The sequence below is a fragment of the Cupressus sempervirens genome, chromosome 5, assembly GCF_028749045.1.
Source record: "Cupressus sempervirens isolate cs-2001-9-10 chromosome 5, ASM2874904v1, whole genome shotgun sequence".
In the NCBI taxonomy this organism is placed as follows: Eukaryota; Viridiplantae; Streptophyta; class Pinopsida; order Cupressales; family Cupressaceae; genus Cupressus; species Cupressus sempervirens.
The window spans coordinates 598,335,848-598,624,205 of NC_143122.1; the positions used below are offsets into that span (position 1 = coordinate 598,335,848).

Consider the following 288,358-nt stretch of genomic DNA (forward strand, 5'->3'; position numbering starts at 1 on the left):
TAGTTGAGATGATTTGATAGAGTGAAAGATATAACTATAAGGTCAAGTTGTGATTTCAAAGTGTGCAAGTATGAAGATGTGATTGAAGATTTGATGATGAGAAGAGGAAGTGAATTTGAAGGATAAACAAAATATCCTTGTGGAGTAGCAAAGCTATATTCAACTAGGAAGGATCAAGTACAAGATAGAACAACAATCTAAAATCAGCAATTTAGTTGCATTCAAATTAGGTCATCACATTGTTACTCTTTAACCACTGTAGTAGTGATCTAGGTCTCCTAATAGAGTTGACTTAATAGCTATTTGCAAATCCTCTAACAATGTGGAAATTCTATTGAAGTGTTCTCAAGACCTCTAACAAGGCCACTCCTAATAGGGTAATTAAATCCTTTAATAGGGTCACACCTAACAGTGTGTTTTGTAACCTTTAACAGGGTTAGATCCTAACATGGCACACTTCAGAAGAGTGAAAAGAAATAACTAGTTGCAATTAGTGGTTTTTTTGAAATTGGATTTCCATGTTAAATCCTAGTGTCTATTGTGTTCATGTTATATTCTATTATGTGTTTGCAACTTAGTTAAAGTAAATTTAATCACAAATAACATCTAAAGGTTTATATACATTAAGCATTTACTAAGCTAATTTAGTTATTACTAAGTTACAATTTATTTTTTATGTTTTTACCAAACTTCAGCAATATTCAGTTATTTATTTTCATTTTGTATTGACATCTAAGGGATTTGGGATTTATTTTAGTAGTAATTGATTCACCCCTCTCCTTTTAGTTACTCCTCTTATATTTCCAGCAATTGGTATCAAAGCTTTTTGTGCTTGCAGAGAAGGTTTCAAAGACCTAAGCTAAAGATCAGGATGTTTTACAAAAGAGAGATTCCCAAGCTGAACAGAGACAATTTTGCAGCATAGCAAGGACCTATGAGATTACATCTAGCTACTATTAGTGATTCAGCTTGCAAGCATCTTGATGCTAAATACAAGACTCCCACTGGAACTTTATAAGTTGAAGATATTGCTAAAAAGAAGAATTATAATATCATGATGATAGATATTGCATCTACTCTTAGTTATGCTAAATTTGATGAGGTAGAAGATTACAAAACTACTTATGAAATGTGGAACAAATTGAAAGATATCTATGGAGGAGATGATAATGTAAGAATAGCCAAAGCAAAAAGCCTTGGAGGATAATTTGATCAAATGAGAATGAGAGAAGATGAAAAAATTACAAAATATGTGGAAAGAATTAAGGCCAGTCTAACTACAATCAAAGCATCCAGAGGAGACATTAAGGAGGGAACTATTGTAAGTAAAGTTCTTAGAACTATTCTTCTTATTTATGTAATTAGAGTGTCTTTTATTCAAGAAAAGAGATGTGATCCAAATAAAAAATTAGGCTTGGATGCTCTAGTTGGAAGATTGACAACTTTTAAATTAGACAACTATGATAACGACGTTCCTGCTTTGAAGAATATTAAATCTACATTTAAAGATAAACTCTCACTCAAAGAAAAGGGTAAAATGTCAAAGTCTAGTCAATTAGGAAGTGAAGAGGATGGAACATCAGAAGAAAGTTTAGACAGTGATCTTGAAGTTCTTGAAGCCCTACTTGCAAGGATATATTCTAAAGGCAGAGGAAAGTACAAAGGTAAAGTTCCTCTGATCTACTTCTCTTGTGAAGAAGTTGGTCACATTGCTGCTAGGTTTCTAAATAAGGAAATCAAGGATGAGAAAAAAAAAAACAAGCATAAAGGCAAGAAGGACTCCAAGAACTACAAAAACTACAAGGATAAAGGTAAGAAATCTTATTTTATAGCTAAAGATTTTGATAACAGTGAAGATGAAATGGTATATATTGTTGTGAAAGATGAATTTGATGATGAAGAAGATAAGATGGGACTTATCTCTCATGTTAGCAAAAATTATATATGGATCATTAATAGTGGCTACTCACATCATATGACTAGTGAAAATAAAAAATTTGAGCATATGGAATATTATGATGGAGATAGTATAAGATTTGGAAACAATGAACCTTGTATCATAAAAGGAAAATGATGTATTTTATTGACTAATGAACTTGCATGTGACAATGCTTATTGGGTTAAAGGATTGAAGCATAATCTACTAAGTGTGGCACAATTGAATAACATTGGATTCAAGGTAGAATTCATGAATGGATAGGCCAAATTACTAGATGGAAAAGGAAATCTAGATGGATCTAGAAAGAAAACAAAAGGTAATCTATTTTATCTTTATCTTAGTGATTTTTCATGTTTTATTGCTCAAGTAGAAGAAGGATAGTTATGGCACAAAAGGCTATGTCATGTCAACTTTGAAAATCTAGTTAAAATAAGAAAACATAGAAGAGTAAGAGGTATCCCTAGTTTGAAGAAACTTGACATGAGTCTATCCAAGAATCATCAAATTGATAAGATGGGAAAGACAAGCTTCAAGAGTAAAGACTATCAGTTAGAAGAAGTCTTGAAAATTATTTATATAGACTTATGTGGACCTATTGGAATAGAGAGTTATAGTGGAGAAAAGTTTTACATTCTTTTTTTTGATGACTACTCTAGAATGATGATAGTAATGTACCTAAAAGAAAAATCAGAAGTCTTTTAAAAGTTCAAGTGGTATCTAGCAAGACTAGAAAAAGAAACTAGAAAGAAGCTGAAATGCTTAAGATTAGATAGAGGTGATGAATTCATCTCCCATGAATTCAATAATTTCTACATTGAAAGATGAATCACAAGACAAGTATCAACCCCTGGTAAACCATAGTAGAATGGTATAGCTAAAAGAAGAAATGGATCTATCATGGATTATGTAAGAACATTGATGATTGAAAAGAATGTTTCTCTTAAATAATAGAAGGAAGCTATCAATATTGTAGTTCATACCTTGAATAGAGTTTAGTTTAAGAAATATTCAAAAAAAACACCTTATCAGCTATGGTATGGTTACAAACCTAATGTAAGTTACTTGAAAGTATTTGGCAGAAAATGTTATATATTGAAAGAATCTAGAAAAGGAAATTTTGATGTAAAAGGTGATGAAGGCATATTTCAAGGATACTATTGTAGATGTAAAGCATACAAATGTTTGAATTTGTCTACTCACAAAATTATAGAAAGTGCACATGTTATAATTGATGAATTTGTAGAAAGGAGTGAAGAAGAAAGCAACAAGGAACCTTAAGATTACAAAATATTTTTCTACTATGAACCTAATACCCTATCAAAAATATCTAAGACAAAGTAAGCTTCATCTCTCAATTCCCTAGAAATTTCAATAGTTATCGAGTTGCAGATAGTGCAACCTGAGCTACAAGGACCTAAGTCACAATCAAAGGCTACCAAGCTAGTTCAAACCAAGCCTGATGGACCTGAGTCATAGACAAAAGGACCTGAGCTTGAAACTAAAATTCAAGAAGATGGTGGAACTCATTCAAAAACCAAAGACCCTATGTTAGCAAGTTATGTTAGAAGACACCATGCACCTAATCAAATCATTGGAAACAAATTTGAAAGGTACATGTTTACTTGTTGAATTTGAACCTAGAAGTGTTACAGATGCTCTGGAAAATGAAATTTGGATTGTAGCAATGAATGAAGAAATAGAACAAATAGAAAAGAACAAAACTTGGACTCTTGTTCCTAGACCCAAGAATTAAAATGTAATTGGTACAAAGTGGGTATTTAGAAACAAGTTGAATGAAGATGGAAAAGTATCAAGAAACAAAGCAAGACTAGTGTGCAAAGGTTATTCTCAAGAACAAGGTATTGACTATGGTAAGATTTTTTCTCCTATGGCAAGACTAGAAGGTGTTAAAACTTTACTAGCATATGCAACACATAGAGGATTTAAAGTATATCAAATGGATGTTAAATCTACATTCTTGAATGTAATTCTTGATGGAGAAGTCTACATTGAGCAACCAGAAGGTTTAGTAGATCCTAGAAAAAGAGACATGGTTTGCATACTACACAAAGCATTATATGGTCTCAAACAAGCTCTGAGAGCTTAGTATAAAAGGATACATAATTACTTGGTATAGATTGGTTTTCAAAGGACAAATGACAATAGTAGTTTGTATATCAAGGAAGGACTAGATAAGAATATTATGTTGGTAGAAATATTTGTTGATGATACTCTATTTATAGGAAATGATGACTTATGCAAAGCATTCTCAAAAGAGTAAAGAATTTGAAATGTCTATGTTTGTTGAGATAAAGTTCTTTGTTGGGTTGCAGATATAGTAGAACAAAGATGATATCTACATCACTCAATCCAAGTGTATCAAGAAGATACTGAAGAAATTTGGAATGGAAGATTTAAAACCTATTGGAACCCCTATGTCTACTAGACATAAGCTCTCCAAAAATGATGATTCCAAAGAAGTAGATAAGAGCACTTATAGATCAATAATTAGAAAATTGTAGTATGTAGTACACATAAGACCCGATATTGCTCTGGTAGTTGATATGGTGGCAATATTCTTAGCAAATCCTAGAGAAAATCACATGATGGCAATCAAGAGAATCATGAGATATCTGAAAAGTACTTAAGAATATGGCTTATGCTACAAACTTGGAGATAATTTGGACTTGAAGGTGTTTATTGATGCTGATTGGGCAAGAAGTATTGATGATAGAAAGAGCACTAGTAGTGGAGCATTTTTTCTTGGTAAGAAACTAGTATCTTGGACAAGCAAGAAGCAAAATTGTACATCTCAACCCACAACAAGGGAAAAATATGTAGCAGCAACAATCAATTGTTCTAACATTGTTTAGTTCAAACAATTGTTGGAAGGAATGAAGGTAGAGATCAAAGATCTAGTAGACATATATTGTAATAATACCAATGCAATCAACATATAAAAGAATCTAGTAATACATTCCAAAAAAAAGCATATTTCTATAAAATATCATTTCTTGAGAGAATTAGTGTAGAATAAAGAAGTCATATTAGAATATGTGAATACAAAATAATAGATTGTAGACATATTCACTAAGCCATTACTTAAGGATGCATTTATGTATCTAAGAAGTAAGCTAGGGGTCATTCCCCTATCTAAATTTTACTAAATAAAGTTCAGTGAGTGCATCAACTAAAACCTATTGAAGATCAATAAGATGGTGCAAAATTGGCAAGGGCATATTGTAGATGAATCAGTAATTAAGGTACATTGGTATTTATAGAATCATTGTCTTTGACATGTGTTGTCAAAGAGGGAGAAGTTTACTATTATATCTCTAAGAAATTCTTGAATTAGAATAAAGTAAAGAACCAAAGAGGGAGAATTTTTCCGAAGAAGCAATTTTTTTGAAAGAGGGAGAAAGTTTTGAATGAACTTGGTAGAAACTGTTGTAGACAGGATCCAGTGAAAGGAATAGTTCATACTGACAGAGGGAGTTTTCAAGTCTAAAATACAAAATTTTATTGTGCTATGACATGTTATGTTTTAATCAATGCCAAAGAGGGAGATTGTTGGAAATAATTTATTAATTGTGTGTTGTCTTTGATGTTACAAAAATTTCATATCATTATTAGTTAGCATATGTCGAGCTCACTCGGGTAGTGAAGACAATTCTTAGTGTCTACTGAGTGTTCTTGTGTTTGCCTAGTTTAAAAGGTAGTGTCTACCTAGTTCACTCTGGCATCAAAGGAAAAGTTGCAAAAAGTAAGTGTTAACTAAGCTCACTCAGTTGCCGAAGGATTTTCATGAGTTTGCAATGTTAACTGAGCTTTAGCTGGTTAACAAAGGAAATCATTTCAGAGTTAGTTTCTACCAAGCTGGGTCGACTAATGAAGGATTTTCTTATTTTGGCATATTAAGCTTAATTGAATTATCTATTCATCCCAAACGACTAAGGTGATGAATATTGATTATTCTACGTTATATTTGAGCCGACGTAATAGAGTGAAAGATATAAGTATAAGGTCAAGTTGTGATTTCAAAGTGTGCAAGTATGAAGATGTGATTGAAGATTTGATGATGAGAAGAGGAAGTGAATTTGAAGGATAAGCAGAATATCCTTTTGGAGCATCAAAGCTATATTCAATCAAGAAGGATCAAGTATAAGCCAGATCAAAGATTCTGAATCAGCAATTCAGTTACATTCAAATTAGATCATCTCATTGTAACTCTCTAACCATTATAGTAGTGATCTAAATCTCCTAACCAATTTTGCTTAACAACTATTTGTAAATCCTCTGACAAGGTGGCAATTCTAAGAAGTTGTTCTTAGGACCTCTAACAAGGCCACTCCTAATAGGGTGGTTAAATCCTTTAATAGGGTCACACCTAATTGTGTGTTTTGTAACCTTTAAAAGGGTTGGCTCCTAATAGGGCTCACTTTAGAAGAGTGAAAAATAGTATCTAGTTGCAATTGGTGTTTTTTTCCAAATTGGGTTTCTACATTAAATCCTAGTGTCTACTGTGTTCATGCTATTTTTTGTTATGTATTTTCAACTTAGTTAAAGTAATATTAATCACAAATAACATCTAAAGATTTACAGGTTAAGCATTTACTGAGCTGATTTAGTTATTACCGAGTTATAGAATTTTTTGTGTGTTTACCAAGCTTCAACATTATTTAATTATCTGTTTGCATTTTGTAGTGACATCTGAAGAATTTGAGATTTATTTTAGTAGTAACTGATTCACACCTCCCCTCTTAGTTACTCCTCTTATATTTGCAACAAGAGATATGTAAATCTGTATGAGTTGTAGAAGATTTTGTGAAGACATCTTTTAGAGTGAGGTTTTGGAAAGTTAGTACTAGTAATTATTCTATAGTTTTTTAGTGAGGCTAAAGATTGTTCAACAAGGTTTGATTGAATCATTTAATACATTTCCAAGATTCTATAAAATTAGAATTAGATTTTTTTTTTTGTGAATATTTTTTATGTCTCTTATGTGTGTTGATCTCATGAGGTCTTTTTTTTGAAAATATTATTTTTGGAAGTGTATATTGTAATGAAATGTATAATATAATATCTTAGTATAGTCCTATACTATTCATTATAAATTGAGACCTTAAGGCTGACTCAATACTTGTTTAATGAATTCTTATAGAGGAATCATACTTTTCTTTTGGTTGAGTATATAGTAAGGATGTTTTATCATTAGTCAAATCATATGTTATCTTATGTGAGATTTGACTACATATTCTATAATATTAGAAGAAACATTGATGTTGAAGATGTATTGTGAGATTCAAAGGAACCATGTTGCAAAATAATATGATTTTTAGTTAGTTTAAGAACTCGGATATGTAATCTTGAAGGTTTTCTAGTAAAGACAATCTTGAATCAATTTGGACAGTGGGTCTAGTTGACTTCCTACCAACTCCTAACTGGGTTGGTAAACTCCTAATAGGGTTGCAATATAATAATAGGGATTCAAAGTCAAATAATAGGGAATAATATGTACTCATTGTATTTAATTAGCTCCTAAAAGATAATATCCTTTCACAAGGAGCTTCTATATTAGTACATCATGTTGTGAGTATCATTCTTATTGCAGTTTTCCCTCTAATAAAGGATTTCCCTAGTTAATAAATCTAGTGTTATTGTGTATGATTATCTTTGTATGGTTGTTTCATGTTTTGATTAAATGTTTCATATTTGATAGAGTTATTATATTTTTTTAAAACAACACACTTGATTTACCACCCCCCCACCCCTCTTCTCAATTATGTTTGTGGACTTTAAATTGTAATAATTGGTAATGAAGCCTTAGGTCCTTAAGGAAAAAGTTTAACATGTTAGGGATATCCATGGCTTTATTTAGAAAATAAATTTTGAAGCTTGATGGAGTAAATTATGGCACTTGGAAGGAAGAAATGAAGATTCACTTAATTCACGTGAACAAGATACTAAACATCTAGTCATGAAAAACAATCTTGTTGAATTATTCTATTGTCATCTCTTCCAGAATTTGAATACAAAAATGTAAAAAATTTAAAGCATGCACACTAAATTTGGAGTATATTGTATAATATATTTGAAGGTAATGTGTATGCAAATAAATCTAGATTGCAAAGTTGGATATGCATTTTTGAAGGTGCTAGGAACAAGAAGATGATACTACAAGGGGATCCTTTAGTAGTATATATGATCTTTTTGCAAGGATTGGAAGTTGTGGTGGAAGCAAATATGAAGATGAGATTGTGTGCAAGATTCTAAAAACTTTGACACCTCCTTATTATCAAAAGGCACAAATTACTGAACAAGTTATTCCTTGCACACCTAATTTTTCAAGAGAAAATCTTCTTGGAATGTTCCAAGCATCTAAATTATGAATGAAATACAATGAAGGACTACCTAGAGCTAAGACTATTTTAGCATACAGAGAGACAAGCCTATAGTAAGTAGGAGTGTGAGTACAAGTAGAGATTATGCTAGAGTAAATCAAGAAGAAAAAAATAGGATTGATGAATGACTTGCATTAATTATGAAGATGGAAGCCAAAGTTAAGAATTATTTTCTTTTTGAACATGTAAAGAACTTGGTCATTATTCATAAAGCTATCCTAAGAGAGAGAAGAAGATTAAGCCAAGAAAGATTTAAAAATATAGAGTTCCAAAAGATTGTTTCTTAGATAATAAAGATGGTGAACTTCATTTTAATATCATAAATTTCCTAGATATTGGTCATGAGGATGATGATATAGGATTTAGTTTTATTAAGGAAGAATGTCTAGAAAAAGAACTAAGGGAAGAAAAGGCCTTAGTATCACAGATTGAAAATAAAATGTCTAATTGGATTATAGATAGTTGATGTTCTCGTCACATGAATAGAGATATGAACAATTTTTATTATTTTTTGGAAAATGTGGGCATACCAATGAATATATTAATTTAACTAAAATTAGTTCAAGAGCTCAACTAGGAAAGAACTAAAAAGAAAGCCCAGTATCGTCGTAATATGTACAAGTATTAAATATTGATATTTATAAGATTTTATATTGATGAATGTAATCAAAATTACAAAGTGAAGGGGTATTCCCATTAGAATTTGAAAATTGTCGAGTTATTACAAATTCAAAATCATTTCAACCAAATAGAAATGAAGGTCCCAAACTCAACCATAGAATACAAAACAATTAAAAGCATACCATTTGTCAAAAAATCCCCCAATAAAGATTACCTTAAAACCTTAAAATTTTCATTCATCCATATCCTTGCATGAAACACCAATTGTAAAAGTTGAGGTCGAATGAATTTGTAGAGAGTGTCCCCACTCAGAATCCAAACTTGTTGCTGGAGCCACTTCCCAACTCGAGCCCCAACTAGCAGCAACATCATCTGTAGTACCTATGATAGGAGGCTCCTCCATAGTAGTTCATGCCTCTTCTCAAACATGTCCTAGTTCATGAAATGTAGTCTCAGACAGAGTACCAAGCCAATGCACCCAATTAGTAATCATTATGTCATCTTGCAAATAAAGGCCTAAATCTTAGAGTGAACCTATATGAAGCCCTTCATGAATCTAATAATCAAAGTTAGATAGGCTCAACAAGTCCAAAATAGAAAAAACTAGAGTGCCTAACTCTATCTTCCAATTGGTGACCCAAAGCCCTTGCAGTAGTTTGGAGAGCAGATTTTGTGATGCAGGGATTCTATTTTTCAAAGGCTATCTGAAGAGCATTGAACATAGCCATGTATTTATGTTGCCTCAATAATTGAGATCTTTGGAAGAGACCACCCACTAATGCATGCTCAAACCAAAGATCATACTATTGCATGGCATTTGCAAGTTTATTTTCATTCCAAAATTGAGGAAGAAGAACTTTTGCCACCAAAATTTCCAATAAATGAACCAACTGTAACAAGTCCATGGCATTTGAAAGAAAAATGGACACAACATTTGAAGGGTATAGGAATTTTTTTATAGGACATAGAATTGCTTTACCAATTACTTGCAAATGCATTATTAGATATGAACAAATTTGTTAGTGCAAATATTTATTATTTACGGTTTACTTAAGTTTACTTAGGATAAATGCATTATTTTATTATTTCTTAGGATAAACACTTATGAGTTTGTGTACTCATTTGAGTTGTCATGTTAAAAACACTGGAGTAAGCAACTCTAATTAAGCACATGGTGTCTAAAACACTAGATTTTGCATCACTAATTGTGTTATCATGTTGAAAACAAAGTTATTCACACTCTTATTTTCAAACATGGTGTCTACAAAATAATTTTACATGCTATACCTTTGTAGGCTTATCCTCTCATCATCGTACTAACTCCTATTCTTAATGGAAGATAATCCACTCCTGGTGGACATGTGCCTAGTTGTAAGACTTATCAGTGTGCTAACTCCTAGTCAGTTTAGAGGCCTTTATATTCATGCACTCCTATTGTGATTTTATCCAATATCCAATATTCAATATCTGAGAACACTATTCATTATCATATCATTATTTTGATCATACTATATTGGTCTATTTGTGCTAGTTATTGTGCTTCTTGGTCTTGAGTGAGTTTTCCCTAAGGAAAATTTTTACATGGTATCAAAGCTATACAAAATTCTTACATGGTATCAAAGCCATAGAGGCATCATTTCATAGCCACTAGAGACTAATCTTCCTACACCTCTCTGAGGATACATCAAATTTGATCTAGAGTATCCTAGATATTAGGAGCATCTAGAGCCAAAGTAGACCTGACCATTGAATCCAGAGCATTGAATTAGTAAAAATTGACTATAAATTTACATATATTGGGCCATAGTCAATTTTGAGGCAACATTTTTTGCAAACCAACACACGAAGGCCCAATTTGCAAAATTTGGTATGATCATTTCATATCTTTGAATTTAATTTTTAAATATGCATATTTTATTATTTTAGTCTTTGTAATTTCTCTGCATTATTTTTTGGATTTGTGTATTTTGTTCAAAACATTTTTGGCAATCAGTCTTATAGAGGAGAGATTTTTTGTAGGACAAGATTGAAGCTTGCTGGTGCAAATCAGATATTGGCATCATATTTAGAAGGTCAAAAAACCTCCAAATCAACTTTTCTTTCACCAAAATTGGAATTCTGAGGTGAAAGTTAGAGTCATTTGATTTTTGTAGGCATGATGGTGGTGATTCAAGAAAAATAATTATAGAGGTGATTTTCAAACAATGATATCTCCCTCATATGGACTACTTTTTGTGAATACTTTTTTTTTTTAGGGTAGAATTTTGTGATCTACACATTGGTGCATGATGTTTGACTCTTTATTTTTGAATTTTTTTACAAATCACAAATCCCAATTTTTGTAACTTCAAATGCTTAGTACGGGCTCATCTAGAGTCCAAATCAGGTTCCATTTCTTTTGAAAGTGCATAATTTTTCATCTACTTTCTAGATCTATAATCAAATTATAGGCTTGTGTGGATGAAAATATCACTTTTAGAAATAGGTCCTTTCTTTTCTTTGTATTGCTACAACATTATTGTATTTCTGAGGTACATTGTAAAGTTCTAGATCTGAACTATCCAAGGAAGTTGTAAACTAAAAATTAGAAGACCACTAAGGTTAAAATTGACAAAATGGCCCATTGTAATCACACTACCTATAACATGCCAAATGATACATTAGGGGGGGTTGATTGATTATTTTTGCATTTTTGGGGGTGCATACATTCATTGATCTCATGAAGGATTTTTTTTCCCCAATGTCAGGTGGTCTTAGACCAAGGTTGACAAAGAGGAACTATCAGAAATGGAGTGTCTTAATCATTGATCATCTAAGCACAAAACATAGGGAAATATTTCCTTATTTATGTTCCAACAAATTGGTCTCTTCAATCAGTGAGCCACCTGTTGCAAGACTTTTGGACCTCATCTATTTCAATGTCGCTCATTCTTACTGTAAAGTCATTGACAAGTTCATGTATCCTTTTGACATTTGGATAGGTCTTTGGGAAGCATATGGAGATCCAAATATTTTGCCCTTTCCAGAAGACATTATATTTTTAGTCACTTCAGTATTAGTTCCTCCAACTCTAGATGAGATCCTACCTCCTAATACTCCTATTGATTCTATTGATCTAGTTCTAGCCACATATGCTCTTGATTTAGTGTAGTAGGACATACCATGTCTTCCTACTTCAAATTTGTGTGATGACTTCCTTCTAGAAATTGTAGGGTTGTTCATGGAGTTTCACATTGAAGATGTTGGAGACATCATCGATGACATCAATCTTCTCTTTGTTGAGGAGACTTCTTCACTCATTGCAAGGGCACACTTTGACCCTCAACCACTTGATCATTCTGACATGGTTGTGGGTTTTTTACAATAGTTGGAGGAGGACTCGTTCACTTATGAGAAGACATATCCATCTGTGGAGATTGTATTCTAGTTTCTAGACATTATATTTTTTGAGGTTTCTTCCTACTAGTTGGGGAGCATTCTCTATCATACCTATGTCACTATTTCTTCCCACAAGGAGGACCCTCATTCAACTTTCATGGTGTAGCTTCTTTAGTCATCAAGGAGCTTCTTCACATCTATGCCTACATTATTGAGGGTGGGAAGGGGGGGGAGGAGGAATTTTTTCTCTTCCTCCATCTTCCTATTAGGATGCTTCATCATCTTTGGATTTTGTTTTAGATTTATGCATAGACATGTTCCTTTACTTGCCACCTTATTTTGGGCTTCCACCAGATTGGTTCATGGCATTTTCATTCATCAAGGACTTGTTGACATTTGACCAGACTTCAAAGGCCACATCCACCACATACTAAATTTATATCCCTCTTCCATCATCTTATCCATAGTGGGAAGCATACTTTCACCTCTACTTGGTGTATCTTCTTCCTCAAGGGAAGAATGTTGTTTGTCAGCATTGGATTTTATTCTATCTTCAGACACTTATCATTACAAGATCCTTCACTAAGGGGGGGATTTATTCAAGGGATTCTCTATTATATATCCATGATGTATGTCATAATTGGGGGGTGTTTTTTATTCCATCCATTCATGCATCTTTCTTTATTGTACTTTTGTCTCTTTTTGGGGGAGGGTTTTTCCCATGAGGTTTTCCATCTTTCGCCATTTGTAGAGAGATTGCATTACACTATGTGTTTAGCATCACATTTGTACATGGGTACCTAACATGGCCTAGTAGCCAAGACCCATTATGAATTTCATCATAGCTTTTGTGAGCTTAAGTGCATTCCCCTAAGTTGCATGTAAGGGGGGGTGTTAGTGTAAATAATAATTATTTATTCTTTACTTAAGTTTACTTAGGATAAATGCATTATTTTATTATTTCTTAGGTTAAAAACTTAGGAGTTTGTGTATTCATTTGATTTTTCATGTTGACAACACTAGAGTAAGCAAATCTAATTAAGCATGTGGTGTCTACAACACTAGAGCTTGCATAATTAATTGAGTTGTCATGTTGACAACATAGTTATTCGCACTCTTATTTTAGTACATGGTGTCTACAATATAATTTTTCATACTACACCTTTGTAGGATTATCCTATCATCATCACACTAACTCTTGTGCTTAATGGAGGATAATCCACTCCTAGTGGACATGTGCCTAGTTGTAATACTTATCAGTGTGCTGACTCCTAGTCAGTTTAGAGACCTTTATATTCAAGCACTCCTAGTGTACTTTTATCCAATATGAAATATCCAGTATCCAATATCCAACATCGAATATCCAATATCCAATATCCAATATCCAATAATCAATATCTAAGAACATTATTCATTCTCATATCATTATTCCAATCATACTCTATTGGTCTATTTGTGCTAGTTAGTGTGCTTCTTGGTCATTGGTGAGTTTTTCCATAAGGAAAATTATTACATGGTATTAGAGCTATACCAAATTCTCACAAAACTTTTTGAAGTCAATAGTTATTATGGAGGAAAGTTTATAATTTTACATAATGAACCATACCATATTAAAGGAAAATGTTCTATTACTCTTGACGGAAGGGCTAACTCCAAGGATGTTTACTTTATGGATGGATTGAAGCATAATCTTTTGAGTGTTGGACAACTCGTTGAAAAGGGATATCTATTGCAATTTATAGAAAATATTTGCATAATAAAAGACAAATATGATATATTAATTGGTATAGATACAAGAACTAAAGGTAATGTTTTTCAATTGAATTGTACTAAGATGACATAATTAGTTTCTAAAGTGAATGATGATTGGTTATGTGATAAGATATTTTGTAACATTAAATTTAGTAACATTAAATTTAGTAACATTGTGAAGTTCTATACAACACATGTAGTAAAAGATCTACCTAAGATTATGCGATCATCTTAAATGATTTGTAGAGAAATTATGATGGAAAATATTAAGAAAAGTTCATTTCCAAGATTTTTTTTAGTACTATAGGAAATTTGGAGATTGCACTCACAAATTTGAGTGGTCCAACAAGAAAAAAAAAATTCATGGTGAAAGGTACTTTGTGCTTCTTATTGATGATTTCAAAAGGATGGTGTGGGTACCTTTTTCTTAGAGAAAAACATGAATATTTTGACAAATTAAAGGTATTTAAGAGTATAGTTGAGAATGAATCTTCTATGAAGAGTAAGTGTTTGAGATTAGCTAGAGGAGGAGAATTTATTTCAATTGAGTTTAATATCACTTGTGAGAATTATGTTTGAAGGAGACAACTTCAAGCTTCTAAAACACCATAGAAAAATGGGATAGTAGAAGGAAGGAATAGATCACTAAGTTAATAAAGTAGAGAAATCATTTTTGAGAATAATGAATCACATATCTTGTAGAGAGAAGAAGTGAACACCGTGATATACATAACGAATAAAGTGTAGGTTAGACAAGACACTGGTAAGACAACTTATGAACTTTGGTTTGGGCATACACCTACTATTAAATACTTTAGAAGCTTTGAAAGTAAGTTTTATATTTAAAAAGATGATGATATTAAGAAGTTTGATTTTAGAAGTGACAAAGGTATGCTTCTTGAATATTCATTAAAGAGTAAAGCATATAGATGTTTTAACCAAAGATTGAAGACTATTATTGAAAGCACTAATGTGAAAGTTGATGAAATGCTTAGAGTTCAAGAAAGGATACATGATTATTATTTTGAGAGAGATGAAAATAAAAGGATTAATAAAAATTTTGAACAAGAACTATTTATAAAAATGACAATGAATTGTGGGTTGAAGAAATGAGAGAAGAACAAAGAACAAAATTAAGATCAAAACCTAGAATAGAAGTCATAATTGATCAAGGAACATGTAGATATGTTGTAAGTAATCACTCTATGAACGAAATCATTAGGAGTACAAATAAAGAAGTTGGGACAATAAACAAGGTGAGTGAAGAATTATGTTTTGTATCACAAATTTAACCTAAGAGTACATATGAATCTTCATGTAAAGATTAATTTTAGATAAAGGATATGAAGGAATACCTTAGATAGAATGATTTTTTTTAAAACTAGGGAATTAATTCTTAGACCTAAAGACAAGAACATTAATAGAATAAACTATATGTTGAGAAATGAGATGAAAGAAAGTTGAAGTAGTGAGAAATAAAGAAATGTTAGTATACAAAGACTATTCACAATAATAAGGAATTAATGTTGAGGAAAATTTTGCACCTATTGCTAAATTTCCAGTAGTTGGAATATTTTTGAAATATACAACTAGCAAGAAATTTAAGATTTATCATATGTCCATGTTAAGTCATCTTTTCTTAATGGCAAACTTGAAGAAGAGGTATAAATTGAACATCCTAATGGTTTTCCTTTAACATAAGAAATGGATAGAGTTTGAAGATTAAAGAAAGAATTATATGGACTAAAGTGAGCACCTAGAGATTTGTATGCAAGGTTAGATAAATATTTGATCAGTTTGGAATTTGAAAATGGTAATGTGGATAGTAACTTGTAGATAAAGAAGAATAAAGATGGTTGATTGATTATTATAATATTTTTAAATGATATCATTTCTAGAGGTAATGATGAAGCTAGAAAGATATTTTCAAAACTTATGAAGAATGGGTTTAGGATGAGTATGATTTGTGAGGTGAAATATTTATTAGGATTATACATTGTTGATAATAAGAATGGTGTTTTCATATTACAAACTAAGTATTTTAACAACTGGTTGATAAGATTTGGATTGGGAAATTATAAACCTCTTGGAACACCTATGTTGACAAGATGTAAGTTATCAAGAAAATATTAATGTCCTAGTAAATTAAAAATAAGGTATGGATCTATGATATGAGGATTGTAAATATTTGATGAACTCTTGACCTGATATAGCTAATATAGTTAGAATTATGGCAAGATTTAAAAAAGGTTATAGAGAGACCTATCTTGTAGTAGTAAAAAGAACTTAAAGAGATTTGAAAGGAACTTTAGAGAATGGACTATGGTATTAAAAATCACATGATTTCACACTATGTGCATATATTGATGCTTATTGGGTAGGAAATATTAATTATAGAAAGAGCACAAGTGGAGGTGATAAATCACAAAATGTAGATGATATTTTGCATCTTGATGACACAAAAACCTAACCAGAATTATGTACTACAAAACTAGAGTTGATAGGTCACGGAACAAGAAAATGATATTTAGTAACTAGTAAAGTATAATTTGCAAAAGAATGAAGTATCACACTAGAGTACTGTGAAATTCGCATATTTACATATAATTTAATAATAGAAAATTATTACATATACAGTTTATAATATGGAAAGGACATAATATTTATATAAATATATAATATAATAATATTAAGATATAAATTAATTAAATGATAATGGAATGGTAATAGTATTATATACAATAATAAAATATAACTTAATCCAACATATGATTAAATAATAATCAAAGTATATAAATTGAATCATATAATCTTAAATCATTTATGTATAATATAAATATTATAATATTAAATAATTTAAAATTAGTATTACTAATATTAATAAATAATAAACATTATAACAAAATTAATATAATGAATCTAATATGAAAAGACACATCCTTTCTTCCAGCAAGATATATAAAGGAAAATTTACATCGAGAAGTGTCATTTAGGAAAGTTACCAAGTAAATGATGTAGGAGCATCTTGGGTGTAAGAGCAATCTTGCATCACCCAAAAATATTTCCTTTTAGTTGTTTCAATAAAGGGTTTTTTTTTAATGTAGATTTGTTGTCTATGAAGGCTTGCTACTTAGTAAGTTAGCCATATGAGCTCTGAATGTTCTAATTTTAGAGGTGAAGAATCATTTTAGATATATCAGCTTGTTAGTGGAGTTGCATGGCCAAATTATATGTATTTGTGAAGTTATTGTAGATTTTTGGTGTGTAATTATGGTATAAAAACTTCAGTCTTAATTTTGAATACCTTTCAGGTCTTGGATGAGGTCTGAAAACTTGACAAATGGGCACTAGTGTGGGTCCAAGCCTATAGATTAGGAGCTGAGGTTTCTGAAATGTGGAACTATAATTGCCAATTGAAGCAATGGTTCAAGAGTTATGGCCTTCCAAATTTAAGCTACCCAAAATTTCTAAAATAAATGTCAAAGGTGCATTTGGCCAACTCTATATGTATTATTAGGGTTTGTCAATGTTAGGTATTCAGTTTGAGTGTCTAGAACCTTCTTGGGCAACATAAAATTGCATATTTAAGAAAGGACCAAGCAGTTGTCTAAGATAGCTCTAGGTGATAGTTCATAGCTTTATCGTGTAGATTATTGTAATGAAGGTGCCCATGTGGGTTAGTATATTACAATTCTAAATTCTATAATTTTGCATTTGCAGTGGTAGTAAGAAGCCCAATTTTTATTCTCATAAATTATTGTTGTTTCTTTGTTTTTTTAATGTGTTTATGGTATTAAGGGAAGCACCCTTCATCAAGTGGTATCAGAGCTGAAGTTCTTGAGTGTGTGGATAGATAACCGATTGTGAGGAAGTTTGTACCAAGACTATTGTTTTGGCTATGTGTGTAAGTAGATCACCGAGTGTGAGGTAGTTTGCACTAGGGTTTTAGCAAAAGTGTGAAAATGCCTCTACAAAGAGAGTGTGGTGGAAGAGTTGAATGTGTTACACTTGAAGATTTTAAACCCTCTAGAGGAAAATACAAACATTGTAAGAACATATGCATAGAGGAATGAATCTTTCCATAGGAGATGATGAAAGCAAGGATAAAAGAGAAGAAGAAAGAAATGTGGACCAAGCCATAGAAGATGAAGTTCTTAACCCAAAGGAGGTGAAGCTTTTTAAGGCCATTTCTAGTATTGTAAAAAGATCTAAGTTTGATATTCCCACATTTTTGGGAAATCTCAACCCAGAGGAATTGATTGACTAGATCAATGAATTGGAAGAGTACTTTGAATATGGAGATATTGAAGATCTAGATATAGTCAAGTTTGCAAAGGCCAAATTGAAGGGCCACACAAAGATTTGGTGATAGGAGATCCAATTGGATCAAAATAAAAGAGGGAAAGATAAAGCCACTAGATGAGATCAGACATGAGCTAAAATGAATCAACAATTAATTCATGTAGATTATGAGCTTGATCTATTGAAGAAAATGCAACGGTTGAAGCAAGTTGGAAATTTTTTTCAAGAGTATACAAAAGATTTCTACTGAGTTCTCATTAGAACTGGCCATGCAGAAGCTAATAAGGAGAAAGTGGCTTGTTATCTTAATGGGTTAATGCCAAGAGTTCAAGAGAAGATGAGTCTTGTTCAAGTGACCAGTATTGAGGAGGTGTACCAATTTTTCCTAAGAGTTGAGGAGAAGCTAAGAAAAAAGTTTGATAACAAGAGTAGTGGTAGAGATCATGGTGGAACATCTAGTGGATGATCTTATGGAGGCCAAAATGGTGATTAGAAGAACAAAGATGAGGCTAGAAGTAGTAGTCAAAACTAGAGAGAAAATAATTCTAATTGTTTCCATGACTAGAATAATAGAGATCAAAGTGGAAGAGGAAGAGGAAAAGGGAAAGGATTTGGAAGAGGAGGATTTCATGGGAAATTTTTTAACTAAGAAGAAGAAGGAAATAGAGAATTTGAATGCTCCCAACACCAAGGAAGGGCAATCAAAGAAAAAAAGGCCAGGTAAGAGTTGTACATGTTAATAAAGATGCCAAAACATCACAATCTAAAGATGTTAAATGAGGAGAAGTCCTAGTTAATAGAAGAGTCCTCTTGAGTGGTGAGAATGAACTTGATCAAAGAAGGAGTTTGTTTCACACAAGGTGCAAATGTAAAAATAAGTGTTGTGATGTGATCATTGATGGTGGAAGTACTGACAATCTAGTGTCAGAAAAGATGGTTATAAAGTTGAAGCTAAGGAGGTAGAAAAACCTATGTCCATACCATATTTCTTGGGTGTAAGATGACCACAAGGTCATGTTCAATGAGCAATGCTCAGTGAAGTTCAAGATTGGAAGCTACTAAGATGAGGTGATTTGTAATATCATACTGATGGATATATGTCATATGTTACTAGGTAGGCCATGGAAATTCGACAGACATGTTGTAGACAATGGATGAGCATATACCTACACTCTAACAAAGGAAGGACTAAAACATAAGTTGAAGCCATTAAGGGAGAAAGAAGAAAAGACATGTAATGCTGCCAGAATATGTTTTGTTGATGGAAAGGAGTTTATCCAAGGTATGAAGCATGAGCATATGTGTTTTAATGTAACTACAAAAGATGGTAAAGAAGAAGAAGAATAGGAGGTACCTACAAAATTTGTAGATTCATTGGGAGAGTTTCTTGATATTGATTCAGATAATGTACTTAATGGATTACCCTTAATGAGGAAGATTAGTCACCAAATGGATTTGATTCTAGGAGCCAGTTTTCCAAACAAGGTTACACATAGAATCACACTAGTAGAAAGTGAAGAATTAAACAAATAGGTTCATGAGTTGTTGAAAAAGGGGTTGATTCGAGAGAGTCTATGTCCATATGATGTACCAATAGTATTAGCACCAAAGAAGAATGGAGAATGGGGGATGTGCATAGATTCTCGTGATATTAGCAAGATCATAATAAAGTATTTATTTCCATTTCCAAGGATGGAAGATATTATGGACTATTTGATTGGAGTAGTGTATTTCACAAAGATAGATCTGAAGAGTGGATACCATCAGATTTGCATTAGAGAAGGTGTTGAGTGGAAGACTACCTTGAAGATAATGGAAGGAATGTATGAGTGGATAAGCATGCCTTTTGGGATAAATAATGCATCGAACACTTTAATGTGGCTCATGAATGAGGTACCACTTTAATGTGGCTCATGAATGAGGTACCAAAGGACATTTTGGGTAAGTTTGTCAATGTTTATCTAGATGATATATTTATCTTTAGTAGGACACTATAGGAGAATTTGATGCATATCTAAAAGGTGTTTTATAAGTTTGGGGATGAAAATTTATTGATAAACCTAAAGAAGTGCAATTTTTTGAATAAGGAGTTGGTGTACCTGGGATTTGTAGTCTTAGTAGAAGGTCTGAAAATTGACCTAGAGAAAGTGAAGGCTATCCTTCAATGACCTACTACAAAGAGTGCTACAGCGATAAGATCTTTTCATGGATTGGCTAGTTTTTATAGAAAGTTCATAAGATATTTTAGCACTATTTGTGGACCCTTTACTAAAATAATGAGAGGAGATAATAAATAATTTAAGTGGATTGCAAGAGTAGATAAGATTTTTAATCTGTTGAAATGGAAAGTTATAGAGAAGCCTATTTTAGCACTTCCAAATTCTAACAAGGTGTTTCAATTAGATTGTGATGCTAGTGGTACTTCAATAGGAGTTGTTTTAAGCCAAGAAGGAAGAACTATCTCTTATTTTAGTGAGAAATAGAATGATGGAAAAAGAAAATATTATATTTATGATTAAGAATTATATGCTATAGTTCAGGCATTGAAGAAGTGGAGACACTATTTTCTTCCTAAGAAGTTAGTTTTCTATACTAATCATCAAGATTTGAAATATTTGAATATATTTAGGGAAAATTAAACTGAAAGCATTTGAAGTGGGTTGAGTTTTTGCAAAGTTATACATTTGTTTTGAAACATAGAAGTGGGAAGTCTAATAGAGTTATAGATGCTCTTAGTAGAAGACAACTTTTTCTAACAGAAATGCTTATAAATTGATGCAGTTGGATAAAGGAGAGATAAGTCGTGTTGAAGTAAAAGAATTTGCTAAACATTTGAAGAACATCCATGAGGAGGTGAGGAATCACATTACAATGATGAATAAATAGTACAAGGCTAAGATAGATGTGAAAAGGAAATATAAGGAATTTGAGATTGGAGATGAAGTCATGGTTCATTTGAGAAAGGAGCATTTTCTAGTGGGTACATATAATAAGTTGAAAATGAATAAGTTTAGACCATGCAAGATAGTGAAAATGTGTGATTCTAGAAATGTCTATGAAGTGGTGTTGCTTGCTAAATTGAATATTTCACCAATATTAAACATTTCAAATTTGATAGAGTATTGTGAAGGAGGTGATGTGGATGAAGTTGCAAAAGCATAGTGGAGTATTTTACAAGCTAGTTCGACTATAGAGGAGGTTGGGGAGATACTATATAGTCATGATGGAAGAAGTAAAAGGAACAAAACTTATGAAGAATACCTAGTCAAATGGAAACGGATGCTAGTAAAAGATTCATCATGGCTAGCAAGGAGAGGAGATTCACCATCTTGGTTTTCCTCTAAATGCTTGAGATGTGATGGTGTCACTTCTAAAATTACCCTAGGTGTCTGATGTAGGAGCATCCTAGGTGTAAGAGAAATCTTGCATCACCTAAAAATATTTCCTTTCACTTGTTTCAATAAGGGTTATCTTCATATAGATTTTTTTTACCATGAGAGCTGGCTACTTAGTAATCTATGCATATGAGATCATAATGTTCTAATTTTAGAGGTGAAGGTTTATTTTAGAGATATCAACTTGTTAGTTGAGTTTCATGGCTAGATTAAATGTATTTGTGAGGTTATTGTAGATTTTTTGTGTATACTTTTGGTATGAAAACTTCAATCTTGGTTTAGAAGGCCTTAGAGGCCATAGATGAGGTCTAAAAAATTGACAAAATGGGTGCTTGCATAGATTTGGGCCTATAGATTAGGAGTTGAGCTTTTTGAAAAGTAGTTATAATAGCCAATAGGAGAAATATTTTGAGAGTTATGGCCTTCTGAAGTAGGGCTACCCAAAATTTCTAAAATAAATGTCAAAGTTGTATTTGGCTAACTCTATATGTATTGTTAGGGTCTGTCGGCCCTAGGTATTAATTTTGAGTGTCTAGAACCATCCCGAGCAGCATAAAATTACCTATTTAAGTAAGGCCCAAATATTGTCTAGGATAGCTCTAAGTGATAGCTCACAGCTATGTCTTGTAGATTACTGTAATGAAGGTTCCCATGTTGGTTAGTATATTATCATTCTAAATTTTGCAATTCTACATTTGGAGCAATAATAAGAATTCTATATTCTGTTCTTACAAATTGTTGTTATTTCTTTGTTTTAGATTATGGTAAGAATAGGTTTTGAAGGGGCCCCAAAACCCTTTAAAAATAAATAGAAAAGATAGAATATGAAGCACAACTAGGTTTTACAAGGACCTGAAACCTATTGTTTAAACAACATCAAAATCAAGTTTTATAGGGACCTGAAACCATAGAAAATATCCAAAAAGTGAACCCAGGTTTTACAAGGACATGGACCTAGTTTAAACAATAGAGAAAAAATTGAATATAACAACCATATACTAGGACCAGTAACCAAGACTAGGATTATAAAAAAAATCAAAGACTAAAGACTAGGAAAAGTTGGTATTGTAGCTCTTTGATCATTTTGACCACTTCTTTACCAATCTCTATAGCATCTTGAATGGAATCAACAACTGAACCACCACCAGCCTCCACAGCTCTCTTCCTAGAACTCTGCTTGGTTCTCTTACTCGAACCCCCTAGGAACATAATTTCTTCATTGGTCTGCTTTCCAAGATTTGCAGCAGCTACATAGATACTGGATGTTACCTATTCCATTTTATTACCACTTTCCTTCATAAGTAGTTGCAAGTTTCATTCATAGTCTTTAAGTTTGTTTGGTATGTTCCCCACCTAGATTTCTACCTAATTGAGCTTACCATGGTCCTGGTTTTGCTGCAAATTTTCCACTTTCTTTTTGAGACACATAAACTCATTATATAGCAATGAGTTAGCTTCCAATGTGGTATAAGCTTTTAATTTTACAATGTGCAAAAAGGAGAGCATGGAGTCTCTACGAGGTGAGCCATTATTATCCTTCTCCACATCAGCTCTCGCCGAAGACATCTCCTTATCAGTCCATTCCTCCTCCCTCAAATTTTCCTCCTTAGCCTGCTCTATCTCCTCTTTGTCATGCTTTAGATTGTTCGAGTGGTCACTCAAGTTTCCCCTTCTCCAACATTACCCATTTCAATATTTTCTTCTCTATTCTCTTCATCCTCCTTCCCACTTTTTCCTTGCTATCTGGGTAGCCTTCTATATTGGAGCCAAAATCACCCTCATTTGTGTTTTCTTCTTCCGCTAGGTTTTCTTCCTCCTCCTTTTTTGAGTTCTCTAATTTAGTGGCCTCTTCCCCATTATACTGAGGAATATCCTGAGCTTCATGTTTCAGACACTTCTTCTTACCCTTAACAATTTCATCCCCTTTACTCTTCCTAGAGTAGGTTTCAATGGTAGAGCCCTTCTTTTTATCTACTGAAAGAGAAGAGATAATGGCCATATTTTTACAATGACCTTCTATGAGAAGAATCAACCCTTCATGCAATATAGAACAAGACTCTTTTTTCCTATGAGCTTGCTAACTTTGTAGAAGAGATAATCTCAAATAAAACAAAAAAGATGGTCTATATTTATACCTAAAATGATTGAGAAAGACAAAATGAAACTTATGCACTCTTTTATTTCTACCATCCAAGATAAAATACTCACAAGTACATGACAACACATCTTGCCATATGGTCTTTAGCTAGTCTAGTTCATAGAAATCTCCATTTTTCTCCAAGTTTTTCTCCTCTACTTCTATTTTGGGAAATTTCTTAAAAGTGGCATCTGAGATACTCATTTGTTTGCTAAACTTAATGCATTCCATGGGTAAACCCATAATCTCTACTATGAAATTCTCTATCAGTTGCACAGTGATGCCATGCAAAGTGACCCTATCGTTTGTCCATTTTTTGAAGAAATTTGTGGTAACATGGGGTTTAAATCCATGAAGATGCTCCAGGAAATTCGTCATCTTAACCTTTTATAGAATCTTCCAAACATCCTCTCTATTCTTCCAAGCTTTGCAATTTGGGGTTTCCTATTTTCGTGGCTCTCCTCCCATTTTCAGAGAATTCAAAATGCTCTACCAAACCAAATTCAATAGAAGGTAGAAAACATATGGTTTAAACATATAGAGATTTTTCATTAAAATAGATAAAACCCTCTTTATGCTAGATACATCCATTGCCAGGATTGCAATTGCATAAATGTACTTCCTCGGGGATGGAATTCTGACACCCATATGCCCATTTCCAAAAATCTTAATTTGCTAATCTTGGCATATCTTTCCCACCATCACATGAGTAGTGTCATAATTAATGAGGGCTTTGAGATCCATGTTTTTGCTGAGATCACCATTCCACATCATCTTATGACCCATTTGAATGGCATAGTCGGCAACCTAGTCTACCACCCCATTGCCTTCATGGTAAGTGTGGGTTATAATCACTTTTTCAAATTTATTTAATAAATTTTTAATCTCCATCACACTTGCCTCAATCAACCAAGTGATTGAGTTTTTATTATTGAGCATATTTATAATGTTTAATGAATCACCTTCTAACCTGAGGTAAAGATAGCCAGTTTTAGCTACTAACCTTATAGTATATAGAGTAGCAGTAGCTTCTACTATGTGACTGTTAGAAATACCTATAGAGATAGCAATGACATCAATTATTTTACCTATATGATCTCTTAAGACTCCTTCACACCCTGCTCTGCCTGGATTACCCTTAGTAGCACCATTGAAGTTTCCTTTGATCCAGCCAATAGGAGGAGCCATCCATCTAGTAGTCAATCTTGGGTTGTCTTTTTTCAAATGAGAGCCTTGTGGTCTCATCGGATTATCAATTTGGAAAGTATGATTACTTTTCCTCTAAGACTTAAAATTTTCCTTAATGTCTCTAACAATATTTTGTCCAAGCACCCATCCCAACAAATCTTTATTTCTAAAAATTCTATTATTTCTCTCTTTCAAGATGTCCCATCAAAGATGGGGGAGAGTTATTTTCCAAAGAAAATCCAAAGAAAATCCACATCAAGATCCTTTGAAGGACACCTCCAACTTTTAAAACAAAGTTCAACATTTCTCTTATGGACCCAAATTATGTTCAAGTAGGTGAGAACAATATTCCACACTTGTTGACTGTAAGAGCAATTCAAGAACAAGTGGTTTCTATGTTTGAATCCATCTTTGCATAGAATGCATCTGTTCACTACATTAATACCTCTTTTTTGTAGATTATCCTGAGTGGTGATTTTATTTTTAAGAAAAGTCCAATAGAAGATATTTATTTTAAGAATAAGACCCTTTATCTAGGCTTGAGACCATAGAGGCTGGATACCTTTCTCTTTTGAAGTAAATAAAGAAGAGACTTTATACTGGCCATTAGGATCAATATTCCATATCATCTCATCCTCATGGTTAGGATATAGAGAAAAGGCATTCAAACTTAACTGTATATTATTAAAACTTTGTTCAACATCTATCAAGTTCACCCAGGTATTATCATGCCAATAATTTCCCACTAAAATTCCAAACATTTTCTTATATATGTTGGCTTGAGTGGAATCTTGAAAGTCATCAATCAGAGGGTGATCTAGCAATGAAACATCCTCCCAAAATCTCACATTTTTCCCATTTCCAATTTTCTAGGAACAACCTTTTCCAAGAATGTTCTTTGTTCCCTGAATAGCTCCCCATATAGTAGATGGATAGAGAACACCTAGAGTTGAAAGGAAATCAGCTATAGAATTAGGATTAAAAAGGTATTTATGCTTCCATAAAGTGCTTTATTCCTTATCATCATGATAAGTTCTCCAACCTTATTTTTCTAGTAGAGACCTATTCATACTTCTTATAGACCTGATCCCTAATCCACCATCTCTGATAGGTTTACAAATTTGAACCCATGCAATAAGAGCCATTCTCTTCTTCTCCTTAGTACCAGACCACAAGAAATTCCTCTAAATTTTATCAATAGTACCCGTAAATTTGACTGGGATTCTAAAAAGATTCAAAGCATAAGTAGGAATACATTGAAGACATGCTTTAAGAAGGGTAACTTTACCTTCTTGGCTCAAAAGATTTCCTTTCCAACCTGCCAATTTCTTATTAAACTTCATAATGAGATCTTCCCAGAAGGAATCAAGAACATTCAGTCCAAGAGGAAGCCCCAAATAAATAGAGGGAAAAGATCTTATAGAGCACCCAATAATTTTGGCAATTTTGTATTGTCTAAGGATTAGAGTATTAATAAAAAAACACAACACTTTTATTCCAATTAGTCAATTGACTTGAGGCTGAGGAATACAAATTAAGGGATTGCTTGAGATTCCTTGCTTCAATAACTTTAGATTTACCCATAAAACTAGTATCATCTACAAACTAACCATGAGAACAAGTGAGGGGATGAGAGGAAGGTTGAAGACCTTTAATAACTCCTTTATGTACCAATTCCCCTATATATCTCCCTAGACAATCAGCCATAATAACAAAGAGAATGGGGGATAAGGGATCACCCTATCTCAAACCACTAGAAGGATTGACAAAATGAGAAGAACTACCATTGACCAAGACAACAATGGATGAAGTAGAGATCAATTGATAAATAGCTCCACCAACCTTATGATCAAAACCAAAGGCATCAAGAATTTTAGCAAGGAAGGTCAATTCAACTCTATCATATGCTTTCACAATATCAACTTTCATAATAAACCCCTAATTATTAGAACAAGACAAAGAGTGAATATTCTCATGGGCCGTAATAACTAAATTGAGAATTTTTCTACCTAGGATGAAGCCAATTTGTTGGAAAACAATAAGAGAAGGAAGCACAAGGAGTGGCCTAGAAGTAAGGAACTTTGAAATAATTTTGTAAAATGAGTTACACAGATTAATCGGTCTAAACTAGTCGAGAGAGTCCACTCCAATAATTTTGGGAATCATACAAAGGAATGTGTAATTGATTTCTTTTAGCATTTGTTTTGCTCCAAAAAATTCCTTCACAGCATCACACACATCTTTTCCAACCAATTTCCATGACCTCTGGAAAATAACATGGGAAAACCATCTAGACCAGGAGCTTTATCTCCCCCTAAAGAGCACATAGCTTTAAAGACTTCTTCTTACTTGGGAATGGATCCTAAAAAAAAATTCTATTCCTTTGTAACTAAAGGTAGGATCACCTTTAAAAGCGCAGCCTGGTGAAGAGGATTAATATTAGGATCAGCAATCATTAAGGAGGAGAAAAAGGAAACCATTTCTTCCATAATACTCTTATCTTTAGAAATCTTTAAGTCTTCCTTTTTTAGGTGTGAAAAATGAGTTTTGGCTCTATGCTTTAGTGTAGTGAGATGGAAAAATCTAGTATTCTTGTCTCCTTTATTCAACCATGTCAATCTGGATCTTTGCCTCCAATAGATTTCTTCTTTAGTGACTATATCATGATATTGGGCCAATTTTTCATTTTCCTTAATAATAAGTTCAGGAGTATATCCTTCCTTCTGTATGTTGTCCTGAATGGTTTGAAGTTCTTCCTTAATACCTACTTTATTCTCAAAAATGTTACTAAAACAATTTTTATTCCAAATTTTAAGCATCTTTTTAACATTTCTAAGCTTGGAGGTGACTTTGTAAAGAGTTGTACCTTCAACATCAATATTCCACCATTCAACCAGTTTACTTTGAAACTGTGGGTAAATGATCTAATCCAATTTTTTGAAAAGCTTCCAGCTTACAGTTGTTCTCTTTGGTCCAATCAAGTGAGATAAGAGCTCTATCAAGGCAAGCCTAAATACAATCAATTCCTATTATCTTATTGCTCTAGGTAAATTGAATTCCATGAAGATCCATATCCATTAAACCCTCCTTATTAATAAAATCTATGAGCTCCAATCGACCTTCTAGCTGACTCACATTTCCTCCTTTTTTTTCATGTTCATATAGAGAAACATTAAAATCTCCCATAATGATCCATTTCCCAAAATAGTCATTACTTTTTATATGTGAGAGATATCCCAAACATTTTTCCTAAGGTTCTTTGTATTAGGAGCATACATATTAACAATATACCACTCCTTGTTGTGATCAATACTAGTAATTTTAACCACCATTAGATGTTTACTAGCATTCAAAATAGTACCTAAGTAATAAGTCTTCTTCCATAACATCAAGATTCCCCCTGAAGCTCCTTCTGAACTGTTGGCTTTTAAATAGTAGTCTATAAAAGATTTAATTTGTTCATCTTTCTCTTTTTCCATCTTTGTTTCTTGCAAAAGAAGAAAATCCCTCTTCTACTCTCTAACAAAATTCTTAATAATATCTAGTTTGTGCATACTATTTAAACCCCTAATATTCCAAGTAATAATTTTCATTTCTATTTTTTAAGAGTAAAATCCAAAATAGTTGCTTTTCTACCATCAACAATATTCTGAATACTTTCCATTTCTCCAATTTTCCTAGAGGATCTTCTTCCAAGTTTAATCAGAGTACCAACATTAGTTTAACCTTATCTTGCTAATCCACTTTATTGTTCCTTATCTCCACTCCCTTGGGGGCTATATTACTCTTCTTTTTAGCTTTTTTCCTTTGATTCAATTTTTGTTTCAAATCCTTCACTTCTTCCCTCATATCTTCAATATCAAGATCATTCCTAAAGGGAAAAATATCTTTACAATCAGGCATCTCCTGAGGCCTTGAGTTTAGTTCCTAATAATTAGTCACATGGGTGTTTTCGGATTCTCCCTTCTCCATCAGATTTCTAGAGTCAGACTAGATTTCCCCTTCCTCTAGAACATCCATCTCAACTAGATCTTCCCATCTTTCATCCTTCTTTTGATAAATAACCATTTTTTTCGTTAAATCCATCATATCATCTATATTCTGCTCAGGCACAAGATCCCCTTTCATTTCAATTTTCTCACTTGCTTTTATAGTTACTTCATCTTGAAAAGCCAACTCTAGTTTCCCCTATTTCTCTTTTTAAGCAACTTTAGGTTTCCATACTTTCTTTTGGACTTTATTCTTCTTCACTTCCTTTTCAATGTTTGAATGGTTCTTACTTTTATAAGGACAGTTTTTGACCAGATGACCCTATTTCTTATAGGCATAGTAGGAATTTGGGAGATCTTCATAAATAATTTCTTGTATTCATTTTCCTAACTTTGAGATTGATTCCATCTTATCTGAAAGATAATTCAAATTTTCTAATTTAATATAAAGTCTAGCACTTTGAAGTTTAGATCTTGAAGTTGTTGAAATTATCCAAAGCCACTAGTTCACCAAATGAGCTAGCAATTCCTTTAAAAATATCTTCATGCCAAAATTCTAAAGGGAGGCTAGGGAGTCTTGCCTAGATCAGTATGGTTAAGAAAAAAGCATCAGATAAATCCATATTTAGCTCCTATTTTCTAATAGTGAGAGAGCTTTTTCCAAATGACCATGAGCCTCCACATAGAACCATATTCATGTCTTCCTTCGAGTTGAAAATAAAAGAGAAGAATCCATTCAACATAGGAGCTATATCAACATTTCCTTGGATAACCCATTTTCGTTTAATCATTTTTTTCAAATAATCTAAATTTGGTCTATCCCCCAAAAATTTACCCACAAGAGTGAACTCCATGGAAGACATAGAAAAATTGACTATAGGGTCTACGATAAAGATTTAAAACTCACCTTTCTCCTGGCATGATTTAGAGGTCATCGGCGAGAAGGGTGATTTTCCACCAGGTTTTCTACCAAATAGGGAAGACCATGTCCTTTGATTTGAAAATCATAATTTTGATCCTTCTGAGTTCTTCTCAATATTAGCGTCCACATTAACCAAGGGATTCTTTTCATTATCAAATACTTGCCCATGCATGTGAAATGTAGAAGAAGAATCCAAGGAAGGATCCTGGACCCCACAACTACTGGTACCTACTTCAAACAAAGTTTTACCATATTCTACATTATCCAAAAAAATGCTTTCTATCCCATCAGCTTTTGCTAGATTCTTCTCTAAACACTTTTTTGTTCGTCCAAGATTAGTACCTCTTGCCAAATTCTTCCCTATCAATTTCCCACCTAGATGAGAACCAACTAATTCAAAAATGCTTAGAGTTCCCATTCTTCCTTATTTCTATAATCTTTTTTATTGCCTCTTCTAACATCCTTTTTGCATGTTGTTATTTCTTTGTTTCTATTATGTGCTTATGGTATTAATGGGAGAACCCTTCATGAGTAAATCATTAAAAAATTAAGTAAGGGATATTTTAAAGAATCAAGATGTCTTAAGGTGACATCACAATTAGTATTAGAACATTGGTTCTACCATCCTATGATATCACTATTAAAGTCACAATAATTTTTAATGAAATGTGAAATAATCATAGATTATGTATTAAAAATACAAAGCCCAAACACTCTAATTCTGGAAAAAAAATTATATTTATATTATCATGAATATCAAATATTTTAGGGAGAAAATATATCAAACCAACTAATGCCATGAATACTTATTTGAGAAAACTACAAGAAGACTTTGTTTAATAGGGTTTACAAATATCATTTGGGTGTCATTATTGACTGAGTTTGGAGGTTCATTTTCACACGGATAGAATTGAGATACATCAAGCTATGGAGTCAAGCATTGGTGTCAAACAATTAAAATTCTATAAGATTGGATAGTGATACACATTTTCAAATATTTTAGAGTCAGGAATGCCAAATATAGTAAAACATTCTAAATGTGTGGAGAATTTACAAAATCTTCAAAAACCATTGATTCATGATGGAAATAAATAGAAATTATTCAAGGATACAAATTGGTATGTATTCTATGAGAGCCATATACTTTAGTCCTTTTCTTCTAAAAGGAATCACCCTACACTCATAGTGACCCTCACAGAAAACTCATGTTGATTTTCAAATAAATATTTTGATATCATTGTATAAGTGCCAAACATAAGACTTTGCTAATCTTCCAAAGTGAGAGTTTTGGTAGACTCTCATCGGCTATATAGTTAAAATTCTCCCAAATATTAATGAATAATATTTTAAAAGCCTAACTATTGAGATATGTCTTATTTGATTTTGGTTCTAGAAATAACTTTGGTATTACTAAGGAAGCTCACAACAAAGACTAGACTTGATCAGGATAAGCAAATGGGAATAATAGAAAGCCATTAAAAATTGATGCAATATAGATGTGCACTTTATATCCCTATTATAACATCATCATATAGATCACAAGACCAATGAGATAATTCTTTCAAAGTTATATATTCACTTATTCTTAAATTTAATATTAAACATGAGATAGATTGTATCTTTTTTATAAAGATGAGATGCTACAATATCTCAAAGAAAATCATACAAAATAGTTGTGAACTTTCGAGAAGAATGAGTCACCTTTAGTAGCTATGTGGGGACAATATAGGTCATTATGTGAGCTACTACAAGCTATTGAAAATATCCCTATTTTAAAATCATCATGTAGATAAGAAGACCACTGAGATAATTCTTTCCAAGTGATATATTTACTTCTTCTTGAGTTTACTATTGAATGTGAGATAGAGCGTATCTTGTTTATAAAGCCAAGATGCTACAATTTCTCAATGAAAATCATATAAAATATTTGTGAGCTTGTGAGAAGAGTGTGTTATATTTACTAGTTGTGTGGAGACAACCTAGGTTAGTGTGTGAGTTTCTATGGGCATAAACTAAAAGATTTAGAGTAGCATCGATCAAATCCTTTTGGTGTGAGAATAAGTAACCATACAAGTACATTCTTGGAACTCCACTTTATCTTTGATGATGGAAGATTATATATTAAATTATTATTTTTAAGAGAAAGAAATATAAATTTAAAATTAAAGACCAATGTAGGATACAATACCTAATACATGAGTACAACAATCTGCAATGGACATATTAGAGGAAGAAATTGTGCAAAAATGAAAACAAGTAAATGGTGAACAATGATAATATTTGGATGAAAAGACACATATAAGAATTTAAGACAAAATATATTTCATACAAGTTTCCTAAATAAACACTCACATGGATACCTATCCACAAAATACATTAATTTTAAGTGGTAGCCAATATGAACTCATAAGAGGAACAATTGTGGCATAGAAACTAACCACCTAAGGAGATATAGGATTATATGCAAGGAGAAAAATATTAAAACAACATAGAATAATAATAATAATAATGAAGGGATTAGTGTATTCATAATCATAGATTCACAACCAATTATGCAAAAATAGAGCACATTTCCATGGGGAAAAAGTGGTTGCACATTTCAGTTGGACAAAGATAAGTAACTTACCACACCACCAAAATAGGTGGCCATATGAATGACATATAAAAATATTTTATGATTTATGACACCTAAATTTTTTGGAAAAGGTATGTTGAAGGAAAATATATGAGGTGTACATTATTCTTATTTGTATGGAAAATAATTTATTCAATTGTATATTGTCTTTGATGTTACACAAAATGTCATATCTTTACCAGTCACTATCTATTAGCATCATTTAGTTGATGAAGATAGTTTCATGTATCTACCAAGCATTCCAAAGTTTACCAAGTTTAGAAGACAATGTCTATGGAGTTCACTTGGGAAGCAAAGAGAAGTTTGTAGTAGTTCAGTGTTAATCGAGCTCACTTGGTTAACAAAGGAAAGTTGGCATGGAACTAGTGTTAAATAAGATTGCTTAGTTACCAAAGGAATTTTATGAAGTTGCAGTGTTAACCAAGCTCACTTGTTTAACATAGGAAAATCATTCTAGAGTTAGCGTCTACCAATTTGGGTCAGTTAATAAAGGATTTTCTTGTTTTGGCATATTGAGTTTAATGGATTTGTTTGTCCATTCTAGCTGACTAAGGAGATGAATATTAATTGTTTTAAGTTATATTCAAGCTGAATTGATAATTTTTATTATATAATTATAAGGTCAAGTTGTGGATTTAAGAAGTGAGAATGTGTGGAAGATAAGAAGATACTTAAGGGAAACAAATTGGAAGGATAAGATGAATATCCTTTTTGATCTACAAAGATTAATCTGATTGGAAAGGATCGAATATTCAAGACAAAATTGAGATGCGAATAAAAAAAGACTATTACATCAGCAATCAATTCAATTAATTATTACTCTCTAACTATTGTAGTAGTGAATCAAATCTCTTAACAAAGTTAGCCTAACAACTATTTATAAATCCTTTAACAAGGTGGCATTTCTTGATTGAAGTGTCTAAAGAACTCTAACAAGGCAACTCATAATAAGATGATTAAATCCTTTAATAGGGTCACACCTAATAGTGTGTTTTGTAACCTTTAAGAGGGTTGGCTCATAATAGGGCTAACTTCAGAGGAGTGAAAAATAGTAACTAGTTACAATTGGTGATTTTGCCCAAATTGGATTTCCACATTAAATTTTGGTGTCTCTTTTGTTCATGCTATTTATTTTATGTGTATGAAACTAAGTTAATTAAGGTTAATCATACTTAATATCACAAAATCTAAATCTTTGGTATTTATTGAGTTGTAGTTTTTATTTTTGTACTTTCCAAGTGACATTAAATTGTTAGTGTTAACTGAGTGCCTCTGTGTTAACCAAGTGATAGTAGTAATTCAATTTTAGCAAAGTTTATGTTTTGATTTGTACTGACATCCAAGGGACCTAGGATTTATTTTTTGGTATAATATTCACACCTCCCCTCTTAGTTACTCCTCTTATATTTCCAACAATTAGTATCATAGCTTTTGGAGTTTGTAGAGAAGGTTTCAAGGACCTAAGCTAAAGATCAAGATGTCTTACAGAAGAGAGATTCCTAAGTTGAAAAAAGATATCTTTCCAGCATGGAAGTAAATTAGGAAGCTATATTTGGCAACCATCAATGACTTAGGTCTAAAATATTTGAATGCTAAGTATAAGACACCTAATGGAACTTTGACTGTGGAAGAGATTGTTGAAAAGAAGACATTGCATCTACTCTTAATTATGTTGAATTTGATGAGGTCAAAGGTTGTGGCACTTCTCATCAAATGTGGGTCAAGCTGAAAGATATCTATGGAGGTGATGAAAATGTGAGGAAAGCCAAGGAAAAAATCTTAAGAGGTTAGTTTGATCAGATGAAGATGAGAGGGGATGAAAACATTACAAAATATAGTGAAATAATTAAAGCTAGTGTCAGTGCCATCGGAGCCTCTAGAGGGAAAATTTATGATGTCACAATGGTTAGCAAGGTACTTAGAACTCTTCTTCCTATCTATGAAATTAGAGTATCATCTATTCATGAAATGAGATGTGATCCTAGGAATGACATAACTTTGGATGCACTAGTGGGAAGGTTGAAATTTTTTGACTTGGATAAGAAGCATTGAGTCTACATTTGAAGCTAAGCTTTCACTCAAAAAAAAAGGTGGAAAAACTAAAGAAAAATAATCTAAAAGTGAAGAAGAAGAAAGGTATAATAGTGATCTTGAAGTCATTAAAGCCATGTTTGCAAGAAAATATCCCAAAGGCAAAGGAAAGTATAAAGGTAAAATATATCTAATCTATTTTTCTTGTGAAGAAGTTGGTCACATTGCTAATAGGTGTTTGAATAGAGAAGGAAAAGAAGAAAAGAAAAGAAATAAGTACAAAGGTAAGAAAGATTTCCAAAACTACAAGAACTACAAGGATAAAGGTAAGAAGTCATGTTTCATGGCTAAAGATTTTGATAGTAGTGATGATGATGAAATGGTTTATATTGTTATAAAAGATGAGCCAAATGATGATGATAAGATTACACTTATTTCTCATATTAGAAAAAAATGATACATGTATTATTGATAGTGGTTGTTCTCACCATATGACTGGTGATAAAATAAAGTTTGAACACATGGAACATTATGATGGTAGGAGTGTTAGATTTGGAAATAATGAACTTTGTTGTATAAAAGGAAAAGGTTGTATTTCTAACTAATAAACTTAGATATGGAAATGCCTATAGGGTTCAAAGAATGAGGCATAATCTATTGAGTGTGGCATAGTTGGATAATATTGGATTCAAGGTAGAATTCATGAATGGGAAGGCTAATCTACTGGATGGAAAAGAAAATCTAGTTGGGTTTGGAAATCAAACAAAAGGTAATCTATTCTACCTAGATCTAAGTGAAAGTTCATATTTCATTGCTCAAGTAGAAGAAAACTTGTTATGGCATAAAATATTGTGTGATGTGAATTTTGATAACTTGTTCAAGATATTAAAAAAAAACAAAAGAGTGAGAGGTATTCCTAGTTTGAGGAACCCTAATATGGGCATGTGAAAAAATTGTCAAATTGGAAAGATGGGAAACACAAGATTAAAAATAAAGAACTATCATTCTAAAGAAGTCTTGGAGTTGGTTCATACATACCTTTTTGGACCTATTGGAATAGAGAGCTATAGTAGAGATAAGTATTTCATTTTATTTGTTAATTATTATTCTGGGATGATGATAGAAATGTATTTGAAAGATAAGTCTAAAGCCTTTCAAAAGTTCAAGTGGTATCTAGCTAGAGTTGAGAAAGAAATGAGAAAGAAACTAAAGTTTTTAAAGTCAAATAGAGGAGGAGAATTCATCTCAAGTGAACTATGCATTGAGAAAGGAATCAGGAAACAAGTATCAACCCATGGTACACCTCATCAAAATGGTATAGCAGAAAGAAGGAACATATCTATCATGGATTGTGCAAGGACCCTAATGATAGAAAATAATGTTGCAATCAAATATTAGAAGGAAGAAATCGGTATAGTAGTTCATAACTTAAACAGAGTACAACTGAAGAAAAGAGTCAAATCAGACTCCTTATGAACTAAGGTATGTCTATAAACCAAATCTAAGTTACTTAAAATTATTTGGTAGTGAATGTTATATCATGAAGGAGACTAGTAAAGGTAAATTTGATGTCAAGAGTGATGAATACATATTCGTAGGATACTCTAGTAGAAGTAAAACATACAAATGTTTGATTTTAACTAATCATAAGATCATAGAAAGCGCACATGTGAAGATTGATGAGTTTGTAGAAAAGAGTGAAGAAGAGAACAATAAAGAACCTAAAGACTAGAAAAAGTTTGTTTACTTCAAACCTGATACATTGCTTAATCCAATTGGAAGTCAGCAGACTTCACCTCCCAAGTCCCCAAAATCTCCATAAGCACCTAATTTGTAGCCAGTGCAACCTAAGTTATAGTCTAAAGGACCCAAGTTATAGTCAAAAGCAATTGAGTTGTAGCTAGTGCAACCTGAGTCACAGATAATGGGACTCAAGCATAATTTAGAAGATCATTCTAAGAAAAGAGAACTGGGTGAAACAAGCTCTAAATCTAAAGTATTGTTAATTGCAATATATGTCAAAATCTACCATGCACTTGAGAAAATCATTGGAGACAAGTCAGGAGGTACAATGACAAGGGGAAAATTGAAAGGTACATTTTTTCTTACTAAATTTGAACCTAGAACTATTAAAGATGCTTTGGATAATGAAAGTTGGATTGAAGTAATGAATGAAGACATTGAATAAATAAAGAGGAACAAAACTTGGAATCTTGTTCCTAGACCCAAGGGTAAGAATTTAATTGGCACAAAATGGGTATTCATGAATAAGTTGAATGAAGATGGACAAGTTTCATGAAACAAAGAAAGGTTAGTATGCAAAGGTTAGTCTCAAGAGGAAGGTATTGATTATGGTGAAAATTTTGTTACTATTGCAAGATTAGAACGTGTTAGAACTCTACTTTCTTAAGCAACACATAAAGGATTCAAAGTGTATCAGATGGATGTGAAATTTGTATTCTTAAATAGAATTCTAGAAGAAGAATTCTACATTGAGAAACTTGAAGGTTTTGTAGATCCTAACAAGAAATATATGGTTGGTAGACTACACAAAGCATTATATGATATCAAACAAGCTCCCAAATCTTTGTATGAAAGATTCATAGTTATCTTAAGAAAATTGGTTTTCAAAAGACAAATGATAACAACACTATGTACATCAAAGAAGGAACAAACAAGGAAATATTGCTAGAAGAAATCTTTGTAGATGATATATTGTTTACTTGTTATGATGACTTATTTAATATTTTTCTAAAGACATGAGTAAGGAATTTTAGATGTCAATGTTTGGAGAGATCAAATTCTTTGTTGGATTGCAGATTCAATATAAGAAATATGGTATCTACATTACTCAATTAAAGTATATCAAGAAGATACTAAAGAAGTTTGGAATAGAGGATTCTAGACCAATTGGAACACCTATGGCTACTAGACTTAAGATTTCAAAAAATGATGATTCCAAGGAGGTAGATCAAACCAAATACATATCCATGATTAGAAAACTTATATATGTAGTGCATAATAGGCCTGATATTGCACTTGTAGTTGGTATGGTGGCAAGGTTTTCAACCAATCTTGAAGAAAATATTATAATGGCAACAAAGAGAATCATGACGTGTCTAAAGGGTACTAAAGATTATGGATTATGGTACAAGAAAGGAGGCAACTTTGACTTGAAAGCCTTCACTGATGCCGATTGGGTAGGAAGTATCGATGATAGGAACAGCACCAATGGTGGAGCATTCTTTGTTGGAAGGAGACTAGTGTCTTGGAAAAGTAAGAAGAACAATTGCATCTCTTAGTCTATAGTAGAGGTAGAATATTTTTTCCTAGTAGTCAATTGTTCCAATATTGTTTGGTTCAAACAATTGTTGGTAGGTATTAAGGTAGAAATCAAGGATCTAGTGGTTATCTTTTGTGATAACACTAGTGTAATTAATATATCAAAGAATCCTATGATGCATATTAGGACCAAGTACATTGAAATAAAATATCATTTTCTGAGAGAATTGATATAAGACAAAGAGGTAAGATTGGAATATGTGAATTTACAAAAGAATAAATTGCAAACATATTCACCTAGCCATTACCTAAGGATGAATTTTTGTATCTAAGCAATAAGATATGGGTTATTCCTCTATCTAAAGCTCACTAAATAACATTTAATGATGCATTAACTAAGTATTCTTGTAGATCAGTCAAGTTGATGCAGTAATGAAAAGGAGGATTGTATATGAACTTGTATATCAAGTACATTGAAATTCATTGAATATTATCTTTGGAATAAGATGTCAAAGTGGTAGAGTTTGATGTCATTTATAAGAGAAATTTTTTTGAATGTTTGAAAATATTAAAGAGGGAGAACTTGTGCAGAAATTTTATAAAGAGGAAGAGTTTGATGAAGAGTAAACTTGGAGAATTTGCTAATAGAAGGAGGGATTGATGTCAGAAGGAGCTCACACTGATAGAGGGAGTTATCATGGATGAGAATAAAAATCAAACTAAGTATATTATCCTTACTTTTATTTTTCTCTAAAATTTCATTGTATTATGACATGTTGTGTTGCCATCAATACCAAAGAGGGAGACTATTGAAAACAATTGAACAATTGCATATTGTCTTTGGTTTTACACAAAATGTTATATCTTTAGAAATCAATGTCTACCAAATTCACTCAGGTGATGAAGACAGTTTCCTATATCTGCCAAGCATTCCAAATTTTACCAAGTTTAGAAGACAATGTCTACCAAGTTCCTTCGGGGACCAAAGAGAAGTTCATAGAAGTTTAGTGTTAACAAAGCTCACTTAGTTAACAAAGAAAATTTGGCATAGAACTATTATTAAGTGAGCTCACTCAGTTACAAATGAAGTTTAAAAAGTTACAACATTAACCAAGCTCACTTGGTTAACACATGAAAATCATTTCAGAGTTAGTGTCTACCAAGCTAGGTTAGCTAACAAAGGATTTTCTTGTTTTGGCATATTGAGTTTAATGGATTGTTTTTTGGTTCTAGCTAACTAAAGAGATGACTATTAATTATTTTAAGTTATATTCAATCCGACTTGACAATGTATATGATATAAGTATAAGATCAAGTTGTGGATTGAAGAAGTGAGAATGTGTGGAAGATAGGAAGATGCTTAAGGGAAGTGAATTGGAAGGATAAGTAGAATATCATTGTTTATCTATAGAGATTTATCTGATTAGGAAGCATCGAGTATTCAAGCCAAAATTGAGATATGAATCAGTAAAGAAAATTGCATCAATAATCAGGTCAAGTCATTCTTACTCTCTAACCATTGTAGTACTAAATCAAATCACTTAACAGAGTTAGCCTAATAGCTATTTATAAATACTCTAACAAGGTGGAATTTCTATGTTGAAGTATCTAAAAACCTCAAACAAGGCCACTACTAATAGGGTGATAAAATCCTTTATTAGGGTCACACCTAACAGTGTGTTTTATAACCTTTAATAGGTTTGGCCCATAACAAGGCTCACTTCAGAAGAGTGAAAAAGAGTAACTAGTTGCAATTGGTGTTTTTTCCCAAATTGGGTTTCCACATTAAATTTTTTTGTCTCTTGTGTTCATGATATTTCTTTTATGTGTATGAAACTAAGTTTATTAAGGGTAATCACACTTAATATTATAACATTTGAATATTTAGTATTTAGCGAGTTATAGTTGTTATTTTAGTACTTTTCGAGCGATAGTAAATTGTTAGTGTTAACCGAGTGACAACAATACTTCAATTTCAAAAATGTTTATATTTTGATTTGTATTGAAAACTAAGGGATTTGGGATTTATTTTTGTTGTAACCAATTCACCTCTCTCCTCTTAGCTACTCCTCTTAATTTTAAACAATTTCTTACTTTAATTGCATGTAGAAATAGATATTATGAATATAAATATATAAGGAATGTAATATTATTTGCATTAAAAATTAATGATAAACATCAAATAATAATGTTAGTTGTAATACCCCAATATTGGCACATTTCCATATTAACCAATTCTGAACTATTCAATTATTCTTGCATCCTATTTTACTAGGCAATTCTAATTCTAATAATCTCTACTTGACCTAGGTGTCAAATGCATAAAATAATTAATCTATATTAATTACTTACTTTAATTAATTCCTAAATATTCATTAAATTGGCTAAATTAACCTCTTGATTGAATTAATTTAATAATAAGTGTTCATACTTTAATTAAATTAAATTCACCCCTTTAGCTAATGTATAAAGGAATAAAATATATTTGATTTCATAAGATATTTCTTCTTTTTAATTAATGAATTTAATTATTCAATTAATTAAATTTTATTGATTTATGAGGTCATATTATATTTTATTAAATTAAATATTCACTCCAAATCTTCTCTTCAGTTTAGAAACAGAAACTCTAGGTGAACTAAAATTAGAAAAGCAACAGAAACCAATTGACTTCATTTTCTTAAGGAATTTTCCATTATGATTGAGTCTCGCCTTCAATCTAGATCATTCATTCCAATTAATCTTGATTGTCAATTGATTTTGGGGTTCTATTTAATAAGCCTTTGATTCCTCATTAGAGAGGTTGATTTGAAGTTGCATCAAACTTATGCTAGAATATCTACCCATTTTCTCTTGCATTCTTAGCTCAATATTCATGCATATCAATGTCATATAGTTTAATAATGCATCCATTTAGATTAATTATTCTTTCTTAGTCTTAGAATAATCTTGCATACATTTAAATCAATCTTGCATATCTCATATAGCTTAAAATCCTCCATTCTAAAGGTCTAGTTGTATGCTTCTTGTTTTGAGAGAAAAGGCAAAATCTTTCTAGCTAGAAGGCAATAGGATAAATTGTTGGATTTTTTGGATGAATAATCTCATATTCATTCTAGGATGATCTCTTAGTTAATGACCGTGTTGAAGTGTGAGTGAGGATCTGAAACCTGCATTTCACATATACATTAGTAACTATTAATTTAGTATGATTATTACAATTGGTTCATGTAAAATCTACAATCCACTACTTATTATGTGAAGGTAACTATTAATAAATGTTTTTAGGAGGGGGGAATAGAATTAGTAATAACCACTCCTAGCATAATTAATGATATATAATTCATACCTTGAATTTTTAAATAAGATGCTATGTAATGAGAAATTCTTTTATATTATAATGATATAATGACATTTAAATATATATAAATAAAATTTGTATTGAGAGTTAAATTATTTTTCATATTATAGATTAAATCTTCTAAATCATTATTAAACATAATTTCAATCTAATATAAGTATTTATCAATTATGGACATGTCTATAAGAACTCTTGTCTTTGTACCTAGTGGATAGAGATTCTACATTGGGAGAGGATTAAATCACACAAATTAGGGAAAGTAAATCCTAATATGGGAACTAAATGTATATCATTTCTAGACTTGAACAAATTTAAATCTACAATATATTATGGGATTGGCTACATGAGACATATTGACATTATCTAGAATAACAAGTGATATCAAAATCATTTTGTGTCTAAATTCATGATGGATAAGGAGTGTGCATAGGGGGAGGAGTAAATTTTATTTTCCCATAGTTAAGCTTCCATTTGACTAACAATGTTATCTAAAGTATTTTATTTTTAATTTCTAGTTTTCAAATAGCTTGATAGTGGTTTGCTAAATGCATGTTGCAAAGATCTTATCAAAACACTTGAAACAAGTACTAATTGTGTGATTGCAGGATGTTTTGTCAAAGATACACATGTCAAAGACTCATTTCAAATCCACTTAAAATGTTGTGTTTTCTTTATTGCTTTCCACACATAGTATAAATAGGGCTTGTGAACTTCATAGGGTGCAAGATGGGGGAATAGGGGAGTATGCTCTTTACTACTTGGAAGTGATGCCCAAGAGTAAATTAGAAACCTAGAAGCCTCTAAATGATAGTACCTAAGGGAGACAAGCAAGTTAGTGGTTCTCCCAAATGAAGCCTTTAATGAAGAGATGATGATTTCCTTTTAGGGGATCAAAGTCTTGGAATAGGACAAGGTGGGATTGATATGCTAACTCGATGATTAACATGTCTTGCATGTTTTAGTAAGGTGACAAGGTAGAGAAGTATGCTCTTTCCCCTTGAGGAAAATTAGTAACTTGGACCCTTAGATCTAAACTACTAGTATGAGTCAACCTCCAGAGCGCCTATCGAAGTGATCCAACCTCTCAAGAATGACCCAAGTGAGCACACTCCTTTTGCTGGAGATTCCAACTCACTATAATAAAGAAGCTTTGTAGAGTGAAAGACTCCAAAGCCATATTAACTTCCTCTTCTTCATTCTAATATTGCATATCAAGAAGAGGCTCTATAAACTGCATTGGCCGGTGTCAACCTTAGTCTTGATAGTCAAGTGTGTGCACATAAAGATGCTAGTGTGGGTTGTTGGTCTCAACTTTACTTGTGAAGCCATTGGGGTTAATATTAATGGAAGCCAAGTAAAAACCTCTTAGATAGTTGCTACCTGGTTTACCTCCAAAAGGGGGCATAATCTTTGTGCAAGTAGGCAGAAGAATCTCTCCTATAGAACTCACCATAGGCATGTACCTAGGCATTGGAAGGTGGTATACACCCTTGACCCCTACCACAAGGGTTTTCATTCAGCATATATGTTATTGAGCCCTTGGAATACACCAAAAAATGAGTGTCATCTAGGGGGTGACATGGCTGTGTGAGGTGCATGCATGCACATAAGTTGTCGGACAAATGTTTTGCCTTCTCTATCAATTTTTGTTTTAGGGATAAAAGTATGTTTGTTACTGAGTCTTTAAACATTATCCAAACATGTCAAAAAAACTAAAGGTCAAGACTCCCCCACCCCTCCGAGTTGCTTTTTCCTCAGTTGGGTTGTTTAAAACTATTGCTTGCTTCCCATATTTATGTGAAAACCAACTATCTTATTCAAAACAACCAAAATGTTCTTGAAAACTTGAAAATGGTCTTACTACTTGTCTAAAAATTTTCAAAAAAACAAAAAATCTATCCAGAATTGTCTAAAACTTGCAAAATCTCTTCAAAATTATGTCTCTTTTATCAATCTATTCCCTATTGTTGTGCCCAGTTTTCCAAAATTTTGCATGAACTTGTCCAAGATTTTGTAGGGTCCTATGAGAATCTTTGTGCAAGATCTTGCAAAATTGTCCTATTGTAAGATCTTGTATTCCTATTAGTGTAGCGCATGCTCGCACGGCTCGACATAGGTCCTCGCATGAGAAATCTTTACATAATTTTGTATTTTGAATCATTGCCTAGATTTTTGTGTCCTTTTGTGTGGTTCCTTAGGAATCCTCATGCATAGTCTTGTCTATAAATTTTCAACCTATTCTATCAGAACTATCTGCACTCTAAATCTAGTCTATTACCTTCAACAATTTACCTCTTTTCTATCTACAAACAATGTCAAACAATGGCATCTTACTTAGATAATGACTTGTGACCTACACACAAACTAGTCTTGTCTATCAATTAACTTGTCTTTACTCCCTCATGCTTGTCATACTTGGTGTCATGATAGTCATAATCTTTGGTTGTACTAACTATTGCTCAGATAACTCATACCCTAGTATACGACACTCTTATCCTAATTTTTCAAACTATGTTCTAGTGTGGTCCTTGTCTAAGCTTTAGCCTTTTTTCCTTGTCTATAACTATGGCAACAAGAAGAAAAAACATTTTTTATCCTTCTAGATTTAGACATGGTAGAGCCAAAGGTCATAATCATGACAAAGGTTGCTCTTTAGTTTACACATAGCTTGTGCCCAATACATCTAGTGAGGAGTTTTCATGATCTCCTTCACCTGTCAAATCTCTTCATTTTCAAAGATCATTTTTTATAAACTTGCAACAAACTAGGAATCCCTTGTATCAAGAGTATCATAAAACTAGAAAAGGGCATACATCTCCAAACAATAGAGTTGAATTCTTATTTAGAAAACCTTTTCAACCAACATATATTGAAACTTATCACATTCCTAAAATGGTTGAACCAGAACTAGAACATGGAGAAGATACTAGAGACCAAGATTGACATAGGACTGAAAGAAATTGGGAACCTTTTACTAATGAGAATGAAAAAGAGGTAGAAATACTCCTTGAACATATTGAAAAATGTCATAAGGACAAAAAATTCCATCAAGTCATGGAGATCTTGCTTCAGGAAGAAAAGAGAAATACTTTCTCAAACTTGCTCAAGAAGGAGCCAAGCTACCTCATCACTTTAACATTGAAACTATCATTACACCTAAAGAGGAAACTGAAACATCTGGATTGCAAAAACAATTGAAGATCATGCAAGATAAATTAGCCCAAATGATGTGTGATGAAGACAAACCTAAAAAAACATACACTCTAGATGCTCTTTGTCCATTTCCTTTTGACAAGAGTATAGACATGCCTCCTTTTCTAAGAGGAGTTGAGTTACCTAAGTATGATAAATACTTTTGAACTATGGATGCCCAAGATCATTTTACAGGAATTTGGTGCCTTATCTATGGAATTTATGCATAATTAGACATATGTCATGCACCTATTTCCAAGAAGTCAAGGTGGTCAGGCTATGGAGTGGTTTTCACTCTTACCTATGGGTATAAAAACATTTAATGAGAGTGAAAACTTGTTTTTCTAATAGTACTCTGACAACATACAATAGTTTGTTAACATTTGAGACTTTTGTAACGTTAAATAGAAAGTTGGGGAACCTTTCCTCACATTCCTTCAGAGATGGAGACAACTTTACACCAAATACTCATGTAAAATCCCTGAAATAGAAAAACATGACATCTTTATGGATAATCTTTTACTTGATTTTGGGTATAAGGTTCAACTTCAAGTTCCACATACCTTCAAAGATATGGTCACAAAAACTATCTGAATAAAGGAGTTCATGGTCAAAAAGGGTGAATTAACCTTTCAAAAGGACACTAAACAAGGATGCACCTCTAATAAGGACAAATCTAAGTATGTGAACAAAAATTTAGAGGTTGTGCATGATGGTGTTGTTGATAACATTAGTCCTAAGCCTGCTAAGGTAGCCTTCAATCTCATAGACAACATCAAAGAATCCAAGAATGTTGAGAAACCTCCTTTTGATAACAAGACAACTGGAAACAAACCAAAGAGCTCATCTTGGGTTACATGCCCAAAATGAGAATTTACACCTCTTGGTGAACCTTTGGATGAGGTCTACAAGACCTTGCTACAAAATAAGGTCATTTCTTTGTTGGATAACTCTCATCCTTATGATCCACAACCATGACCACCATGGTGGAATGAAATTGCATTTTACAAATATCACCAAAACAAAGGTCATAAAACTAGTAATTGCATCAACTTGCATAACCAAATCCAAGACCTAATTGATGATGGTGACATTGTTGTGGATGACCATAACAAGAATGTAGATCACAAGGCTTTCAAGGAGCCATTCCCATCTTATGAAAAAGGAGAAAACCCAAAGCAAAAATCTCATAACAAGATCAACTATATATACTCTAATGATGATGATCAAATAGTCCACATGGTTGAACCCATGGATGCCAAGTACTGTGATGTTGTCACCATCAAAGGAAAACAAGAAAAAACTAAAGCTAAGACACCATTTTTCTTAAAGGGTCCTTCTCCCAACAAATAATTGTCACAATCTTGTACCAATGCTATTACATGTTCTCATGCTATGAACTATCACATAATTTTTTGTTCTGAATATTTTTCTAGCTTTCTATGTCCTTTTGTGTGGTTCCCTAAGAATCCTCACATAGTATTTTCTATAAAATATCAACCTATTATTTATAAAATATTTGTGCTCTAAATCTAGTCTATTACTTGCAATAGTTTAACTCTTTTCTATCTACAAATAGTGTTAAAATATGACATCTTTCTTAGCTAACAACTTGTGACCTACACACAAACTAGTTTCATCTCTTAGTTAACTGGTCTTTGTTTGCTCATGCTTTTCATACTTGGTGTCACAATAGTCATAATATTTGGTTATTCTAACCATTACTTAGATAACACTCTTATCTTAATTTTTGAGACTATGCTCTAGTGTGCTCCTTGTCTAGGCTTTCGCTTCTTGTCCTTGTCTATGACTATGGCAACAAGAAGTAGAAATGTGTTTTATCCTTTAGATTTAGACAAGGTAGAGCTAGAGGTTGTAATCATGACAAAGGTTGCTCTTCAATTTTTACATGGTCTGTGTCCAATTCATCTAGTGAGGAGTTTTCACAATCTCCTTCAACTATCACATCTCTTAGAGAATGTTTTCTATAAACTTACAACAAACTAGGAACCCCCTTGTATCAAGAGTATCCTAAATCTAGAAAAGTTCATATATCTCCAAACAACATAGGTGAATTCTTATTCAAACAACCTTTTCAACCAACATATACTAAAAATTATCACATCCCTAAAATGGTTCAACTAGAACTAGAACATGGAGAACATATTAGAGACCAAGATTGATATAGGACTAAAAGAAATTGGGAACCTTTTACTGATGAGAATGAAGAAGAGGTAGAAATACTCCCTAAGAATATCAAAAAAAAAATTTAAAGACAAAAACTTCCATAAAGTCATGGAGATCTTTCTTAACAAAGAGAAAGAGAAACACTTTCTCAAACTTGATCAAGAAGGAGCTAAGCTACCTCATCACTTCAACTTTGAAACTATCATTACACCTCAAGAGGAAATTGAAACATCTAGATTGCAAAAAAATTGAAGATCGTGCAAGACCAACTAGCCCAAATGATGCATGATAAAGACAAACCTACAAAAAAATACATTCTAGACACTCTTTGTCCATTTCATTTTGACAAGAGTATAGACATGTCTCCTTTTATAAGAGGAGTTGAGCTACCTATGTACAATAAATACTTTGGAACTATGGATCCCCAAGATCATTTATAGGAATTCAATTCATTATCTATGGAATTTATGCATAATTAGACATATATCATGTGGCTATTTCCAATAAGTCTAGGTGGTTAGGCTATGGAGTGGTTTTCATGCTTGCCTACAAGTGTCAAAACATTCAATGAGATTGTGAACTTGTTTTTCCAATAGTACTCTCACAACATACAACACCCAGTTAACATTTGAGACTTATATAACCTTAAATAGAGAGTTGGGGAATCTTTCCTCACATTCCTTTAGAGATGAAGACAACTTTACACCAAATACTCATGTAAAATCCCTAAAGCAAAAAAACTTGATATCTTTATGGATAATCTTTTACCTGATTTTGGGTATAAGGTTTGACTTCAAGGTCCACATACTTTAGAAGATATGGTCACATAAGCTATCTGAATAGAGGAATTCATGGTCAAAAAGGGTGATTTAACCTTTCAAAAAGACACTAAACAAGGATCCACCTCTAATAAGGACAAATCCAAGTATGTGAACAAAAGCTAAGAGGTTGTGCATCATGGAGTTGTTGATAACATTAGTCCTAAGCCTACTACGGTAGCTTTCAATCTAATAGACAATCTCAAAGAATCTAAGAATTTTGAGAAACCTCCTTCTAATAACAAGATGGTTGGAAACAAACCAAAGAGCTCATCTTGGGTTACACTCCCAATATGAGAATTTACTCCTCTTGGTGAACCTTTGGATGTGGTCTACAAGACCTTGCTGCAAATTAGATGATTCTCATCCTTACAATCCACAATCACAACCACCATTGTGGAATGAAACTACATTTTACAAATATCACCAAAATGAAGGTCACAAAACCAATAATTGCATCAACTTGCGTCACAATATCCAAGACCTAATTGATGATGGTTATATTATTGTGGACAGACATAACAAGAATATAGATCACAAGGCTTTCAAGGAGCCAGTCTCATCTTATGAAAAAGGAGAAAACTCAAAACATAAATCTCATAACAAGATCAACTATACATACTCTAATGATGATGATGAGATAGTCCACATGGTTGAACTCATGGATGCTGAGTACTGTGACATTATCAGAATCAAAGGAAAACAAGACTAAAGTAAACCTAAGACACCATTTTTCTTAAGGGGTCCTTCTTTCAACACATCTAACAATGAACTATCACAATCTTGTGCCAATGATGTTATGCATTCTTGTGCTAAGTTAGTTTTCAAAGGCCCTATGCATTTTGCACCTAAAATAGAACAACACAAAGAAAAACCTCTTGTCAGTCCATCTAGAAAAGGAACAAAGCTTACAAAAACTATTGTGTCTACTAGCTATAGTATCAATGATTAGTTACAATGAATGAACACTCAAATTAGAATCTTTAAACTACTCAAAATCTTGCCTACTCATAGGCAGATTCTTGACAAAGCTCTAGTTGAGGCAAATGTACCTCAAGATCTAGATCTTGAGAGATTTCAATCTATGATAGGTCATTTGACCTCATCTTATATATGTCTTTCTCTGAGGAGGACAACAACTCACTAAGTCATCCACATAATCAACCTCTAGAAATTGAGGTCATGGTACACCAAAAATGTGTTTATAATGTGCTCATTGATAATGGAGCTAGTTTAAACATTCTCTGCTACTTTTCTTAGGCAATTGGACTATTCTAAAGAATCCATTTATCCCCATTGTAAGATAACTATCAAAGCATATGATGAAATTGAGAAAAAATATTTAGGTCTTGTGGTATTGCCTCTCTACATTGGTCCTATAGAAAGGGATGTCACTTTCCAGGTCCTTGACATTCCCTTAGCTTACAATATTCTACTAGAAAGACCATGGATCATGGGATGCAAGTTGTGCCATCTACTTATCATCAATGTGTAAAATTTCAATTTCATGGCTCTAAAGTCACTATACATGTAACTACTAGCTATACCTGTAACATGCTGAAATATACTAAAAATAGTGTACCTACTAATAGGGAATCTATAGACCATCATGATAAGAAGATAAAGCAAATTGAATAGTCACTCAAGCTAAAAGAAACTAGAATGGGTGAAAATCACATAGAACCAATTTTTTCTTTGACATCTCTTCCTGATTCCTCTTATCATTATGGGAGACTCTCTAAAGCAAAGAGACTGTTTGTGTTAACACGTCAAACTAAGTATGATGGTACTTTTTTCAAAGCTACTATACCTCTCAAGGAGGAATTTGAAAACAAAGCTATTGTTGCATGGATCTACAAAGAAGAAACTCTAATTGGCCTCACAAAATAGGCTCATGAAATTACTACTAAAAAATATGGTCCTGGTCTTAGACTCATGAAAATTTTTGGATACAAGGGGACTGGTCCTATTGGATGCAACAAAAATGGTTTGGTTGACCCTGTGAAGGTGATAGCTAGAAAGAATCAAGACACATCTTGTCTAGGCTTCAAGAAGATTCCCTTTCATTTAGGCATTAACAAATTTATACTAGAACCCAAGAATTCATTTGAAAAAAAGTCACAAGATGAGTCTAATGACCATGAAGATAACACTGATGATGAGGATCCTTATCCTTATCCAATTCCTAATGAACTTGCTAAATTCATTGTAGAACTAGATGATTTTGTACTATGTGTTAGTACCATGGATGGTGATAGTGATTCTTCTAATGATACTACTAATTCTCCTTGTATTCAACAAGAAGAAGAAGATTCTAATTATACTCTACACATTGAGTACCTTTGTATAAATCTAGAGGATGAAGGAGAGTTTGTCCCTATAACTATTAGGGAATTCTATTGTCTGTCTCCATGTAGCACGGATTCTCAAGAGTATGAATTTGACTCTCTTAGAAGAAACTATAAATAGAGACATAGAACAAGTTCATGTCTATGAAAACCTCCTCAAAGTAGATGAATCATCCAGGGTTAAGTTGGATGAGTCCTATCCAACCAATGTCCTTGAGTCTCTGATTAATAATGTGAATACCCAAAGGAATTTGAACACACTTATGGATGAAGCCGCTCAAGGTCTCAAATTTCTTGTCCAAGAATTTAATGATTATACTATGAATGCAGTCAAACCTATCACATCACTTTCACTCACCTATCCTAAGCTCATAAACTAAAATTCCAATGCATCTACTAAAGTCCTATTGTGGTCACACAACACACACCCCATTTCCTAACAAAACTGGGGACCCGCTACTTTGTTTTGGGCTTTTAGTGACCTAGTCTAGGATTTGAGTCATTTTTTAAGGTCTCACCTACCCCCCCTAGGTTCACGTTTTAGGTCCTAGTGGAGAGGTCCTGATTGACAAAAATCAAATTATCATAAGAGATGAATTTAGAAGTTCAAAATTTAAACAAGTGTGATCAGGTGCACCTAACCAAGAGTGCTAGTGATGAAAAGGAATACACACACACACACACACACACACACACACACACACATATATATATATATATATTGCTCAGCTGCGATGTGGCATATCTATGCAGCTGTGTAGATGTGCAAGAAGGCATCACTTTCTATAAAAGGGGGACGGGGGTACCTTTGTTTATTTTCTTTCCTCTACTTTCACTGAAGTCTCCCATCACAGCTCCCATCCACGTGTAGCTCCTATGCTCACGAGCCCCACTTTAGCTTTTTGCCCAACACCTATCTAGGTGTGACTCATCTTTTTTGTTTGTGCAATAGAAAAGACACAAAGAAAATTTTGAATTAGGTGTGCACTTGTACACCTATCCAAGTGTGCTAGTGTGTACCCAAATTCAAAATTTTGTAAATTAAAGCAAACAGAAACCCACGTGGGGTGCATAGTGGCACACCTAGCATGGTGTGCTACTTTGCATCCCCCATGAGGAACAAGTTTAATTGAAACATATAAAAAAACAAAAACATGAAGTTTGGTGTGCATTTACACACCTAGAAAAGCATGCAACTATCCACTAAACCTTAGTTCAGAACAAAATTCAAAGAAAACATTAGTGGGCACTAGTGCACCTGACCAGGTGTCCTAGTGTGCGCGCATTATAATAAAACAAAAAAAAGTCAAAAACCAAAAAGGGTGTGACCTAGCACACCTCATTTGGTGTGCTAGTGTGCACCTATCATTTTTAAAAGGATAACAAAGAAATTTAATATTGCACATCAAGCACACCTCCATGGTGCGCCTAGTGTGCTTAAATTAGTTTTGTTAAAATGGGTTTTGTCTTTGCCTTCGAATAAATTCTTATTTGCAAAATTTTGGTTTAATAGGGATTAATGGATGTTTTTCCTATTTTTTGCAGATATCATGGCATCTTCATTAGGTGAGAAAATGGCACCAAAACTCATTGTGTTCAAATTCCAAGGCATTCCATCAAAGTTGAGATTCCAAGATGACTACTTTGAGATTAGGGACATAGATCTAGGGCATATTGATTTGGGGGAGTTCCGAAGAATTTGCAATAGACCCACTAAGAGGTTGGCTATAGTTTCTACATTAATCTGATCAAGGGTAGTAAGGGCAACTTCACACTTGATGTAAGTGCAATCCTTAGAGCTCATAATGACACTTGTACAACACTTTTTTTCTAGAGGAAAGGGTGGTAAAGAGTGTTATAGGAGAGATTGTCCTTGGGCTCTGACCTAGCAACATTGAAAGAGTGTTCCATCTCCCAAGGGTAGATCAATTTATTAGGTTGACTTATGAAGCAATAGAAAGGTGGTAGAGAGAGCACTTGAAAGAGGCTTTTGATATCATCTAGTCCTCTTATCTTATAGAGAAGACTCCTTTGAGGAAGGAAACTGGTAAGGTGGATATGACAACAAGATACATGAAAGAAGATATTGGACACTTGATCATTCTTTTGAGTAGGGCGATCGGTCTACCTGTAGCCAGACACCTAAATGTCTTCATGATACATTTCATCAAGACTATTATGATGGCAAAGCTACCTCTTGATTGGGCCACCATATTGAGTGAAAATCTATGTGAGCAATTGGGAGTAGTAAGGGATAAAAGGAAGTTCTATATGACTTCATATTTGGTCTATCTGTTGGCTACAAGGGCGATAAACTATCCCAATTTTTATAGAAGAGGCAACATGCAAGAACCAAATGCTTGGCCATATATTGTCTTATCCCTAATTGGTAATGAAAAATATTTTGGGCCAAAGAAAGGAATACATAATAGTGAATGATGCATTTATATTTTCTATGATCTGATTCATAGAGGAAGATTATGCAAAAAAAATATCTGATGATGCAGTGGTGCAAATAATAGCACTTGGGGCTTATTATATTCAATTTAAAACATTTAAATATCTTAGGGTAGTTGGTTCCATTGTCAACTCAAAGAAGCTCCCAAGATATCCTAGTGATAGACTTGTTCTAGTGGAGATTTCTCAAAAAATTGAGTCAGCATATGAAAGGGTGAGGAAATAGTGAAGACCATGTTGGACATGGCCTCTAGTCATAGGGCCTTATCAAGTAAAGAGGAAGAAGGATATTCCTTTTGAATGGGAATGTGATCAATATCCCCTAGAAGAGTACAATTCCACAAGGTTGTGCATTGACAACATCAAAAGAGTCCAAAGTCCAGGAGGTAAGGAATTTTAGCATTAAGAAGCCATTGAAGACCACTAGATGAATGCAACAAAAGACTACGATGTCTATATTAGGGATTATTTTAGGATGAATTTATATTTGGCAGAAAAGGCTCTAAAGATCTAGATTCCACTATAAATATTGCAACCAAACTTAGAGGAGCTTCTCAACCCTCTATTCAATTTAGATAAAATTGGAGAAAGTCCCATAATGAATGTTGAAGTTGATAGGGAGGAGAATGATAATATTAATCATTAGGAAAGGCACATTATCAATTTGACACAAGATTAGATTAGAAAACCATTTAAAATTGATCCAATACCTGACACAATAATTTTTCATGTGCAAGCCCACCCAACCAAAGGTAGAGGGAAGAAAGTTACTATTCCTACCTTTGTAGCATATTCACCTATAAGGCCAAAAAAAATACCAACTTCATTGATTAGTTGGATACTATCACCCTCCAAAGAAGAAAGGAAAGGAAAAAGAAAGAGAAGTTCTCCTCAAAGAGTTGAACCAAAGGAGGGTGAAATCCAAATACCTCCATAGTAGCAAGAAGAAAATGTGCAAGGTTCAGAAGATACTGCAGCTTCCCAAGTCTAGATAGATCCTCAATTGTCACTAGTTGCACCTAGCCAACTAGAAGTAGAGGGTGAAATCCAAGAAGTCTCTCCTCCTTCAAAAGAAGAACAAGCATCCCCTTCCACCACTAAAAGATGAAGAAAGATTAAGACACCCATTAAGAAAAGGAAAAGGGTGATCAGAAGGATGGTTCCTTTCCCATGTATCCTAGAACCCATTCCTAAAGAGGGAGAATAAAAATATGAAAATGAGGAGGAGGATATGCCATTACTAAGAAATAACTAGCTAGCTAGAGCTACAAAGTAGGAAAGGAGGAGAAGTTCCACTATGACACCACCATCAACCCCAGAAGAACCTTCGGAAATAAATGCTTTAGATGATAAAGTACAATAATGGGTTGATGAGCAAGATGTAGAGGGTGATGATGTATTCAAAATTTTAGATTTTGACTTCATGCCCATAGGAATGGAGCTGATTAGGGATAAGATCAGGGATACCCTGATGAATGAGCCTCAACAAGAGGACTAGACACAAATGCCACTAGAATCATAGCATCTTGATCTTGCTCCACCATCCCCTTTACAAGTCATAATGGTAGACAAAGGCTTGGCTACTCCCTTACCTCTAAGTGCTAAAGAAGAACAGGTTCAAAAGGAGCCTTAATAGGAGGAAGAGCCACAAAAAATAGTGACCAATGAAGTGTCTCAAGAGAGAAGTATGGTTGAATACTCTCAAAAAACCTCCCAAGACACTGAGGTATGAACTATAGGCTCCACTGACATAGAGACCATACAAGGAGAAGCTTCAAAAAGGGAGAGAACTCTAGAGAGGAGTGATAAGGGGAAAGCAATAGAAAAACAAACCCCTTCATCCTTCAGAGGTAGGTCCTCAGTGGAGCGAGTCTTGAGGTGATTGCAAAAGGAAATGATGAGAAGTAAAATGCTAGAGTTCACTGCCAATGAAGAGGATATATTTGGGTTGATGGAATTTTTGACCAAACTCGAGTCCCCTCCAAGAGAAGCAAGAGAATTGGCTTTTATCAACAATGACTAGAATCAAGATTTATTTGCTCAAGTGGCTATCCCTCATCCTGATGTAGATGTAGAAGCAAAAGATCTAGGCCCACAAGACTATTGGATTAGAGAGGTTATGCTCAAGAAGCCAACATTGGATACCACTAGTTTGATGGTCACAATGGGGATAAAAGAGGTTTTTAGAACCTTAGAGCAAGAAGGGGTAGAACTCACAACACTATGGAGACTCTTACCATTAAATAAGAAAGAAGAGATGGGGGAGGTGTACATTTGGATCCAATTTTGAAAGCCTGTTAGCAGTGGCAAGAAATTTTTGAGGAAAAGGGCACCCTAATCATTTGAGAAAATCTTAAGCTACTACATGCTATGTAGGAGAATGTAGACAAAATGGTATCAATTTTGAAGTAATATTTCAGCGTTATTGATGAAGTACATGCTTGGAGTAAGGATTTATAGGTATTACAAGATATTAAAGCATAGATGTATAGAATTTTGGTAGATGTATATGTAGTAGAGGAATTGGATTTAATTGATTATTGGATAGAGAAAATAGCAGATAGTAATAAAGTAATGGAAACATTACATGTGAAGATCAATCAGCTCAAGGACAAAGCCTAAGAGTGAATTTTTGAGGTAGAGAAACATTATAGTGATGTGTGTTTGGACATTTTTTATGATGATGAGTGGGAGAAATTAATGCCCATAGAGGTAGTGGTAGAGAAGTTCCAAAATATTTTTGAAAAAGCTTATAATGATGATGACATTCGATAAGCTTTTAGAATAGATGAAGCCTTTCTCGAGTTGGACACAAAACTTAGGGATTTTGTTGATACTTGTATTGAAGTAGAAAACTACAGATAAAAGGTCAAAGATAAGTATGATTCTTTAGATCTATATGATGTGGTTAATATTATTGAGATTATTAAGAAATTCAAGGGCAAACATCTAGGTATAGCTCTAGTATAAAGGGTGACAAAACCTAGAAGCTGGAATTTCATTTTTGACACTTAGTAAGACTTTGCTATTTTGGACCTTTTGAGGTGCACTGGTGCATAGGTACACAGGTGCATAGGTACACAGGTGCACAGGTGCATTGGTGGGCTGGTGTGTTTTTCCAGAGGTGCACCAATAGTTAACTACTAGTTCCAAAAATAGAGCTTCTCATGCATCAAAAATGTATTCTAACAGTAGTTTAACTTTGACAGATGCCAGTTAAGGATTAGCTTCTATTTTTGACACTTCCAAACACTTCTACTTCAACTAAAGGCTTTCTTATTCTTTTTTTCTCATAAATTCTTTATTCTATGACATGTAAAGGCTCATGCATCCAATTAATGAAAATAAAATGCATGGAGTCCTACTAAGCACCAGTTAGATTCTTAGTTTGTATATAATTAGTTTGTTTTATTAAATTAAAAGCATATTATTGCATGAAGATATCTCTCACTCTCAACACAAATTAAGGAGATGATTTTATATAAATACTCCATTGTAAAATGTAATTGGGGTTGTCATTATTTTTTAATGGAATTATGCTTTTGGTGCTCACATTTGGAGTGTAGTGATTCTTGCCTAAATTTGTCATATTTTTGTGAATTTTTGTTCATGGAATTGTGATTGAGCCAAAATTTTATTTCTTTTTTTCTCATTGTGCGATCTCTTTTCATTCTGGTGTTTTCTATAGTTTTAACCAATTCTACTGACGTATCTAGCTTGAGAAGAAATCATCAAATTGTGTTTGCATAACTCCTTGTCTTGCATGAGTGCACTTTTTGTGGCCTTGCAATTTGATGAAGAATCAAATATCATATGATTAATAAAGTTTCCCATTGATGATTGCATCATTGGAATTGAGGAAGCACTACTCTTGTTTTCATTGGTTACCCATTGATTTCATTGAAAGCTTAACTCGTAGACAAGTTGTTTTCATAGCTTATGTCCATTAGGATTTTACATTCACGTTATTTTCTTTAAAGGTCTTGTTATTTTCTTTACTAACCCCTTGTTAGTTTAGAAATTCATATTAGTTTCATTGTTAGATTGCATTCATTGGAAAATATAAAAAATACAAAAACATAGTTCTTTTGTGTGTTTTATTTTGAAACAACAAACAAATTCTACATCTCATCCGAAATCAAATGAACTAGAAAAGGCCTCATCATGAACAAACACATTTATCTTCAACTAAATGGATTCTAGTAGGCCACAAGATCACCCAGAACCTTGGAGTTAATCCTCTGATTAGCTTTTTAAGAGAGAAGTTTGAAAGGATTCCTACCATTTAGCATCATGCATAACAACAGCTCAATAGAAGTGGCGCTAGAAGGAGGGCCGATATTTTGATTTTTCAAAATAGAAGAAAAATCTACCAAAGTTTCATAATTCTACATTTTTTTGCAAGTTGAAATTTTTTTTAGAGTTTTTTAGAAATTTAGGTGCATAGGTGCATAGGAATGCAAGTGCATAGGTATGCAAAATTTTATGGTGCGCCTCATTTTGTGAGAAAGTGTACTTCTACAGAGGTGCACTTCTTCTAGAGTTGATGCAAACTAGAAGGTTTTGATCTAGAATCCCCATTTCAGCAAGTGTTAAGATCTTCACCAAGTGCACATGAGTTTCTTAAGCTTACCCATTTTTTCAAACCATGTAGTGATAAAGGAATACCTTGAATTCAACCACTTCCATTCGACCTTTCATCATCTTCTACAATTCTACCTTCACTCTAGCCACCTGGTGGACCACCACATACTCCAATAGTTCCATCTCTACAACCACCATCCTAAGGTCTACCATACCCTCCAATGGCCATTTTTGCAAACATCATAGATTCACTAATCAACTTGAGAGGTGCATTCCATGACCCTCTTGAGAATCCTAAGAAGTTTTTCCCAAGGTTCATTTATGGAGAGACATGAACTACCAAAGATGACATCAAGGTATTCAAAGAAATTTGCAACTAAAAATAGATTCCTAGTGAGGATGTGGTTCTTCAGTTATTCCCCTACTTTTTGGGGGAAACTACCTTTAATTGGTATGTTAATTTACCACCTAGATGTATTGGAGATTGGGAAATTTTCAAAAAATTATTCTTGGAACAATTCAAAAATTTCATCAACAGTTCATATCAATCAAAAGGGACCCAGCTAAGATGGTTTCAGACTTCAACCATTGCTTTCATGTGGTATATCGCAAGCTAGAGATGGTATACACTATACCAGTTGAAACCACTATTTATATTTATTTGAATGCCTTGGACCATCTTACTACTATAATTCTAAGAAGATTTCCTACAGCAAATATCAACACATTGGATAAATTCTTCACAAAAGAAATTACTTTCACTAAGCAATCTAATCCTAATAGAGGAGGATTAATGCTTCCAGCTCAAGCTATCATAATCATGCCAACATACCCTGTCAGAGCACCCATGATACCTAGTTAATTCATACCTATGAATCCAATTTTATTACAAAAAGGCAATAGTGCCTACTGAAGTAGACAATAGTTTTTTTTCTGAATTTGGTTAGATGAAAAAGACTATGTCCTAAATGAACAACAAACTAACTCATCTAAGGTTGTCACAAGGATAGAATAACAACTTCCAAAGGAAAAATGCTGGTCCTTACAACAACAATTATGGCCAAAATTATAATAGGAACTTCAGTAGAAACAAAAAGAGTAATGTAGGAAACAACAATGGAGGGAACAATTTCAATCTTCTTGATCATAATAATGGCTTCCAAAGATAGAACTGATAGTAGAAAACTCATCTGAATAATGGAAGCATTCACGCAAAAAATAAGAATAAAAATGTTTAGTATGCAAATATTAATCAGTATGACGATGGTCAAAATGCATCCAACAATGATGGTTCATATTATAATGGGAATCAAGAGATGACTCAAAGTTAACAAGTGAATGACAATGCTCCTCCTATACAATTTAATGTTATGCTACTAGAATCCTATGATTCTACACAGAATGTGCAGTTAGAAAAACTAACTAGCAAAGAGTTCTCTTTTCCATTTAGTCAAGAACTTGACCTTCGGCATGAAGAGATGTTTTCCTTCTGCAATGACAAGTAAAATACATATAATCTAAGAAATAGAAAGAAACCTATGATAGATAGAATTCCTCTAGCTTTACAACCAACTCCTCTTGATCTAAGAGCGAGTAACAACCCAACACCAATTAGGGCACCATATAGAGGACAACCAAATCAAAACCAGGCAAATATACCAACAATATTAAAAAATCTTGCTTAGTCTATTGAAAAGTACAATACAATAGGGACTTGAAGAGAACCAAGGCCAATATGTCCATGTTTGACATGTTGCAAAATTTTTCACAAGAGCAAGAAGAATTAATGAAGACTTTGGATCATACAAAGGCATCCCATAACATGAATATTGTCCCTCAAAAGATAGTATCTCAACAAGTGAATGTTGCAGAAGTGATGGCCACTATGTTTAAAGACAAGGTTGAGGTACCCCCATTTTTGCTCAGCATCAAGATATATGGAAAGAATCTTCACAATTGCTTGATTGATTGAGGAGCCTCATTTAATGTCATGCCACTATAAATAGCACAAAGGCTAAGAGTTTTTCATCAACTTTCCAATCAGATAATGATGTAGTTGGACAAAATAGAAGTAAAAGTCATTGGTGTATTAGAGGATGTTTAGATATAGTTGATAGTTGACCCTCAGATTCAAGATGTCATTGATATACATGTGGTTGATATTCTAGAGACATATGGGTTACTCCTGAGTAGAGAATGGATGAAATGCCTGAGAGGATTGTTTTCTATAGATTTCAATCAGTTATGGTTACCATGGAAGGGGTTGAATAATCAAATCAAGATAGATGCAAAGCCAAAATTGAAAATGATGATTATAGAATACAATGCTCTAAATGAGAAGGCATTCCTATAATCAAATTTGGGCTCATACAAAGTGATGGCATTTGGTATGATTCCCACCAAAATATCAAGCGTTCTAAATAAAGCATTGAAGGTATCAATCCCAAAGGACAAGATCATGACACAATTCATAGCTAGTATGGTAGCTAATTTACAATGCTTGGGAGAAGAAGTTGATCCTAATATCTTACTCCTCCCAAGATTTTGTGGATTACACAAAGTTAGTCACTCTGAATTTGAATGCTCATCATGCCAAGAAGTAGTTGCAAAGGTGTTAACACACATGATGCAAGACAAGGATAGTAAAATTCAAGAAAATGGACTTGTGGAAAATCAAAGTCATATAAATTCAACTGAGTCTGTGGAGAAGATTGAAGAAGAAAATGAAGATCAAAATTTTTCATATAGTGATACCTCTTTAGATGGTGGAGGTTTTTCTTCTCCTCCCCTAGGGATGATCAAGATTTAGAGAAGGATATGGTACATGAAAGGTCAAGGGTTGAATTTGGTAGTTGTTCATCCTAAACCCAAAGTTAATAAAATCAAATAGCTAATAGGGGAAATTTAAGACAAATAGGAAAAACATACACTTCCTCTATCAACAAGTTACAAAGGGGAATCATAAAGTCCACCATTTGGAAAATTACAATGGTTTCCCAAGAAATAGCCATTCCAAGCTCAAGTGAAAGAGAAATTAAGGAAAAACAAACACAAGGTTAGAAAACCCAAAGAGGATCTAAATTGGACACTTTGCTTTGATGGTTCTAGATGCAAATTAGGGGCTAGCACAGGTATAGAATTGGTCAACCCAAAAGGTAAGTCTCTTTATGTAGCATATCGATTATAGTTTAGATGTATTAATAATGTTGTGGAATATGAAGCATTAATCTGAGGACTTCTCTTTGCATTGGAGAAAGGGATTACCACTCTCATAATTGAGGGGGATTCTTAATTGGTTATTTAGCAAGTGAAATCATTATACTCTTGTAATGAAAAAAGGTTACCTACTTACAAGAAGAGAGTATGGGATTTACTAGATGATTTTAAAGATTTAAACATAAGGTCCATTCCAAGAAGGAAGAACATAGTAGAAAATTCTCTCACTATTTCAACAATTGCATTGCAACTAGTTGAAAGAATGAAATTAAAGAGATTTTTAGTAGAGTTGGTTGGCATTCCATCTATTCTAGACAATATTACAAAATTTCAAGTCTTTCAAGATGATCAACACATACTTGAATTTATCATGTGCAATGATCACTTTGAAGGGCAATAAATTGATGACACTCTGGATGACAAACCTGAGGATGATGATCTTGAAGATAAAGATGGGATCCTAAACTTAAAGACCAACACTATTCATAAGAGAATGGTTGAGTTAGAGCACATTTTTTATCATGATGAATCAATTCTTAATAAAGGAAAAACCCAAGAAAATGGGATTGAGGAGTGTGATGGATACAACTTAGGAACTAACAAAGATCCAAGAATAGTTCAGATAGGGAAAGTGTACAATGCACAAGAAAGGGAAGATATGATCAAACTACTTACTGAGTATAAAGATTTTATTTCTCAGAGTTATGAAGAGCTAAAGAAATATGACCCTAAGATTATAACCCATGATATCCCTTTGAAACTTGATACCAAGCCTTTATGACAAAGACAAAGATCTGTTAATCCTATTATTCAACCTCTGATACTGAAAGAAGTTAAGAAGTTACTGGATGCTAAGATCATCTTTCCCATTCATCATTCCACATGGGTGGCCATTTTGGTTCCTATATGAAAGAAGATTGGAGAGATTTAGCTTTGTGTTGATTTTTGTAACTTGAACATGGCATCTCAAAAGGACAATTGTCCTTTACTCTTACTAGATGAGGTTCTACAAATTGTAAATGGTTCAAAGATGATGTCTTTCTTAGATGGATATTTAGGATATAATCAAGTGATGGTCAATGAAGAAGATTGTGTAAAGATGGCTTTTACAACTAAATGGGGAACTTTCACCTATAGAAGAATTCCTTTTGGACTAATTAACACAAGGGCTACATTTCAGTGAGCCATAGATGAAGCTTTAAAGGGATTGTTAAATAAGTGTATAGTCATCTATAAAGATGATTTAACCATCTTTTAAAAGGATTCAAGCACTCATATTGTTGATTTAAGGTGAGTATTCAATAGATGTCATAAATACAACATATCCCTTAATCCTAAGAAATGTTCATTTGGAGTCACTAAAGGAAAGCTCCTGGGTCATATAATTTTTGAAGCCTAGATCTCCATTGATCTTGATAGAATCAAAGCCTGAAGCTATCACCTCCCCATAGTAAAAGAGAACTCAAGTCTTTATTTAGTAAGATAAATTTTGTGTGAAAATTCATAAGTGGATTTGTAGAAATAGTTCATCCCCTCAACGATTTACTCAAAAAGGGAGCTAAGACAAAATGGGTCCTAGAAATCAAAAAATTATTTGAGGATATCAAAGTGGTCATTTTTAGGGCCCCAATACTAGTAAGTACTAACTATGAGCTACCTTTCAAGATATATTATTTTGCTTCAAGGCATTCATGCACTAGGACCCTGACGTAGAAGAAAGAAAAGGGAAGATGAAAGACCAATTGCTTTTATGAGTTGCCCTCTAAAGAATGCCAAGTTGAATTATTCAAACCTCAATAAATAGTCTTTTGCATTGATCAAGGTAGTAAAGAAGTTCCATCATTACATAAGAAGAAGTAAAGTATATGCCATTGTACTTGATCCAGTAGTAAAGACATTGTTGATGCAAAATGAAATAGGCAAAAGATGAGGGAAATGGATGGTGATACTTCAAGAGTTTGATCTAGAAATCTAGCCTATGAGGCTGGTCAAAGGTTAAAGATTATAAAAAATGATAGCTAATAACTAGGTTGAGGATGAAAAGGAATTTAGGTTTGATAATGAAATGAATGAGAATGATCAAAAGAAAATGATCATATCTCAAGTTGATATTGGTCAAGGTTTCATAATAGATGTTTGGTACCAGGATATTGTTTATTACCTTCTATAAAATCAGTGTCCCACTTGGATAAATAGTTCAAAATGTAGGGGTCTTTAAAATGAAGTGAAAATCCTACATGTTGCATGGTAGAAAGTTGTACAAGAAGAATTATGAAGGGATATACTTGAAATGCTTAGGACATGAGGAAGTGAAGGAAGTCCTAGAACAATTCCACAAAAAATATGGTATAAGGCATGGTTCAGTAGAAGCGACTACTCATATGATTTTAACATCAAGTTATTTTTGGCCCACAATATTCAAAGATACCTTTGAGCATGTATGTTTCCTTTAATATCTACCAAACTAGTGCTAATAAATAAAGACACCTGACAATGCCATTACAACCAGTGTATGAGGTACACCCCTTCGCAAAGTGGGGGCTTGATTTTATAGGTCCTATCAATCCACCATCATCTATAGGAAACACCTACATTTTTATAGCCATTGATTATTGTAGGAGATGCATAGAAGAAAAAATATTTATAAATTCCACTACTAAGGTAGTAACAAACTTCTTCAAGGAACACATTGTTACTAGATTTGGGATGCCATTCACTTTAGTGTGTGATAACGGATCAGCTTTTGCATTAGTTTTCTTAACTTAGTGGGCATTCAAAAATCAAGTTATTATCAAGTTCTCAAACTATTATCCATAAGGGAATGGCATTGTAGAATCTATGAATAAGAATTTGATCATAGTAATAAGACGTTTGTTAAAGGAGAACCCTAAAGATTGGCATACACAACTAAAATATGCTTTATGGATAGATTGAGGGAGGGTCAAGAATGCTTTGGGGACATCTCCATATTTTCTTGTCTATAGACAAGAACTAGTTGTCAGACTAGAAAATGGGCTAAATGCATAACATACTATGACAAATCACAAAACTCAATAACCATACATTAGCACCCACTAGTCTACCATGAAAGCCAAACTAATTGAAAGAAGCGAACACAAAGTTAGAAACACCCTCTTCCATTTGTAGCTCCCATGTTCTTCTTTCTTCTCCAAATGATGTAGCTCCAACTTGCCTATAGTGCACATAATATTGAAGAAAAGTCTGTGATAGGGATAATGCCATGAGAATACTAGAAGTGTGATTTAAGATTTCAAAGAAAATGGTGTGATAATGCAAAGAAGCTAAGGACTTGAAAAATGCTCAAGAATTAGAACCTTCAAAGACCTCAAGATTAAGACTGAAAATGAGAGGAAGAATGCTCATTTTATAATTGGCATGGAGGATGAGAGCCTTGGATTTGTCACCCATAAATATGCGATGTGGTAAGAGATTTGTCTGAGAATCCATGATGCATATGAAAAAATATGCCAATTGTAAGATTCTATGACGCATGAAAGTAAAACTTGGCTAAATGTGGACGAGAATCTATGACATGTCATAAGACACCTCAACCCACTTAAAGCCAAGAATCTATAACAAATAAGCCAAATAAGGATATGCGTAAGGAATAAGAATATTTTATTATGACATATCCTATCCAAGTGTCAAAGGAGAATCCACAAGGTGTCATATCCAAGTGTCATGATTATTTAATATTTTATAAAATATTCAAATTAAAAATCCTTTTATTCCACAAAATAAGAATTAGTGGAAAATGGAATTAATGATAGAAAATGGAACTTAGGAAATTAAGAATTCCCATGGTTTGTGGATAATGAATCAATTAACTAATAAAATTAATTAATTGAGGACAATAATTAGGAAGAATAATTAGTAAGCATAATAGAATTAAATTATGGGTTATTTAATCCTATAGAGAAAAATAGTAAATGATTGGCCAAATTGATTAAATGAATGCGACTATATCCTTTGATGAAAATGTGATGATAATGGATATCAAATAAGATGATCATAAGTAGACCAAAGCCATGGTTAGATTGATCAATTGAAATTGATAACATGCCAAGGACACATGCCATGAATTGATTGATACATAACATTTAATTGACATTGCAAATGCTACAGGATCAAGGTTGATTGAAAATGTTGATCATAATAACATCAATAGAAATTGTCAAAATAATTTGATAATACCATGATTCAACGTTGAAAGCCTCAAAAATGTGAAATATTAGATGACATGAATGATAGTTTGACCTAGCACTGAGAGCTGCAACAATACTAAGGTCAGATTGATAAGATTGATAGGTTGATAGGTTTCCAAGACACTGAAAGCCATAATAATGCCTAGGATTTAATAAATTAAGATTGATTTGGGATGTTTGATATGTGCCAAGTTGATTAAGGCTGATTCTAAGTGATTTTGTGTTGATTTGGGGTGATTTTGAGTGATTTTGAGTTGATTTGGGGTGATTCCGAGTTGATATGAAATGGTTTTGAAATGATATGAAATTGATGTGAAGAAGGATTCAAATGATAAAGTATAATCAATTTTGGCCAAAAGATCAAAGTTAGTAGAATAAGAAAATGAGACAAATTAGTATGAAGAAGTGATGAAACCATAGATGCGAACCATTTTTTAGCATCTACATTTCCCCCCTCTTTGATACAATGTGATTTAGAGCATTGTGTCAAAGAATGCTAACAGAAAAGCCATAAAAGCATGCCCCAACAATGTGGTATATATTTATGCCCCCTTGAGAAATTGACCAACATAGGCATATGATAGGTCAATTTCATTGACAAAGAGAAAATAAAGCCATAGCAACTGACGGATGAAAAATCAAAGTTAAAACGTGAAAGTTATGGGCTCCAGAGTGAAAAAGGGCACCACGACCAACATAGAAAGGACCTCATGCACATCCATCTAGGAAGCAACAAGATATAAAAGGGATTTGAGAGGGTTTTGAAGGTTATTTTCACTCTCTCATTTGGAAGAAAAGAGCTTTGGAGCAAGGAGAATGGATCAACTACCTAGGGATGAACATCATGGTGAACAAGTGCAAACCTTCTGATGATGGCCAGATGTTGGACCTCCAGTGAGTACATCAAGGCCATCTTTGTAATTTCTATGATTTTTCATGCTTTTTATTTCTTTTTACTAATTTTTACTACTTTTCCATTCTTTTTACTACTTTTCCATGCTTTTTAGGCACTTAGGAATCTGTCAAGGGGAAACAGGGGTTAAACTGGGTTAAACGGGGGTCTCGAGGCTAGGTAGGGCATTCAAAATGCCCTAGCTACACCCAAAATGTAGCCAAGTGCATCAATGATGTAGTTGGAATTCCCAAGAATGTCAATGATGCAATTGGTATGACCAATTGGGAACCCCAATTGCACCCGAGGATGCACCAAAGCTCTAATCAAGGTGCGAATGGCCCCGAATCAAGATGAAACTTGGTAGAGGCTAGAATAAGCATAGGGGGATGTTAAAAATAGGATAAAATTCAGTCAAAGGTGGTCAAAATTCTTAGAATTTGGTCAAACATAGGGTAGATGTAGGTCAAACTTGGGTAAATGCTGATAGAGGACCGTGCAAAGGGCCTCGAAGGGTGCAAATGAACTCAGAATCACTCAAAATTTGGAACACATGTTCAAAAACCTAGGAAGAGATGAAAACATAGGTTAAATAAGGCTAGGATAGTCAGAAAAAAGTCAAATTGGGTCAAACAATGCTCTAATGGAGGAAAAAGGTTGACCAATGGATAGGGATAGGGTCAAAGTGATGCAAGCGAGCTTGAAATGATCTTAAACTTGGAAAACATGTTCAAAACCCTAGGAAGAGTTCAAAACATAAGTCAACATAGTCAAACATGTTCAAAAAAATCAAACTTATTCAAAATAGAGTCAAATTAAGTCAAACTTGGGTCAAAAGTAGCGTAAACTAGATGTAAAGCCATATGAGATCGACATAGGCTATATGATTATGTAGGAGGAGTTTCCCTTGCTATGGATAAGGGGACATAGGCCAAAGAGCCTTATACTACATCATCAAATGACACCCAGTGAGCAAGGGTTATTGGCTAGGTTGGGATTGTATCATGTGACATTTATGCCAGAGGTGAGGGAAAACAGTGCTATGCTAATAGCTTTGACGGAGAGGTGGCACTCAGAGACTAGTTCATTCCACCTACTGATTGGGGAGGTGACTATGACACTAGAGGATGTATATCACATCGTTAGGATCCCTATCCATGAATAGTTAGTTGTCTATAACCCAACTACAAGACAAGAAGCTCTACACCAACTATTTGGATGCAGAGATGCAGAGCTAGGGATCCGAGACTACAAGATTAGATGGGACCTATTGGTAGCATGCCATGAGTAGTTGACAATTATGATTTGTCGAGTGATTAGTAGATTGCTGATACTAGATAGATGAGGACATGCATTCTTGGTTTGATGGGGTTGAGTACTTGAATAGATGATTATGGAGGGCACTATGTTTTCTTGGGGCCCATGCATGTTGGGGATGTTATATTATTATTTGCATTAGGTAGTGTATAAAGGAGAACTATCCTTCAGCACTTGCAGCACATTATTATAGGTTTGGGTCTATGAACATATTGTAGTATTTAGGCCTCTGGTAGAGTGAGTTTTGATAGATGATATGCCATATGCTTATAGCTATAGAGGTGTCCTAGCCCGAGGACCATTGGGATATGTGAGATACTTTCACCATCAGATAGACATGATTACATAGTTCATATGGAGACCATATATAGATTGCCCTGAATGAGATGATGATGAAATCCACTTACCCTACTACTGGTAGGAGCGCTACCTAATAGGGTGCATAGTGATCAGTCACCTAGTTTTAGAGAAGTACCTACCAGAGTGGGTAGGGAGACCGTTTGGGGAGACACGGGATGTACCTATAGAGTTAGCATTATTTTCCCAATCTAGAGGAGAGGTTTGAGACTGGGGACCACCTATTAGGACATAGGTAGGATATGCATAGTTATTAGAGTTATAGTAGAGACTATGGGGGGTAGCAATAGATATAGTGGATGCAAGCATGACAACAGTGTATGTTAGGTGGTTTGCATAGCATTGGCTGAGACCTTTGATAGATCCTATAGTACCATTACCCCAAGGGAGGCCATAGGATAAGGATGATGAGGAGGAGGAGGAGGATGGAGGAGAGGATGAGGAGGGATTTGATGAGGGTGATTGGGCAGAGGATGATGCTGAGGAGGAGATGAGGGAGATGATGAGGAGGGAGGAGAGGAGGAGGAGGGAGATGAGGATGCTGAGGGTGATGCAGGGGGTGATGATGAGGATGTTGAGGAGGAGGATGAGGGAGATGAGGAGGAGGGTTTTGAGGGAGAGGAGTAAGGAGATGGCAAGGAGAGTGGAGGTAGTGGGGGTGGGGATGGTGTTGAAGGTGATGACAAGGGAGAGGATGAAGACTATTGGGAGGATAGGGATGCACTTGCAATGGACATGGAGGAGGATCTTGTGGAGGACACTGGGAGAGCATTAGTACTAGTAGAGGTAGGGCCTAGTGAGGTAGAGTTGATGAAGGTGATTAGAGGGCTATGGATTTAGTTAGATCGGGTTGTGGTAGAGAGGGATGTTGTGATAGGAGAGAGGGATGCAGTTATAGTAGAGAGAGATTAGGTGATGGCTGAGAGAGACTAGGCTAGGGCTAAGAGAGACCCAACTATGCACAGGGTAAAGATAGTAGGCCAGGAGTCTTAGGGGTTCATCAATAGCATCATATATGAAAACTTCTGAGATTTGGCAAGGATGATGAGTAGGGCTCACATGGAGCCATAGTATTGGCAGGATCAGTATGAGAGGGTGGTGCCACCAGGTAAAAGAGTAGAAAGTTTCTATGCATCAAGATCTCATTCCCATAGGACATAGAGGACACAAAGCAGTGTGAGGGTGATGGGGCCTATGAGGCCATCATAGAGAGTAGAGGGATCATCTTCAAGACCAAACAAAGGCCACAAGGCTAGCAATAGCACAGGATGACACTGAAAAAGTCACATATAGAGGGGCTGCTCTATGTCTATTTTGCTCTTTCATGGTTCACACTTATAGGTAGTTAGTATTGATGTAAACAATGGTCATGTACTCTGACACCTTTGTGACACATTTATGAGATGGTCTTATGTTATGATGACTATATGAGATGAATTATGCATATGCTTTAGATGTTTTATATGGATATATTTATGTTTTTTTTTTGTGGACTTATATATGATGACATCATGTGTTGATTTATCACATGTTACGTGTAGGAAATGCCATCTTTTTATTTTTGCCACATGTTTTTCTCATGAGTGAATGCCTAATGTAATGTGAATGATATGGAATGAATGTAAATGAAATGAAATTGATGCAAATGAAATTTTAATATAATATAAATGCCATGTTTATTGCTTTGGATCATTTTGGACTTTGGACACATGCAAGAATATAGAATGGCAATGCTTTTTGTGTATCATAGTACGAGACCAAGGCAATAGAGAAAGGAGATGCAAAAGATAGAAGAGATGAGATGAAGAATTGTTAGTATGATGAGAAGACTTTTTGCTTTTGTAAAGTGCACTATATGTCAAATGGAGCTTTATTTTGATGTGGCAAATGGAATGCAATGCATCATAGCATAAAGGCCCAGAGCGCAAATGCAAGCCTTTTGTGTAAACAAGCACGATGTAGATAGAAAATGACCTTGTCCTTCCTAAGGCATATGTACATGCCCCAGATTCTCAAAGGTAAATTGTAAAAAATAGAAATAGAAAAAGATGACCATGAACCATCCCAACCATGCTCATAGATTATTTTATATCATCAAGTGGCGTAGGAACATGATCAAAAAGAAAACAAAGCAAAAATAAATCACTCACTAAATAGTGTGAGCCAACAACCATTCTTGTCCATTATTGCTTGCTTTTTAGTGTTTTAGGTGTTTAGATAGTGGTTGAAAGGTTGATAATGTGATAGCTCTATTTGTGTATTTAGTTGAAAGGTTCATAGTGATATGTTGGATTGATTATTGGTTCATGTTGTTCAGATAGTGTAATTGTCATGAAAGTGTAGTGCTTTGAGTTTCAATCTGCAAAGTACAAGTGCGTACACAAAAGGGATGGTTATGTATAGTGAATATGTACAAGGATTATTGCAAATTTTTTTATGGGTTGTGTGATTTTTAGGGTTTTTAAGGATATTTGATGTTTTTGTGTGACTGATTTCTTTAGGACATTTTACGATTTTTAGGGTTTTTTTTTCTAGGATCCTATTTGAATTTTTAGTGATTTTTTTAAGATCATTTTACGATTTTTAGTGCCTTTTTCAAGACATTATATGATTTTTATATATATATATTTTTAGGATATTATATGATTTTTAGTGCTTTTTCAAGACATTATGTGATTTTTAGTGCTTTTTTTAGGACATTATATGATTTTTATAGATTTTTTCAAGACATTATGTGATTTTTAGTGCTTTTTTCAAGACATTTTATGATTTTTAGGTTTTTTTTAGGATCATAAAAGAATGTACAAGTGTTAGCTCCAATCCATTATGTGATAAGTCCAATGGATAAAAAGTGATTAGGGATATGCCTCCAGTTCAAGTTCAAACTCATGCACCATGTAGGTAATGTGCCCCCAAACAAGATGCAAACTATGTAGAAAGGTCAATGACAGAGTGTGTGCAAATTGGTGATGCCTTAGGTAAGATAACAAAGGATATTAACTAGTTCATGAGCCATGATAAGGGATCAAGGATTTCTAGCAATATGAAGGATATGATCAAGGAATGATATAGGGGGGAAAACCAAATGGAATCTCGATAGATGGAGGAGCAACAATTGATTACACATGGTGCTTGTTTGCCAAGTTTTCACCGTGGTACTTGCCCAAAGCACCTGTTTGCCAAGTTTTCACTTTTAGATGAAATTTTTCTCTTGACTCAAATTTTCATGCCGAGACACTTGTTTGCTAGGTTTTCATCAAGGCATCCATTTTTTCATGAATTTTTCCACTTTTTTTTTTTTTTTTTTAAGGACTTTTTCAATTTTTTTGATATTTTTTCAAGACTTTTAGATAGAATCCAGTGTAGTACTTTCGAAGATGCATGTTTTTGATGGACATGGGTAGTGGTTCACCTTCTGGAGTAGCAAGCTGATATACTTTGGACCCAAATGATGCAGTAATTACATAAGGTCCTTCCCAATTTGGCTCAAATTTTCCTTGTTTTTCTCTATGTTGTTGTGTCTTGTAGTTCATCTTTAGGACTAGATCATCGACCTCAAAATGATGACCTTAGACTTTCTTGTTATAGCTCCATTTGAGTCAATTTTGGTAAGCTTGCAAATGTGTCAAGGCAGCTTGTCTCCATTCATCAAGAATTTCTAGCTCATGGAGTCTAGATATTTAGTAGTTTTCATCATCAACAATACCTTGTAGGGATACTCTCAATGATAGAATTTCAACTTCAATGGGAAGCATGGCCTCAGTGCCATAGATAAGAGAGTATGGTGTTGCACTAGTAGGAACACTCACACTTGTCTGGTATGCCCAAAGAGCTAGATTTAGTTGGAGGTGCTAGTCTCAGCCTGAATCATTAACATTCGTTTGGAGAATCTTAACAATGGTCTTGTTGGATGCTTTTGCTTGGCCATTTCCCTGTGGATGGTAAATACTAGAATATCCATGGTATATGTTGTACTTCTTCTAGAGCTTGTCTACATCTTTGTTTAGAAATAAACTACCATGGGCAGTAATAATAGCCAAGGGGACTCCATACTAACATATGATGTAGGTTAGAATAAACCTTGAGATTTTCTTGCCAGTGGTGAAGGTTAAAGGGAAAGCTTCAACCCACTTGGTAAAATATTTTGTTATAGTGATAATGAACTTATGACCATTAGAGGATGGAGGAGAAATAGCTCCAATAAGATCAGATGCCCATTGTGAAAAGGGTCATGGTGATATGATTGGCTGCAATTCTTGTGCTAGTGCATGTATCGGATTGCTATGTATCTGACATTTATGACATGTTTTGGCAAATTCATGGGCATCTTGTTTCATGGTAGGCCAACAGTACCTAGCTCTGACAATTTTCTTGGCTAGACTTAGACCATTGAAATGGCCTCCACATATACCTTCATGAACCTCATGCAAGGTAATTTTAGCTTCTTGCGAGTCAAGGCATCTGAAAAGGGTTTGGTCAAAGGATCTCTTGTAAAGGGTGTCACCGATGATGACATATCTAGCATCTTGATAGATAAAGGCTTGATAGTCATTTTTGGATAAGTTGGGTGGTAGGATTTGGGCATGTAGGTAATCATAAATGTCTTGATACCAAGGAGAATTGGGAACAACAAGTTAACACACAAACTCAGATTGAAGGAGCTCAAATGATAGAATCAAAATTTGCTCAACAAGGAATTCATAGCATTCACATTTTGAGGCATATCAATCATAGAAGTGATGGTAGCCATAGCATCAGCTTTCTTGTTGTATATTCTTGGTAGTTGAAAAAAAGAGATAGTAACAAATTTAGACTTAAGGAAGTCTGCCATTTTCTTGTATGACATTAGTTTATCATCTTTGGTCTCATAGTCATCATTGACTTGGTGGATGACCAACTAGGAATCCCCAAAGACTTGTAAATGTTGAATGTTCCATTAGATAGCTACCTTGAGTCTTGTGATCAGTGCCTCATATTCTACTATGTTATTTGTACAATGGAATGCAATCCTATATGACTTGGAGATTATGTCTCCTTGAGGAGTGATAAACATGATGCCAGCTCCTGAACCATTTCGTGTATGTGATCCATCAAAATAAAGCTTCCATTCATTAGCCACATCCATGTGAAATATGGCTTCATCTAGAAATTCTATCAACATGGGATGATCATTTGACATAGGGTCTTCTACTAATTGATCTGCTATCACTTGCCCTTTGATTTCCTTTCTATCTACATATTCTATGTCAAATTCACTAAGGACCATGACCCATTTGGCTAAGCGTCCTGTGAGAGCAACCCTGCTGAGGAGGTATTTCAATGGGTCGATCTTAGAGATGAGCATTGTTTTCTAATGGAGCATGTAATGTCTGAGCTTTTGGGCTACAAAGATAATAGCAAAGCATGCTCATTTAATTAGTGAATAATTTAGCTCATAGCCCACAAGTGTTCTACTAATGTAATATATGGCTCACTCTCTTTCTTGTTCACCATTTTGTGCTAAGAGAGCTCCTAATGCTATATCTATAGTAGTTCTATATAAAATGAATGGTTTTCCTAGAATAGGAGCCATTAAAACTGGTGGATGTAGAAGATAATCCTTGAGTTGTTGGAAATATTCTTGGCACTACTTATTCCATTGAAATGATACTCCTTTATGTAAGAGGTGTTGAAAGGAGTGACACTTATCTTCCAATTGTGCAATGAATCTGCAGATAGACTGCAATCTTCCTTGTAGTCCTCTTAGGGTTTTTAGATTCGTTGGAGGAGGCATGTCAAGTATTGCTTTTACTTTCTCAAGATCCACTTCAATGCCTCGTTGAGAAACAATGTAGCCTAGGAGCTTTCTAGAGATAACTCCAAATACACTCTTTTTTGGATTTAGACGAAGCTTATAGCTTTCCATTCTGGTGAATATCTGATTTAGGATGCCCAAATGATATTTCTTTTTATAGGATTTGCAAAGTAAATCATCAACATAGTCTTCCATGAGGATGTGCATGAAATCATAGAAGATGGTGGTCATTGCTCTTTGGTATGTTGCCGCAACATTTTTAAGACCAAAGGGCATAACATTCCAACAATATGTTCCCCAAGGGCATATAAAAGTTGTCTTGTGTTGATCTTTAGGGGCTATTCTCATCTGATTATAGCTGGAAAAGCCATCCATTAGTGATAACATCTCATACCCAGTTGTCATTTCTACAATGATATCTATGTTTGGTAAAGGAAAATGATATCTATATTAAGATCATGGAAGTTAGTGCACATTTGAATGCCCCTAGAGTGTTTTCTTACTAGTACTAGATTAGATATCCACTCTACATAATCAAGGAGTCTTATGAAGCTGGCATCCAATAGTTTCTTCAATAAAGCTTTGACAAGGATAGCAAATTGAGGATGTATTTTTCTCAACTTTTTCTTTATTGGTTTCATTCCTATTTTTAGTGGCAAATGATGAAGGACTAGTTCAGGATCTAATCCAGGCATGTCTATAATATAGGACCAAGAAAAGTTGATCTACCTCTCTAGGAAGAATTTGGCAAATTCATCCTTTTCTTCTGGTGATAATGAGGCTACAAAGTGTATGACTTTGAGGTTGTTAGGAGTTCCCAGATTAATCTCTTTTGTCATCTCCATTAGTAGTGTTGATCTTTCCTTCAATTGGGGTGCATCCAATCTTCCATCCTTGGGTGCCTCAAAGAGGTTTTCACCCTCAGATACATCCTTTATTTTTACTTTTTCATAGTCTAATGGCACCTTTCAATTTTCACAAAGAGACCTACTTGTGTCTTTTTTTGTTATTTTCTCAATTTTGCAACTGGAAGATGGAGTTGACTCCCCAAAATATGCCATGATGTTTAGATCAATGGAAAATCTAGACTTATGATCACCTTGTGGTACATCTTCATGGAGCTCAAAGAATTCTACGATGGCATCATCATTTTGAAAATGGTCAAACATTGGTGGTCTTTTTGGTCCCAATCAATAAGTTTAGGGAAAACTAAGGAAATGCCATTATCAATGTTGAATAAGCTTTGGTCAAAGGCATATATATGGATATCCACTTTAGTGATGTCATTAGGGTCATGTTCAAAAGTAGGAGAGCTTGTATCCTAGAGTGTTTTGATCCAAGGTGAAGAGTTGGTTTGAGTGATAGGTGGATTGACATATTTATATTCCATAGGTAGGCTATCCAAGTCTACAAAAATATGATCAAGACCTAGGGAGGTATCAGGATCACCAATGTCAGATATTAATTGGGTGGGTTCAAGTTGGTTGTTCCTAGATGCCTTGTCATCATTTGAAGCATTCACCTCCTCAGATGAGGATGAATCAATATTAGGAAGACCTAAAACAAATGGTTTGAATCCAAGTCCCAAGCTACGAGGTCATCCTGATGTAGTGATGTGTTGAACAATGCCTTGCTTTTAGAGTCCTATTCCACTACATCTATCATATCCCTTTTTCTGCATGATGGTGAATCTAGGTCCATACCTATTAGGGGATATGGGAGTAATTTCTTGTTCTAGTTTAGCCTTTTCAATCCATGTAGAGGTATTTTCATAGACATGTTCTTCATGTAGTCTGCCTCCACTAGTGAAATCCACATAAGGTTTCTTTTGAAATGCGAACTTAGGATTTTTCTATATAAGTTGAGGTTTACCATACAACTTGGGGGATAAAGAAAGTTTCCCAATGTGAAAGGCATAAGACATGGAGTACTCACCATAACCTTGGTCTTGGATTTTGAGCTTTCCTTTGGATGCGGGTGTAAGTGTGGAAGGATCAAAATACTTGAAGGACTCTAGGGGATTTGTTGCATGGTTTTTTTGGACCTGGTATGTAGTGGTTCCCCTAAGATTGGCATAGAACTGGAAAGGATATGGATGACTCAAGATGGTTACCTTTACATTATTATAGGAGAACTTTAGGCATTGGTGATATGTAGAAGGAACTAATTTCATAGCATGGATCCATGGGTGATCTAGTATCATATTGCAATTCATTTCTATATCTAGGACCTAGAATAAAGTGTTCTCAGTAGTTGGACCAACTTTGATAGGCAAGATGATAACCCTTGTAGAGAAATGTTCACCATTATCATAGGCTTTGATTGTGATCCTTCGAGAGGGATCCACATCAGTCTTAGAATAACCCAAACCTTTGACTACTTTAAGTGTATAGATATTCAACCCTGCTCCTCCATCTATGAAGATGTGTCTGACTTTAACAGTATGGTTGGGTTTTTCTTTAGAAACATCTCGAGGGGAAAAAGTGATTCTCTATGATGCAAATAGGTTCCCAACCATGGCTTGGAACTGGGCAACATCAATGTTATCTGGGACTACTGATTCTTTAAGGGCTTGATCCAAGATCTTTTGATGTTGGGGGATGCATGCAATAGGTCCAAAATGGATATTTGCATAGGGGTCTTGCTGAGCTATTCAATAAGGCTATAATTAGACGAAGTAGGAGCTGGAGGTCTACTAGGGGGTGCAAGTCTAGTAGAAGAAAAAGTTCTAGATGGAGCTCTAGGTAGGGTGATATTACTATGGCATGTAGTTACAATGCAATGAGTGTCTTCAGCCTTCAATGTGAATGTGGATATGTGGGAATCAGACTCATTAAAGCAATTGGTGGTGTAGTTATATCCGGTGCATGTGTAATTTACATTACCTTATGAGTTTGAGTTTGAACTTGAGGGTTTCTCTTTGTCATGATTACCCAGAGGATCTTTGAATATAGTGTGGTCAGAGTTGGATGCTATTATTGATGGATCAATCATGATTACATCATCATCAATAAGGTCTTGTATTGCATGTTTCAATTGGAAGCATGATGAGGTCTTATGTCCTTTGGTGTAGTGGTAATCATAGTATTTTTTGTCATCCCACCAATATTCTTTGATTTGGGGTAACTATAGGAAGTTATTACTCAGTAATTATTGTAATGCAGTCTCAAGAGGTATCCCTAATGGTGTGAATTTCTTGTCCTTTGTTCTAGGATGTCTTTGAGGTTTTTCTTGCATGGAAGTCTCAGTCTTCTATTGTGGGGCTAATGTTTGATTAGGAGTTTTTGAATTTGTAGGATTTGCACTTTTCAAAGTTAGTTGAGGTTGTGTTGTGCTAATTTTTCATGCATCCACAATGTCGTTATGAGTCACATTCTTTTTTTTGGAGAAAAATTTTGGCTTGTCATTAAAGGAACTAGTGTTTGTGTTTTCTTTGTTTATCTTGAGGATTCCCTTACAGATAAGAGCATCTTCAATACTAGCCCCTTTTTTCATCAATTTAGAAATGGTGCTTGGACTCTTGATTTTTAGTTCATACATTAAGTTCAGGACCAAGTTTTCAATACAAAAGCTTACTTGTTGTTCTTCAGGAATGTCTAGAAAACATTGACTGACTAAGCTTCTCCAACATAGTAAGAATGTGATAAATGGTTTTCCTATCTTCTGTTTAGTCGAGCACAAATTGGAAAGTGTCACTTTATTCATAATGTTAAAGGAGAAGTGGGAGATGAACTTTTCTATGAGTTTTGACCAGGATTTGATATTACTAGCAAGTTTGGAGTACCATTCAAGTGCATGCCCACCTATAGAACAAGGGAACAATCTCATGAGGTAGGTGGGCTCAACACTAAGTTTGGTACATGAGGCACAAAATTATTAGATGTGATCAATAAGGTTGCCTTTTCTTCAATACTTTTCAAACCTTGGAGCCTTAAAGTGTTTTGGGAATGGAGGCGTATACAAACTTTTGTCAAATGGATTAGAATGTAGGTCCCTTTCTGTATATGGAGCCTATTTCTTTTGGACTCCCAATGCCTCGACTTGTTTGGAAAGTTGTTTGAATTGTTGTAATAGCTCTTCATTGGGATTTTGTCTAATAGTATTTCCTTCAAGTCTTTTGTACCTATGAGTAGATTGTTTTTTGTGGTGGGAGCTATGTCTGCTCAGTTTTGACATTTCTATTTCTAATGAGTTTGGTGATGTGTCACTAGGTGGTGGAGGTATGATAGTACCTCGAAGATAGAAGGGTCCCTATTGTTGGGGAACTTGTTGTGGCATTTGATGTGGCACTTGTTGCGGGATTGATTGTGATTGTTGTACCATGTGTTTTTGCTGTGCCATGTGTGGTAGTTGTTGTTGGGATACCTCTACTGGTTGTATGTGAGACCATGTACATGCTTGTTGTTGTAGAGGTATTTTTTGAGGTTGTTGTGGCACATGTTGTTGTTGTAATAAATGTTGCTAGTATGTAATTTGTTGCTCAAGGCATCTTTGGTATTCCAACTATTGCTTGAGTTGCTCTTGTTGTTTAGAAAACATTGCTTTTTGTTGTTGGAATTGTTGTTGATACATTGCATGGAAGTCAAGTGGTTTTATGTTGGACCACGTATTAGGGATGTTGGATGTTTGCACCACTTGAGGTTGTTGTTGTTGTGGTTGATGTTGTTGGGGTAGTTGGTTATGTCCTTGAGAATTAATTGTCATTTTGGTATTGTTTCTTTGGATCCTTTGTGTGTTAGAGGTTCCTCCTTGTGACATCATATTAACTTGACTATGAGATGTGTTCCTATTGGGAATGGGTGTAATGTCAATAAGGCTTTTCCTTTGTGCATCAATAGGGATTTTGTAGTTGATGTTGCACATAGTGTACTTGAAGGAGGCTCCATAACATTTGATGTCATACCACTTGGTAGGGTTAGGAGCAAAGGTGTACTTTGTTGATTTGCCTCCAAAGAAGGTATGTCTGGCATCCCTAGAGCACAAGTCCCTTTAGGTGCATCTTGTTGCTGCATCATGTGACTAAAATCAAGTCTTAATTTCCTTTTGGGGTGTTTAGGAATTGGTGGTATTTCATCAAACAAGGGATTAACATTGATGTGTTCATATGTACTTTGGATGATTTCAACGGTTGATTCTTGATGGGACCTTATAGGTGCCATTATCATGTTTGAAAAATTCAAAGGTTGTTTTCCTTTATCTAAGTCCAAATTGATCATGGGTTGTATGTTCTCAATTGTTGTGTTGGTTTTATGTCTTTCCACATTTGGATTGAATTTGACAATTTCTTGGGCTGCCAAAAGTTTAAAGTTCTTGTGAAAAAATTTGTCTTGACATACCCTAGCCATTTCTTCATCAGTGATGCCATAGTCAGTGTCAGAGTCATCACTTAGGTGTATAGTACCTTGTTGTATGTTTGATGTGTTATAGTTGAAGGTACTTGTGTTAGGTTGGCTGAATTCAAAGGAGTGTGATTGTTCATCTTTGGGTGTGGTTGGCACACTTCCTCCTCTAGGTGGTATCAGCAAAAATATAGGTTCAAAGTCAAGACCCCATTGAACTATCCCATGTGTGGGGGAAGAATTTGGAGGAATTATCATGTTAGGTGCATTGTTCAAGGTTTTTTGTGTCATAGCTTGATTATGGTGCTCTTGAGAATACATGTTCAAGGGGTCTACAAGTAAAGGTTGTGACGCTTCGATTTGGTCTTCATCAAATGTCTATTGGGTTTTCTTGCTCTTCTTCTATCTTGGATGAGGTTTTGGTTGCATTGATGTCTCAAAAAAAAATGGTTGGTAAAGTTCTTCAGGTCTTTGGGATGATTGTGTCCTAGTAAGTGCTGGCATGATACCTAAGAATGTAGATGCAAATTTTGAGTGTTTTGAGTGATTTAGAGTGTTTCCTAAGGTCTTGGGATGCAATGCAAGGTGTGATACTGTAGATTAGGGTTCTAGAACCTAGAATGAAACACCTAATTACCAAGTGCATCTTTAAACTACCAAGTGCATCCTAAAAATACCAACTATGAACTTTGAAGTGAACAGTTGGTAAAATAGGGTTGTAGTTGGTAAAACAGGGTTGTGGTTGGTAAAAGAGGTCAAAACTTGATAATTAAGATGTGGGTATGCAAGATATGTGTTTTTTTGGGATTTTTAAGTGTTTAGGGATGTTTATGAAATGTGAGGAAAAGCTAAATGAATTAGGGTTTTGACATGAAAAGTGCAAATATGCTAGGGATATTATGCAAATGCGAATGCAAGGTGTCATTTTGAAGTTTGACTAGAGGGGATGAAAATGACTCTAAGGTATGCAAAATGACAATTAGGGTTATGTTTTGGACTTGGTAAGGATGTCAAAGGTTGATGTATGCAAGGTATACTTTGAAGGGGATGGTTTTATAGGGTTTTTAATGACGTTTGGGATATGCAAAATGAAGGTAAATGCTCAAGAAGGCAATTTGGTTGATGGATAATTTGATAGGGTTTGGTAATGAAAATGAGGCTAGGATTTTGATCAATGCAAGATGAAGGGGATATACCACTAGGGTAAGTAAAAATTATGTTTAGGAATATCATTATGGTAATGATAGAGGTATATGCAAGGTTTTGAACTTAGGTAAAACCTTTAGAAAGTATTTTGTGTAGGAGTTTAACCTTGTGATAAAGGACATTGGATCTTGACCAAAAAGTGATAAAAGATGAAAAGATCAAATTGATAAAAGATGAAAAGGTCAAATCTATCAAGACACAGATAGATTTTGACCCAATAAAATGATAAGAAAAGATAAAAAGACTAGTCAAGATCTATTATCTATCAACACTAGGAGATACTCTAAGACTCATACTTTGTCTAGATTTTTTACTAAATTCAAAGGTTTTGGGGGTTCAAAATGATGTTTTAGGGACTTGAAATGGTGGTGATGCTGAGAAGATATGTGATATGGACAATGTTTATGATGAAAAATGGGATTTTGGGTGCAAGATGCAGTTTTGGGTCAAGTGTATAATGAGGAGGTACAAAGGCTCCTAGATGCAGTTTCGAGGTCCTAAAGTGTAGTTTGGGGGCCCAAAATGGTCATGCAGGTGCCCAAGTGTCCCCTAATAGTTCAAACTACATCAATGATGTAGTTGGTAGGTTTTGGATGTAGTTGGTAGTTTCTGGGTGTAGTTGGTAAGCTAGAATGAAGGTTTGTTGATTCTGAGTGGTATGGTTACCAAAGTGATATGCCAGGAAGCTAAGATGTTGGGGTTGATGTTAAGATGGGTTAGGAGGTGTAAAATAGAGGTTATGACCTAAGGAATGATTTCCTAACTGAAGATAATGAAGAATAGGTGATGTAAAATGCAGATCTAGGCAAGCTAATGTAAGGGGAGCTAACCAAGTACCTAAAGAGACAGTTGAAGCCCCAAAATGTTATCTGGAATCCAAAACTGGGTCTAAGGACCACCAATTGTGCCCACATAGTGTAGAATATGTTTTTGATGTAGTTGGTAATTTCAGGACACAGTTGGTAAATTGGGCTGAAATTAAGGCAATTCTAGGATCTATGGTTTCAGGATTGATGTCATAGAAAGGTAAATAGTAGGGGATAGTGTTAAGACCAGTATGAATGCTCCAAATTATGCTTAGGACACTTGAAATGATGGTTAAAGTGATCAAGATGATGAATAGGTATGTAAAGATGCAAGGTGGTGAATGCAAACTGTTGATTTTGAGATGGAAATGCAAAAAACTAAGGAAGGTAAGCTAAACCCAAATGGATGCAATATGAAAGGTAATGGATACTAAATGCTGACTAAAAGGCACAATATGAAGTTTATATTATTCAAGTATGAGGCCTAGACTATTGTGAATACAAGTGGAGTCTATGCAAGGATGAGATCTATGTTTTGCCAAGCACATTTAGGAGCACAAGTCGCCATGTTTTCCAAGGTTTGAATGTGTTGAACCAAAGTTTGCAAAGTTTGGAGAAAGGTTGAAATGTTTTGGCAATGTGTAATGTTTGGAGAGGATTAAAGGTGTAAATTTGAATGTTGGCTATTATCTTGATTATTTTTTACACACATGCAAGACACATTAAGACAAGAATAGCTATTGTTAAAAGTGAACAAGCACACCACAACCTGGGCTTTTAGGCTGTATCCACTAAATTCCTACTTGAAATGAAGTTTAGCCACACTTATCTAGAGTGTACAACCTAGGATGTTGGTACCACAGGCTCCCCCTTACAGCGCACTCACTTCTCGGGGCTACCAAGATTCGCTCCCCAAGGGCCATGACTTCCCAAGGGATTGTTGCCTCTACTAAGGACCATGAGAATGTAGGATGTCTTCATAGGCATGGGTGACCCCTTGAGCCAGTGGATAAAAAGAATTTTGGGCACTAAAACATGAATTTTAGTAAGGGCATTCTATTTGGCAAGTGAATGATAAACTTTTGTAGAAGGTCTCTCAGCCTCAAGAACTAGGGTTTGATACACCGCAAGGGTACTAGAGGAGAGCTATCACACAGCAATATTGCTGACACAACTTTCACCATAATTGAGTTTTATATAGTGGCTAGAACATTGACCTAGCTTTCAGCCTATTACCACTCCGAGGTCATCCCCTAGCATACCCAATATTGAGTATCTTGGTCCAAGGCATGCCTCCTATAGAGTTACATGGATTTCTCTTACACCCAAGATCCACAAATGGCAAGGGGAGAGGATACATCCAATGTAACTCCTAAGGATTTAAACACTATAGACACACCAAGAAGAAAAGAAAAAGTTCATTTTAAGCACCAAACAAAGTGTTATCTAATCTAGGAAATCCACACACATGGTTTTAACAAATACACAATGTCTTCGACAACGTCTTGCAAAGCAAGCATTAGTAGTTTGTTATGATCATGTCTTCATCCGATGATTGCCACATGCTACAAGTAGACCATTATTAACACAAAATCCTCTAATTCATGTTCTAGAAGAAAATGAAAACCTTACATGTAGATTCTGATTGATGTGTGTGTTTTCTATGAATTAGGTGTGCTCTGACAGAGCACATTGCACCCCAAAAGGCCAAAATGGCTTAAGGCCTCCCCAAATGTGCCCAAAAAGTGAAAACTTTGTTAATGATGTAGTTGGGGCCTAGTTGGGTGTAGTTAGTAGTTTTAGGGCATAGTTGGGAGGTCAAGTGCAAACTGTGGGGAAATGGTGCCTAATCAAGACCCATAAACTAAATTTTTTTGACACCTATAATATGAAGTGTGCCCAAATAGTGCAGACTCTATCAATGACATAGTTGGTGAGTGTTGGACATAGTTGGGAAGTCAAAAATAGTAGAAAGGGGTTTTGGTGGCTTCCAGACTCCTAAAACTACTCCTAGGGGTCCCAAGTGTGCCCTGACAAAGTAGAGTGCACCCTAGGATAGAAAGCTAACAGAATGAATGAAACGAGAGTATACAAGCATGTTACTAGACCCCCTAATTAATCTAGGTGTGAAAACAAATATTAGATAGTCATTATACCCTTCCAAGTGAGCTCCTTCCTTGCACCTACAAGCACAAAACAAGAAAACCCAAGTTCGATATGCATGTTCATGTTGGGTTCACCAAATGTAGGACTAGAAAATGGGCTAAATGCATAACATACTATGAGAAATCACAAAACTCAATAACCATATGTTAGCACCCACTAGTCTACCATGAAAGACAAACTAATTAAAAGAAGCAAACACAAAGATAGAAACCCCCTCTTTCATTTGTAGCTTCCATGTTCTTCTTTCTTCTCCAAATGATGTAACTCCAACTTGCCTATAGTGCACACAATATTGAAGCAGAGTCTATGATAGGGATAATACCATGAAAATACTAGAAGTGTGATTTGAGCTTTGAGAGAAAATGGTGTGATAATGCAAAGAAGCTAGGGACTTGAAAAATGCTCAACAATTAGGACCTTCAAAGACCTCAGGATTAAGACTGGAAATGAGAGGAAGAATGCTCATTTTATAATTGGCATGGAGGATGAGAGCCTTGGATTTGTCACCCATAGATATGCGATGTGGCAAGAGATTCCTTTGAGAATCTATGACACATATGACAAAATATGCCAATTGTAAGATTCTATGATGCATGAAAGTCAAACTTGGCTAAATGTGGAAGAGAATCTATGACACGTCATAAGAGACCTCAACCCACTTAAAGCCAAGAATCTATGACAAATAAGCCAAATAAGGACATGTGTAAGGAATAAGAATATTTGACTATGACATATCTTATCCAAGTGTCAAAGGAGAATCCAAAAGGTGTCATATCCAAGTTTCATGATGATGTAATATTTTATGGAATATTCGAATTAAAAATCCTTTTATTCCACAAAATAAGAATTAGTGGAAAATGGAATTAATGATGGAAAATAGAACTTAGAAAATTAAGAATTCCCATGGTTTGTGGATAATGAATCAACTAACTAATAAAATTAATTAATTGAGGACAATAATTAGGAAGAATAATTAGTAAGCATAATAGAATTAAATTATGGGTTATTTAATCCTATAGAGAAAAATAGTAAATGATTGGATAAATTGATTAAATTAATGTGACCCTATCCTTTGATGAAAATGTAATGATAATGGATATCAAATAAGATGATGATAAGTAGACCAAAGCCATGGTTAGATTGATTGATTGAAATTGATAACATGCCAAGGACACATGACATGAATTGATTGATACGTAACATTTAATTAACATTGCAAATGCTACAAGATCAAGGTTGATTGAAAATGTTGATCATAATAACATCAACAGACATTGTCAAAAAAATTTGATAATGCCATGATTCAACATTGAAAGCCTCAACAACATCAAAGATCAGATGACATGAAAGATAGTTTGCCCTAGCACTGAGAGTCATGATAGTACTAAGGTCAAATTGATAAGATTGATAGGTTGATATGTTTCCAAGACACTGAAAGCCACAAAAATGCCTAGGATCAAATAAATGAAGATTTATTTGGGATGTTTGATATGTTTTAGGTTGATTAGGGCTTATTCTGAGTGATTTTGAGTTGATTTGGGGTGATTCTGAGTGATTTCAAGTTGATTTTGGGTGATTCTGAGTTGATATGAAATGGTTTTGAAATGATATGAAATTGATATGAAGAAGGATACAAATGATAAAGTAAAATCAATTTTGGCCAAATGATCAAAGTTAGTAGAATGAGAAAATGGGACAAATTAGTATGAAGAAGTGATGAAACCATAGATGCGAACCATTTTTTAGCATCTACACCAGTATTCCCCATCAACCTTAGGATTCCTATTTTGAAATTCATGAGTGGATATGTTGAAGATGCTGACAAAGTACAAATCAAATTGATGAATCTTTTAGAGATGGATGAGAAATAGACAGCTGCATTGGAGCACATGGATAAACATCAAGCTGTCATTAAGAGATGGTTTGACAAGAGGGCCACAATAAAATCATTTAGAATTTTTGACCTTGTTCTACTTTTGGATAAGGTGAAAGAAAAGCCAGGTAGCCACACTAAGTTTCAATGCTTGTGGATCGTTCCTTACCAAATAGCAAAAATTCTCAAAGAAAATACTTTTAGGCTCAGTTTCTTATAGGGGGAATTAGTTCCATTTCTATTAAATGGGAAATTTTTGAAACACTATTTTTAAGTCTAAGAGACAAAATTAAAAAATAAAAATTAGTTAGCTTTTATTTCTGCAAGTGTGTTTGCTTTCAGTTGTGGGTTTGCTTTTGAGTCATTTGTTTTCCTTTCAAAGTTGTGTCATTCCAAGTGGGTAAGGTGCACTTTGGATTTTATCTTGAGATATCTTACTAACTACTCTTTTGGTTTCAATTTCAAGAAGTAGTATTTCTTTGTCAAAGAATTTGGAGGATGGTGTGTCTTATACAACCTGGGGAGCATATGTTACTTGTAATAATTGGAGGACTCCTAGTCTTGAATTTAGGATTCTAGACCAACAAGTTCTTAGCACTTTGTGAACTTAAAAAAATTGATTGTGTTAGGTGTTTTCAAACAAAGGTCAAAATTAGCAAGGGATGATCCTAACCCCAATTGGTTCAAATAGAAGCGGTCTTCTTGAAGAATTGCTAAGGTCATTGTTTGGCGTGAGAGTTTCTAAAAGTTCTAAAAGAGGAATGCAAGGGATGTTCACAAAGGATAAAATCCAAGAAATGGAACCAATGTCCTAGCTAAGAAATCTAATTGTAGTCAAGATACAGAAGAAAATGAAAAAGAAAAAAGGAAAGAAAGAAAAGAAAAGAAAATATAAGGAAAGATGGTGTTAAGACTGAAGGATTCTAAAAGATCTAAAATGGAAAAAAGATACGCTTTCAAAATGAAGTATCTAGTACCAAAATAGTGCTTCATTAAATAGTGAGCTTATGAACTACATGGAGTGGTTATTCAAAAGTTGCCAAAAATTTTAGAAAATAAAAGTGACATCCCACTAAGAGCCCTCAAGCTTATTCTCTCATTTGGTTAGACAAATGATTGATAAACAACCTTCATGGAGATTCCTAATGAATGAGTCAAGAAGGGTGGAAAATTGTTTCTAAGTTGTTGGAAAAAATTGATAGATTGCATCCTAAGATATTGAGGAAAATGAATACAGTAATCACACATTGAGCTTGAAGGCTTTGGATCCTAAAGTTTTGACTGTGAAGTCATTCAAAATTTGCAATGAATGTTCGGGACTTAGTTGGTGTTTGACCCACATTGAAAGAATTTTGGTTGATGAAGAAATGTATTTTTCATTTCTTCCTTTTTTTTGGGGCTGTTTGTTGTGGTTACACAATGCACACCCCATTTCCTAATAGAAATGGGGCCCCCCTACTTTATTTTAGGCTTTTGGGGCCCTAGTCCAAGCTTTGAGTCATTTTTTGAGGTCTCACCTACCCCAGTAGATTCACATATCAGGTCTTGATGGAGAGCTCCTAAGTGAAAAAAATCAAATTATCATAGGAGATGTGTTTAGAAGCTCAAAATTTAAACAAGTGCAATATGGCACACCTAACCAAGAGCACTAGGGATGAAAAGGAATTTTTATATATATTGGATACTGTGCAACTACACAGCTATGCAACAAGGCATCACTTTTGATAAATGGGAGAGGGGGGTTCATACCCCCCTTAATTTGTTTATTTTATCAACTCTACTTTCACCAAAGTCTCTCATCATAGCTCCCATCCATGCACAACTCCTACACTCACGAGCCCCACTCTAGCTTTTAGCTTGCACCTTCGAACCTGTCTAGGTGCAACTCATTTTGTTCTATCTGTGCAACACAAAAGACATGAAGAAAAATTTGAATTAGATGTGCACTCCCACACCTATCTAGGTGTGCTAGTGTGCACTAAAATTCAAAATGTTGAAACTTAAAATAAACAAAAACTTGCATGGGGTGTGTAGTGCCACACTTGGCATGGTGCGGTACTCCACATCCCCCACAAGGTGCAAGTTTAATTGAAACCTGAAAAAAAAAACATTAAGCTTGATGCCCATTTGCACACCTAACAAGGTAGAAAACCATGCACTAAATCTTAATTTGGAACAAAATGCAAAGAAAACATTGGTGCATACTAGCGTACCTGACCAGGTGTGCTAGTGCACACCCAATATAATAAAACAAAACAAAGTCAAAAACCAAAAAGGGTATGCCCTAGCACACCTCATTTGGTGTGCTAGTACACACCTATCATTTTCAAAAGGATAAAAAAGAAATTTAATATTGTGCATCAAGCACACCTCCATGATGCACTTGGTGTGTTTAAATTGGTTTTGTTAAAATGGGCATTTTTTTTTTGAATAAATTTTTGTTTACTAAATTTTTGTTTGATAGGGACTAATGGATGTTTCTCCTCTTTTGTGCAGATATAATGGCATCTTCATTAGGTGAGAAAATGGCACCAAAACCTATCATGTTCAAATTCCAAGATGACTACACTGAGATCAGGGACACAGATTTGGGACATACTAATTTGGGGCAGTTCCTAAGGATTTGCAACAGACCCACTAAGAGGTCAGCTATAGTTTCTACATTATTTTGAGTAGGGCTTGTAAGAACAGTTTCACACTTGATGTTAGTGCAATCTTCAAAGATCATAATGGAAATTGCACAACACTTTGTTCCAGAGGAAAGGGTGGTAAAGAGTGTTACAAGAGAGATTGCCCTTGACATTTGACCCAATAATATTAAAAGAGTGTTCCATCTCCTAAGGGCAGATCATTTTATCAGGTTGACTTATGAAGCATTAGAAAAGTAGTACAAAGAGCACTTGAAAGAGGCTTTTGATATCATCCATTCCTCTTATCTTATAGAGAAGACTCCTTGGGGGAAGGCAACTAGTAAGGTGGATATGACAAGGGGATACATGAAAGAAGATATTGGATACTCAATCATTCTCTTGAGTAGGGTGATGGGTTTACCTATATCTCAACACCTAAATGTCTTCATGATACATTTCATCAAGACTATTAAGACGGAAAAGCTACAACTTAAATAGGCCACAACGTTGAGTGAAAATCTATGTGAGCAATTGGGAGCAGTAAGGGATGAAAGGAAGTTCTATATGACTTCATATTTGGTCTTTCTATTGGGTGAAAGGGCAATGGACTATCATGGTTTTTATACAAGAGGTTGTTAGGATAAAACCATGGATAGAAATAAAAACTACATGCAAATATAACCAATAACAAAAAATAATAGATCACACAGAAATGAACACAACACACCAAGATTTAATGTGGTTCACCCAATCCCTAGGCTTCATCCACCAAATAGCCAGTCTAATCTTATTACAATCTAGTGATTACAACCTGATTACAATCTGTAATCCCTTACAGCTCAATACTGCCTCAAGAACCAATTTCACATCACACTATGAAACAATCCCTAACCCTAAGCCCTTTTATACAAGTATTAAATCACTTTAAGGTTAAAACATGTCGGCCATAAATTAGCCATAAATTTAGTGGTGAATCTACAAATGAAAAATCTACGAATAGTGCCAAAAAAAAAAAATTCTCCCACTAACTATGAAGTATGTACAATACTTTCCTAATCAGTCACCATAATCTAACAATCTCCCACTTGGAGACTGATCATGCTCCACATTAAACAAGTCCCAATTCTTCCAAGAAGAACTAAAGCCATATCATCTCCATGGCTGCCTCTGTAGCAGCAACATACTCTGCCTCTATAGTGGATAGAGCATTAATCTTCTATAACCTAGAAACCTAGCTCACGGCTGCCCCACCAATAGTAAAGACATAACCTGTAGTACTTTTCTGGTATCAATATCCCCTACCAAATCTAAGTCAACATAGATCTATAAATCAGTAGTAGAGCCCCCAAAGTTTAAAAACTTATTGGATGTTCCTCTCAAATATCTGAGAATCCACTTGACAACATTCCAATGCTCAAATCCTGGATGATTCATATACCTACTAATGACTCCCACTACATAGGCAATATCTAACCTAGTGCATACCATAGCATACATCAAACTTCCTACCGCTGAAGCATAGGGTACCTTGGACATCTTATCCTCCTCTTTCTATGTCTTAGGACACATCTCCTTAGTCAATTTCAAATGACCAAGTAAAGGTGTGCTAACAGTTTTAGCATTCTCCATAGAGAAACATTGCAACACCTTCTCAACATAATTAGCCCGAGATAGTGTCAATGCTCTATTCTTCCTATCTCTGCAAATCTTCATACCAAGGATTTTTTTTACTACCCCCAAATCCTTCATTGCAAATGCATGTGCTAACTGGCATTTCAACTACTTAATATGATCCATGTTAGACCCAGCTACAAGAATATCATCAACATATAAACATAAAATAATGTAGCTATCATCATCCAACCTCTTAAAATAAACACACTAATTTGAATGACACCTATTATAGCCATGCTCATACATAAATCTATCAAATTTTTGATACCATTTCTGAGGTGCTTGCTTCAAGCCATATAAACTTTTCTTCAATTTGTACTCTAAGTTCTCCTTACCTTTGACCTCAAATCCTTGTGGCTGAGCCATATATATTTTTTCATCCAAATCACCATGAAAGAAGGCTATTTTAACATCCAGCTACTCTAAATGCAAATATTCAATAGCCACAAGACTTAAAATAGTACGAATAGAAGTCATTTTAACCACAGGAGAAAATATCTCATCAAAATCAATTCCCTTTTCTGTGCAAATCCTTTTACAACTAACCTGGCCTTAAATCTTTTCTTACCTCCTTCCTCTTCTTTCAACCTATAAACCCACTTATTTTGTAAAGCCTTTTTACCTGTAGGTGACTTGCACAAATCCCATGTCTTATTCTTCAACAAAGAGTCCATTTCATCTTTCACTACAGACTCCCACTGAATCTTAGTATCCACCTCCACAGCTTCATCATAACTTTTAGGTTCACCAGCATTAGTAAGTAAAATAGAATACAAAGAGGGAGAAAAAATTTGTGGAGGTCTAACTGGCCTCATTGACCGTCTAACATTCACTACTGTGTGTGGTATTTGTTGTTGCAGTTGTTGCACATCATGAGGAATAGTTGGAATATTAGCTTTTGGAGTATCATCAAGCACTACATAGTCATCTTCTTTCTTCCCATGTCGCTACAATAGATCTTTGTACAACACTTTCTCATTGAAAATGACATCCCAACTTCTAACAATTTTATGATTTTCAAAATCCCAAAGCCTATAACCAAATTCATTAATGCCATATCCAACAAAGATACATTTCTTTGATTTAGCTTCTAGCTTGGTTCTATTTTCAGAGTCTATATGAACAAAATCTTCACAACCAAAGGTCTTGAGAAAAGAATAACTCACCTTCTTACCAATCCATGCCTCCTCTAGAATACCACAATCCAAAGGAGTAGAGGGACCTTTATTAATCAAATATACTACAGTATTGATAGCCTCTACCCACATGTATAAGGGCAACCCAACATGCAACCTCATGCTCCTTGTGCGCTCCATTATAGTCCTATTCATACATTCAGCCACTCCATTTTCCTATGGAGTCCTTGGAATAATTTTATGTCTATGAATACCATTAGTGGAGCAATATTCATGACTACAATACTCACCACCATTATCAGATCTGAGACATTTTAAATTCTTACCAATCTCATTTTCAACCAAGCACTTCCATTTTTTAAAAGTTTGAAATACATCAGATTTCTATCTAAGGAAATAAACCCATACTTTTCTAGTTGCATCATCAATAAATGTAACATAATAATGAGAGCCACCAAGGGAAAATACCTGAGCTGGTCCCCATACATCTGTATGCACAAGTTCTAATTTCTCCTTTTTGTTTTCCTTCCCAGTCTTTACAAAACTCACTCTCTTTTGTTTTTCATACACACAACTTTCATAGAAATCCATATTGACACATTTCAAACCTAGTAAAACTTTCTTTGAATGAAGCACTTTCATACCTTTCTCACTCATGTGCCCAAGTCTGTTGTGCCACAATGTTGTATTAGAATCTACAACAACTATTTGGTCTCCCTGCTCAACAGCAGTAATTGTTCCTGAACATTCCTTTTTCTCTGAAACAATCAAAGTAGAAGGAACAATATGACCTATCAAAGATATAAGGTGCCTACTCTCACACCTTTTGCTACTACAAGGGAACCTTTTGAAACCTTCCAATTTTTATCATTAAAAGTAACTATACAACCCTCATCACTGAGTTTCCCTGCTGAAATTAAACTCCTACTCAGCCTTGCAACATGTCTTACCTCATGTAGTAGCCAATGATTTCCATTCTACAACTTAATCTTAATTTTTCCCTTTCCAAAAATTTGATAGGGTTCATTATCCCCCAAATAGACAAGCCCAAAATCCCCTTGGACATAATCAATGAAATAACCTCTATGAGGTGTAGCATGAAATGAAGCATGAGAATCTAAAACCCATGAATCATCAACACTTTCTAAAGATAAAAGCAAAGAATCCTCTTCGGATTTGTTACTTACCACATTTGCCTCCTTGTCTCCATCTAATTTATCTCCTTCATTTTTCTTTTGATTCTAGCAATCTTTCTTTTTATGACCTGGTTTGCCACAGTACCAATAGTCGTTTGGCCCTCTTGATTGAGACCTCTTCCCCTTTGACTTTCCTCTTGATTTCCCATGATTTCTAGAGTTACTTCCTCTCTTAGTTGCTTTGCCCCTGCTTTATGCATTCAAAGCACTTCTTGATGTAGATCCACCTGAGGATTTCTTACGAGTTTCCTCACTCAAAACAACACCGATCACATCTTCACATTTTAGGGTACTAGATCCAGGAACATAATTACTCGTAGCCATTACCAAGCCATTCTAGCTTTCAAGCAAAGAACAAAAAATCAAGAGAGCCCTAATTTCTTCATCAAAATTGATACCCACAGAAGATAACTGACTAGTAATAGTATTAAACTCATTTAAATGATTTGCAATAGATCCACCTTCTGACATTTTCATATTAAATAAATGCTTCATGAGAAATACCTTTTTTGAAGCGGAGGGCTTTTCATATAGTTTCGCTAGGGTTTTCATCAACTCTTCTATCATCTTTTCTTTTGTAATATTAAATGCCACTGATGGCGCCAGGCATAACTAAATGCTTCCAAGTGCCTTTCTATCTAAAGGATCCCATTCAGCATCTAACATAGATCCCTGATTCTTGGCTTTTCCTTCCAACGGCTTCCATAAATCCTTTTGATAAAGATAGTCTTCCATTTGCATCTTCCATAACTAGAAGTTTTGCCCATTAAACCTATCAGCCCTTAGCTTGCCCTCATCCGCCATTGCTCCCACTCAACTGTGAGACTCCCACTTAACTGTGAGACTTTCCTGCAGAGGATAATTGAAAGACAACCTCCCTCTGATACCACTTGTTAGGATAAAACCACGAAAAGAAATAAAAACTACATGAAAATATAACCAATAACAAAAAATAATAGATCACATAGAAATGAACACAAGACACCAAGATTTAATGTGGTTCACCCAATCCCTGGGCTACGTCCACCAAACAACAAATCCAATCTTATTACAATCTAGTGATTACAACCTGATTACAATCCGTAATCCCTTATAGCTCAATACAGCCACAAGAACTAATTTCGCATCACACTATGAAACAATCCCTAACCCTAAGCCCTTTTATACAAGTATTAAACCGCTTTAGGTTTTAAAAATGTTGGCCATAAATAAGCCATAACTTTAGTGGCGAATCTATGAATAGTACCAAAAAAAAAAAATTTAGGGTGATGCCCCAAACCCCACTAATTATGAAGTATGTACAGTACTTTCTTGATCAATCACCATAATTTAATAGAGGTAGCATGTAGGATCCAAATGATTGGCCATATATTGTCTATCTCCATTTGGTAAGGAAGAAGCTTTCAGGCCAAAGCAAGGAATACAAAATCGTGAATCATGCATTCATATTTGCTATCATCTGTTTCATAGAGGGAGGTTATGCAAAAAGATTATGTGATGATGTAGTGGCAAAAATAATAGCACTTGGGGCTTATTATATTTAGTTCAAAAAATTTCCATTTCTTAGGGTAGCTAGTGCCACTATTAACCCAAAGAAGCTCCCAAGATATCCTAGTGATAGACTTGTTCTGTTGGAGATTGCTCAACAAATTTAGTTAGCATATGACAAGGTGAGGAAACAATGTAGACCATGTTGGACATGGCCTTTTGTCAGAGGGCCTTATCAAGTAAAGAGGAAGAAGGATATTCCTTTTTTTTAATGGGAATGAGATCAATATCCCCTAGAAGAGTAAAATTCCTCAAGATTGTACTTTGACAACATCAGGAGAGTCCAAAGTCTGGCAAGGAAGGAATTTCAGCATGAAGAAGTCATCAAAGACCATTAGATGAATGCAACAAATGACTACTATTTATGTATTAGGGATTATTATAGGATGACTTTGTATTTGGTAGAAAGGCTTTGAAGATCCAGATTCCATTGTAGATACTACAACATGACTCAGGGGAGTTTCTCGACCCTTTGTACAACATAGATAAAATTGGTGAAAGGCCCATAATGAATGTTGAGGTTGATAGGGAGGAGAATGATGATATTAATCATTGGGTGAGGAATGTTATCAAGTTGACATAGGATTAGATTAGGAAACCATTTAAACTTGATCCAATACCTAACATAGTAACTTTTCATGCGTAAGCCCACCTAGCCAAAGGTAGAGGAAAGAAAGTTACCATTCCTACCTTTGTAGCCCAATCACTTATAAGGCTAGAAATAGTATACCAACTTGATTGACTTGTTGGATACTATCAGCCTCTAGAGAAGAAAGGAAAGGGAAAAAGAAAGAGGAGTTATCCTCAAAAAGTTGAACCAAAGGAGGGTGAAATCCCAACACCTCCATAGTAGCAAGAAGACAATGTGCAAGGGTCAAAAGATACTGGAGCTTCCCAAGTTTAGATAGATCCTCAATTGCTACCAACTACACCTAGCCAAGTAGAAGTAGAGGGTGAAATCCAAGAAGTCTCTTATCCTTCACAGGTAGAACAAGCATCCCCTTCTACCTCTAAAAGATGAAGAAAGATCAAGACTCCCATTAAGAAAAGGAAAAGGGTGATCAAAAGGATGGTTCCTTTCCCATCTATCCCAGAACCCATTCCTAAAGAGGGAGAAGAAGAAGAGGAAGATGAGAAGGAGGGCGTGTCATTACAAAGAAGGACCTAGCTAGCTAGAGCCACAGAGTAGGAAAGGAGGAGACGTTCCACTATGACACCACCATCAACCCTAGAAGAACCTTTGGAAATAACTACTTCAAAGGATGAAGTAAAATAATGGGTTGATGAGAAAGATGTAGAGGGAAATGATGTATTCAAAATGTCAGATTTTGACTTCATGCCCATAGGAATAGAACTAATTGGGGACAAGATCAAGGATACCTCGATGAATGAGCCTCAATAGGAGGACTGGAAATAGATGCCACTAGAATCACAAGGTCCCGATCTTGCTCCACCATCCCCTTTGCAAGTCATAATGGCAGACAAAGCCTCAACTACTCCCTTACCTTTGAGTACTGAAGAAGAATGGGTTCAAAAGGAGCCTTCATAAGAGGAAGAGCCACAACAAATAGTGACTAATGAAGTGTCTAAAGAGAGACATATGGTTGAATACTCTCATCAAACCTCCTAAGACACTGAGGTACAAACTACAGGCTCCACTGAGATGGAGACCATAGGAGGAGAACCTTCACAAACGGAGGGAACTCTAGAGAGGAGTGATAAGGGGAAAGTAGTGGTAGAAAAAAATCCTTCATCCTTGAGAGGAAAGCCCTTGGTGGAGTGAGTCTTGAGGTGGTTGCAAAAGGAAATTATGAGAAGTAGAAAGCCACAATTCACTACCAATGAAGAGAATATGTTTGAGTTAATGGAAGTTGTGACTGGACCTGAGTCCCCTCCAAGAAAAGCAAGGGTGTTAGCTTTTATCAATAGTGACCAGAATCAAGATTTATTCCCACAAGTGGCTATGCATCCTCCTAATATAGATGTAGAAGATCTAGCCCCATAGGACTATCAAATCAAAGAGGTTATGCTCGAGAAGCCCACATTGGATACTGCTAGGTTGATGGTCACAATGGGGATAAAAGATGTTTTCAAAACCTTAGAGAAATAAGGGGAAAAACTCACAACACTTCGTAGGAAAAATGAAATCCTAAAAGGATATCTAGCCATATTTATTGGTCCCTTGGATCTAGAACACCCCGAGGAGACTCCTAACGCTACATTAGAAAGAAGAGATAGGAGGAGGTGTACATTTGGATCCATTTTTGAAAGCCTATTGGTAGTGGTGGAAATTTTTTGAGGAAAAGGGTACCCTAATCATCTAAGGAAATCTTAAGCTGCTACATGCTATGAAGAAGAATATATAAAAAATGGTAGCAATTTTGAAGCAAGATTTCAACATTACGGATGAAGTATGTGCTTGGAGTAAGAATTTACTCATATTATAGGCTATTAAAGAGTAGAGGTACAAAATTTTTGTAGATATATATACAATGGAGGAATTATATTTAATTGATGATTTGATTGAGAAAATAATAGTTAGTAATAAAGTAATGGAAACATTACATGCAAAGATCCATCGGCTCAAGGACCAAGCCCAAGAGTGAATTTTGGATGCAGAGAAACACTATAGCGATACATGTTTGTACATTTTTGAGGGTGATGACTAGGAGAAATTAATGCCCATAGAGGTAGTGGTAGAGAAGTTCTAGAAGATTTTTCAAGAAGCTTCTAAAGATGATGACATTTGACAGGGCTTCAGAAAAGAAGAAGCCTTGCTAGAGTTGGATACAAAACTCGAGGATATTGTTGATACCCATATTGAAGTAGATAACTATAGACAAAAGGTCAAAGATAAGTATGATTCTTTAGATCTATCAGATGCAACTAAGATTACTAAGATTATTGAGAAATTCAAGGGCAAATATCTAGATATAGCTCTAGTATAAAGGCTGACAAAACCCAAAAATTGGAATTTCAATTTTGACACTCAGTAAGATCTTGAGATTTTAAACCTTTTGAGGTGTGTAGGTGCACAAATTTGTAGGTGCATAGGTATATAGGTGCATAGGTGAGCTAGTGTACTTTTCCAAAAATGTGCTAACAATTAACTGCTAGTTCCAAAAATAGAGCTTTCCATGCATCGAAAATGCATTCTGATAGTAGTTTAACTCTAACAGACGCCTAGTAAAGGATCAGCTTCTATTTTTGACACTTCTAAAAACTTCTACTTTGACTGAAGGCTTTCTCATTATTTTTCTCTCATAAATTCTTTTTTATATGACATGTAAAGGCTCATGCATCCAATTAATGAATATAAAATGGATGGAGTCCTACTAAGCACCAGTTAGATTCTTTGTTTATATATAATTAGTTTGTTTTATTAAATTAAAAGTAGATTATTGCATGAAGATATCTCTCACTCTTAACACAAATTAAATAGATAATTTCTTATAAATAATCCATTTTAAAATGTAATTGGGGTTGTCGTTATTTTGCAATAAAATTATACTTTTGGTGTTCACATTTGGAGTGCAGCGATTCTTGCCTAAATGTGACATATTTTTGTAAATTTTTGTTCATGGAATTGTGATTGAGCCAAAAGTTTATTGCTTTGTTTCTGGTTGTGTGATCTCTTTTAATTATAGTTTTTGCTACTATTTTAATGAATTTTGTTGACATATCTAGCTTGAGAAGAAATCATCAAATTATGTCTTCATAACTCCTTGTCTCACATGAGCACACTTTCTATGGCCTTGCGATTTGATGAAGAGTGAAATATCATACGATTATTAAAGTTTACCATCAACAATTGCATCAGTGGAATCAAGGAAGTTTTTCTCTTGATTTCATTGGTTACCATTGATTTCTTTGAAAGCTTAACTTGTAGATGTGTTGTTTTCATAGCTTATGTCCATTAGGATTTTACTTTCACGTATTTTCTTTAAAGTTCTTGTCATTTTCTTTACTAACCCCTTGTTAGTTTAGGAATTCATATTAGTTGCATTGTTAGATTGCATTCATTGAAAAATATAAAAAATACAAAAACATAGTTCTTTTATGTGTTTTATTTTGAAGCAGCGAACAAATTCTACATCTCATCCAAAAGCAAATGAACCAGCAAAGGCCTCCTCGCAAATGAACACATTATCTTCAACTAAATAGTTTTCAGTAGGTCATAAGAACACCTTGAACCTTGGAGTTCATCCTTGGATTAGCTTTTCAAGAGAAAAGTTCAAAAGGATTCCTTCCATTTAGCATTGTGCATAATGATAGCTCAACAAGTCCCTACATTCTAGAATGACTATGCTCTTGCTTGTTACATAAACGTTGTCAAACTAGTAACATCTTCCACTAGTGAACAAGGTGTCAACATGACTAAAGCTAAGATCAAATATCTTAGTCATACAATCAAAAAGAAAAGAAATAGAAGGTACAATGCTGAAAACCACATTCTGGTAGTATCAAAACCTAAAATAGTAAAAATAAAAGACATATCCAAGGGTGAAAATATCTTTGAGGCACCTATAGATGAAATATTTGATGCACTTCTTAGTAATTTTTAGGAAAGATCATCGATGCTGATAGAACCAACATAGCTGATCAAATTGGGAACAAAGGAACAACCTCACATGATACATCTTGCACAATCACTATCTCCAAAGAAAAAAGAGGAATTCATTGCCTTCTTCCAAGAGAAAAAGATAAACTTTGTGTGGACATACTTAGACATGCCAAGATTACATCATGATCTCATAATGCATAACTAGTCTATTGTACTAGGAATTAAACCAATTAAACAAAAACTTAGGAAAATGCATCCTCATGTTGCATTATTGGTCAAAGTTGAACTAGAAAAGCTTCTAAAATTTGGTTTTATATGTGTTATTGATTATGTTGAATGGATATCGAACATTGTTCCTATCTCCAAGCATGACAAATCTATCAGAGTCTATACAAATTTTTGAGATCTAAACTTAGCATGTCTAAAGGATGATTTTCCACTACCTAACATTGATATGATAGTGGACATAATAGCAAGATATGAAATGTACTCACTCATGGACAGATTTTCTTGTTATAATCAGATCAAAATTACACCAGAAGATTAGGAAAATACTACCTTCACTTATGCATGGGGAACTTTTTGTTCAAATGTGATGCCATTTGGCTTGAAAAATGGTGGTGCTACATATCAAACATTAGTTACTATAATGTTTCACAACATGATGCATAAAACAATGGAAGACTATGTAGATGATACTTTGGTTAAGAGTGAAAAGCACAACACTCCCCTTCAAGATTTGGGACCTATCCTAGATTACATGGAGAAATTTAGTTTGAAACTTAACACCAAGAAATGTACATTTGGGGTAACATCTAGGAAATTGCTTGGTTAAATTGTGTCTACAAAAAGGATTGAGGTTGATCCAAAGAAAGTTCAAGCAATCATGGATATGCCTTTACCTCATAATATTAGTCAAATGAGGGGCTTACAAGGAAGACTTCAATCCATTCATAGGTTCATCTCACAGCTAGTGAATAGGTTGCAACCTTTTACCAAAACTCTACATAAAGGTGTGAAACATAATTAGAGCCAAGATTGTGAACAAAGTTTAATATAGATAAAGAAGTACCTTGCTCATCAACTGATCTTGATGCCTCCTATTCATGAGAAGCCTCTTATTCTATACTACAACAACAACATCTCTAGGTATCTTGCTAGCTCAGGAAGACAATGATAATAAGGAAAGAGCTATCTACAATTTGAGTCGCACCCTAATCTCCTATGAAATGAACTATAGTATTATAGAAAAGGCTTGCCTAGTAGTCATATTTGCTTCCCAAAATCTAAGACACTACATGCTTGCTCATACTACATGACTAATTGCTAAAATTGCTCCACTAAAATATTTACTCAGTGAGGCAGCTCTAACATGGAGGCTGGCTAAGTGAGTCATGATCTTAAGCAAGTTTGATATTTAGTATGTTGAATGGAAGGCTATCAAAGGACAAGAAATTGTTGATTAGTTAGTAGAGGCACCAATGCAGAGTCTTCTTCTACTACACATTGACTTTCCTGATGAATTAATTATAATGCTTACACACCAAACTTGGGCAATGTTCTTCGATGGTTCTTTCACACAACAAGGATCTGGTGCTCAACTACTATTCATAACACCTCAAAAGTATTCACTGCCTAAAGAATACAAGATTTTGTTTCCTTGTACAAACAAAATTGTAGAATATGAAGCTCTCATTAGTGGCATGAAGATGACAATTGAATGGAGAGTAGATCAATTGAACATCTTTGGTGATTCATAGCTCATAATCAATTAGGTCAATGACATATATCAGAAAAAGGATGAGAAGTTGATCTCATATAAATTCATGGTAGATGAAATGAAGAAATACTTTTCTCATATCACTTTTCAACAAATTCCTTGGGCAGACAACAAAGTAGCTGATGCCATGGGTGCTCTTGCTTCCTTGTTACAGATACTAGAGAATGATCTTCGACATGAGTTCCTGGTGGAAATGTTACTCTACCCTACCTATGATATCCCTAAATCTTAGATGATTTGTTCTATTATAAGACATGATTCATCCTACTACCACCATATATACTCTTATCTGCATAACCAAACCATTTTAGATGGTCTAACCCATAATGAAAAATGTCACCTTATCTGTAATGTTTTATACTATGTCATTATTGTTGATGACTTGATTAGGAGAGGTCTCAACAGAACACTCCTTAGGTATCTAGAATCTGATGAGTCCAAATGTGCATTAATCAATGTCCACAAGGGAATTTTTGGATCTCAATCTAACGGCTTGACACTAGCTTGTAAACTTATTAAAGCTGGTTACTATTGACTAAATATGGAGCAAGAGGCAATCAAATATGCCAAGTCCTATAAATAATGTTAGCTTTATGGGAATTTGATTCATGCTCTAGCTAGGGATTTACTTCCATTTATCATCCTATGACCATTCAAACAATGGGCTTTTGATCTTGTGGGTTAGATTCACCTGTCTTCTTCAAATGGACACAAGTTCACTATTACAGCTATAGACTACTTCACTAAGTGGGTAGAGGTAGTACCTCTCTCTATAGAAAATGGAAAATTGTAGTTGTTTATCATGAATTACATTATATGTAGGTATGGTGTACCTTCTTCCATTATTACTGACAATGGAGGGTAGTTTAAAAACAAGGATCTTAAGGAGTTATGCAAAAAGTTTAGAATTACACAACACTAGACTTCTATTTATTATCCTTAGGGTAATGGTCAAGTGGAGGCCTTGAACAAGGTGATCCTTAAGATATTGCATCGCATAGTCAGAAAATTTGGAAGGGACTGGCAACTTCAAATTAATCTAGCTTTATGGGCTTAGAGAAAAAGTATTAGAACTCTAATGGGTACAACACCTTTTGATTTGGTCTATGGAGCTGATGATCTGCTACCAATTGAGGTCAAGATTCCTACTTTGAGAATCTCCATGAAGGGCATCAATACACATGATAACTATAGAGTATCTCAACTTCAAGAGCTAGTATTGGTAGATGAATGTCGATAAGTGGTGTGTGATCATCTTTGAGCTTATTAGCAACATATGTCCAGAAGTTACAATGAGAAATTTAAGCCACGTGACTTCCAACTGGGTGATCTTGTTCTTAGAGAAAACCCTAAGAATCAACAACAAGGGTAAAAAAAGGGAAGTTTGAACCCAATTGGCTTGGCCCCTACATAGTCATTGTAGTGTTAAGATCTGGTGCTTACCAAATTTCTATAGTCGAGGGAGAGGTTCCCAAGGAGCCCATCAAAACTCTTCACCTAAAGTAGTTCTATAGCTGATCTAGTTTTATGAACTCTCAGTGTATATCTAAATGTCCTATAAAAAATCTAAAATTTGCAAAAAGTCCTTAAAATAATAATTACCTTAGTAAAAACTTAGCAATAGGCACCTTGGTAATAATAAAAAAATTGAAAAAATAAAAAATACAAAATAAATCAAAAAAGAAAGAACTACAAAAAAATTGAAAAAGACAAACAAGTGTCATTGATGAAAACCTAACAAATAGGAATCATGGTAAAAAATAAATAAATTCCTGCCAAGAAGGTGAAAACCTAGTAAACAGGCACCTCTTGTTCCTAATGTTATATCTTGTAGCGTAACCTTTTGGCTTCATGTATAGTTGTTTTCCTACTTCCACTAATGTATCCATGGATTGAATCTTGTCATAACTTGAGGGAAACATCCTACAGTGTCATAGGAATCTCTTGCGATAGTCACCAGTTGTTCTAACTGCATCTACCTACTATCACTTGTGTCACTATTGAGATTCCTCTCATGGAATCTCTTGCATCAGTCACCAATTATTCTAATTGCATCTACCTACTATTGCTCATGTAACTTTTGAGATTCCTCTCATGGAAGATCTCTCACATTAGTCAGTAGTTCTTCTAATTGCATCTGCCTACTATTGCTTATGTCACTTTTGAGATTCCTCTCACAAAACATGTCTCATGACAGTCACCAGTTGTTCTAACTACATTTGCCTACTATTGGTAGTGTCACTTTTTGAGATTCCTCTCATGGAAGATCTCTCTCGCGTTAGTCACCATTTGTTCTAACTATGTCTACCTACTATCACTTATGTCACTTTTGAGATTTCTCTCATGGAAGATCTCTCTCATGTTAGTCACCAGGTATTCTAACTACACCTGCCTACTTTTTCTTTTGTCACTTTTGAGATTTCTCTCATGGAAGATCTCTCTCACATCACTCATTAGTTTTTCCTAACTGTGTCTGTCTACTATCGCTCAGTTTCCTACCAAGGTTTTTCTTGTTGAAGATTCCTCTTTGAATTTAGTCACTAGTTTTTTTGACTGTGTCTATCTACTATTGTCACCATGCTAAAGCGATTTCTTTCATACATGTTCTAAACATTGATACTTGACATCAATCGTAAAACACAAAAAATGAACTCAAAAATGATGAATCTGTTTGGAACATGCTAAGTTTTTCTTTGTGTTTTTTGATTTTTCTTTATCATGTCTTTTAAAGTGACTCAATGATGTCTCTTTTGACTATGGAAGTGAGGACTGGGGGCATGATCTTTTCATTGTTTTCTATTTGCGGTTTAGTTCCAATGATCTGAAGCATCCATATAAAGAGGGGTGTCCACTATAAGATCCTCCATCTTGTATTGGATGGTCATGTGTACCTTGACTCCTTTTATATAGACTCTTCATTGAGGTTGGTTCTTTTCCTTTCTTATTAGAGTGAATTATCTATGCTACAGTAATTGTTGATACTCATCCTACTAAATGAACATAGGCATCACTATGAGTATATCTAGCACATTTCTGTCTCAAGTTATGAATGTAAGGGTCATTGCAAATAGAATACTTACTGATTACTTAGCATAAGAAGGATTTCTCATGTGTCTAGTGTGTCTTCTTGCTAGAAACATTTTGGTCATCCTAGCATTTATGCTTTGATGCTTATCTTAACTTGCTACATTAAAAGGGACAAATGTTCTGGTCATTCTGGCTTCTTGTACTTCAAATGCTTACTTTTAATCCTAGCAAAACTAGAACATATGTCCTATTCATATTCCTATGATTTCAATGTCAGTAGGGATTGTATGATGTATGGGATTAGCTACACACTCAGTGATGATAATTATTGAAGCTTGGTATTTAGACCTAGGGTTGCATCTAGTTTAAGGTTACATCTAGCACAGGATTGCATTGCATAAGCACATGGTTTGATCACTAATTTACTTGCATCCTTTGTGATGAGGAATTGTTAGCTTCTTCAAAGTATCATGTTTCTTCATGGATGCAAAAATGATCAATTAATGACCCTCTTAGCTAGTTTGGTTGCTCTAAACTCATTTTCAGGATTGAATTGAAAATCTGACACACATAAACAACTCAAATTCACACTTTAAATTTTTAGGACTGACACTATTGAACACTTGTGTAGTCCAATTTTTATAATACTTTGTAAATCTTGGAATCTTTTCAAATCACATTTTTCTTCAAAATTTCCAACATTTTTGGAAAAGTCAACTCTAGTCAACCTAGGTCTTTTGGACCTTACAATCACTTTGAATTGACTCCAAATTTTCTTCTTATCATTTTGATCCCTTTTATACTCTTTAAAATCTCATAATTCTTTTATATCTCTTAATATATTGTTCTACATCATTTTTTGGTGTGTCATCTTTTGATTTTGCTCCTAAGGAGCAGGATGATTACATCATTGAATTTGAATTTTAACTCAATCTGAATCTTATGTCCTCATCACTTGGGGCATCTCATCATTTAGGGCATATCATCACTCAGGGAATCTTGTCCCCTCTATCTAGCATCATTTGTCATCTATCTTATCTTTTGATTAGCTAATCAATCTTATAACAGTTCTTGTCAAAGTTCGATGGACAGGTATTAGGAAAGTCTAAACCCCAACTCTTAAGGATCAAGTCTCATTCTAGGGATGATTCTATGACTCATGATAGGTCTTGTTATCTCTTTTATCATGTCAGTATCTAGTTGTTCTAGCTAGATCCATTAAGGTTAAGCTCCATTCCAGAGATAATCTTTAAAAGCTTACCAACTTTAGCATCTAGGTGTTCTATCTAGATCCCCTAAGGTTAAGGTTTTTTCTGGAGATAACCTTTAAAAGATTATCAATTAGTTTTTGTGTCATCAATTTCAGAACCGATCTTATTTTTTTTATCTATGCTTCATACTTTTGATTTCTTTGAATTGAACATGTTGCTCACACATTCATTCAAAGAGGGGAAAAATGTAATACCCCAAAATTAGCACATTGCCATATTAACTGGGTCTATTGAATTATTCCTAAGTCTTATTTTACTAGGAAATTCTAATTCTGATAATCTCCACTCAACCTAAGTGTCAAATGTGAAAAATTATTAAGTTGTATTAATCACTTAATTTAATTAATTCCATAATATTCTTTAAATTGGCTAAACTAACCTCCAAATTGAATTAATTTAATTATATGTGTTCATACTTTAATTTAATTAAATTCACCCCTTTAGATAATGTATAAAGGAATTAAATATATTTGATTTAATAAGATATTTTCTCTTTTTAATTAATGAATTTAATTATTTAATTAATTAAATTTTATCCATTTATGAGGTCATATTCTATTTTAATAAATTATATATTCTCTCCAAATCTTCTCTTCAGTTTAGGAATGGAAACTTTGGGTGAACTAAAATCAGAAAAGGGATTAAATCAATTAACTCCTTATTCCACTCCAAATTAAATTAGTTAACTCTTTTTTACACTCAACAACAACTAGTTAACTTCCTTTTCTTAAGGAATTTTCCATTATGACTGAATTTCACCTTCAATATGGATCATCCATTTTGATTAATCTTGACCATTGGTTGATTTTGGGGTCGTATTTAAGAATCCTTCAATTCCTCATTAGAGAGGTTGATTTGAAGTTGCATTGAACTTATGCTAGAATATCTACTCATTTGCTCTTACATTCTTAGCTCAATATTATTGCATATCAATCTTATATAGTTTAATAATACATCCATTTAGATTAATTATTCTTTCTTATTCGTAGAATAATCTTGCATACATTTATATTAATCTTGCATATCTCATATAGCTTAAAATCCTTTGTTGTAGAGGTCTGGTTGCCCACTTCTCATTTTGAGAGAAAAGGCAAAATATATCTAGTTAGAAGGCAATAGGTTGAATTGTTGGATTATTTAGATGAATAATCTCATATTCATTCTAGGATGATCTCTCAATTAATGATCGTGTTGAAGTGTGAGTGAGGATCTGAAGCCCACATTTCACATATACATTAGTAACTATTAATTTAGTATGATTATTACAATTGGTTCATGTACAATCTACAATCCACTGCTTATTATGTGAAGGTAACTATTAATCAATGTTTGTAGGAGGGGGGAATAGACTTAGTAATAACCACTCCTAGCATAATTAAAGATATATAATTCATACCTTAAATTTTTAAATAAGGTGCTATGTAATGAGTAATTTTTTTATATTATAATAATATAACCACATTTAAATATATAAATAGGATTAGTATTGAGAGCTGAATTATTTTTCATATTATAGATTAAATCCTCTAAATCATTATTAAGCATAATTTCAACCTAATATAAGTCTTTATCAATTATGGACATGTATATAAGAACTCTTGTCTTTGTACCTAGTGGATAGGGAGTCTGCGTTGGGGGAGGATTAAATTGCTCAAATTAGGGAAAGTAAGTCCCAATATGGGAGTTAAATGTATATCATGTCTAAACTTGAGCAGATGTAAATCTATAATCTATTATGGGATTTGAAACATGAGAAATATTGAAATTATCTAGAATTACAAGTGATATCAAAATCATTTTGTGTCTAAATTCATGATGGATAGGGAGTGTACATAGGGGGAGGAGTAAATCACTTTCTTAGGTAAAGAGAATTCAAAGTAGATCATGTGCAAACTTGAGCATCTATAAATCTACCATCTAACAAAATTAAGCACATACCAAGTGGGTAGGGAATGTGCATAGGGTGGGGAGTAAATTTCTCATGTTGGCGTAAAAGATTCTCAACATGGGAACCCCATGTAGATCATGTCCAAACTCAAGTAGTTATAAATAGACCATCCACTACAAAATTAGGAAAGTAAGAGAAAGTATACAATGAGGGGAGAACTACTAGGGAATCCTATTGTAATGCTAACTAAAGAAAAGTTTCTAAATGATACATCTTCAAAAAACTTATAGTTTCCAAACAAGGGAAAGGAGTGTGACATTTATGGTGAAAATTGGTAAAATATTTCCTTAACCTTTCCTTATTTTAAATTGTATAAATTTAAGAACCATATCCTACTTAAAAATTGCCACATCACACAAACGCAAACAATGTGGAAAAGAACCAATAAGAAAAGATTTGAAAAGTCATAAGCCATTTGTCATTCATTAATCAAGATTAACAAAAGAAGTTTATACAATTAAATACAATATAGGACTAAGTTTATGTAATAGCACATCCAACATCCATCGAATTTCCATCACAAGTATGATCAAATATACATCACAATCTTCATAATTATATTATCCATTTACAAAATTACATCAATTGTTCATCCTTAAGATGAATGTAAAACAACAAATAGGCTTCATAAAACCTTGACATGTGTCCTTCTATATATCTGGTTTCCAAAGACATCAAATTTCATCCATCTACTATCTAAGATGAGAGTGTGGCCCAAGAACTTTTATCATGCCAACCATGAAGTGTTTACTCCCCTAGGGTTCTTCCTGACATGAAGAATGCTCTGACCCTAGTAGGAGAAGCCTAGATTCTTGGGCAAGATGGATTAGATGGATCCAGTGCAGCTATGAAACATATTACATAAAACCGTGTGCCTATTAGCCTAATCACTCAATGTGGCAGGGAGAGAAACTCATAGTACACATCTACTCATATGAAGTGAAAGAAAATAACTGGAACATATCTACCGATATGTACATTTAAGCATATCTACTCATATCTAAAGTAAAAGTAAGCATAGTCATTGACATATGCATTACATTAAACAACATAATTAAATGCAATTAGATAAATCACTTGGCTAGGCACTAGATTTGTCAGCATTACTAAAAAGAGAGAGACCAAATGTAATGAATCCTACTTTTTAGAACCTAGTGGGTTGAGAGAACCAATACAAAATGCATGCATCTCTACCCTCCCTTAAGCCACATTACACCCATCCATAAGGCAGTTAAACCTCAAAATTTAGGACATGTTTCAACTAAAAGTACTTATACTCAGAATTTTCTTTCTACCGTTAAACCAAAGGAAAAAAAATATTTCAAGTTGTTGTGACACCTAATCAAAACAAGTAATCTTATCACCCAAGGACTACTATCATTCTTAATAAAGTTCAAAGACCCTATCGAAAGAGTCCATGGAATTTCTGGTTGTCTAAGAATATTTCCATTCCAAATGTGATATACAAAATATATCATATGAATGGAGGTATACTACTTTATTTTACTCAAGAATATGAAGTTCAACATACATCATGGTTCAGCGATATGTTGTAATATAGTTAACATTGCATGAAATCTAACATGTTCTTTGATTCAATGATAGCACATATTCAATACAACAAGAAAAGATAATGATTTCTTCCTCAACCACAACTACTAACAGAAATAATATTTCAATCAACAACTAATCCAACTATAGAGATTTTTCTTGACTTTAAATCTAACATATTACTTTTACCATTCACAAAAAAAAGAATGAAGTGCATCAAAATAGCATACTACATTCTAGCAAGCATACATTTAAACCAAATCCAAATAATATTCATAATGATTTTGGAAGAGCATTAAAATATACATCTTGTTGTTCTACTTAGGTACCAACCTAGTTTAGGAGAGTGAACAAGAAATCCATAAATTTAGCCTCACTGTTAGTCTCCAAGTCGAGTCATAATTTATTCATAATCAAAATTCAACCTAAATTGTCTTAAGAACCTATCAATACCTTAATTTCCTAGTTGCTTCATCCACTATCTCTAAAACCTATGGTTCATCATTTTTCTACAAATCCATAGGTTTAATCGTCACTCTTTTAAACTTCAGATCAACCTTACAATTCATTTGTTTAGGTTGAAAGGGTAACATCATTGTTACTATTTTAAAGGTGTTTTGAAGTCTACAACCTTGCACTTTGGTATAAGGTATGGTATTGGTGTTAGTTCATTTTCTTCCTATTTCAATACTATTTTGAATGATTCAAATTGCATTTGGCGCACATATGAGATGCTCTAACAAACTTCATCATTTGTAGTTCATTCCATGTCTTTTTTCTAAACAAGTGAAATTCAAGCTAGTGCATTTTCAGTTATGAGGTCATTTCCAATGTAGTGAAGAGTTTTTGAACACAAACCATCACATGTTTCAAACTAAATCAAGGGGTAAGAAATTTGGATGAGTCACAAAAGAGTATATAAAGCTTCAATCAAAAATTATTTTTCCAAAAGTGATACTTAGAAAATATTTTACTATTTTGAGGGTTTAAAATTTCAGCTTTTCTATAACTTACTCACTTTTGATTCTATGCATTCTATTAGGATCTTAGTAAGCCAATGTACAAAACAAGAGCTTTAAGGGAACAATCAATATGTCTAAATTCTCCCACATATAAGAAATGTAAATGCAAGCATAACTTTACATCTCCTACACATAAAATCTAAATATACTTGATGTTTTACCCTATTTTAAACAATTTAAGAAAAACTAAAATCTAATTCATACTCCCCAAGACAAGAAAGAATTCATAACCTATGTACATAGAAATTAGGAATGATCTATAAAAAGAGGTTGAGTATCTAAAAAATGGAGTTCAGCTAAATGAATGCCTTTCCAACTCCATCTATCTATACTCCCCTAAAGCCCTTCTATTCTTATTTTTATAAAACATTGAAAAATAAATGACCTAATTACCAATTACAATTGTCCCCGATTCCATTTTATGTTGAAGACAACTTAAATGTGTTTTTATTTAAATTCCAATAATATATGTGTCAAGTTTATTATTGGAATTTAAATCTAAACACAATTAAGTTGTCTTCAAGATAAAATACTATATTTTTATTGTCATGAACAACTCATCCAATTAGACAAATTATTAATATGCTAAAAATGTACTTAATATAAATGCTACATTATCACCAATATCGTCTCACATGATAGAACATACAAGGATAGGGCTAGAGTAAAATGTGACATCAATTAAGGATCTAATCCTAAATGGTGTGTGTGGGTTACGAAAGTCTATATGATTCATCCCCTTCTAAGAGGGAAACACTCTCTACCTCAACCACACTCTTGTCATTTCGATCATGCATCTACTTGGACACTCACAATAATTCCATGAGTCAGTATCCATATAATGTAATATTTGCATATATCGTAACATTTAAATCATTAAATGATGTAGGAGCATCCTACATATAAGAACAATCTTGCATCACCCCAAAAATATTTGTATTTCAGTCTTTTCTATTTTAATAAGGATTAGTAGACAAGGTTGTTACTATTTATGGGAACTTGCTATTTTTAGTAAGTTTGTCATATGAGCTCAGAATGTTGTCATTTTCTATAGGAAGGTTCATTTTAGAATTGTAAGCCTACCATAAAAATCTCATTTCTCAAGCATAGTATCAGAGAAGTTATTGGGGATTTTTGGTGGAAAAATTTGTAGAAAAATCTACAAGCTCACTATTAGAGGCCTTAGAATGCCCGAATGATGTCTGAAAACTCGATGGAAGGGCACTTTCACCATTCCAAGCTTATAGATTAGGAGCTGGCATTTCTCAAAAGTGGTTATAATAGCCAATTAGAGCAACAATTCATGAGTTATGGCCTTTCAAAGTTGGGCTACCTGAAATATCTAAAATAATTGTCAAAGATGTATTTGGCTGATTCTATATTTATTGTTAGGGTCTGTCAACCTTAGGTATTAAGTTTCAATCTCTAGAACCTTCCCAAGTGGCATAAAATTACCTATTTAAGAAAGGATTGAACATTATCTAGGATAGCTCTGGGTGATAGTTCACATCTTATCTTGTAAATTTTTGTAATGAAGGCGGGCATGTGGTTCAACATATTGTACTTGAGCATTCTTTAATTCCACATTTGCGGCACAAATAAGAAGTCCATATTTTGTTCTCACATTAGCTATTGTTTCTTTGTTTCTGTTATGAGTTTATGGTTTTAAGGGGAGCACCCTCCATCAAGTGGTATCAGAGCTAGAGTTCTTGAGTGTATGGACAGATCGTCGATTGTGAGGCAACTCACACCAAGACTGTGGTTTGGGCTAAGTGTGTAGATAGATTGCTAATTGAGAGGTAGTTTGCACTGGGGTTTCAGTAGAAGCATGAAAATGCCTCCACAAAGAGACATGGTATAAGAGTTGTAGTTGTTGCACCTGAGGGTTTTCAAGCCCTCCAAAGGAAAATGCAAGCATTAGAAGAACAAATATGAAGAGAAATAAATCTTCCTATGAGAGATGAAAGTGAGGATGATGATTAAGTAGAAGAAAATACTAGAGCAAAGGTAGTTCTAAACCTAGAGGAAGAAAGGCTTTTTAGGCCCATCTCTAAGATTGGAAAAAGACCTAAGTTTGAGGTTCCCAGATTTTCAAGAAATCTTAACCCAAAAGAGCTGAATGATTGAATCAATGAATTGGAGGAGTACTTTGAGTATGAAGATATTGATGATCTGGATAGGGTCTATTGAATACAATTCTCTAATTGTGTGTTGTCTTTGATGTTACACAAATGTCATATCAATTAGCAAGCAGTGCTTACTAAGCTTAGTTGGTCAACAAGGAAATTTTCTATGTCTACCAAGCATTCTTACAAATTACTCTGCATAGATAGTGTCTACCGAGCTCACTCATGTGTCAAAGGAAATTGTGGTAGAATGCAGTGTTAACCGAGCTCTCATGGTTAATGAAGGAAAGTTGGTCAGAAGTTAGTGTTTATTGAGTTCACTTGGTCTCCAAAGCATTTTGTAAGACTCATAGTTTTAATCAAGCTTCTGTTGGTTAACACTAGAAATCATTGCATATGAATCAGTACTCAAGGTACATTGTTACTAATTTGGTATGTGTTGTCTTTGGCATGTGTTGTCAAAGAGAGAGAGTTGACTGTCATATCCTTCTAAAATTTGTTTGAGGGAGAGTTTATTGTTTGAAAAGAAGCTATGTAATTAATCATAGAGGGAGATTATTACATTGGACAAATTTTTGGCATAAAATCTAAGAAGGGAGAAAAATTTATGTTAGAAAAAGACTTGTTTTCAAATTTCATTGTGCTATGACATGTTGTGTTTCCATCAATGCCAAAGAGGGATATTGTTGGATACAATTGTCTAATTGTGTGTTGTCTTTAATGTTACACAAATATCATATTAGTTGGCAAGAAGTGCTTACCAAGCTCAATTGGTCAGCAAGGCAATTTTTTATGTCTATTGAGCATTCTTAAAAATTACTCTACATAGATAGTGTCTACTAAGCTCACTCAGGTGTCGAAGGAAATTGTGGTAGAAAGCAGTGTTAACCAAACTCTCATGGTTAACAAAGGAAAATTGGTCAAAAGTTAGTGTTTACTGAGTTCACTTGGTCTCCAAAGGATTTTTCAAGATTCGCAGTATTAATCGAGCTTCTATTGGTTGACGCTAGAAATCATTTCAGAATAAGTTTTTACCAAGCAGGGTTGGCCAATGAAGGATTTTGTTAATTTGAGAAATAAAGTTCAATTATTTTAAGTATTGATTCTAGCCGACTGAGATAATGATTTTTGGTGATTGTACGTTGTCATTAGGCTGACTTGATAATTTGTAAAGTATAAATGAAAGGTCAAGTTGAAAATTCTAAAGTATGAGTGAGTTTGCAAGTGTATTGATTGTTTAAAGAAGAAAGTGTGTGTGAATTTGAAGGATGGTCAGATATCCTTGGGGAGTAGCAAAGTTATATTTGATCAAGAAGGATTTAGTGAAGCATAATATAGATCTATAATTAGCAATTTAGTTACATCTCATTCAGGTCATTTCATTGTTACTTTCGTACCATTGTAGTAGTGATTCCAAAATCTCTTAGCAGAGTTGTTTTAATAGCCATTTGCAAATCCTCTAACAAGGTGACAATTCCATTGAATTATTCTAATGACCTTTTGCAAGGCCACTCTTAATAGGGTTATTAAATCCTCTAACAAGGTCACACCCAACAATGTGTTTTGTAACCTTTAACTAGGTTGGCTCCTAATAGGGCTCACTTTAGAAGAGTGAAAATTAGTAGCTGGTTACTTGGTAGTTTTTCCCATATTGGGTTTCCACATTAAATCTAGTGTCTCATGTGTTCATGTTATTTCTTTCATGCTTGCATGTTAATCACTGTAAATGTTTAAGATCTGTTTAAGTCAACATACACTGCATTTAATGAGTTACAACATTTTAAGTATGTTTACTGAGTGACAGTAGTAAATAGTTTTATCAAGAATCTAAGAGATAAGTAGTGTTGAAGAAGAAGATTTTGTTGAACATTTGAAGAACATCCATGAGGAGGTGAGGAAGCACATCATAAAGATGAATACACAGTATAAGCCTAAGGAAAATGTGAAAAGGAGGTATAAGGAATTTCAAATTGGAGATGAATTCATGGTTCATTTGAGGAAGAAGCATTTTCCAATGGGTACATATAATAAGCTGAAGATGAAGAAGTTTGGCTTGTGTAAGATAGTGAAAAGGCATGATTCTGGAAATGCTTATGAAGTGGAGTTGTCGACTAAATTGAATATTTTACTAGTATTTAATATTTCATATGTGACATAGTACTATGAAGGAGGTGATGGAGATGAAGTTGTAGAAGTGTAGTGGAGTATTCCATCACCTAGTTTGGCTACAAAGGAGATTGAGGAGATACTAGATAGTTGTGTTGGAAAAAGTACAAGGAATAGAACTTATGAGGAATACCTAGTCAAATGAAAAGGGAGGCTAGTAGAGGATTCATCATGGCTAGAAAAGGAGGAGATTAACCATCTTGGTTTTCTTCTAAACACCTAAGGTGTGATGGAGTCACTTCTCAAATTACTCTAGGTGTCTGATGTAGGAGCATCCTAGGTGTAAGAGAAATCTTCCATCACCCGAAAAATTTTGTAATTTAGTCTTTTCTATTTTAATAAGGATTAGTAGACAGGGTGGTTACTATTTATGGGAACTTGCTATTTTTAGTAAGTTTGTCATATGAGCTTAGAATGTTCTCATTTTCCACAGGAAGGTTCATTTTAGAGTTGTAAGCCTACCATAAAAATCTCATTGCTCAGGCATAAGTATCAAAGAAGTTATTATAGATTTTTAGTGGAAAAAATTGCAAAAAAATCTTTAGGCTCACCATTGAAGGCCTTAGACTGCCCAGATGAGGTTTGAAAACTTGAGGGAGGGGCACTAGCACCATTCCAAGCCTATAGATCACGAGTTGTGATTTCAAAAAAGTGGTTATACTAGCCAATTAGAGCAATAGTTTGTGAGTTATGGCCTTTCAAAGTTGGGCTATCCAAGATATCTAAAATAATTGTCAAAGATGTATTTGGCTGACTCTCTATGTATTGTTAGGGTCTGTCGGCCCTCGGTGTTAAGTTTCAATGTCTAAAACCTTCCAGAGTGACATAAAATTGCCTATTTAAGAAAGGCTCAAACATTGTCTAGGATAGCTCTAGGTGATGGTTTGTAGCTTTTCTTGCATATTATTGTAATGAAGGAACCCACGTGGATTAGCATATTGTACTTGAGAATTCTTTAATTTTGCATTTATAGTGCAAATAAGAAGTCCATATTTTGTTCTTGCACTGGCTATCATTTCATTGTTTTTGTTATCAGTTTATGGTTTTAAGGGAGCACCCTTCACCATTAAATCAATGTACTCAAGGATGGTATATCCAAAGGTAATCCATATTAACAACATATTTTATTGTAGCATCATCATAACATGATTATTATAAAACACATCAACACATACATCAAAATTGTATATTTTGGCTTGGAGAATTTAAACATATAATTTTGTATGTGAACTAAGATAATAAGCTTCATTCCACCTTAATCAAAGTTCAAAATAAAATTTGACCAAGTTAACATTGGCTAATCACCACATAAGAAATAGACTAGATGAGTCAAAGAGTGAGACGTGACAAAAAAGGAAACTAACAAAGTTTTAACATGTATACTCTATATCTACATCATGTTATCATGCCTTAATGTGTTTGCATCATGTCTTCTTTGCATTGTCATGTATTCATGTCTCTACCTCATGTTAAGATTGTGTCTTCATGCATTAATATGTCTACTTTTGTCTTCATTCATATGTTCTTATATATGTCATCATATACTAACATGTGTACTTTTGCAAGTTTCTAATGCGTACACATGGAACAAGAAAAATCTGAGCTATGAACTAATCAGTTGCTTGAGGACAAGTAAATTGGAGAGGGAAGGACTATGATATCCCCACCTTGAGATATAACTTAATAATAGACAACTATTAAATATATAGTTTGTAATAAATTAAAAGAAAATAATATTTCTATTAATAAATAATATAATATTAAGATAGAAATTAATTAAATGATAATGGAATGATAATATTATTATATATAATAATAAAATATATCTTCCAATATATGATTAAATAATAATCAAGTATATAAATTGAATCATATAATCTTATATGATTTACATATAATATAAATATGATAATATTCCAATATTAATTAATTTGATATTAGTATTAGTAATATTAATAAATAATAAAAATAATAACAAAATTAATATAATGAATAAAATATGAAAGGACACATCCTTTCTTCCAACAAGATATATAAAGGAAAATTTACACCGAGAAGAATCATTTAGGAAAATTACCAAGTTCATGATTTAAAATATAAGAAGGGGTATTTTAAATAATCAAGATGTCAGAAGGGGACATCATAGTTTCCACCTACATAACAAAATTAACAAAATAAAAAAATGCAAGAAAAATGGAGCTAAAACTGAGTATATTCCCATAGTGGGTGCCAAAAATGTATGATAAATGTAGCATCCTTCTATAAACCATTCTATTAAAGGTATCGCGTTGATTAGGATCCTTGAATGGAAGCTTATAGATTCCTACTTCTAATGTACAAGGGAGATGATTGAAATGCAAAGCTTGTGGCTCTCAAATGAACCAAGAAAGGTGACCCTTTTAAGGTGCACTACAAAATGGAAGATTCAATGAAACAAGAGAAAGAATGAAAATATCCTTGAAGAGCTTCAAATGAAGATATAAATGCAAGTAAAAATAAGAAGATGAGAGTTGCAATCCTCTTAATTAGACTTACTTATTTAAGACAAATTATAGCAAAGGAAAGATTAACTGAAGATGCAAGTATCAAAGTGAGCTAAATGATAATGCAAGTAAATGTTCTCAAGTTCTCAAGTGAAAGTATAATAGCACAAAAAAAGCATGAAGACATGACATATGAGAGAGTAGGGAGAAAAACTCCTTTTAAAGATCAATGGACAATTAGATAACAAGAGGCTAAATCTATGGTAGAGAACAATCCTCATTTTGAGTTTGGTGCACAAGAGTCTCAAGAGGAAAAATAAATGGTTGTGTTTAAGGGGAAATGTATTTTTGGAAGGGATCAAGATGTAGAAGAGATTCCACTCACCTTGGAAAGTGCACATTCAATGTGTAGACACAAGTCTTTTTATTTCATTTTAAAATTCAGAAATTTCTTTTTAAGTACACAACTCAGATAATATATTTTTTATTTAAATAAAAGGGGACAAGTTATTCTAATTAAATAAAGACTTAAGATATGGTGGTCAAATTATAAGATATAATTGAATGAATGATTAAATGATGATTTGATCAAAGAATAATAATTATATAACTATGCAATATTGATTAAGCATAAGATGTAGTATAGTATAGAGATTAAAATGATGTAAAGGGAGCTTGTAGTTTACTACACCATGTTTGGGAGATTACATGTTCCCCTCTTTGACTAGTTTTTGAGTGATTTGGGAACACATTAAGTCAAAGAATTATGATGTCAAATTGATTGAGAGATCTGAATTTGAACTAGCACTCAATGAAGTGTGGTAAGATAACTAACCTTGAACTAGCAATAGACTATGCTAGGCAAGCTAGAAGGATGATTTAATGCAAAATTTGAAGAAAAACTGAACACCAAAACATCGAGTGATAGATCAGGCAACATCAAAACTAATATTCCCAAGAGTGAAATAAGTTAAATCAAGAATCTACCCCCTGGACAAATCAAAAAATAGATAGATATGGAAGACATTGCACCGTGTTAATTCAATATTTAAGTTTCAACCTTATTTGACAATTAATAATAGTACTATAATTCACAATCTTATCAACAAATAATGTAATTTCACTACAATTTATATTCCTTGCATATTTTCATTTAATCCAATCATGTAAAATAAAATGAAATCAAAGCCAAATAGAAGCTCCAATCAAAGGGTTATATATTTTGAGAGAAATAGCTCCAATCAAGGTTATCTACTATAATCCACATTCCTGTCAATGGAAAATGTAGATTCACTATAATTTGCATTCCCCATAAGATTTTCATTTAACACAATCATGGAAAATAAAATGAAATATAAAACAGTTAGAAACTCCAATGAAAGAAAGAAATATCAAAAGAAATAGGAGGAAAACTCACATATCTTTTCCCAATTATCCATTGAATTGAATTGATATCTAGCTACCATTGGTTCTTTTCCATCACTATTATTTCAGAAAATTTAGAACTATCACAAAGAAAATCCTATTGTACTCTAAAAATTGTAAATTTCTTTACCTTAGATTACTAGGCAATACAAAACTCTAGACTTGTTATTCCTTGAAATCTAATCTTACACAATTTAGACAGTTGTAAATAATTGTGACAATTGTTACAAATTTTAATTTCTTTAGTATTACAAAAAGATAGGTTCATGTATCTTTTATAAGTATTTGTCGAATTCTATTGTGGTCTATAATGGTTGGCTAGCTTAAAATATAACTATTTGATTGATAAAGATTGTGATAAAGTATGAGTAGCCATCCTATCAATCATTTAATAAAATAAAAAAGAACTAATCTAACATAAACTTTTTATACGAAGGATGGGGTCCCACGGAGGGAGTTTCCATTAAAATAAAGCAAGTGGCCGCTGGGATTTTTTAGGGATATTTAATAGTGAGGGGTTTGATGAATTTTTTGTTTGTTTCAGATTAAAAATTTGAGCTCCTAACTTTAAGGATAGTGGTATTCATAGCTTTGAGGGTGAAGAAAATATAACATTTAAAATTTATTATTTGTTTTTGTTTCAAAAATAATGACTAAACATTGACATGTGGTAAAATATTTCCTAAGCTCATGGGGTTATTTCTAGCCCCACCTTATTTCCACCCACTCAAATTGAGAGGTCTAAGAAGTCATAGCTCCTATCTTGAAGGAAAAGGTTTCAACTAAACCTTTTGCCCCCATAAAAATATATCATAGGACCTCTCACTCCATAGAAATAGAGCCTGAGCCCCTTCCATGGGACCCCTGCTTAAGTATACAACACATACTTTACTCATAACAATAAGCATTATCTTATATCAAAGTGAACATTTTAATCCATGACGTCTTTGTTAACTATTGAACTAAACATTGTTGACATCTTCAAGGAATTGGCATTTAATTGAAACTATAACTCTCAATTCCTATTATTTAATATGAAATCTAGTTATTTTTAAAGTAAAATATTTGTTATTATTATCTCAACATAAATTTAAATATAATATAATATGATTAAAGAAATATATTTATTTGTATCAATAGTCCATTTTTCCCATTTTGTTATGGTTAGTGTGACTCTTGTGGGAAAACATGAAATAGCTCAAACTTTTAATTATTTTATAATAACTTAAGTCTTTCAATATATCTTTTGTAAATGGATACTTCAAAAATATAAGTGAAAACGTTATTTTGTTGAATAATATATAATTTTTTAATATTAGAATTCTTACTTAGGTGTAAGAATAATTTATTTCCATCTGATCATATTAATTTATCTATTGATGAATTTAAAGAATTTTCAATTAAATGTGCTTAATAAGAATTAGTGGAGCTGGTTGAGTTGGTGTTGTACAAATATATAAGCTTGTGAATAAAACATGTACAAGTAAATTCATGTATTTTTAAATATTATTTTAAGAAGAAAAAAATGTAAATTTTTAGGTTAAATTTTCGTACATGTTCTAATTTTTAGCAACTTTGTATGCTTATATTTGATTTTTTATAATTATGTGTATGCAATCTTCAATCAATAAATCTATCTATCTATCTATATAAATTATTAATTTATCTTTATTCAAAATCTAATCTTTCTAAAAATTACAATCTACTTATGCAAAAGAGATCATGCTCTAGAATACACAAATCTAACCTTATTAACTCAATGTTCCTAAGGGTCACTAAAAAAGGGTGCAAATGGATATAAAAATCATATTTATGAATACAAAGGTGTTAATTTTATTTTTTATTTTTTTATTGCATTTATGATCAATTTTTGATAAGTTAACAATCTTTATAAATGAATTGGTGTAATATCCAACTATTTAGGAAATCAGATGTGTGTATGTAAATATCTATTATAAATTAAAATTTACTTAACACCTATTTTAATAAAACATCTGCAAGAACTAGAAAACCACACAAAGAATGAAAAATATATAGTAATCTTTCCTTTATCAATCTTTCTTTCATCAAGTCATATTTCGTGTGCACTTAATGTTTATGTTCATTATTTCTTTTCATGATACCCTTGCCAGATAGTTTTATATTTCTCTCTGTCGCAATCTTTAGATAAACACTTTAACACATTCATAATACTCTAAGTAAGCTTATAGTTTTTTAATATGTCACCATCACTAAATGTTCACAATTATATATGTTAAATTTTACTCAACTCCTACTAGAAACCCACTACACTAAAGTTAGGAAATTTGATGCTTGCATCTCTTGTTACTTATTGGGATTATGTTGGGTTAATAAGAAAATATGACATGTAAATGCTCTCATATGATTTATCTAAAATGGGATGAATGTAAAAAAGAAAACAACTTCACTTACCAATAAAATGACTCCACTTGGCAAGAAACTAAAATCTAGGAAGAAATTAATGTTAAACAATGGCATGATGGCCACATTAAATGCATATAAAAGATTTAACAAAATCATTTAAAAATATCTTATTCTATGGTTTCTAAAATAATAATAAGAACAATAGAAATTGTTGAAGTATTTATTTGAACTTTCAAATAGCATAAGTAAATATTATTTTAAATTTAAATTTCTTGAAAGATAATTTTAATTTTTTAAATGTTTATGTTTTTAATTGTAAAAGAATTATAAAAATTTAAAGAATTCTAAAATAAAGTTTAAAATTAATTGAAATACTAAAATTGAATAAATTGAATATTCTAGTTGACATGAATCTAATGTGAATTTTTTTTTTTAATATTAATAATTTCTAATGTTTATAAAATTTATTTTTTTAGCCACCCATAGCATACTAGCTACTTAAATGATGATAAAAAAGTGTTTAAAAAAATGGAGGAAATTATGTGTAAGGAAAGATGTAATATGAAGTGTAGCTATATTTCAATATTTTATATTAACATGTTTTCTCAAAAGTGAAATGAAATAGATGAATTATAGATAGATGATGTGAAATAGTAGTAGGTATTTTATACAAAAGTAAATTAAATTGTTTTTGTTTCCAGTCAAAACCCAACAACATCTGCATGGGATGATAGAAATATATGTTCTATTAACTTTCACTATTTATACCCTATAACCATGTCATTGTTGAATAAGCTTAATAATGCACCTTCCTATATTTACCCGTCATACAATAGCAAAAAAATTTCAATTGATCCTACTATAATTTTATTAAAACATATTTATTTGTATTTTAACCAATTTTCACTTTTGATTTTAATAAATTAATCTACATGCACGTTAGCTATTTGGAACTCAATTCATAGTGATAGATTACCATTGTAGAATGATCACTCCTCTTTATGCATTTTTATGCATTTTTCACCTTTTAACATCAACAAAACAACATAACCCACAAAAATTTGATTGATATGATATTGTTAGAGAACAGATCGCTTACAAAAGCCAAAGGTTATAGATGAGAAATTCTATTTAGAAACAAAGTTCCATTCATTGTAAACTTAAGATATTCATATATTATGAATACAAAATTGTAGGCTAAATGGCTTCACATTGAATGCAAGTATCACTTGAATGTATAATTACATATATTCATAAAGCACCATTGTAATAGGAAATGTGAATTGAAAAGAAATATTTAGTTCAAATGTAACTTTCATGATCCTAATTTATGACTATCACCTGTACATAATTTTCTCTCAATCTAACTGCATACAAATTATTTATAAAATAGAATTAGAGGAAGAAAATATACACACATCCACAATTAGGAGGAAATTACATAATTTTCTCTCAATCTAACTGCATACAAATTATTTATAAAATAGAATTAGAGGAAGAAAATATACACACATCCACAATTAGGAGGAAATGAATGGTATTCAATAAAATGATGAATCTTTCAATTAGATGCAGTTACATAATTGTATGTTGAGTGGACAATAGATTATTTGGTATACAATAAGGCAATTTTATGTTAAGTTGGTCTATTTAATAAAGAAAACATTTGAAGTGTTTTTATATCTATTTAAAGATATTTTTGAAGCAATTTTATTATATATCTTAAAGAATTGAACCATCATTATATATATTTAAAGGTACTTTACCTTACATCAAAATTTAACATGCACTATTGCAGTGCTTACTCACAAAACGATTCTCAAATGGAAGTGTCTCATTTTTCAAAAAATTTCAAATGCTTATAATTGAAGTTGATGTTAGAAAGATTCTCACTTTAATAATTTATTTGAATCTATAATTATTATATTAAATAGTTATAGTACTAGACTTGAAATGTATTAATAGAAAAGTAGTTTTGAAACACCAAAACACCCAAGAATTTTTAAAAATATATATTTTTAAAAGGTATAATATTATCTCCCATCTATTGCACATAGAAAGGATGTGGCTGCAAGTTTTACCATATTTGAAAATTTCAATATATGGACTCCTTTTTCAATACTAGAGGATGTACATAGTGAATCCTCTATCAAAAAGGATTGTAGGATGTACATTGTGAGAGTACCATGGAATGCAAATTATGGAGCACAAAGATAGCCAACCATTGATAATGGAAGCGAGAACCTACTATGTTATGCCCTATATAATGTCCCAAGGAGACAACTATTAGGCTCGAAAACTTGATATAATAGAAGATAATGAAAACATAATGAGAACTTCATTCTCATTTATTCATGTTGATTCATTACTTAAATAATGTAGCTGTATAGAAGTTCAACTACTATTAAATAACTACCACAAACTGAAATATTTAACCTAACTCTTTAACCCTAGAATGATTAATAAATTAACATGCCCCCTTAATCAAAAAGGGTTATCTTGAAATAATAGAGTATTTTGAACTCCTTAATCATCTTTTGAAATATTTTTACAATGACATGATTTAAAAATCTATTTAATTGTACGTGATTCAAAATTTTATACTTGATCCTATTGTCCATTAGTGGCCTTAATTTTATAATGAGCATATTATTTTGATAGGTTTCACTTTGGGACTTATTTTGTCCATTTTGAATTAGCACATTTTGGTTTATAATCATTGAAAATAGAACACATGGGGTGCGATAACATAACACACATTGGGTGTTGTGAACTTGATCTTTCCATATGACAAACTGATAATAGCACACATTACCTATTGAAAGGACTTGTTTTGTCCATTTGTTTGAAAATGGTATACATTGAATTATTGTAATTACCACTTTCTTAAAATTGAATGGAATTCATTGAATTTTTCTAAATATCACTAACTTAAACTTGAATCTTAATTAATTTTTTATAATTTCCACACATTTGAATGTGAATGTGAAATTGCCAATCACTTAACTTGAATTTTGACATATAAATAATATTCTATCCCATGACAAATGAGAGGGGATAATATTACCAACATGATTTCTATATAGAGTTATTGGATAAGAGGCTAAATATTTATCTTCATAGCTTCAAATAGATAGAATGCATTAGCATGGACCAATATCATCATAATAACCATAAATTCTAATTTTTTCAGATCTATTGCAAATGTAATAGCACTACCATAATGTTTTTGGTATGTACTTTCTAAATGGCAATCATCTCTTTAATATAGGATGAAGTATGTATAAACATGTCTATTCATTAGAATGTAATTAATATAATAAATATCTCTCTCACACACACACACACACACACACACACACACACACACACACACACACACACACACACACACACACACACATATATATATATATAACATCTCACACTTATATATATAATATATATTTTCACTATAGTTTATCCAACTAAAGCTACCAATTATTAACACTCCCTCTTAGCTAGGGAAGATAAATGGTATAATCATATTACATATCTTGTGATCACATAACACATGATATGAAGTATCATCTAACAAAAAATACCTAGTTTTATATATCACCTAACACCATGATATGAGGAATCAACTAACATGTGACACTTAGTTTTACATATCATCTAACACGTGATATGAGGAATCACCTAACACATGATACCTACTTTTACATATCATCAAACACATGATATGAGGAATAACCTAATATGTGATACCTAGTTTTACATATCACCTAACACATGATATGAGGAATCACCTAACACGTGATACCCAGTTTTAGATATCATCTCAATATGATATTAAAGACATGGTCAGATCAAGAATATCAAGTCTCATGATATTCACCATAACTCAAAAAATTTCAAAGGTAATGTGTACGTACCATAAGAACATTCATAATCTAATGTGATCAGTTTCATCCATCATATGATGTCTATCACAATCTATAAGGTCATGGTTTGTTTAAAGAACTGAATCTACTATGCTAGAAATCATCTATCCTAATTTGTTCTAGCCATCACATGATGTCTATCATGATAGAAGATTAGGTTATTGTAAGATTACCATCTTCCAATAACATCAACAAATAAAAGTGATAATCATTTGGAAGTTGCCACTTCCTCATGATCTACACAAGGCCCATAAGGTATTAAATAATCTCATTAGTACAATAATCAATCAAGTTTACCTCATAAGTGTTTCACCTTCAACGGTAAAACTCCCTATCAATCACTTTGATCAAGATAGTCACAAGTTGACTGAACTTATTTGATCCATCTGAAGCTTGAGTTTATTAACATTTAGACCTCTTCGAAGATGTTAGACTCCTTCTAAATCTCCCTCTCAATCTAAATTCCATATGCTTGTGTCCTTGTGATTCAAATATTTCCTTTCATAAAGTGATCCCATATAGGAAATATAACGCATGAATCATTTTTCATCCTTCATTAGATATTTATCGCTTTGATTCTACCATCTACTGATTGGTGTGCATTTCTTATTGTATCTCCAACCCATAATGTTGCTGACTATAGAGATATAAACCTCCTAATTGGCAGAGAGTGTTGAAAACATTCTCTACATCTGTCTTATGCCCATGATAGTTTCCCTTGTAACCAATAATATATTTGGGTTTGAATTTCTTATACTTTGTAGATAAATTCAATTGAAATTGTTTTACATGTATATTCTTTTGGTAAACACTATGTTGGATGCTAAAGTATCTTCCATTTCTGCCAACAAGAGTTGTGGCTCATGGAGATCCTATCTGTTTCAGATAGTAAGCTGACCACCATAGCTTCATGGGGTACCACTGACCTTGTCTTCTGTGACATCAATGCACAATAGATCTTGTTGACTTTCATGGTAATTGCATCAGTATAGCCAATGGGTTTTACTGTAACAATCAATATAGCACTCAATATATATTGTAAACTTATCACAATTCATTTGTCCACTTTCTAATCATGATCAAAAGAACTAAACTAAACATCCCCTGCAAAAGCATGTCCACCAATTTTAGTGGAATAATTGTGCCCATTAAACCTATGGTATCCACTCACCCAATGATCTACCTCTACATTAAGTGGAGTATTTTACACTAAAATTTCAAGTTTGGAGGAACGAGAACCTTTAATTGGAGGATTATATTCATCAAATTCACATTGTGTCTTAAGTTTCACATTGCTCTCACATGGTATGTAAAACTAACAAATGGAGGTTTGATGCAAAATCAACTTCTTGAACCATTTAATGTTCTAAATCTTTCCTCCTCTATTGCACCATTTCGTATTTGACATAGTGTTGGTACTATTGATCCTTTGATGTGGGTCATTACACCTTTTCATCTTCCTCCCTAACATGGACCACTTCTTTGGTCATTTATTTTTACCATTACAATTTCTAGAAATAGATCAATGAGACTTGAACAACTCAACAATTGATGCAATGTATCAATGGTACTTAAGTTGCATTAGATATATGAATGCTACAAGTAGATAAAAGAGGTTATAGATGTAATTTGCATATGTTTAATATCTTATGCATTGGCCATCGATAGTTTGGCTCTAGTAGTTAGATATCAAGCCCAATCATTTTACACATATATCTATTTAACTACACCTCGATCTCTCTTCAGTTTGCTCCATCAATAAAATTTAATTTCCAAATTCTAATGGTAGACATTATGGTTGTTGAAACCTTTGAATATCTTCAATTACAAGAAGATTACATAGATTAGCAATTATATTGATTCAGACTTTACCCAATCTCTATATTATCCAGACTTGGATTTCACACCAATATGAAATCGAGATCACCCTCTTTAATTTTAGACTTGGCTTGTATTTCATTTGGTGGATGAGCGAGATCCTTAAAACATTTTTCCCTTTATAAATTGTTTTGTAGAATGAATGTAGTTATTCACTTAGTTATCAATCAATAATTTAATATGATTCTCTCCATATGAAACCCACTTGATCAGCAATCACACATAGATATCTATAACTTGCTTCCTTTTACCATTGAATAGATATTTACATTTTGCATTCTGGCTCTAATACCATGTTGAGATTTCTGGATCTGCTACAAATGTAATAGCACTGACATAATGTGTTTGGTATCTATTTTTCAAATGGTAGCCATCTCTCTAAAATAGGATGAAGTATGGATAGACATGCCTCTTCATGAGACATGCCTATTCATTATAATGTAATTAATATAATAAATATCACATAAATTAATATATTAATATATATATTATATCTCATGCTTATATATAAAACACACACACACACACACACACACACACACACACACATAATATTTGCACTATAGTTTATCCAACTAAAGCTAGGCCAATTATTAACAATCTTCACCAAATCTAGCCTTAATCATTCCAATTTCATTGTCATAAACAAATGACTGACTATCCTACATCATTCAGTTTTTAAACACCTTATTTCTATATTGATAATCTCGAATCCCTGCAGGTGTTTCCTTTTCTATCTTGTAATATTATAAAATAGATCATTGAATATCTTAAAAACAAAATCAATCTCTCTCATGGTTACCAATCAAAGGAAGACTAACATTATTTAAACTTTCTTCATCTCATTGTAGCACATCTTGCTGAAGAAAAAATTGCATTATATATTTAAGTCAAACCATGGATTGATCATTAGAGAATCCATTCAATGGAACAATTAAAGGTCTCATGAAAATCTGATTTTCAAAGCCAAATCTTCTCCTTTGAAATAATACCAAACAATACCAAAAACCCTCTTACTTTTCATGTCCAATACCATTTAACCATTCTAACTTGTTTTTATCATTTATTCCCATCACAACCCAAACCAATAATCTTGCAAACATAAACAAAGTAACATGAAAAACACTTTAGACTTTCTCAAAGATTTATAATGATGAGAAGCTTCATCTGATTAAATTTGAATATGTTAAGTGATTCTTGCTCAGTTTTCTATAAACAAATATCACTAGTTGAAAATATAAAATTTGAAATTTGAAATGATTAATAAAATTGACAACAGAAGCTGATAACTCAAACCCAATAAGATACCAATAAAGAGATCATTGAAATATGATCAATCAACAATTTGAACTCAAAACTCATGCCAAATTTTCTCAAAACTGATTGTTAAATGCAAAATTTGTTTTCTCCATTCAAACCAATTATCATGCAATTCAAAATCTTGAAGTTCAAATCTGATTTTCAATTCCAAATTCTTATGACAACAAACCCAATAATATTTCAATACCTTGGGTTTTTTTTTAACAAATAGTGTTGATTTCAACTTCAACAAATTAATCAATGGATTCAAAAGACTGGAATTGGTTTGTCTAGCAAGTAAAGAGAAGCCAACCTCTTTGAGAACTTTAGGTCAAATTAGATCTCCAAGATAAATATCCAAATTAGTTCTTGACTAATCAAATTTAGCAACAAGAATTAGACTAGATAGGCATTTATAAATTTAAAAAATCTCAAATCTTCTATTTGGGTGTGCCAAAGAAGAATTGAGAATAGGAATACGTATTCCAATTTTGGCCAAAGAATAAGAATTTGCTATTCTGCCTAGATAGTTGGAATTAGAATACGTATTCCTATTCAAATTTTACTTTTTTAGAAAACATATTATTTTCAAAAAAAATCATGTGTTTTTTCTTTGAGCCATGTCGACCCTTTCCTGCAATGCGTAGAGATAGAAAAATGATTGCCCCTCTTTATATTTGTACCTTGTTGGTCCACTGTGGAAAGTAACAAATCTGGAGAGGGAGTGTTGTGCATTGAACACTAGAGGCTAGGTGGACTTCTAGAACCAACTCACACCTTACCCACTCTTGAATTTCCACAATGACACTAGGGTTTAGTGCTTCAATGAAGCCATAATCAACCTGTGTTTCCATAGGAATCATAGAGTCAATCCCATGACCATTCACTACCAAATAAAAATCACAGATTTTCAAAATATGTTGCAAAATGCCTACGAATTCGCCAAGAGGACAAAGTATTTCTTCTTGTGGCCAAAATACATCGTATTTCTTTGAGAGAGCTCCACAAACACATAAATTGATGCCAGACATGGGTTCAAGAACATCGTCAAATTTCTCGGTTGAAAAATTATGATTTTGTCTAATCAAATGGAGAATAGGAATATGTATTCTCATTTTCTATACCAGAATAACAAATCTAAAATACGTATTCATATTCTCGTAGTCGAATGGACCCTAAGAGAACCCAATATATATATATATATATATATAAACATTTGAAATGAAATAGGAGAAAATAGAATAGTGATACAAACGTCAATCATTGTGACTAGCATTATGTGGGGAAATATTCGCGACTTTTCGGACAACATTTTCAAAGATTGTAGCTAAAGTCTTGCAGCCAGATGCTCTGTTCGTAAATTGCTTCTTCAAGTGGCAAACTGCTCTTCTTTTTAGTGTGCCCCCGTATCTTTAATTCCTTTGCCTTTAGGAACAAGGCTGCTATATTCCATAGTAATTTTCTTTTTTCTCCTTATCACTGCACTTGCGATCCCCAGTTTTCCTATCAAATCCGTCTTTGTTTTGGGGGAGTGGCCATTTTCTTCTCTCTGTGCGAGATGGAACCTAAATTGTATTGCGTAAAGATTCCATCCTCAGATTTTCCGCTCCACGTTCCAGTGGAGTGGTTGGTGAAGGCTCTAGTACTCTGTAGCATGCTCCTCCAGGTGTTCCTTGTTTTTGGTGGTGGATATCGATATCGGAACTCTAATGGTGTATTGATGCTCGTTGTGTGGTTGGGTTACATGTCTGCCGATGTGGTGGCAATCTCTGCTCTGGGCATCATGACTCATACTGTTCAATCTCAAATATATGGCGTGTGGGCTCCTCTGCTGCTCCTCCATCTCGGAGGTCCCGACACCATCACTGCCTATTCCACTGCTGACAATGAACTCTGGATCAGACATGGTTTGCTTCTGATTTATCAAGTCTCAGTCGCAGCCTATGTCGTCTATCTATCTTCACTGCAAGGTTATATGTTAGCTTCTGCCATTCTCCTTTTCATTGCGGGGGCGATCAAATATGGAGAAAGAACTGCTGCCTTGGCCTATGCTAGCTATAGCCAGATTGTAAGGTCTACTCAACCAGTTTACAAATTTATGCAGTATGAGGACGAAATTGACAATGAAAGGGAGAAAGTAGATTACAATTATCTGGTGATGGGAGAGGAGCAATTTCAGCATAACTTCAAAGAGAAGGAGCAACTAGAATCCAAGCGGCGAGAAAATACAACGCAGCAGAGGAGGCGCAAGTGTAATTGTTTGTCAAAAGAACGAGACGGAGAGAGGATAAGGTACGAGAGTTGGAGTTCCTTGTTGAAATCGGGTGAGATAGTAACCATAAAAGATGTATTGTATCAAGAAAGCCTACAAACAACGGACAAGTACATCCTGTGCTTGTCTCATGCTTTATTCAAGATGTATAAGCGAAGGTTTGTAAGCCTGTATTTTCATGAAGGCGTTCGGCCAAAAACAAGAATATTTTTTATCAAGGACCGTCTGTCACCCAAAGATCTGTTCAAAGTTGTAGAAACGGAGCTGAAGTTCATGTATGATGTCCTTTTCTCCAAATCTACTGGTACTGCCTTTGGTAAGAGGGGAGGCCTAATGCGGCTCCTCAACACCTCTCTACTGGCAGTCGCTGGCGTGCTGCTCTACACTGGAGCGAATCTCAAACCAGCGCAGAAAGTTGTGACATACGTTGTCATATCAGTGGCGATTGCTGTGGAAGTGATCCAACTATGCAGAATAGCGGTGTCAGATTGGACGATGGTGCTGCTGATTTGCGCGTATATCAAAAATCTCCGCCGGCCAAGCCGTTGTTGCGGGTTCGTGTTCTATTTCGTGAAGCTGGCTATCTCTGTGCTGGGTAGTGCTCGGAAGGCCTGTGGAAATAAATACTGGAAAGAATCAATTACGCAATACTCTGTGATGGACACTACAGGCAAATGGTCCTGTATATGGCATTGGTCTCAATCTGTCCCCATGTTTGGCGATTTGTTTGTGCCATTTCTCATCAAAGCGTTTCATATGAAGGAGAAACCTATTGAAACAGATCTGAAATGCTTTATCTTTGATAATCTGAAGGCCGCTTGTTCTACCGATGAAGGAATTGCAGCTTGCAGAGAAAGAGTTTACGGGTATGATGATTACTTGGTCACAATTGGGTGCAAAGATCTGCAGTGGACTTCCGAATTGGAGATGGAGGATCTCATTCTGAGCTGGCATATTGCCACCACAATTTGTGAGAGACATGAATATTGTCCAGATGGAACTCCCTCTTCTGGTGCAACCGCTGCTCCTCCTGGTTCGGGCAGTGTTGGTGCTAGTGCTCTTTCTTCTCCTGGTGCTGCTCCTGCTGTTGGTGCTCCTGTTTCTCCTGCTCATGGATCCAAGGACGACAATAAGTTTATTCGTTTCAGCGGCACGCTATCGAGGTATTGTGCTTACCTAATTATCTCACATCCCAATCTTCTGCCTCTCCATCCGGACATTGCAAAAATGACTTACTTAGAGCTCCACCACGAACTCGTTCCACTATTAAAGAAGGGACAACATGAGTGGGACTGGAAGATGCATCCAGATGATGATACTATACTAGGCAATGGCACAAAATTGGCAAGGCAGCTACTAGAAAAATCACATGAGAAAAGGTGGGAAATTTTGTCTGGGTATTGGGCAGCGTTGCTGATGTATATGGCTGTTTACAACAAAGCTGCAATCCATGCGGAATGCCTCGCTTGTGGTGGTGAATTTATTTCACAGGTCTGGGTGCTAGTCGGCCACATGGGATGTGGAGAACAATCTGACACTGCAGTAGAGGAAGAGAGAAGGAGGAAAAAAAGGGAAGAGAAAAAGGCGAGAAAAGAGGAGGAAAACAAGAGGAAGAAAGGAGAGCAAGAAGAAAGGAAGAGGAGAATAAAGGAAGCAGAAAGGAAGAGGAGAGAAGAGGAAGCCCTGAAAGCAGCCGAGAAGAAAAGGAGGAGAGAAGAAGGGAAGAATGCAAGAAAACAGGAAAGGTTGAAGGCAAGGAAGGATGAGGAGCAGAAGACAAAGAGAGACGAGGAAAAGAAGCAGATACCAAGAAACATTTTTGCCTGACAGAGTCCATATTTATGATATACTTATCTGAGTACATTATATTCCGTTTTATGTGAATTACGATTGCCGGTCAATATAGCACATGCTTTTGTTTCCTGTTTCAACGCATAAATATCTTAATGTCAAAACTCATGAATGGCTTGATTAGAGTCAGTTTTAATGTTTGCACACACGATGGGTTGGTTCAAACGGTTTACATAATCCTGGAAACCTATCGATTTCTATGTTCCCAACTTCCTTGCAACTATTTCTTATCGAAATAGAGAGCCAAGCAGCAAGAAGTTTTGTGTGGCTTCAACCATTAGTAGATCATGTGGATAAATCTTTCCTCATTTGATTTGCTAATGCCAATATTTTGATTTGTATTTAATTTTTTAAACATGATTATTATTAGTAGTTGCACGTTTTTGTGCTTACAATGATGGATAGGTGTTCGATAATATAATTATTTTTTAAGATGTAATCTTATGTGAATTAGATTATCAATTATTTTTAATTTAAATAAAATAATATTTACTAAAATATTTTAAACAGATTAATAAATATTATTTATTTGAATTCAATTTATCAAATATTAAAAAAAACATTAAAAAAAACCCCCTTCAAAAAATCTATTATGAAAAAAACCTCTCTAACAAATATTATATTCAGCTAAATAAATTATAGAAACTTAAACAAATTATATTAAAAAAATCTAAACTAATATTAAAGAAAAAATTAAAATAATATTAAAACTAAAACTTAAATCAATTTAAAAAATCAAAAGTTAAATAAATACAAACTGCAACATGAACTAATGTGAAGATCACAAGTAGTTATTTTTTAAATAAATAGGAAAAGAAAAATAATAGTTAAAAGTGAAGATTTAAAATATAATCTTATATGAATAATTAGAATATTAATAATTTTCAATTTAAATAACATAGTATTTACTAAAATCTTTTAAATAGATTAATACATTTTATTTATTTAAATTCAGTTTATCAAATATGAAAAAAAAATTAGTTAAAAAAAACCATCAAAAAATCTATTATGAAAAATTAATAAGAGAAATATGAAAAAATAATGTCTGTAACAAATATTCTATTGACTAAATAAATTATAGAAACTAAAAAAAAATTTTTAAAGAACTAAACTAATATACATATAAATTAAAATAATTTAAAAACTAAAATCTAAATCAATTTTAAAAATCAAAAGTTAAATAAATAGAGATCACAAGTGAGCTAATTAGAGATCACAATTAATTAATTTTTTAAATAAATAAATAAAAATAATAGCTAAAAGCGGAGATAACAACTAATAAATACCAAAACAAGAGTTAAAAGTGGAGTGAGATTATTATTAAGTGAAATTTTTCCTATAGATATCAACTTCGGATTGTGCCTTTTTACCATTAATTTTTTGATAAATACTAAATTAAAAGGAGAAGTAAGTCCTTAGGCTAATTAGTAAATTAGTAAATATATATGATTAGGAAAAATCAATTTAATGATTGACTGACAAGAAATTAATTAGATGGAGTAGAATAGAACAAATTACATAATTTCAAACTTAAAGTACAATAATGGTACTTAGGCTTAGGTTGTTAAATTAGGTTGATAATAATATTGCCTTTGCTAGATATATTATTAATAGAGATGAAGTTTGAATGACTATGTTTAACAATAATATAGAATATGAGCAACATGTTATTAAAGATTTGTAAATTTTGATTAGGATGTGTCATAGATTTGTTTCTTTTATCAATCACGCCATCTATTAATCATAGCATTAAATTTAACAAAGGCCTCAAGCATCAAAGTTCCTACCTCTAGTATGCTAAGATTCAAGCTAAGAGTCGATTATGTTGTACTTATATAAGTTGTAAGACACAAAATTGAGTCATATGTAATAAAAACCTCTAATAAATTTAAAGCAATATGAAAAAGCATCAAAATAATATTTTAAATATAGTCTTGAAAGATATTGGGCATCCATTAAGATTATAAATTGTTTACCTAAAACTTGGATATGTAAGGTTCCTCTATCTTGAAAGATATTGTGTTATATTTTTGTCACTATCTAAATGAAAAATTACACTTTTCAAAAGAGTTAAAAACTTTAAAATATCATTAATACAAATAATAAACACAATAAAAAATTAACCTTTGTAAATATAAATTATAACATTAAAAAATGAAGCTTATATTCTTTGTTGAACCTATCTGAATAAGGTCTAATTTATTTAAATTAATACTTAGCATTATAAGTTTCTATTATTAATTATCAACACTCAAATGTTTGATCACAAGGATAACTTCAACTTGAGAGCATCAAAGAATACAAACAATTATAAATTAAGTTTTACTTTGGATAAAATATTTTGAATTAAAAAATCAAATATATATAAAAATTGTATGTTCAATTTTAAATTTTAAATAAATAATTAAATGCAAAGTGAGAGTAAATAAAATATTAGTGATGAAAGTTATAATTTTATTAATGTAATAAATAGTGAAATAAAAATAGAAATATTTGGTAAATTTATAAAAATTGAAATATAAACAAAATTTTAAAATATAACTGATATTAGAAAGTATTAAAATGAATTGATAACCATTTATTTTCTAATTATTAATTACTTAAAAAACTAATGTGGCATAATGACTTAGAATTAGATAGACAGAAAATATTTTTACATTTACATTTTTCTTGATTTTAGAAAGACACTCAATATCATTTTGATGGCTTCTATATTAACTATATAGAAAAGATATATTTATAGAACTAATAACTAAAAGGCAAGTGAAATTTTTGAATAGATCATAAGGATATACAGGCCAATTGGATAAATATAATAAGAACTTAGATACTTCGATATATTATAAGTATGCAGATAAACATGAACATTAGAGTTATCACTATAATTTGTTTTTGGAAAAATCATAAATTTATGGACATAAATATTAGTGGGGAAAAATCGATTTTAAAAAGTACAAAAAATTATAGAGTTGTGTAATGGCTAAATAATGCATATGATATATGTGAATGATTTACTTAGTTTTTCGACTGTAAAAGAAGCAACATAGCCTCTATGTGTAGTCAGTAGAGGGACAGGTGGAGTTCTTCAAGGCAATTGTGTGTCTTTTGCATAGATGCCCAAGTTTCAATTGGGTTGAGATAGGATGCTACTTGGCATCTTATGTTCAACCATAGTTAGAACCTGATAGAGCTAGATGTAGGTCTGTGGAAAAATAGAGACAATGTAGAATTAAGAGAGGAAGGAAGAGAGTCATAGCTCATCTTGAGGATCTGCATGGTGGAGTCTTCTATCCCCGATATCACATCTTTCAATTTACTTAGTTTTGACTCCCAGTCTTCCGAACCTAGAGATCCTATAACTGGGATGATTTATATAGAATTAGAGGGAAAGAGATATTTCATTGTTGTTGATGATGTGTGGAAGATTAACATACAAACTGTTGTACAACATGCTTAGAGAATGGATTAGAAACAATAGCTGCAATTGAAGGAAGTGAAGCGAATAGGTAGACAACTGGACCAGGGGTTTGTGTTTGTGATGAAACTTAATGTTGAGAGGTGCCACAAATTGTGTTGCTTAAATGTGACAAGGGTTTTAGTTTTTGTAAGGCATAATTTATGGTGTTTTAAATAAAGTTTAAGTGGTTACAAGGACTATGCATACTATTTTTGCATAGATTTTATTTCAAGATCGGAATTGGATAAACATGGGGTGGGTGGTTGCATGAGGAAGAGGATTATTTTGGGCATGGACAGCAAAGAAAGTGCACTATTTGATGTTTTTATTATCTTTTTTTATTTCTCATTATTGATTCCCTTTGGGGGTTTGTAACCAGTTCTACTTGAGATTGGCAAGTAGGGTTGTGAATCTCCCTATAAATGCCTTGTTATATATACTATTTCATTGTTCCTATTGTATATACCAATGCATTGTTCCTGTAATTCTCATGCTCTTGTAGAAAAGAAACTTCATGTGAATGTGAAATTGTTTAATTGGAAACTCTATCATAGGAAAACACAAATACTACAAGGAATTTTTTTTTATAACTAATTTGGGATCCCTGAAAAACTCCAATTAATAAACAAAAAAAAAAAATCATCTTAGATTGTTTAAAAAAATTTCATCTTGGAGTGTATAAAATAGAATGAAATATGTCATTAATTTGCTTCAGCCATTGTAGCTTATGAATTTTCACTTCTCTCTCCACTTCAACTGTAGCTTATGAATTTTTGCTTCTTTCTCTACTTCAACTGTGGGAATTGTGGTAGCTCTTGGATCTTAGCTACTTCTTTCTTTTAACCGCTATAGCTTCTAGTTTTTCTAGTTCTCTATTTCAACCATTATAGCTTGCAAATCATTATTTTTGTTTCATTGAATTTTATGGTAAATATCAAACATGAATTAAAATAGTGTAGAAGCTTCTTGTAATGCTTCTCTAATTCTAGACACTTCTTTTTACTTTTAGTAATATAATGATATTTATATTGGAAGTTATCTTGTTTGAAACTTTCTCTATTATTTTACTAAAAATAATTATTATTTTCCTTTTTATTTTTCATAGTAGTTAATGAAAATTTAAATAAATTATATTTTTATATTTTTATAAATAGAAAAGAAATTAGAATTTTATAAAAAGTTTGAGACTTAAAAAAATCTTTATTTCTATTGGTTGGTCAAAAGAATTCACTAGAGTTTTATGACACTGAATGATTGCATGATTACAAGAGATTTCTTGCCATCAACAACATGAACTAACAAGGTGTTAGATTTCATTCTCCTAATAAAGGAACTTCTTGGTATGGTCTCAAGGTTAATGATAGAGTTAACAAGAGGCTTCTTGATCAAAATAGGTAAGCAAATACTTTATACATATCTATGGGGAGGATAGAAGGAAGCTTCAGTATACCATTAGTGATTGAAGCATAATAGAATGTAAAGATTTGGAAAGAGGTGAAAAATTCATGATTTAAATCTAAATTCAAGAAGTGACAACAAAAATTACAGATTCCACTTGAGATTTGTGTTAGTTGAGACTAAACATTCCCAAATAATTATTTTTGAGATTGACATGAATTTCTTGGGTTATTCTCTAAAGTTCTAAAAAGAAATGTTCTCATTCCTATTAATGAGCTAATGATGAGGGAGGTTAAAATTGATTTATATGGTGGTTATATTTATCAAGTATACTACACAAGTGTGTGACAAAAGTTAATTCTATAAAAAATGCCTTATCCCTAATTTTTTTTTTGTAAATTACTAATACAATTCTTTTAACTCATCACAAATAAATATGATAGTAATTTTGTGAATATAAATTATTATATCTACCATTGAAATAATTAATTTCTCTAAAGTGCCTTCTGGTTTTTATAGATAAAAGGTTGAAGCCAAATTTTATATTACTAAAATTTAATTAAAATTTAGATAAAGTATACATAAATGTCCATTAAAACAATTTTTTATGGTGAGATTTATAGTCTATCAATGTATGTAATAAGATCCCCAAAGTGATTAAAAAACAAAATGAGTTAATCAAAAAATAAAGCTTCCAATAATTTCTCCCAAAATTATCTCCTAGGACATTTCTAGTCTATCAATGTATGTAATAAGATCCCCTGAAAAGAAAAATAAAATATTGGATTAATCAAACATAAAGCTTCCAATAATTTCTCCCAAAACTAGCTCCTAGGACATTTCTATTCTATGAATGTATGTAATAAGATCCTTTAAGAATTTCTTTTAAAAATGGGTTAATCAAACATAAAGCTTCCAAGATTTTCTCCCAAAATTATCTCTTAGCTAAAGGAAATAATCATTTCTATTAAAAATAGCCTTCAACTAAAGTTTGCCAATCAACAAAATTAACATCTTCTCCAACCTTACTAGGTTAGCCCTTGTACCTCCTTAAGTGGGTAGTTCTAATCTTTTGTGACCTAAACATCACCATAGATCTTAGGGTTTGGTCAGAATCATCAAATCCTTCCATAATGTTGTCTCCTCCTTTCTCTTCTAGAAACTTCTTGAAGCTTCTCCTTGAATCCATTCATAGAAACACTAAAATATGGTTTCCCTTGAATTCAATGCTCTAGGTCATCCATACTTATCTTCAACACACTTTCCATATTCAAAGAATTCAATTCTACTAGTTAGAAATAAAGATTTCCTCACAAACCAAAAAATGTTGTCACTCAACTAGCACTAGGTTCTAACACTCGAGCATCACAAAATAACTCGGTCATACTAACTATTCTATTCAACAAACTTTATGATACTCAGCCAATACTAATTCTTGGTCAACTCAATATTTTTCTAATCTTATCTCATTGCTTGGTCAATTCTAGCATCACTTGGTATAAAATTATAATTCCTTAATCTTTTTAATCTTTTGCTTGATCAAGCCCATGCAAATTGTCTTCAATTGATCACTTCTTCTAGGCTTCAGTACAACTATGTGCTCTACTTGTGTTGTGATTAAACAATGGTATTGTCTTGTTAAATTCCAACTGATCAAGTGCCAATTGTTATTTATCATAACCCAACCTTTCCTCTAGGTCATTTTGTTATCTCATCTTCTCAAATCCTCTTCATCAATCATCTTGATATGACACTCTAATCAAATAACAACTATCTTACCAATAAGGTTTGACATCAATAACAACATAAAAATTGTTCCAATTATAGTTTCCAATTATCCCTCTTTGAAATTGATGACAACATCTCTACTTACCATGCAATCCAAAACATTCAATTAATTTGAGTAGCTCCCTCTATGTTCAGTATCAAATCTTCATTCGTTAGTTTCATTTTGATTCTTACTTTAGTGTCGAATAATCTCCCCATTTAGTTTTGTTATGATTCTCATCCATGCAGCTTTGGTATGTAACACATAGACTCCCTCTATCATATCAGATCAAGAAATCAATTAGTTTCCTCTTATATTGCTAACAACACCATTCATTTCTCTATCATGGTTAATGCATTTTCCCTCTTTACAACACCTCTTATTGTTAATTATAATTTATAAGTCAAGATATTAATTTAAAGTACTATTAAATATGAGTGTTAAAATAAGTAAATTCTTAAATATTATCTTTAATATTTTAAAAAATTTGTAAAATAGTATTTTGTTTGTTTATTCTATTTTTGAAATATTTGTGGGGCCCAAAGGCATCCATGCTGGTTGACAGATTGCTTATTGATAGTACTATCAATGGTCAATGGTGTGACCATTGTCAATCTCCCTTAATACATGGAGCAGGGGTCGAAAACCCCCCATTAATAATTTATGTGGATTTTTAATACATTCCTTTTCTCTTTTTTAAATTAAATTTTAATTATTAATTTTATTTAAATTTTTTTAAAAAAAATTAAATATCTTGCTTCTCAATTTTAATGTAAATAAATACATTTAATTAATTAAAAATCCCTCATTATTAGGCCACAAAGGTCTTTAAGAACATTATTTCAATGGTACTCATACTATTAGTCCAACTATATAGATTCTCATGCATCATAAATACAACATAGTGGCATTTGAATTCTATCTTACATGGGATTTAATCATTTGAGGTGAAGATCACTATTATTATGCATATATAGCAATAATGATCCTATTTTTAATTATGCCTCTTACTTATTACTGAATTATAGCTCTAAGCTTAATTATCATTTTAGAACTTGGATGATAATATACACTTAAAAGTTTATAATCTATTGTTCGTACACATTATTATCAATCCTTTACAATATTTTTATATATTACTATATATCTAACAAGATCTTCTTCCAATCAATTACACGTTGTGGGAAAATCATTAAAAGGGCAACACATAATCACTAATGTTCTTACTTATAGGTTTTAATTAACAACCTATGCAAACAAACATGTATCTCTTGTTTTGAAGGAATTCATTTAAGAACAAATGTGAAAATAGAATAATGAAAGAGAATATCGCTCTCTATCAAATGCATGTTTATTGAGCCAATAGGCTATTTGTGTTAACTTTGTTCCCAAAAATTAATTTTTTGACAGAAAATTTGCAAGAGTTTGGCCGAAAAATTGAAAATCTTTCCCATTAATTATTTACCAGCCTATTTTTATCTCCCTCCACTTTATTAACTCTTGTTTTGATATTTATTAGTTTTTATCTCCACTTTTAGCTTCTTTTTTTCTTTGTCTATTTATTAGTTGTGATCTCCACATTAGCTCAAGTTGTGATCTACTTAACTTTTCATTTTTAAAATTGATGTAAATTTTAGCTTTTATATTATTTTAATTATTTTATATTAATTTAATTTTTTCTTTAAATATTATTTTTAGTTTGTATAATTTATTTAGTCAATAGAATATTTATTAGACATTATTTTTTTGTAGTTCTCTTATTAACTTTTCATAATAGAGTTTTTGATAAGTTTTTTTAAAATGATTTTTTTTTTCATATTTGATAAATTTAATTTAAATAAATAATTTTAATTAATCTATTTAAAATATTTTAGTAAATATTATGTTATTTAAATTAAAAATGATTAATAATATAAATTGTTCACACAAGATTATAATTTAAATATCCACTTTTAACCTTTATTTTTCTTTTCTTATTTATTTAAAAAATAATTACTTGTGATCTCCACATTAGATTATGTTGTGATCTTTATTTATTAAACTTTTGATTTTTAAAATTGATTTAGATTTTAGTTTTTTAATTACTTTAAAAAAAAATTTATTAGTTTATTTTTTTCCTTAAATATTATTTTTTCTATTTCTATAATTTATTTAGTCAATAGAATATTTGTTAGAGATGTTGCTATTTTTTATTTTAATTTTTTCTGTATTTCTCTTATTAATTTTTGTAATAATTTTTTTGATGGGTTTTCTGTTAAATGATTTTTTTTTCATAATTGATTAATTGAATTTAATTATAAAATATTAAAATTATTCAACACATTTATTAAGCAATATTTAAATTTCTTAAATATTGTAAATTTTATATCTATTTCTTAATCTTCAACTTTTTTATTTTTACATTTTCATTTTAAAAAAACTTATATTTACATTATTCAATGTTCATTCTACGTTTTTCTCTTAAATCTTATCTCCTATCAGTGCACTTGTTGCATGTACAAAAGCATGCGACTACTAGTTTTAAATATATTGCATTTAGGTTGTACACATTTGAAAAATTTACAAGAACTTAGATGATACATTCTTAAGAGAACAACATGCATCATAAAGTCGTGGTAAAATATAAAATGGATAATTGAAGTATTTTGAAATTAATTATTTTTAGCTAGTTTAGGAACTTTGTTAATGTCTTTATATGGCTAAAGTAAAACATTTTATGTACAACTGGGGCTTTGTACTTAAGATTGTGTACCCCACCACCCACTTTGTTTATGGTCATGCAAGTCTTTCTAATAGGTATATCTAGATTTGATTATTGTTTTTAATCAAAATACATTCCTTGATCAAATTCAAATAGATGGGAAGTTAACCTAGCTATGTGATGTGGATTTTTTCTACAAGTGTAAGGGCATCCTTGCATTTATGATTTTTATCCACTGAATAACAAAAAGTTAAATTAAACACTTGTCCAATTACTACATATTAAAACTTAGTTGTAAACCAATTTTGTGCAATCTTCACATTTTTTTGCTATATTTTCTTATAAGAAGACATTGACTGCATTCTTTCTAATCATTCAATAATGAAGAATGTCATTTCATATCATTGATATCCATCAACTACTGAGTTCCTTAATTAACGCGTATACAAATAATTTAATTCACCCCCAAATCAAGGAGGGAATGTATCATATTTGATCTCAAATCTCAATCATTGTAGAATTCATAAACATGTTGAGAACTTGTTCTTTGACAAAATATTTATAAGCACAACTAAGGTCTAAAGATCATTAGAATGATGATAAAAAAAAATTATTTTAAAAATTATTAATAATAAATTAGTTTTATAACAACAATATAGATATTTCCATGAGAATTCTCCATACACTATGTAAAATAATTTCAATATTATGATACGAATGAATGTTATGGTCTTTCCTAAGTGACAACTATTCCTCACTTACGAACAATCTCCCTTTTCATATATTACTATTTATAAAAATGAGTGTGATTTCTATTTAATATTCTTTAATCTAAATTATCCTATTCTATCTAATCAACAATCCACTTTCAATCTATAGATGAATGCATAATTAACGTGAACTTGTCTCCCATTTTGAGCTTCAAAGCAAATTAGACGGGTCCCACTAATCTCCCTTTCCAGGCATGGTCAGTAAAAACTTATGCGAAACTTGAACTCATTTTTTACGCCTTCGAACTTCTAGAAGCTAAACCAGATCGACGCTCTCCCGTGTAGAATAAAAAGGATATCTCGTTATAATTTTCTCTCAGTTGTGGAAGAATGGAATGGCCAGTGTTTGCTGCACACTATGTTTTTCGCTAGGAAATGAGAATGAGCGCCTTGCTCGGGAGGAGATTGTGCACCTCAACGGAATGACAGAAACATTGAGCGCAACGAGCTTTGAGGATTTGATCTCTTACACTGAGGATGGTCTCAATGCTATAGTTATTCACAATGTAAGTATCGACTCGACTAGCACTCAATTAAAGTAATTCTCTTTCTAAACGAATAATAATGTAAGCATGTATTTGGCAGCCTCAGCACAATGTATCTGGAACAGTCGTCGATACTTTGGATATCGTGAAATCTTGTGCAGAATTTGCTCGCGATTTAGTACACTACGTGATGTTGAATGGGCGTTCCTGCAAGGTAATTTAATTCTTCTATAACATAGTTTTGAGTGCCTTCTGCGAGGTCAGATGTTCAAATCTCAAGTTGTGATAAAATACTATTGTTAAGTCTTTTATGAAGTTCCATTTGACGAATTAAATAAAGAAAGAGCCCAAGCTAACATATTGAAATCTGTATTTTTCAAGGGTGCTCTTCTGAAATACTGGGCTATGACGCGAGTAAACTATTAAGGGCTGTACTGAACAAAGCGGCTAATACATGGGTGGTGGTGGTGGGGCTGTGTGGTGTGGCGTATGTGACGGATGAAATAAAGAAAACCTCTGCGGAAAGCACGGTATATGTGCAGCATCTGCTCTACATGTTGGGGCTACTCAAGTACATTAGGCTACAACAAAACCAGATGCAGCGAAAAATGTTGGAAGATGTACTCAACTTCATCTTATTGGGATCGCTCCTGTGTGGGTAAGAAACCGGATAATCCTTGATGCTTTGCTACATTTGTGTTGGATTTTCTAGGATTCGTCTGATTTGTCTCTGATCTTTTAGATCAGCTGTCATTTGGATCAAAATGTTTTATAATTCTATTGAATTGTTGATGGGTATTAATTTCATCACCAACCATCACAATCTGGATCGTCAGCTAATGCATTTACGCAAGAAATTTCCTGCACCGTCCATCCATACTTCTCCCCCGTTGATCTCCATACTCTTCATGGTAATCGTTACTGTGCAATATATCTGTTGTATTTTAAAATATAAATTTTGAATATAGCTTTTGATTGAGCTGTACGACTGTACTCCAGAATGTTCCTGAGACCTTTATAAATCACATGCACGGTCGTAATCTATTTTAAACAAGAAATAAACATTGTTTATTTGTATTTATCTTGTTCTATTTTTCGTAAGAGCTCATGGTAAAAGATCTTGAAGGATATGAGGGAGAGTGTGACTGAGACTGATAAATTTCTAATTTTCCCTCTCTTGAGATTGCAAAAAAAGAGGACAAAGAGGAGCTTTATTATGAGAAATCTCCAGTTTTCTCCTTCTTGAGACTGCAGAAGAAGAACACAAAGAGGAACTCTGTCAAGAAGTTCTATAAAGGAAGAGTTTCAAAATAAGAAGAATCCAGCACAAGAAAGTGCAGATGGACCTCAAGATACCAAGTCTGCAGATCTTGCGCAGATCTCTGAAAAACTACCAAAGAAGATTTAAGATGACTTGCGCGAATGAGCTAACCTTTACAAGCGGAAAGCCACTGCAGAAAATGCGTAAAATGAAATCACCAAGATAAAAGGTGCATAAATAAGTGCAAAAGTTGTAGCGGTTAGAAATGAGTTGTAATTTTGAGTTTTTTAACATATAACCAATTTGTTATGAAGGATAAATCAGAAGTTTACAATATTCACCTGTCAACCAAGATGAAGGCGCGGAAATAGATCACGGCCATCTAGATTGGTCTATGCGGATTCCGGAAATGGATTCGCCGATTTGCTAAGATTTTTAAGATTTCTATCTCTTTGTGTTTTTATTAGTCACGGAATAAAAAGTTAGATATATAAAATGAAATATGGTATTTAGCATTGTAAAAAATAATGTTTATTATAGTAGCTGGGCATTTAATGCACAGTCCAGAACTTTCTACTTGCTTCTTGGAGCCTCTCTCTTTGTGCAAAATTTGAATTTAAAATTATGTAGAAATCTCTAGAGTGCTTCCTTTCTTGAAGCTTCTCAAGAACCCTCTAGAAATATGTATGAGCTCTATAAACAGAGCATTCCTCTCAGCTGTAATAACATGAAGAAACTTTATAGCTCTTTGATATGTTTGAGTTTTGCTGCTCTATTTTTAAGCTCTGTCTTTTTTATTCTTTGTTCTGCTGTTTTTAATTCATCATGGTATCAGAGCATTTTCAGTTCTTTGGGCTGTGAATATATGATGCTTTTTGGAATGAATATATGTTTTTTTCTTGTGTGAATCTTTACATTTGCAGGCTATAACTAAGGAGTGAACAACAGTTTGGTTTGGGACAAAAAACTAGATCAAAGGAAGGATATTGCAGCAAAAGAAAAGTTTTTTTTCTTCAACAAATTGGTGAGACTTTTTCAGTTTCAAGCTTGGGTGTTCAAGTTCTTAAATATCTTTCATTCTCATCCAAAAAAAAAAAAAAGGGAGAGAATTTAACAATGGAATCACTTGGTGTGACTTTGCCTATAGTTAAATTAAATGGAAAAAATTATTATGATTGGGTATCTCATGTTGAAATCACTCTAACCCTTCAAAATTGTTATGATATTGTGACTGGTAGTGAACAAAGGCCTACGAATCCAGGAAATGATCAAGATAATTGGGATAAAAGGGACAAGAGGGCAGCAGCACTAATCAAGCTTACACTTTCAGAAGAAGTTTTTCCAGAAGTTCATAATGAGAGAAGTGGAGTCAAAGTTTGGGAGATTTTGAAAGATTTATATCAAAATTCAGGTGATGTATGGATCTTATCTCTCACAACTGAATTATACAATTTGAAATTATCAAGCTCACAAGAGATAGTCCCACATTTAAGTAAGTTAAAGGAAAAGAAAAATGAGCTTGCTTCTCTTGGAAAAGATATAGATGATAAAGATTTTGTGCAAATTATATTACAAAGTCTTCCAGGATCTTATCAATCATTTATAAGGGGTTTAGATACTACAGATAAATTAAAAAGTATTAAATCAGAAGAATTGTGTGCTAAGTTGGTTCAAGAAGAGAAAAGACAAGTTAAAGAAAAAGAATCATTTGATGGTGAATCTCAAGCATTTGTAATGAAAGGAAAACAATATTATAAGAAGTCACAAGAAAATGAATCTAAAGAAAGAAATTGGAAGAATGAAAATAAGAGTATTTCATATATAGATCATAATAGAAGTAAATGGAAATGTCATTATTGTGGTAAAATGGGTCATAAGGCAAATGAATGTTTCAAGAAAAAAAGAGATGTAGAAAAGAAAGTAAATAATTATCCAAAATTAGGAGATTCTAAAAGAAATGCATTTTGTGTTGCACTTAAAGAAAATAATACTTTCAAAGAAGATTGGGTTATTGATTCTGGTGCTACACAACACATGTCTCATAATGAGAATCAATTTGAATCAATAAGTGAAAATAATATAGAGAAAATATATTTGGGGGATAATAGTGCTTTAGAAGTTAAAGGGACTGGTAATGTCAAAATTGATAATGGTTTGTTCAAAAATGTGAAATTAGTCCCTGAATTAAAAACAAATCTGCTTTCAGTATCTCAAATTGCAAGTCAAGGACATAAAATAGAATTCTAAAATGATAAGTGCTTAATCAAGGATGTCAATGATAATTATAGAGTCATTGCAATTGGTAAAATGGAGAATGGATTATATAAATTTCAAGAATTTACTTCTAAATGTGGAGATAAACATATGTATGCTATTGCTCAATATGATGATATGAGCAGGTTATGGCATGAGCGTTTGGGGCACATCAATTTTCAAAGTCTCAAGCTTATGGAGAAATTACAAATGGTGCATGGGCTGCCAAAGATATCATTAAGCCCTAAGGTGTGTGAAGGATGTGCAATGGGAAAACAACATGTGGAAAGTTTCCCTCAAGGTAAATCATGGAGAGCAAAAACTCCTCTACATTTAGTCCATAGTGATGTAATGGGTCCTTTCAAAACATCATCAATTGGAGGGTCAAGGTATGCCCTCACTTTTATAGATGATTATAGTAGAAGAATTTGGGTGTATTTTCTACAAAAGAAAGATGAAGTGTTTCAAAAGTTTAAAGAGTTTAAAGCTTTGACTGAAAAACAAAGTGGAAAGTACTTAAAGATACTAAGAACTGATAGAGGGACTGAATACATGAATAAAGCTCTTTTAGATTTTTGTAAAGAACATGGCATTAAAAAGGAATCAACTGTCTCTTATTCACCCCAACAAAATGGTGTTGCTGAAAGGAAAAATAGAACTATAATAGAAATGGCTAGGTGCATGCTTCATTCTAGAAATCTAGAAGCTAAATTTTGGGCTGAAGCAGTTCATACTGCCGTATATATCTTGAATAGAACACCTACTAAGGCAGTTTTGAACATAACACCAGAAGAGGCATGGAGTGGAAGAAAGCCTACAGTATCTCATTTTAGAATTTTTGGTTGTAAAGCATATGCTTACATTCCTGATGAAAGGAGGAGCAAACTTGAAAGGAAAAGTGAGAAGTGCACAATGGTTGGATATAGTGAGGAATCGAAAGGATATAGGTTATACAATCCTAGAACTAATGAAATCTATATTAAAAGAAATGTATGGTTTGATGAAGATGTTAAGAATGATAATTCTCCAACATTATCTTTCTTTCCAATTTTGATTGATGAAGAAAATTCTACTTCTACCAATAGTCAAAGTCAAGGTGTGCAAACCACTACATGGGATGAGACTCAAGAAAGTGATAATGAAAATCCAAAGAAATTTAGAAGCATCAAAGAAATTTATCAAGAAGGTCCTAGATATATATTTGCTAACTATGCTCTTATGACTAAGGTGATGCAGGTTGACACTCCAAACACATATGAAGAAGCAAAAGGAAAAGAAGAATGGGAAGCAGCTATGCAAGAATAATACAATTCTTTGATGAAGAATGGAACATGGGAACTAACAACACTTCCAGAAGGCAAAAATGTGGTTGGTTGCAAGTGGACCTATAGGACCAAATTCACATCAGATGGAGCTATTGAAAAATACAAAGCAAGGTTAGTGGCTAAAGGTTTCTCACAAGAAGAAGGTATAGACTATACTGAAACCTTTGCTCCAGTAGCTAAGATGACTTCCATTCATACAATAGTTTCTTTAGATGCAAAGTTTGGTTGGAAAATTTTTCAAATGGATGTAAAAAGTGCATTTTTGCATGGTGACTTAAAAGAAGAAATTTATATGCAACAACCACCAGGATTTATTAAGTATGGAGAAGAGAATTTGGTGTGTAGATTAAGAAAATCACTCTATGGTCTCAAACAAGCACCAAGGGAATGGTACTCAAAAATTAATAAGTACTTCCTAGAAGTTGGATTTAAAAGAAGTAATGTTGATCCAGATGTGTATGTAAAATATTGTGATAATAAGGTTGTTATCATTGTATTGTATGTGGATGACTTGATTATTACAGGAAATCACGCACATGATATTGAGATAACTAAAAATCAACTCAAACAAGCTTTCAAAATAACTGATTTAGGACTAATGCACTATTTTTTGGGTATGCAAGTATGGCAAGAAGAAGGAAGAATCATGCTCTCTCAAACTAAATATGCTCTTGATGTACTTAAAAAATTCAATATGAGTGATTGTAAACCATGTAATACACCATGTGAAATAGGAGTAAAGTTAGGTGCTAACTCTACTCAAAAGAAGGTGGATAGAAAATTATATAGGCAGCTTGTTGGAAATCTTTTGTATCTTACTATAACTAGACTAGATATTGCATATGCAGTTGGTATTGTATCGAGATACATGGCAGATCCACACATTGAACACTGGAAAGTGGCTAAAAGAATATTAAGATATATTAAGGGTACTTACCAGCTTGGCATTGAATACAAATATGGAGGAGAACCTACTTTAGTTGGATATACAGATTCTGATTATGCAGGTGACATTGATGATAGAAAGTCAACTTCAGGATATATCTTCCATCTTGGATCGGGACCGATTTCGTGGAGTAGCAAGAAGCAATCAACAGTGTCACTCTCATCTACAGAAGCTGAATATATTGGTTTATCAAAGGCGTCTCAAGAAGAATTATGGCTTAGGAGGTTACTTGAAGAATTGCATCATCCACAAGACTCTCCAACAACAATATTTTGTGATAATCAAAGTACTATCAAGCTAGCAAAAAATCCAGTATATCATGCAAGGTCCAAGCATATAGAAGTGCATCATCATTTTGTTCGAGATCTAATTGAAAGACAAGAGGTGGAGCTTCAATTTTGCGGAATAAAAGATCAACTTGCTGATATATTTACAAAAGCATTGTCTATCGTAAAATCTAAAAAATTTAGAGATCTATTGCAGCTCAAAGATGTTCCTACTCTCTCCAAATAAACATAATGGGGGGGGTGTTAAAAATAATGTTTATTATAGTAGCTGGGCATTTAATGCACAGTCCAGAACTTTCTACTTGCTTCTTGGAGCTTCTCTCTTTGTGCAAAATTTGAATTTAAAATTATGTAGAAATCTCTAGAGTGCTTCCTTTCTTGAAGCTTCTCAAGAACCCTCTAGAAATATGTATGAGCTCTATAAATAGAGCATTCCTCTCAGCTGTAATAACATGAAGAAAATTTATAGCTCTTTGATATGTTTGAGTTTTGCTGCTCTGTTTTTTAGATCTGTCTTTTTTATTCTTTCTGCTGCTGTTTTTAATTCATCAAGCATATCTAAGAGATTCTATTTATTAAGTTCTCTTTTTCTGCATTCCTACTTTTGAAATGGTAAAACTGTATGAGAGATGAGATAATAGAGGAGTCAGTTTTGTTTACAATTACAGACATTAGTTTCAAGACTTAACTTTGATTGTTTACAGACATTAGTTTCAGGAGTTAACTTCGAGTATTGTTTAGAATTGCATTAGTTTCGTTTTGGTTTGAAAGAAAGCATTTTGTAACAAACGGCTGTGAAAAAGTGAAAGAAGTTATTGGACACGATTTTGAAGGTTCTAAGATAAAAAGTTTTTAGATTTCACGTCCATATTCTTCACATAAACTGTGATTGCAGTATGTCGTGTTGTATTCCAAATTGTTCACTTTTCACATGTAATTTGACTGAGCTGTATGAAAAAGCTCTATAAATAAGAGGGATAGTTATAATCAATTTAAACAGGGTAAAATTATTTGTTTCTTTTAGATTGATCTTGCTTCATCTTTTGTGTATTAATAAAAGATTTTATCTGTCGTTGATCAAGACCAGCTGATCTGAATCAAAATGTTATTCAACTCAATTGAATAAATAAAATGTTTTATCTGCTTTGAGAAATTCATGTATTTTTAAAAAATCATCTTCACTTTACTCCTACATGTACTTAATCATGTTATTGGTGCATTTTCTGCTGCAGGTTTTTACGGTTTTCTACTTCTAGAAACAAGGGGCATATAGAGAATATGGAGTTCCGACTTGCACATGCTTATCCAGATCTCGCAATGGGAAGAGTGTTGGAAGAATTACCCAGTTTAGAAGAAGAACTTTGGTCAGAAGAATCAGATGCAGGTATCTCTTTGCACGCCATTTCTATTCATTTTTGTTTCTCTCATTTTGTGAAGCAGGCCTTTTAATTCACTTGCTGTCTATTCTTTTTCATTTTCTTGTCTTACAGTCGGTATAGAGAAAGCACGGGATGAAGTAAGAGGAGAAGAGCTGTAGTTATTCATGGCACACATGGTATCGGGAAGACAACCATAGCTAATTCAGTCATCGAACACCTCCTGCAGCGCCTGTCAAACCACGAATTTTACAGAGTTAAAATAAAGCACATAAGTTCCAACCACGATATTAAGATACTCCAGCAACAGCTTCTGCACGACTTTTCTGGCGAAAACATTGTACTGTGTTGTTGTGTGGAGGGTGCGGCACATCTTTCAAATGCCTTCCGAATAGCGAGTAGGCCTGTCCTTATTTTCATTGACAATGTTCAAAGAAATAGTGATCTAGATAACCTCCTACTGTCTTGGTGGGGCAACCTTTCAACAGGTAGCAAAATCCTTATAACTAGTACGGAGCCGCTTCAGTTGGAAAACACATTTAACTATTCAGTGACTGGTCTTGATGGCTTAGAAGCAAAGAATCTCATGTTTAGTGCAGTCTTAGGAAATGTTGAGGCAAGATTTAGCCTTAGGGAAAATCTCGAAGGTTTGACGAAGTGGTGTAATGGTATCCCACTTGCTCTTAGGATGGCTGCCTCTTATCTACGCCAAACTGGGGACCTCCTCTCAGCCTCTAGGCATTTGCTTGATTATTTACAAAAAACTCCACCGGCAGAATTTTATAGCTGTGGTAGCATAGTTGATTTTATATATAGCATATTGGAAGAGCCTTATAAAGAGGTCTTCTTAGACATGGCCATTCTCTTCAACGATTGGGAGCGGCACAAGGTTGTTTCTACTTTTCTCGAAATTCATCTCAAGGTGCTGGAAGGGATAGGCCTCATAATGATCTCCTCTGAGGGCAAATTGGTCGTCCACAATGTGGTTAGTGAACGGGCAATAACTTTTTCGGGACAAGCTAGAGTTACTATAGGCAACAATTGAAAGATGCTTTCAACGATGAATCGGTAAGTGTTTTTTTTTCATTAAGAAAGATGATTTAGATGTAAGATGTTATATTAGTTTAGAAATTAATGTTTAATATTAGAGTGTATCAAATTGATGAAGACTAGTTATTGGTTTAGATGAGTAGTAAGTTACAAGTCTATATTTATATCCTCTGGTTGCAAATTGCTAGAATGAATATAATTTTTGTAATTATTTTCATCTATGTAAACATTAGGTTCCATAAGTATAATATAAATCATAATGTAATAAACCAGCATTCTTGTATTTATTCCTAATGAAAATATATTTTAATTCTTAAAAGAAAAATATTTTACTAAACACTATAATATGTTAACTTTCACTTGAAATTTTGATTTTTAAAAAGTTTTTAAAAATGGATAAGAGGCAAAGGTCCAGATTAATTATTATTATGTATTATAATTAATATCACTATTATTATTTATTATGTTGCAATAGATTCAAACCCAAAACCTAAGACCTCTCAAATAGGAGGCTCACAATTTAAATGACTAAACCATCATATATGATAGATCAGTTTCATAGCCTGGTGATTAAAATGTATGACTTAAATTTTCATCATTAACCTACTCAAAAAATATTTGTAAGCATACAACGATTTAACAATTATGTCCACTTTCTCTATCGAAAATTGAAAGTAGGTGAATTGGCTGCAAACACGCCATAACAGGGCAAAACAGAGCACATACAAGTTTACACACAAGCGCAAATTCTCTTTCACTCATGTTCTAGATCCATTACATTGTTTCAGGCCATCCTAAATTGGTGATAATATGCAGTTTTTATAGAGGTTGCAGCGTCAGTTCTTCAAGCATCGTACAATGCTTCAAACTATCAGATAAGTAACAATAGTTATGTTATATAACTTTTAACTAAACAGTATGTTACTCATGCAATCTATAAATGGGCATCAAGAACTCCATCATGACGTTGCATTTAAAATGCAATGTGGATTTCATTTCCATCTACTACATACAATTATGAATCCATGGTGGTGGTAAACAATAAATTTGACGGTGACGGAGATAAACTGCATGATTAGCATCTTTTTTCACAACAACAAGACTTTCAATGTAGGATTGAAAGTAAAGCAAAGGAAAAATATCGAATCACATTTTTTACATTTGTATTTTGATAAATGTTAAAGTACTGCTAACTGAATTTCTAAATATGTGTTATATGTGGTCACATAATATATCTAAAATCAAAGGGATCTGGCTCTCAGTAGGCGAATCTGAAATTCAACTTGAAGCGGGGCTTTTGGACTTGATGCACAGTACTTTAAGAGTTTTATATCTTGGGAAATCGGTCAGAGTCCATGGAGAATGCAAGTCTTATATGGGGATTTGTGAGTTTGCGAGAGTCTTATATACTATTGTGTCTTATATTCAATTTTTCATTTTTTCTCCTTATAGTAGAAGAAACATATAATGTGATCCATCTTTTGGATTTAAAAAATGTTGTACCATTTGAAAGTTATGGTTGTTTTTCAAGTAGTGTGTCAGTGAGCACTTTATATGTAACTCCATTAGAAAATAAGTAATAATTACTTATTAAATCATAATTTGATAAACCTTAAATTTATGGAAAGATAAAACCATTCTTAAGGAACGCTTTTCATTTCAACAAATTTTGGTAAAAAAAAAGTCATCTACTACATGTTTGAAGTAAAAATCACATAAAAACAGGCCAAAAGCACATTTTTAGGATGTTTTTAAAGTTGGCCATATAGGTTTGGTATCAAAAGATATAGTAGACCTTATAAAGATTTTTTTTTTTTTTCATTTAGTGTCAGGGTGGGTGGGAAAAAAGATGGAATAGATTTTGAAATGGTTTGAGATATTTTAGAACTATAGATTTTTCAGATTGCCACATTTTGGCACACCATGATCCTGCACATAGCCTTTATATTTTAATTAAAACTAATACTATTAAAGGCAAGTACTAAGCCACTATGTGGCACTTGTTTTATATTATTAGTATTCTACGCATATTGTTATAGTAATGAAATTTAAAAACAAAAATTGGCAAACTAATCAAGCTATGCAATTGGAAAGAGGAAGCATACAAAATATTTGTTTCATCGTCTATATGAAAAATAACTTTCATTTATTTATTTTTCTCTACAAAGAATACACATGCATGATATGTGTATCATAATAGTGTTGTGCTAAGTTATTTGATAATTTAGATTCATAGCCAAATTCTTAGCTTTGTTTTTAATTAAGATTGATATGTTGCACTTTGTAATGTATCATCAGTATGGAAGAAAAAAACTAGATATATTGTTAATTGCACATACTTTATTATATAATTTTTATTGAAGTTAATGTATAAGAAGATCTAAAGATATCATTATTTTTTAACGATATTTTTTATATCTAAAAATGATATAATTTTAAGTTGAGATAATCATTATTTATAGTTTAGTAAGCTCTGATATTTTACTTATTTGAATTTAAAATTTAAAATCTTATGATTTATATGCATGTATGATATGAGTTATATAATGAGATGTTATAAAATAATTTAGTTGAATATTTGATGGATGAATGTAAATTTGATTTTTCAAGTAAAATTTTAATTTAATATGTTTATCTTACATTATTCAAATTTATTTCTAATTTAATTTGATAGGTCAAGATGATACAAAGTCTTAGGAAAGAAGAAGCAATAATCTAATTTTCATGTTTATTTAATTATAGTAATTAATAGATGAAGTAATTTAAATCAAATTTGTCCTTTATTAAGCTTAACAAATTGATTCCATGACTATTGTATTGAGCCATTTTAAGGATATATATAGGTCAATCTCCATGATCAACCATGTCTTTAAGCCTCCTCTAAGATCTAACTAGTCATTAAGTGTCCTCTCGAGGTCAATAAATAAATACTTTGAAGATGATGATGTAAAACTTTTCTATAGAAACACTTTGATTGCTACCCCGTCATCTCTTCATATACCATTTTTATTTCTCCCTTTTCTCCAAATCTACTGGTACTGCCTTTGGTAAGAGGGCGGTCCTAATGCGGCTCCTCAACACCTCTCTACTGGCAGTCGCTGGCGTGTTGCTCTACACTGGAGCGAATCTCAAACTAGCGCAAAAAGTTGTGACATACGTTGTCATATCAGTGGTGATTGCTGTGGAAGTGATCCAACTATGCAGAATAGCGGTGTCAGATTGGACGATGGTGCTTCTGATTTGCGCATATATCAAAAATCTCCGCCGGCCAAGCCGTTGTTGCGGGTTCGTGTTCTATTTCGTGAAGCTGGCTATCTCTGTGCTGGGTAGTGCTCGGAAGGCCTGTGGAAATAAATACTGGAAAGAATCAATTACGCAATACTCTGTGATGGACACTACAGGCAAATGGTCCTGTATATGGCATTGGTCTCAATCTGTCCCCATGTTTGGCGATTTGTTTGTGCCATTTCTCATCAAAGTGTTTCATATGAAGGAGAAAAATATTGAAACAGATCTGAAATGCTTTATCTTTGATAATCTGAAGGCCGCTTGTTCTACCGATGAAGGAATTGCAGCTTGCAGAGAAAGAGTTCACGGGTATGATGATTACTTGGTCACAATTGGGTGCAAAGATCTGCAGTGGACTTCTGAATTGGAGATGGAGGATCTCATTCTAAGCTGGCATATTGCCACCACAATTTGTGAGAGACATGAATATTGTCCTGATGGAACTCCCTCTTCTGGTGCAACCGCTGCTCCTCCTGGTTCGGGCAGTGTTGGTGCTAGTGCTCTTTCTTCTCCTGGTGCTGCTCCTGCTGTTGGTGCTCCTGTTTCTCCTGCTCATGGATCCAAGGACGACAATAAGTTTATTCGTTTCAGCGGCACGCTATCGAGGTATTGTGCTTACCTAATTGTCTCACATCCCAATCTTCTGCCTCTCCATCCGGACATTGCAAAAATGACTTACTTAGAGCTCCACCACGAACTCGTTTCACTATTAAAGAAGGGACAACATGAGTGGGACTGGAAGATGCATCCAGATGATGATACTATACTAGGCAATGGCACAAAATTGGCAAGGCAGCTACTAGAAAAATCACATGAGAAAAGGTGGGAAATTTTGTCTGGGTATTGGGCAGCATTACTGATGTATATGGCTGTTTACAACAAAGCTGCAATCCATGCGGAATGCCTCGCTTGTGGTGGTGAATTTATTTCACAGGTCTGGGTGCTAGTCGGCCACATGGGATGTGGAGAACAATTTGACACTACAGTAGAGGAAGAGAGAAGGAGGAAAAAAAGGGAAGAGAAAAAGGCGAGAAAAGAGGAGGAAAACAAGAGGAAGAAAGGAGAGCAAGAAGAAAGGAAGAGGAGAATAAAGGAAGCAGAAAGGAAGAGGAGAGAAGAGGAAGCCCTGAAAGCAGCCGAGAAGAAAAGGAGGAGAGAAGAAGGGAAGAATGCAAGAAAATAGGAAAGGTTGAAGGCAAGGAAGGATGAGGAGCAGAAGACAAAGAGAGACGAGGAAAAGAAGCAGATACCAAGAAACATGTTTGCCTGACAGAGTCCATATTTATGATATACTTATTTGAGTACATTATATTCCGTTTTAGGTGAATTACGATTGATGGTCAATATAGCACATGCTTTTGTTTCCTGTTTCAACGCATAAATATCTTAATGTCTCAACTCATGAATGGCTTGATTAGAGTCAGTTTTAATGTTTGCACACACGATGGGTTGATTCAAACGGTTTACATAATCCTGGAAACCTATCGATTTCTATGTTCCCAACTTCCTTGCAACTATTTCTTATCGAAATAGAGAGCCAAGCAGCAAGAAGTTTTGTGTGGCTTCAACCATTAGTAGATCATGTGGATAAATCTTTCCTCGTTTGATTTGCTAATGCCAATATTTTGATTTGTATTTAATTTTTTAAACATGATTATTATTAGTAGTTGCACGTTTTTGTGCTTACAATGATGGATAGGTGTTCGATAATATAATTATTTTTTAAGATATAATCTTATGTGAATTAGATTATCAATTATTTTTAATTTATATAAAATAATATTTACTAAAATATTTTAAACAGATTTATAAATATTATTTATTTGAATTCAATTTATCAAAAATTTAAAAAAACATTAAAAAAAACCCCCTTCAAAAAATCTATTATGAAAAAAACCTCTCTAACAAATATTATATTCAGCTAAATAAATTATAGAAACTTAAACAAATTATATTAAAAAAATTTAAACTAATATTAAAGAAAAAATTAAAATAATATTAAAACTAAAACTTAAATCAATTTAAAAAATCAAAAGTTAAATAAATACAAACTGCAACATGAACTAATGTGAAGATCACAAGTAGTTATTTTTTAAATAAATAGGAAAAGAAAAATAATAGTTAAAAGTGAAGATTTAAAATATAATCTTATATGAATAATTAGAATATTAATAATTTTTAATTTAAATAACATAGTATTTACTAAAATCTTTTAAATAGATTAATAAATTGTATTTATTTAAATTCAATTTATCAAATATGAAAAACAAATTAGTTAAAAAAAATCCATCAAAAAATCTATTATGAAAAATTAATAAGAGAAATATGAAAAAATAATGTCTGTAACAAATATTCTATTGACTAAATAAATTATATAAACTAAAAAAATAATTTTAAAGAACTAAACTAATATACATATAAATTAAAATAATTTAAAAACTAAAATCTAAATCAATTTTAAAAATAAAAAGTTAAATAAATAGAGATCACAAGTGAGCTAATTAGAGATCACAGTTATTTAATTTTTTAAATAAATAAATAAAAATAATAGCTAAAAGCGGAGATAACAACTAATAAATATCAAAACAAGAGTTAAAAGTGGAGTGAGATTATTATTAAGTGAAATTTTTCCTATAGATATCAACTTCGGATTGTGCCTTTTTACCATTAATTTTTTGATAAATACTAAATTAAAAGGAGAAGTAAGTCCTTAGGCTAATTAGTAAATTAGTAAATATATATGATTAGGAAAAATCAATTTAATGATTGACTGACAAGAAACTAATTAGATGGAATAGAATAGAATAGATTACATAATTTCAAACTTAAAGTACAATAATGGTACTTAGGCTTAGGTTGTTAAATCAGGTTGACAATAATATTGCCTTTGCTAGATATATTATTAATAGAGATGAAGTTTGAATGACTATGTTTAACAATAATATAGAATATGAGCAACAGGTTATTAAAGATTTGTAAATTTTGATTAGGATGTGTCATAGATTTGTTTCTTTTATCAATCACGCCATCTATTAATCATAGCATTAAATTTAACAAGGGCCTCAAGCATCAAAGTTCCTACCTCTAGTATGCTAAGATTCAAGCTAAGAGTCGATTATGTTGTACTTATATAAGTTGTAAGACACAAAATTGAGTCATATGTAAGAAAAACCTCTAATAAATTTAAAGCAATATGAAAAAGCATCAAAATAATATTTTAAATATAGTCTTGAAAGATATTGGGCATCCATTAAGATTATAAATTGTTTACCTAAAACTTGGATATGTAAGGTTCCTCTATCTTGAAAGATATTGTGTTATATTTTTGTCACTGTCTAAACGAAAAATTACACTTTTCAAAAGAGTTAAAAACTTTAAAATATCAATAATACAAATAATAAACCCAATAAAAAAAAAAAAAGGGATTTAACCTTTGTAAATATAAATTATAACATTAAAAAATGAAGCTTATATTCTTTGTTGAACCTATCTGAATAAGGTCTAATTTATTTAAATTAATACTTAGCATTATAAGTTTCTATTATTAATTATCAACACTCAAATTTTTTATCACAAGGATAACTTCAACTTGAGGGCATCAAAGAATACAAACAATTATAAATTAAGTTTTACTTTGGATAAAATATTTTAAATTAAAAAATCAAATATATATAAAAATTGTATGTTCAATTTTAAATTCTAAATAAATAATTAAATGCAAAGTGAGAGTAAATAAAATATTAGTGATGAAAGTTATAATTTTATTAATGTAATAAATATTGAAATAAAAATAGAAATATTTGGTAAATTTATAAAAATTGACATATAAACAAAATTTTAAAATATAACTGATATTAGAAAGTATTAAAATGAATTGATAAACATTTATTTTCTAATTATTAATTACTTAAAAAACCAATGTGGCATAATGACTTAGAATTAGATAGACACAAAATATTTTTACATTTACATTTCTTTTCATTTTAGAAAGACACTCAATATCATTTTGATGGCTTCTATATTAACTATATAGAAAAGATATATTTATAAAACTAATAACTAAAAGGCAAGTGAAATTTTTGAATAGATCATAAGTATATATAGGCCAATTGGACAAATATAATAAGAACTTAGATACTTCAATATATTATAAGTATGCAGATAAACATGAACATTAGAGTTATCACTATAATTTGTTTTTGGAAAAATCATAAATTTATGGACATAAATATTAGTGGGGAAAAATCAATTTTAAAAAGTACAAAAAATTATAGAGTTGTGTAATGGCTAAATAATGCATATGATATATGTGAATGATTTACTTAGTTTTTCGACTGTAAAAGAAGCAACATAGCCTCTATGTGTAGTCAGTAGAGGGACAGGTGGAGTTCTTCAAGGCAATTGTGTGTCTTTTGCATAGATGCCCAAGTTTCAATTGGGTTGAGATAGGATGCTACTTGGCATCTTATGTTCAACCATAGTTAGAACCTGACAGAGCTAGATATAGGTCTGTGGAAAAATAGAGACAATGTAGAATTAAGAGAGGAAGGAAGAGAGTCATAGCTCATATTGAGGATCTGCATGGTGGAGTCTTCTATCCCTGATATCATATCTTTCAATTTACTTAGTTTTGACTCTCAGTCTTTCGAACCTAGAGATCCTATAACTGGGATGATTTATACAGAATTAGAGGGAAAGAGATATTTCATTGTTGTTGATGATGTGTGGAAGATTAACATACAAACTGTTGTACAACATGCTTAGAGAATGGATTACAAACAATAGCTGCAATTGAAGGAAGTGAAAAGAACAGGTAGACAATTGGACCATGGGTTTGTGTTTGTGATGAAACTTAATGTTGAGAGGTGCCACAAATTGTGTTGCTTAAATGTGACAAGGGTTGTAGTTTTTGTAAGGCATAATTTATGGTGTTTTAAATAAAGTTTAAGTGGTTACAAGGACTATGCATACTATTTTTGCATAGATTTTATTTCAAGATCGAAATTGGATTAACATGGGGTGGGTGGTTGCATGATGAAGAGGATTATTTTGGGCATGGACAGCAAAGAAAGTGCACTATTTGATGTTTTTATTATCTTTTTTTATTTCTCATTATTGATTCCCTTTGGGGGTTTGTAACCAGTTCTACTTGAGATTGGCAAGCAGGGTTGTGAATCTCCCTATAAATGCCTTGTTATATATACTATTTCATTGGTCCTATTGTATATACCAATGCATTGTTCCTGTAATTCTCATGCTCTTGTAGAAAAGAAACTTCATGTGAATGTGAAATTGTTTAATTAGAAACTCTATCATAGGAAAACACAAATACTACAAGGAATTTTTTTTTATAACTAATTTGAGATCCCTGAAAAACTCCAATTAATAAACAAAAAAAAAAATCATCTTAGACTGTATAAAAAAATTTCATCTTGGAGTGTATAAAATAGAATGAAATGTGTCATTAATTTGCTTCAGCCATTGTAGCTTATGAATTTTCACTTCTCTCTCCACTTCAACTGTAGCTTATGAATTTTTGCTTCTTTCTCTACTTCAACTGTGGGAGTTGTGGTAGCTCCTGGATCTTAGCTACTTCTTTCTTTTAACCGCTATAGCTTCTAGTTTTTCTAGTTCTCCATTTTAACCATTATAGCTTGCAAATCATTATTTTTGTTTCATTGAATTTTATGGTAAATATCAAACATGAATTAAAATAGTGTAGAAGCTTCTTGTAATGCTTCTCTAATTCTAGACACTTCTTTTTACTTTTAATAATATTATGATATTTATATTGGAAGTTATCTCGTTTGAAACTTTCTCTATTATTTTAATAAAAATAATTATTATTTTCCTTTTTCTTTTTCATAGTAGTTAATGAACATTTAAATAAATTATATTTTTATATTTTTATAAATAGAAAAGAAATTAGAATTTTATAAAAAGTTTGAGACTTAAAAAAAATATTTATTTCTATTGGTTGGTGAAAAGAATTCACTATAGTTTTATGACACTGAATGATTGCATGATTACAAGAGATTTCTTGCCATCAACAACATGAACTAACAAGGTGTTAGATTTCATGCTCCTAATAAAGGAACTTCTTGGTATGGTCTCAAGGTTAATGATAGAGTTAACAAGAGGCTTCTTGATCAAAATAGGGAAGCAAATGCTTTATACATATCTATGGGGAGGATAGAAGGAAGCTTCAGCATACCATTACTGATTGAAGCATAATAGAATGTAAAGATTTGGAGAGAGGTGAAAAATTCATGATTTAAATCTAAATTCAAGAAGTGACAACAAAAATTACAGATTCCACTTGAGATTTGTGTTAGTTGAGACTAAACATTCCCAAATAATTATTTTTGAGATTGACATGAATTTCTTGGGTTATTCTTTAAAGTTCTAAAAAGAAATGTTCTCATTCCTATTAATGAGCTAATGATGAGGGAGGTTTAAATTGATTTATATGGTGGTTATATTTATCAAGTATACTACACAAGTGTGTGACAAAAGTTAATTCTATAAAAAATGCCTTATCCCTAATTTTTTTTTTGTAAATTACTAATATAATTCTTTTAACTCATCACAAATAAATATGATAATAATTTTGTGAATATAAATTATTATATCTACCATTGAAATAATTAATTTCTCTAAAGTGCCTTCTGGTTTTTATAGATAAAAGGTTGAAGCCAAATTTTATATTACTAAAATTTAATTAAAATTTAGATAAAGTATACATAAATGTCCATTAAAACAATTTTTTATGGTGAGATTTATAGTCTATCAATGTATGTAATAAGATCCCCAAAGTGATTAAAAAACAAAATGAGTTAATCAAACATAAAGTTTCCAATAATTTCTCCCAAAATTATCTCCTAGGACATTTCTAGTCTATCAATGTATGTAATAAGATCGCCTGAAAAGAAAACTAAAATATTGGATTAATCAAACATAAAGCTTCCAATAATTTCTCCCAAAACTAGCTCCTAGGACATTTCTATTCTATGAATGTATGTAATAAGATCCTTTAAGAATTTCTTTTAAAAATGGGTTAATCAAACATAAAGCTTCCAAGAATTTCTCCCAAAATTATCTCTTAGCTAAAGGAAATAATCATTTCTAATAAAAATAGCCTTCAACTAAAGTTCGCCAATCAACAGAATTAACATCTTCTCCAACCTTACTAGGTTAGCCCTTGTACCTCCTTAAGTGGGTAGTTCTAATCTTTTGTGACCTAAACATCACCATAGATCTTAGGGTTTGGTCAGAATCATCAAATCCTTCCATAATGTTGTCTCCTCCTTTCTCTTCTAGAAACTTCTTGAAGCTTCTCCTTGAATCCATTCATAGAAAAACTAAAATATGGTTTCCCTTGAATTCAATGCTCTAGGTCATTCATCCTTATCTTCAACACACTTTCCATATTCAAAGAATTCAATTCTACTAGTTAGAAATAAAGATTTCCTCACAAACCAAAAAATGTTGTCACTCAACTAGCACTAGGTTCTAACACTCGAGCATCACAAAATTACTCGGTCATACTAACTATTCTATTCAACAAACTTTATGATACTCAGCCAATACTAATTCTTGGTCAACTCAATATTTTTCTAATCTTATCTCATTGTTTGGTCAATTCTAGCATCACTTGGTATAAAATTATAATTCCTTAATCTTTTTTATCTTTTGCTCGATCAAGCCCATGAAAATTGTCTTCAATTGATCACTTCTTCTAGGCTTCAGTACAACTATGTGCTCTACTTGTGTTGTGGTTAAACAATGGTATTATCTTGTTAAATTCCAACTTATCAAGTGCCAATTGTTATTTATCATAACCCAACCTTTCCTCTAGGTCATTTTGTTATCTCATCTTCTCAAATCCTCTTCATCAATCATCTTGATATGACACTCTAATCAAATAACAACTATCTTACCAATAAGGTTTGACATCAATAACAACATAAAAATTGTTCCAATTATAGTTTCCAATTCTCCCTCTTTGAAATTGATGACAACATCTCTACTTACCATGCAATCAAAAACATTCAATTACTTTGAGTAGCTCCCTCTATGTTCAGTATCAAATCTTCATTCCTTAGTTTCATTTTGATTCTTACTTTAGTGTCAAATAATCTCCCCATTTAGTTTTGTTATGATTCTCATCCATGCAGCTTTGGTATGTAACACATAGACTCCCTCTATCATATCAGATCAAGAAATCAATTAGTTTCCTCTTATATTGCTAACAACACCATTCATTTCTCTATCATGGTTAATGCATTTTCCCTCTTTACAACACCTCTTATTGTTAATTATAATTTATAAGTCAAGATATTCATTTAAAGTACTATTAAATATGAGTGTTAAAATAAGTAAATTCTTAAATATTATCTTTAATATTTTAAAAAATTTGTAAAATAGTATTTTGTTTGTTTTTTCTATTTTTGAAATATTTGTGGGGCCCAAAGGCATCCATGCTGGTGGACAGATTGCTTATTGATAGTACTATCAATGGTCAATGGTGTGACCATTGTCAATCTCCCTTAATACATGGAGCAGGGGTCGAAAACCCCCCATTAATAATTTATGTTAATTTTTAATACATTCCTTTTCTCTTTTTTAAATTAAATTTTAATTTTATTTAAAATATTTTTTTTTAAATTAAATTTTAATTTTATTTAAAATATTTTTTTTAAAATTAAATATCTTGCTTCTCAATTTTAATGTAAATAAATACATTTAATTAATTAAAAATCCCTCATTATTAGGCCACAAAGGTCTTTAAGAACATTATTTCAATGGTACTCATACTATTAGTCCAACTATATAGGTTCTCGTGCATCATAAATACAACATAGTGGCATTTGAATTCTATCATACATGGGATTTAATCATTTGAGGTGAAGATCACTATTATTATGCATATATAGCAATAATGATCCTATTTTTAATTATGCCTCTTACTTATTACTGAATTATAGCTCTAAGCTTAATTATCATTTTAGAACTTGGATGATAATATACACTTAAACGTTTATAATCTATTGTTCGTACACTTTATTATCAATCCTTTACAATATTTTTATATATTACTATATATCTAACAAGATCTTCTTCCAATCAATTACACGTTGTGGGAAAATCATTAAAAGGGCAACACATAATCACTAATGTTCTTACTTATAGGTTTTAATTAACAACCTATGCAAACAAACATGTATCTCTTGTTTTGAAGGAATTCATTTAAGAACAAATGTGAAAATAGAATAATGAAAGAGAATATCGCTCTCTATCGAATGCATGTTTATTGAGCCAATAGGCTATTTGTGTTAACTTTGTTCCCAAAAATTAATTTTTTGACAGAAAATTTGCAAGAGTTTGGCCGAAAAATTGAAAATCTTTCCCATTAATTATTTACCAGCCTGTTTTTATCTCCCTCCACTTTATTAACTCTTGTTTTGATATTTATTAGTTTTTATCTCCACTTTTAGCTTTTTTTTTTCTTTGTCTATTTATTAGTTGTGATCTCCACATTAGCTCAAGTTGTGATCTATTTCACTTCTGATTTTTAAAATTGATGTAAATTTTAGCTTTTATATTAATTTAATTTTTTCTATAAATATTATTTTTAGTTTGTATAATTTATTTAGTCAATAGAATATTTATTAGACATTATTTTTTTGTAGTTCTCTTGTTAACTTTTCATAATAGAGTTTTTGATAAGTTTTTTTAAAATGATTTTTTTTTTCATATTTGATAAATTTAATTTAAATAAATAATTTTAATTAATCTATTTAAAATGTTTTAGTAAATATTATGTTATTTAAATTAAAAATGATTAATAATATAAATTGTTCACACAAGATTATAATTTAAATATCCACTTTTAACCTTTATTTTTCTTTTCTTATTTATTTAAAAAATAATTACTTGTGATCTCCACATTAGATTATGTTGTGATCTCTATTTATTAAACTTTTGATTTTTAAAATTGATTTAGATTTTAGTTTTTTAATTACTTTAAAAAAAAATTTATTAGTTTATTTTTTTCCTTAAATATTATTTTTTCTATTTCTATAATTTATTTAGTCAATAGAATATTTGTTAGAGATGTTGCTATTTTTTATTTTAATTTTTTTTGTATTTCTCTTAATAATTTTTGTAATAATTTTTTTGATGGGTTTTTTGTTAAATGATTTTTTTTTTCATAATTGATTAATTGAATTTAATTATAAAATATTAAAATTATTCAACACATTTATTAAGCAATATTTAAATTTCTTAAATATTGTAAATTTTATATCTATTTCTTAATCTTCAACTTTTTTATTTTTACATTTTCATTTTAAAAAAACTTATATTTACATTATTCAATGTTCATTCTACGTTTTTCTCTTAAATCTTATCTCCTATCAGTGCACTTGTTGCATGTACAAAAGCATGCAACTACTAGTTTTAAATATATTGCATTTAGGTTGTACACATTTGAAAAATTTACAAGACCTTAGATGATACATTCTTAAGAGAACAACATGCATCATAAATTCATGGTAAAATATAAAATGGATAATTGAAGTATTTTGAAATTAATTATTTTTACCTAGTTTAAGAACTTTGTTAATGTCTTTATATGGCTAAAGTAAAACTTTTTATGTACAACTGTGGCTTTGTACTTAAGATTGTGTACCCCACCACCCACTTTGTTTATGGTCATGCAAGTCTTTCTAATAGGTATATCTAGATTTGATTATTGTTTTTAATCAAAATACATTCCTTGATCAAATTCAAATAGATGGGAAGTTAACCTAGTTATGTGATGTGGATTTTTTCTACAAGTGTAAGGGCATCCTTGCATTTATGATTTTTATCCACTGAATAACAAAAAGTGAAATTAAACACTTGTCCAATTGCTACATATTAAAACTTAGTTGTAAACCAATTTTGTGCAATCTTCACATTTTTTTGTTATATTTTCTTATAAGAAGACATTGATTGCATTCTTTCTAATCATTCAATAATGAAGGATGTCATTTCATATCATTGATATCCATCAACTACTGAGTTCCTTAATTAACACGTATACAAATAATTTAATTCACCCCCAAATCAAGGAGGGAATGTATCATATTTGATCTCAAATCTCAATCATTGTAGAATTCATAAACATGTTGAGAACTTGTTCTTTGACAAAATATTTATAAGCACAACTAAAGTCTAAAGATAATTAGAATGATGATAAAAAAAAAATTATTTTAAAAATTATTAATAATAAATTAATTTTATAACAACAATATAGATATTTCCATGAGAATTCTCAATACACTATGTAAAATAATTTCAATATTATGATACAAATGAATGTTATGGTCTTTCCCAAGTGACAACTATTCCTCACTTACGAACAATCTCCCTTTTCATATATTACTATTTATAAAAATGAGTGTGATTTCTATTTAATATTCTTTAATCTAAATTATCCTATTCTATCTAATCCACAATCCACTTTCAATCTATAGATGAGTGTATAATTAACGTGAACTTGTCTCCCATTTTGAGCTTCAAAGCAAATTAGACGGGTCCCACTAATCGCCCTTTCCAGGCATGGTCAGTAAAAAATTATGCGAAACTTGAACTCATTTTTTACGCCTTCGAACTTCCAGAAGCTAAACTAGATCGACGCTCTCCCGTGTAGAATAAAAAGGATATCTCGTTATAATTTTCTCTCAGTTGTGGAAGAATGGAATGGCCAGTGTTTGCTGCACACTATGTTTTGCGCTAGGAAATGAGAATGAACGCCTTGCTCGGGAGGAGATTGTGCGCCTCGGGAACGACAGAAACATTGAGCGCAACGAGCTTTGAGGATTTGATCTCTTACACTGAGGATGGTCTCAATGCTATAGTTATTCACAATGTAAGTATCGACTCAACTAGCACTCAATTAAAGTAATTCTCTTTCTAAACGAATAATAATGTAAGCATGTATTTGGCAGCCTCAGCACAATGTATCTGGAACAGTCGTCGATACTTTGGATATCGTGAAATCTTGTACAGAATTTTCTCGCGATTTAGTACACTACGTGATGTTGAATGGGCGTTCCTGCAAGGTAATTTAATTCTTCTATAACATAGGTTTGAGTGCCTTCTGCGAGGTCAGATGTTCAAATCTCAAGTTGTTATAAAATACTATTGATAAGTCTTTTATGAAGTTCCATTTGACGAATTAAATAAAGAAAGAGCCCAAGCTAACATATTGAAATCTCTATTTTCCAGGGGTGCTCTTCTGAAATACTAGGCTATGACGCGAGTAAACTGTTAAGGGTTGTACTGAACGAAGTGGCTAATACGAGGGTGGTGGTGGTGGGGCTGTGTGGTGTGGCGTATGTGACAGATGAAATAAAGAAAACCTCTGCGAAAAGCACGGTATATGTGCAGCATCTGCTCTACATGTTGGGGCTACTCAAGTACATCAGGCTACAGCAAAACCAGATGCAGCGGAAAACGTTGGAAGATGTACTCAACTTCATCGTATTGGGATCGCTCCTGTGTGGGTAAGAAACCAGATAATCCTTGATGCTTTGCTACATTTGTGTTGGATTTTCTAGGATTCGTCTGATTTGTCTCTGATCTTTTAGATCAGCTGTCATTTGGATCGAAATGTTTTATAATTCTATTGAATTGTTGATGGGTATTAATTTCATCACCAACCATCACAATCTGGATCGTCAGCTAATGCATTTACGCAAGAAATTTCCTGCACCGTCCATCCATACTTCTCCCCCGCTGATCTCCATATTCTTCATGGTAATCGTTACTGTGCAATATATCTGTTGTATTTTAAAATATAAATTTTGAATATAGATTTTGATTGAGCTGTACGACTGTACTCCAGAATGTTCCTGAGACCTTTATAAATCACATGCACGATCGTAATCCATTTTAAACAAGAAATAAACATTGTTTATTTGTATTTATCTTGTTCTATTTTTTGTAAGAGCTCATGGTAAAAGATCTTGAAGGATATGAGCGAGAGTGTGACTGAGACTGATAAATTTCTAATTTTCCCTCTCTTGAGATTGCAAAAAAAGAGGACAAAGAGGAGCTTTATTATGAGAAATCTCCAGTTTTCTCCTTCTTGAGACTACAGAAGAAGAACACAAAGAGGAACTCTGTCAAGAAGTTCTATAAAGGAAGAGTTTCAAAATAAGAAGAATCCAGCACAAGAAAGTGCAGATGGGCCTCAAGATACCAAGTCTGTAGATCTTGGGCAGATCTCTGAAAAACTACCAAAGAAGATTTAAGATGACTTGCGCGAATGAGCTAACCTTTACAAGCGGAAAGCCACTGCAGAAAATGCGTAAAATGAAATCACCAAGATAAAAAGGTGCATAAATAAGTGCAAAAGTTGTAGCGGTTAGAAATGAGTTGTAATTTTGAGTTTTTTAACATATAACCAATTTGTTATGAAGGATAAATCAAAAGTTTACAATATTCACCTGTCAACCAAGACGAAGGCGCGGAAATAGATCACGGCCATCTAGATTGTTCTATGCGGATTCCGGAAATGGATTCGCCGATTTGCTAAGATTTTTAAGATTTCTATCTCTTTGTGTTTTTATTAGTCACGGAATAAAAAGTCAGATATATAAAATGAAATATGGTATTTAGCATATCTAAGAGATTCTATTTATTAAGTTCTCTTTTTCTGCATTCCTACTTTTAAAATGGTAAAACTGTATGAGAGATGAGATAATAGAGGAGTCAGTTTTGTTTACAATTACAGACATTAGTTTCAAGACTTAACTTTGATTGTTTACAGACATTAGTTTTAGGAGTTAACTTCGAGTATTATTTAGAATTGCATTAGTTTCGTTTTGGTTCGAAAGAAAGCATTTTGTAACAAACGGCTGTGAAAAAGTGAAAGAAGTTATTGGACACGATTTTGAAGGTTCTAAGATAAAAAGGTTTTAGATTTCACCTCCATATTCTTCACATAAACTGTGATTGCAGTATGTCGTGCTGTATTCCAAACTGTTCACTTTTCACATGTAGTTTGACTGAGCTGTATGAAAAAGCTCTATAAATAAGAGGGATAGTTATAATCAATTTAAACAGGGTAAAATTATTTGTTTCTTTTAGATTGATCTTGCTTCATCTTTTGTGTATTAATAAAAGATTTTATCTGTCGTTGATCAAGACCAGCTGATCTGAATCAAAATGTTATGCAACTCAATTGAATGAATAAAATGTTTTATCTGCTTTGAGAAATTCATGTATTTTTAAAAAATCATCTTCACTTTACTCCTACATGTACTTAATCGTGTTATCCGTGCATTTTCTGCTGCAGGTTTTTACGGTTTTCTACTTCCAGAAACAAGGGGCATATAGAGACTATGGAGTTCCGACTTGCGCATGCTTATCCAGATCTCGCAATGGGAAGAGTGATGGAAGAATTACCCAGTTTAGAAGAAGAACTTTGGTCAGAAGAATCAGATGCAGGTATCTCTTTGCACGCCATTTCTATTCATTTTTGTTTCTCTCATTATGTGAAGCAGGCCTTTTAATTCACTTGCTGTCTATTCTTTTTCATTTTCTTGTCTTACAGTCGGTATAGAGAAAGCACGGGATGAAGTAATTGACCGGCTTCTAGGTGTGGATAGTAAGAGGAGAAGAGTTGTAGTTATTCATGGCACACATGGTATCGGGAAGACAACCATAGCTAATTTAGTCATCGACCACCTCCTGCAGCGCCTGTCAAACCACGAATTTTACAGAGTTAAAATAAAGCACATAAGTTCCAACCACGATATTAAGATACTCCAGCAACAGCTTCTGCACGACTTTTCTGGCGAAAACATTGTACTGTGTTGTTGTGTGGAGGGTGCGGCACATCTTTCAAATGCCTTCCGAATAGCGAGTAGGCCTGTCCTTATTTTCATTGACAATGTTCAAAGAAATAGTGATCTAGATAACCTCCTACTGTCTTGGTGGGGCAACCTTTCAACAGGTAGCAAAATCCTTATAACTAGTACGGAGCCGCTTCAGTTGGAAAACACATTTAACTATTCAGTGACTGGTCTTGATGGCTTAGAAGCAAAGAATCTCATGTTTAGTGCAGTCTTAGGAAATGTTGAGGCAAGATTTAGCCTTCGGGAAAATCTCGAATGTTTGACGAAGTGGTGTAATGGTATCCCACTTGCTCTTAGCATGGCTGCCTCTTATCTACGCCAAACTGGGGACCTCCTCTCAGCCTGTAGGCATTTGCTTGAATATTTACAAAAAACTCCACCGGCGAAATTTTATAGCTGTGGTAGCATAGTTGATTTTATATATAGCATATTGGAAGAGCCTTATAAAGAGGTCTTCTTAGACATGGCCATCCTCTTCAACGATTGGGAGCGGCACAAGGTTGTTTCTACTTTTCTCGAAATTCATCTCAAGGTGCTGGAAGGGATAGGCCTCATAATGATCTCCTCTGAGGGCAAATTGGTCGTCCACAATGTGGTTAGTGAACGGGCAATAACTTTGTCGGGACAAGCTAGAGTTACTATAGGCAACAATTGAAAGATGCTTTCAACGATGAATCGGTAAGTGTTTTTTTTTCATTAAGAAAGATGATTTAGATGTAAGATATTATATTAGTTTAGAAATTAATGTTTAATATTAGAGTGTATCAAATTGATGAAGACTAGTTATTGGTTTAGATGAGTAGTAAGTTACAAGTCTATATTTATATCCTCTGGTTGCAAATTGCTAGAATGAATATAATTTTTGTAATTATTTTCATCTATGTAAACATTAGGTTCCATAAGTATAATATAAATCATAATGTAATAAACCAACATTCTTGTATTTATTCCTAATGAAAATATATTTTAATTCTTAAAAGAAAAATATTTTACTAAACACTATAATATGTTAACTTTCACTTGAAATTTTGATTTTTAAAAAGTTTTTAAAAATGGATAAGAGGCAAAGGTCCAGATTAATTATTATTATGTATTATAATTAATATCACTATTATTATTTATTATGTTGCAATAGATTCAAACCCAAAACCTAAGACCTCTCAAATAGGAGGCTCACAATTTAAATGACTAAACCATCATATATGACAGATCAGTTTCATAGCCTGGTGATTAAAATGTATGACTTAAATTTTCATCATTAACCTCCTCAAAAAATATTTGTAAGCATAACACGATTTAACAATTATGTCCACTTTCTCTATCGAAAATTGAAAGTAGATGAATTGGCTGCAAACACGCCATAACAGGGCAAAACAGAGCACATACAAGTTTACACGCAAGCACAAATTCTCTTTCACTCATGTTCTAGATCCATTACATTGTTTCAGGCCATCCTAAATTGGTGATAATATGCAATTTTTATAGAGGTTGCAGCGTCAGTTCTTGAAGCATCGTACAATGCTTCAAACTATTAGATAAGTAACAATAGTTATGTTATATAACTTTGAACTAAACAGTATGTTACTCATGCAATCTATAAATGGGCATCAAGAACTCCATCGTGACGTTGCATTTAAAATGCAATGTGGATTTCATTTCCATCTACTACATGCAATTATGAATCCATGGCGGTGGTAAACAGTAAATTTGACGGTGACGGAGATAAACTGCATGATTAGCATCTTTTTTCACAACAACAAGACTTTCAATGTAGGATTGAAAGTAAAGCAAAGGAAAAATATCGAATCACATTTTGTACATTTGTATTTTGATAAATGTTAAAGTATTGCTAACTGAATTTCTAAATATGTGTTATATGTGGTCACATAATATATCTAAAATCAAAGGGATCTGGCTGTCAGTAGGCGAATCTGAAATTCAACTTGAAGCGGGGCTTTTGGACTTGATGCATAGTACTTTAAGAGTTTTATATCTTGGGAAATCGGTCAGAGTCCATGGAGAACGCAAGTCAACGTTTGAAGAAGTAAGATTCTTCCACATCTATAACAAGCACGATTTTCCAATAGATCTCCACAATTTCAAGCGAGCGACCCTTCTCCATGTCAGTTTAAAGAAGGGATCTGATTTTCACGACGTAAGTTTTTCTTTTTGAAAAAGCTATATATTTCAACTTATTACTATTTCAAGACGCAAGTATTTCTTTAATGTCTCTCTTATTTACCCGTTATTGATTAAAAACTCGAACGCTGGATGCAGATGGCACAATCCAATCATCTTCTAGAGCTGAGTGGTGTTTTAGATTCGACAAAATTTCCTCCTGTGATGCAGTTGACGAATTCTTTGCATGTTATAGAGCTGTCTGACTCTCCTAGTTTGGATAAGTTGCCTGAAGGATTCAGCATCTTCTCTTCCTTGGAAGAGCTAGATTTAAGCAATTGTGTCAATTTGATGGAGCTTCCTGCCCAGTTAGCCCAATTTAAGTACTTGTGCAAGCTGAAAATGACAGGCTGCACAAGCATCAAAACATTATCGAAAACATTGGGGGATCTATCTTGTTTGGAAGAGATGAACTGTGCAGATTGTTCTAGTTTAGTGTGTCTTCCAGCCAGCTTCGGTCAACTCTAGTCTCTATATTATCTACAGTTAAGAGGATGCTCTCAATTGCTTTCATTGCCTGAAAGCTTCGGGGACTTGTCTTCCTTGGAGGAGTTGGATTTAAGCTCTTGTAAAATGCTGCAGAGCCTTCCAGATAGCTTCGGAAAACTTGCTTTTCTATCTCACCTGCACGTGCAAAATTGTTCAGAGCTCAGTGGGTTGCCATAAAACTTTGGGAATCTGTCCAATGAGGAAGAGCAGGATATGTCATCGGAAGATAGATTAGCAAGAGTTGAAAGCGGTTATGGACAGTGACAAAGCCTTAAGTGTCTGAACTTAAAAGGATGTTCAAATCTCAAGTCATTCATAGCAAACATTGGCAATCTATCTTCTTTGGAAGAGCTTGACTTAATTGGCTGTAATGAATTGAGTAGCATACCAAATACTTTTGGCCTGCTGAGATCCTTGCGCATTCTGAAGCTATGTTGCTCCAGCCTCACAGAATTACCCGTAAGTATGGGTGGGCTGTCTTCACTGCAGCAGCTGACTCTAACAAATTGTGAAAGATTACCCAAAATTCCCAACTCATTAAGTCAACTGAAGTCCTTGTACCGAATGCACTTGGAAGCTTGTTCGGAGATCACTGAAATTCCCTTGCCTTCATTGGAAGAGCTCAAAATGACGGGCTGTAGTAAATTGATGAAGCTTCCTGACAGCATTGAGCAACATCAGAATCCCTTGCGTGTGCTCAAATTACACGGCTGTTCAACGCTGTCTGAATTGCCCCCAGTGTTTGGCAAACTACCTTCTCTAGAAGTTGTGGTTTTGAACGATTGCAAGAGTTTAAAAGCACTTGCACCCAGTTTTAGCCAACTTAAGTCTCTCCGTCATCTGGGTTTGAGGGGTGCTTCAAAACTCACTCTCGAGAGAGAGAGAGCATTTCCCACATCACTGGAAACTCTTTATTTAAGTCAATGTTCAAGATTAGAGAGCCTTTCGGAAGGTTTTGCAAATTGTAAAAGCATGACATTGCTGCTCCTGGATGGTTGTTCCAAACTGTCTGCTCTGCCTGCTGACTTTCGTAAGCTAAATTCTCTGAGATATCTGAGTATAGAAGGTTGCACACAACTTCATAATCTTCCAAAACATTTCCATAAATCAACATCCCTAGAAGAAATCAACGCATCAGGTTGCAGCGCATTGCGTGGTGAGGAAATGAATGCGCTTTCTTGAATGGAGAGTTTGATGTTCGCAGATATCAGGGAAAGCCTAGAGCTGGCTGAGCAGTGGTCGAGAATTGACGGGCGACTGCCCTTGCTTGTAATGCAGTCAAAAATTGAACCAGAAGAAACCACGTACACAGATGTGCTGTGGAGACCTGTAAGATATCATGATAGAGTTGTATGGCTGACAATGTATGATGCTCGTCCAGATGAGCACACTCTGGAGATACAGAGGAAAATATCTCAACTTCGCCAAGAAATGGGGTCCGACGTGGATTTCATTCGGATAGAGTTGAAGCGGTCAGACCCCGTTGGGGTGAACATGAATAACGAAGTGGAATTCCAATATAATCGAATGATTGGTTCAATGCCTGCTCACTTAGAGTTCCGGCAGCCAGATCCCTTAGCATTAACTTGTGCAATATTGGGGTTGTGGAAGTTGAGGAATCCTGAATTATTCAACACATTGGCAACGTTGCGGACTTTACTTGTACGAATTCACACTCCTGATAAGGGCAAAGTCGAGATGGAGGCCATACTACCTGCATTTATAACAAATGATCGCCGGTACAAAGATGACGACGACGTAGAGAGTTGGATAGATCCCAAGGGTGGCTTCAGAAGAGTAGTCTCCCCTTTCCTCCAATTCGTGTCGGAAAGCATTCGACAGGGCAAAGAACCGAGCCACCAGTCACCCATTAACTTTCTTCAAGGTATAATATTTCCCCTCGGTAGAATTACAAGAAAATCCATTAGCTTTTAAACCTCTAATGCCCTCGTACATTTAACCTTTTGCATTTCTATTCATTTTTATAGGAAGTAGTATTATGATCTTTTGTTTTTAGTGGACATAGATATAAGCATCTTAGATTCCAATATATTCATTAAACTTACATTGATATACTCGAATTCCTTCCACTTAAATAGTGATAAATCTATTTTTCGTTTGGGACAATTATAGGCTCGCATATATTTTTTGGAATGTCTACTACCCAAACATCTTAAGTGGATTATTAAAAGTTTTTCGTTGATTTACAAGTGTCATGTAGTGGCTTAGTACTTGTTTCAATTAGTTTATATTTTGTATATAAATTTAATGATAATTTTATTGTATATTACTATAAGTATTAAATATATTAATTTGTATATAATAAAATATTAATAATCCTAGTCTAATTATAATCTTAAATACGAATTATTATTTATTTTCAAATTTTAAATAAATATATTTCAACTATTAATAAATCTATTTAAATATTATTAGGATATTTTAAAATGATTAGAATTGTTATAATGATAGATTTGTTATAAGTTATAAACAATTTAAATATAAAAATTAAAAAAATTGTTCGTAGTTAATTTAATATTTTTAATTGAAATAGTTAGAAATAGAAATAGGATAGGAAAAGGAAAAAGATATAATTTTAAAAACTGAAAAATGAATAATTATTAGTCCATGCCTTATCTAAAAGGTAGGGAACTAATGTTCCTAGTGTTGGGTCTTGTTTAATTTTAAAACTAAAATCATTCAATAGCTAAAGGTTTAAAAATAGATTTATTTTAAAATCAATTTTTAAACATAAATTCCTTAATTCTCATTGGCTAATCAGAATTATCCCAAGGGTAAAATTAATTTATAGATACCAAACTTAGCAAAAAATAAAATCTAGAAACTTCCTCCACTAAACTTCCATGCAAGATTTCTTCTTCAGAAGCTATGGCACAATATTAGACAATTCAAGAGGATATCTGACTCTTTCCACTAGCCTACCTTCTCACCTATTTGTGGGCCTCTTCTCTTGCCCACTGTTCTGTCACTTCAAGAGATTGGCTGAGAAGTTGTGGTACATGTTGCACCATAGGGAGCCTTTGGAGCCCCGTTTCTGCAAGTTGTAAAAGTGAAGGCCCTAGAATGACAGGAGTCAAAACAATGCAAAAGGAGATCCTTAGCAGCAAAAAATCCAATAGGGTTGAAAGGTCAACTCAAAAAATGACCCAATGGAGTTTTTTTCTTCTCAAGCTTAAGCTAGACAATTTTGCAATTTCATGTGATTTCTTTGTCATTCAATTAATAGGCTATTGTCATCATGAAACCCTAGATCACATGGTTTGTATCTTCATATCATTGTGTCCTGTAGATAGTATCACTCTATCATCCTTAACCATAATTTTGTGATTTGTACTCATTTGCTACTATGATAGGCTTTTGCTCAAATGTAACAAGGGTTACAATTTTCTTAGGGCATAAGCGATGGTGTTTTTGTAGGAGTTGATGAAATCCAACTCCATAGTTGACAAGATCACCTGCAGTGCAAATAGCTTTTCAAAGAGAAACCCACAGGCGAGAGCTTGAAGGAAACAAAGAAAGAGAAAATATTTCACAATAGGAAAAATAAAATTGCTATGTGAATTGATGATTTTACAATGAGAGAGAGACCGTTTATAAAGGCCTCGAGGAAGCTTGTAGAATAAGCTGGAAGGAGGTAGAAGATAAGGTTGACAACCAAGCATCCACAAAAAGGTGGAACATGCTAGAAGGGAAAAAACTCTCGTGTTGTCAACAACTAACCACTACAACTATTAAATACTAAATATTAAATAAATGCATTAACCTAAGTAAGCTTAAGTAAATAGAATAAATAATTAATAATTAATTAATTATTTACTCTAATAGTTTTAACCTATATTTTTTGAGCTTTCATGCCTCCACTATTGCTCTTCTTTGGCGCTTCCATTACTTCACTTTTCTCCACTTGTCAAACATTTACTCAAACTTTCTATTCAAACATACCAGCACTATTATCCATAGGACACGGTGATATGAAGATACATACCGATGCAAACATATTAGTGCTTCAATGGCAACTTAGGAATGTGAGGAAAATAATGGCTTTTTATTTTGCCAATGGAAATTTGGAAAAAGAAAAGAAAATAATGATATAAGAATGAAGTAACTATATGTCTGAATCTAGAACCACATGTCATAAAGTTGAATAAATAAATAAATAACTATAATAGATGAGGATGCATTAAGTAGAGCACTGATATAGTATATGTTGATGAGATAGTATTGAAGTACAATTGCAATAGCAGGTAAGTGATTGTGCAGAAGGAAAAATGGGTAGAAAAATATATTTTAGTAGGCATTTTTTTAAAGTTAAATATATGAATCCAAATAATAATATGGAAAAATGATAACACAAGTTTTTAAAAAAAAATTAGATTACTTAAATAATTTAAAAAATTATTATAGAAATAGAAAATATTATGATAGGAAAAGTGTAAATATAAAAGGTTCAATAATTTTTATTGTGAATTAAAAATTTCAATAGTATCTTAAATTTTGTGATCTTAAATTTTTCATTTATAGAATTTTTAAATTGAATGCAAGGATACACAATAAAAGAAATCAATGAAAATTATTGCTACAAATGACACTTTCAATTAGGTCAACATAGACTAAAATTAGTATTGACCATAAATAAAATTTACAATATCATATAAGAATTACTTTAAAATTAACATTTTCTCCTTATACCTGTTGATTATATGTTGAAAAAGTCACATCTAGATCAATATTGAAAATTATTAGCCTTGTTGAAGAATATTAAAGAATACTTGGCTGCGATCTTTCAAGCCTTTTGATTTATATATAGATTTGATGTCACTTGTATAATATGACATTATACTTATAATCTTAACTACTAAAACTTAAATCATCATATATTTATAATGGTCATTTAGCGATCCTCAAAGTATCAAAATAGTTGTTGAAGAAAGTGATGTTGAAAATTTATTATGTGGTCATCCATTCCCCTATGTATGAAACATGACATAGATGATCAAACATTATGTCCTAGGCATAAATCAATCTTCTATCTCAAATAAAAGGCAAGGACTCAAGCTCCTTCAAAGCTCTTGTTTTTATTTTAGTAAGCAAATGTATTTCACATAGGAGCATGAAAAATACAATTTGATTATTATACAATAATAATAACAAATTAAATAAAATATTATGGCACTATGCATAAATGTTGGTCATCTTATTAAAAAAATTTCTTAAATTCTATAGAGGTATGGAAAATCTATGCATACAACCCCAATGTTTTTACCCAATGAAACCACTTGAAATTATATTTCTTAAGTTATAAATGTAGGAAACGGGCATCTATACTTTAGGAAATATTAATTGTATAGTTACATTAATTATTATTATTATTATTGGTAGAAATAAGAAATAATAATAACTAGTTTAAAAAAATTGATTACAATAGTATTATGCCTCACCGAAAGTACTAATAAAGATAGTCTTTTCATATATTTTGAAGAAGAAATGTAATTTTTTTGAGGAGTTAATATTTTAATTTAATTAAAATTAAAATAATACAAATTTATAGATGTAAACTATAATATTTTTAAGTTCCCTTATTATCAGTACTTGCCAGTAGGCTAAGTACTATTGTGTCATTTTTTGGATTACTCACGTCAACTTGTTATTAAATGATCTTTATTCTACCAATAAAAATTCATTTCATTCAATGTTTTTTCTATAAATATGATGTTTATGAGGAAATACATGTGAATTTTTTAACTTTACAATTATATATATATATATATATATATATATATATATATATATATATATATATATATATATATATATATATATATATATATATATATATATATATATATATATATATATATATATATATATATTCTATCAAATTTTTGTGGAGTAAAAAGCATAGAATATATTGCTATAGAATATATATATGAATTAGAGTCTTATATGGGGATTTGTGAGTTTGCGAGAGTCTTATATACTATTGTGTCTTATATTCAATTTTTCATTTTTTCTCCTTATAGTAGAAGAAACATATAATGTGATCCATCTTTTGGATTTAAAAAATGTTGTACCATTTGAAAGTTATGGTTGTTTTTCAAGTAGTGTGTCAGTGAGCACTTTATATGTAACTCCATTAGAAAATAAGTAATAATTACTTATTAAATCATAATTTCACAAACCTTAAATTTATGGAAAGATAAAACCATTATTAAGGAACCCTTTTCATTTCATCAAATTTTGGTAAAAAAAAAGTCATCAGCTACATGTTTGAAGTAAAAATCACATAAAAACAGGCCAAAAGCACATTTTTAGGATGTTTTTAAAGTTGGCCATATAGGTTTGGTATCAAAAGATATAGTAGACCTTATAAAGATTTTTTTTTTTTTCATTTAGTATCAGGGTGGGTGGGAAAAAAGATGGAATAGATTTTGAAATGGCTTGAGATATTTTAGAACTACAGATTTTTCAGATTGCCACATTTTGGCACACCATGATCCTGCACATAGCCTTTATATTTTAATTAAAACTAATACTGTTAAAGGCAAGTACTAAGCCACTATGTGGCACTTGTTTTATATTATTAGTATTCTACGCATATTGTTATAGTAATGAAATTTTAAAAAAAAATTGGCAAACTAATCAAGCTATGCAATTGGAAAGAGGAAGCATACAAAATATTTGTTTCATCGTCTATATGAAAAATAACTTTCAATTATTTATTTTTCTCTACAAAGAATACACATGCATGATATGTGTATCATAATAGTGTTGTGCTAATTTATTTGATAATTTAGATTCATAGCCAAATTCCTAGCTTTGTTTTTAATTAAGATTGATATGTTGCACTTTGTAATGTATCATCAGTATGGAAGAAAAAAACTAGATATATTGTTAATTGCACATACTTTATTATATAATTTTTATTGAAGTTAATGTATAAGAAGATCTAAAGATATCGTTATTTTTTAACGATATTTTTTATATCTAAAAATGATATAATTTTAAGTTGAGATAATCATTATTTATAGTTTAGTAAGCTCTGATATTTTACTTATTTGAATTTAAAATTTAAAATCTTATGATTTATATGCATGTATGATATGAGTTATATAATGAGATGTTATAAAATAATTTAGTTGAATATTTGATGGATGAATGTAAATTTGATTTTTCAAGTAAAATTTTAATTTAATATGTTTATCTTACATTATTCAAATTTATTTCTAATTTAATTTGATAGGTCAAGATGATACAAAGTCTTAGGAAAGAAGAAGCAATAATCTAATTTTCATGTTTATTTAATTATAGTAATTAATAGATGAAGTAATTTAAATCAAATTTGTCCTTTATTATGCTTAACAAATTGATTCCATGACTATTGTATTGAGCCATTTTAAGGATATATATAGGTCAATCTCCATGATCAACCATGTCTTTAAGCCTCCTCTAAGATCTAACTAGTCATTAAGTGTCCTCTCGAGGTCAATAAATAAATACTTTGAAGATGATGATGTAAAACTTTTCTATAGAAACACTTTGATTGCTACCCCGTCATCTCTTCATATACCATTTTTATTTCTCCCTTTTTTCCAAATCTACTGGTACTGCCTTTGGTAAGAGGGCGGTCATAATGCGGCTCCTCAACACCTCTCTACTGGCAGTCGCTGGCGTGCTGCTCTACACTGGAGCGAATCTCAAACTAGCGCAAAAAGTTGTGACATACGTTGTCATATCAGTGGTGATTGCTGTGGAAGTGATCCAACTATGCAGAATAGCGGTGTCAGATTGGACGATGGTGCTGCTGATTTGCGCGTATATCAAAAATCTCCGCCGGCCAAGCCGTTGTTGCGGGTTCGTGTTCTATTTCGTGAAGCTGGCTATCTCTGTGCTGGGTAGTGCTCGGAAGGCCTGTGGAAATAAATACTGGAAAGAATAAATTACGCAATACTCTGTGATGGACACTACAGGCAAATGGTCCTGTATATGGCATTGGTCTCAATCTGTCCCCATGTTTGGCGATTTGTTTGTGCCATTTCTCATCAAAGTGTTTCATATGAAGGAGAAACCTATTGAAATAGATCTGAAATGCTTTATCTTTGATAATCTGAAGGCCGCTTGTTCTACTGATGAAGGAATTGCAGCTTGCAGAGAAAGAGTTTACGGGTATGATGATTACTTGGTCACAATTGGGTGCAAAGATCTGCAGTGGACTTCTGAATTGGAGATGGAGGATCTCATTCTGAGCTGGCATATGGCCACCATAATTTGTGAGAGACATGAATATTGTCCTGATGGAACTCCCTCTTCTGGTGCAACCGCTGCTCCTCCTAGTTCGGGCAGTGTTGGTGCTAGTGCTCTTTCTTCTCCTGGTGCTGCTCCTACTGTTGGTGCTCCTGTTTCTCCTGCTCATGGATCCAAGGACGACAATAAGATTATTCGTTTCAGCGGCACGCTATCGAGGTATTGTGCTTACCTAATTGTCTCACATCCCAATCTTCTGCCTCTCCATCCGGACATTGCAAAAATGACTTACTTAGAGCTCCACCATGAACTCGTTCCACCATGAAAGAAGGGACAACATGAGTGGGACTGGAAGATGCATCCAGATGATGATACTATACTAGGCAATGGCACAAAATTGGCAAGGCAGCTACTAGAAAAATCACATGAGAAAAGGTGGGAAATTTTGTCTGGGTATTGGGCAGCGTTACTGATGTATATGGCTGTTTACAACAAAGCTGCAATCCATGCGGAATGACTCGCTTGTGGTGGTGAATTTATTTCACAGCTCTGGGTGCTAGTCGGCCACATGGGATGTGGAGAAAAATCTGACACTGCAGTAGAGGAAGAGAGAAGGAGGAAAAAAAGGGAAGAGAAAAAGGCGAGAAAAGAGGAGGAAAACAAGAGGAAGAAAGGAGAGCAAGAAGAAAGGGAGAGGAGAATAAAGGAAGCAGAAAGGAAGAGGAGAGAAGAGGAAGCCCTGAAAGCAGCCGAGAAGAAAAGGAGGAGAGAAGAAGGGAAGAATGCAAGAAAACAGGAAAGGTTGAAGGCAAGGAAGGATGAGGAGCAGAAGACAAAGAGAGACGAGGAAAAGAAGCAGATACCAAGAAACATGTTTGCCTGACAGAGTCCATATTTATGATATACTTATCTGAGTACATTATATTCCATTTTAGGTGAATTGCGATTGCCGGTCAATATAGCACATGCTTTTGTTTCCTGTTTCAATGCATAAATATCTTAATGTCTCAACTCATGAATGGCTTGATTAGAGTCAGTTTTAATGTTTGCACACACGATGGGTTGGTTCAAATGGTTTACATAATCCTCGAAACCTATCGATTTCTATGTTCCCAACTTCCTTGCAACTATTTCTTGTCGAAATAGAAAGCCAAGCAGCAAGAAGTTTTGTGTGGCTTCAACCATTAGTAGATCATGTGGATAAATCTTTCCTCATTTGATTTGCTAATGCCAATATTTTGATTTGTATTTAATTTTTTAAACATGATTACTATTAGTAGTTGCACGTTTATGTGCTTACAATGATGGATAGGTGCTCGATAATATAATTATTTTTTAAGATATAATCTTATGTGAATTAGATTATCAATTATTTTTAATTTAAATAAAATAATATTTACCAAAATATTTTAAACAGATTAATAAATATTATTTATTTGAATTCAATTTATCATTTATTAAAAAAAACATTAAAAAAAACCCCCTTCAAAAAATCTATTATGAAAAAAACCTCTCTAACAAATATTATATTTAGCTAAATAAATTATAGAAACTTAAACAAATTATATTAAAAAAATCTAAACTAATATTAAAGAAAAAATTAAAATAATATTAAAACTAAAACCTAAATCAATTTAGAAAATCAAAAGTTAAATAAATACAAACTACAACATGAACTAATGTGAAGATCACAAGTAGTTATTTTTTAAATAAATAGGAAAAGAAAAATAATAGTTAAAAGTGAAGATTTAAAATATAATCTTATATGAATAATTAGAATATTAATAATTTTTAATTTAAATAACATAGTATTTACTAAAATCTTTTAAATAGATTAATACATTTTATTTATTTAAATTCAGTTTATCAAATATGAAAAAAAAATTAGTTAAAAAAAATCCATCAAAAAATCTATTATGAAAAATTAATAAGAGAAATATGAAAAAATAATGTCTGTAACAAATATTCTATTGACTAAATAAATTATAGAAACTAAAAAAATAATTTTAAAGAACTAAACTAATATACATATAAATTAAAATAATTTAAAAACTAAAATCTAAATCAATTTTAAAAATCAAAAGTTAAATAAATAGAGATAACAACTAATAAATATCAAAACAAGAGTTAAAAGTGGAGTGAGATTATTATTAAGTGAAATTTTTCCTATAGATATCAACTTCGGATTGTGCCTTTTTACCATTAATTTTTTGATAAATACTAAATTAAAAGGAGAAGTAAGTCCTTAGGCTAATTAGTAAATTAGTAAATATATATGATTAGGAAAAATCAATTTAATGATTGACTGACAAGAAACTAATTAGATGGAATAGAATAGAACAGATTACATAATTTCAAACTTAAATTACAATAATGGTACTTAGGCTTAGGTTGTTAAATCGGGTTGACAATAATATTGCCTTTGCTAGATATATTATTAATAGAGATGAAGTTTGAATGACTATGTTTAACAATAATATAGAATATGAGCAACAGGTTATTAAAGATTTGTAAATTTTGATTAGGATGTGTCATAGATTTGTTTCTTTTATCAATCACGCCATCTATTAATCATAGCATTAAATTTAACAAGGGCCTCAAGCATCAAAGTTCCTACCTCTAGTATGCTAAGATTCAAGCTAAGAGTCGATTATGTTGTACTTATATAAGTTGTAAGACACAAAATTGAGTCATATGTAAGAAAAACCTCTAATAAATTTAAAGCAATATGAAAAAGCATCAAAATAATATTTTAAATATAGTCTTGAAAGATATTGGGCATCCATTAAGATTATAAATTGTTTACCTAAAACTTGGATATGTAAGGTTCCTCTATCTTGAAAGATATTGTGTTATATTTTTGTCACTGTCTAAACGAAAAATTACACTTTTCAAAAGAGTTAAAAACTTTAAAATATCAATAATACAAATAATAAACATAATAAAAAAAAAAAGGGATTTAACCTTTGTAAATATAAATTATAACATTAAAAAATGAAGCTTATATTCTTTGTTGAACCTATCTGAATAAGGTCTAATTTATTTAAATTAATACTTAGCATTATAAGTTTCTATTATTAATTATCAACACTCAAATTTTTTATCACAAGGATAACTTCAACTTGAGGGCATCAAAGAATACAAACAATTATAAATTAAGTTTTACTTTGGATAAAATATTTTAAATTAAAAAATCAAATATATATAAAAATTGTATGTTCAATTTTAAATTCTAAATAAATAATTAAATGCAAAGTGAGAGTAAATAAAATATTAGTGATGAAAGTTATAATTTTATTAATGTAATAAATAGTGAAATAAAAATAGAAATATTTGGTAAATTTATAAAAATTGACATATAAACAAAATTTTAAAATATAAATGATGTTAGAAAGTATTAAAATGAATTGATAAACATTTATTTTCTAATTATTAATTACTTAAAAAACCAATGTGGCATAATGACTTAGAATTAGATAGACACAAAATATTTTTACATTTACATTTTTCTTCGTTTTAGAAAGACACTCAATATCATTTTGATGGCTTCTATATTAACTATATAGAAAACATATATGTATAAAACTAATAACTAAAAGGCAAGTGAAATTTTTGAATAGATCATAAGTATATACAGGCCAATTGGACAAATATAATAAGAACTTAGATACTTCAATATATTATAAGTATGCAGATAAACATGAACATTAGAGTTATCACTATAATTTGTTTTTGGAAAAATCATAAATTTATGGACATAAATATTAGTGGGGAAAAATCAATTTTAAAAAGTACAAAAAATTATAGAGTTGTGTAATGGCTAAATAATGCATATGATATATGTGAATGATTTACTTAGTTTTTCGACTGTAAAAGAAGCAACATAGCCTTTATGTGTAGTCAGTAGAGGGACAGGTGGAGTTCTTCAAGGCAATTGTGTGTCTTTTGCATAGATGCCCAAGTTTCAATTGGGTTGAGATAGGATGCTACTTGGCATCTTATGTTCAACCATAGTTAGAACCTGACAGAGCTAGATATAGGTCTGTGGAAAAATATAGACAATGTAGAATTAAGAGAGGAAGGAAGAGAGTCATAGCTCATCTTGAGGATCTGCATGGTGGAGTCTTCTATCCCTGATATCACATCTTTCAATTTACTTAGTTTTGACTCCCAGTCTTCCGAACCTAGAGATCCTATAACTGGGATGATTTATATAGAATTAGAGGGAAAGAGATATTTCATTGTTGTTGATGATGTGTGGAAGATTAACATACAAACTGTTGTACAACATGCTTAGAGAATGGATTACAAACAATAGCTGCAATTGAAGGAAGTGAAGAGAACAGGTAGACAACTGGACCATGGGTTTGTGTTTGTGATGAAACTTAATGTTGAGAGGTGCCACAAATTGTGTTGCTTAAATGTGACAAGGGTTGTAGTTTTTGTAAGGCATAATTTATGGTGTTTTAAATAAAGTTTAAGTGGTTACAAGGACTATGCATACTATTTTTGCATAGATTTTATTTCAAGATCGAAATTGGATAAACATGGGGTGGGTGGTTGCATGATGAAGAGGATTATTTTGGGCATGGACAGCAAAGAAAGTGCACTATTTGATGTTTTTATTATCTTTTTTTATTTCTCATTATTGATTCCCTTTGGGGGTTTGTAACCAATTCTACTTGAGATTGGCAAGCAGGGTTGTGAATCTCCCTATAAATGCCTTGTTATATATACTATTTCATTGTTCCTATTGTATATACCAATGCATTGTTCCTGTAATTCTCATGCTCTTGTAGAAAAGAAACTTCATGTGAATGTGAAATTTTTTAATTAGAAACTCTATCATAGGAAAACACAAATACTACAAGGAATTTTTTTTTATAACTAATTTGAGATCCCTGAAAAACTCCAATTAATAAACAAAAAAAAAAAATCATCTTAGACTGTATAAAAAAATTTCATCTTGGAGTGTATAAAATAGAATGAAATGTGTCATTAATTTGCTTCAGCCATTGTAGCTTATGAATTTTCACTTCTCTCTCCACTTCAACTATAGCTTATGAATTTTTGCTTCTATCTCTACTTCAACTGTGGGAGTTGTGGTAGCTCCTGGATCTTAGCTACTTCTTTCTTTTAACCGCTATAGCTTCTAGTTTTTCTAGTTCTCCATTTTAACCATTATAGCTTGCAAATCATTATTTTTGTTTCATTGAATTTTATGGTAAATATCAAACATGAATTAAAATAGTGTAGAAGCTTCTTGTAATGCTTCTCTAATTCTAGACACTTCTTTTTACTTTTAATAATATTATGATATTTATATTGGAAGCTATTTCGTTTGAAACTTTCTCTATTATTTTAATAAAAATAATTATTATTTTCCTTTTTATTTTTCACAGTAGTTAATGAACATTTAAATAAATTATATTTTTATATTTTTATAAATAGAAAAGAAATTAGAATTTTATAAAAAGTTTGAGACTTAAAAAAAATCTTTATTTCTATTGGTTGGTCAAAAGAATTCAATATAGTTTTATGACACTGCATGATTGCATGATTACAAGAGATTTCTTGCCATCAACAACATGAACTAACAAGGTGTTAGATTTCATGCTCCTAATAAAGGAACTTCTTGGTATGGTCTCAAAGTTAATGATAGAGTTAACAAGAGGCTTCTTGATCAAAATAGGGAAGCAAATGCTTTATACATATCTATGGGGAGGATAGAAGGAAGCTTCAGCATACCATTACTGATTGAAGCATAATAGAATGTAAAGATTTGGAAAGAGGTGAAAAATTCATGATTTAAATCTAAATTCAAGAAGTGACAACAAAAATTACAGATTCCACTTGAGATTTGTGTTAGTTGAGACTAAACATTCCCAAATAATTATTTTTGAGATTGACATGAATTTCTTGGGTTATTCTCTAAAGTTCTAAAAAGAAATGTTCTCATTCCTATTAATGAGCTAATGATGAGGGAGGTTAAAATTGATTTATATGGTGGTTATATTTATCAAGTATACTACACAAGTGTGTGACAAAAGTTAATTCTATAAAAAATGCCTTATCCCTAATTTTTTTTTTGTAAATTACTAATACAATTCTTTTAACTCATCACAAATAAATATGATAATAATTTTGTGAATATAAATTATTATATCTACCATTGAAATAATTAATTTCTCTAAAGTGCCTTCTGGTTTTTATAGATAAAAGGTTGAAGCCAAATTTTATATTACTAAAATTTAATTAAAATTTAGATAAAGTATACATAAATGTCCATTAAAACAATTTTTTATGGTGAGATTTATAGTCTATCAATGTATGTAATAAGATCCCCAAAGTGATTAAAAAACAAAATGAGTTAATCAAACATAAAGCTTCCAATAATTTCTCCCAAAATTATCTCCTAGGACATTTCTAGTCTATCAATGTATGTAATAAGATCCCCTGAAAAGAAAAATAAAATATTGGATTAATCAAACATAAAGCTTCCAATAATTTCTCCCAAAACTAGCTCCTAGGACATTTCTATTCTATGAATGTATGTAATAAGATCCTTTAAGAATTTCTTTTAAAAATGGGTTAATCAAACATAAAGCTTCCAAGAATTTCTCCCAAAATTATCTCTTAGCTAAAGGAAATAATCATTTCTAATAAAAATAGCCTTCAACTAAAGTTTGCCAATCAACAGAATTAACATCTTCTCCAACCTTACTAGGTTAGCCCTTGTACCTCCTTAAGTGGGTAGTTCTAATCTTTTGTGACCTAAACATCACCATAGATCTTAGGGTTTGGTCAGAATCATCAAATCCTTCCATAATGTTGTCTCCTCCTTTCTCTTCTAGAAACTTCTTGAAGCTTCTCCTTGAATCCATTCATAGAAAAACTAAAATATGGTTTCCCTTGAATTCAATGCTCTAGGTCATCCATCCTTATCTTCAACATACTTTCCATATTCAAAGAATTCAATTCTACTAGTTGGAAATAAAGATTTCCTCACAAACCAAAAAATGTTGTCACTCAACTAGCACTAGGTTCTAACACTTGAGCATCACAAAATTACTCGGTCATACTAACTATTCTATTCAACAAACTTTATGATACTCAGCCAATACTAATTCTTGGTCAACTCAATATTTTTCTAATCTTATCTCATTGTTTGGTCAATTCTAGCATCACTTGGTATAAAATTATAATTCCTTAATCTTTTTTATCTTTTGCTCAATCAAGCCCATGAAAATTGTCTTCAATTGATCACTTCTTCTAGGCTTCAGTACAACTATGTGCTCTACTTGTGTTGTGGTTAAACAATGGTATTATCTTGTTAAATTCCAACTGATCAAGTGCCAATTGTTATTTATCATAACCCAACCTTTCCTCTAGGTCATTTTGTTATCTCATCTTCTCAAATCCTCTTCATCAATCATCTTGATATGACACTCTAATCAAATAACAACTATCTTACCAATAAGGTTTGACATCAATAACAACATAAAAATTGTTCCAATTATAGTTTCCAATTCTCCCTCTTTGAAATTGATGACAACATCTCTACTTACCATGCAATCCAAAACATTCAATTACTTTGAGTAGCTCCCTCTATGTTCAGTATCAAATCTTCATTCCTTAGTTTCATTTTGATTCTTACTTTAGTGTCAAATAATCTCCCCATTTAGTTTTGTTATGATTCTCATCCATGCAGCTTTGGTATGTAACACATAGACTCCCTCTATCATATCAGATCAAGAAATCAATTAGTTTCCTCTTATATTGCTAACAACACCATTCATTTCTCTATCATGGTTAATGCATTTTCCCTCTTTACAACACCTCTTATTGTTAATTATAATTTATAAGTCAAGATATTCATTTAAAGTACTATTAAATATGAGTGTTAAAATAAGTAAATTCTTAAATATTATCTTTAATATTTTAAAAAATTTGTAAAATAGTATTTTGTTTGTTTTTTCTATTTTTGAAATATTTGTGGGCCCCAAAGGCATCCATGCTGGTTGACAGATTGCTTATTGATAGTACTATCAATGGTCAATGGTGTGACCATTGTCAATCTCCCTTAATACATGGAGCAGGGGTCGAAAACCCCCCATTAATAATTTATGTTAATTTTTAATACATTCCTTTTCTCTTTTTTAAATTAAATTTTAATTTTATTTAAAATATATTTTTTTAAATTAAATATCTTGCTTCTCAATTTTAATGTAAATAAATACATTTAATTAATTAAAAATCCCTCATTATTAGGCCACAAAGGTCTTTAAGAACATTATTTCAATGGTACTCATACTATTAGTCCAACTATATAGGTTCTCATGCATCATAAATACAACATAGTGGCATTTGAATTCTATCTTACATGGGATTTAATCATTTGAGGTGAAGATCACTATTATTATGCATATATAGCAATAATGATCCTATTTTTAATTATGCCTCTTACTTATTACTAAATTATAGCTCTAAGCTTAATTATCATTTTAGAACTTGGATGATAATATACACTTAAAAGTTTATAATCTATTGTTCGTACACTTTATTATCAATCCTTTACAATATTTTTATATATTACTATATATCTAACAAGATCTTCTTCCAATCAATTACACGCTGTGGGAAAATCATTAAAAGGGCAACACATAATCACTAATGTTCTTACTTATAGGTTTTAATTAACAACCTATGCAAACAAACATGTATCTCTTGTTTTGAAGGAATTCATTTAAGAACAAATGTGAAAATAGAATAATGAAAGAGAATATCGCTCTCTATCGAATGCATGTTTATTGAGCCAATAGGCTATTTGTGTTAACTTTGTTCCCAATTATTAATTTTTTGACAGAAAATTTGCAAGAGTTTGGCCGAAAAATTGAAAATCTTTCCCATTAATTATTTACCAGCCTGTTTTTATCTCCCTCCACTTTATTAACTCTTGTTTTGATATTTATTAGTTTTTATCTCCACTTTTAGCTTTTTTTTTTCTTTGTCTATTTATTAGTTGTGATCTCCACATTAGCTCAAGTTGTGATCTATTTAACTTCTGATTTTTAAAATTGATGTAAATTTTAGCTTTTATATTATTTTAATTATTTTATATTAATTTAATTTTTTCTTTAAATATTATTTTTAGTTTGTATAATTTATTTAGTCAATAGAATATTTATTAGACATTATTTTTTTGTAGTTCTCTTGTTAACTTTTCATAATAGAGTTTTTGATAAGTTTTTTTAAAATGATTTTTTTTTTCATATTTGATAAATTTAATTTAAATAAATAATTTTAATTAATCTATTTAAAATATTTTAGTAAATATTATGTTATTTAAATTAAAAATGATTAATAATATAAATTGTTCACACAAGATTATAATTTAAATATCCACTTTTAACCTTTATTTTTCGTTTCTTATTTATTTAAAAAATAATTACTTGTGATCTCCACATTAGATTATGTTGTGATCTCTATTTATTAAACTTTTGATTTTTAAAATTGATTTAGATTTTAATTTTTTAATTACTTTAAAAAACAATTTATTAGTTTATTTTTTTCCTTAAATATTATTTTTTCTATTTCTATAATTTATTTAGTCAATAGAATATTTGTTAGAGATGTTGCTATTTTTTATTTTAATTTTTTTTGTATTTCTCTTATTAATTTTTGTAATAATTTTTTTGATGGGTTTTTTGTTAAATGATTTTTTTTTTCATAATTGATTAATTAAATTTAATTATAAAATATTAAAATTATTCAACACATTTATTAAGCAATATTTAAATTTCTTAAATATTGTAAATTTTATATCTATTTCTTAATCTTCAACTTTTTTATTTTTACATTTTCATTTTAAAAAAACTTATATTTACATTATTCAATGTTCATTCTACGTTTTTCTCTTAAATCTTATCTCCTATCAGTGCACTTGTTGCATGTACAAAAGCATGCAACTACTAGTTTTAAATATATTGCATTTAGGTTGTACACATTTGAAAAATTTACAAGACCTTAGATGATACATTCTTAAGAGAACAACATGCATCATAAAGTCATGGTAAAATATAAAATGGATAATTGAAGTATTTTGAAATTAATTATTTTTACCTAGTTTAAGAACTTTGTTAATGTCTTTATATGGCTAAAGTAAAACTTTTTATGTACAACTGGGGCTTTGTACTTAAGATTGTGTACCCCACCACCCACTTTGTTTATGGTCATGCAAGTCTTTCTAATAGGTATATCTAGATTTGATTATTGTTTTTAATCAAAATACATTCCTTGATCAAATTCAAATAGATGGGAAGTTAACCTAGTTATGTGATGTGGATTTTTTCTACAAGTGTAAGGGCATCCTTGCATTTATGATTTTTATCCACTGAATAACAAAAAGTGAAATTAAACACTTGTCCAATTGCTACATATTAAAACTTAGTTGTAAACCAATTTTGTGCAATCTTCACATTTTTTTGTTATATTTTCTTATAAGAAGACATTGATTGCATTCTTTCTAATCATTCAATAATGAAGGATGTCATTTCATATCATTGATATCCATCAACTACTGAGTTCCTTAATTAACACGTATACAAATAATTTAATTCACCCCCAAATCAAGGAGGGAATGTATCATATTTGATCTCAAATCTCAATCATTGTAGAATTCATAAACATGTTGAGAACTTGTTCTTTGACAAAATATTTATAAGCACAACTAAAGTCTAAAGATAATTAGAATGATGATAAAAAAAAAATTATTTTAAAAATTATTAATAATAAATTAATTTTATAACAACAATATAGATATTTCCATGAGAATTCTCAATACACTATGTAAAATAATTTCAATATTATGATACAAATGAATGTTATGGTCTTTCTCAAGTGACAACTATTCCTCACTTACGAACAATCTCCCTTTTCATATATTACTATTTATAAAAATGAGTGTGATTTCTATTTAATATTCTTTAATCTAAATTATCCTATTCTATCTAATCCACAATCCACTTTCAATCTATAGATGAGCGTATAATTAACGTGAACTTGTCTCCCATTTTGAGCTTCAAAGCAAATTAGACGGGTCCCACTAATCTCCCTTTCCAGGCATGGTCAGTAAAAAATTATGCGAAACTTGAACTCATTTTTTACGCCTTTGAACTTCCAGAAGCTAAACCAGATCGACGCTCTCCCTTGTAGAATAAAACGGATATCTCGTTATAATTTTCTCTCAGTTGTGGAAGAATGGAATGGCCAGTGTTTGCTGCACACTGTGTTTTGCGCTAGGAAATGAGAATGAACGCCTTGCTCAGGAGGAGATTGTGCGCCTCGGGAATGACAGAAACATTGAGCGCAACGAGCTTTGAGGATTTGATCTCTTACACTGAGGATGGTCTCAATGCTATAGTTATTCACAATGTAAGTATCAACTCAACTAGCACTCAATTAAAGTAATTCTCTTTCTAAACGAATAATAATGTAAGCATGTATTTGGCAGCCTCAGCACAATGTATCTGGAACAGTCGTCGATACTTTGGATATCGTGAAATCTTGTACAGAATTTTCTCGCGATTTAGTACACTACGTGATGTTGAATGGGCGTTCCTGCAAGGTAATTTAATTCTTCTATAACATAGTTTTGAGTGCCTTCTGCGAGGTCAGATGTTCAAATCTCAAGTTGTTATAAAATACTATTGTTAAGTCTTTTATGAAGTTCCATTTGACGAATTAAATAAAGAAAGAGCCCAAGCTAACATATTGAAATCTCTATTTTTCAGGGGTGCTCTTCTGAAATACTGGGCTATGACGCGAGTAAACTGTTAAGGGTTGTACTGAACGAAGCGGCTAATACGAGGGTGGTGGTGGTGGGGCTGTGTGGTGTGGCGTATGTGACGGATAAAATAAAGAAAACCTCTGCGGAAAGCACGATATATGTGCAGCATCTGCTCTACATGTTGGGGCTACTCAAGTACATCAGGCTACAACAAAACCAGATGCAGCAAAAAACGTTGGAAGATGTACTCAACTTTATCGTATGGGGATCGCTCCTGTGTGGGTAAGAAACCAGATAATCCTTGATGCTTTGCTACATTTGTGTTGGATTTTCTAGGATTCGTCTGATTTGTCTCTGATCTTTTAGATCAGCTGTCATTTGGATCGAAATGTTTTATAATTCTATTGAATTGTTGATGGGTATTAATTTCATCACCAACCATCACAATCTGGATCGTCAGCTAATGCATTTACGCAAGAAATTTCCTGCACCGTCCATCCATACTTCTCCCCCGCTGATCTCCATATTCTTCATGGTAATCGTTACTATGCAATATATCTGTTGTATTTTAAAATATAAATTTTGAATATAGCTTTTGATTGAGCTGTACGACTATACTCCAGAATGTTCCTGAGACCTTTATAAATCACATGCATGGTCGTAATCCATTTTAAACAAGAAATAAACATTGTTTATTTGTATTTATCTTGTTCTATTTTTCGTAAGAGCTCATGGTAAAAGATCTTGAAGGATATGAGGGAGAGTGTGACTGAGACTGATAAATTTCTAATTTCCCTCTCTTGAGATTGCAAAAAAAGAGGACAAAGAGGAGCTTTATTATGAGAAATCTCCAGTTTTCTCCTTCTTGAGACTGTAGAAGAAGAACACAAAGAGGAACTCTGTCAAGAAGTTCTATAAAGGAAGAGTTTCAAAATAAGAAGAATCCAGCACAAGAAAGTGCAGATGGGCCTCAAGATACCAAGTCTGCAGATCTTGGGCAGATCTCTGAAAAACTACCAAAGAAGATTTAAGATGACTTGCGCGAATGAGCTAACCTTTACAAGTGGAAAGCCACTGCAGAAAATGCGTAAAATGAAATCACCAAGATAAAAGGTGCATAAATAAGTGCAAAAGCTATAGCGGTTAGAAATGAGTTGTAATTTTGAGTTTTTTAACATATAACCAATTTGTTATGAAGGATAAATCAGAAGTTTACAATATTCACCTGTCAACCAAGATGAAGGCGCGAAAATAGATCACGGCCATCTAGATTGGTCTATGCGGATTCCGGAAATGGATTTGCCGATTTGCTAAGATTTTTAAGATTTCTATCTCTTTGTGTTTTTATTAGTCACGGAATAAAAAGTCAGATATATAAAATGAATTATGGTATTTAGCATATCTAAGAGATTCTATTTATTAAGTTCTCTTTTTCTGCATTCCTACTTTTGAAATGGTAAAACTGTATGAGAGATGAGATAATAGAGGAGTCAGTTTTGTTTACAATTACAGACATTAGTTTCAAGACTTAACTTTGATTGTTTACAGACATTAGTTTCAGGAGTTAACTTCGAGTATTGTTTAGAATTGCATTAGTTTCGTTTTGGTTCGAAAGAAAGCATTTTGTAACAAACGGCTGTGAAAAAGTGAAAGAAGTTATTGGACACGATTTTGAAGGTTCTAAGATAAAAAGTTTTTAGATTTCACCTCCATATTCTTCACATAAACTGTGATTGCAGTATGTCGTGCTGTATTCCAAACTGTTCACTTTTCACATGTAGTTTGACTGAGCTGTATGAAAAAGCTCTATAAATAAGAGGGATAGTTATAATCAATTTAAACAGGGTAAAATTATTTGTTTCTTTTAGATTGATCTTGCTTCATCTTTTGTGTATTAATAAAAGATTTTATCTGTCGTTGATCAAGACCAGCTGATCTGAATCAAAATGTTATGCAACTCAATTGAATGAATAAAATGTTTTATCTGCTTTGAGAAATTCATGTATTTTTAAAAAATCATCTTCACTTTACTCCTACATGTACTTAATCGTGTTATCGGTGCATTTTCTGCTGCAGGTTTTTACGGTTTTCTACTTCCAGAAACAAGGGGCATATAGAGAATATGGAGTTTCGACTTGCGCATGCTTATCCAGATCTCGCAATGGGAAGAGTGATGGAAGAATTACCCAGTTTAGAAGAAGAACTTTGGTCAGAAGAATCAGATGCAGGTATCTCTTTGCACGCCATTTCTATTCATTTTTGTTTCTCTCATTATGTGAAGCAGGCCTTTTAATTCACTTGCTGTCTATTCTTTTTCATTTTATTGTCTTACAGTCCGTATAGAGAAAGCACGGGATGAAGTAATTGACCGGCTTCTAGGTGTGGATAGTAAGAGGATAAGAGCTGTAGTTATTCACGGCACACATGGTATCAGGAAGACAACCATAGCTAATTCAGTCATCGACCACCTCCTGCAGCGCCTGTCAAACCACGAATTTTACAGAGTTAAAATAAAGCACATAAGTTCCAACCACGATATTAAGATACTCCAGCAACAGCTTCTGCACGACTTTTCTGGCAAAAACATTGTACTGCGTTGTTGTGTGGAGGGTGCGGCACATCTTTCAAATGCCTTCTGAATAGCGAGTAGGCATGTCCTTATTTTCATTTACAATGTTCAAAGAAATAGTGATCTAGATAACCTCCTACTGTATTGGTGGGGCAACCTTTCAACAGGTAGCAAAATCCTTATAACTAGTATGGAGTCGCTTCAGTTGGAAAACACATTTAACTATTTAGTGACTGGTCTTGATGGCTTAGAAGCAAAGAATCTCATGTTTAGTGCAGTCTTAGGAAATGTTGAGGCAAGATTTAGCCTTAGGGAAAATCTCGAAGGTTTGACGAAGTGGTGTAATGGTATCCCACTTGCTCTTAGGATGGCTGCCTCTTATATACGCCAAACTGGGGACCTCCTCTCAGCCTCTAGGCATTTGCTTGAATATTTAAAAAAAAATCCACCGGCAGAATTTTATAGCTGTGGTAGCATAGTTGATTTTATATATAGCATATTGGAAGAGCCTTATAAAGAGGTCTTCTTAGACATGGCCATCCTCTTCAACGATTGGGAGCGGCACAAGGTTGTTTCTACTTTTCTCGAAATTCATCTCAAGGTGCTGGAAGGGATAGGCCTCATAATGATCTCCTCTGAGGGCAAATTGGTTGTCCACAATGTGGTTAGTGAACGGGCAATAACTTTGTCGAGACAAGCTAGAGTTACTATAGGCAACAATTGAAAGATGCTTTCAACGATGAATCGATAAGTGTTTTTTTTTCATTAAGAAAGATGATTTAGATGTAAGATGTTATATTAGTTTAGAAATTAATGTTTAATATTAGAGTGTATCAAATTGATGAAGACTAGTTATTGGTTTAGATGAGTAGTAAGTTACAAGTCTATATTTATATCCTCTGGTTGCAAATTGCTAGAATGAATATAATTTTTGTAATTATTTTCATCTATGTAAACATTAGGTTCCATAAGTATAATATAAATCATAATGTAATAAACCAGCATTCTTGTATTTATTCCTAATGAAAATATATTTTAATTCTTAAAAGAAAAATATTTTACTAAACACTATAATATGTTAACTTTCACTTGAAATTTTGATTTTTAAAAAGTTTTTAAAAATGGATAAGAGGCAAAGGTCCAGATTAATTATTATTATGTATTATAATTAATATCACTATTATTATTTATTATGTTGCAATAGATTCAAACCCAAAACCTAAGACCTCTCAAATAGGAGGCTCACAATTTAAATGACTAAACCATCATATATGACAGATCAGTTTCATAGCCTGGTGATTAAAATGTATGACTTAAATTTTCATCATTAACCTGCTCAAAAAATATTTGTAAGCATAACACGATTTAACAATTATGTCCACTTTCTCTATCGAAAATTGAAAGTAGATGAATTGGCTGCAAACACGCCATAACAGGGCAAAACAGAGCACATACAAGTTTACACACAAGCACAAATTCTCTTTCACTCATGTTCTAGATCCATTACATTGTTTCAGGCCATCCTAAATTGGTGATAATATGCAATTTTTATAGAGGTTGCAGCGTCAGTTCTTCAAGCATCGTACAATGCTTCAAACTATCAGATAAGTAACAATAGTTATGTTATATAACTTTTAACTAAACAGTATGTTACTCATGCAATCTATAAATGGGCATCAAGAACTCCATCATGACGTTGCATTTAAAATGCAATGTGGATTTCATTTCCATCTACTACATGCAATTATGAATCCATGGCGGTGGTAAACAATAAATTTGACGGTGACGGAGATAAACTGCATGATTAGCATCTTTTTTCACAACAACAAGACTTTCAATGTAGGATTGAAAGTAAAGAAAAGGAAAAATATCGAATCACATTTTGTACATTTGTATTTTGATAAATGTTGAAGTACTGCTAACTGAATTTCTAAATATGTGTTATATGTGGTCACAGAATATATCTAAAATCAAAGGGATCTGGCTGTCAGTAGGCGAATCTGAAATTCAACTTGAAGCGGGGCTTTTGGACTTGATGCACAGTACTTTAAGAGTTTTATATCTTGGGAAATCGGTCAGAGTCCATGGAGAATGCAAGTCAACGTTTGAAGAAGTAAGATTCTTCCACATCTATAACAAGCACGATTTTCCAATAGATCTCCACAATTTCAAGCGAGCGACCTTTCTCCATGTCAGCTTAAAGAAGGTATCTGATTTTCACGACATAAGTTTTTCTTTTTGAAAAAGCTATATATTTCCACTTATTACTATTTCAAGACGCAAGTATTTCTTTAATGTCTCTCTTATTTACCCGTTATTGATTAAAAATTCGAACTCTGGATGCAGCTGGCACAGTCCAATCATCTTCTAGAGCTGAGTGGGGTTTTAGATTTGACAAACTTCCCTCCTGTGATGCAGTTGACAAATTCTTTGCACGTTATAGAGTTGTCTGACTCTCCTAGTCTAGATAAGTTGCCTGAAGGATTCAGCTTCTTCTCTTCCTTGGAAGAGCTAGATTTAAGCAATTGTGTCAATTTGAGGGAGCTTCCTGCCCAGTTAGCCCAACTTAAGTACTTGTGCAAGCTAAAATTGACAGGCTGCACAAGCATCAAAACACTATCGGAAAACTTGGGGGATCTATCTTGTTTGGAAGAGATGAACTGTGCAGATTGTTCTAGTTTAGTGTGTCTTCCAGCCAGCTTCGGTCAACTCTAGTCTCTATATTATCTACAGTTAAGAGGATGCTCTCAATTGCTTTCATTGCCTGAAAGCTTCGGGGACTTGTCTTCCTTGGAGGAGTTGGATTTAAGCTCTTGTAAAATGCTGCAGAGCCTTCCAGATAGCTTCGGAAAACTTGCTTTTCTATCTCACCTGCACGTGCAAAATTGTTCAGAGCTCAGTGGGTTGCCAGAAAACTTTGGGAATCTGTCCAATGAGGAAGAGCAGGATATGTCATCGGAAGATAGATTAGCAAGAGTTGAAAGCGGTTACGGATAGCGACAAAGCCTTAAGTGTCTGAACTTAAAAGGATGTTCAAATCTCAAGTCATTCACAGCAAACATTGGCAATCTATCTTCTTTGGAAGAGCTTGAATTAATTGGCTGTAATGAATTGAGTAGCATACCAAATACTTTTGGCCTGCTGAGATCCTTGCGCGTTCTGAAGCTATGTTGCTCCAGCCTCACAGAATTACCCGTAAGTATGGGTGGGCTGTCTTCACTGCAGCAGCTGACTCTAACAAATTGTGAAAGATTAGCTGAAATTCCCAACTCATTAAGTCAACTGAAGTCCTTGTACCGAATGCACTTGGAAGCTTGTTCGGAGATCACTGAAATTCCCTTGCCTTCATTGGAAGAGCTCAAAATGACGGGCTGTAGTAAATTGATGAAGCTTCCTGACAGCATTGAGCAACATCAGAATCCCTTGCGTGTGCTCAAATTACACGGCTGTTCAACGCTGTCTGAATTGCCCCTAGTGTTTGGCAAACTTCCTTCTCTAGAAGTTGTGGTTTTGAACGATTGCAAGAGTTTAAAAGCACTTGCACCCAGTTTTAGCCAACTTAAGTCTCTCCGTCATCTGGGTTTGAGGGGTGCTTCAAAACTCACTCTCGAGAGAGGGAGAGCATTTCCCACATCACTGGAAACTCTATATTTAAGTCAATGTTCAGGCTTAGAGAGCCTTTCGGAAGGTTTTGCAAATTGTAAAAGCATGACATTGCTGCTCCTGGATGGTTGTTCCAAACTGTCTGCTCTGCCTGCTGACTTTCGTAAGCTAAATTCTCTGAGATATCTGAGTATAGCAGGTTGCACACAACTTCATAATCTTCCAAAACATTTCCGTAAATCAACATCCCTAGAAGCAATCAACGCATCAGGTTGCAGCGCATTGCGTGGTGAGGAAATGAATGCGCTTGCTCGAATGGAGAGTTTGATGTTCGCAGATATCAGGGAAAGCCTAGAGCTGGCTGAGCAGTGGTCAAGAATTGACGGGCGACTGCCCTTGCTTGTAATGCAGTCAAAAATTGAACCAGAAGAAACCACGTACACAGATGTGCTGTGGAGACCTGTAAGATATCATGATAGAGTTGTATGGCTGACAATGTATGATGCTCGTCCAGATGAGCACACTCCGAAGATACAGAGGAAAATATCTCAACTTCGCCAAGAAATGGGGTCCGACGTGGATTTCATTCAGATAGAGTTGAAGCGGTCAGACCCCGTTGCGGTGAACATGAATAACGAAGTGGAATTCCAATATAATCGAATGATTGGTTCAATGCCTGCTCACTTAGAGTTCCGGCAGCCAGATCCCTTAGCATTAACTTGTTCAATATTGGGGTTGTGGAAGTTGAGGAATCTTGAATTATTCAACACATTGGCAACGTTGCGGACTTTACTTGTACGAATTCACACTCCTGATAAGGGCAAAGTCGAGATGGAGGCCATACTACCTGCATTTATAACAAATGATCGCCGGTACGAAGATGACGACGACGTAGAGAGTTGGATAGATCCCAAGGGCGGCTTCAGAAGAGTAGTCTCCCCTTTCCTCCAATTCATGTCGGAAAGCATTCGACAGGGCAAAGAACCGAGCCACCAGTCACCCATTAACTTTCTTCAAGGTATAATATTTCCCCTCGGTAGAATTACAAGAAAATCCATTAGCTTTTAAACCTCTAATGCCCTCGTACATTTAACCTTTTGCATTTCTATTCATTTTTATAGGAAGTAGTATTATGATCTTTTGTTTTTAGTGGACATAGATATAAGCATCTTAGATTCCAATATATTCATTAAACTTACATTGATATACTCGAATTCCTTCCACTTAAATAGTGATAAATCTATTTTTCGTTTGGGACAATTAAAGGCTTGCATATATTTTTTGGAATGTCTACTACTCAAACATCTTAAGTGGATTATTAAAAGTTTTTCGTTGATTTACAAGTGTCATGTAGTGGCTTAGTACTTGTTTCAATTAGTTTATATTTTGTATATAAATTTAATGATAATTTTATTGTATATTACTATAAGTATTAAATATATTAATTTGTATATAATAAAACATTAATAATCCTAGTCTAATTATAATCTTAAATACGAATTATTATTTATTTTCAAATTTTAAATAAATATATTTCAATTATTAATAAATCTATTTAAATATTCTTAGGATATTTTAAAATGATTAGAATTGTTATAATGATAGATTTGTTATAAGTTATAAACAATTTAAATATAAAAATTAAAAAAATTGTTCATAATTAATTTAATATTTTTAATTGAAATAGTTAGAAATAGAAATAGGATAGGAAAAGGAAAAAGATATAATTTTAAAAACTGAAAAATGAATAATTATTAGTCCATGCCTTATCTAAAAGGTAGGGAACTAATGTTCCTAGTGTTGGGTCTTATTTAATTTTAAAACTAAAATCATTCAATAGCTAAAGGTTTAAAAATAGATTTATTTTAAAATCAATTTTTAAACATAAATTCCTTAATTCTCATTGGCTAATCAGAATTATCCCAAGGGTAAAATTAATTTATAGATACCAAACTTAGCAAAAAATAAAATCTAGAAACTTCCTCCACTAAACTTCCATGCAAGATTTCTTCTTCAGAAGCTATGGCGCAATATCAGACAATTCAAGAGGATATCTAACTCTTTCCACTAGCCTACCTTCTCACCTATTTGTGGGCCTCTTCTCTTGTCCACTGTTCTGTCACTTCAAGAGATTGGCTGAGAAGTTGTGGTACATGTTGCACCATAGGGAGCCTTTGGAGCCCCGTTTCTGCAAGTTGTAAAAGTGAAGGCCCTAGAATGACAGGAGGCAAAACAATGCAAAAGGAGATCCTGAGCAGCAAAAAATCCAATAGGGTTGAAAGGTCAACTCAAAAAATGACCCAATGGAGTTTTTTTCTTCTCAAGCTTAAGCTAGACAATTTTGCAATTTCATGTGATTTCTTTTTCATTCAATTAATAGGCTATTGTCATCATGAAACCCTAGATCACATGGTTTGTATCTTCATATCATTGTGTCCTGTAGATAGTATCACTCTATCATCCTTAACCATAATTTTGTGATTTGTACTCATTTGCTACTATGATAGGCTTTTGCTCGAATGTAACAAGGGTTACAATTTTCTTAGGGCATAAGCGATGGTGTTTTTGTAGGAGTTGATGAAATCCAACTCCATAGTTGACAAGATCACCTGCAGTGCAAATAGCTTTTCAAAGAGAAACCCACAGGCGAGAGCTTGAAGGAAACAAAGAAAGAGAAAATATTTCACAATAGGAAAAATAAAATTGCTATGTGAATTGATGATTTTACAATGAGAGAGAGACCGTTTATAAAGGCCTCGAGGAAGCTTGTAGAATAAGCTGGAAGGAGGTAGAAGATAAGGTTGACAACCAAGCATCCACAAAAAGGTGGAACATGCTAGAAGGGAACAAACTCTCGTGTTGTCAACAACTAACCACTACAACTATTAAATACTAAATATTAAATAAATGCATTAACCTAAATAAGCTTAAGTAAATAGAATAAATAATAAATAATTAATTAATTATTTACTCTAATAGTTTTAACCTATATTTTTTGAGCTTTCATGCCTCCACTATTGCTCTTCTTTGGCGCTTCCATTACTTCACTTTTCTCCACTTGTCAAACATTTACTCAAACTTTCTATGCAAACATACCAGCACTATTATCCATAGGACACGGTGATATGAAGATACATACCGATGCAAACATATTAGTGCTTCAATGGCAACTGAGGAATGTGAGGAAAATAATGGCTTTTTATTTTGCCAATGGAAATTTGGAAAAAGCAAAGAAAATAATGATATAAGAATGAAGTAACTATATGTCTGAATCTAGAACCACATGTCATAAAGTTGAATAAATAAATAAATAACTATAATAGATGAGGATGCATTAAGTAGAGCACTGATATAGTATATGTTGATGAGATAGTATTGAAGTACAATTGCAATAGCAGGTAAGTGATTGTGCAGAAGGAAAAATGGGTAGAAAAATATATTTTAGTAGGCATTTTTTTAAAGTTAAATATATGAATCCAAATAATAATATGGAAAAATGATAACACAAGTTTTTAAAAAAAAATTAGATTACTTAAATAATTTAAAAAATTATTATAGAAATAGAAAATATTATGATAGGAAAAGTGTAAATATAAAAGGTTCAATAATTTTTATTGTGAATTAAAAATTTCAATAGTATCTTAAATTTTGTGATCTTAAATTTTTCATTTATAGAATTTTTAAATTGAATACAAGGATACACAATAAAAGAAATCAATGAAAATTATTGCTACAAATGACACTTTCAATTAGGTCAACATAGACTAAAATTAGTATTGACCATAAATAAAATTTACAATATCATATAAAAATTACTTTAAAATTAACATTTTCTCCTTATACCTGTTGATTATATGTTGAAAAGGTCACATCTATATCAATATTGAAAATTATTAGCCTTGTTGAAGAATATTAAAGAATACTTGGCTGCGATCTTTCAAGCCTTTTGATTTATATATAGATTTGATGTCACTTGTATAATATGACATTATACTTATAATCTTAACTACTAAAACTTAAATCATCATATATTTATAATGGTCATTTAGCGATCCTCAAAGTATCAAAATAGTTGTTGAAGAAAGTGATGTTGAAAATTTATTATGTGGTCATCCATTCCGCTATGTATGAAACATGACATAGATGATCAAACATTATGTCCTAGGCATAAATCAATCTTCTATCTCAAATAAAAGGCAATGACTCAAGCTCCTTCAAAGCTCTTGTTTTTATTTAAGTAAGCAAATGTATTTCACATAGGAGCATGAAAAATACAATTTGATTATTATACAATAATAATAACAAATTAAATAAAATATTATGGCACTATGCATAAATGTTGGTCATCTTATTAAAAAAATTTCTTAAATTCTATAGAGGTATGGAAAATCTATGCATACAACCCCAATGTTTTTACCCAATGAAACCACTTGAAATTATATTTCTTAATTTATAAATGTAGGAAACATGCATCTATACTTTAGGAAATATTAATTGTATAGTTACATTAATTATTATTATTATTATTGGTAGAAATAAGAAATAATAATAACTAGTTTAAAAAAATTGATTACAATAGTATTATGCCTCACCAAAAGTACTAATAAAGATAGTCTTTTCATATATTTTGAAGAAGAGATGTAATTTTTTTGAGGAGTTAATATTTTAATTTAATTAAAATTAAAATAATACAAATTTATAGATGTAAACTATAATATTTTAAAGTTCCCTTATTATCAGTACTTGCCAGTAGGCTAAGTACTATTGTGTCATTTTTTGGATTACTCACGTCAACTTGTTATTAAATGATCTCTATTCTAGCAATAAAAGTTCATTTCATTCAATGGTTTTTCTATAAATATGATGTTTATGAAGAAATACATGTGAATTTTTTAACTTTACAATTATATATATATATATATATATATATATAGAATTTTTGTGGAGTATATAGCATAGAATATATTGCTATAGAATATATATATGAATTAGAGTCTTATATGGGGATTTGTGAGTTTGCGAGAGTCTTATATACTATTGTGTCTTATATTCAATTTTTCATTTTTTCTCCTTATAGTAGAAGAAACATATAATGTGATCCATCTTTTGGATTTAAAAAATGTTGTACCATTTGAAAGTTATGGTTGTTTTTCAAGTAGTGTGTCAGTGAGCACTTTATATGTAACTCCATTAGAAAATAAGTAATAATTACTTATTAAATCATAATTTCACAAACCTTAAATTTATGGAAAGATAAAAACATTCTTAAGGAACCCTTTTCATTTCATCAAATTTTGGTAAAAAAAAAGTCATCAGCTACATGTTTGAAGTAAAAATCACATAGAAACAGGCCAAAAGCACATTTTTAGGATGTTTTTAAAGTTGGCCATATAGGTTTGGCATCAAAAGATATAGTAGACCTTAAAAAGTTTTTTTTTTTTTTTTCATTTAGTGTCAGGGTGGGTGGGAAAAAAGATGGAATAGATTTTGAAATGGTTTGAGATATTTTAGAACTATAGATTTTTCAGATTGCCACATTTTGGCACACCATGATCCTGCACATAGCCTTTATATTTGAATTAAAACTAATACTGTTAAAGGCAAGTACTAAGCCACTATGTGACACTTGTTTTATATTATTAGTATTCTACGCATATTGTTATAGTAATGAAATTTAAATTTTTTTTTGGCAAACTAATCAAGCTATGCAATTGGAAAGAGGAAGCATACAAAATATTTGTTCCATCGTCTATATGAAAAATAACTTTCAATTATTTATTTTTCTCTACAAAGAATACACATGCATGATATGTGTATCATAATAGTGTTGTGCTAATTTATTTGATAATTTAGATTCATAGCCAAATTCCTAGCTTTGTTTTTAATTAAGATTGATATGTTGAACTTTGTAATGTATCATCAGTATGGAAGAAAAAAACTAGATATATTGTTAATTGCACATACTTTATTATATAATTTTTATTGAAGTTAATGTATAAGAAGATCTAAAGATATCATTATTTTTTAACGATATTTTTTATATCTAAAAATGATATAATTTTAAGTTGAGATAATCATTATTTATAGTTTAGTAAGCTCTGATATTTTACTTATTTGAATTTAAAATTTAAAATCTTATGATTTATTTGCATGTATGATATGAGTTATATAATGAGCTGTTATAAAATAATTTAGTTGAATATTTGATGGATGAATGTAAATTTGATTTTTCAAGTAAAATTTTAATTTAATATGTTTATCTTACATTATTCAAATTTATTTCTAATATAATTTGATAGGTCAAGATGATACAAAGTCTTAGGAAAGAAGAAACAATAATCTAATTTTCATGTTTATTTAATTATAGTAATTAATAGATGAAGTAATTTAAATCAAATTTGTCCTTTATTAAGGTTAACAAATTGATTCCATGACTATTGTATTGAGCCATTTTAAGGATATATATAGGTCAATCTCCATGATCAACCATGTCTTTAAGCCTCCTCTAAGATCTAAATAGTCATTAAGTGTCCTCTCGAGGTCAATAAATAAATACTTTGAAGATGATGATGTAAAACTTTTCTATAGAAACACTTTGATTGCTACCCCATCATCTCTTCATATACCATTTTTATTTCTCCCTTTTCTCTTGGTGGTTCTATATTTTGGTACTTTTGATTTTGAAATTGCATCTTTTTCTATATTAAAATGGCTTTGGGAGTCCTATATAGAATGTTTCTATGTTAAAAACTCAAAATGTTGGGACATGAACTCATTCCAATTTTAGCTTCCGATAGTTTTTGAAAGGCTGGCTCTTTTTGATTTTTTTTCTATTTTAATATGATTTTATGGTGTAATTAAATATTCTTAATTGCATTGTACGCAGACTTAGTTAAGATAATGCACTACATAGTTATTCTACTTTAGGTTGTGATAGTTATTCTCACATTCCACTTGAAGTATGAGATCCACCTTCACTACACTCATCCACATTATCATCCTCCACATGTTGTGCATACTTCATTTCATGACAAAGGATGATCAACCTTTGGTTGACATGTAATTCCACCTTGTATCTAGGTCATAATTTACATACTACTTGTCATAGTCTCTTATTATCTTTCCTATATACATTTTCTTTATGTATATTATCAATAATACTATTAAAGCTTAAGTAAGTTGTATTTTCATTCTCTTGTGGAAGTTATTGTTGGTTATTTTTGCCCCCATTTAGCATATCATTGATAACCAATCTGAGAGATCTTGAATGAGCTAGCTTATTTGGTGGGTTAATAGGTCAGTTGGCAATTAACTTTTCATTGTGTTCTGAGGTGTTCTTTAGGTGACTAGCTTAGTCTATTCTTCTGTCAAGATGCTCGATTACTTGTTTAGTTTGTTCTTTGGCTAAGTGACTTGGTCTATTATTTTGCTAAATTTTTGTGTTATCCCATTGTGTTATTTCGTAAAGGTCATTTTGGGTGACTTGTGAAATAGTGAAATTATTTGTTGTTTCTTCCACTATGCATTGGGAAATGTATCAGACATTAGATTAAAAGGTTTCTTCATCAACGGTTGTTCACTATTAATTAATTGGGATACTTTTGTAGCATAAGGCTAGTCCATTTCAAATGGAAAGATATACATCTATGGTCCACCTTTTTTGTGGTAGATATGATATTTTCCATGTGAGTCAACTCTAGAGGAGTATGGAGGTGGGTTAACCATACATGTTATCCCTTCCTACATTTTTTGACAATGACACGATTTGATCTCTTGCATCCAACACACATCTCCAAGGCTAGATCTTTAAAGAAGAGAAAATTATTGGGCCTTTCTTCATGATGCTAAAGTATTCTCATGCCTCTTTATCACTTGTAAGGATATGATTTTTTAGATTTGATCTTTTATCGACTGGGTACATTTCCTTTTGGCTTTTCCTATCACTTCAAAGGAGCAAGTTGCATTCATGATTAGATTTCTTTATGATTTTTATTTACTTCTCCTCTATAATATGAATCCATCATGATTGGAGTTTAAAATTAATGTAGAAATTAGAGGTATGCTTGATCTATAAAGGCTAGTTTGTAAATATTTATTAGGGTTCTTCTTTGTTTGCATTTTCATTAGCAGTATGCTCTACAACTGCAATTCTTTTGCCTTCCATTAATGAAATTTCTCATTTTCTTTCCTAGTCCTATCATTCTTCTTTCTAGGGCATGATTTTATGCCTTGTAGCAAATGTTTTTTTTCTAGTTTTCCTAATTTGTGTGTTGTGCTTGAGTTGTTGATAGTTGTTGTATAGTGAAAATCTATTTCCTTTTAGCATATGACTATTTTCTAACCTGCATATATGTTCTTGGAAGGTAGATTAAAGTTATGAATAGTGTCTTTGGGTGTTCCATTGATGTGTAATACATCTATATGAAGAGGTACTAACTATGTTTCAATCTGGTGCATCACGCCCTTTCCCTTTCTGCATTCCTTCTCCCTTTTCCCTTAAAGTGGTAGTTTAAATGTATCTTGATTGTAAGGAATGTGGCCTTTTCTGAAGATTCAAGGTCAAAGGGCAAGTCTCACACTTGGAGTTGGTTTTCATGTTACACGGGGTTTTTTGAGGGTCATACCTCAAACAAGGGTGCAAACTTGTGTCAACAATTTTTGATATACTTAATAGGCTAGATAGTTTCACCCACATAAGTTTGTTGTAAGCCAATCCAATCCATGTAATAAGAATCTAGGTTTTATTCTTGGTGCCATCATCCTTTAGAGGCATTCCATCAAACACTGCGATGACTCTAGTGTAAGTATAGCGGTTCCAAGATGAAATAGTGCTGGTATGTAAAGATCATCTTTGCACTTTTGTGATTTTCAAGTTTTCAATAAATTCATAGCTTTTATGAAGTTCTAACCATGGAATCATTTCATAGAAATAAACTATTATTCCCCACATATCATGAACTTTTTATTCCTCAACCCTCATATTACTAATTCCAATCTCAACCTCAAGCTTGTTATAGCTAGTATACTCAAAATTCTTACTATCATCCACCTCCTAATGCACTAATCTCAACATCCCCTTACAAAAATCTTGAAGATATGATATTGGAGTTCAAAAAGCATATTGAGTAGAAATTTAATGAAAAATGAGAGTGTAGACATGAAATTTCATGAATGAGTTAGGAAAGTGGACATGTGATTCCATGAGAAAAATGAGCAATTTTTGGCATGTGTTAGGTAGCTTGATGAGATTGCAAGGCAACAAGAAATAGAATAACAAAAGGAGGATATGGCATACTAGGCCTATCTCCAATAACAAGAGGAAGAGAGGGAGACACAATAGCGATATCTTGAAAAGAGAATTGCTAGGCAAGTTTCTACAACAAAAGAGGAGGAAATGAGGCTTAGGCTAGCTCATTTTTAGACCAAGGAAGTAGAGGCAACCCCTTCTCCAATATATGTCATTCCAAGCTTCAAGAAGCCCCCTCCATTTCAAGATCCTTTTACTATAATTTCTCGACTCCTTGTGCAAAAAAGATGGCCTTATTAACCTTCAATACTTATTAACATTTCACTCTTTGAGGGTGGACTTGTTGTATGGACTCCTAATGGTCCAAACATGTAATTTTTGGAGAGTGTATTAAATCCATGAAAGCTTCAATGGGAGTAGTTTCATCTTATTAAAGAAGGTGCTTCATGACCAACATGAAGAAGATGTGGAGATGAAATAAAATGAAGAGTATCCAATCCTCTTATTTGAAGAGATTCCCTCTTTTGTTAATGAAGAAGAAAAAGACAACAAGGTTGTTCCTTTTCTACAGGAATAAACAATGACTTTTGAGCCTTTAGATGAAAATGAGGTTTTGTTGCAAGTTGATAAAGAATAAAATCATTTTTTGCAACTGACAATCCTCTTTGATATGGAGGATGTAAAAGAGAGCCTCAAAGATAACTTTTTCCTTGAGGAAGAACATGTTGATATGCATGAGGTTGTTCCTCAACCTATGCACTTTACTACAATAGAGAAAAATGATTATGATGAGGAGAATTTTTGTGATGAGCTGGAGATGTTTTTTCATCCATGGACATCAAGAAATCTGCCCCTTCATTAGAATATTATGAGTTACAATAGGAGCAAGTGGGAATTTACAACATACTGGTAGCTCCCAAGGAGGTGGAGATCATATTTACAAAGGGTTAAGCCATATCTAAACCAGCAAGATACTAAGGTTGCAAAGAACATCATGTGATCAAGGCTAATTTCCTAGAGCCAAAAGCATCAAGAGAATGCCCCATAAGGCATCCAACTTTGTAATAGATCAACATGTTGCCCCCACTCATTCTTACCTCTAAGCATCGAAGTGAGTTTCAAAACTAGAAAGTGAGTCTTGCTCAAAGTGACAATGTCCTAATGCTAGAAAGCTTCATTGTTTTCAGCATTAGGAAGGTATTCCACATAGTAGTATGCTTGTCATACTTGTTGGTCCATTTGACTGCTCACATGCATGGAACAAGCCAGTCAATGGCTTTGTTTAATTTTTTGTTTTTTGTAAATAATTGAACATATTAGAGTAGGTATTTTTAGCTTTTCAAGAAGTGCTCATGCATAATTATTCTCTTCTCCTAGAGCTTTTTGGAATTGCCCAAAGTCTTTTTGTTTTTTATTGGTTGCAAATTGTTTTTGTGAAGTTATATGTAGGCTAATGTGTCATTCTCTATTGGTGACTCTCTACCTAATAGATTTCTTAAGGCCACTGATTCATGCTTAGTAGGAAAGCATCACCTCTAAGTCACCAGTAATGCTGGCTATTTTCTTTCCTATTCAACCCATATCCAATAACAAATATGAGAGATCTTCAATGGGATGGATTCTTTGGTGGGTTAACACATTAGTTGGCCATTCATTTTTTATTCTTTTTGTAGTTTTGTTTGGCTAATTTGATCGATATGTTCTTTTACCAAGTAGGTTGGTTACATTCTTAGTTCAATCTTTGGCCAAGTGACTCAATCTATTCTTATAGAAAGTTTCATGTTATCCTATTGCACTATTTTGCAAAGGTCATTTTGGGTGACTTGAAAAGTAGTGAAAGTGTTTTCTATTTCTTCCACCATGCATTGAGAAATGTGTCAACTATTAGATTAAAAGGTTTCTTCATCAATAGTTGTATTTTAATCATTTATTGGGCAATTTTTGTAGCATCAAGGTAATTTATTTCAATTGGAAAGATCTACATTGATGTTCCACAACTTTTTGGGGTATATTTGATCTTTTCTATGTAGGTCAGCTCTATAGGTGTATTCAAGTGAGTTAACTCTAGGTGTTATCCCTTTCCACATCTTTTGACAATAGTGCAATTTGATCTCTTGCATCCAATGCACATATCCAAGGGTAGTTCCTTAATGCTGGGCAATGTTTTGGACCTTATTTCATGGTGCTAATGTATTCCCATGCTTCTTTATTGCTTGTAAGGAATTTATTTTTTAGATTTGATCTTATATCGGCTGGGTGCATTTGTTTTTGGCTTTTCCTATCACTTCAAAGGGGAAAGTTGTATTCATGATTAGATTTCTTTTTTATTTTCATTTATTTTTCTTTTGTAATCTAACTCCATGTTGGTTGGAGTTTGAACTTCATGTAAAAAGGTGAGTTATGCATGATCTATAAAGGCAAGTTTGTAAATATTTCTAAGGGTTCCTTTGTATATGCAATTTGCAACAACACTATTCTCTACAACTATAATCCTTTTGTGATCCATTAGTAATATTTCTTGTTTTCTTACCTATTCCTACCATTCTTCTATATAGTGCATTCTTTCCTATCTTGTAGTGAACACTTCTTCTTCTCTATTTTTCTTAATTTGTGTGCTGTGTTTGATCTATTGGTAGTTATTGTATAGTAAAAATCTATTTCCTTTTAGCATTTGACTAGTTTCTAACCTACATATAGGTTCTTGGAAGGTAGATTAGAGTTAAGAATAGTTTATTTGGGTGTTCCATTGATGTGTAATGCATCTATAGGTAGAGGTAGTAGTTGTGTTTCAATCTACTGTATCACCCCCTTTCCCTTTCAACCTTTCCCTTTCAATATTTACTTTATGCATTTTGTCTCTCTTTTCCTTCAAAGTGGTAGTTTAGATGCATCCTAATTGTAAGGAAGCCAACCTTCTCTAAATATTCAACCTCACAGCACAAGTCCCACACTTAGAGGTTGTTTACATGTTACATAAGGTCACTTGAAGGTCATACCCCAAGAATGGGTGCATACTTTTGTGTCAAGAGATACCTTGGTCTTTCATTTGATCCTGAGGTTGTTCTAAGTTTACCAAAAATTGTAACATGGTGTCAAAGATCTCAAGGTGTGAAGGATCCTCAAATAATTATAAATTTTGATCAATTCATTTTTTGGTACAAAATAAAGTTATTTCAAAAAATAAATATTTGGTAATCTACTTGAAGGAAAAAATGGTGCAATTTGATGTTTTATATTTTGTGTCTCTCTATTGCAACCCCAAATGAAAGCTCATTGGTGCAAATCAAAGGTTGGTATCACATTGAGAAGTCAAGAAAAAATCTAAATAAGCTTATATGTTTCATCTAAATCAAAATTCAAATACCATATATGGAGTCATTTGAAGTTTAGAACAATGGGTTTTGTGTTTCAGAAAAGAAAAAAAAAATGGAGGTACTTTTCATACATTAATATCTTTGTCATTTGGACTCCTTATTTTCACCAATATTTTTTTGTTTAAGGGTAGAATTATGAACTCTACATAGTATTACAGGTATTTGTGATCTCTATTCCTATTTATGTAAAAAACAATTGAGCTTGTCTATTTTTTTGCAACTCCAAAGGTCTTGTTAGGATTCATATAAACTATTTTTTAGCTAGGATTTTTTTTCAAAGTGTATTATTTTTTTCTATTTTAATAGTTCTTCTATTAGATCATAGTGTAATATTAAAAAAAATTGTACTTATAACTTGGCTTACTTTTGCAATTATATTTGCATAGACCTAAGTTTTGTCTTTTGCATGGTGATCTAAGTCTATTATATCCTTGGGGTGCAAGTATTTGTTGATGTTAATTCTTTATGTGTAAAACATATCATTGACATAATCATGGGATATGGTACACATTATTCTATCATAATTTGTGTCAGGGTATTTATGAGTCATGGGAAAAGGAATCATCTTACATTGTAGATGGCTTAATCTCTTGCCTAATTTTATGGAATTATATTTAGCCAAAGACAAAGTCGAAGAAAACAATTTGGGAAGAAAAAAATTGGTATAACAAAGGATTGATTGGCTTGATTCATGCACTAGTACATTAGGCCTCCATTTTTTACCAAAATTTTTGACATGCCAATTTGGCTTGTCAAATCTACTTTTTTTTAATATGATCCTCACAAGGTCAAACTTTTGACCCAATTTAAGTTTGTTTGTCAAAATTTTGACAAAACTTAAGGTTTTCATCACAATTTTGATGACACTTAATTTTATTGTTAAAATTTCAATGCTATCGAGATATAAAGAAAAGAAAAGAAAAGAAAACATTTCATTTTATATCCATAAAATTGAAAATGTGTGGGATTACAAGTGTGCAGAGGGGTTTCATGTTTAGGGAAAAGTGCAACCTTAGTCTCCATTGGAAGGGTTTTGCTAAATGTACACTCCCCTAGCATTGCAACACATACATCCTTTCTTTGGGAGAAACCAACATTTCATCTAGTGTTCCTTTGACAACACCCATTACTACTTAATTATAGCTCAGGTATGCTTTCCCACCTTGTCTTCTTATCATCACAATTTTATGTTTTATCCTTCATTTTCTTTCTTCTTCAACAAATGATCAAAAACTTCCTTTACATCTTCATTTCAATTTATATTTTATCTATACATCAATTCTCATTAATTTAGAAGAAACCCCTCCTTGTGAAATATTTATAAATTTATAGGTTCATATAATTTGTTGTCATGACAAGATTTTGTTAAGTTTCTATGATTAATACCTATACTTATAATGAGGGGGTAACAATGGGTTTCAGGTTTCAATCCAAAACTCCTCTTTGTTACCATAAATAATCTCTAGATTGTATATCTTAGACTCTTTCTATCCAATGAAATATTAGTATACTTGTAGTTGCATGCCATTCTATCTATTGTGTCTATTTTCTTGTAGGGTGTTTGTGGTATTATAAGTACTAAATTATCCTAGCTATAAAGAATGCTTGGATCTAATGGCATACGTATACATAAATAAACTTGACATTGCAGATTAAAAGAAATTAGTGTAAGTATATATTTTATAGCAATTTAGAGTTTCAAGAAACTATCTCAAGTTTCCCAGTAGAAATTATCAGTTAAATAAAAAATTTAGAATAAGAAGATCAACCATATTAAGGATGAAACAATAGTGTACTATAGCATTAGCCAAATTTTGGTTATCATGGATACGATTTCTTCATGATGAGGACAATTAGATATTCTAAAGGAAGTTCCATTTTTAGTTTGTGAGGTAACTATGATTGTAAAGAAGGATAGTGAGGTGGTAACAAGGGGTTTCATGTTCCAACACAAAGCTTCCCTTAGTGACCATAAACTATTAGAAATGCTTTAGAATAATTGAGAGGGGGGGTGAATTAGTTATTCAAGGTCCAAATGTCCTATTCAAACTTTTCACTAAGTATAGTGAGCCCATTCATTCATTCATTCATCCAAGCTTGCATAAGAAATCAACACATAACACAATGATTTACATGGAAACCCAATTTGCGAAAAACCATCAGTAACATGCTACTCAATTCTCACTCTTCTAAAGTGATGCCCTATGAAAGGCATACCCTATTAAAGGCTTACAACACACTGTTAAATGGACCTTGTTAGAGGATTTAACCACTTTGTTAGAAGTGGGTCTGGTTAGAGGACTTTAGAAAATTCACTTGGAATGCCACCTTGTTAAAAGATATGAAAATCACTATTAAACCAACCTAAGTCCATAGGATTTTCATATCTAATATAATTTCTAGAGAGTATTAGAAAATTTTTGACCTAACTACAACATACAACTTATCTTCCAGATCTCAAATCACTTCTTAGCTCACACCATTGCCTAGCCTTCAATCTCTGTAACTTTGACAGCTTGCCCTACTTTCAAGCTTAGTCTCCTTGAGTCTCCATGCTCAATATACTAGTGGAATTATCTCTTCATGACCACTTATAGAAGTAGTGCCTCTATGGTCTTCATTCTCCTAGATGTCTTCCCCTTGACACCCTTCTAACCACTTCACAGTTTTGGCACTTTAGCAACAACAGTATCGACAACATTTGATTCTTGGTCTATGACTCCTTAAATAGAAGTCTTGGAGTTATTTTCTCTCTTGAGTCTTCCTTCCTTTAATTTCAATTTGTATGGATTAGGTAGGATTCATTGCATCTAACCCATATTTTTTTTCCTCTAGAAACTTCTTGAATAGTCCTCTTGAATTCGCTCAAAAATGGTTTACATAGAATTCTGTGCCACCAAATTATTATCCTTATCTTCCAACTCATTCAAAAAATTCAAAGTAACCACTTTGTCAACTCAGATTTGGAAAATCTTCATCATTTAAAACAATACAGTAGCTCAACACTATTGAAATACTAGTGCTCGTCACATACTAAGCTACTTAGCATCAACTGTATTTTTCTTGATGCTCGGCACCTAAAGATCACTTGGTACCAACTAATATTTTTTGATGCATAGCACTTGAACTTCACTCGCCACCTAATGGTCACTTGGCACACACTAGAATTTCCTATTACTTGGCTTCAACTAACTTATTCGGCACCCACTAATGATCTTAGTTTAAGCTTTGCAGTCAACCTTGTTATAAATTCTTCCTCCAATTTTTCTAAGTGTGACCAACCTCTATATCTTTGAGTAAGTTATCAATACATTATTTAACTATTGTCTTAAATGATCTTTGTACTTCATTACAACACCATAACTCAACCTTTCCCTTAGGTGCTCTTGTTACATCTTGTTGATCAAATCCTCTTCATCAATCAACTAAGTGATAGTACTTGGATCTTATAAGAAAATGTCATTCTTACAAATAGTAGGTTTGACATCAATGAAAAAAAAATGATTGAAAACATTCTTTTAACAACAAGCTTCTTTATTTTCAACAATCTCCCTCTTTGATCTTCAACAATGAGCTTTTCAATCATATTTCCAACAATCCCCCTCTTTGGCATTGATGGAAAACCAAACTAATCAACCATCAGGCTAAACTATTTAACCAAATTCTAATTAGTTTAGAATAATAAGTCAAATGCCAAAAAGTAAATTGTGACTTCACATTTCCTTCTACTATCTAATTGCTTCATTTCTACTTCTCCCTCTTAGCTCATGTGTCCTTGTTCTTTATTTCTCTTTCTATATTGCTCATCTTCTGTTGTTCTGATCAACCTTTGGTTAATTGATCAACCTCTCCCTCTATATTCATTTGATCACGTGCTGTTGATCAGTTTTAACAATTTCTCCCTCTTTGACAACAATGCCAAAGACATATTAGCATCTTAGTATGCAAATGTAGCTTTTCTAGGTTCATTCAATTTCTCCCTCTATCATCTTACTTGGAACTGATTTCAAACTTCCGAACTTCTACTACTTTAGGCATGAATCCTAAAGTAAACATCCTCTGCATCGATGTGTAATGTCTTTTAATAATCAGCTCATTTGATGCAGGGCATTCTTGCTTTTGCTTCAAGTAGCCTTGGCTAGGGGTATCGCCCTAACTTGCTTCTAAAATACTCAAAATAATCTTTAGGTAGTGCTTTTGTGAAGATGTCAGCAATCTATTTCTTTGAGCTAACATATTCCATCTTCACTTATTTGTCTTCTACCAACTCTCTTACATAGTTATACTTGATTGCAATATGCTTGGTTTTGGCATGCATTATAGGGTTCTTTGATATGTTGATAGCACTTGTATTATCACAATAAAGTATCATAGGTTTAGTTACCTCTTCCTTCATACCTTGTAGAAAATGTTTTATCCATACAATATTGGTGCAATTTATAGTAACCACAACATATTCAGCTTCAACAATGGACTGTGAGGTACAACTTTGCTTTTTGTTGGTCCATGTAATCAAATTTTTCCCCAAGAAAAGTGCTCCTCCACTAGTGCTTTTCTATCATCAATGTTACCCCCCCAATCTACATCAGTGTAGGCTCTCAATTCAAAATTTTCACTTCTCTTGTAGTACAAACCAAAGTCATCTATTCCTTTTAGATACCTCAGTATTCTCTTTACTGCCACTAAGTGATTTTCTCTTAGATTTGCAAAAAATCTTGCCACTATTCCAATAGCTAATGCAATATCTGGTCTACTATGTACAATATATTGTAGCTTTCCAATCATTGACCTATACAATGTTTGATTTACTTCAGTAGACTCATCATTCTTGGATAACTTATGTCTAGTTGCCATTGGTGTGTTGATTGGTTTTGAGTCTTCTAACCCAAATGTCTTCATTATCTCCTTGATGTATTTGGATTGGGTCACAAATATGCCATGCTTCAATTGATATACTTACAATGCAGCAAAAATTTGATTTCTCCAAACATTGACATCTCAAATTCATGTTTCATTTGATCAGCAAAATCTTTGCATAGAGCATCTTTTCCTTCAAATATTATATCATCAACAAAGATTTCTGATATCAAAATGTCTTTACCTTTTTCAGCTTTGATGTACAAGTTGTTGTTATCATCGATTCTCTCAAATCCTATCTTCACAAGATATTTGTGTAGTCTCTCATACCATGCTCTAGGTGCTTGCTTCAATCCATAAAGTGCTTTGTGCAATTTTCAGACCATGTTCTTGTTCTTCTCATCAACAAATCCCTTTGGTTGTTCTATGTAGACTTCTTCTTCTAGTATACCATTCAGAAAAGTAGACTTAACATCCATTTGGTAGACTTTGAAACTTTTGTATGCAGCATATGCAAGTAATGTTCTTACTCCTTCCATTCTTGCAATAGGGGAAAATGTTTCCCCATAATCCAATTCTTCTTCTTGTGCATAGCTTTTGCAAACTAGTCTGGGTTTATTTCTTGTTATCTCACCATTCTCATCAAGTTTATTTCTAAACACCCATTTGGTACCAATCACATTCTTATCAGCTAGTCTAGGGACTAGGGTCCATGTTTTCTTCTTCTCAATCTAATCTATCTCTTCTTCCATGGCTTTATACCAGTCATCATCTTGTAGTCAATCTTTCACTATATTAGGTTCAACCTTGCTCAATAGACATGATTCATTCCTTAGTTTTTTCCTTGTCATTGATCTGGCATCCTTGTCACCAATGATTTGATCTGTAGGGTGATGTCTTCTCACATACTTTGCTAACCTTGGTTCTATCCTTCTTTCCATGTTTGATCCTTTAGCTTCAAAGTTATTTTGTTCTTCTCCATTTGGTATTTCATCATTCCTCTTACGTACACTATTTTTAGAAGCAGAATGTACATTTTCTACATTCTGTAGCTCAACTTCTAAATGCAGCTTAACATTCACTGGTTGTGACTCAGTAGATATTGAAATTTGTTGCTGATTCCCAACTCAATTTATAGCATTGTCTTCAATAGTCATTCCTTCATAGAATTATATAAAGGATCTATAATCCTCTAATTGCTTAGAATCATCAACTTGGACTTCTACATGCTCATCAAAATTTACATTTGCACTCTCCACAATCTTGTTAGTGTTAGTGTTCAAAAACTTATATGCTTTGCTTCTAGTGGAGTATCCAAGGAATATACCTTCATCGCTTTTAGCATCAAACTTTCCATTTCTAATATCTTTAAGAATATAACATTTACAACCAAATACTTTGAAATGTTTAATATTGGATGAGTGACCATGCGATAATTCAAAGGGTGTTGCATTTGTACCTTTCTTGAATTTAACTCTATTCAATATGTAGACTGCAGTACTTATAGCTTCTCTCTAGTACTTTAGTGCAACATTTTTCTCCATCATCAAGGTTCTAGCATAGTTAATCACTGACCTATTTCTTCTTTCAGCAATACCATTATGTGGTGGAGTTCTTGGTGCTAATTTTTGTCTTTTGATGCCTTTGTTATTGCAAAATATCTCAAATTCTTTTGATGTGAACTCACCTCCTCTATCTAACCTTAGGCATTTCAAGCTCTTTCCTATTTCCTTTTCAACTCTGGCCAAATACCACTTGAACATTTGAAATGCATCAGATTTTTTCTTTAAAAACATAACAATCATCATCCTGGAATAGTCATCTACAAATAGCATTATCTATTTGTCTCCTTGGTAGCTTTGCACTTTTATTGGACCACATAAGTCTATATGGACTAGTTCTAGTACTTCTTTGGAAGTGTATGCTTTTCTTTTGAAACTAGACTTAGTCATCTTCCCTAGTTGACATTGTTTGCACATTGTGTTTTTAGGTTTCTTCAATTTGGACAACCCTCTGACCTTATTCTTCTTGTTGATGCTAATCAAATTATCAAAGTTAACATGACACAACCTTTTATGTGACAACCACACATCATCAAGTCTAACAACAAGATATGTTGCATCTTTCATATCTAGGTAAAACAAATTACTCCTAGTTTGTTCACCTTTTCCTATCATATTTCCATCAGTGTCATAGATCTTGGTAGTTTTATTTCCAAATTCAACTTTGCAACCTACATTGCCTAATTGTGATACACTCAACAAGTTGTAGTTCAATCCTTCAACATAGTATGTAGTATCGCATAAAATTTTCTTTGTGAGATTAATAGAGCCTTTTCTTTTGATTTGACATGGAGCATCATTACCAAATCTAACACTATTTCCATCATATTGAGTAAAGGTAATGAACTTACTTTTATCTCCTATCATGTGATGTGAGCATCCACTGTCTATGATCCACTTTTCATTCTTGTTCACATAGGTAACCAATGATGTTGCTTCATCTTCATCTTTATCTGATTCATCCTTCATGGCCACATAGACTACTTCATCATCATTTTCATCAAAATCTTCTTCAACAATGTAGCATCTTGTGCCTTTTTCCTTGTAGTCTTTGTTGTCATCTTCTCTCTTGTTCTTGTACTTGTTTCTTTTTTTGTAGTTCTTCTTCTCTGTACATCTTGTAGCAATATGACCTACTTCATTGCAATTGAAACCTATGAAAGGGAGCTTACCTTTGAATTTACCTTTGCCTCTATGGAATCTCCTAGCCAGTAGTGCTTCCAATTGTTCCACATCTTCCTCGTCTGCATGACTATCACTAGATGCATGTTTTCCCTTTCTTCTCTTCTTGGTTGATGACTCCTCCTTAGCGTCTTTTATTTTCATCTTGGCTTTGAAAGTAGATTCAAGGCTCTCAGGTCTGTAGTTATCAAAATTGGATAGTTCAAATGTAGTATGTCTTCCCACTATTCCTTCAAAGGTTAGTGTGTTTCCTTGTACACACCTTAACTCTTGAATGGCTGACACTCTAATAGCATAGATAGGAAGTAGAGTTCTTAAGTATTTGCTAATGACAATTTCTTCTTCCAATTGACCACCTAGACTTCTTATTGCACTTACCACTTCTTTTATTCTTGCAATATATTGAGCAACATTTTCACCTTCCTCCATTTTCATGTCATCAAACTTTTCTCTTAAACTTTCTCCCCTTTCTCTTTGGACATTTTGATCTCATCCATAGATATCTAACAAGGATTTACACATCTTGAATGCAGTGTCACAATATTTGATGTCATCATATTCTGCATAATTTAGTGCAGAGGCAATCCCCAATATTGCTTGATTGTGCTCCTTACTTTTACTCAAATCATCTACAGTAAGAGGTCTTGCTAGATTTACATGTTGTGTCTCAATCGAGGTTTGTGCATAGTCACCTATTGATCCAAGGTGCAATTTCATCAAACTCTACCATGTAGCAAAGTTGTCTTTGTTGAGTTTGGGAACTTCTCTCTTGGACATCTTGATCTTCCTGCTTCTAGTACCTTGAAACTAAATTCGTAGATAGCTTTGATACCAATTATTAGAAATTTTTTAGAATAACTAAGAGAAGGGGGGGCGAGGGGGGAAGGCATGGTGGGGGGGGGTGAATTAGTTATTCAAGGTTGAAATGTCCTATTCAAAATTTTCACTAAGTATAGTGAGCCCATTCATTCATTCATTCATCCAACCTTTAACTATTCTAACTAGAAAGTTACTATATTTCAACATGCAAGGATAACACATAAGAAATCAACACATAACACAATGATTTACATGAAAACCCAATTTGGGAAAAACCATCAGTAACATGCTACTCAATTCTTACTCTTCTGAAGTGATGCCTTGTGAAAGGCCTGCCATGTTAAAGGCTTACAACACACTATTAAATGTGACTTTGTTAGAGGATTGAACCACCATATTAGAAGTGGGTCTAGTTAGAAGACTTTAGAACATTCACTTGGAATGCCACCCTGTTAAAGGATTTACAAATGGCTATTAAACCAACCTAAGTGCATAGGATTTTCACATCTAATACAATTGATAGAGAGTATTAGGAAATATTTGACCTAACTACAACATACAACTTATCTTGTAGATCTTAGATCATTTCTTAGCTCATACTATTGCTTGGCCTTCAATCTCTGTAACTCTAACAACTTGATCTCCTTTCAAGCTTAGTCTCCTTGAATCTCTTTGCTCAATATACCAGTGAAATCATCTCTTCATGACCACTTGTAGAAGTAGCAGCTCTATGCTCTTCAGTCTCCTAGATGTCTTCCCCTTAACACCCTTCTAACCACTTCACAGTTTTGGCACCTTAGCAACGACAGTATCAGTAACATTTGCTTCTTGGTCTATGACTCCTTAAATAGAAGTCTTGGAGTTCTTTTCCTACTCGACTCTTCCTCCCTTTAATTTCAATTCATATGGATTAGGTAGGTTTCATTGCATCTAACCCATATTTTGTTTTGTCTAGAAACTTCTTTAATAATCCTCTTGAATTCTCCCAAAAATGGTTTGCATAGAATTCTGTGCCACCAGCACATTATCCTTATCTTCCAACTCATTCACAAAATTCAAGGTAACCACTTTGTTGGCTTAGATTTGGAAAATCTTCATCATCTAAAATAATGCAATAGCCTGACACTATTGAAATACTAGTGCTTGGCACATACTGAGTTACTCGACATGAACCATTTTTTTCTTGATGCTCGACACTTGAAGATCACTTGGCACCAACTAAGATTTTCTAATGCTTGACACTTGAACTTCACTCGACACACACTAGAATTTTCTCAGCTTCAACTAACTTGCTTGGCACACATTAATGATCTTAGTTTAAGCTTTGCAGTCAACCTTGTTACAACTTCTTCCTCCAATGTTTCTAAGTGTGACCAACCTTTGTATCTTTGAGTAAGTTATCAATACATCATTTAACCATTATCTTAACTAATCCTTGCACTTCATTACAACATCATAACTCAAACTATCCCTTAGGTGCTCTTGTTACATCTTGTTGATCAAATCCTCTTCATCAATCAACTAAGTGATAGTACGTGGATCTTATAATAAAATATCATTCTTACAAATAGCAAGTTTGATATCAATGACAAAACAATGATTAAAAACATTCTTTTAACAACAATCTTCTTTCTTTTCAACAATCTCCCTCTTTGATCTTCAACAATGAGCTTTTCAATCAGATTTTTAACATAAACAACCTCTAGATTGTATATCTTAGACTCTTGCTATGTAATGAAATATCAACTTACTTGCAATTACATGGCTTTCTATTTTTTTGTGTATTTTCTTATATGGCAGTTGTGGTCTTATATAGCTAAAACTATCCTAGGTAGAAATAATCTTTGTATTTGATGCCATATAATTTGTTGTCATGACAAGATTTTATTAAGTTTCTATGATTAATACCTATACTTATAATGAGGGGGTAATAATGGGTTTCAGGTTTCAATCCAAAGCTCCTCTTTGTTACCACAAATAATCTCTAGATTATATATCTTAGACTCTTGCTATCCAATGATATATCAGTATACTTGCAATTGCATGCCATTCTATCTATTGTGTGTATTTTCTTGTAGGGTTTTTGTGGTATTATCAGTACTAAAATTATCCTAGCTATAAAGAATTCTTGGATTTGATGGCATACATATACATTCATAAACTTGAAATTGCAAATTAAAAGAAATCAATGTAAGTATATATTTCATATCAATTTAGAGTTCAAGGAACTGTCTCATGTTTCCTAGTAGAAATTATCAACTCAATAAAAAATTTAGAATATGAAGATCAGCCATATTGAGGATGAAACAATAGTGTACAATAGCTTTAGCCAAATTTCGGTTGTCATGGATACAATTTCTGCGTGATGGCATACATATACATTCATAAACTTGACATTTCAAATTAAAAGAAATTAGTGTAAGTATATATTTTATAGCAATTTAGAGTTTCAAGAAACTATCTCAAGTTTCCTAGTAGAAATTATCAACTCAATAAAAATCTTAGAATATGGAGATCAACAATATTGAGGATGAAACAACAATGTAAAATAGATTTAGCCAAATTTTGGTTGTCATGGATACAATTTCTACATGATGAGGGCAATTAGATGTTCTATAGGAAATTCCATTTTTAGTTTGTGAGGTAACTATGATTGTAAAGAAGGATAGTGAGGCAGTAACAAGGGGTTTCACGTTCCAACCTAAAGCTTCCCTTAGTGACCATAAACAACCTCTAGATTTTATATCTTAGACTCTAGCTATCTAATGAAATATCAACTTACTTGTAGTTACATAGCTTTCTATTTTTTCTGTGTGTTTTCTTATATGGTTGTTGTGGTATTATATTGCTGAAACTATCATAGCTAGAAATAATTTTTTTATCTGATGCCATATGTATACATTCATGAACTTGATATTGCAGCTTGAAAAAAAAATAGCGTCAGTATCTATTTTCTAGCATGTTAGAGTTTCAAGAAACTATCTTAGAGTTTCCTAGTTATAGAATCTAAAGATTAGCCTTTGAGGATGAAGTAACAGTAGCTTTAGCCAAATTAGATATTTTGAAGGAAGTTCCATTTTTAGTTTAAGTAACTATGACTCTAAAGAAGGATTTTGAGCCAATTGTTTCTGCCAAAAGGAACAACTAGTGAAATCAGTTTCATAACATGGAATAAAATCTAATTCACCCCAAAAATGGTGCATCATTGATGTAGATCTTCCTTTTGAAATGGATGAAGCAGATGATGAGAAAATATCCCCAAAAAAAGATTAAAACAAAATCGTAGATGTGGATCTTATCATATCAAATGGATGATTGAGATGCAATAAAGAAATCTCAAGAGAGACATCCAAATTTGATAGTTGTTGCATCTTCACAAGAGAAAAAGGCAGCAATGTGAAAATGCAAGAGTCATTAGATTAAAAGAAACTTAGTAAAAGAGTACTCTAGGATGTGGCACAAATTTTATGATTGAAACATCCTCCAATGCATGGTGGAGGAGGTAGCATATAATTTTGCGACTTCACAAAAGAAAAAAGTGAGACTTTTTGAAATGGTGAAAAATTGGATAACATGCAAGTTTTCACATTGCCACGTGGCACAAATAGTTTCATCACAACACGATGTTTCTATTTCAAAAAAGTAAGGAATGATGATTTCTGAAATAGAAAATTTTGCTCTTTTAGAAAGGACAAAAAGTAAACCTTCCAAAATAGTGAAAACACTATTTCAGAAAGAGCATCAAAGACATTCTCCAAAATGGTGAAAAATGGTTAGCACAAAGTCTTAACCCCTAGAAAAGTGTGTGTTAACCCACAACAAGGAATCCAACCCATATAAGATTTCCTAGATTGGTTATTAGTGATGGGTTGAATAGGGGGCAAAAATGGCCAACATTGAACTCTCCTCCTCTATCTGATCTCAAACATTTTATCTTAACACCAAATTCATTCTCAACTCTATTCTTAAATATCTTAAACTTCTCAAATGCTTTGAATTTATCTTGAAGAAAATTTTCCCACATCATTCTAGTGAAATCATCAACAAAAATCATGAAATACCTTTCTCCATAGAATCCTCTTGTCCTGGTAGGGCCCCTCAAATCTATGTGAACAATCTCTAGCTTCTCTGTAGTAGTGAACTTCTTGCTAGGAAATGATACCTTCTTTTGTTTAGCCATGATAAATTCTTTACAAAAAACATTAGTAGACTTTATTATCTTAGGTAAATCTCTAATTGAAAATGTACTACTAACCTTCACAATGTTATCAAAGTTTATATGACAAAACCTCCTATGCCATAACCAATTTTTATCCACATTAGAAACCCAACATATCATCTCAATGGGATTCAACTAAAATACATTACCTCTAGATCTTGTACCTATTCCAATCAACTTACCATCTTTGTCTTTGATAATGCAGGTCTTTTTAGTGAATTTCAACTTATAACCTCTATCCACCAAATGTCCAACACTCAACAAGTTATTCTTTAAGCCATCAACAAAGTAAACATCATCAATTTTAGTCTCACCATCAAGAGTAATAGATCATATCCCTGTTATGTGAGAGGATACATTGTTACCAATTCTAACAATACCTCCATCATGATTCCTAAATTTAACAAACTTGTTCATATCACCAGTCATGTGATGTGTACATCAACTATCTATTACCTAATCAAATTTCTTTTTAGCTTGAGAAACTAGAGCCTTTTCTTCTCTAATTTATGTGTCAAGATCATCTTCTTTAATGGCTACAAATCCTATCTCATCATCACTTTCACTCTGATCTCTTTCCTCAGATTCCTCATTTTCATTAGCATATATGCAATTTATAGGTCTTCTAGACTAAACTTTCCTTTATACTTTTTCTCTCTTTTAGGAAATTTAGATGCAAAATGACCAAATTCTTTACAATTCCAACATTTTAAAGATATTCTTACCATCTACTTATCTTCTTACAAGAAGGGCTATACCTTCTTCAATCTTCCTATCTTCATCAGATCCAGTTCTAATCCTACTAGAAAAATCTCCAAGAGTGCTTGCACTTCTAGATAGGCATGGACAAACACTTAAGGAACTAAAATTTGTCTCCACTCTTGTCAATTCTCTAGACTATCTCATGCGATCTTTTGTTGCTTCCAATAATCCAAACAAATTTTCCCTAGTGAACTTTTCAGTACAGGGTATCAAAATTTCAATCATTTGTGATACTTGCTTGAATGATGGTGTTATATTTTTCAAGATCTTCCATACATTTTGGCATCTTGAAACAAGCATATCCAATATTGTAACCTTAGTCTCTTTGTATATGTAACACCTTCAAAAGTAGATTCTAAATTTTTCCAAATCTTATGAGACATGCCTAGTGACTTTACCTGACTATAATCATTCTCAGGAAGAGCTAATAGTAAGGCTTCACTAGCTCTCATATTTCACATGAATATATCTCTTTCTATTTCATTGCATTCTTCAAGCTTTTCTTCTTTTACAATTTCCTTGTCATTCTTTGTCAAAAGTCAATAACTAGATCCATACACAGTAGATGAGTCTTCATCTTCTCTTTCTAGCTATTATAGTTACCCCCATTAAAATTAGGACTATCCTTTCTAAAATGACTCATCATTGATCTCCCAATGTTTTTAAGCTTTCCCTTCAAGGACCTGAGGCTCCAATACCAATTGTTATAATATATAGTCCACCAATATAATTGGGGGGGAGTGGGGGTGTGAATCATTTATCCCAATATTATCACAATTATCAACCTTATTAAATCTTAACAGTATGAGCAATATAAATAGAAACCACAACAAGATACTCATGCATAATAACACTAGGTGTGTTAACTAGGGAAACCCTTGACCAGAGGAAATATCCTAGTGGGGATGGTACCCACAAGATGATGTACTAATATAAAATTTCCTTATTAGAGGATAGACCCTATTAGGAATATGTGAAATACATTTAGTACATGTCAATCCCTATTAGGAGACTTTGAATCCCTATTAGGAGATTCCAAGCCTACTAAGAGTTGTGTCAACCCTATTAAGAGTTGTAGAAGGTAGATGGACCCACTATCAAAACAGCTTTAGGGGCAAGACCAATGAGCCCATTGTCCAAATGATCTATGTATTATTCATTCCAAAATAATAGAATTGAACTATACTTCTCCTTCCAAGCTATCTCTGTCCTACCAACTAGACTTCTACTCCTTCTAATCTCAATAATAGATCATAAACTTTGCATCCAATGATCGCTTGGATTGCTTACTCACATATACCAAAATACTCTACTCTTTTTCACACTTCCTTGAACATTATGCATGCCACATATCATTTTACAAATAGGGAAAGCTCTTTCCTCTATACCAAGTCCTCAAATTAATTCATTGAGTTGGCCTTGAAGCTTTCCTAATTAATTATAATAGAACCTCAATAAGATAATTAATTATTTTGCAATCATGATAGCACTGGCAGCTCTTACTCTATAAAAATTCTCATGCATGTGACTTCAGGATTTGTGCACTTATGGACATCATCATCATATTTTCCTCTACCATTGCATATCCAAGATTATATCTATGTTAGAAGATATAATATGGTCATCAAAACCTACTTTATAGGTGCTTTGTTTCTGCACTACTCTCTGTAAATCATGTATAACTTTTGTATCTCTTTGAATTAGGTTACATGCACTTAACCTCATCATGAGGAAACTATGAGGAAAACATCTTTAACTTCACATCATTTGATCATCAAAACTTTGTCTATACAACCATGATCTTTGTCTTCTATTCTAACCAGTCTTCATAGAATTATTGCTATGTTGACATCAATGAAAAACACAGTCATGAATGCAACATGTCAATACTGCCAGATGCTCTCCAATGCTTAGGATACCCCCCCCAAAGGAATTCCATCAAAATTCATGCTAACATAGAAGATATGCAAAATGAAGATAAATAGTTTTTTTTTCGAAAAAATAAAAAATAGATAGTTGCAATCAAGTTGCAAAAATTTCAGTTCAAATTGAGTTGCAAGATAAAACACATGCAAAGAGGGAGTTTGACTAAAATATTTTCATTCAAGATTTTGTGCATGACAAGTATTTTTGTCAGTAATATCAAATGGATATATTGTTCACCCTATGGAAGGACATATTGTCAATTAGTGCCAAAACACTTAGTCATCAATTGAAGTCATTTAGTACTACAACTGAGCTTTCCCTCAAGAAACATACACTAGTATCGCCCAAGCTAACAATGTCAACTGAGCTCTAGTATAAATCAAGTTAGCCATGCATTCCAATTTTAGAATGAGAACCAAGTGAGTAGAACAATGTGAACCAAGCCAATAGAGTTTTTGAAGTGATCAATGTGAACCGAGCATCCAAAGTCAACCAAGTGCCAGATTTAGCCGAGTTAAAAGTGTCAGGAGTTTCTTCATATCACCCAAGTAAGTTATTGGACTCGTGTATTAGCATTGAGCCAATTTGGTAATTATTTTTGAAACTATTGCTATTGTAGAAAACCTAATGAAGAATTATTATTTGGATTGACATATGGAAGATATCTTATTTCATCCAAATCATAATGGAAATATATTATTCATTAGTATGAGAGAATATGGATAATGGAAGGGTGAATTGATTAGGAGGTTGCCAAGAAATAGAAAGGAAAAGCATAGACTCATTTATCACACTTAGGTGATCATTATATTATTCAAAGTATCTTGACCAACAAACAAAGTTGCAAAGCAAAGATCAACCTGCTGGTCCATCCTAATAAGTGTGTCAGTTTGAAATCCTCTAACCAAGTGAAACTAACACTCCTTGTAAAATCTCTTAACCAAGTGCATACTTCATTGTATCATATGAATCCTTTTACAAAGTGGACCTGAAAGTCCTACTTACTCTTAACTAAGTATATCACTATAAGTGATCAATTGTAAGTCCTAACAAGCCATCTTTATTATTCTAGTAGTGAAGTATTGTAGATGTCATCCCCACCACAGTTTTACCTTCTCCTTGGAGGGTTTTTGGGTTACCAAATATTGTTTCAAAGTGTTATGGTTTTGTTTCTTTTATTCCTTTATGCTCTATGCATGCAAGTAGATTAGTTAGTCTAATATAGTAGGATTAAGAGAAAGAAGTTTTAAGTGGTTCCTGATTCACTGCCACCCGCACTCTCTCAGTCACTTCCTCATCATTATATTTCCAACACACATTATCATCAAAACCAATTTAAGGAGATGATGATTCTTTAGAAGATGAAGACTCCCTAATGTTAACATGAAATTTTTCTCTAATGAAGAAGAAAATCCAAGGAAAAGATAGTCAATTGGAGAGGAAAGAAGAACTTACATGATTGCAATAGTGGGACAAGATAGAATTAGTTATAGATTAAGGACCATGACTATAATTTCTAAGAATGAGAAATCACTAGGGCTATGTGTCAATAGACCACATATTGATTTACATAAAAAGGATAATGAGAAGACAATACGAAGTTGACAACAAACAAAGGAAACTCATCCTATGAAAATAGTGGGTAAGAAAATGATAAATGCTAAATCATTTATCTCCAATCCTTTGTCCCAAATCAAGATTCTAGTTTCACTCTTAGTAATTGTTAAAATCCTAGAGTATTTTAAAGTGGTCCTAGATCTTTTGTCAAAAGAAAATAAGGAAGATAATTCACAAAAAAGCTATTGATGTGCCAATTATCTATTTGAGTACTAACATAAATGAAAATCCACTACATGTGGATTGACTTTATCTAACCTTGTTAAGAAGCAATAAATTGTTAAGGAATTGTATTATCGATTCAAGTGTTTTAGTGAATATTATACCTATTGATGTCATGAAAGAGTTGGGTTTAAATGTGGAAAAACCTTATGAGAAGTTTTATGCAATGGACAATTGGCAAGTACTGGTGCTAGGAATCATAAAAGGCATTGAATTTAGATTTCCATCTTTCTCTGATATACCATACAAGATGATGTTATTGTGGTGGAGATACTAGCTTATTATGGTATGTTACTTTCAGGAAAATGGTCTAACATGTTTGGAGGGAACATCCAATTAGACCTACCCTATTCAAACCTTCTTGTAAATTGGAGATATGTCAGAATTTATAGGGAACCAAGATTCACATATGTGGTGGAAAGGTTTAGTCTTGTTTATGGAGTTAATTTTGGTCAAACTCATATATATAGAAAATTAAAGGTGAATTTGGGTAAACTAGTTCAATATATTGATGAATTCAATGAATTTTGTTTACAAGAAGAAATTAGTGGATTATGGAAGAAGCATTTTGATGGATCTTATAGTAGGGGAGGTAATGATGTAGGACTAATTCTTATATCCCCTTCTAAAAAAATCTTCAAATATTCCTTTTTACTGAATTTTGAATGCTCCAATAATATTGCTCAATATGAAGCATTAACATTGATATTGAATATGGCTAAAGTACACAAGATCAAAATTTTACTGCTCGTGGGAGACTCTAAAATAATAGTATCTAAAATTAAAAGTTGGTTTACTACTAAAAATTAAAGATTGAAGCAATACTTAACTTATGTATGAGATTTGATTGAAAGTTTTGATGGATTTTCAATAAAATAGATTGATAGAAGTAAAAATTTTCTAGCTGATATGATGGCCAACTTAGCTATCAAACTAATAGATATTTCATTATAAGAGATTGTGCAAGTTGAAATGAAAAATAGGTCATTTATACTAAACAACATACATAATTGGCATTTTTTTATGATGACAGAGACTTACTTGACTTCCTAACATGTGAAGGACATTAGGGAAAAAGTACAAATTTGTGTCATCTTTCAGGCTAACTTATCAGAATGATTGAATTTGAGTATTTCTATCTAAAAAACATTTTTGTTAAAACATATGATCTAGATAAATTTATTCTAGCTAAGTTATATATGCTCTCACACTTTTCCAATTGGAAATGTCTATTAAATGCATGTTTTATATTAGGTTGCATCCAATTACTAAATAAATAAAAATATTTTAGAAAAGTGGAGTTTCAATAACTCTTACTATTTTTTATGATATTTTTTTAATAACATATAAACACAATTTTATAGAGCTCAGACTCAAGAATATTCTCATATAGATTTTATAGTGTTTCAATTAGCTATAGTATATTGTAATTAAAAAATTCTACAAGCATGTATTTTAGCACTCGAAAAGATGCCCGTTTTGAGAAAGAAAAAAATATTAAATCGTATAAAAAAATCTAAAAATTATATGACGCTCTAGAGGAGAGAGTCCTCTTCTATAATGTATAAAATTTCTTTTAGTTAGAATAGATTTATTTTGAAAAATGTGGTGGGAGATGAAAACTATCGATTTTAGGTGAGTTAAAATTTGAATCATTATAAAAGAGAAAATATAGGTCTAAAGTTTATTTTTAGCTTTAATTGTTCTAGCTATATATGTTATCTATAACATAGTTTAAGATCAAAAGGAAATAATTTTTTTCCCTATAGTTTTGTGGTGGGAACTAGACCCCCAATTTTCAGCATTTTTCAACAACTGAAAAATTGTCTTTAAAAATTAGGAAAATATATCAATTCTTATTCCAAATAATTATAAAAAATCATAATCCTAAAATTCATCCATTTCTAGACATTTCATTGGTTTACTTCATTTTTAGATTCAAAATAATAATACCAATTTTATGTCATTGAAGGTGAACAATTATACTTTTGTTAGCCTTTTTCTTTACAAAAGGGTGACATAAGTTTGTGCTTTCACCCATTATCAAGATTAAAATATTGATTTGAATAGCTCTAGGGATAATCAAGATGATAGGGAAACATTGTTTGGAGAAGAAATTATTGAACTAGGATCTAATAAAATATCCAAAGAATAGGTGGTATTGGAAAGAATCTTTGGAAAAAATGAAAATCTCAAAACTTACAAACCTACTGAAATACTAGAGGAAATTAAGAAATTAAATCTTGGAAATAAAAATTCCTCAAAGGAGATCTTCATTGGTGAAAAATTGATCCCGAAAGTCAAATCAAACCTCATCTCTTTGTAAGAAAAGACCTATAAATTCAATGTTGGCCCCAAAAATGAAGTAAGAATCAATCAAGATGAAAGAGGCAGGGATCATTAAATTGATTAGACATCGACATGGATTTCCAATCTTGTTCTTGTAAGAAAAAATAATTGAGATATCAAATTGTGCATTGATTTCAAAAATATAAACATTTCAACACTGAAGGATAATTATGCTATTTACAATATGGAGGCACTGTTATAGTAGGTCTTAGGGAATGAGCTCCTTTCTATGATGGATAGCTTCTTCACATATAATCAAGTCAAAGTAATGGAATTAGAACAATATAAGACCCCTTTCACTACTCCATGGGGAACATATGTCTACAGAAGGATGCCCTTTGGTTTAACCAATGTGGGGGTCACCTTTCAAAGAAGAATGGTTGTTTCTTTAGAAGATCCTAATTTGATCTCATTCTTGTACTCTATCAATATTATCTCATTTCTTACTCAATGAAAGTAGAGGATCATTGTAATATTTTTTAGAAAAGTATTTTCAAACGAGCTATTGAATACAGAGTATCTCTAAATCCAAAGAACTATTAGTTTGAAGTCATAGAAGGAAAAATCCTTCGTAATATTGTATCCAAGAATGGAGTCAGAATAGATCTTGAAAGGGTGGAAACGATTGATAACATAAAGGGTCCTAAAATTGTTTAAGCTATCTAGGTGCTTTTGGGAAAATTAACTTTACATAAGAAGATTTCTTTCAATTTTTTTTGAGATAGTCAAGTCTATTTTGAAAATGTTAAAGAAGGGAGCTAGGGTAATCAGGAATGGTGAAGCATTACAAGCTTTCTCTAATATAAAATGGGAAATTAAAGAGGTGCCAGAATTAAAAGCTCCTAATTTTAAGCAACCTTTTTAAATACTTTCCTTTGCTTCATATCATACAATAGTTGTCATAATGTTGCATAAGAATTATAAGGGATAACTACCTTATATTCCTCTTCTTATCATCCTCAAGAAAAATGGTTAGGTGGAATGAAATAACAAGAACTTGCTAAAATTATCAAGAGAATGCTTGACAATAAGAAAAAGGCTTGGGATACTATGTTAGATTTAGTGGTATGGGCTGATAGAATTATTGTAAAGAAGTCCATGGGTCATTCCCATTACAATATTTTTTTTATTGCAAGGAGGCCAGGCTCCCTTTGAATAATTTATTACTAGTATATGGGTTTATGACAAAAGATCAACATGAAGATGTTGAATTCATGGAGGAAAGGTTTAATGCATTAGTCGAGATGGATGAGATCAAAATATTGGCATTAGAACATAATATTGAAAAACAAAAATAGATCAAATTCTTTCATGATAAAAGATCAACCGAGAGATGAGATTGGATACTTAAGTGGAATGTTAAGGATCAAGAAAAAGAAAAATATGGAAAATTTGATGCCTAATGGATTGGACAATTTGTTAATATATGACATGGTAGGGGAAAAATCTTATTTCTTAGAGAAAATAGATGATAGTATTAGGAATTCCCTATGCATACACAATACTTTAAGCCTTTTATCTCCTAAGTTCAAATGGATCTTCTATTTTGTATTTCTAGATAGATATTTTATTTTCCCTTGTATTGTATTTTTTTACTAGAGATAGCTAGATTCTCATCATATTCTAAAGTAAAATGCATCCACAAAAAAAGCCCATGGTGGAACCCACAATTTTATGATGAAAATTCATATTAAAGCTTCATTTTTCATTATTTCAAAAGGACATGTGTGAGAGTTTTATGAAACAAAATTTTTTTTTGAAAAATTATAGGTATAGTATAAAGGGTGGTGTGAAATGGAAAAAAAATGTCCATATTGCAAGGAAAAAACTTGACATGGTCTAAAAATGTAAATTTTCATTATTTAAAAATGAGTTGCATATGGGCCATGAAAAGTTGCAATTTTGGATAAGGAGCATAATGGGTCTTGCAAAATAGTGAGTTTTCATAACTTCACATGGATTGATGATAGGATCTTGTGAACTACCAATTTTTGAGGTTTTAGGGAGCATGTAGAGGGTACAGTACAAAATGAAATTTTTTTGCCAAATTGCAGATGATTTTTTAATGTACCCCAACATACAAAAAATGGGGTTTTCATTGCATTTATGATCATCACAATTTTGGAGGAGGTATCCAACTAAGCATGTGAAAAGGATAAATTACCATTGCCAAAATATCTTGAGAAATATAGATCAAATTTTATAGATTTTAAATGGAAAAGACATAAATATTGTACATACACAATCCAAATATGTTTGGAATGTCATCTACAAGACTTTTGAATTAATGAATCATTATTAAATATCACGATTTTATTAAGACCTAATTACAACGTGATTTTGAAAGAATTTTTTTTTTGTTCATTCTCTAATAAGTTCTTCAAGGTTGCAAAATTTTGGATTACAGAGGTGAAGATGGGTTAACCAACTCAACAATAATCAACAAGTCAAGAGCCTAAGTAACTAGCATAGCCTAATATTTCTCCTAAGGAAGAAGATTAGTTTGATATCATTAATATCATGTATGTATCTACATGGGATCTTAGGAAAAACTATACCAACTATGTGAGTGACTACCATGAGCTCGAAGCAGAGGAGCACAATGTTGATATTGAGTAGATACTAGCAAAGTGAGGAGAGTAGCCAAGAGATTTTACCTACCTTAATGATATGTCGGACATGGTTTTTGTCCTTCCTCCATAATTTTATTATGAGAAACTTCTTTTTGTTAATATTTAACTATTGTGCTTGGTCAAAATTAGTTAGGTTAAATAGTTTTTGAAATGATATGAAGCTTTTTCTCCCTCCTCTTCACTTTCTATAAGAAGAGGTACTAAAAACCTAAAAATATGTTAAAGTTGATGAAATATCAACCCCCACAACTCTCAAGAATCACTGCATGCAAATATCTATTATAGAAAGAGAGGAACAAAACTATGGAGGCCCAAATTTAGAGATCCATAAAAGATGAGACATTCTTGATGTGCAAAAAAGATTTGCAAATTATATTGAATAAAAAAATAGATTTACAATCACTGTCCTTATAAAAAGAGAAAGGTAAAACTAAAAATGTTAAAAATCTAAAGGGAAATATCCTATACTACATGATAATAATTAATAAATAAATAATTATTTTATGTTTAGAGTCTTGCTTAAGTAAATTAGAGATAATATGCAACTTAATAATTATATCAAAATGATTTAGTTAATAAGAAAATATTTTATAATTCTAACACCCCCCACCCACTCCCCTTAAGATAAACTTAGGAATAGATAAAAATATAGAAACTATTTCTAAAAGGTAGAATAAATGGGTTTTGACAATAAAGGCCTAATCAGGTACCGAAGAAAAACCAAATCTCTCTAAAGAGAAGAAATAGAGAAAACAACATGGGAAAAACTCTACTCCAAAAAGAGATGAAAATAATGTTCCAAAATATAGGAACAAAAGGACAATCATGAAGAATAACATTGAAGCATGAAGCTAAAAACACTAGCAATCTATTGATCTAAAGAAAATCCATTGTATAGAACATGGATAGGCAGAGAAGACTAAGTATAAAGAGTTGATCAATGGAAGATGGAATATATATTCATGCCCTAAAAAAGTAGGAATGAAAGAGTGTCTATATGGTAAATGATCGATCTCACCAAAATGCATTAGTATCTGGCCATTGTAATCACCTAGTAAATAGGATCAAATACTAAATACATAGCTCAATCCATCAAGCTAGGAAAGAATTAGAACCAACATAACACCCCTATAATACCAAGAGGTAAGAGAGGAACATTGAAATTGAATGCATAATCTCTTGTAGAAGGAAGAATGAGAACATCAAGAGTGCAAAAGAAGTACAAACACCTATAATGACACATCTCATTGACATATCATGAGGCTAATGTGTTGGAAGGAACACTCTCTTAATGAAGGAAGATGGTGAATATGGCCAACATGAAATCCCCCAAGGCACTTTATAATGTAGTGAAAGTACAATCTTACACTAAAATATACAAGATCTTAAAATGCAATAGAGTGAGACTTTATCTAAGTGCATTTGCAAAAATACTATAAAAAGATGTCAAAAAAGATTAAAAGAGACATAAGGATGATAAAATAGATAATAATACCCATGATGAATCATCTAAATAAACAAAATAGATCCTCAAACTTGAAACAACAAACATATCCACAAGAATGACAAAAATAAAATTAAAAAATGAGTAGAATATGTATGAAGAAGAAAATGAAAAAATAACTAGCATAATTGGAAAGAGTACAAAGAGACCTTTTCAACGATATAAAGAATTTCCAAATCAGAGATAAGATGTTCAAGATATGCCTTATAGAGTGCAAAATAGAACCCTTGGCTTTGACTGCATAAATAGGAAATGAAACAAAATCAATATTACATACAACCTATACCATCATGATGAGATCAGAAATATCTTTCTAACAATATAATATTTGTCTAAAAATGCATTGATATGATGAAGATATGACCAAAATCTATCATTAGGTCTTTAGGATGGAACAAAAGAAAAAAAGATGGTTTCCAAGTTGTCAAATTTTGGCTTCAATATTCATGATGTTAGCATCTACTCCTTACTGACATCGGAATCTATTAAGGCCTATCTGTACCTACCTCCTTGTTGATGAAGGCATCCTTTATATATTTTAAAAAAAAAATTGTAAAAATAATGCATGCACCTTTTTTTTCTTTTTTCTTTTGAAAGCACAGGTTTGAACTTTTTTTCAAGTTGATTTTTTCATGATTTATTTAAAAATAAAAAATAAGATAAATTTCACCTCAAGAAGTGTGCCTAGAGCTGGAGACAAAAAAAAAATGCCTTACCAATCAGCTGTGTCAAAATTGGATAAATTTTATATGAAAATATGGGTTTTTGGGCACTATGAATCAAACGGTGAGGTCCTTTTGGGCTTGAAGTGCATTGGAAAATGACACCCCTTAGATCTAAATACAAAAAACCTCTAAAAAATAATAGGTGAAGAAATTAAAGCCAAACCTCTCATGAAGAGGATAGGGAAATGAAAGTTTGAAGCTTTCATACCATATTGAAGTTCATGAAAGCTCAACCCCATAGCTCTCAAGAATCACTGCATGCAAAAACCTATTACATAAAAAGAGGAGCAAAGCTATGGATGCTCTAATTCAGAGAACCATAAAAGATGAGACATTCTTGATGTGCAAATAAGAATTGCAAATTATATTTGAAAAAATAGATTTAAAAAGAGAAAGGTAAAACCTAAAATGAAATATTCTAGGTTGCATGATAATAATTAATAAAAGAACTAATTATTAAATGCCTAAAGTTTAGCTTAAGTAAACTAGAGATAATAGGTGACTTAATAATTAAACCAAAATGTTTTAATTAATAATAAAATGTCTTATTAATCTAACAAAATATATATCAGATATCAAATTTTACTCATAGAAGAACATAGGTAATATACTAAGGGCATGGCACTGAATCAAATAATCTATTCAAATTTTGGGTGGACACTATAAACAACCACGACTCCATCATACTTTTTGAAGTTAAGGAAAACTACTCTATTTCTTTCCAAGAATTATGCAAAATAATCTCTTATTCACATTTAATAGATTGTCCTTTCATATTTACATTGCCATTGATAAATTTGAGTCTAGTACATTCCATTGATAATTAAAATTCACAAGCATTATGTTTTTCAAGTATTCAATTGGTCTTTCAAGATTGAAGTTAAAATAATTGAACTAGGGTTTGTATTAAAGTTCTTTATCTGGTAATTGATGGTAAGTGTATATTGTATTTGAAGGGTTTTTGATGATCTTGAAATCCATATCAAGTTAAAATCTATATTTCCCAACTCAACCAAGGAACTGGTCTAATTTAATTTCAATAAAGTTTATGATTAATTGAAGTTGGTGGAATTATTTTTCATATTTAAATGGAACAATAGTCTTATTTCCTTGACAAAAATTACAATTTTATGGAAGCAATAATAACCTCATTAGAATAGGGATCGATTAAGATAACAAGACATGTTATATCTTAACCAATATGAAATCAAGATGATCCTATTGAAAAATTTAAAACAAACACAATACATTATAAATAGAAACAAAATCTTTCTTTTGCCAAGTTCCAATTTTTTGTTAACTTATGTTTTGAGGATTTTGGTTGTTTCATTCTAAATTATTTTTCAGAGTGACTTGGAGGTTTTCAAAGCTGAAGTTAGTTTATTGAAATTGTTATTTTTATATTATTCATATATGTGGAATGGTCTTTGTTCCTCCTTATGTCCTAATAGTAAACACTTAGAGAAAAATAATAATGAATCCCAAAAAATCAATTTAATTTTACGACCAGTATCCTACCTACTCAAAATATTTGAAGTGAAAAATATAATTGAGATTTAAAAGAAAGAGAACCTCCTCCAAAATTCTAGGCAAACAAATAGGAGCATAAGATGTATTCATAAAATGCATGGATTGGGATGATTATGATATATAAATATAATATATGAGAAACAAAAAACCTTCCTAAAGTGCCTGGCCTAAATTACAAGAAGTTTTATAAAGTCTCGTTATCTAAAAGCAATCAAATTTTGCAATTTTATAGAATGAACAATAAATTCATGGGTGAACCCACAATAGTGGGTTACACTTTTTTTCCTGAACTGAAATTGAACTGTGAATTTTCAAGAAAACTTTCACTTTTGGATGTAAATTGTCATTTAATGGTTACACATTTGAAGATGAAGTAAATTAGAGTCTTTTAGGATTATTTGTGAATCCAAATATATTTTTAATTTTATTTTTTTTGAATTATTTTGATTGAATTATTTTTTCTCCCACAAGAATTGGTATGTTATCCAAAACCTAATTTTTAAAAAGTGACATTGTTTTTTACACACAATTTTTTTTTCCAGAATAGATATCAATGCAATTCTTTTAAATTTTGTTTATTAATATCCATATCAAAATTGTAGTGGTGATATAATGTCTTTATGCTTAGTATTTCATATTTTATCAAAGTTTAAAGTTGACCTAACACAAGTTTGGATGTACATGGCTTTTGACACATGTAACTTATCAAATGTTTACCATATTTCAAAATTTCTTTTTTTTGATTGAAAGGGAACTCGAATATGGAGACCTTAGTTATTTTTCAAAAAAAAAAGTTTCTTAGTAACTATTTTTTCCATGAACGTCCAATATATAGGCTTATTTTTTATAATAAACCTCTATTCAATTCACATGCAAAAAAATATGCCTAAAATTTTCAAAATGTAGCAAATTCATAGTCATTAGAAAGCTCATTCAAAGTACTCCTATCATGCAAAATGAGATGACTTTAGTGTTATATTTGAACCTAGTGATTGAGCCTGGAAGCCATAAAAATACAATAAATGTTCTTACACTTGGGAAAAACCTATAATTACTTAGTTTCAATAGAAACTAGAATCACTAGTTTCCATAGAAATAAAAGTGTCTAGTTTCTATTGAAACTAAGAAAGCTAACCTGTGCAGTTAAATGGGTTGACTTTACTTTTGACTAATGTAGTTTCAATCCGAATTGCCTAATATAGTTTCGATCAGAACTGCCTAATTTAGTTTTGATTAGAACTACCTAATGTAGTTTTGATTGAGAGTAAAGTCAGTCTTTAAGTTTTTTTCTCAAATAAAAATTGTCATATAATTTTTTATTTTTTTTCAATAGTAACATTCAAATCCAATCAGATAATTCACACTTCAATTGGGAGGGAGGAAATATTTTGCAGCTTGTTTGTTTTCAAATTTTGGAAAACGAATTTGTGACATGGGAAATAAGGTAAACGAGCAAGTAAATATTCACGAAGAAGAACTGACCAATAAGACGATGCAAATTGTCAAAAAACTTTAGTAGGATACTATAGGAGATAAGGTATGTGCATGTGAAATATTTTTTCCAATGCATAGTTCATATAGTGCATGCAATCATATTGTAGACTTTTTGTATGTATATAGTTAGGATTAGGGTTTATCCAATTAGGAATATGGTAAATATAAACTTAGGGTTAATATTAATGGTTTATTGAATTATGAATATTTAGGATGAGGTTTTAATAAATTATGAATATTCAGGGTTAGGTTTTATTACATATATGGTTTTTAAATTATGAATATTTAGAATTAGGGTTTATTACATATATGGTTTTTAAATTATGAATATTTAGAATAATGGTACATTTTAATTATGGTGTTTTAAATTATGAATTTATTTAGGATGTAGTGAAACATGACAACCTACTAAGGTTGGAGAAGGTTCATCCCAAGTTCAAACATGAATGTATGCATGCATTTCTCACAAGAATAATCTCTCTCTAGATTTTTACTTGTCTAGAGGAAAACTTTATATCTTTAATTTTAAATTTTGGAGATAAGTCCCCTTACAAAATTTCTTGACTTTATTTTTTATATCATGCCCATGCAGTAGTAGATGATGAAAATGTTGGACATGAGGAAATTGAAGATGAAGCAATGGATATTGAATAAGGACCATCTGATAGTTAGATAAAATTATATTTAATAGTTCATTTTTTATTTATATACGCATATGTGGACCCTAAAGAGAAGTTGTATCTTAAGTCTTTATTTGAATTTTTCTTGTAGCTCGAGAACAAACAAAAAATGAGAATGTTAATCTAGCTCAAAGTTTGAAGAGAAAAATTAATCATAGAAAAATAGATCATTTAATTGAAATGGATGTGGAAAATTTGAGAGAATATGCTAGTCAACCTACACATACTAAAAAGAGGAAATTGAATAAAAAGTCTAAAGAAATAATTACACAATTTGACAATCTTGATATAGTGGATAAAACTCAACTATTATCAATTTCACTTCTTAAGGATGAATTAAAAGAGTCATTGAAAAAATTGGGTATAGATACAAGTGTAAAAAAGAGGAAGACTTCTAAACTACAAAAAGATATTCTTGAAAATGTTAAGAAAGTGTTACATTCCATTGGGAAAAAATCTAGATCTGTAGATAAATCCATAGCATGAAGAGTGATATTGACATCCATTTTAAATAAGAAATTATGGGAAAAAGACATGTCTCCACTATCATCTCATATTGGTTATAGTCAAAAGATGATATTACATTATCTAAATGGGAGAAACAATTTGGATGATAGTACATTAGAAGAAAACTCGGCACTAATGTGTAGAGTTCCTCGATCTAATAGGATTGTGGAAACAATTTAGAACTTAGTCATTCAATTTTGGATTGATAACAATCGTCCTTCACCAAATAGAAGAGATATCATCAAGAAGAGGATTGGGCCTAAGGATTATCTTCAACATACAAAACATTAGTTGGATGTCATGCAAGATGAATTGTATCTCTTATTTTCTAATTCAAATCCGGACACAAAGATTGGACAAACAATGTTTGAAAGATTCAAAACCTATTTTGTGAAGATAAATAAATCTTTTGAAGCATGTTGTTGTTGATATCATGTTGAAATTGATTTTTACTATCAAGGGTTTAGAAAGATGATAGAAGAAATGGTTGTTCTCAAAATTCTTTTCATAAATGAATGAGCCAATTCGTAACATCAGTCTTATGTGACAAATCAAATGATCGTGCAATAGGTGAAATAGATTGCATACGAGGAACTTGTGAAACATGTAGTAACTTGACCAAATTTCCTTTGAGAGATGAAGATACTGATATTAAGAGGATGGTAAAATGTAAGAGATAAGTATATAAATTCAGAAACAAAAGTTGAAAAAGAATCATCAAGGTTGGAATATGTAGAGGATGACATACATACTGGAGAATTTATGTCAAATTTACAAAAAATGATTCTACCATATATACATCATGATTTTTTTTTGAGTGACAAGGAAAATAGTTTCAAACACTAAGAGTAACTTTCCCACTTGGGATAATTTTATTTGTTGTTGACTTTGTAGAGAATTACTCCTTCATTTCTCAAAAACAACTTCAAAAAGAATACTACTATACAAAGCATGTTACTATTATGGTTCAAGTGTCTTATCGACATGCACAAATTTATTTGGATGGTGTGGAAAGTATTGATAAAGAATGAGTCATTAAAAAGGAGTATCACTTTTGTATATTAGTGATGACAGAGAACATGACACACATTTTGTGGAACATTATTTTAAGACATTTTTTGATTATTTGAAAAATAAAGCCATAAAAATGGAAAAACATTTTGTATGGTTAGATGGATGTGTAGAAAAATTTAAATCAGCTAGACCATTCTATCTATTATGTAGATATCATCAATACCTTAATATGCTACACATTTGGAGTTTTTTTGAGAGTGGACATGGAAAGGGTTAGCATGATGGTGTAGGAACTTGTATCAAATGTGCTTTAAGAAAGTATCAAATGGACTATAAAGGATATCACATCAAGAATGATCATGATGTGGTCGAGTGGTAAAAAAATTTTTTTACAGTGCCATCAAATACAGATAACACATCATTACAAGTAGATTGAATCATACCATTTAGAGTGATTTGGGATGTATTAGGTATAAATTAATTTAAATATTATAATTGAATTAATTCTATATTTAATACGTTATGTGATACCTATTTATTATGGTACATGCACGTGTTTAAAACTCAATTTTTATATGTATGTATGGACCTTACATTTAGGTATTGATAGAAGATCAATGCATGCATGCAAGAGGGTAGAGAAGACACAATCTTTGCATTTATTTATGAGTACAGATAGTAATGTATGGTCATTATACATAAGAGAATACTCATGCTTTTGTCCTAATTGCATTGATGAAAACTATGATGGTGGCATTAATCAAGAATATGGATATGTGGATGAATAGACTTTGGTGCCACTAGATGTAATCATTATGAATGAATTTGAGGATGAAAACTATGATGATATTCCATTGATTTCTAGTGATTATGACCATATTTCAAGATTTATTAGAGTTGGTATGTATATCATAATATACTATGTATTTTTCACTAATTTATTATATATATATATATATCCTTTGTGTAGGAAATGCTTTTGTAGTCATGGTAGAGTCTAAAAACATAGAAGGTGTTAGCTATTATTTATTATGTTGTACCATACAAAGAGAGGAGCTAACAAAAACTGAAATAAGTGATGGAATTATGTTTCCCATAGGTTAGTATATAGTTGAATCATGTGCGTGTATGTACATCTATGTTTTTAATGAATTCAAATTTATTGAATTATTTCATTAACCTATATGTAGGTTGTGTTGTTGTATAGGGAACATATTTGAAACAAAATAGAGTACTTAAGAGTGGGATTCATTTCACTGATTATCAGCCTAACAATAAGGTATATTAGTAGAGTAACCATGTTATTGCCATTGGTTTAATTCTTCATCTAGTCAAAGGACCTAGAATATGTAAGTAGAGGCTCAATATTGATAATCATAGGAAAATATTAAATGTTATTCAACAACAAGCTAACCGACTTGATATGAGATAGAAATAAATTGTAATTTGAAACAACTTGAACATTTTGAAATTTGGTTGAACTATTTGAAATCTGAAGTTTGGTTCAACAATTTGAAATTTTGTTGAGCTTGATCATTTTCAATTTGAAATTTGGTTGAATTAATTATATATTACTTTTACTCTTTCATTTAACTTGTGAAATTTAAATTATGATTTGTGACTAATTATAGAAATTAGAAACTTGTATGCAACTAATTAGGACATGTGCTTTTGAAGGGGAAGAAATTTGAACACTTGTCTTAAGGGGATCAAATTAGGACTTGTGTCTTAAGTGGATGAAATTTGGACTTGAAACTAATTATATATTAATTTTACTCTTTCATTTAACTTGTGAATTTTAAATTATGATTTGTAACTAATTATAGAAATTAGGAACTTGTATGCAACTAATTAGGACATGTGCCTTGAGGGGAAGAAATTTGAACACTTGTCTTAAGGGGATGAAATTAGGACAAGACTTTAATCATATCTAAATATTACTTGCATTATTAGGAATTAGGAATTATGCAACTAATTAGGAATTATGTAAAGTTAATTACCTAATCGTAACCCTAACCAATTTCATATGTATACATCGATTTCATAAATCAAGATAATCTAACATAATCTAACATGTCAAAGAACATGTAATCTAACATAATCCAACATAATCTATCATAGTCTAACATTATTTCCAAGATAATAGAACATTATTTCTCTTACTCTTTCATTTAACTTGTGAAGTTTAAATTGTGATTTGTAACTAATTATAGAAATTAGGAACTTGTATGCGATTAATTAGGACATGTGCCTTGAGGGGAAGAAATTTGAACACTTGTCTTAAGGGGATGAAATTAGGACTAGAATTTAATCATATCTAAATATCACTTGCATTATTAGGAATTATGAATTATGTAAAGTTAATTACATAACTATAACTCTAACCAATTTCATATGTATACATCAATTTCATAAACCAATGTGCTATAACATAATCTAACATGTAATCTAATATAATCCAACATAGTCTATCATAATCTAACGTAATTTCCAACATAACTAGAACATTATCCAACATAATATAATAGGTAAAAGAACATAGTCTAACACAATCCAACATAATCTAACATAGTATATATGTATATCAATCATCAAACATGTATAAACTAGATGAAAGTCTAGATCAAAGAATCTCTCTAGATGAAAGTATAGATCAAATAATCTATAATATAAAAAAACTATAGATGGTCAGGTGTAGGACTATCATCATGATGTCTCCTCACAATGCGGTCTGAAGACTGACTATCAAGATGCTCACTAGGATGTGTTGACCCCTATATATATACATACATACATAAATGCATGCATATACATACATACATACATACATACATACATACATATACATATATATATATATACACACACACACACACACACACACACACACACACATATATATACATATACATACATACATACATACATACATACATACATATATATATGTATGTATGTATGTATGTATGTATGTATATAGGCATCAACACATATATTTAAGAGAGAGTGAAATCAATCTACACAAAATTTCATATTTAATTAAATCTCTTTTAAATTTACAAATTGCATGCAATCTATATATTACATTTAAAAATCACATGTGTCTAATTCAAAAAAATTAAAACTCACCTGTCCACTACTGACATCATCAAATGAGTCTCAACGATATCCATGATCTGGCATCAAAGATGGAGTAAAAAGAGAAATGCCCCCTACAATACATAAATATGTATGTGCAAAAAATCAAGTTAAAACATGTATTTAATTACAAAGGAATGATATGTATATGCGCATAAATTATTAGTTGAACAAATGTTCAATTGAAATTTCAACATGAATATTAAAAAATTATATATTTACCTATGTGGATGCTAGCATCTGATAATACTTAGATTATCTAGCATTGATTTGTCCACCAGTATATCCAAATTTTGTTGGGCCTCATCTAGCTCCATCTCTGCATCTATGCTAGCATGATTAGTGGCTGGAACACATCCTAATAATGATGAGCCAAGTGGACTGACTAGACAAGATGAAATAGAAGTAGAATCATCAAGTGTCAACAAGTCCATCCATCCTGTGGTTGACAAGCTAAAGTGAACATCACTAGGGATCACATCTAAACTCTAACCATGCCTTGCATTGGCTGAAGGGTTTGTACTAGTATGTATATGTCCCTTTGTAGAAAAAGAGTAGTCAGTAGGTGGATCATGATGTTTACTACAACCATGACCACTATCTAATTGATGAGAGGAATGTGGCTGATGATGTGTCCTAATACCAGTATGGACATGACATCAAACATCTGATATGGGTATACAAACATGCTCTAATATAAATCTATATGAATATAATAGATCCTCGACAAAACTACTCATAGTATCTCATACCAACACTCCAATGAGACCCTCTATGCTAGTTAGTGAAGGGATGCCTATTGCACTATACAAGTCTCCTAAAGATGAAGTACAAGGTGATAATCTAGAATGTTGGTGTGACATCAAATACTGACCAACCTCGTCACTCAAAATAGATCTGACAGCTATGGTAATCTCTCCAACTCCCTGAATCAATGCCCACAACTACGTGCTACACATGGCCTCATTAGGTAACAAACCTAATATAGGGTAAATAGTAGGTTCCTTCTCTCTAAAAATTGACATATGTGTTAGTGGTGGACGACTTGACTGCCTAATAACTAGTCTACCAAACCCCTATCCTAAATGCATTGGTAAATCATTATAGTTCATCACCTTGCCTAAGTGAGCCTTAGTATAAAGTTGTCATACAAAATAGAGTGGAATTTGGTCATTATTTGGATAATGACCATGAACATCAAGGAAGCATGGGTATATAAGTGCAACCATCTATGGATCTATACACTTAAGGGGAGAATAACACTTCACATACTTTAGTAAGACAATGAGGGAAACATTCTCTCTTCAGTATCTCTTTGGGCACTAAGCATCGTACCTACCACTGTGAGAGCCTTGAAGAGACCTCTCATCTCTTACTATCAAGGACAATCTATATAGTATGTGCAGAATATGGAGCAACACCATGAATCTCATCTCTAATATATGCGGGGCTCCATAAGATGCTCTAACATGTACTACTATACACACTAGAGCATGTGCCACTAGCCAAGGATTCATTAAGTCTATGAATCTCTTGGTTAGTGTGATCATAGAGCATGTTAGGTAGGATAGGCAACTAATCTATGGGAATAGCATGCTACTTGGGGGGAGTGCAGGAGGTTGCTATTTCTTTGGGAATAGGAAGTTGTTGCTTCTCTGGGGGATAGGAGGCTGCTACTTGGGGGGATAGGAGGCTACTGCTTGAGGGGGATATGAGGTTGCTGATCTACCATGTGAAGGTAAATGTATGTAGTATGTGTGCGTGTATATAATATTTAAACCTGAGATATAAATTAAAATATGACATTTTTAATGAACTTGAAATTTATCAAGTACAATGACATTTAAGAGACTAGAATTTCATAAACATGAATCAAATGTATATAATATGTGTAAGCATGAAATAAACATAATATTTTTACAGTACTACATGTGTGAACTTGTACATCCTAAATTGAAATATGGCATATAATAAACTTGAAGTTTATTGTACTTGATGACATTTAAGAAACTAGAATTTTGTAAACACATGAAATTAAATAATACGTGTTTAAACATGAAATGAGCATATGTTATGTACATGTACATAGAATTTTGTAAACATGAAACAAACATAACACGTGTACTATATGTGTACATTGTGTGTGTATGACAACTTCATAAAATTATTTCAATTAAATCTAGAGAGAGTCTAGATCACATGGGTAGACTACCTAACACATAACTCTAGATTAATTATAGAACTAGATTCAGTATATAATTTAATAGTTATATTGTCACGATCATGGCTAAGATTACTAGGGAAATAAGTAGAACTATGGTTAAAGTTAGAGTTAGTGTTAAGTTTAGAGTTAATTTTACGGTTAGGCTTAAAGTCAAAATATATTAGGGTTAGGTTAAGACTTATTAATGAGGGCTATAGCTAGGTTTAGATTTATAAAATTAGAACTACATATTGTTCTTGAACTGCATGTGCCTCATAGTGCATAAAATAATTTTATTAGGGTTTTGATTTGAGGTTAATGTTTTATCATGATTATGATTTATATTATGGTTCTAGGGTTAATTTTATGGTTGCCTAGTTTATTATCAAGATTGAGTTTAGGGGACCATTATTAGGGATTAACCATGGTAAATTTTCATTAAGTTAGTGTTAGGAAAATATTTAGGTCTAGGGTTAATGAATTTGTGTTTAGAATAGTGTTCTATGTTGAGTAAGCTATTATGGTTAGAGTTAGGGTTAGTGTTATAACTGTGTAACTTATATAGTTAGATAATTAGTGTTTAATATTAATGTGAGACATACATTAGTGTTACACGTAGAATTATGATTAGGTTTAAGATTTAGTGTTAAATCTTGAGTAAGTTCATATAATTAGCCTATTACTTGGTTTAGTATTACCTAGGATTAAAAGGTAAATATGTTATAGAACTATAGTTACATGATCAGGCTTAGAGTTAGGATTGTGGTTAGGAATTGTAGAGCTATATCATTAGAATCATGATCTATGTTAGGGAAAATTAATATAATGTTTAACATTAGTCTACAAGTCTAGATTAAATTTTTTAGCTAGGATCCATAAATTAGCCTATTTTTTAGGGTTAAGAAGTGAGGATTACGTTGTAAAATATTATAATTAGTCTTCACATCATGGTTTATTTTAAGGATAACTTTTGGGTTAAAATGATATAACTTTAGGTTTAAAGGTTTATGTTTCTAGGGTAACTTAGATTTTATGGTTATGGTTAGAGTCAACTTCTCAATTCTAGGGTAAATATATAATTTTTAGAGTTAAGATTAGGATTAAATTTATGTGAGGGTTAGCATTGTGTTACATGACATTTCTTGGGTTAGGATTGCATGATTATAGTTATCTAAATTAGATTAGGTTTAATTAGACTTTCAAGATTAGGGTGAGGAGGTCAAGGTGAAGTTTATATTAGGGTTCATATATGTGACCTAACCCATTGGAATTAATGTTAAAGTGTTAGTTCATTGAAATTAAATGATTATCTAGGTGAAGATTTAAACACACACACACACACACACACACATGCATGTGCGTATATATGAACTTAAATTTTAATATATTAGAAGTTCACATGTGTAAATTAAAATTAAACAAATGTATGTGTACATATGATCCATATATATATATGTGTGTGTGTGTGTGTGTGTGTGTGTGTAGACAAATGTACATGTACATAATCTATATATATGCATGTGCATATACATACATACATACATACATACATACATACATACATACATACATACATACATACATACATACATACATACATACATACATACATACATATATATATATATATATATATATATATATATATATGCATTCACACATGGTGTGTGTGTGTGTGTGTGTGTATATATATATATATGGTTTTTATGTAGGTTGCAGGTACCAAGTATCGACTTCCCTAAATTGCTAGGATGAGCATACCCTATCGCGTTATCTCAGTGGTAAGAGAGGGGAGATAAATTCTCAAGTCCAAATCCCAACCCTTTAAGCCATTTGTCCTAATTGAAAATTAGGACAAGTATCTGAGTTGAGTACCCTCTAAATGCATCAAATGACATAATTCATGATATTAACCCTTTTGGTTTGATTTTGTATGTGTTTTGCTATAGTGGGTTTTTCGTATTTTATTTTATGAGTCTTTGGTGTATTTTCTATTAATTAAGCCTAATTAAAAGATTTAATTAATGATTTAATTTAATGGAAAATTAATATGGTATTTTAATATTTATTTTATTTAATTAATTAGGAAATTAATTAAATAAAATAATTAAATTTGAAGATAAAAGTTATAATTTTAAAGTTGGAAAGTGATAATATTTATTTAAGTTAATAAATATTTTAGCAATTAAGTTTCAAAAATGAATTTAAAAGTGGAAAAGATGTTAAAATTATTAAAAGATTATAGGTTGCATGATGTGTGCATGTGATTAAAATATAAATATATTAAGATAAAACAAGTGGAGTTATTAAAGTGAGTGCATAAGATTTAAAAATTAATAAATTAAATTGAAAAGAGTAAAGTGAATATTAAATTAATTAATGTGCATTATTTTAATATTCATTCACATAGGAGTATGGGAACTCTCGTGAGTTGTCATGTTGACAACACAAGAGTTTGCACTCTAATTATGCACGTGTTGTCAACAACACAGGAGTTGGTGCACAAATTAAGCACATGGTGTCTACAACTTTGTGACTCATCTAGAATGTTGGAAAAGACCCATGCTTAGTTGTCAACACCTTTTGGTTGTTCTACGTGCTTCCTGAGAGTTCTTTATATTCAGACACTCCTAGAAGCTTAGGGAGAGCGTTTGGAGAGTGCATTTGGAGGATTCGGGAACATTGAAGAAGGAAGGAGCTTGCTATGTAGATTCTGAGGAGAAATGATTTAGCATCAGTGTCCAGGTAGACACTTGTGATTTTTGCATATGTCATTTTCACTTCTCGCACTTCCTGTCTTGTTCGTGTCTTCTAAATGCTCATTGAGAATTTTTATATCTTGGCTGTATGCATTTTGTCATGGGTAGTTAAAATCTTTATGAGAAATTTTCATATGCGTAGATCTGAGGAATCTTTGGGGTTAGGGTTTCAGATGCGTATGGACAAACTTATTAGAAGAATCAATAAGCAGATCTAGAGATTATTCATTATAGGGAGAATTCCTAATTTATAATATTGAAAAGCCCTATTTGTTAAAAAAAAAAATCATATTTATGCTCAAAGGCATTATTGTAAATGTTTTTCTTTAAGCATATATGTTTATAAATTTTGCTCATATATATATATATATATATATATATATATATATATATATATATATATATATATATATATTGATCAAACGCTGCTATAGTATTCAGATTTATATATATTTAAAAATCTGGAACACATATGTTAAAAATATTTTATAAAAATGTTATAATAAAAAAAAAATGTTATAAAAAAAATGAGTCATTGTCAAACGTTTTAGCGCGCAAGGGAAAATGTTTTATTGAAAATGTTTAACATTAAAAAAAAAATTCACTGAAAGTCGTGGGGGGGACGGACTCACACCCCGTACCCCACGGTCTCTGCGACATCGACGGACATCTACTACGTAGGTACCTGCGTTAGCAAGCCTGTAATAGTGGAGGCTGCATGGCCAAGTCACATGGCGACTGTCACACTAATGTGTGCTCAGTACTGCCGTGACTATTATATCGTAGGTACATTTTGATTAGAATTTATGTTATATGAAAACAATATTGAATAATTCAATTTTCATTATTAAATATTATTAAGTTATTAAATATTATTATATATATATGTATATAATATAATATTGTAATTCATTTTTTTTTTTAGTAAGATGAAGTTATTGAATATTAACTATTATATATATATATATATATATATATATATATATATATATATATATATATATATATATATATATATATATATATATATATATATATATATATATATATAATTTTATTTAAGTAATTAATCAAGTCAATAAAATTTCAAACAAGTGATATAGTTAGAATTTATTAGAATGAGTTAAATATTTAAGTTACCAATTAATTTGGGGTTCTCGAAATTGTAAATCGACTTATTGAAATGATAAATGATTTAAAAGTATTAATAATAATTTGTCAATTATTATTAAAAGAATTTAATAATTAACTTAATTAAATTTAGTTTAATTAAGGTTAATCAATAGAATATATTATAAATCGAAGTTTTGAATTATGCAATTATTATTTTGATAATATTGGGTTCATTAGAATTGCTAAATGATTATTGGAATTCAATGGGTAAGTTATTTATTGAAGATCGAAATTAAATGGGGGGTTAAACTTAATTGATCCAACTATTTAGACGAGATATCCACAGGGTCGTAGAGAGTCTTCTCGCTTGATAATAATCATTGATTTATTAGTTATGATATTAATAATTAAGTTATCCGATATAGTCTTAATTGAAATGATTATTGATAATACGAATTTGTTAAGGAAATATTAGTATTCATTGAAAAGAATGACGAATGTGGTTATTATAGATTTATTAATAAAATTTCCAATATAACTTGTTATTAAAGAATAACAAGTCATTATTGAACTATTAATATTGGAGAATTGGATTATAGTTGACTTTTAACTTACAAATTATAGATAGTTATTAATCAACTGATATTCATTGGGTCATTGATATGGATATATAATTATTAATTAATTAATTAATTAAAGTTAATTAAGTTATGTAATAGAGTTTTAATTGATATGATTCTTTTAACGAAGTTGTAAAGTATTTACATCGAAGTTGATAAGTCTTATTCTAATGACTTGAATAATGACTTTAGATATTTTAATGGTTATTAGTGATGATTTAATTATTATAATGATTAAATTAAGACACCTAAATTTTAGTAATATTTAGCTGAGTTTTAATTAAGTATTGTTAGAATGATAAAGAGTCATACCTAAGTTCATTATTAATTGATTTAATTAAGATTAATTAATAAAGTGAATAATATTAATTAAGGGAAAATGAAGATTAGTGTAATGAGTAAATATTTATCCTTCACTTATTCTTAGAATGTAATTTTAAATAATGGAAGGATAATCTTATCGAGGGAACAAACGGATTGACTTGTAGGTCAAATGATTAATCTTATATACTTGAAGTATACTTGCAAACAGAAACTGAAACCTACATACTCAATTCAATTATGTAATTTTGGCAAACCAAAAACATGTTCTTGCATTGTGTTTTCTCTATGCTTCTTGTTTTGGGTTTTTGGGTTGACTAGTGTTGACCAGTTATAGGATGTCTACCAGAGGCTCGAGGGTTATGATTGTGATGTCATGATGATGTCTTTTGATCTCGATTCTTTATAAACCCAACCATGGTAATGTGATGGTATGCTCTATGAGATGTTGTATTAACTGATTGTTATTGCTCATCAGTCTTCTTGAGTGAAGCTGAGCTATATGTATCTGAGACACTTGACATTACCATTTTTGAGTCGTCAATTGGTTATCCTTGGATTAATTTCTAGTCGCCATTATGGGACTGAAATATTGATTTATTTTTTGATGATGTCATGTTGTGACATGTTTTGACTCAACCATTTCGGAGTCTTCGATCAGTATGATTTTGAGATATATTTTGGTTATTGAGAACCAATGGATACTTTTGATTATTAGTGATACCTTCAGTTGCCAATAGAGAACAATTGTGGTCATGATTATCTATGGATGATTTTCATGTGCTCATGGAGATTTAATGCTCTTATTATGGATTATTCTTTTGGTATTTTTCCAATTGCTTGTATAGGACTGTGGTGATTTTTTGATTTATGATTCCATGAGCTTAGGATAGGTTATGTACTTATAGTGTCGGGAAGTGGCTTGCAATGGGGGTCGGGGCCCTAAGTGGCTGCGAGGGTAACTCATTGTAAGTTGTTTTAATAAGTGAAAACATTTACACTAAATGGGGATTAAATTATCCTAATAAGATAATTGTATGTTTTTGCCCATGCCTCGAGTGCTAGTACAGACTAGGATGGGAGTAGAGAGAATGCTTGGTTGCAACCTTGCATTCGGTAGTATGCCTCATCAGTATGAGAGGATAGTAGTGGCTGCACAGGGATCACTAGGGGGTTGGGGTCTATTGAGAGACTTCCAGGGTAACTCTAGCATGATCCATGCGATGACACTTTCCCACTTGCATAGTAGGTTTCCTACATGTCTTTGTGTGCCTCTGCGATTAGATGTCATTTTGTGATTGGAACCTTTGAGTTAGTATACTTTTAGGGTTCCTGGACTAAGAGAGTATTTATGCTATGTGATTTTGATAACCTGTTTGGGACTTGAGATTATCTCCTCAGCATGGTGGGAGTGGACCATTTAGGTTCCACATGGTTAGGTGGTAGTGCTTTTTCACTCTTACCATTTGAGATTCGTCTGGGACACTGTGGCTGATGCATTCTTTGTTGGCATCTATCTTCATGGATTATGATGGTGGACATGTATCCTCAGATTGATGATTTGCATATGTTAGATGATGTTATCTTATGCTTTACTTTGCATGTTAGATTACTTTCTACATATGATGTAGTATGATTTAGGAGTGACATTCCTACTATGTTAATACTGATGATCTCTTCGGTGACTTGGTATGTTATGCATGGAGGGATGGCTAGGGCCCATGATGGTCTAATGATGCTATTTATGGTTGGGAGGAACCGTGCACTTAGTTAATTATGTTTGATGATTTATGGTTATGATGATGTATCATGTATGGTTTGTGGTTTCATTTATGTTATTGCATCATGGATTAGAGTTAGTATGATGATGTAGTTTATTTACATGGATGTATATTCTTTTAAGCCTTTCATACCCTATGGCATGTACAACGGATGATTAAGCAATTAGAAATGTAATTTAAGAACGTTGGACTTTTCAGTATTATATCATGTGGACGTAGTATTAGATGGAATCATTAATACTAGCTGATTAGATGTTATTCAACGATAAGGAATCCATGAAGAATGTAACTTGTTATGTATGTTTATGATTACTTTTAGTTGAATAATGTTATTGCTTTCGCTACTATGTTATGAATGTTGTTACTTTCATGTTTCAAAAAAAAAAAAATGCTACCAAACTCAGTGAAGCTTGAGGTTAATTCTTTGGATCCTTTGGTGGAGCATTACACATGATATATATACATACAAAAAATATATATAAATAAAACTAAAAACATATAAAATGAAACTAAAAACATATAAAATGAAACTCAAAATGTATAAAATGAAACTAAAAACATGTAAAATAGGTAAAAAAGGGGAAAATCATACCTTTTTTTGAAGGTTGGTAAATTTGGATGCCTCTCCTCCTTTTTGCACTTTCGATCAAAAAATTTTGGCCACTGTCGATTGAAACTAGTTGCCATAGTTGAAAATGACATGTGGGGTCATGTAGACCTCTTTGAACATTCCCATTTTTCTTGATTTTGATCAAAACTATATAAACTTCTTTCGATCAAAACTAATTCATATAGTTTTGATCAAAACTAAGGAGCCCAATAGTGGGTTAACAAACCCTAGTTGAGCTTCATAGTTTCAATTGAAACTACATAGAAAGTTTTGATCAAAATTTTCTATGTAGTTTTGATCAGAACTATGTGGCATGGAAAGTTTTGATAGAAACTTTGATTTTGACTAGTTTCAATAGAAACTAATTAGTTTCTATCGAAACTTTTTAAAAAAGTTTCTATCAAAACTAAGAAATGAAAATATCATGGTCACACAATTTTGGAGGAATTTCTTTCTCCAAAAAAGTGTAACCCATTATTGTGGGTTCACCCTCATATATCTAAGAATATTATAACCTCATATATTAATGTTTTTATGACAACAACCTACAATGTCAATGGAAATTAAGTGTAGAAAAGTTATACCAGCAACACCAATAGAGTTTTAAAAAGCTTTAAAATTGAAAGCAATCTATTTCACCCTAAATGTTTTGAATATAAGACACAAATAATTTTGTTGAGTAGAAGCAATAAACAAACTTAAAAAATTGCATCCATATATTGGATAGAAAATGGGACATACACAACAACATAGACCATATAGCAAACAAAATTACTATAAGTTGCATTCATATATTTAATAGAAAATGGGACCCGCAGAACAATACATAGACCATACACCAAATAGAGTTGTCAGCCATAGAATAATTTAAATAAATTATCATAATACAATGCTAGAATCTACTTTTTCAAACTGGAAAGAGACCAAGATACTCAGTGAGGAACATAAACTTATATATTGAATGTAAATCCCTTGATTCATAGTTGGTAAGGAATAATCATAATTTTTGTTTAAGAATTAGCACATCAATTACATAGTTTGTTTATATAGAAAGGAGACAAATCACTGTGCAAGAAACCATTTAGAATCTTTAGATCCATGTTTGCATTTAAAGATATAGGCCATTAAAATCAAATGCAAGTAAAAGAAGTATATATACAAACAGTTTCATCATTTTAGTTGATTAAACTATTCTTACCATACCATATGCAATACAAAAATTGAGGGCAACTATTTTATGCATAGTGATGTTATACAAATTAAAATTAATGGAGGTTTCTATTGGGACTAGCACACCACTTTACATTGAATAATTTAATTTTTATAGCCCTAGGGGTTAGTTCCTCACAATCTTTAGAATGGTGTTGTTGAGAGCCAATGTGAAAGTTCCATAGAGGTGGACTTTGCATAGTTTGTATACCATTTTTGACATGTTTTTCTAGTATTGATCATATGGGATTACTGTGATCTCTGGGAAATGTTGCTTGAGAAGATTCTTTTGTAAGGTGTAGTCAATGCTACCTTCTTGACTTTGTGTTGTGCACAACAAAATGTCTCACCATATAGGTTTTATAGGTTGTGCACAGTTAGTGCAATTTACAAAATCAAGCTCAACCAAAGTGTCAAAGGATAGTCCTTGATGGTAGACACTACAACACATTTTGTAGGGTTCCAAATGCGCATTTTTGGCCTTTAGTGTGCCTACTACTTGAAAAATCAAGTTTCATTAGAATGCATGGCAGAAATATCAAGAAGATTTTGTAGAGATTTGCAATAGAGAGATGTGCATGTGTTGCTTGCCTAAATCCTTAATTTGGTAACTTGTTGCAAGTATTTCTTTGTGAACTCATCACTGAGTTGTTCAATAAAGGAAGACTGTGATGGGCAAATGCTTGGGTTACCTTTAGAACCACTCCTGAAAATGTTTTTGAATAGTACTAGAGGCATGCCTTATGTTGAGATGAGTCGGATTAGAGTAGCCCACAAATTTGTATAGGTGCTTGCAACATAAACTTGCAAAATTAGTATGTAGTCATAAGCACCAAAGTTGGTAGTATTTAATACATAATAGTAGAGTACAAGACAATTTCAATGCAAGATATGGATAGTTATTTACCATGGCTATGTCATTCTGTGAATCTCCATCTTTTACATGTACTTCAAGATGCCCTCTATTTTTGTGGTAACTTGTGAATAGCACCAAATGAGCCAACTAGGTAGGTAGAGTCAAGGTCTTTTAGTTGGGAAATCGTCATGTGAAGTACCAATCTATGTTGCTTGCAAACAGTTTTGATAATGGCTTTCTTGCTTGAAGATATCAAAGCAATAGAGAATGGTATGTCTCCTCATTCAAATACCGATTTTATTTGTACACTGAAGCCACTAATTCATATGCTGGATCTGACTCTTATCTGTGTAAGAAGTTGTCTAACAAAGCATTGCTAATGTTCATAGTAATTGTCATTTGCCAATTGGCAGCAACAAAATTGACAGAGACAATAGACAACCAATATTTCTCCTTCAAATACCAACCCAACCCAATTCCTACAGAGGTCTTGAATTGTGCTTATCTGTTGCGGTACTGATGTGAGGCTACAGGGACATCACATGCTAGTTAGAAATTTGTTGTCAAGGTCAAGACAATGTCTGAGTCATTTGCAGAATAGATGCAAATACATGTAAATTCATAATTTGAAATAGTGAGCATACATAAGCAAAGTGAAAGAGGCATCTAAGTCGAATGGAAAGATAGAAAGCGATGCAAGAAGGAAACCAGATTATGTTGGTGTAGGACCATCTTCCTAGTTTCAGGGAAATAGTAAATGACTATTGAATTAAGACTATGAAGGATCAGCCATGAAATGTGATTCCGAGTTCAATGTCGAGGCAGAGATTCACTTGCTATTTGAGATATCTCTACCATATAAATAAAGCCAAGTAGATTCACTTAGTAATTTGTGAAGTGTCATGATAGTATGAAAAATAAGTTCTTGAAATGGTAGTGTCTGAGTTCTACGTGGTAGTAGGGATGTACTTATTAATATATCGTTGTCATAGTCTTGAATAGGGATGTGTAGTTTCCTTATACTGGCCAACATGGTTTAGAGAACTGTGATCCTTTGAAAGGAAACAATCCTTGAAAGATGCTGACTAGTGAACTTTTTTTAAAGTTCTGAGTTCTATTTGCAAATATTTCTTTGATCAGCAACATGGAAATTTCTTTGTTGTTTTTATCTTTTATGTGTTTTATTTTGTATTTTGAATCCTTTGCGATTTTTTCAATAATATGAAATGCACTTAACAAGAGACTAAAACTGAAACAAAATCTCTATAGCCTAATTATGCACAAATCTGAGACAATTCTGATTTCTATTTCTTTTAATAGTGGATGACAATAGAGGAATCCATACCAGACGTGATTTGAACAAAAATGAAATTTGATAATGTGTACAAGTCAGACTGTAATTTCTAATTGATTATGACGAAAATTGGAGTGCAAACTATTATTCTCTTGTCACAAAATGGCAGATATTTGATACAGATCAAATTATGATATTGCTATCAGAATTCCACATACCTTTTCAGCAGTCTTGTTGCGTGCAAATTATACATTATTCGTGCATCCTTGAAATTTGACCTAATAATGGACATCATATGCTCTTGAAAATATGTAGTAATATATTGTGCTTGGAATTTTAAGGGTTATATTATTTCAGATTTGATCTGTTGAGGACCTATGAATTTTTAAAGACATGGTTTCTGTGAATCTTTTAGATTGATAACGGTGTGGCACAGAGTATGATCTCAATTAGCGCAAATGCAAATAAAGAAGAGAGTTTTCAAGTTGTTTTTCTTAAAAAGGCAAAATGTTCTAAAATCTCGAGGATCAATCGTTTGTCAATTTATGACCTCCTTAACGTATAGCTCTATAAACGGTATCTTATCTCTAGAAAATTTATAACCTTCATGGGCCACTATAAAATCAGGGTACCATTGAATTTAAAAAATATTCAAGCATTGAGATCAAAGAGTTTACTTTGAAGCATTGTGTTCCTTTTGTGGAATTCATGATCGGATTTCTCAAATCATATCTAAAATAGAATTATAAATTTTCCACCATCTAGATTCCAATGATCATAATTTCTAAGTTCTTATTCACAAGAAGTTCTAAAAATTATTGTATTGTTCATCAAGAACTAAAACTTCTTAATCAATGGAGCTAATAAGTATTATATTGCTTGTAAAGAGGGATTGATCATATTTGTATTTTTTTTAAGAGGGGTAAACGCTTTGACCTAGAGCTATGAACTAGTGAGGCTACAAATGGGGGAGCTCATCCCCATTAGATTTGAACCTTGATGGCAAGGATAACAATGCAACAAGTCGGATTGAGATTTTGAATTTTTGGGGTATGACATGGGTCCATCAAAATAATGTGGATCTTTCTTTCAAGAGTTGGAGATGCCCCTCAAACGATCCTGATGCTCATTTTCTTTGGAAACTAACCCTCCTCCACCTTTGGTGTGGCATATGGAAAGAAAGAAACAACAGGATATTCAGAAATAAAGATCTTCTAGGATGGGTGCTTGGTCAGAATATCATTAGAGCCTTTAAAGAGAATTTTATGTCCTAGAGGGAGTCTGCTCAAACCTTCCAACTTGATTACCCTTTAAGATCTCAAGGAGCTAAGTTGAAAATTGATAATCCTAGATCGATTATAAAGTGGCTTGTTCCTCCTAGTGGATGGATCAAAGGGAATTTTGACGGAGCAGCCAAGGGTAACCCGGGAAGAGTAGGATGTGGAGGTGTTCTTAGAGATCATATGAGAAATGTTATTGATGCTATTGCTATCCCTCTTGGTCACTTGAATAGCCATATTGCTGAAGCTACTGCTGCTCTTTATACCACAACTTTAGCTGTTGAATTGGGATATTCCAAATTATGGTTGGAAGGTGATTCTTTGAATATTATAAATATTCTTAATAATAAAAATTCTATCACTTGGTCTATAGAGGCAACGGTTATGAAAATCAAAACCTTATTTCAAAATTTTGAAAAGGTGGTCATTTCCCATACTTATAGAGAAGCCAACGAGGTCACTGATTGGATAGCAAATCATGCAATTCAAATCGAGCAAAAGATGAGGTGGCTCGATGAATTAAACAAACATGTGGATCTTAAAGCGATTATTAATTATGATGTTATTCGATCCAAAGTGGGAAAGATTTGCTTGGATTAGAAATTTAATAATATGCGAGAGTGGCCTTACGACTATCATATTACCATCCCCAAGGAGGTACATTCATGTGAAGGCTATGTGTTCTCTGCACGTATCTTCAAAAAGGTATCCTTGTTATTGTGTCACAAAAAATTGGTCTCACTTCTACCTCTCTGTTATCGGTATCTAGGTTTCTCTAGTTTTTTGTTTGCTCTGCAAAATGGGAGGAGAACTGAGGAAGCAGGAACCCAAAAAATGTGATGATTGGAAGGCTAGGTAGGACGTTTGGAAGATTCTCCAGAAAGGGAAGGTGTTTAGCTACCTAGAGTGGTTGCATGGATTCAAACCCCATGTCACCACTGCCTTCTTCAAAAACTGGGTGGATGACAAAGTTACTTTACATGGAGTCTCTGTAAAGCTTACTGAGGAATTCATTGCCGAGGTCACTAGTCTCCCCATGAAAGGTATCAAATTTTCAAAGTAGACCAATATTTCCAATGAGGCCTACAAAAAATTCCCAAAGACGGATGAAGAGGAGATGCAATTGGAGAAGAATGGTGACTTCTTCGATGTGCAATAGATTAAAGGTATTTGGCGTGATGTGCTTGGTTGTATTCATGAATATTTCATCCTTGATGGAAGAAATAAAAGGGTGCAAAAATTCCACTTTGTCTTCCTTAACCATTTCAGGTACAAGAACAAAATTTCCTTCCCTTTCTATTTTTAGTTTTCTTTGCTCCAAAGTTTGAATGCCCATAGAAAGAAACAGTCTCAACCCATCTTACATGAAGGTCTAATTTTACTCATTGAGAGTTTTTGTAAAAATAAGTCCATTGCTTCATCTCCGTCCACTGGCAAGCAAAAGAGTCCTAAACCCTTAAAAGGTAAAACTGTTGAGAATGTTAAAGAGAAGGTTAAGGCTAAATTGAAACCCTCCAGCTCGCGAAGACAAATTGAGAAAGAGGATATGGAGGTGGAGAGCACTGAAGGCTCAAATAAGGATATCCCAGAGGATGAGGAGGGAACGAATGCTGGGGAGTTTAGCTATAGCCTGGATGGTTACCCAGATACAAAAGAAAAAAATGAGGAAGGAAGAGAGAAAGATACTACTGAGGAGAATTCAGAATAGAGCAATTCTGATAATGAGGATACTCATATAGTGTCTGGGCGAGGAGATAAAGAGAAAGAAAATTTAATCGATGATCCAACCATTTTGAGTGAGGAGGAAAACTTGGGGATAGCTTCCACTCTTGTAAAGGAGATTGAGGGATAAGATAAGGAGGGCTAGATGCATCATATTCATGTGGAGTCTGGTGAGGAGGAGCTGTTGGATGAGGGGATACATATTGATAAAGTTGGCCCCTTACCACACACCATTGCTAATGATGCAAGTGACTCCCCGGTAAGGGGAACCAAACTTTCCTTCCTTCACTCTGCTAAACAAAAAGCTGACTCTTTCCTTCAGGTCGACTCCTAAATTTATAATGAAATAATGGGGCTGAAGAAGAAAGTGGATACCTTGCAACAAAACTAGGAGGCTAATTGGGTTATTATTCAACACATGGAGGTGCAAATGGGAGATATCCCAAAAAACTAAAGGATTATGAGCAGAATCTTAGAGTGCTCATCAAGGAAAGTGGAACTAAAATGGAGCAAGTAACCTCAAGAATCTATGCAGCTATGGCGACATTGGGCAAAAGAGCTAATGAAGGAACCATATCTTCGGAGGGCCCAAGCAAGAGGACAAGACAAAGTTCAAGGAAGAAAGCTTTGATTGATGCTGCTTCTTTGGCTGCTAACTCCATCTAGGACATGGCTAAGATTGGTAAGGAGGCAGTTAAGATGATTACGAAACTACAATAGTTTCTTGGGTCTTCTTTTTTGGTCAGGTTCCTATTCAGGTCCTGTTAGCTAGTTGTTACTTCTAGTTCTTGTGTTTGGTCCTATTTTCTAGCTTTTAGTTTTTAATCTGTACTAATGGTTCCAGGTCCTTGTAAAACCTAGGTACTTTATTGGGACTTTGTTAGTGGTTTCAGTCCCTTTAAAACCTAATTTTGGTACTACTTTTTTGTAGGCTTAAGGTCTCTATCCTATAGGATGGCTTATTTTTTCCTTTTTTGAGGATGCAAAAGGGTTTCGGGGTCCCTTCAAAACCTATTTTTACCGCAATCTAAAACAATGCAACAAGTTAACCATCACAACATGCCACCATTGGCGATTCATCATATTTGTATTAGTTTGTTTGCCTTCTAAAATTAATTTCTAACTTGTTACTTCTAGGTATTTTATTACTATTTTTTAGCTAAAGCATTGGTTTTAGTTGAACTAATAAGTTTTGCATTGCTCACAAGGAGCTAAATTTTTTTATTAGTTAGTCTATTTTTTTTCTAATAGTAATTTCTAAATTGTTTCTTACAAGCAGCTAGTAAGTATGGTATCAGTCATAAGGAGCAAGCAAATTTGTATTGGATGATTTTAAGTATTGTATTAGTTGACCTATAAATATATACATAAGTAGTTAAGCATTTGTATCACTTGGAATAGTGTATTGATTATAAGGAGACAAGTATTTTTATCAATTTGTTTGCTTCTAGAAGTAATTTCTAAGTCATTTCTTAGGAGCGACAAATAAAGTTAGTGTATTTCTCATTTTGAACTAATGTATTTTAGTTGAACGAGCTAATAAGTACTATAATTTGCATAAGGAGCTAAGTATTTGTATAAGTGGAAATATTGTATTGCTCATAAATGTCTAAGCATTTGATATTAGTTGGCATGAATGCTTGTTTGAGCTATATTTGTAGATTATTAGATTTTTCCTAATTAACATAATCATCAACTTTGTGTGTGATAGTTGCTTTTGCAAATTTTTGCAAGAAATTTCTTCATGAATTAAATACATCTTTGTACAAAATTTTTAATGCTAACATATTTTCAAACTCTTTGGTTTTCTCTAAATAGATGGCGTCTAGTAGATTCTAACTTGGATGCCTATTTCAATGTTCACCTTCTACAATTTTCCTACATTTGTAGTGAAAGAATTAGTCCCTTTGTGTAGCTAGCCTTCCACTTGATCCTTACCACATTTGAGCCCTTTTTCCAAGACAATTTTCAAATATTAATGCTTCTTCCTCGTAGAATTTGGTAAGTTCTATTAGAAATGCCTCGCACCCATGATTGAAAATCTTGATGTTAGTAGTTTTAGCTCCAATTTTGAGCCCTGTTAGAAGGAAATTTTCAAAATATTAATGATTGTTATTCTTAGAAGTTGGGAAGTTTTATTAGAGATGGCCTCCAATCATGACAAAAAAGCTTGATGTTAGTAGTTCTTACCCTCACTTTTGAGACCTCTTACTAGGATTTTTTTAAATATTAATGTTTTTTCTTCTTAAAAGTAGGGAAGTGTTCTTCTTAGAAGTTGGGAAGTTTTATTAGAAATGGTCTCCATCCCATGACAGAAAAGCTTGATGTTAGCAGTTTGAGCCATTGGTAAACTTTTTCTTTGTACATTCCTTGACCCCTTTATTGGGAAACCTTGTCTTTTTAAAGAAGGATATAGATATCTAGGTAATGTAATTTTAGTAGTTAATACTTTAAATGATGTATTTATTTCTTTTTGTAAATACAATTGCTGACAACATACCTTTTTTTTGTATGGGTGATCTTCATGTTTGGTGTAGTCTTTGTTATGCATGGTCATTTAATGTCATGTTATCTGTGAGAATGAGAATAAGTAGATTGTAAGTAGTAGTGCAAGTTGGAAGTGTTATAAATTTGAAATGACTGCAAAAGCTAGTATGGCTTACCATTTGAGTACATGTTGGGAAGGAGCACTTTCTTGGTTGTTGTTATGTATATGTTTAAACAGGCTATGGAGAAGAGATAGAATGAGCAATGTAGTTAGGAAACTATGGTACATATCTAAATTGGGAAGTTAAATTGAACTTGTTTACCATTTCATAACATGTGGCATAACACTTTCTTGTCTTAAATTGGGTAAGGCCATGGTAATGGTTCCCACTTTTTGGCCAACCTTAGTTTAGTTGGTTTCATTCAATTTCATTAAAAAATATAGATTTTATTTAGTGGCAAAGTGACGCTAGTGATAACTTAGACATAACTTGTTTTTTATCAATGTAGTTTGAGTTGTATTTATTGAAATGATTTTTTTCTTGATTTTATAGGGAAGTAAAAAATATACCTTTAATGGACATATTTTTAAAAAATAAAAATTTCTCATTATCCATTTTTCCTAAATTTTCAAATCCAGATTTGTGAAATGGCTGAACAACCTATATTTAATAAAACTAAAAATTAAACATCATAATAAATATAATATATACTAAAAATATAGTCATTGGAAAGATAATTGAGATTAAAACAATTTTCTATATTTAGTTTTAAAGTATGGACCTCTTTAGCCCTTGTTTAAGCCCTCAAAAGGGTAAAAAAATGAAAGAAATTTGAGTAAGTTTTTAAAATTTCCAATTTTGGGACATCCAAATGAAGGGGGCTTTGAATGAAGCCCTTGAAGAGGTTTCATATGAAGGGGCATGGCCTTCTTTTTGGCCACCTAGTGGCCCCAAGGGGGTTCGAACATTGCCTCTTGGCCAACTTTTCAGCCACCTATTGGCCCCAAAGGGGTTCAAATTAAGCCCCCTAACCCACTTTTCGGCCACTTATTGGCCCTAAGGGCATCACTTGAAGCCCTAAGGCTTTGTTTGAAGCCTAAGTGGTAGTTGGCACAAGGGGCTTCCAACAAAGCCCCTAGGGCCATGACTTTGGGTGAAGCCCTAGGGGAGCTTCATTCAAAAACTCTAGAAGATGATTTTTCCACTTTTCATCCAATTTCTAAGTCATGATGAAAAGTGGGAACCATTATTGTGGCCTTACCCTTTTTGTTTTGATATTCTTTAGGCGGATAAAAGAAGAGGCATAAACAATGTGTTAGAACACAAATTTTTTGATATTAGGAAAGTGAATTGGGAAAAGAATAGGGAAGCACAAGATGTTAAATTTTCAATTTTCCAATAGGATTTTGTTTGTATTGAATGTTGCTCATCTGGCTCTAGAAGAACATAGGAAATATATCAATACAATGATTAAGTAGAACAAGATGAGAGGAGAAATTTATAGAAATGACTAAGATAGTATAATAAATTTACTTAGAAGTTCATTTTGTGTTGTGGATACTTAACCTTTTTTTTCTCTTCCAAGTATACCTTGGAGGATACTAAGCTAAATGAAGTACCCTGACTAGAACTTATATTTGTACAACCCTAAATTAAAGGAGTATACATGTCATAGGCAATTGCATTGTATAGAAGTAAGAACTAGAAACATTCATGTTGCATACATGTCATAGGCAATGTTTTTTTTTCAACAATAAAAACTAGGAAAACTTGCATTACACAAAGGACAAGTGATATGGGTTGCAAATTACTCTAATGTGCATAGTATCAAGTGTGCATTGAAAATGTGTTATCAATGTCCTAGTTTTGTTTTATAATTATCATTTGTAGGGGACATTGAGAGTAGGAGCTATAAGGATATCATGATTAGTTCAATATGCCTCCAATCTTTGTATGATTGGTATACATGAGTAAGTGTTTGTCCAGAAGTGGAATGTAATTGTACCAGGTAGAGAGCCTGCTTATTCTTGTAACAATTATAACTTGAATGAATGCATGGTTTCTCTTAGCATTTGTATAGCTCCTAACTTTTTGGATATGTCATTATTGAAATCACTAACAATATAAATAGTGTTTTGTGTGGGAATAGTTTACATGACTCCGTTGATTATTGTTTTGGTGGTAAGTGCACCAAGTTGTGGTGCCAAAAGCAGAGTATAAGTGGACACCTTTTTTTTGAAATCAGCAATTTCTGAACTTTGACAAGAATTTGAAGGTAGTTATGCTCAAAATTTAAAGATGGTCTAGTTTCTAAACTACTAATTTTTTTTCAAAAATGGTTTAGTTTTAGTTCCTCAAAAAAGGGGGCCATAGAAAGTGGTACTATTCATTCAGAAAAAACACAACACAATACAAAGTGAGCCCCCCCTAAAATTTTAATTTTAAATTTTTTTGAAATTCTTTAATCGCTTTGGTAAAAAGTTACCTAATATTGTGTAGTTTATCTTAGTTTTTTTGGGTAATTTTGTAATGTGTATTTTTTTAATGAATTTTTTAACTGGACACATCCCAAAAATGTGAAATATCTATGTGCTCCCCCTAAAAATCTTTGAAAATTTATTTTTTTCAGAGTGTGTAGAATGGCACCTAGTTTCTAAAAAACTAAGTTGTTGCAAAATTTGACGAATGAGCTAAAATCTATAGCCCAATTAGTATATGTTGGTTTTTGATAGAAAATGGACATACATTCAAAAGAAATTATAGTTGAAAGGCTTGAAATAGTTCAAATAAAAAATTAATTATATGGTTATATAGCTAACACAGAGACCTACAATGTCATGTAACCTGATTTTATTAATGCTCAACCGTGAAAAAACTTGAAGGAGAGTACACAAGAAAAATCAATCATTTTTTGTATGTTTGCAGAAAAACATGTCTCATACTAGTTTAGAGACTCCAAACCTTTGGGTTAGATCCCCAAGGCAATACAAAGACTTAGGCTTAGTAGAATGCAAAGCTTTAAATAGGACGTGCATGCTATAGCATGTACATGCTATTTTAAGATTTTTAAAATTTAGATCTTAATAGTGTGTACACAGTTTAGTGCATACGCACTATAGTGGCCACACACTCTTGAAGCCTAAATTTCAATAGAGAGGGAAGGAGAGAGGTAGAAAGGGTAGAGAATGAGAAAGATTAGTAGATGAGAAGAGAGTAGGAGGTGGGTAGGTAGGGAGGGAGAGAGAGAGAGAGAGAGAGAGAGAGAGAGAGAGAGAGAGAGAGAGAGAGAGAGAGATACTTGGGGGTAAAAGCATAGACCTATGTCACCATTTACAATACCACAACTTGTTTTGGTCAAATCTCATTTCTCTATCAAAACTCATTTTTTTTCAAAAAATAAAAATAGCTTTTAGAGATCTTAGATTCAATATTATCATTATATAAATTTTTGAGTGTTTTGATTAGTTATAATATGTTATAATCTCAAAATATTATAAGTCGATATTTCAACATTTCAAAAGACTCCCTCAAAAAAGGGAAAAAATAGTAAATCATATCAAAAAATTTAAAAAATAATATTTATCTCTAGAAGAGAGAATCATCTTAACAAATATGTAATTATTTTTCAAGTAGGTATAGATTTGATAGGGAAGTTTTGACAGGAGGAAAAACTTTTCAAATTCTAATAAGGTCGAACTTGAGTACTCATAACAAAGAAAATATACATAAAAAAAAATTATTTCTTTTTTTGTTCCCTAGCTATACATGTCATCTATTAAGATGTTTTCAAACCAAAAAAAAAATAGATGATTTGCATATACATGTTTGACAGGAACTACACCCTATATTTTTTGTAGTTAAAAAGGAGACTTCAAAATAACATAAAATGAATAAATTCTTACTCAAAAAAATTATAAAAAAATATAGGCATAAAATTCATCCAATTCTACACATTTCATCAATTTACATCCTCTTCATATTCTAAACATAAATACCATTTTTTTTGTCATTAATGTTGAACTGTTGCAGTCTGATATCTCATTTCTTTATAAAAGGTAACACATGTTTGTGCTTTTACCTAGGGGATGAAAGAAGGTGGGATAGGGAGAGAGTAGGGTATGGGAGAGAGAGAGAGAGAGTAGGGGGTGGAAGAGAGAGAAAGGGTAGGAGATGGGAGAGAGAGAGAGAGAGAGAGAGAGAGAGTAGGGATGTGAAAGAGAGAGAGTAGAGAGGGAGAGAGAGAGAGTGTGTGAGAGAGAGATAGTAGGGGGTGGGAGAGAGAGATAGAGAGAGTAGGGGATGGGAGAGAGAGAGAGTGAGAGAGAGTAGGGGATGTGAGAGAGAGTAGGTAGTGGGAGAGGGAGAGCAAGAGAGGGGGATGAGAGAGAGATAGAGAGAGAGTAGGGGATGGGAGAGAGTGTGTGAGAGAGAGTAGGTAGTAGGAAAGAGGGTGGGAGAAGGAGAGTGAGAGAGAGAGGGGATGGGAGAGAGAGTGAGAGAGAGAGAGAGAGAGTAGGGGGTGGAAGAGAGAGTATGGGATGGGAGAGAGTAGGGAGTAGGAGAATGAGAGAAAGTAGGGGATGGGGGAGAGAAAGTGAGAGAGAGAGTAGGTAGTGGGAGAGGGAGTAGGAGAGCAAGAGTGGGAGGGAGAGGAGAGGGGGGATGAGTTTGTGTGTGTGTGTGTGTGTCAGAGAGAGATAGAGTAGGGGATGGGAGAGGAGAGAGAGGGGGGATGGGAGTGGGTGTGTGTGTGTGTGAAAGATAGACAATAGGGGATGGGAGAGGGGGAGAGAGAGAGAGAGAGAGAGAGAGAGAGAGAGAGAGAGAGAGAGAGGGATGGGAGAGACAAATCATGAAAGAGAGTAGGTAGTGGGAGACAAAGTTGGAGAGGTAGAGAGGGAGAGAGAGGGGGATGCGAGTGTGTAAGAGAGAGTAGGTGATAGGAGAGAGAGAGTATGAGAGAGAGTAGGGGTGGCACAAAGAGAGTAGGGGATGGGAGAGAGAGTGAGTACTCAAGTTTGAGCTTATCAAATTCTGAAAAGGTCAAACTTGAGTACTCATAACAAAGAAAATATACATAAAAAATAATTATTTCTTTTTTTGTTCCCTAGCTATACATGTCATCTATTAACTTCAAAATAACATAAAATGAATAAATTATATGCAAATCATCTATTTTTTTCTAGTTTGAAAACATCTTAATAGATGACATGTATAGCTAGGGAACAAAAAAAGAAATAATTATTTTTTATATATATTTTCTTTGTTATGAGTACTCAAGTTCGACCTTATTAGAATCTAACAAGTTTTTCCTCCTATCAAAAATTCTCTATCAAATCTATACCCTACTATCTCTTTCTCTCTCTCTCTCTCTCACACACACACACACACACTCTCTCTCTCTCTCTCTCTCTCTCTCTCTCTCTCTCTCTCTCTCCCTCTCTACTCTCTCTCTTTCCCATCCCTACTCTCTCTCTCTCTCTCTCTCTCTCTCTCTCTCTCTCTCTCCCCCCCATCCCCTACCCTTTCTCTTTCTTCCACCCCCTACTCCTCTCTCTCTCTCTCTATCTCCCCCATACCCTACTCTCTCCCTATCACACCTTCTTCGATCCCCTAGGTAAAAGCACAAACCTCTGTTACCTTTTATAATGAAATGAGATATCAGAATGCAATAGTTCAACATTAATGACGAAAAAATGGTATTTATGTTTAGAATATAAAGATGATGTAAAAATGATGTAGTGGATGGGAGAGACAGAGAGAGTAGAGATGGAGAGAGAGAGTGAAATAGAGAATAGGGGCTGGGAGAGAGAGAGATAAAGAGAGAGTGAAGGGGAAATGGGAGTGTGTGTGACAAAGAGAGATTATGGGATGGGAGCTGGCAGACAGAGAGAGTGAGAGAGAGAGTAGGGGATGGGAGAGAGAGTGAGAGAGAGTAGACAATAGGGAGAGAGAGAGAGAGAGAGAGAGAGAGAGAGAGAGAGAGAGAGAGAGAGAGAGAGAGAGAGAGAGAGAGAGAGAGAGAGTATGGGATGGGAGAGAGAGTGTGTGTGAGTGAGAGAGAGTAGGCAGTGGGAGAGGTAGTGAGAGAGGGAGAGTGAGATGGAGAGGGAGAGAGCAAGGGGATGGGAGTATGTGTGAGAGGGAGAGAGTGGGGGTGGGAGAGAGAGAAGAAGAGAGCAAGAGAGAGAGTAGGGGATAGGAGAGAGAGTGAGAGAGAGTAGGTGGTGGGAGAGGGAGTGAGAGAGGGAGAGTGAGAGGAGAGTAGGGGATGGGAGAGAGAGTGAGAGAGAGACTAGGTAGTGGGAGAGGGAGTGGGAGAGGGAGATAGATAGAGAGAGTGGCCCAAGATAGAGAGTAGAGAATGGGAGAGGAGAGAGAGTGAGAGAGAGTAGGGGATGGGACAAGAGAGAGTGAGAGAGAGTAGCCTGAGAGGGCAAGAGTAGGGGATGGGAGAGGGAGGGTGAGAGAGAGAGAGAGTAGGTGGTGGGAGAGGGATTTGGAGAGGGAGAGTGAGAGAGAGAGGGGGGGATGAGAGTGTGCGTGTATGTGTGAGAGAGAGTAGGGGATGAGAGAGGAGAGAGAGAGGTGTCGATGGGAGTGTGTGTGTGAGAGAGAGAGAGAGTACAAGACAAGAGAGGAGAGAGAGTATCCCAAGAGAGAGAGTAGGGGATGGAAGAGAGAGTGTAAGAGAGAGTAGGTAGTGGGAGAGGGAGTGGAAGAGGGAGAGGGGGGAGAGAGGGGGATGGGAGTGTGTAAGAGAGAGTAGGCATGGGAGAGAGAGAGAGAGTGAGAGTAGTGGATGGGAGAGAGAGAGTAGAGAGGGAGAGAGAATGAGATAGAGAGTAAGGGGTGGGGGAGAGAGAGAGAGAGAGAGAGAGAGAGAGAGAGAGAGAGAGAGAGAGAGAGAGAGAGAGAGAGAGAGATTGGGGGGGGGAATGGGAATGTGTGTGAGAGAGATATGGGGAGAGCAAGAGAGAGAGTACTGGATGGGAGAGAGAGTGAGAGAGAGTAGGTGGTGGGAGAGGGAGTGAGAGAGGGAGAGTAGGGGATGGGAGAGAGAGTGAGAGAGAGACTAGGTAGTGGGAGAGGGAGATAGATAGAGAGAGTAGCCCAAGAAAGAGAGTAGGGAATGGGAGAGAAGAGAGAGTGTGAGAGAGTAGGGGATGGGACAGGAGAGAGTAGCCTGAGAGAGCAAGAGTAGGGGATGGGAGAGGGAAAGTGAGAGAGAGAATAGGTAGTGGGAGAGGGAGTTGGAGAGGGAGAGTGAAAGAGAGAGAGGGGGGATTGGAGTGTGTGTGTGTATGTGATAGAGAGAGTAGGGGATGGGAGAGGAGAGAGAGAGAGGTGTGGATGAGAGAGAGAGAGAGTGTGTGTGTGAAAGAGAGAGAGTAGTGGATGGGAGAGGAGAAAGAGAGTATCCTAAGAGAGAGAGTAGGGGATGGGAAAGAGAGTGTAAGAGAGAGTAGGTAGTGGGAGAGGGAGTGGGAGAGGGAGAGGGGGAGAGCAAGGGAATGGGAGTGTGTGTAAGAGAGAGAGTTGGGGATGGGAGAGAGAGAGAGTGAGAGAGAGAGAGAGTAGGGGGTAGTAGAGAGAGTGAGAGTAGGGGATGGGGGATGATGGGATAGGGAAAGATTATTTTTCACATAGTGCATACATACTTTATAGTGCATATGTCCTATAGTGCATACGCACTATATGAAAACATGAAAAAATGTCATAATGAAAGTTTGGGTCCCTACTGATCCATATTCTATATTTTGTCTATTGTGTATTCTATTGTTCTAATAGAAAATACCACTTTCATGTTATTGAAAGTTAGCGAACACTATATTCAATCATTGGATACACTATTTGAAGGCTTTTTGAGCATTCTTTCATTCTATTTGAAGCTAGCAAACTCCAAATTCAATCATTGGATACACTATTTCAAGGCTTTTTGAATATTCTTTCTATAGAAAAGGTTAGTGCAATCTTTTTTAAATATTCTCTATTATTATTTAGAGACAAATTTGATTATAATTTAACAAGTAGTTTAATATATAGTGAATTCATTGAAATTTGTATTTTTGAATGAATTTTTATTGGAAATGATTAGAAATTTGACAAGTTTTTAAATATATATCATCTATTTATTGAAATAATTATAATTTGTATATGTATTTGAATGATTTTTAATTTACAAATTTTAAGTAATTCATATGTTTCAATAATTTGACCTATAGAAATCGTCATCATGCCAAGGAAGAAACCAAAAGCTCAAACAATGGTAGAGAGGGAGAGAGATTTGGCAATTAAAAGAAATAAAATGAAGCTACTACATGAACAAGGAAAATTTCAAAGCAATAATGAAGAATTTTCTCTTGAAGAGGAACAAGAACCACCAATACAAAGAAACAAAGTGGAATAATTGGAAAGACAAAGAAAACGAATGAGATTGTTATGCTCAAGAAGACAATTGAATTGTGAAGCTACACCATCTTCCAATGTTGGAGTCATATCATCATCTCATGTTGAAGATAGGCTAGTTTTTACATCCTACAATGTACACACTCTATCATGTCATGTTGAAGGCATAAAATCAAAATATCAAGTAGGTGATATTCCATTTTTTACATCTTATTTCCAAGGCACATCATCTTTGGTTCAAGGTATGCAAAACATTGAACCTTATGTTGATGTTACAAATGTTGAGAGAATGGAAGAGATTATAACACATTCTAAATTTCATTTTAGAAGACTAAAATATTTGATTGATACTAATACTAACATTTTGAAATCAATGCCTGACAAGATAAGCAAGCATACTTGTCAAAGAAAATTTAATAATATGTCGAGATTATTTTTTGAAAAATTAAATATTATAGGTCAATGCCAATTATTTGTTTAAATGATAAATAATTTGAAATTTAGGCTTATCATGAAGATTCTTGGGCTAAGAATGATGGACAATTCAAATGGAAAAAGCATTGTAAAGAATCTAATGAGTGCTTATGACAAAATGGGTTCTAAATCATGCGCCAAAGATAGTAATATCACAAGACGAGTACTTACATCAACAACAATAAGTACCCAAATGCTAAAAGATAGACTCATGAGAAAGAGAAGGAAAAAATTAAAAATTGGTTGAGGTACTCTAGGGAGAGCCATGCTAAGGCATGAGAGATTGGAAGATCTAACAAAAAATGAGCTATGGACATTTAGTGGTAAACTACTGCAAAAGGATAAAGAAATTAGTGAAGCTTTGAAATTATTTATCGAAGATTTTTGGACAAATAAAACATGTGTTTCCCCTAATAAAATAGATGTTGTAAGGAGGATTGGTAGCCAAAATCGTGACCCACATGCGGAACATTTTTTGGACTGAACCCAGACATAATTTTTTGCAAAATTTATTGGTGTGTATCCTCAAATTCAAATCAGTCAATTTTTTTTGAGATGGGTAAACCTTTTTATGTGAAGATAAGTCAAACATGCACAACTTGTCGTTGTAGGATATATATTGAATTTTCAACCATTTTGATGTTTTTAGGCATATATGTGTGTTTTTACATTCTGAGTTTGTTTTGCAAGATTGTGACATGAATGAGCCACCTAGATCTTCAAGAGAATTCATATCCAACATTTTATGTGAAATAGGGGATGACCAACAATTTTACAAGACATCATGCTTTGATGCTACATGCTTATTTTGTGGTTCTTTGCAACTATTATCGATTTGTGAGCATATGGATAGTACACATGTAATTAGAAATGAAATAGTAGATTATAGAAAATACAAGATAGTGACATATGCTCTAAAAGATGGGAAACAGGGTAAAAAATGTGACTTAGTCATTGAATTTAAGATTCTAGTGTATGAGTTCATGAAGATTTTTCATGAAAAGATTATTTACAATCATGCAAGGCATACACGTAGAGCACGATGTCTAAATTTCAATTGAAGTTGTACATGGATACATTTCCTCTAGATACCATTGTTTCAATTTTAGACTTCATAGAGAACTACACACTACAACCACAAAATGAGATGCAAGAAAAGTATTATACTTCTAAATAGGTTTCCATATTTGTTCACATAACATTCATGCATTCACCTACAAGTACAAAGGATGATAGAAAGATTTTGAGGGAGTACCATTTTTACATCAGCAATGATCGATCACATTCTATGGAGCTTATACATGGTTGCTTTCAACTATTTTATGGAGACTTGGATAACATGGGCATACCATATCATCAACCGATTATTTGGTTAGACAATTGTCCATCTCAATTCAAGAATGTACAGATGTTCTATTGGTTGAGAAAGATGCACAAGTTTTCTAGAATTCAATATATGTGGAATTTCATAGAGGCTGCTCATGGAAAGGGAGAGCATAATCATGCTAGTGCATGCATCAAAAGAGCCTTCACTCATGAAAAACTAAAGTGCAAAGATGGAGCAATATTGAAAAATGAAAAATTCATCATTTAATGGTGTAATGCTACAATGGGTCTAGGTAAGGAAGGTGAATCTATGCTTTGTATATATTTTTGGTTGATAGATAATACTAACATTGCACCATATGAGGATTGTTGCACACTAACAGGATCAAGTGAGTTGCACTCTTTTAGAAGTTGTGATGTAGGTTCATGGAGTATCCACACTCAAAAAACAACATGCTATTGTCCATCATGTATAGAGGAAAATTGGGATGAGTGTGAATTGATTGAATGGGTGGACAAATGAGATATATGGGTTTTGGACCCAATTGACACCTATCATCCTCCAGAAGTATTGGAAATGGTAGAGATTTATTTTTCCATTGACTTTGACCACATGTCTGATCTAGTGCAACATGATTATATATATATATATATATATATAATTTCAATATGTAACTCTATAACTTTTACCTAAGTATTTTCTGAATTAATGACCGCATTTTGTACATTTATCACTGTAGGCCATGTTTTTGTTGTTATTGCTCCTAAAGATAGTAAAGAAGGGGAAACATATTATTTGTGTTGTTGTGTCCAAGCCAAAAAAAGTTTATATCACACAGTTATAGATGGTGAAGATTTAGAGTACCATTCCAGTGTGGTGGTTGTAACTGGCACATGGCTTAGAAAATATTCTATGAAGAACCCCAACTTGTGGCTATTTGAGGATTGGGAAATAGAAAGGAACATTCTTCATTATTCAAACATTTTTGTCACATCAATTGTCCACTTGATAAAATATGATGAAAAACCACATAATAAGACTCTTTAGAAAGTTTGTGAGTCAGACCATGAGGTAATAGTTGAGACATTAAAATTTAGAGCAGATCTAGTTAGTTCTTTAGATTGAATAGGGAGAGAGGGAGATAGAGGAAGAGAGTGGTGAAGGGGCACCTTGAATCATAGAACACTCACCTTTTCGTTTTTGTTGTATTATGTTGCAAGTGAGCCTTGTAAGTAGAATAAGGGTCATTGGACCTAGCTATGGTAGTTAGGGTATTGGATACCATTTAATGTGCTTAGAAGAGTCACTATTTTGGCCTAAAAATCAAGGCATACCTTGCCATAGGGAAATGAGTAATCTAAGGGATGAGTCATTAGCTTAGGGAAGGGCCCCTAGCATGGAATTGTTATAGCCTAAATAACAAGTTAGAAGTGTTAAGAAGAGCAAGCAAGAAAAATTGCAAATGTTGCTATATTGCAATTTTGCGATTTTAGCAAAATGTTGATTTTGCCAGAAATTGTGGATTTTCCTTTTAAAACCTGAAGGAGGTCGATGAAAACCATAAGGATGAAGGGTAAAGACCTAGGAGGAGACATAAAGACTTTCCAAACCCTAAAATGAGAGAATTTGATATCATTATATATGGTCATGATGCTATAGCATGATATTTGAAGGCAAAATTACTAAGTTTCTAAGTTTTAAGGAATTTTTGACATTGTTTTTGTATACTATACTAGTTTCCATGGTAGATTGAGTTGCGTAGAACAATTTTGTTTTAGGAAGTCTGGTTTGATTGTCTTTCTATTCATTGTTTTAAAAATCTTTCTCTTTTCACCAATCTACTATCTTGTTTTTAGTAGCTTGTATTAATAATGGTGTAAGTCACTATTCCACTATTGGATTTGTATAGCCTCTTGGGGATAGTGACTATACACAATGTAATATATTGTGGCAAAAGCAGGGCCCTTGAAAAAGTTGGCAAGCAATTTTAACCTCTTGTTGTAGGCGAGCTAGAACATGTCTGACAAGTGCATCCAATAAAGAAAAGGAACATCATAATCTCCATTACAATAGCATGGAAGCTTTGTAATCTAAATAGTTATATTCTTTGGTTCCAAAAATAGACATTATAGATATTGCTCACTAATCCTTTACAATAGAAAATGTTTACAAAAAATGGCATGTACTTGTATGAGGACATTATATATTACAGAAATCCCACACCGAAGTAGCTAGTTAGCCATTCATAAAATAGTAATTGAATACAAGTGAGATCATAAAGATACCTTAATAAACTAGTATCCCTTTTACTCATGTAACATCTTGGTCATTAATGTAGTAGTAGGCAGAAAAAGTCTTCAAACAACAAGGAATGGTAGAAGATCTCAAATTCCCTCAACACCCAAGGTGAAGGGTCCTAGTGCCAAATACCTATCAAAAGTATGGAGATAGGCTTATAGGAAGGTTATCACAACCCCACAAGACAAGCTAACCTTATCACTAGGTCTACTAAAGTTCTAGGCACCAAATACTCAAAATGCACTAATGGATTCCCTTAGCCAAAGAGGGATCAAACCCCAAAAACTGGATACAAAGACCAAGGGTGGCCTAAAATTATTTATATGGCCTATTTAGGTCCTAATCAACATGAATCAATGATTCATTTCATCAAAGACAACATATAGCATCAAGTTGCTTTGAAAACCAATTATTTGGCTTGTAGCTCTCCTAGAATGAGAATGAGGCATAAGTTTGAATTCTTCCAAAAAACATGGTGACTTGACTAGGGATTTGGATACCCTTTTGGATTTTATAAAACATGCCAAATCACCCAAGGATGGAGAGGAACAAAGGTTGCCACTATTGCAACATTAGACCAGATTCCTAGGCCTAATTAGGGCTCCATTTTTATACAAAGGAGAAACTCAATCCAACTATTAGGATATGTGGGAGGCATGTAAAACAAACAATAATCCAAGGTTTTAACCTCTGGTGAATCCAATTCAAACTAGAAGGGACTGTTACAAATGTTGTATGGTGTATTCATGGTGATGCACACCTAGGGTATGGTGAAAAACTCAACTCCTTACACTTCCTAGAAAACAACTTGTTGAATCTGAAAGCACATTGGTACACCTTAAATTCCATGAAAGGGTATCAATTTCCCATGCTGGAAAGTGTACAAATGACCTAGCCCTAGCAAAGTGTTGATTTCTAGGCTAAATCCTAGGCAACAAGCAAGAAAATTTGATAACTTTCAACCTATGAAGAGTTAAAACATGAGACTTGAAGCAAAATGAAATATATAAAACTCTCCAACTTCTAGATCCATTGGCACATTCCCTCTCATTTTTACAATTCTATACAAGGGTCTGGAACACATGTTTTGCAAGGAAAAATGTTAATTTGTATTGATTTCAATGCCAAATTACAATTGTGCTTCCTACATGGATCTAGTTATTAAAAAAATTAAAAACCTAGAATCCTATTCATTTTTCATGTGTATTGATCATATTTGGTCTTAGTTACCAAGGGCTCATATTTATAGCTAATCCTAAAACTAGGCCTTACAATTGGATCAATGTGCCAACCTATCCTAAGTGAACTATCTTGGATCCTTAGGTGCCTTCTCTAATGAGTCTAGAGTGGGTGCTCTTGCACCAATCATCTACTTGATTGGGACATGTTTGGGAACTGACAATCTCCACTGAAACTCAAGTTTTCATTTAAAGGTGGCAATGAAATTTTTTATTGTTCTGTTAAGATCATTAATATATTTTAATAAGAACTTTGAGGGATCATGCTCAACATTAGTATCTTGGCTTCTCAAGTCCTATAAATGTAAGGACATTTATGAATAGGAATTTCTAATTGAAACATTTGTGGTTCTAGAATGAAGTGTGTGACCAGATTCTTTGCCTACCAATGAGCCAATTTGAGGCTTTTACTTCACATTGCTCCATGGATAATTCTATAGCACTTGTTACTTCTCTATCTAAAAAATTTGTGTCTATGTACATGTGCACTCTTTCCTAATAGTTGTAGGTTTTGTCTCTTCATCTTAAGTAATTGGCATACCAAGGATGGCTCTAAGATGGACCCATTTGACCTAACTATGTAAAGATCAAAAATTGCTCAAAATTTGTAATGTTGCTTGAGCAACTTTAGCAATTTTTCCAAAAAAGTTGCAAATGAAAGTTTTAGAAGTTGAAACTATCCATGCTCGGGTATATGGGCATGGGAAACATATTTTTGAAGGTTAAAAGATTTCCAGTCAGATTTTCATTTTTAAGCAACTTTTGCAATTTTGCACAAAAAGTACAACTTTTGCAAAGTTCATTGGATTTCACTTCTAGGACTTGGAAAAGGTTCCAAACTATTAAAAAGTAACTAAAAATACTTGATCCTAGGATATCTTGAACAAAAGTTCAAAAAGACCCAATTTTTCTTAATTAGCAACTTTTGCTCATATCTTACGCAAAGTGGCCTAGGCATACACATCTTGCTCATATCTTGCACAAAGTGGCATATGCATACATATCTTTCTCATATCTCTCTCACCATTCATCATGGGATCAAACTATCTATTCCATTAGCTCTATGTGGCTAGGTAGACCCTAGCCCCAAGATCCTCCCATCCTATTGAGTTCTCATATGTTCTCAAGCACACCAAATCGAATCATCTATATGAGTCACTAAATGTCATAGGGCAATGATATTTGATGGGGAATATCTCTAGAGTTCATGTGAGATATGGATGCAATTCTAGGTGCTATAAGACTATGTTGTAGAGACCTACACTAACCATTCTTGGTTTATAGAGATCTTATTCTATTTTTATTTTGCAACCCCATCTTGTGTGATACTAAAACTTGTAGTGTTAGCCAATACAAAATTGCCAACTGTAGAATCTCCCTCATCATCTGTCGTGGGATCAAAATATTTGTTCTATTAGCTTTGGGTGGCTAGGTAAACCCTAGCCCCAAGCTCATCCTATCCTATTGAACAATCAAACATTTTCAAGCATGCCGAACCAAAACATCCCTAAGAGTCACTAAGAGCCATAGGGAAGCAATCTTTGACAAGGCATATCTTGAAGCTTGTCCAAGGTATGGATGTAATTTGGGGTGCTACAAGATTGTGTTGCAGAGATCTATAATAACCTCTCTCAATTTTTGGAGATCTTATTCCATTTTGATTTTATGACCCCATCTCGGGTGATGCTAAAACTTGTATGTTTGATCAATACAAAGTTACCAATTACTGAATCTCCCTCACCACTTGTCATGGGATCAAACTATATATTCCATAAGCTCTAGGTGGTTGAGAAAACCCTAGCCCTAAGCTTGATCTATCTTGTTGAGTACTCGAATGTTCTTAGGCACATTGAACCAAATCGTCCCTAAGAGTCACTAAATGCCATAGGGCAATGATCTTTTTCAGGGCATATCTCAGAGCTTGTGAATAGTATTGATGTGATTCTAGGTGCTATAGGACCATGTTGTAGAGACCTAAAATAACCTCTTTCTCTTTTTGGAGATCTTATTCCATTTTGATTTTGCGACCCCATCTCGGGTAATGCTGAAACTTGTAGTGTTGGCCAGTACAAAGTTGCCAATTGTTAAATCTCCCTCACCACTTTTCATGGGATCCAATTGTCTATTCTATTAGCTCTATGTGGCTAGGTAAACCCTAGCCCCAAGGTCTTCCTATCACATTGAGTGCTCAAACATTCTTGGGCACGCTGAACCGAATCGTCCCTAAGAGTCACTAAATGCCATAAGATAGTGATCTTTGATAGGGCATATCTTAGAGCTCGTATAAGACATGGATGCAATTCTAGGTGCTTCAAGACCATGTTCTAGAAACCTACAATAACCTTTCTCACTTTTTGGTTATCTTATTCTATTTTGATTTTTGTGACCCCATCTCGGGTGATGTTGAAACTTGTAGTGTTGGCTAGTACAAAGTTGCCAACTACTGAATCTCCCTCACTATTCATCATAGGATCAAACTATCTATTTTGTTAGCTCTAGGTGGCTAGGTAAACCTTAGCCCCAAGCTCCTCCTATCTCATTAAGTGCTCGAACAGTCTTGGGCATGCTGAATAGAAATGTCCCTAAGAGTCACTAACTGCTATAGGGTAGTGATTTTTGATGGGGCATATCTTGGAGCTCATGCAAGGTATGGATGTAATTCTAAGTGAAACAAGACCATTTTGTAGAGACATACAATAACCTCTCTCATTTTTTGGAGATCTTACTCAATTTTGATTTTGAAATCCCATCCTATGTGATGTTGAAACTTGTAGTGTTGGCTAGTACAAAATTGCTAACTACCAAATCTCCCTCACCATTCATTGTGGGATCGAACTGTCTATTCTGTTAGCTTTGAGTTCCTGATTAAAACCTAGCACTAAGATTTTCCTATCCTATTGAGAACTCAAATATTCTCGAGCATGCTGACTCGAAATGTCCCTAAGAGTCACTAAGTGCCATAGGGAAATGATCTTTGACAGGGCATATTTTAGAGCTCTTGTGAGGTATGAATGTGATTCTAGGTGCTACAAGACCATGTTGTGGTGACATATAATATACTCTCATAGTTTTTGGAGATCTTATTCCATTTTGATTTTGTGACCCCATCTCGGGTGATGCTGAAACATGTAGTGTTACTTAGTACAAAGTTGCCAACTTTTGAATCTCTCTCATCTTTTTTTGTGGGATCAAACTATCTATTCTATTAGCTTTAGGTGGCTAGATAAACCCTAGCTCCAACCTCCTCCTATCATGTTGAGCACTCAAACATTTTTGGGCACAATGAACTGAATCATCCCTAAGAGTCACTAAATGCCATATGACAGTGATTTTTGATGAGGCATATCTTGGAGCTCATGTGAGGTATGGATGTGATTCTAAGTGCAATAGGACCATGTTGTGGAAACCTACAATAAAATCTCTCACTTTTTAAAGATCTTATTCCATTTTCATTTTGCAATGCCATCTCAAGGGATGTTTAAACTTATAGAGTTTCCTAATACAAAGTTGCCAACTATATATTTTGTTAGCTTTGAATGACCAAGTAAACACTAGCCCCAACATCCTTTGATCCCATTAAGCACTTGAGTGTTCTTGGGCACACTAAATTGAATCATCCCTAAGAGTCACTAAATGTCATAGGGAAGCGATCCTTGATAGGGCATATCTCAGAGCTTGTGTAAGGTATGGATGTGATTCTAGGTGCTACAAGACCATTTTGTGAAGACCTACAATAACCACTCTCACTTTTTGGAGATCTTGTTCTATTTTTATTTTGTGACCCCATCTCAGGTGATGTTGAAACTTGCAGTGTTGGCCAATACAAAATTGCCAACTTCTGAATCTCACCACCATTCACCGTGGGATCAAACTATCTATTTCATTAGCTCCAGCTGGCCTAGTTAACCCTAGCCTCAAGCTCCTCTTGTCTCATTGAGTGCTCAAGCATTCTGAGGCATGCTAAACTGAATCATCCCTAAGAGTTACTAAATGCCATAGGGCAACAATCCTTGATAGTGGCAACTAGATATGTCATCTTATCCAATGATGGAGACTCATGATAGAAGATAAAGGGGTGATCATACACCTCATTTTGAAAATTTTATTCTTTTAGGGTAATAAGGTAATCCTTATTTGTAAGGTCAAGGAACTTGAGGTCACCTATAAACCCAAGTTGCCTTAGTCCTAATGATTTTTATTTCTTTATTTTTTTAATAAATAAATTGAATCAATAAGTTTTCTATGAGTCATTACACCTTATTTATGTCCTATGTGTTACGAAAAATTAGTTTGTTAAGTTCTAGGAAGAGTTAGTGCAAAAATTTCATTTTGCAATAAAAGTTGCTGACAACTTTTTGGCAATTTTAGCAATTTTTTGGAAAACCTTGAAATTAACCTTCTAACCAATCAAACCAACTAGTAGTCTATTGGAATGGATGTCAAATGATGAAAATACTCTCTATGAATTTAGAGGAGGCATAAGGTTTTGGTGATTACTATTTTTTTTATATGGCAAGGAATCACTACAAATGTTAATCTTGTATATAGGATCATTGAGTTATTGTCAAATATTATTACTTCCTATTTGGAATATCAAACTCAAATTTTTTCAAAATGAAATATCACTTTAGCTACATGTTATAACTTAATGGAGTGATCAAAAGATGTTATGGATCTTCTTGGTTGTCTGAATATCCATTTCATGGGTTTGAAACATAATCACTTCCCTTTGTGAAGAGTTGTCCAAAAATCAACAAATTACATATTGTCGCAAAAAAAATATAGTCATAGGATGTTGGAAGATTGTTTTCACTCATAGGATGTTGAAGAATCTCTTGGAAGGATGGAATAGATGATAGACTAAAGTTTGGGATATATTTATTAGGTGTTTCTTAAAGTGTCTAAGGTGTTAGTTTGAAGCAAGAAGTTGATTATGATCCACTTCTCAAATTTGCTCATTTTTCCCTTATTTCTTTCCAAGTCTTGAATAGGGAAAATAATCAAGTAGTTTTGCAAATTTGGGCAGAAGTTTTTTCAATTTTGTAACCAAGTTTGAAAGAGTCTTTAAAGACACTTAGGAAGGTGGGAAATGTAGTTTTCCTTAAAAGTGTTCTTGCTGGGAATCCAATAGCTTTTGGTGTGAGCACTCTACATCATTTTGTATGCAATTTACATTAAAATGAGATACATGAAATGTACTTAAAATGTAAAAAAAAAAAAAAAAGATATATATTATGATAACCAATAATGTCATAAGTCTATAAAGTCATGCATCAAATATAAAATGTCATATATACATCAAATGTGTATCGAATATGTCCACTAACATAAAATACAACATATGTGTCTACTAATGCCTATACATGTGTGTTTGTCCATGAGGGAAAGAAACAAATCTCTAGAGGTCTTTGGTCATTGTGTGGAGGGAGATAATGGGGATGATAGGGTCTTCCTCACACACTCGCTCATCCTCTTGTTTAGGCTCTTCTCTAACTCAAGCTGATACAAAAAAAGTAGATATGAACCAATAATTATTATACATTGAAATCAAATATATTTATACAAAAAATTAATTATTTTCTTAGCACCATCAAATAGTCACTCTGTACATCCACCTCAAAGGCTCATGGATGATCAGGTGTAATAAGGCCCTACAACAATTCAATCACTATAATCACTTATTAATAATATTTGAAATTTTGATACTAACTATTATAAACAATAACTAAAACTAAAAAAATTCTTTCATACCTTAGTCAATGGCTCTAAACTAACCATCACTATAGCAACTCCACAATCAATGCACTAGTGAAGATGCACAATCTCAGATGTCAACAACTGCATATCATATAATACAATTTACATGTAACATGAAACATGAAACAAATATAATCAAATGAATTAAATTAACATGAAACAAATGTACCTCTACAAAGTTTGTATCACACCTAGGTTCAGAGTCCTTTGTGAATGTCGATGGTCCAATAGAGAACTGATGCACATGGATAATTTTTTTGTCAATCCTTCATATGATTACTTAATAAATATATGTATTAATTTAAATGATTAAATCAATACATACCTCTTGAGTCATCGACAAGACGTAAAATGGGGCCTGAGAATCTATACTAGGGCCATTAACACTCTTATCCTGAATTTTGAACAATGTAAGTACATGCTAATTAATTAGTCATTCACTATACATATGAAATGTGATCAAATTAGTTTATTATAATTTTAATTTACCTATGGGTATGTGCAGGATCATGGTGTGCCAAAAAGTGGCGATCTAAAAAATATGTAGTTCTGAAATGCCTGAAAGAATTTCAAAATCTATTCCCACTTTTTTCCCACCCATCCTGATACTAAATAAAAATAATTAATACCTTTATAATTCCTACTATATCTTTCAATACCAACCTTATATGGTCATCTTTAAAACATTTCGAAAATGTGTTTTTGGCATGTTCTTATGTGTTTTTTACTTCAAGCATGTAGTTGACGACTTTTTTTAAACCAAAATTTCATGTAATAAAAAGGGTTTCTTAAGAATGTTCTTAGCTTTTCATAAATGTAAGTTTTGTCAAATTACGAGTTCAGTAAGTAATTATTACTTATTTTCTAATGGAGTTAGCTACAAAGTGTTGATTAACATACTGGTTGAAAAATAGCTATAACTTTCAAACCGTATAAGATTTGTGAAATCCAAAAGATGTGTCACATTCTATGCTTCAACTAGTCTAAGAGAAAAAAAAAAATAAAAAATTAATTTTGATTTTTTTTGAACTAGTTAAGGTGGTCAGACACGGGAGTATTTTAATTCTGAAAATAGTATAGTAGAAAATTCATAATTAATTATTTATTTAGAATAAAAATTGCCAAAAATATGTGTCACATCCAGGCATGAGTCTACTTTTTATATCTAAAATTATATTGAAAAATATTATCATTTGATTATGATTAAGGGTGTCAGACATACACCTACTTTTTATTTTTGCCCTAAATTTTTTATAGTACTGCATTAAAATTTAAACTTTTGACAATTCAAATAATTTTTTCTCCAGATAAGGCCTTGTAGTTTAGAAAATATATTCAATTTTCTATAGATTATTTTCTTACAACTTTTTGATATAAAGTCCAAAACCACTTTAAAATTATGTGTCAAGTTGACATAACCCTGATTTGCTGATTTTTCACTGCCACTTAAGGCCATAGTTTGGTACACCATGATCCTGCACATACCCCTATGTGTCAATGCCAAATGTGTCACTCAAGAACTCATAAGTGACTAGCCCATCATCCATACTATCTCCAACATGACTGCCAAATGTGCATAAGGATCCACATGATGTGCACATTTGACCACAATACATAGAAGGCTCCCCTTCAACTAATGGATTGGCACAATGAATGAGGATCTACATCAAAGCATTGATAGTCCCTAGAGTGCTAGTCTCTACATGCTCATTCACAACTGTAGGAATAGTCACATGCTCACCCTATATCTTGACAATAGGAACCTTAACTACATTATGGTCACAACGTGTCTTCAACCTCTCAAATGATGACCCCCCACCTCTACCTTGAGATTCTAATATATCAAAATAATTGGGGATCTCCCCAAGGACAAATTCACAATATAATATCTTTAAGAAATACATTGGAACCTCATGATTATTGTAGGGAGGGGAATCAAAGACCATCCACCATCTATCCCAAAAGTCATTTCTAATATCATCATGTATGCACCAATGGATGGGGAACCTTTTAGTTGTACGTTTAAAAATATCTTGTTCTCCAGGCTTTTTAAATAATGCACAAATACCACCTATTGCTATTTTTAAAAAAAAAAATTTACATCTTCATATGATAATTTTTTTGTATAATATCTTCTTTGTTCATCCCTCTTAACACAAAAAAATCCAACTAACTACTAGCAGAAGCTACATGGGTCATAATGGACTTAATGGAGCATGTCAATTATGCTCTCATCAGATTGGTTTCTCCACAAGCTTTCAACCTACCAATGAGAGCTTCTAATTCATTTTTCTCTCTCTCTCTCTATTTTATTCAAAATGTTGTCTTAGGTGCTAGGATGTCTTCCAATTAGTGGAGGTTGCAGAATTTGATATTCTTCTTATGAAAGGTTCTGATTTTCATCTTGTGGAGGGTTTTGATTTGGATCTTGTGGAGGGTTTTCATTTTTATTTTTTTGATCCAGCTGGGGATTTGGTAGTTCATTATTCACATTTCATGATAAGAAACCAATTGCAGTCTAAATAAATAAACAATTTTTAAAAAAAACTAGAAAAACCTACAAAACAATATAAAAACTTACAAAACAATGCAAAAACAAAAGTTGAAAACATATTATGTGATCAAAATCTTGATCATTGGTGACAAGGAGGCATTTTGAGGAGATGGTTGACAAAATTCTTCAACTTTTGCGACCTGCATATATGCTTTTGAGAAGAAAGAATGTGAAAAAAAAAAAACAATGAAATGATCCACTAGTTGCGAAGTCTATATATAAAAATTTATGAATTCACAAAGTGCATGCATGGTATAGTGTGTATATGCTTTAGAAAATTTAGAAAAGTGCTTTTGTGTGTCAATTTTTTGGCACCGCAACTTGGTGCACTTACTCATATATTGAATATGTCCACTAACATAAAATCCAACATAAATGTCCACTAATTCCTATACATGTGTTTCTATCAACTATATCTTCTCCTTCCAACAAGTGGAAGGAAACAAATCCCTAGAGGTCTTCGGTTGTTGTGTGGAGTTAGATAATGGCGATGATGGGGTCTTCCTCACATGCTCTCTCATCCTCTTGTTTAGGATCTTCTCTAACTCAAGCTAATGCAAAAAAATAGATATGAATCAATCACTATTATACATTAAAATCAAATATATATACACAAAAAATTAATTATTTTCTTACTGCCATCAAATAGTCACTTTGTATGTCCACCTCAAAGGCTCACAGATGATTGGGTGTAATAAGACCCTACAACAACTCAATCAATATAATCACTTTAAATAAAAATAATTTTTTTGATACTAACTATTATAAAAAACAAATAAAATTAAGAAAAAACTTTCATACCTTAGTCAATGGCTTTGAACTAGCCATCACTACAACAACTCCATGACCGATGAACTAGCAAAGGTTAGGAGTCTCAAACATCAAAAACTGCATGTCATATAATACAATTTACATGTAACATGAAACATGAAACATGAAAGAAATATAATCAAATGAATTAAATTAACATGAAACAAATGTACCTCTATGAAGCTCGTATCATGCCTAGGCTTAGAGTTTCTTATGATTGTCGATGGTCCAATAGAGAACTGTTGCACATGGATAATTTTTTTTTAATCCTTTACATGACTACTTAATAAAAATTTAATTTAAATGATTAAATCGATACATACCTCTCAACCCATCAACAGGACATAAAATGGGGTCAGAGAATCTGTAGTAGGGCCATCAACACTCTTACCTTGAATTTTGAACAATGTCAATACATGCTAATTAATTAATCATTCCCTATACATATGAAATGTGATCAAATTAGTTTATTATAATTATAACTTTCTTGTTTGTTAATGCCAAATATGTCACTCAGGAACTCATCAATGACTAGCCCATCATCCATACTATCTCTAGCACAACTGCCAAATATGCATAAAGATCCATATGAAGTGCACACGTGACCATGATGCAAAGAAGGCTCATCCTCAACTAATGGACTAGCACAATGAATGAGGATCTATATAAAAGCATCGATAGTCCCTAGAGTGCTGGTCTCTACATGTTCCTTCACAACTAAAGGAATAATCACATGCTCAGCCTCTAACTTGACCACAGGCCCCCTAACTACATTAGGGTCACAACATGCCCCCGACCTCTCAAATGATGACCCCCCACCTCTACCCTAAGATTCTTATATATCAAAATAATTTGGGATCTACCAAAGGACAAATTCACAATACAATTTCTTTAAGAAATACATTGAAATCTTGTGATTATTGTAGGGAGGGGCATCAAAGACCATCCAACATCTATCCCAAATTTTATTTCTAATATCATCATGTATGCACCAATGGATGGGGAACCTTTTAGTCATATGTTTAACAATGTCTTGTTTTCTAGGCTTTTTAAATAATGTAAAAATGCTACTTTTTGCTATTTTCTTTTTTTTCACATCTTTATATGATAATTTTTTTACATAATATTTTTTTATTCATCCCTCTTAACATGCCAAATATCTAGCTAACCACTAATAGAAGCCACATGGGTCATAATGGACTCAAGGGAGAATGCCAATTGTGCTCTCATTGGATTGATTTGTCCACAAGATTTCAACCTACCAATGAGTGCTCCTAATTCATTTTTCCCTCTCTCTATTTTATTCAAAATGTTGTCTTGCATGCTAGGAGGAGCTCTTCCAATCAGTGGAGGTTGTAAAATTTCTTGCTCTTCTTGTAGAGGGTTTTCATTTTGATTTTTTTGATCTGGTTGGGGATTTGGTAGTTCATTATTCACATTTCTTAATAAGAAACCAATTGCAATCTAAATAAACAAAAAAATTTAAAGCAAAATTGAAAAAACCTACAAAATAATGTAAAAACTTACAAAAAAACACAAAAACATATAAAACAATGCAAAAACAAGAATAGAAAACATACTATATGATCCTGATCTTGATATTTGATAATGAGGAGGCCTTTTGAGGAGGTAGGTAATAAAGTTCTTCAACTTTTGCAACCCACATACATGTTGTTGAGGAGAAAGAATGTGAAAATAGAAAGCAATGAAATGGGCCACAGGTTTGTAGGTCATATATAAAAATTTATGATTTCACAAAGTGCATGTACACTATAGCACATACACATTTTGTGAATTTAACTTTTGTGTGTCATGTTTTTGGCACAACAGCTTGGTGCACTTACCCTTGGTGTTTGCGAAAGTAGCAGTTGGTCTTGTGCAGATATTGTGTAGGCATAAATTTCTTGGTTTTCTAAAAGGAATGAGAAAAATGTCAACATATTTGGTACTGAAAAGTTTTGACTTCGCTACATTGGTGTCTTTTTGGGTGCAAGTAGTTATGCCATGGAATTGGTATATTGAAAAGTACTTATATTTTGGCAATGGTTGGTTGATGATCATTCCCTTGAGGTAGGTTTCCTACAAACAAATAATGTTTGATCATATTAGATCTTTTTCTTGTAGAATGTCTTCTAAATGTAGCTGGGAATGGTTATTATTTGGTTAGGCTATTGTAATGGATGATGTATTATTAACAGTTTTGTGGGGACCTTTACATCTTTAAGAAGCATTTGTAGATAAAGACATATCATTTATTACACAACCATTCCTTTACTTTGAATTATTTTTTTGTTAATGGATTTATCAAGAATAATGACTCAATACTTTTTGTTCAAGAGAGGGTTGTATATGTTAGTCCATATTAATGTACTCCTTGGGTGTTGAGTGTGAGGCCATGCATAGTAAGTCTTTGTGCTCTATGAATGGTTTGAGCACATGCCAATTGTATAGGGAACTATTTTTTGATAATGCTTGTTGACATAGAAGGTCACCTGTGAAGTGTTCTCACAAGGCAGAGAATCAATACCCACCCATTTTCCATGTATGTTTATTTCAAGTTCATTAACCGCATGACTTGAGACTTCCCAATAAGAGGGCCATTGAATTCTAGCCAAATAATGTTAGTGTTGATCTCCTATGTATATGATTTGAACTTTCCATCTACTCCATTGAAAAGTCTATCTAGTATGTAGCAGTTTTTGCTAAACATTTTGATAGTTATGTTTCGTTTTAAGTGTATTTGGTTGGCCAAAGGTATACTATTTTTTTGCAAATAGTCTAGGGTGGTAACATCATTGTGCTCAACTATTGTATTGATTGTAATTAGTTCTCATGGAAGATAATCTAATATCTTATGGTTTTGTGCATTGACATCCTTTCTTCTATAAAATAAGAATGGAAATGTTGGGTCCATTGGGAGTGAGCACAAGCATTTCCCATTCAAGTATGATATGTCATCTTCTGTTTGAGAGCTAGTCATATTATATTTAGAATGTTAATGGTGGTTTGGTCTTTTGTTAGACTATTATTTGTAAGTTGTAGCATTGGATATTTTGTCACCAGAAGTTGTATGGTACTAGATCATGATCAAGAGTGAGGGGTTTTCATACTAGGTAATCATGTATTGGTTCAGCTTGGTAGAAGTCACCACAAAAAATGACATCTAGACCACCAAAGGGTCTATTAGGCACTTGCATTGTGTCACACATTCTCTTTTCTATGCAACACAACAAGCATGCTCCAACCAATGAGATCTCATTGATGAAAATAATTAATCACTGGATATATTGCTTTGATAAAATGTTTAATCTCTCAGGATTTAGTGGAATAGAAACATATTTGTTAAATGGAATAAGAAGTGCACAATGCAAAGTTTTGCCTTTTAGATTGTAGGTTTCCTTTCCTATGTATGCAAGTAGTAGGACATTTGTCTTTTTGGGGTCCTTTCTAATTGAGTTATTATTTATATAAAGAAGGCCTTAATATATTAAATGGATTGGTATAGAGTCTTAGTATTTTTTTTCTTATTAAGATGTCCTTTGTTATGGTTTTTTGTTCTTTATTAAATTGTCTTAGGAGACTATAATATGCTACATTTCAAGCAAGTGTGGATGTGGAATAAACTTGAATGGTTTTGAAATGTGGCATTCATATGGATCGCTCAAAATCAAGCATTCAAACTAAAATGGAAAATAATACAAATAAGGAAAAATCTTTAGCTTTATGAAGATCAAACTAAAGCACTCCATTTACTTATATAATTCATTCACCTTTAAAAAATTTATTACAAACCTAAAATTGAGAAGTTGCTTCCACAAACTAGTTTTACGCAACTAGGAATTTTGATGACAAACTTTTTATGGCTGCTATTATTGATGAAATGCAAGATAGAAGTTATCATATATTTTTAAAGTTGTGTTGCATCTTGGTGATAGACACATATAAATTTTCTATTTAGATAATTTTTTATTGTGCCCATTGGCTTTAAAAAAAAAGTTATATACCACTATTTATCTAAGAAAACAAATATTGAAGATGGGTTTTCACTAGATCATGGGGAATGGAAGATCAATAGCTCTATAATCCCCCACATGCACACTAAGTTCCTACCTCTAGGAAATATTTGTATTAGATTGTATGGCTCTCTAACTCAAAGCTTTATCAACCCAGATTAACAATGGATTAAAGTCCAAAACTAGGAGCCTATGGAGATGGGCCTTGCCTTGGAATTGAAAGACCTTCTTTAGAATTACAGGATCCCCTTCACCCTGATGGAGGACTCTTTGGTTTGGAAACTTACCCCCATGAGTGGGTTCGAAGTGAAGTTGGCTTATCTCTATTGGCTTGGGGGGGAGGTGGTCCAGGGAGATTGAAGAAAGGTCTAGCACCCTTGGATCCTACCAAAGATAAATTTCTTCTAGTGGATGGATTTACATGGGTCTATCCTCACTATGGGTAACCTCTAAAGGAAAGGGTGTTAGCTAACTAACTATTGTATTTTTTGCCTGCAGGATGTTGAATCTATTCCACACCTTGTTATCCAGTGCCCTTTGGCCTTAGAGTTGTGGAGAGAGGTCCTTGCCTTATGGGAGGTCCAATGATGTATTGATGGAGAGCTGTAGGAATTTTTTGACTACGAGGGTCTGTCTGTCCACCCTTACTTAAAAAACTTATGGTTTATACTTCCCTTGTATGTCTCATGGAAATTTTGGAAAGAGAAAAATAATAGAATTTTTAGGGAACAAGCTAGTACCAGTTCAAGGGTGACCTAGTAGGTTATCAAAATTCTAAAATAATGTAGTGGAGTTTGGTAGTGAACCCCCCCCCCCCCCCCGAACCCCCTGAGAAAACTTGACATGAAATGACCTTCTACTTAGGATGTAGGCCTAATAGTCACACAATTTTCTAATTCAAAATCTTTGGCTAGAAAGAATATGGTGTGGTACCCTCCCCCTAAGTCCTAGATTAAAGTCAATTTTGACAATTTGGCCATGATGTGTAGTACTACAGTGGGAGGTGTCTTCTGCAATAGTATGGGAAATCTGTTGGTTTCCTATACTAGAAACTATGGAGGGGGCTTAAACAATGAAGCGAAAGCCTTGGTGCTTTTGTGGGGTTTGATAATTACAAGAACACATGGAATTAACAAGCTTTCCATTGAGTGGGACTTAATGTTAATTATTAAAGCTATTAAGGTAGAGGGTTAGAGTAGTTGGTCGATCAAACTAATAATTGATGAAATCAATAAATTTATGGAAGAGTGCCATGAGATCCATGTGGATCACATATATCACAAAAGGAATGGCATGGTAGATGAGTTGGCAAAATTTGACAATACTGTCACACAATTAATTGAATAGGAGGATGTTAGATAGTTTCCATCATCAAATCAAGCTATGATGGAAAGGGAGTGAAGTTACCATAAAGCCACATGAATCATCATGATAGGTGGTGAGCCTTCAATTATCTATGTGGTCTGGAAGACAAGTCTCTTTATAAAAGGATCAATTGGAAATATTGCATGAGGATTCACCTTAATGATTCGATTGCTATGAGCTTTAATTATTTCCTTAAAAGGATGAAGGGAGTAGACTTTTTGAGATGTAAAAAATTGACAAAAAATGATAATAAAGACATTTTTTTTGAAATCTTGCTACAGCTATAGATGGTGTGTGGTGTTTATGGATGGAAAGGGACTTTTAATATGTGCTTCTGAGGGATGTTTTACAATTTTTGGGAAACCTTGCAAACTTATGATTGTTTTTCACTACCTTTTCCTTTTAATCTTGGGTGCAATTTATTTAACCTATAGTGACTACCAAACCTGCAACAAGGATATGTCAAAAAATTCTAAGGAGTTCATGGTCGAACTAGGTGATAGCATGGACAGTAGTGATCATATTGAACCTATGGGACCAAAGGCTTACATCCATAAGAGAGAAGTTGTGATGACTTATTTGCAAGAGGATGGCTTATTGTCATTTATGGAAGAGATGAAAAAACATGATGAGAACATATTGATCTAGTTTTTCAATTAGTGGAATGACATGAAAGTGACAATTAATGTGATGGGCTTTGACATCATGGAAGATGTCAATGTGAAGGTTGGATGGTTTGTCCTAAAAGACAAGAACTGGTGCAAGCAGACCAAAGTGAATAAGGAAACCATTTTGCAAAAATTATTCAAGTTTAAGGAGGAACTAGTACGAATGCATGGTGGGTTCTCAAAGGAATACTTTCCTAAACCCTGGGATGTCATCTGTTATGCTATTATTGGATACATTACCCTCAAGGATTGATTTTAGGTGCTCTATTATTACCATTTCCCCATTCTTAACCACTTCAGGAACTTGGATCATATCTCATTTCCATTTCTTTTGTTGCATTCTATGGAAGACTTTATCTATAAGGCTAGGAGGAAAGAGGAGGAGGGTAAAA

General features: G+C 32.7%; 1 protein-coding gene across 1 annotated transcript; it reads left to right on the forward strand.

Moving 5' to 3' along the window:
• The first annotated feature begins 165,648 nt into the window (after window positions 1-165,648).
• Window positions 165,649-167,201, forward strand: LOC149557340 (disease resistance protein Roq1-like). Its single transcript, XM_089830209.1, has 3 exons — window positions 165,649-165,701; window positions 165,985-166,136; window positions 166,243-167,201. Exons 1-3 carry the CDS (start codon window positions 165,649-165,651, stop codon window positions 167,199-167,201), a joined length of 1,164 nt encoding a protein of 387 aa, XP_089686335.1.
• The last annotated feature ends 121,157 nt before the right edge of the window (window positions 167,202-288,358 follow it).

Excerpts from the sequence above, each read along its gene's own strand:
- LOC149557340 (XM_089830209.1), top strand. The coding sequence starts at position 165,649 with ATGTCGTGCTGTATTCCAAACTGTTCACTTTTCACATGTAGTTTGACT. Across the intron at positions 165,702-165,984 it reads ACATGTAGTTTGACTGAGCT|GTTTTTACGGTTTTCTACTT; the intron begins GTATGAAAAAGC and ends TTTCTGCTGCAG. Across the intron at positions 166,137-166,242 it reads GTCAGAAGAATCAGATGCAG|TCGGTATAGAGAAAGCACGG; the intron begins GTATCTCTTTGC and ends CTTGTCTTACAG.